This window comes from Peromyscus maniculatus, chromosome 12 (genome assembly GCF_049852395.1).
Source record: "Peromyscus maniculatus bairdii isolate BWxNUB_F1_BW_parent chromosome 12, HU_Pman_BW_mat_3.1, whole genome shotgun sequence".
Classification (NCBI taxonomy): Eukaryota; Metazoa; Chordata; class Mammalia; order Rodentia; family Cricetidae; genus Peromyscus; species Peromyscus maniculatus.
In genome coordinates this window covers 81974237-82262594 of record NC_134863.1, presented here as the reverse complement: position 1 = coordinate 82262594, position 288358 = coordinate 81974237, and the positions used below count along the sequence as shown (strand labels likewise).

Sequence of the window (288358 nt, the reverse complement as noted above, 5' to 3'; positions counted from 1 at the left end):
GGGTGAAGACCACCCACCCACACCAGGAAGCCGTCATGTTTTCCAGGCAAAGATCAAACAGATGTTGGGAGAGGCTGGGTGACAGGAAGGGAAGCCATGGGGACAGCTGCTGGAGTTCTTCAGCTCAAGGAGGAGGCCACAGAAGGGCCTCTTCAGATCTGTTCTAGCCAACGAGAAAGTGCAGAGGCTGTGAAGACATGGGGGCAGGTCCATCTGCCGCAGATGTTGCATGAATCTTAAAAGTTCTTATTAATAAAATCAAACCCGAGGCGAGTTATTGGGGTCCATGCTGGTAGATCAGAGAGACAGAACAGGCCACAGCTATCTCACCTCGCCAGTTCCTCAGCTGGTCCTGTTTCCTCAGACTGGAAGCCTCTGTGTCCTCATCCCGAATGAATCTCAGCTGAACTGTATTGCTCCATAGCCTGAAGCTTAACCAGCCAAAATCTTCTAGTTTCTGGTCCTCACGCCTTATATATCTTTTTGCTTTCTACCACCACTCCCTGGGATTAAAGGCTGGCTTTCTGGGATTAAAGGCGTGTCACCATGCTTGGCTATTTCCAATGTGGCCTTGAACTCACAGAGATCCAGAGGGATTTCTATCTCTGGAATGCTAGGATTAAAGGTGTGAGTGCCACCATTTTCTAGCCTTTGTATCTAGTGGCTGTCTGTTCTCTGACCCCAGATAAATTTATTAGAGTACACAATATTTTGGGGAACACAGTACCACCACACGCAGACAATGGGGAGAAAGTGGAGGAGTTGATGGCCAGCTTTGGAGAAGTCAGAACAGTAAAATCTAGATGACATGAACTGTCAATGAACACCTGCAGAGGCAGGGGGCTGGGACAGACAGAGAAGAAAGTGGGAACCAGCGAACTCCTGATGGAAGGAAGTGGAGGAAGCGGGGTCCCCAGGGACCTCAAGAAATGCAGTGTGGGGGTGAGTCAAAGTGAACGTGTAGAGGGAAGGCGTGCGGTTTCATGGTTTGTGGGGTGATTTGGGCATGGGCCTGAACTGGAAGCATTCTGTGTCAACACAAAGGTGGGGCAGCTGTCACAGCAGGTAACACTGTGACCCCCGCCTGAGAGATCATGAATTTCTGTCTCTTGGATAACAATATCCCATCAGTCTGCTTCAGTGATGACTCCACATAAAAGGTACACCCGACACCCTTGCTCTGTGTATGTATCCCTTGAAAAACAGGGAGACAGAGTCCTGCTGCAAAGCCCAAGCTGACCCTCCTTCCTCAGCCCCACGAATGCTCGGCTCCCATGCACATACCGCCATGCCTGCCCTAATAAACCATTCCACACTCTCTCTCCCTCTCTATTGCGCTCTGCACACTGGATAGACACGTGACATTATGTTTGGGGGAATGAGAGGAGGTAAGATATGCTTTGAAACCTCTGGGGATTAGGAAACCTAAATAAATATTTCTCTGGGTAACTGTTGTGGGGATGAATACTTTAATATCTAAAATGAAGCCTTTTGACAGTTTTAGAATAAAAGGCTAATTCTGATAGTGGGTTACCACAAGAAAAATGGAAGTATAATAAGCAAATCGTTTCATTTTATTTAACCTAAATGTACAGGCCACCGTGGGTTTTTTTTCCCTTCTGTGATGCTATTGGGTGCATTTTTGCATTCTCCGGATAACCTAGTGTTTCCTCAAACCTCCACGTGTTACAGTTTAAATGAAGCTATGTTAAAACACACAAACTACAAAATACAGACTGAAGTCACAGGGACTGTACCAATCACTGTGATTGGTTGTAAGACAGACTGTCATCCTATGAGGTACTTACAAGCTGCTTCTTCCACTTACTGTCTCCTCAACCACACCACGGTCGTCAGTAGTTCAGGATAAACCACAGTCCTGGTTATGGTTTGAATTTGAAGCATCTCCTGCAGGCGTATGTTTTGAGCATTGTGTCCCAAACTGGTGTCACTACTTAGAGAGGGTGTGGAAACTCCAGGAGGTGGAGTCTAGCTGGTGGAAGGAAGTGACTAGAGATGACCCAGCCCTGGTTTCCAGCAAGCTCTCTTCTGAGATCTGATGTGCTATGAGGAGCCTCTGCCTTATGAGGCTGCCACTGTGGACCCCACCATGCTTCCCCACTGGGATTGACTAAGACCCTCCAAAAACGTGAGCTGAGCTAAGGCTTTCCTCCTGTAACCTCTTTCTGTCGTGTGTTATCTCACAGCCACGTAGGTAAGAGTTATAGTCTCCAAAGCTGGAAAGTCAGCCTGAGAACCCAGGATATAGTCACCAGAAAGATCTTTCTGTCTCAGCCATATCCACTTGAGGAGTTACTCCATGGGACAGGTGATAGATTAGAGATAGATATGTCAGAAGATAGATGGCATATAGATACAGATATATAGATAGAGAGATAGATGATAGATAGTAGATGCCAGATAAATGAGACAAATAGATAATAAATGATAATAGATAAGTAAATCTATTATAGATAGATCTATTTAGATAGCTAGATTAATAAACAGATAGATGGATAGATAGATGATAGATAGATAAATGGATAGGTTGATAAGTAGATTGATAGATGATAGAGAGATAAATGATAGAGAGATGATAGATAGATAGATAGATAGATAGATAGATAGATAGATAGATAGATAGATAGATAGATAGATAGATGGATACATACATAGATACATACATAAATAGATACATAGAAAAATGGATAGATAGAGGATAGACAGACAAGTAAAATTAATCTGCTGGTAAACAAATGGCTATAGCCCAAGAGTCCAGCCCTTACCCCCAAAATGTGAAAAGAATTTGAGTTTCCATTTGTCACCGACTTCTGGAATAGGCATCACTTGTCACCTAGGCCCTAAAAAAAAAAAAAAAAAAAAAAAAAAAAAATCTAGTGACAGACCGGCCCATTGTTTCAGTGTTTGTAAGAGTGGAATTTAATTTCAGACTTTCATTACATTTATTTATTTATGTACACACGTGCAGTGGGGGTACATGTGCCACCAGAAATGTGGGGGTCAGACAGAGGACAACCCAAGGGAGCCAGTTTTCTCCTTCCACCGTGTGGATCCTTGGGATCAAACTAGCTGTCAGGCTACGTGACAAGTGCCTTGCTGGCCTCAGATTTGATGTATTTAAGTAAGAATTTGTTGTTGTCATGTTCATAGATGGTGAAGGAGAAGAACATTCTAGAAACCTACTTACTTGCTGATGTCTTCCTAACCTCTCCACATAGTCAGCATATGATTATCTCAAGTTCTTAGAAATTAATTTCTTGGGTCTGAAGACTGTAGACCGGTAAGAAATAGTAGTTACGATTCAAGACTACAGTGAAGAGAGCATTGTCGTGATCCCATCCACAGGACACTGGTGAAGGGCTCTGCGAATCTGGCTGAATGAACAAAGGAATGTAGAAAGATTGTTCCATTTCCTCTCCCATTGGCACATTATCTCAGAAACATCATTCAGGTAAAATTAAAAAAAAAAACAACAGCTGCTTCAGGAAAATAAATAGAATCTTCTGGAAGAGTTGTAGAAGCAGGATAGACCCTACCACCCCGTTTGGGTGTCTTTGACAAGGCCTCAGCTGTGTAACCCATGACGTTGACTGAACTAGGCAAAAACATCCTAAGAGACCATCTGAAATCCTTTTGTTTTCATATATCTGATAAATACATGTGAACAAGGTAAAACTTGTGTGATTTTAGATTGTCAAAGTTAAAGAGAAAATATCGCATGTTTCTGCCCTGCTTGGAGATGGCTAGACCAGTCCTGAAATAGCTGGATGTACTCACCCTTCCATCCCCCAGGTGGGATGAACACAGGCAGAGCTGTAGATGGGGTCATTTCTGGAGCAACCGTTTGGAATACGAAGTGTTCCCTGCAGGCTCGTGTGTGGTTTTGCATGCTTGACTTCTAAGAGGTGACGCTGTTTGAGGACACGAAGCCCAGCTGGAGGAAGCAAGTCACTTGGGTCGTGTCTACACCAAGTCCCTTCTTCCTGTCTGTCCTGGAGTGAACAGCCTCCCCCTTCACATGCTCTGGCTGCCACGGTAGTCTGTCTTACTACAGCCCAGAATCAGGAGAGCCAAGGACCAGGGCCTGAAGACTCTGGAACCATGAGGGAGCTACATCTTCCCTCATTTTAGCTACTTTTCCAGATATTTAATCACAGATGAGCAACAGTAACCGTGAAGGTGAGTAAAGTGTCAAGTTGACAGAATCTAGAACCATCTGGGAGACTCAGCATGCCTGTAGGGTATTACCTTGATTAGGTGAGATGGGAAGAGCTGCCCACGGTGGGTGGTCCATTCCCTACGTGGGATCCTGGGCTGTGTAAGTCAGGAAATGGAGCTCAGCAGCTGCATGCATTCATTCCTTATGCTCTGCTTCCTAACTGTGAACACAGGGTGAGGAGCTGCTTCCAGCCCTCACTGCCGTGACGTCTCCACCACGACAGGCTGTGCCTTCAGTTGTGAGGGGAAATGACGCCTTTCTCTTTTGAATTGCTTCTGTCAGAGCATTTATCACAGCAACAGCAGAGGAGCAAAGACCCCAAGTCACACAGCTAAGGTAACTTGTAGTCACAGACTCAGTCCACACGGAGTTTAGCAGTAGGAAAAATGCTGCTCCCTGACCCAGGAAGTCTCCCCTTTCTTGGAGTCTCTGTATATCAGACACTTATTATACACTACCTAAAAGTATTAAACACTTACCCCAATGGATGCTATAAATAGTCAAAAGTCAAAATGTTACAGTATATTTTTCTAATGTGGTTTAAAAATATCTTTAGTGAGTTCTCAAGTAACACCAGAAATCAATTATTTTGACCCAGCTTCTGAACTGTCCAGTGGGGCCATGCATGAGGAAGCTTAGATATAACCTTGAAGTTGTCCTCCATGGACAGCAGGGAAGGACTAGTGGTCAAAACCTATTTGGCCTTTGAGGAAGACCAAAAGAAAACTCCCCATCATCTGTGACTTGCTCTGTTCCTCTTCGGGCATCCTCCAAGGTTGGAAAGAGGTGTTATAATTCGGTAGTGGGAGTCAGGCTCTGAAGCTATCCTGCCTGATAGCTGTATGATCTCAGTGAAGTCACTGGACAGCTTTGATCTGGGTTATACTCATCTGATTTCCATGACTATAACAAATTACCCAAGGATGCATCATTTGTAAAAAAGAAAGGTTTTGGAGGCTGAACATCCAACAATGGGCAGCCTCATTGGTGGGGCTCTGTTGAGGACAGTTGGTATCACAAGAGGAGTATGAGGTAAAGGAGATCCATCATGTCACCTGGGAGGAAGGCAGAGAACCATTCAGCAAAAGCACTGCCTTCATTAGGATGCTATTAAAGGCCCAGCCCCTCTCAGGGTGCCACACAGGGGACCGAGCTTCCAAGACAAAAAACCTTGGGGGATAAAGCATGTGTAGCCCATAGCGCTGGGTTTCTACAGCATTCAAACAGACACAGCACTAATGCTTCTTGAACTGAGTGGCAAAGATTAGCTGGGGGGGGGGGGGAGTGTCATGACTTTTTCTTGCATTAAGATGGTTTAGTAACGTGTGTGTGTGTGTGTGTGTGTGTGTGTGTGTGTGTGTGTGTGAATGTAAACATGTCCTGACACCCATATAGAAGTCGGTTAGTTCTCTCCTCCTACCATGTGGGTTCAGAAACTCTAACTCAGGTCATCAGGCTTGATAGCAAGACCTGTTACCTACTGCACCATCTCCCTGGCACCGCCTGGAAATTTTCCAGGTGATCTATTATTGGTGCCAGTGTGACTTCAAAAGAAAAATATTTTGGGGTTATCTACCACATTCCTAAGGGCCACTCTGCTAAGGGACAGCAACTCAGACATAGAGACTTCCTTGTGGTCTCCCAGTCTTGCTGAAGATACAAGGTGAGTTCAGGAAAATCTGAGAGGACAAGGTCATTTGTTTCCTCCCATCTCTTTCTTTTGAAACAATGCTCCGAACAAAGAGCAGGGCACAAAGACGTGATGGAGACGGCATGATAACTCAGCCGGGGAGGGGAGGATGTTCCCGGGAATCTGTTGGGGCTGCCGTGGAGCTCCCCAACAGAGTGTGAGGAGGGGAGAGAGCAAAGGCAAGAGAGGAAGAGGCAGAGTGTGGGGAGAAGCTGTTGGAATAAGGGATCCAGGGGGGGACTTGCTTCCAGAGAGGGTGGGGCATTAGATGTAGTTGACGGTACCCTTGGTCCTGTGCCTGGGATTCCCTTGAACACTGTGCTGTGAGGCCTGGCTCTCATGGCACATGAGTGTGGCCCAAGGCTTGATGAGCCAAAGTCTCTCACCTTCCGTCAATTTGACCTTTAGTTACCAGTGAACTCTGGTGACTGGTCAGACCAAAGACCAACTCTGCTGCTGAGAAATGATAGGGTGGATTATCCTAATGAGAAAACTACAGGGAAGAAAACAGAAAGCCTAATTTGTGTGTCCTTATTTGGCGATTCATAGGCAGGGTCCCCAGAAGTTCCTGTTTCAAAAGAGAGAGGTGCTCTTTGAGGCTACAAGGCTTTGAAGCCAGACTAGACCCCACAGGAGCCCAGCATGGTTTCCTCTCCCTACAGTATAGATGACAGATCTACACATTCCTACTAGAGCCATGCTGGGTCTCCTTTGCTGGCAGCCTGCCACTAGGGCCCCATGGCCTCGGCATGGATGGATGTCGAGTGCATCCTGCGATAACTGGCGTTTGAAGGTTCAGCACACAGCATCGAGGGTCCTTGGTAGGCACTGTGATGGGTCAGAGTGCATCAAAGGAAGCCGTTAAGAAGGACTGCACAGAGGCCGGTTTGATAACACTATTCTGAGTTATATTTATCATAACTGTGGGGAAGGGTTTTCCAGAATGTAGAAGTTCTCAGTTAAGCCATTTTGTATGGCTACATTAAGTTCTAGAATAACAGCAAAAATATTCAAAATAAAATTCAAGAGGGTAGCAATCAGGACGAGGCACCATGGAAGGATGGGGAGGGTCCTGTGACTGATGAAAACAACCGGTTTCGGGTAGTTGGGAAACTGATCCAACACACTTCTTGAGAAGTTAGATAATAATCAGCAGACAGACAAAGATTCTAAACTCCCTTTTCACCCACAACACTTCTGGGTGAAAGGTCTATCGGCCTGGAAGAGACACTCATTCAGCAAGCATGTGCCGAGGGTCCCTGTGACAAAGGGTGAGGGGACACGACCCCACTCATGACACACCAACCAAGTGCAGGCATCAGACAGGCAAAGAGCAAGCCATGTTTGTGTGTGAAGTACTTGTAAATATGCCCATGCTCATGTGTGTAGGTGAGGGGTGTGTGTGTGTGTGTGTGTGTGTGTGTGTGTGTGTGTGTGTCTATGTGTGTCTGTGTGCATGTCTCCCATTCTTTGTGGCCATGCGTGCACACATGCGTGTTCCTGGATATGTGCACATAGTATGGGGTACATATGGAGGTCAGAGACCCTGGGTATTGTTTCTCAGGTGCTGCCCACCTTTTTTTTTTTTTTTTTTTTTCAGGAAAGGCCTACACATGTGTGTAGTATTGCATACCTGTGTATGAGTACATGTTGAGTCCTTAAGCTGACTTCACTTGATTTGCTCAGTTGCTCTCCACTACTCTGGCTGAACCCAGAACACCAGTACTAGTTAACCTAGATAACAAGCTTCCTCTAGGAATCTCCTGGTTTTGCTTCCCAAGGGTTACAGTTGCCGCGGAGCCTGTCTGCCTCTTCTGTAGGTTTTAGCGATCCCCTCTCTGGTCCCCAAACATGTAATCGCTTTATCCACTGAGTCCCTCCCCGGCCCACGTCTTGTTTGTTTTGTTTTCTTGAAGACAGAGTGTCCAGGTTAGCTAGCCGGCCGCTGGGGAGCCCTAGCCACACGCCTGTCTCTCTCTCCTCAGAACTAGGATTGTGAGCGTCCCTCACTGTGCCTGCTAGTTTTGTTTGTTTTTCTACTTAGGTTCTGGGGTTCAGATTCAGATCCCCATGCTTGCAAGGCAAATACTTCAGCAACTGAGCCATCTCCCCAGGCCAGCATATATCTGTGCTCATAGATAAATTCAGAAAAAAATGAAACATGGATTCTGCTGCTATCATTCCAGAAAACTTCTCAGAGGAATATTAGGTAGGCGGCATTCTTGGGGATCATCTATTCATCTTGGCTGCTTTAGTAAAATTGATGGATGGGTGACTTATAAGCGGAAGAAGTTTATTTCTTACAATTTTGAAAGCTGGGAATTCAATGTCAGTGTGCCAGTAGATTTGACTGTCTGTTTCCTGGCTGCTCACTTGGTGTATGGAACAGATGCCACTCTGAGACCTCACCCACAAGATCATTAATCTTAAGAACTCTGTTCTCATGACCTAATCACCTCCAAAAGCCTCACCTCTAAAATCCATTACCTTGGGGTGAAAATTTCAACATGACATGATTCCATGTCAACACAGACATTCGATCTAAGGAAGTAATAAGGTGATGTCAGAGCTGTTGGCCAAAATCCGCCCAATAGCTATACAAGGAGGAAAGAAGGCACACGTGAGAAGGTGTAAGAGTGTTTGGGTGGGGTGTAGTGTATGGTATGTGTGCATGTGTGGCAAAATGTGTGCTCCTGGGTACAGGGTCAGTGAGGGGAGATGGAGGCAGATAACCAGTAAGGAAAAATAGCGAAGAAATTACCCATTGTATTCACTGGGCATGCCCAGGGGTGCTCTGTGCAGTCTAACTCAGCTTGGGAGGATAGGATGGCCAGGCTCATCACACCCTCTGACAATGGCAGGACCGCCCTGAACTCCTTCCATTGGAAGAGCCACTGACCAACAAGGCTAAGTCTCTGCTTAGATGCAGCAAAACATTCTAACGCTGTTATCGTTATACACCCTCTTCTGATGGATAATCCAAATCACATATGGATGGAGCTCCCGCCTGTCCATCAAAGCCTTGCTTCTTAAAGGAATGAGCTAGCAAAGGAGAGCCAGTGAGCAGGAGAGTCCTGACCACAAGGATGGATGAAAATAACCTGTGTCTGATTTACAGTGATTCCCAAAACTCATTCAATTTCACACTTAAAAATGGCAATGTTACTGAACCACACCCCAGGGCAGGCTCGTGCCCAGGAGCAGTTGGCCAGCACAAAATGAACTCAGTGGTGCTTTTGTGGGCTTTTTGTTTCGTTTTGCTTTGTTTTGGCATTTCTTGTCTTACTGCTGTTTTACATGTTGGTTGATTTGTTGGTTTGTTTTGATTTTTACTTTTTTATGGTTTGGAAGGGTTGCTTCTTGCTTGCTTTTGTTTTTGTTTCTTAAGTTTTTATTTTTAATTTTTTTAGAGAACAAGACAAAACATAAATTTAGGTATATTTGGAGGTGAGAGCGAATAATCTGGGGATGTAGCAGGAATCTTAGAAGGTCTTATTAATAAAATCAAACCTGAGGCCAAGTATTGGGGTGAATGTTGGAAGATCAGAGAGACAGAACAAGCCATAGCTAACCTCATCTGGCCAACTTCTCAGCTGGTCTTGTTTCCTCACACTGGAAGCCTCTGAGTCCTCATCCCAATGGCTCTCAGCTGAACTGCTGCTAGAAGCCTGAAAGCTTAACCAGCCAAAATGCTTCTATTTTCTTTTCTCCGTGCCTTATATACCTTTCTGTTTTTGCCATCACTCCCTGGGATTAAAGGCTTACTTCTTGGGATTAAAGGCGTGAGTCACCATGCCTGGCAGTTTCCAATGTGGCCTTGAACTCAGAGATCCAGAGGGATTTCTACCTCTGAAATACTAGGATTAAAGGTGTGAGTGCCACCATTTTCTAGCCTTTGTATATAGTGGCTGTTCTGTCTCTGACCCCAGATAACTTTATTAGGATGCATAATATTTTGGGGAACACAATACCACCACATGGGAGGATTTGGAGGAGGAAAAAATATAATTAAAATATATTGTATGAAAAAATAATTAATTAAAAAATAAAATAAAAAGCCACAGGCTGGTAGGCATGCCAACTAAGAAAACACGGCTGAGGGGAAGAAAGCAAACGGGTCTGATGAGAGGAAGCCTGCTCAGAAAAAGGAACATGATAGAGACGGGCTTCCTGGAAGCCTAGAATGGAGAATTATAAATAGACAGGGCAGGATGATAAAACGCATGACCAGTGTGCAAGGAAGCTTGACGTATTCACTTCCAAGAGGTAGATGTGAGAATACAGAGAAAGCCCCGGGAGGTCTGCATGAGCAAGGAAAAGAGCAGGGAAGAGGGCCGACCCGAAGCCGTTCACACAGTCATGGACTCCTGGAGTCAGGTGTTCACCCCTTCACACACGAGGCATGCTGTGCCCAGTATTCAGCTTGTACTTACCTCACGCCGCAGTCAAGGGCAAAGAGGTTTATCAAAGCCAGACCAGTTCTCTCAGAGCAGCGTTACTCGACCCATTTCCTAGTTGCGTGTCCCATAGCTGTTCCCTCATGCCCTAGTTAGCTGTAACTGTCAACTTAACATAGCCCAGAGTCATCTGAGAAGGGAGCCTCAACTGATGGATTAGCCAGATAAAATCACCCATGGGAATGTCTGGGGTGGGAGGTCCTGCTTGTTAGTTGATGTAGGAGGGCTCAGGGTGGTGACCCAGTCCACGGTGAACAGGTGGTCTTGTATAAGAAATCTAAGAAAGCTAGAGAGATGTCGATCGGGCTCAGTGGTTAAGGGTACTTGCTGCTCCCTCGGAGGACCTGGATTCAGTTCCCAGCACCAACATGGTAACTCACAAACATCTGTAGCTCCAGTTCCAGGGAATCTGATGGCCTTTTCGGGCCTCCCTGGGGAACTAGGCACACAGCTAGTACACATACTTATCAGACAACTTACCCATACATATAAACATAAAAATAAATAGATCAGAAAGAAAAAGAAGAGGGGAAAAGCCAAGCATGAGTCTGTGAACAGGCGTCCCTCCATGTTCTTCATCAGAGTAAGGCTCCATAGGCCAGCAAATGGACCTGCCTTCCAGTTCCTGCCCTGACTTCTTTCAATGATAGACTGTGACCTGAAAGATTAAGTAAACACTTTACTTTCCAAAGCACCCTTAGTCACAGTGTTTCATCACATCAAGGGCCATCGCACTAGCACACCTCCCGTTTTTGTGTTCCAGACCTGAAACAGAGGTCTCTTCATTCTCAGAGTAGGCTGGGCCTGCTCTCCACACAAACCCTAGTTGTGCTGAACCCGCTGTGGAAATCTTACCCTCTTCACTGGCGGTCAGCTGGAGATGGGAATCTATTTAGGTCCCCACACCGAGACGTAGAGGGAAGCCGAAAGGGATTCACTTTCTAAATCAAAAGACAACCACTGTGTCAGCTCCTTCCTTCCTGTTTGTGTCGCTGAGAGGAGATTGTGCCATCAGGGGCTACATCAGCCATCTTGTGGTCATGAGGTGATAAATATAAAGTTTTGTTTTCTGGTCCAACTGGCCAAAGACCACAGAGAATGAAGACTAGAAAAGCTCGGGTCCCTGACGACAGGAGCCACCCGCTGCCCCAGAGATGAAACCCCACCCTGGATGGTGGATGATACAGAGGAGGATGCGGTGGCCCTGCCGCTTGAGCCATCCTGTCTTCTGCTCGTTGGCATCAGTTAACTGATCCATGGAGCAGCGCTAGAGCAAAGGAAATTCGAATGAGAGTCTTAGGTTCCCGTGTCAGCCATGACCTTTACGGCTGTGTCCTCAGCCCTCACCCTTGAGGCTCAGCAGAGAAGTGGAAAGAAGACAGTTAGCCGCAGTGAAGAGGAGGGGAACCTGCTCTGGAGTCAGGGAAGAATTTGTCTCCGCCATGCTGAACTACTGGGGACATGGCCAGTGGCGGAGGATGACAGGATGGCCAGTCAGCTCTGGAATCTGGAACAGATGGGTGGCGGTGAGTGCCGCAAAGTGAAGGATTGGATGTCAGAGAGAAAAGTCTAACTAGTCATAGAGACCGAGCCTGGGTTTTCAACATGGAGGATGAGCCAACCCCAAACCATCCTAAGGAGCTCATCTGTGACAAGGACACAGGTGATTTGCAGGGACATCAGTTTCCATGTTGAACAGGGGCCTCTGAGGAAGGCTCAGATCCACACAGGTGCTGTGGCCACTGGCCATGGCCTTAAAAAACGCTAAGGGAACAGAGTCTCAGGTCTCTCGCCTGGTTCAGGTGGGTTTGAATGATGAGCCAGGTGTCCTCCTCCTCCTCCTCTTCCTCCTCCTCCTCCCACTCACCATGCTCCTCCATTTCCCATTATTTCACCTCCTCCTCCTGCTCCTCCTCCTGCTCCTCCTCCACCCTTCCTCTCTCCCCATGTTCCTGTGCTTTCACAAGGCCTCCCTGCCAGTGATTTTCCAGACAGATGAGGCCAGGAAGCAGTACAGAGAGGCTTTTAAGTCTGCTTTATCAAACAGTGGAACCTCTTAAGAAGCAGCTTTGTCATATTGAAACTAGGTTTTCACTACCTTGTTCTGCATATTTTTCATTTTCTGTTTTCCTAAGTCAACACAAAGACAGAATTGACTATCTCAGTTTTCTACTTTTATTTTTACAGTACTTAGGATTGAACTCAGAGCCTTGGGCATACCACGCAAAAGCTGTACTACTGAACTATACCACAAGACATTATGGTAGTTTTTAATGCTGAGATAAGTTCTCTCCACATTGCCCAGGCTGACTTTGAACTAACTATCCTCCTCAATCAACTTCCCCAGGAGCTGGGAAATCAAGTCTGTGCCACCAAATTGGGTTCATTTTTCCTAAATCTTTCTTGAGGTCCTATTTCCTGGAAACTGGGTACCAATCATGTCTCTCTCTAGGTCATCAACAGTTCAACTCAGATATGTCCAATGATGGCTTTCCTTCTTTGTTGTGTGTGTGTGTGTGTGTGTGTGTGTGTGTGTGTGTGCGCGCACGCAGGTCTATATGCACACATGTGCATGCATGGCAGCCAGAGGAAAGCCTTTGACGTTCCAGGAAGGTTATCCACTTCCCCGGAGAAGTTGCCTCATGGACCTGTCACCGCTTTGCCCAGGCATCCTCTTTTGTCTGCCTTCCCAGTGTTGGGCTCACAAGGACAGGCCACCACGCTCCATGCTTTTCTGTGGCTTCTAGCTTTTGAACAAAGCTCCTCACTCTTGCGGGACAAACACCTCACCAGCCAAGCCTCTCCCGGACCACAACTTGCCTTCTTGCGGCTGTCACAGCTTTGCCTGCGCTGACCGGAAACCAAGGATCCTGAGCTTTCTCACCCGAGGCCGAGAGAACAGGCAGATGTGAGGTGAGGGAGAAACACCTGCGTTAGCCAACGTCCTCTCATTTGCATCGCAGCTCCTGGTGTCTGGCCTGTGGACAGTCGTGAAGAACCAGGTGAGCAGCCCCACACAGCACTGTCTTCTAATCGCTGAGAGGAAGCGGAGTCCTTCTTTCCAAGCCTGCTTTGCGGGGTTATTATACAAGGTGGATTGCCATTGAGTTCCCACCACCCTTTTCAAGTAAAGAAGAATAACACTAAATGTGACTGTGTGCTTTGGTCACTCGGGGATGATCAAATTGTGAAGAATTTATGTCATCCTGCTGTTTTGTAACAAAACCCAGGACAAAAATTTAAAAACTCTTCAGGGGTTTGATGCCACAATTCAAATAAACTTGTTTTTTTTTAATCTATGAAATTACCTATTCTAGTTTCTATATTTATACAGAAAATATAAATCCATAAATAGAAAATAAAAATCCAAGTCAAAATAAAAGCATAAATGAATTATAAGCATTTTTATTTTATATGTTTATTCTGACATGTGATTACTTTTCTCACTGATCATTTTCTAGTGGGCAAAAAGAATCTATTGCAATGATATGAAAATTGAACCCATGGCCAAGATCCATCAGCTCTGTCCAATAGGATTTTATTGTCTTAAGTGGGAATTTTAATTGAAGTATAATACAGGTATGTGCAGATTCTGTGACACTCAATTCATCACAAGATGGCCAAACTCATAAACAATTATTTTTTATTTATTATACTCAACACAAATTTTAAAAAAGAAACATTGTCAGGGTCCCAAACTCCCCGGTTCTCCTTTGCTGCCTGTGATGGTTAATTTTGACTATAAACATGAAATATAAAATCACCTTGGAGATGGTTCCTCTGTACATGTCTACAGGGGTTTATCTTCACTATGTTAACTTAGGTGAGAAGACCTGCCCACTGTGGGTGGCACCATTCCCTAGGCTAAGGTCCTGGTGTGTATAAAAAGGAGACCATGAGCTGGGCATGACATTCACTGTTCTCTGATTCTTGATTGGGGTGCCTGGGGATCCGCTGCCTCAAGGTCTGGTCACCTCTGCCCAGATGGACCGTACACTCCAACCCTGAACCAAAATAAACATTTTCTCCTTTAATTTGCTTTTGTCAGATTATTTTGTCATAGCGACAAGTCAAGTAACTAAGACAATAGCCCCACGTTCACACTCTCAGCATGGACTAAGTGTGCATTTGGGTGAAATTGATATAGATGATGACACAGGCTCACCTCAACCTTCACCTTGGGATAGACTTTCCTCTGTGTACCAACAACTCATTTGCTCATTTATTTTACTGTGTGGTATCTCATTCTATGAACACGCATTTTATCCATTCCACTATTGTTCAATATTTGCGGCTATGAAGAATAATGCTGCTAAGAGGTTCCTATACTCCTAATAATATTCTGTACATGTGGCTTTGGTGTTGCTGCTCATAGCTGCTCTTCAGTTAGGGATATTGTGTAGCCGTTTCCTCAGGATTGAAACAGTCCATCCTGTAGGGAAGCTCCTAAGGCCAGAAAGTAAACAGTTCAAAATAGCTTCAGGAAGTCCCTGAAACTGATCAGACTGATTAGGCTCCTCCCTGCCAGAGTAAGCAATAAAGCTGGCTGAGAGTCCCTCTCCGAAGACCCAAGCTGCAAAGAAGACTGTGAGACCAGCCGAGCTGCCTGGAAGAGGTTTAGGCCAGCGAGACCCCTGGAAAGGACGCTCTCCAACCTGCTGAGCTGCCAGCAGGCTGTGCAGTGTGCTCCAGGTTCCCAGCTTTGTGAGCTGCCACCCATGCTGGGGTGGGCTTTGGTGATGGAGCTAGTGGATCTGTCCTTGAGTCATTTCTGCTCCTGTAAGTGACCCCTCACCCATATTCCTGTAATTAACCCTGATAAAACTCATTGGTTCACCAAACTGGACTTTGGTACTATCCATTCTTTGGTCTGTACATGGAGACTTGGGTGTTGTGTCTCCCCAAGAAAAGTCTTGTCACACAACAATGTAGAAATCAAGAGTCCAGTTTTTTCAGTTCCCAGTTAGGGGGCATGTATACATCCTTCAACTTTAGTAAAAATGTTCAAATATTTTCCAAATCAAATGCCGTGTGTGTGTGTGTGTGTGTGTATGTGTGTGTGTGTACCTCTTAACAATATAAGAACTTGAGAATTTAAGCTATGCCTAATCTGTAATTGTGTGAAAGTGAAATGCCCCGACACCAGGTTTGGATTTTTGAACACATGACCCTCAGACTAAGGAGTTCAATTGGGAGGTTGTGGTACCTTTAAAAGGCGGAGCCTAGCTGGAGGAAGAGTTCAGGGAGCCCCTGGGGATGATAGCTAAGCCCCAGTTCTGGCCTGAAACTCTATTTCTCATCCTCCAACCTGTGAGCAATCTCCTCATGCACCTGCCGTCCCATGGTCCCCAACATAAGGCACTCTGCCCTCTGGGCTGTGGGCAACCCTTCCTTAAAGAGGTCGCACCAGGCACCCTGCTGCAGCAGCAGAATGCACTGACCTACTGCCGGTCATAATGCTGGCACTGTGGGTTTGGCTGGCTCACTCTGGTGGGAGAGTGGTGCCAGTCTGGGTCATGTTGTGTTGCCATGGCCTCACGCGACTGGAGCATCTTCGCATTTCCCAACGACCAATTATTTCCTCTCAGTGTCTATTTAAGATGTTTGCTCCTTCTCCTGTGTGGTTGTCTTTTTCTTGCCGATTCGTTAGGGATTGGGTCCCTTGTTAAATACGTGCTCACAAATCTCTGTGTCCCTCTGCCTCTTTCTGTATCTCTCTGTGTCTATGTCTCTGTCTCTCCCTCATGTGAGCGCCTGCACATGCATGAGTTTTACCCATTTAATGGTGTCATGTGATGAACAGAAGTTCTTAATTTTAATATGACCCAATTCGACAAGAGTTTACTTAATACTTGAAGGATCTGTGTCTTCATTAATACTTTTTTGCCTGTTCTAAGGAAGTGAAGAAATGATCTAAATTATCCTCTAGGGGTTTGAAAGGTTAACCTTCAACTTCCATAGCTAAAGCTACTAGCCACCCATAGTTAACTTGTTTGTGTGGAGTGAGGTGGGGTTGAATACACTTTTCCATGGCTTTCTTTCGATTCCAAATATATATTTACTTTTATTTATGCTGAGTGTTCAGTATGTGTCTCTGGAAACTCTCTTCATTTCTCCTCCAGTCTGTGGGATGCATTGCATGCGTTTCCCTGATCAGGTCTGTAACTCAAGGTTTCGCCATGTCCCTCTTAATCCTATTTGTTTGTCTGCCTGGGAATCTTACTGAACCCTAAGCATTAGTTACTGTGGAGGAGGAGTGAACTTTTTGATTAAGCTTATACACTTCAAAAACAGTTTTCTTTGTCACCTTCAAGATGACTGACATGGAAACAGATCTCTTGATCCAATCAAAGGCTGAGCTGCCTTGAGACTGAATTTTAGTCTCTCTAGGACTTTGCCCGAATTGGCCAGTCCTCACTCCTGAAATACAGTATAGTCCTTCCTCTGTGTCTGTAGGTTCCAGACCTCAGAACCAACCAATGATGACTCAGAAAAGCTTGTGAACAGTCACATGTGGGAAGACATTATAGTAATGCCGATACTCAGGAGGCCGAGGCAGGAGTTCAAGGCCAGCCTGGGTTCATAGTGAGTTTTAAGCTTAACGGGGCTAGATAGTGAAACTTTCTGATATTGATGGTGATGATGACGATGATGATGGCTGTAAAAATCTCCAGAACAATTCTTAAATTTTCTGAACTGAGCACTAGGCGAATGGAGAGTTGTGCAGGCACCCCACCTTCAGCCCCTCTCCTTATCTGAACATGGTTCATTTTGAGTCTCTGTGGTGATTATACTTAGGCCTATGATTGTATCTATGTGGAACAAGTATAGGCCTTCCTTTCCTGTCCTCCTCAGAGACACAGCATAACAACAATTTGCACGGCACTGATGCTGTGGTGGGCGCTCTAAGCAGCCTGAAGACGATTTAAATTACAAGGGGGACGTGCACCGGGATTACGGACCCACTGCACTGCTCTGCATAAGCAACCTGCGCACACATGGACTCGGATGCCTGTAGGGGATCCCAGAACTAATCCCTAGTGGATACGGAGGGATAACCGTACTTGAGACATCCCCGCCCCCGGCTTGTTAATTATGCTCCTCTGGTTGGCAAGTCCTGAACTCATTCATTTTCTCATCCCGCTATCATGAGTATCTGAGAATTCCACGTCTATTCTGTGGACTTTAGACAGCTGTTTTCTGCAACGCTTCTCTGCACCATAGAGTGCTAGGATCTCCTTTGTGCCTTCCTTTGCAAGACATCAGACCCTGAGCAGACTCACTTTAGTGGCTTTCACCCAGATTGCGTGCAGGCGCATGCTCATCCTCCATCTGGCCTTCCTCCTTCTTGATAACAGGGCTGCATCACCTCAATCAGTTAGCTGAAGCTGCAGATCCGGGCCTGGGAATTTAGAACCAAAGACTAGAAGACTCAGTAGTCTTTCTGCTCACTCTCTGATCCCCTCCGCAAGATGGTCTGGAAGGATCTACTCCCCTCCATGGGACAGAAGGAGCAGAGGAAGCCTGGAATAACGGCTTCCTCTGGAGAGTCCTGTGACACTGAAGACTGATGCACAGCCACTGTCTCCTTCCAAAGTCGTCCCCCTGCATTAGAGCAGGAGCCCTGAGGCTGCCACACATGTGGTGCCATTACCACTTGCTCCAGGCACCCTGGTTCTTCTTTTTTCTGACTCTTCCACCCTGGCCCCCTGTGCTGGGAAGTCACAGTGGCCAATACATGGTGTGTGCTTGTAAAGGCCTGGCTTTCTGGTTGGTCCCTCTGAAATCTCCAGAGGTCTTTCTCTTCTGTCTCGGTGGCTATTAATGTGCTAAACAGCTCTTGTGCCAGAGAAGCAATGATGGCAACGTGGAAGAAGGGATGTTGTAAGCCACGAGGATGGCACATCAAGAGCAAGAAATTAGTCTTGCTTTGAACCACTGGAATTGGGGTACTATTTGTTACCGCATCATAACACAGCCTATGGTGACTGGTACCTTAAAGGAAGTAGGTGCAGTTAGGCTGTTTCTGCTTTCTGGCTATTGTGAGTATAGCAGCAGTGACCAGCATGAGCAGGTGTCTCTATAATAGGATCTAGAGCCCTTTAGGTATATACTCCAGAGTGAAATAGCTGGATCATTCGGTAGGCTTATTTTTAGCTTTTGGAGGAACCTCCACACTGATTTCCATAGGAATCCCATTTTAATGATAAAATAAATCCTCCTACAAACACAAACAGTGTCCTTACTCTGACTTATTGGCCCTTGACTTAAAGTTGTTTTGCTAAAACTACTTCCCACAGAGGATGTCTGGGGGACTTTCAAGATGACTGGTCCAACGAACAAATGAATTCCTGTGTATCATTCAGTGTGTATGGAAGATAAGGCTGTATGCTGTGGTCTCATGGACAACTCTGGGCTCAAACTGCAGGTCCACCACCAAGTGTGTGACCCTGTGCAAGTGTCCGGAGCTCTCTAAGCAGCTCTTCCTTAGCAAAGAAATGGGAAAACACTGCCTGCTTCCAGGCGTTGTTGTGAGGATGAATCGGGGTGGTATTTGTGCTGTGGTCTTCATAATTCTGGCCCATGCTGTTTGCAAAGGGCATCTTTTCTTAGTATTATAAATCAAAGCTAGTGGGAAGAAAAAATACAGGAAGCCATGCAAGTGAAGGGTATGGGGTTCTCAGGAGTCATTCATACATTCCCTTCAGATCACATCCAAATCAAAGTCAATGAGAGCAGAAGACAAAGCAGAGGCATTTTTTTTAAAAGTTCCAGTAATTGAATCTGTTAACCCATCTAAGGAACTATGAAGTTAAAATGAGTGATTATTAATAAGCATGTATCATAGTAGATAAATTAAAATGAGTGTGATTCATGAATGTTTATACACAGTAGGTATATTTAAAGCACAGTTTAAATTGGAGATGAGTTGAATGAATAGATAGACAAATTGATACGATAAACAGATGACTGATAATAGCTAGCTATATAGATAATAGATGGTAGAGATAATTATTTATTTATTATTTTTATATTTATTGATAAATAGATAATAGATTGATACACAGATAATAGATTAATAAACAAACAATTGCTTGATAAGTGATAAATACATAGATGATGATAGTGATGAAGATTGATAGGCAGATAGATGGATGGATGGATGGATGGATGGATGGATGGATGGATGGATGGATGGGTGGATGGATGGGTGGGTGGTAGAGGATACATTGATGAGAGATTGATAGATAAGTGGTAGGTAGATAAATAATAGATGACAGATGATAGATAGATGGATGATGAAGGATAAATAGATAGATAGATGATGGATTAATAGATGATAGATGAGCTAGGTAGTGGTGGTGCACAACTTTAATCCCAGCACTTGAGAGACAGAGGCAGGTGGATCTCTATGAGTCAGAGGTTAGCCTGCTCTACAGAGTGAGTTCAGGAACAGCCAAGGCTACACAGAGAGACCATATCTTGAAAAACAAATGAGAGAGAGAGAGAGAGAGAGAGAGAGAGAGAGAGAGAGAGAGAGAGAAGGAAGAAAAGATGATAGATGGATAAATAATACATAGTAGTAGAATAGATGGATGAATAGATAGATAGAAAGAAGATAGATAGATGATAGATAGATAGATGATAGATAGATAGATAGATAGATAGATAGATAGATAGATAGATAGATAGATAGATAGATAGACAGATAGACAGACAATAAGGGTCTTACTCTAAGAGCACACCTCTCTTAAATCATGTCATCTGTGACATAAACAGCTTCTAAGAAGACAGCGAGTGTCTAAGAAAAGAGAGAAAAGACTGTGCAAGGCATTCATGTGTGGCATCAGTCATATAAAACTTCTGAAGATTCATCTGATGGACCCAGAGCTGCAACAAACACTTTAATATTAACAAAGGTTTTCTAGAAAAACAACTTTTGAACTCCAGAGAAAAGACTGGTAAGATGGGAAATGAGTCTCCGCGTCAAGTTTGAATGGGCTACAGTCCAATATGGTGCCCTCACAAGGGCCATAGCAGACATTGACTCTTATCTTAGGACCCGACAGGGCTGCTAATTGGTCTCCACATTGCTGGCTAGTTTTGGGAGGCCACCGTGAAGGTGCCAGTCCACTTGAAGATCAGATCCAAAACTGCTTTAACATCACATTCACCAAACTGCTTTGGCCAAAGCAGTCCCGGACCAACATAGACTCCAGTGGCGAGGAAGCAGGTCAGTCTCTGGACAGGAGGACCACCAAAGAGCCTGTATCCACTCTTGTTTCCCATTATGCCAAAAGATGATGCTGAGTACACATACTATGTTAACAACTGGATGAAGAGACAGTTGGCTACCACAAGCTGTTTCCCGTACGCATGCTGTTCCCTTCTTCTGCCTGGATGTAGAAATTTCCCGTGTTAGAATTGTTTTTAATCCTCCAGCTGGAGAGATGGCTGGTCACTTAGTTCTTCTTGCCTTGCAAGCTCAAGGACCTGAGTTGAATGCTCAGAACCCATGGGAAAAAATGCGACCTGGAAGCATGAGCTTGTAATTCCCTGGAAGAGTCAGGGGGATCCCTGGGGCTCGCTGGTCAGCCAGGGGAGCCTACTTGATGAGTCCAGGGAAGGTGAGACCCTGTCTCAAAAAGGATGTGGAAGATACCCTCGTCCTCTGCAGTCCTCTGGCCTTACACATGCACACACACTCCTGCACCCCACAGAAAAACTACACTTTTCCATTCTTCCCCTCTAGCCTCCCTTTGCTGTTTTTCCTCTTGTCATTTTCCCTGGGGAACATTCCCTCTCCCTTTCCTTCCCCTTCCTCTCCTGGCCCCCTCCTGTGAAGAACTATGACAATAACATGAGAGGAAGATGGGTACTGGAGCCCGTTCGGTTGGTACAGACTCTTCTGGTTAGTTGCGTGGTTGCCAAGTTGGCAACCCCGTGTCTTTGAAGCCCGGGAAACAGAGAGAAAGGAAACAGCAAGTGCATATTTTTCCTTCATTGTACAAATTTGTGGCTTTAAGTCCACCCTTCACAAAGTATGATTTCCCTTTTTCAAATTAAGAGCAAGGAAGACGGAGCACTCCGTGAGTCACAGAGGCATCCCTGGATAACATCTTGATGACTTAAGTGTAAATGGATAAGAAATCCGTGGATTCCGCTCCACCCAAAACACACACATCGGATCTGAGAGCGTGGCATCTGGCAGAGCCTGTCTCTGGTGTGGTACAACTTTGACTGCTTGGGAGGTATAGTTTGATACATGAGGAACCCAAACTCCAAATGTGGGCAGAGCTCACCTCATCCCCTCCAGGCCAGAGCGAGGTGGCTCATTCGTATTCAGTACGCTCTGCTTAGGTTGCCTCTTCTTTTTCTTCACATTATAGATTTGGCCCAGTTTGAAGATTCCTTCCACTCTGGGTCTATATGAGCTCTGTGTCCTGGCATGTGGACGGTAATCTAACACAAACTGACATAAAGTTTGGGAAAACTGACAATTTGATCTCATGTTCACTTTAATATGGAAAGGCTGAATAATGTTCGATTGTAACTCGGTCCAATTTTGGTCTTCTCCATGAAAGTTGAGAGACAGCTAAGGAGAAGGGAGAAGGAGGAGGGTGTCCTCATCTGAGGTAGCATGGGAATGGGGTGCTCCTGAGGCCAACAGCAGCAAAGTCTGTGCAGTACAAGGCATTTCATGTTGATAACCGTCCATCTTTCTTTTGGTGGTCTGTTAATTCCCCATAAGCATTTGATTTTAGAACCACCTAATTCCAAATTTGACCTTGAGCATCAAACATCTCTATGCCTAGCCAGAATTGAAGAGCAAGAGTAAGGATCCCCACATCTCGTTCTGACTCGTGATCTGCCGAACCCCAGCAGTGGTTAGAAAATAAGGAGGAATCGGGCCATGGTTTGAATGTGAAATTGCCCCCCCACCCCCCAAAACACTCACTTTGAACACTTGGTCCCCTGCTTATCGCATTGTATGGAACAGTCGGGGAACCTCTAGGAGGTGGAGCCTCCTGGAGGAAGTGGGTCACTGGAAGTGAGTCTTGGAGTTTTATAGCCCAGCCCCACTTCCTGTTCACTGTCTACTTCCTGACTTCAAATTCAGTGCGACATATCAGCCTCCAACTCCCGCCACCATGCTTTGCCGCCATGAGGTGTAAGCTGGAGTCACCCTCCCTTCAGCTGCTGCAGGTCAGGGGTTTGTCACACCAACAAACCAAGACTGATGCGGATACCATCTTGGTTGATTTATACTCTTACATCCACCACGCTTTCTACACCTTGACGTTACCTTAACTCCACACCCAACCCCTACTCTGCACACAACTGCCTGAGCTCACTTCTGAAAAGGCAAGTGTGACCACACCATCCTAACTCAGCAGCCCTCTGTGGCTCCCAGTGACCAGAGACCTGACCTCAGCATCGCAGAGGGGGTGCAGGACCATTGGTTCCAAGCCTACCCCTCTGGCCACACCCTCCATCTATTTCAGCTTTAACTCCTTAGCCTCCTCTGTCTCTCAGCTTCCTCTCTGCTGGGAACACCCCTCCGTTCTCTGTCTCCCCCACTTGCTTGGTTCACAGTTCTTCTGCCAATCTGAGATCAGCCACCAGTAGCCTCCACAACTTCGGGACACTATAACCTCCATGGCAGCTTGGGTTAGGTGAGCAATCCCACTGTATAGTCTTAACAACACAGGCCGGGTGGTCTGTGCCCACGTTGTATCTCCAGCAAATAGCACAGTCCAGATGCCCACGTCTCAATGACAGCCCCTGCGTGCTGGTGTGTCTGTGTGGCAGCTCACTTCATGTGTCAATACAGTCTGGTTGGGTATTATTGCGAGGGTATAATTTGCATATGATTAATATTTACCTCTGCAGACTGTGAGTACAGTAGGCTTATCCCCTGGAACAGTCTCCTCACTGACAGGCTTAAAGGTTAAGTCTGTTGTGGCCTCATAAGGAATTCTCAAGCCTATACCACAGAACACTGCACTGAATCCAGCCTCAGCTCCTCCAGCTTCAGACCAGCTGGGTCTACAATGCCGTGTGTGTGTGTGTGTGTGTGTGTGTGTGTGTGTGTGTGTGTGTGTGTGTATGAGTATGTGTACATGTGTGTATGTGTGTGTCTATCTCTATGAATGCGTGTGCATTGTGTTTCTATGTGTATGTATGAATGGAAGTGTGCGTGAATATGTGTGAGCATGCATGTGTGTGTATGTGTGAGTGTGTGTGTATGTGCACGTGTGAGTGAGTATGGATGTATGTGTGCACACATGTACATGTTCCTAATGGTTTTGTTTCTCTGGCGAGTTCTGACTGATGTAAAGCAAAAGACAGCACCTCCCACTTCTGTCTTTCAGTGGGATGGGAAGCCCACCTCCTCTCGCACTGCATGACCCTCTGCTCCAAGGCTCTATCTCAGACATTTCTGGTACCACAGCAAGCATGGGTGGGACAGCAGGAACTGTGTCTTCTGGCTGTCTCCTGTCTCTAGGCAGGACACTGCTGTGGTGGTTGCCACCTCCCCTCCCCCCACCCCCACCCCCCGGCACTCCACAGTAAGCACGGATTCTCAATGCTCTTCAGGACCCTCCTCAGCCCAAACACTGCCTTGCAGAATAGAGGCTTTGGAGAGAACCAGCCCTGGCTGCCTTTAACCCAGACAGCCCTTCGCTCCAGTTTCTTCCTTGTTTACCATGGCCTCATCCAGGAAAGCAGGCTGACCATGTCTACCCAGGAGGACCCAGAGGAAAACAAGCTGACTACATCTACCCAGGAGGACCCAGAGGAAAACAGGCTGACCATGTCTACCCAGGAGGACCCTGAGGAAAACAGGCTGACCATGTCTACCCAGGAGGACCCAGAGGAAAACAGGCTGACCACATCTACCCAGGAGGACCCAGAGGAAAACAGGTTGACCACGTCTACCCAGGAGGACCCAGAGGAAAACAGGCTGACCACGTCTACCCAGGAGGACCCAGAGGAAAGCAGGCTGACCACGTCTACCCAGGAGGACCCTGAGGAAAACAGGCTGACCACATCTACCCAGGAGGACCCAGAGGAAAACAGGCTGACCACATCTACCCAGGAGGACCCAGAGGAAAACAGGCTGACCACATCTACCCAGGAGGACCCAGAGGAAAACAGGTTGACCACGTCTACCCAGGAGGACCCAGAGGAAAACAGGCTGACCACGTCTACCCAGGAGGACCCAGAGGAAAACAGGCTGATCACGTGTACCCAGGAGGACCCAGAGGAAAACAGGCTGACCACATCTACCCAGGAGGACCCAGAGGAAAACAAGCTGACTACATCTACCCAGGAGGACCCAGAGGAAAACAGGCTGATCACATCTACCCAGGAGGACCCAGATGAAAACAGGCTGATCACGTCTACCCAGGAGGACCCAGAGGAAAACAGGCTGTCCACATCTACCCAGGAGGACCCAGAGGAAAACAGGCTGTCCACATCTACCCATGGGGGCCCAGAGGAAAACAGGCTGACTACATTTACTCACCTGTGAAAACGGCCTTATTTAGAGATGCTGTCAGATGCTGTTGCTGTGGTAAAACAGTCTGATCAAAATCAACCAAGGGACAAAAAGATTTATTTCAGCTTAAACTTCTAGGTCACAGTTCATCATTGAGGAACTCAAAGCAGGCTCACCTGGTATCCCAGCAGGGCATTACCTCCCACCAAGAAACTCACTCAGCCAAGAAATGACAGCGGAAACCATGCAAGAACATGCCGCACTCACAGGCCCATTTCTTAGCTCGCTGTCTTTATACAGCCCAGACCAGAGAAGAGCACTGCCCAGAGTGGGCCGGACCCTCCTCCATCAATTCACAGTCAAGAGAGTCTCCTGCGGACATGTCCACAGGCCAGTCTGACCTGACAAACCTCCTAGTTGAGACTGTCTTCTCTGAAGTCCCCAAGCTGTGTCAGGTTGACAGCTAACTATTTCAGGGTCTTTACAAATGTAGTTAGGGATCTGGAGATGAGATTGCCCTGGATATCCAAGTAAACTCTAACTCCAACAGCAAGTGTCCAACAGAGGAGGCGTGGGACACTGAGACTTAAGTTGTATGGCCAAGGAGAGGCAGGAAGGGGTACGAGGAAGGGCATCCCTGCAAACAACCTTCAGTGTGGACCCCAAAATCCCAAAACTACAGAGACAATAACCTTCCATTCCTGGAGGACACTAATTGGTGGTCATTTGGTGCCGCCCATGTGGTCTTTGCTCAGGAGGGCTTATTTTGTAGCCAGTATGGGGTCCCAGTTACCTCCTTTTCCTTTTCTTACACATCATAAGATTCTTTGCTCTGATGTAAATACCAGGAACCTTCTCCATCCCCTTTGGGAATGAGGCTGTACTCAGAATGTCCATCACAGACCCACTGGCTGCGCATCGGGGGCTCATATAACAAGAGTAAACTATGTGATACCAAGGAAATAATTTACAAATGATTTTTATTTTAAAAAAAATTAAGAAGTACAATTTTTCACTGAAACTGTCTTGAATTCTCACTTGGAGGACAAAAACAGAGTCCAAGAGACATATAGCTGAGGAATTCAAAACGCTGGTCTCCTGAAGATGGAAACCAATCCATCTCTCCTCACGCATTTGTTTCTCATAAGCAGGAAAAACTTGGCTAGATTCTCCCAGTGTGTGAACTGACTGACTGTGACCAAAAGAATGGCCATTAATGACAGGATTGTTTGTGTGGTGACACTTCATTGGCTCAGAAGTCGCCCTGATCATCACTTGTCATCACCACTGCGGATCTCCGTCGCCTCTCTCTGTTTCGTGAACTCATCTGGCTCTCTTCTCTCTGCAGCAGAGCAACTGCCAAGCCTTCACCGTGTCCAGGGCTCAGGAGAACGTGCCAACCCTGGGGCCTTCCTCCTGAACGAAGCTGTAAATCATAGGGCCCTGCAGTTCCTGGGCTGCCTCTGCCTCTGGGTGGACCTGTATTCAAATTTCACATTTGCTTGAATAACTGCTCGCTTTGGATTAATGTGGAGTAAGAGATACAGTAGCAGAAGGAATCGGCACTGAGAGCATTCTATTTTTTTTTTCTGATGAACACATCTCACTCATCCCTACAGTAATTCCTAACCAGCCATGATAGATTATTACGTCAGCTGCTGTGTAGACATATAACCTCCTGCACAGTTACTTCTCAACATACAAATGGCTTGTGTTGCCATTTCTAAGTGAAAAAAGATCATATGGCCCCACTTTAGATTTGAAAAATACACAAGAGCCTATACAAATTCTCGCATAAAAATTTATAGAAGAAATGCAGTTTAGAAAGGTGTACAGAAAAACCTGAATAGCAGGGGAGCTGCTTGGCTTTTCTCAACTTGACACAGCCCAGAGTCGCCTCAGAAGAAGCAATCTCAGTTGAGTAATCATCTGATCAGATCGGCCTCCGTCCCTGTCTGTAAGAGAGTGACTTGATTGATGAGGGATGCAGGAGGGCCCAGCCCACTGAGGGTGGTGGTACCATGCCGAGCCAGGTGGATCTGTGCTATACACAAGACTGGTCATGAGTCAGAGAGTGAGCCACTAAGCAGCCTTCCTCCGTGGTTCCTGCTGCAGCTCCTTGTTGATTTCCTGACTTGAGTGATGGACTATGACCTGGAAGTAGAAGCCAAAAACATCCTTTCCTCCACAAGTGGCCTTTGGTCAGAGCATTTTATCTCATTAGGAGAAAGCAAAGCAAAATGGTATTTGCCACTAATTGGTGACATTTGTGGGTAATGAGCTTTTTTTTTCCTCTTTATTTTTAAAGTTTTCTAGATAGTATACTTATAATCAGAAAAGTGGTTAGCACAAGCTTTGAAGAAGTCACTCAGACTGCCTGCTTACCAGGAAATGGGGCATGGACGGTACATATTCAGATCAAGAAAGAAAAGGAAACATGTAGATCTGAGTTATGGATACTTTACATTGGGTTAGTAGAGGTTTTAGTAAAATGAACAGAAGTCCACATGCTCTAAGCATGTCCTGTGTCGTGTGCCTGTGAGGGATGCATGCCTGAGTATGGCAACTGGTATAATCAGAGCTGGCTTCTCCAGCCTGTGCCCTGAGAGCTCACCCAGGCCCCCATGCTCACCCCGGACTAAAGGCCCTTCAGTCAACGTCTTGACATTCTAGTGAGTTTTGAACAAGAGAGCCATGTTTTTACTTTGGACAGGATGCCATGGTTTGACAGTGTCCCTCCAGTTCAGGGGCTGGGATGTTAATCCCCGAGTCAGCAGTGCGGGGAAGGATCCCTAGCAAGAGGGCTGCTGCAACATGGGCCTTGCCTTAGCAAATGCCACTGTCTGGGGAGCAGTTGTCTCAAGAATGCACCATCATGAAAGCTTGTTGGGCCCCTTCTTGGTTTATTTCTCTTTCCCTTCTGCCTCCCATTATTTCCATCCTACATGAGCACGGGCCCTAACTAAGTCCTTCACCAGTGCTGTCCTCTCAGACCTCCCAGCCTCCAGAACTTGGAGCCAAACAGGCACCTGTTGTTTATAAATGACTCAGTCTGTTGTTCTTCATCGTAGCAGTAAGACTAGTCAGGATGCTCACAAAGTATAAAGACTCCTCTACATGGAGCTGGGTGGAAAAGTCTGTGAGGTTTTGGGCCTACACAGAGACCTTGAGTGTTCTGTGGTAAGAATGAAAGACACGTAGACTCTTGGGATGCAGGGAGTATGTGGGGGTATAGCCAAACACTGAAGAAGCCATGAGCAGACACAACCAAGCAGGGATGGTAGCTTGTCACTTCTGAGAAATCTGTATCACTCTGGCAAGAAAGGATAGTTAATGATGTAGATTAACCTAAACTCCGAGTAAAGGTCTTCCTCGAAATCCATATCCAACATCTGAGAATGTGCTTCCGTTTTAGATAAAATCTGAATGAAACTGGCTGAGATGCCTATAAAAATAGAAAGAAAAAAATTCTTCTAAACAAGTCAGTTTGGCTGTATGAAGGAAATGCCTTCCTTAGGAAGACACCAACATCATACTGTCCAAAGGATTCTTTGCCACAGAAGACAGTGAGATGATCTATTTATCCGGAGATAAATGTATCATAGGGATTTGTGTAAGGCTTGGCTGGATGCCCTAGGCTTGGCTCACCCTGACTCCCTCTGGAGGTTGACAGAATGGGGTCTGTGAGGGAGGAGGGGTGATCATGATTGGCTGTGCTCACTGTATCTCAACCCACATGACTGGCTGATTTGAAGTTGTATTTGCATACGGCCTCCTCAGACTCTGAGGTGATGTCATCTTATCTCTCTGGGAGGAACTTGGCCACTCTCTGTTACTGAATTAATTTGTTCCTCTCTCAGGAAAGTACTGGGTTTCACACCAATTAATTGAAAATCTAAACGTTCAAAGTCAGGGTTACCATCTTGAAAATTACTCAAACCATCTCTTTCTCTCTGTTGTTTTATAATTATTATCAATATATTTTAAATCACAATAACTATTCTTTAATTATGAAAAAGATAATACAGAACATTTTTTTTTTGCCATAACATTTGTGCGTTGGTTGATTTTTGCCAACTTGACACAGGCTAGGGCCGTCTGGGAAGAGGGAAGGAACTTCAGCTGAGGAAATGCCTCCATAGGGTTGGCTTGTAGGCAAGTCCCTGGGCATCCCAGAGGGCCCATCGTGCAAAGGGTAGTGTGCTACCCCTGGGCAGGTGGTCCTGGATTGTGTGAGAAACCAGGCTGAGCAAGCCAGTAAGCAGTACTCCTCTGTGGCTTCTGCTTCAGTGCCTGCTTCTAGGTTCCTGCCTTGAGTTCCTGGCCTGCCTTGCTTTGATGGTTGACAGTGGTGTGGAAGTGTAAGCCAACTAAACCCTGTCCTCCCCAAGCTCTTTTGGTGGTGGCGTTTTATCATAGCCGCAGAGAGCAAACTAATACAGCTTGTCTTTCTGAAACTCTGCCAGCGCTGCAGAAGCAATTGCAAATGTCTTGAACCCTTGTATCATTCACAGCTCCGGTTACTTCTAGAAACTGGACAGTTTCAGAGTTCATAAGTGAACGTGGTGATGAAAGAAATAGGATGTCTCATCGGTTAATCAAGGGCAGAGTGGCTCCTTGGTCCCTCCAGAAAATGCCTGTGTTTGTATCAGACACATGCTAATGTTATTGTTTTTATTCCAATCGCATCCTTACAGGTATGTGTTGTATGCCCCAGCCACACATGGAAGAGCTCATCAGCTCCACTAATGAGGTCAAGAGCAGGTAGAGGGGTGGCCCTGCTGAAGACCAGAAAACACTGCATTTGTCTAGGATGCCATGATACACTTAGAATTCTCTTAGAACTAGGAAAAAGTGACCTCTCAAAGGTCACCCTCAAAAACTGAAATTGCTTTTAATTTATTCTTACAGGGGATTTATTTTGTTCGGTTTTCCACATTCCCTTACTGTTCGGTTCCAAGTGGTCAAAATGGCAGGTGTAAGATGCTCACAGTTTTGTAGCTTTATAATAGCAAGCAGTTTGGCTCTATATAAACCCTTTCTATTCCTGAAAAATGAAAAGTGCTACTGGCCTATGATTATTAGCAGAAATTTTCAGAAAACTAAGCCAGGTAAACTGTCTAGTGTATCCTTCAGCTTGTTAGTGTCCTGTTTCTACTGTAACAAACCACAGAGAAATCCCCCCATTCTCTTCTACAAGTTCTTGAACCAAATCACAAGGTAAAGGTCTTTTTCCTGCTCTGGCAGTCAACTTAATTCCCTGAAAGGTGATGAGTCACACCCGAAGACATTGGCTTTTCTTTCTCCCACTGAGAATTGAATTCCCTTGCCTGTAAATGGGTCCATGTTGGAACCCAAAGGCAAACTGGTGACCAGAAGCAGACAGCCTTGTCCTGTGGTTTAGGCTGGATAAACTCACCGAAACAGTGGCCTCCTCAGCTGAAGGTTGAACTTGTAAAGCACAGATCTGAGTCCTGTAGCTGTCCAAAAGAAAAAAGAAAGGAAAAAAAAAAAACAACAAAACATCAAAAGCATGAGGCCTGGGCGTCTGCTTTCTGTATGCCTCTCCCCAGCAGGGCAACCCTGCTTCCCTACCTAATCCCCGTTTCTTGTCTCTGTGCAATCACGAAGAGCTCAGAATAGAAATAGTTTTGTCTGTATGTAGTGGAAAACACCAGTTTAAACAGGATGTTGGAGATCAGGGCGCCTGACCCAGAACACGGGCCAGGGCAGACATGAAAGCCCACTTCGTTTCATTCACAAAGGTTTTCTGGGACCAAGCTCCTTCTTAGCCTAAACAGAGTCACGCACAGCCTGGCCCTGTCGCTCCCACGCTGCTTCCAGGAGGCAGGCAATCTCTTTGAAAGCCCTGCCGAGCTGCAGCCTTCATGGACAGCAGCCATGAGTGGGGCTGGGAGCAATTACCCCTCCCAAGAGCGCGTTCCTCTGTGAAGGAGCCTCGCTGCCAGGCCGTCCCTACCCCGAAGAGCAGGAGGGAAGCAGCGGGGCTGTCCCAGGCTGCCTTGCCTTCTCTCCCTTCGCTGGGGCAGTTTCAACTGATTTTGATTACCCTGGCGCCAAATAAATGAAAACATTTCATAGATATATAATCATCCATCACTGTGAAGAAAGGGAAAATGTTTCATGTTCAGTGTGTTTATAAATACACTTAATGAAAACAGGACAGCACTGTCTCTTCCAGCACCGCGTAGCTGCTGCTGTTGGCCAGATCTCCACCAGATTGCCCCGCTCTGGTCATCTCCAGACCCCCAACCAAGCAGCCATCAGCCCTTTGGTTCTGACAACTGAGAGTCCACAGGAAGGACCTTCCGTCCAAAGCCACCTTCTCACCTCCTGTTTCTTCCCACAAGACTGGGACAGGACATAGCCAACCTGTGTCAATCTGGCTCAAGGATTGCACATACACACACACATACACACACACACACATATACACACATACACACACACACATATACACACATACACACACACACACACACATACACACACACACACATACACACACACACAAACACACATATACACACAGACAGACAGACAGACACACACACACACACACACACACACACACACACACTTGCCCGGGGTTGGGAGTTAAATAAATGGCAAGTAGAGCCTCCATGGGCACAGGAGTGCTGTCAGTACTCAAGAGGAAGACCCCAAAATTTCTACTGTAGGTTTATAAATGACATTTTTGTATATTCCATATGTAATGACATTTAAGGTGACTTTGGGTTTTGGAGTGTTATACAAGCAAGGCACATCTTATAGACAAGGAAATCTGGGGGCTAGAAAGACAGCTCAGCAGTTAAGAGCACTTGCTGTTCTTCCATAGGTCTCAAATTCATTTCCTGGCACCCATGTGGTGGCTTACAACCTCCTGTAAATCCAGCTCCAGAGGATCTGACATGCACTTCTGGCCTCCATGGGCGCACACACACACACACACACACACACACACACACACACACACACACACACACACACACCTTTTTTTTAAAGAGAGAGAATGAATTCTAAAGCAAAAAATTTTCCCTGACATCTCTCTTATCCTAGGACATCTTTTAATTTGGGATCCCACATGTTTTGAGATACAATAAATATCCACAGATCTGGCCCAGAGGCATGAACTGATGACTAAGAGTTCCATATGTAGAGGCAGACAGCGGATGCTGTCTCCAACACAAGTTCATCCAGGCTGAGTCTTTTTCTCTGAACGTCATTGCAACGTGTTAAATATTTACACCCTTATTTGACTCAATCTGGATCAGATGACAGGATGGGCAAGGGGCTCCTCATAATTCATTTGTGAAAAATGCACTATGACTATTACTATTATCACACTATTTTCTGTGTGAATGTGTGTGCACACATGCCACTGTGCGCATGTGGAGATCAAAGGACAGCCCGTGGGGACGCATTCTCTCCTTTTAAAATGTGAGTCCCAGAGATCAAACTCAGGTAGTCAGGCCTGACAGCGAGCGCCCTGACAGGCGACCCGTCTTACCAACACCCCTATTATCATCTTCACTGTAAGGAACTCTGAAGTGGAAGGAATACAGTCCTTCAAATACTCACAATGACATTCTTACTAACGTCATCAGAGGTTATTTCTCATTTCTACAAGGGCATAGAGTAAAGAAAACCACAAAGACAGAAGGCTGTAGGGGCTAGAGATGTAAACTCAGTTAACTGAGTGCTTGCTTGGCTTACACGAAGCCCTGGGTTTGGTCCCCAGCACTGCATAAAGCAGGTGTTGTATTTCAGTTTCACGCCTGTAAGTTCATGGTCATCCTTAGCTATGGAAGCAGTTCAAGGCAAGGTTGAGATATGTGACATCCTGTCTCAAAAGCAAGAACAACAAAAACCCACCAACATGAGAGAAAATTCTATAGCGTGCTGTCGTCACAGAAGTCTGTAAAAAGAGAAGTAGCTCTGTTTTTAAGAGTTGATCCCACAGGTAGAAACAAATTCAACATCGGTTTTTCATATGCCACCCTCCTCAAACATGGCAGCCAAGCAGGCAAGCAGGCATTTCCTCTGCCCAAAGGTGGAGGTATAGCTCCCATCTAAAACCTCTGTGTTTCTCATCCTTGTGAGTACTCCACTACCCCAGGCGGCCATTGCTCATTCTCGGGCTGGAGTGGAATAAGAAAATGATCATTTCTGTGCATTTACACATTCTCTGTAGTGATTATTTAGGATCTGTCCATTTGGGGGAGGTTGTGGACAGGCTCCCTGACCCCTGATTAGATTCCATCAGTGAGGACTCACGTATGCATTGAGAGTTAAAACTTAGGAAGCCATTCAATGAGCATTGTCCCAGTGGTTTCCTGTGATAATTTGGGAAATTGAGAGACTGACCAAGGGTGTAAGGAGACCAGTTTATGGTCAAAGAAGTATGTCTGATTCAGTGTTCTGTTGCTGTGAAGAGACACCATGGCCACAGCAACTCTTTTTGTTGTTGTTGTTGTTGTTGTTTTGATTTTGGTTTTTTCGAGACAGGGTTTCTCTGTGTAGTGTGATGATATTGTGTTTCCCAAAATATTTTGCACTCTAATGAACTTATCTGGGGGTCAGAGAACAGAACAGCCACTAGATACAGAGGCCAGAAAATGGTGGCGCACGCACGCATGCGCGTGCCTTAATCCTATCACTTGGGAGGCAGAGATCCATCCAGATGTGAGTTCAAAGCCACACTGGAAACAGCCAGGCATGGTGACTCATGCCTTTAATCCCAGGAAGTGATGGCAGAAAAGCAGAAAAGTATATAAGGCGTGAGGACCAGGAACTAGAGCTGGTTAAGCTTTTAGGCTTTTGAGCAGCACAGTTCAGCTGAGATCCATTTGGATGAGGACTCAGAAGCTTCCAGTCTGAGGAAATAGGATCAGCTGAGGAACTGGCGAGGTGAGGTGGCTGTGGCCTGTTCTGCTTCTCTGATCTTTCAGCTTCACTCCAATACCTGGCACCGGGTTAGTTTTTACCAATAAGAACTTTTAAGATTCTTGCTACAGTGTAGTTTCGGTGCCTGTCCTGGATCTCGCTCTGTAGACCAGGCTGGCCTCACAGAGATCTGCCTGGCTCTGCCTCCCAAGTGCTGGGATTAAAGGCATGTGCCACCACTGCCTGGTCACAGCAACTCTTATAAAAAGAATTTAATTGGGGCTTGCTTACAGTTTCCGAGGTTCTGTCCTTTATCATGGCGGCACAGAGGGCATGCACTGGAACAGTAGCTGAGCACTACATCCTGATCTGGAGGCAGAAAGACACTCTGGGCTTCCGGTGGGTTTCTGAAGCCTCAAAGCCCACCCCTAGTGACACACCTCTTCCAACAAGGCCACATCTCCTAATCCCTTCAAACAGTGCCACTCCATGTTGAAGAAGCATTCAAATCTATGGGCCTCTGAGGGCCATTCTCATTCAAACCACGGCAAGGTGTGGAGAGCTTAGTCCTGACCCAGGCTTTGTTCTCATTCACTCTTCTTTGCTTTTTCCCACGCCAATAATTATCTTCAGTTAAGAAACTGGGAACTGGGCCTGGAAAGATGGTTCAGAGGTTAAGAGACCTGGCTCCTCTTCCAGAGGATCTGGGTTCAATTCCCAGCACCCACATGGTGGTTCACAACCATCTGTAACTCCAGTCCCAAGGAATCCAACACCCTCTCTGACCTTCAAGGCAACCAGGTACATATGTGGTACACATATATACATGTAGGCAAAATATTTACACATGCGAAATAATAAAAATAAACAAATCTTAAAAAAAATCTTTAAAAGAAACTGGGAACAATGTTGAACCAACTGGGAGCGTTTTTATTTATTCTCCTCTTGGTCTATTAGTTCTATACACACCCCAGTTCTCCCCCGTTTCTTGCAGACATGCTCTACAGACTGTGATTGTGAGTCTGAGTAGCTTTGCCCAACATGGACTGTATCTTCCAGGCCTTGGTCTAGGCTTGCTTTATAACTTGCTTTAGCTGATGGAAAGCAGCAGACATGGGAACTGCCCCTGGCAAGCTTTGATCAGAGAGCTACACACGTATCTGCTCATTCCCTAAAACCTCCAAGTGAGCCGACATGAGCCAATATCCTAGGAGGATGGGAGGACATACCACATGAAGGAGACCCTTGCTGATTTCAGTCTCCACATGTGAAAGAGGCAGCCAGTGTCAGCAGGGCTGCTCAGCCAACCTGCCGTCACCCATAAACTCCTAGGCCTCTTGTCCAACGGTGCTGACCCACAGACCTGAGAGCAAGGACCTTCATGCAAAGTCTTTTCTCTGGGTGTGCGCGTTATGCAGTGTGATTGTGGAAACAGATAACCAACACCCTCCTCAGCACAAATGTCTTGGGGACCTAGTACTTACAAAGCTCTAAGGGCATGGTGATATCCATTGTCAGCCCCTTTGTAGTTCAAATACTATAGACTGTCAGAGAAGAGAAGACCAAAGCCATCAGCCAGGCTTGGGCAGCACTGATTTTGTGGATGGTTCAGAAGTGGCCAGAGTGTTTGGAGGCAGGGACGATTTGTCACTGGGAATCAGTTCACAGAGAGTGACTGGGTCACACCACCTCCCATTGAATAAGATCTAACGTGACCCAAAGGCACCCTGCCTTCCATAAAGACATAGACAAGTGCAGGCCTGGACATGGCCAAGCTATATTATCCCTCCACAAGGCTTTTTAAATCTCCAAGGGAACCTAGGACCCCTTTGTAGTATAATTGAACACCTTATAAATAATATGTACCGTGGAGACAAAAGACAATAAAATTGGGCACTACCTCCTACGAACTCTCTGAACTTTAAAGAAAATAACTTCTATTCATCTCAAGTCAATGGTCCCAGAGCGGATCTATGGAGCGTGTGAAAATTGAATTCCTGTGGAAATAAATCCCCTCTTTCCTATCTCAGACGGTTCCCCGGGTAAGAACTAGAATGGAGAGCGAAGGAGACGCTGTGGAGTGGTCTGAGCACTGCGGTCCCGGTCCCCAGAGGACTGGGGCCATTTGGAGCCAGCCCGCCTGGGTGGGGAACCATGGCTCTCCACATTTGCGACTCTGCAGTTTCTCTCTATCTGGTCTTCTCGTTTGCTAAGTGACCCTCTTAGTCACTTTCCTCACCGCGCTGGCTGACAGTGTCTGCGGGAGAAACAGCTCGGGATGGCGGTCTTTTTTGTCCCATAGTCTCAGAGGGTCCATGGATGACAGGGGCCTGGGACGGGATAGTAACATTCTTTATGGATAGAGATTGGAGACGAGGCAGAGGAGGGGACTGGGACCTGGTCCCCAGTAGCCTACGTCCTCTTTGTAGGCCCTACCTCCAATTTCCACACCACCCCCAACAGTGTCAGCAACTGGGGACCATGCACTTGACACATGGGCCTGGGATAGACATCCTCCACTCAAACTGTAACAACAGGCCAAAAAGTCATGCTGTAAGCATCAGATAACATGAGATACTACAAATATGTAATGTAAGGTAATATAAATCCACACAACAATAACCATCAGGAGTTCAGCAGGTTATCAACTCATGGCAGCTGTTACATTAACCAATCCCTACTGTTACTGTTGATTGGTTTATGAGTTTGTTGATTGATTTTTTTTTTAAATAAAGGGTTTCATGTAGCCAAAGCTGGCTTCAAACTGACTATGTAGTCAAAGCTGGTCTTGAACTCATGATCCTCCTGCCTCCACCTCCCAGGTGCTGGGATTATGGGCTAATGGCACCACATCTGGCTGTAATCAGTAAATTCTTACTTAATTTATCCAAGTGTAGATGAAGTCACTAATGAGTATTTGCCTATCAGTTACCCATTACTTCTTGTTTTCCTTTTTAAAGTTTATCAACTTGATAATTAAATAACTACAGAAATTATGCTGGTTAGTTTTTCTTCAACTTGATGCAAGCCTGAGTTGCCTAGGCAGATGGAACATCAACTGAGGGATGGTGCCCTCACCAGACTGACCTGTGGACATGTCTATAGGGCATTGTCTTGATTAGTAGTGATGTGGAAGTACCTAGCCCACTGTGGGCAGTGTGACCCCTACACAGGTAGTCTTGGATTATATAAGAATGAACAAGACAGTCAGCCTTGCCCCTCAGCTTCCACCTCACCTCCCACCTCAGTTCCTGCCTCGGCTTCTCTGGATGATGGACTATAACCAATATGAAACATTTCCTCCCCCAAGTTGCTTTGGGTCTTGGCGATTGATCACGGCAACAGAAAGCAGGCTGGAACAGAGCTCTGGCCACTCTGCAAGGAAAACTAAGATTGCTAGAAGATAAATTTTTGTTATTCTGTGTCTTTTGTGTCCATACGGGCCTTTACTTGAGCAGAGATGCAACATTTCATATCTCCATCTATACAAAAATGTTGAGCTTGCTTATTCTAGTGTTTAAATTAAGAGAGATTAGAACCCAGTAAAATTGGAATTGGTTGATAACCACATATCTATTATACCCAGGATCCTGGAAAAAGAATGATCAAGTTTAAGGAAATTTTACTCCCACACTACTGTCCCCAGTGTCTATAAAAATACAAGAGAGCAGAAGAGCAGAGAAGACTCCACCCATTGTCTGAGGAGTTCTGGCAAGAAAAGAAACTAATGTGTATTGAAAATTTATATGCAGCATTGACTGTTGTTGATTGTTTCTTCTCTTTGGCTCTTAATTCTTTGGCTCTTTGCTCTTTGGGGGCCCACCACCCAGCTCCCAAATAAATATACATAGAGGTTTATTCTTTCTTATAAACATCCAGCCTTAGCTTGGCTTGCTTCTAGCCAGATTTTCTTAACGTAAATTATCCCATCTACTGTGGCCTCTGAGCTTTTTCCTTTTCTTCCTTTTGTGTATCTTACTCTTACTTTGTGGATGGCTGTGTGGCTGTGTGGCTGTGTGGCTGTGTGACTGTGTGGCTGGCCCCTAGCATCCTCCTCTTCTCCTTTTTTTGCTCCTTGATCTCTCTTGTTTCTCTTACTCTTTTCCTCCTTCTATTTATTCTCTCTGCCTGCCAGCCCCACCTATCCTTTCTTCTGCCTTGCTATTGGCCATTCAGCTCTTTATTAGACCAATCATGTTTTTAAGACAAGCAAAGTAACACAGCTTCACAGAGTTAAACAAATGAAGCATAAAGAAATACAACACATCTTTGCATCATTAAACAAATATTCCACAGAATAAACAAATGTAAAAACACATCATAAAATAATATTCTACAACAATTAACCATATGGATATTTGGAAGAGGGGAAGAAAACTGAAGGAAAAAAAACTTATCGCCTGTCCTAGTTAGCTTTAAGCATCAACTCTACACAGCCTAGAGTCTTCTGCAAAAGGAATCTCAACTGAGGAATTGCCTAGGTCAGATTGGCCTGGCAGCATGTCTGTGGGGGGTTGTCTTGATGGTTAATTGAAGTAGGAGGGCCCAGGCCACTGTGAGTGGCACCGTCCCTAAGAAGGTGGTCTTCAGCTGTAGAAGAAAGGTGGCCGAGCATATGCCAGCCTGTGAGCCAGGCAGCGAGCAGCCGCCACCGCCATGGTTTCTTCCATACCTCATTTGGCTGTGAAGTGAGTTCCGGGGTCAGAGGTAATGCTGTATAGAATAACGATCGGGCCTGCCTTCGGGTTCTTGCCTGAGTTCCTATGCTGATTGCCCGCGATGGTGAACTATAATCTGTAAGCTGAAATAAACCCTTCCCTCCCCCTAAGTTATGTTTAGTCAAAATGTTTGTCATAACAACAGAAAGTACGCATTCCTCTCCAACAAAGTCATGGGATGTCAGACCAGAAGAGATCTGATGAGTCATGGTATTTATCCCAAGCAGAGAATCTACTGGGGTCTAAATGACGAGCACTGGATCACTCACGGTAGAAGGGGGACAGCAATATGCAGTAGGAGATGGATTTTTTAGAAGCCCATGTTTAGCCTAGAAAGTCGAGGTACAATGGCTCCTTTTTACATTTGCAACCTATATAAATGTAATGAAGGAGAGTAACCTCAAAATATGCGAACTCAAACTATTATAGACATGAATGATTAAGTTTGAGCTGGATGGTAGAGTATAATATTACTTGGCCCAGCAAAGGAAATGCCTAGAATGTCACATGCTTTCTTTCCAGGGTCTTCTTTTCATTATCTAAGTACCCTGAGGTCAAGAGCCCTGTCTCAATTCATTTCTCAACTACCCATTTTTTCCCCAGTACCAAGTTCAGAACCCAACACAGGTTTGGTACTCCTTTAAGATGTACTAAATAAATGAACAGGTAGAAGAATGTCTAACTTACATGGCCAGTGCATCCATAATAATTTAGTGAGATAATTGGGTGGGATGCTTCCCTTCCTTTTAGCAAATGGAGCATCTGTGTTTCCATTCTGAGGAGCCAGCTAACCAAAGATCGATCTTATGAGATAAGGAGAAGGGACTTGTTGCATCTTGGTTGAAGCCAACGATGTCAGCCTGGTGAACTTGACTATTACCACAAACTATCCCAAGGTCAATGGCTGACTTGTCCTTTATGTAGCATGTCAGTGGCACCTTAACTGTGTCGTGTTGCCAATCTCTAGAAGAAGCAAAGGAGCAGGATGTATGAACCACCTGGAATACAGCATATTTAGTCCTAACAGCCACTGAGGGAGGCTTCCAGGGCTTTTCTCATTGCTGGGGCCGAACTCCTGGTAAAGAGAACTTAAGGAGGGAAGGAAGGAAGGAAGGAAGGAAGGAAGGAAGGAAGGAAGGAAGGAAGGAAGGAAGGAAGGAAGGAAGGAAGGAAGGGTGTGTTCAGGCTCACAGTTCAGGGTACAGTCGATGGACTGTGATGTTGGGGAGAAGGGGCAGAGGCTGGATATGAGGCAGCCGGTCACATTGTGTCTGTAGTCAGGAGAAAAAGGGTTTCCAACCTTGTCCTTTTTATTCAGGCCTGGACCCCAGCCCGCGCAATGGTACCACCCCCATTTACGGTGTGTCTTCCCACCTCTATTAACCCAGTCAAAAAGTTTTCTCACTGGCATGCAGAGTTGGGTTTCCTTGGTGACTGTAGATCCTGTTAAGTTGACAATCCATTTTCATTTCTAGCTAGATGGTAATGAATATAGATGTTTTGACTGATGGTTCATATTACTGGTATTCTAATGACATTTGGGGAATTATGTAAAGAAATAACGTTCTTGCTATTTGAAGCCCAAAGTAGAATGCGACAGAAACGATTCAACTAATTTACTATTTCTTGGTAAGTGGGAATGTGAATGCAATACGTCTTCCCAGTCTCCTCGTAAGTTTGGAATTATTTTTTCATTCCCCATCATTTACAGAAAGGATCACACGGGTAGCACATTTTCTGGTATTCAAGAGCAGCACAGAAGCATCCTCAAGAGAGCCGCTGTGTCCACGGTTTACACCAAGCATCTTTCTAAGTGCTTCTCAAGTGTAAACCAGCTTGGTCCTCACCGTGACCCTACGTGGGGAATACATGTCGTTACTACCATTTCATGGCGATCTTGCAAAGACAGAGTGGGTTCCTCCCCATTCAGCCAGTGAGGAAACCAAGCACACATTCCTTAAGCCACTGATTGAGGACAAGTAGCTTGTAGGTGGGATTCAACCCATTCGCAGTGCCTTCCAGTTCACGCTAATGTCATGACCTTCTTGCTCCAGAACGTAATGATAAAGGTCTGTTTTCCTCCTTTGTTTCTCACTGACATGATGCCTGGTACGTAGGAGCTGCACCTCGAGTCTTTAGCGAGTGGCTGGTGAGGATGGCCTCAATGCTACCACACCGGGCCGTTCTCCAGCAGAGTTCTCACTCACCCTCCACGGTTTTCAGTGTTGCTCTGGAGACGGAAAAGAGGTGTGTGTGTGTGTGTGTGTGTGTGTGTCCGTGTCCAATTTTGCTTTTAACACTTTTGCAATTTAATATGTCATAAACGACAAACTGGTGATGTCCTCTACCTCCTCGTTATTAAGTAGTTTTCCCAGCACCACACATAAGCAGGACCAGCTGTTTGCTCCGAATGAATCAGGGGAGGCTTCCGAACCATCCCTGGTTGCTAGCCACACTGACTTGAGCTGCTCAGGCTGGAGCGGGGAGGCCCTGAGGCAAGCCTGCAACCGGCAGCCGCCCATTCTGGGGTTCTGTTTCTGAACGTTTGCTGCCTGCCCTTGGTGGTTGGTAATTGCTGGGTTCATTGTGAGCCTCAGCTCTCTCAGGTGTGTTTCCTAAGCCAACATGAAAAGAAAATGATAAGGGCCGGCACAGGGAGGTGTTTATGTTTTTGGCCCTGGCCAATTGTTCCTGACCTAAAACAACAGTTAGGGCAGATGGAAGGGTCGGGATTATAACGTGGACCACAATGGAAACCCAAAACTCTCCTTGCAGAGTGTGCCCAGCACCCAGCTGTCATCCACTTGCCGCTAACGTGGCCACCACCCAGTAATTAACACGCCCGGGCTCCCCTTTGGAAAGAGGCAAAAGATCAATAATGCACGTGTCCTTCCAGGCCAGAGGCAGGTGAGTCCAACCTCGAAAATCACAGAGGAAGTGATCCCTCTGGCCATTGTTCCTTACAGTTGCGCAAGCCACTAACAAGGTGAGGCTGGTACTTAACACCCCTTCAGGGCCTTGGGAAGGGGCGCATGGCAAGGAAAGAAGAAAAGCCACAGGAGCTATGGGAGGGACGGTCCTGGGGGCCCTCAGTGCCGCTCTGGATATTAAGACAAGCCTCCCTCCCCAAGCGCCGGCTGCTAAAGCGACAGACACACCTACCCACCTGAATCTCACGTCTTGGCCATGGGCAGAGGTTTACACATAAGTGAATATAAGTGAAATGGATTAAATTAAAACTTGCCCAGTGGGTCTGGGCAGATGCCACCGTGGATAAAAAACACTTGCTGCTCTTGCAGAAGGGACCTTGGTTCAATCCTCAGCACCCACATAAAGTGGCTCATGACCACTTCTAACTCAAGCTCCAGGGGCTCTGACACTGTTTTCTGGCATACTTGTGTGTTGCACATACAGACAAGCACACACACACACACACACATACACACACACACACACACACTGACATAATTCAATAAAAACTTAAATTTATCTAGTTAAATTTGAATTCGGATCACGAAGAGAAAACACTTGACTCTTCCATATTCCATACAACACCGGGGCATGTACAAACTTCCATTGTCTCTAAAATTCAGAATTAGTGATACATTCCTTTGTGGTGTTTTTGTTTGTTATCTATTTATTCTGTTCTGTTTTCCCCTGCTAACTCTCAATACCCTGACCTCATTATATCAGCGGTAAAGAGAAATTTTGGTAAAGAGAAATTTGAACTTCAGAGTAAATATGGCACCCCATTAAGGTAAGGGCTTGGTGGGCATGCAATGGAGTCACATGACTCTTTCCAGTGTCTTTAGTTTAATCCTCACCCCCAAAAAAGCTAACGTTGCCTACACTATTCAGTGGGGTGAATAGAAGTAAACATCCCAAAGTTTAACTGTGTTTCTGCAGTTGTGGACTCTGCCCATAAAATCTCATTGCTGCCGCCTCCCCTGTTTCCTAAATGACAACGTTCCTGTGTATTTCAGGGTCCACACCACCCAGAGTTGGGCACAGCACAGTGTCACAATGCTCTCCACCTGGGGTCATAACTAGGTTTCTCCGTTTGCATTTCCATTGGCGTGTCTGGAACGGGTACAGTGGCAGACATTTGTGACACAATGGAATTTGCCCAATGCCATGGTTCCTGTGGCGACAGAAACCTAGAAGGCTGTTGTTAGACACCTGAGTGGGTCAAAAAGGAGACAGTGAGCTGTGGTATAAAGAGGGCTGGTCACAACTGCCCACTGCCAATCAAACACGATGGTCTCCACCCATGAAGATGGAGACGTCACAGGAAAAAAGATCAGTCATTTGAATTAGCAGCAAATCCATGCCCCCCTCTAGATCGGCTCTCCAAGTAGCCAACTAACTTCCAAAACGCCACCAGGCATGGTGCTGCTCACCTGCGTTCACAGCACTCAGAAGACAGAGGTGGGCGGCGCTCTCTGAGTTTGCAGCCAGCCTGGTCTATCCAGGGAGCTCCAAGGATGGAGAAGTTTGGACAAGAAGAAGTTGGGGTTTGCCAGCACATTTCTGCCAAGTGAGACATTGTAAAACCAGAAGCCAGCACCCTGGACTCAAGGGGGTATGGACTGTGTGTGGAGGTCTTGATGGTTTTCAAAATCAGCTTTGCTACAGGGAATTTCCTAGAAAGGAGAAAAGGACTTATGTTTTATTTTAAGTAAGATCCAACTTGGGGGGCTGAAGAGACGGCTCCTGAAGGGTGGAAAGTGGTTATGAATAGTTGCTGTTCCACCAGAAGACCCGGGTGTAGTTCCCAGCACCCACATCAGGAAGCCTCAGGTCCAGGAGATCCAACACACTTTTGGCCTCCTTAGGTACTTGCTCACACCTTGACATGCATGCACACATGCGCGCACGTGCACACGTGCGCACATACACACACACACACACACATTTTTAAAGTTAAAAAAAAAAAGAAGAGCTAACTTTGGGCTTGTGTGTAGGTAGGCAAACTACACAGACCACAACAAAAGCACAAACCCTGAAGCACCCCTCACTTTTCAGGACAGCCTTCCTCACGGAGGCAGCGAAGACTGAGGACGTGTCCACCAGGTGCTGAGCGCTGCCTTAACCATGGCACACTCTGCCTCAAACAAGTCTTCTCAAAGGACTCAAGATGTAAACAGACCACAGTAACTCAGTCGCATAGTGGCAAGAATTGTGCCTTGACATATCTGTTTCGAAGAGTCCCACCCTGACTTGCTAAGAGGACAGGACAAGCAGCCGTAATAAAATCATCCCCTCTGCTAATCGACCAGAAGCTGCGTGGAACGCTACCAGAGTCCCATTGTGGTTTAAACAGTTACTTTGGTCACAACGAATTCCTTGGGTCTAATGACAAAAAGCCACTTGTTTTGTTTATTTTAATTGTTGTGGTAAAATTAATGTTCACTAGGTAACTCTTCCTAAATGTGCAACTCACTGGCATTGGCTACATTCAATGTTGTGCAACCACTGCCTCTACCCAGCTCCCGAAATGTCAACTTCCTGTTTGGAAATTCTACACTCAGGGGACAGTGGCACGCCATTCCCCCTCCTCCCAGCCTCTAGTGACGTCCCTTCTGTTCTCTGTGAACTTGTCTCTTCCCAACCCCTCGTATCATGGAGTCACAGTGTTGGTCGATCTCTGGTTTATGTCACTAAGCGTGCTTTCCTGGTCTGCCTACGTTGCAGCATCCCTTTCTGGGGCAGAATAATGTCCCACCATATGCGAGTACCACATTTTGTTTATGCACAGCGATGGCTAATTTTGGAGGTCAGTCTAACACACCTGGGAGAAAGGAGGCTCAGCTGAGGGAATAGCCTCATCAGATGTTAACTCCGTGTGTGGGGCTTTCTCTTGATTGTGGCCTAAGGTGGGAGGCCAGCTCACTACAGTGGTGCCCCTCCCCCAGCAGGTGGTCTTGGGACGGTGACAATGTTCTTCCGTGGCCTCCCTTGCTCCTCTTTGAGTTCCTGTCCTGGATTCCCTCAGTGATGGACTTGTGATCCGAACTTGTGAGCCGATTAAACCGTTTCCCGTCCAAGTTCTCTTTGGTCCGTCGTCTGTCGCTGCCTTGGAGGAGCCAATGAGAACATCCATTCAATCTCTCGATGTTGGTGGGCGGTTGGCGTTGCATTTACTTTCCTGAAAGCTATTTGGCTTGTGTTCCACACTGCTGTATCCATTTTTGTTGTTTTGCTTCATGTTGACACAAGGCCTCACTGTACAGACCAGGCTAGCCCTGAACTCATGTTGAACTCCAAGCGTTGGTACTGAACTGTCCTGTCAAGACCCTCTGTGTGGTGACCCTTTCTCTACTGCTTGCCTAGATAAGAAAGGTCTTGTGACCAGTAGACCACAGTCTCAGATGCCAGCTTTATTGGAGCCAACTGTAGGCTGCACGGTGAGCTAGTAGTGTAAGCTCTTTGCTTCCTACAGGAGAGTATTTCTCTGTCTACCTCTACTTCTTGCTAAGCAAGAACCCTCACACCTCCATGCTCGCCGGGACAGGGGAGAAAGGAAGAGGGCGAGCAGGCCGCTTGTCTGTGCCTGCCTGGCTTTCTCTGGGCCTCACGCTTAGCTCAGGTCTCCCAAGTCCTGCAGATGCTCCGTGCACCTCACTGGGCCCTTCCCACCATGTCCACCTCCAGATCGGCCGCTCCGGATTAAGGTGGGGCTCACGAAATGTCTGCTGCTCGGCTGAGGGCAGATGTTCTCAGCTGTGCAACTGGCTTTCTTCCATGTGTCTGACCCCCGCTGCACCAGCCTGGGCATAGTCTGAAGGGCAAGCACTTCCATTTCAAATCTCGGTGTGTGGAGTTTGGGATTATCCCGTTGGGCCAAGGGCAAGCCCTGGGCTTGCTCAGTCCGAAAAAGGTGGCCAAGGTGTGACTGCAAGGAGGCACGAAGTCCCAGGGCCACTCAGGTTGTTATAGTTCCAATCCCACCACTCACCCCTCAAGTCCTTAGCCAGGGGGTGGGGAAATGGGGGGGTCCATCACTCCACGGTTAACACAGCAGAGTCTCTGCTCCCCCTTCCCTTCAGTTCTAATACGGCATTGTGAAGTTATTGATCATCAGATTCTACACAGTACAGGATGCTGGAGCGCGGGAACCCCAGTTTCCCCTCCCTCCACCCTTCCCAGTTCTCTGCCTATTCACTATATATACAAATATACACGTGAGAACCCCAGAGGATGAGAACCCCAGAGGATGAGAACCCCAGAGGGGCCCGATCCCATGATAGCGTCTATGGCAGGCACGCAGAGACAGCCCCTCCACCAGCTGTCACAGCCAGCCCCTCGGCACACGGGTGATGTGCTCCGAGGTAAAGCCTCAGTTTCCTTCTCTGCTGGAACTAACCAAGGACCTGAGGGAGCAAAATCGGAACCAGAACAATGGACCAGCTCTTCCCGCCTGCTCTTTCCAGAACCCCTGCCGGTCTCCAAATGGTCAGCAGGAATAGAAAAGAATTCAAAGAGAAGGAAATTAAAACGCACACCACATCGTTTTAAGTGGCAATCTTTTTGTTTCTCGGTATAGTTCATTTGTTTTTGACATTTTGGGGTTCTGAAAGAATCTTGGCCTGCATATGTAGGATTAAGTTTTATTATTTCAAACCATGGGACTCAATGGATAACGGAGGCATGAGGCGGCACCTCTGTAATCTCAGCAATCAGGAAGCAGAGGCCGAGGATTGTGGTTTTGAGGCCAGCCTCACCTTAGATATGTAGTGAGACTCTATCAAAACAAAACTGGAGCTGGGGCAATGGCTCAGTGGGAAAAATGCTTGCTGTGCAAGTGTAGGGATCTGAGTTCGAATCCCCATATTCCACATAAAGCCAGGGATTGCAGAGTCAATCTGCATTTCCAGTGTTCATAAAGTGAGATGGGCATTGGAGAGAGGTAGTATGGTATAGTACGTAAAACACAATCAAATAACAGAGGGACCCTGCTTCAAACAGTGTGGAAGGTGAGGACACACACACACACACACACACACACACACACACACACACACACGGATCAGCACTTGGGATTTCTCTAGCATCAACTACACAGGCTGTCTTCAACTCCAGCCTCTGTGCTCCTGGCACCATGCCTGTATGATACTTGGCAAGTGTCGATATTAAAATTCACATGTTAGGTGTTTCCATATTGAGATGCCAGCCACAATTCTCTCTCTTAGTTCATTCAAAACCATTTTGCATAGTCCAAACAGTCACTGATCCTCATGGCACCCTAGTGATAAAAGTAGCATTATGCTTTGCCCCGTGGACGGCTGTTCATTTGCCTGACACCAGGAAGAGCAGCGACACTCCGTAATAAAAGTCCAAAGTTCTCCAAACCAAGTGCTCACTGCATCCCAGTCTCAAAGGTGCAGCCTTCTGACCCGGTGAGCCCTGGCTTCTCTCACAGGAACCTGAGTTTCCTTTGGTGTCCTTTGCATGATAAAATTAATCCACCATTGGGCTGGGAAGTTGATCACTAACTGCCGGACTGTCGCCATTGCTTGACCAAACCTTGAACACTGTATATCTCTACCATTCGAAACGGATTTGGGTTGCCCAGTTTTGCCTCCTGGTAGTAAGCAAAAAGCGAGAACAGAAGGGCCAGCCCTCGGTAAGGAGAAGCTATTCAAACGTCCTCTGGCCTGAGGCAGGCCTGAAGTGATCCAGGCGCCTCAGCAGACAGTTGCCAGCCTCCTGTGTGTCTGTGGAAATGGAGCCTCAGGCCCAGCAAGGTTAAGCTGCTGGAAATACGGACAAAGGAGGTGAGCCCTTCCTTTGAAGCAAAGACCAGAGGACAGCAGCAGGGTGGCGGATACAGCAGAGCGTGGACAGGAGCCAGGGTGGGACCCAGGCCCAGGACCAGCTGCAGGGTTGCCTGCTTCTGGGACCTGTGGTGAGTGTCTGGTAAAGCTCACAGCACTTCACACACATTCAAAACTACAAATTCAGGGAAAACTGAGTCTAATGCCCCTGCAGGAGGAGCCCAGTGTTTAGACCCAGGTGGTCACCAGCTAGAGAGCGCCTAAAAGCCTTCCTGTATAGAATGCCACACCTCACCAGCACAATGGTGTGGGGTCCAGACAACCAGCTAAAGTGCCGCCTTGGATGACACAAACCAGCCCTTGTGGGTGGCTGCTGTCTGGAAACACTCGGGACTTGAGCACTCGTGCTGGGGCAATAAGACAGAGCTGGAGGCCTCGGCCAGTGCTGGGGGATGACGCCGTAGCAGGGACGGCTGCCTCCCTCCTTGTTCTTCTTTCCACGTTCTGGAGTATCTGGAGGAAGTCCCTCCCTCTCAGGCTTCTCCTTCAGCTTCCATGTGCACAGGAGTTGGGAGCCTGGACTGTGGCTCGGTCTGCTCCCGGGCTGAGGACGGAGCCAAGGCTTTGATTGCTAGCGAGTTCCCAGAAGGGATCACGGCTGCGGGCTCCGGGCTCCATGGACTGCGGCGAATGGCTCAAACTCCAGACCTCACAGGCTGGCCTGCAGGTCTTCAGACGCGTTCTGTCAAGGCTTGGTTCCCATGCTTCCCTCCCTCCTCTCCTCCCTCTTCCTACGTCCCTCCTTCCTGTTTCCTGTTTCCCTCACTGCACTATAACATCAGCTAAGCTCACAAATGTCTTCTAGGGGCTAGTACTTGTACTTTTAACTTCTGCCCAAATGAGGGAAACTCCAGGGTTGTTTGCACACACACACACACACACACACACACACACACACACACCACATACACCACACACACCACACATACCACACACCACACATACACACACACCACACAAACAACACACACACACACACACACACACACATCACACATACACACACACACACACACACACACACACACACACCACATACACCACACACACACCACACAGACAAACACCACACACACACACACACACACACACACACACACACACACACACACACACACACTGCACTGTGTAAGTATCCAGAGAGGAAAGCTGGTAAGTTAGACTTATCAGGCTCTCCAGTCAATTCAAGCCGTCAGATCTGCCGGGAGCAGGTCCCGTCCAGTCCACAGAGCTTAGATACCAGTTATGAATCCCTGAGATCATTGTTGCCATAACACAGGCTGCTGCCTCCCTCACAGAGCAAAGACAGAACAATAGCAATCGACGACGACGACGACAGGTCTGGGGAGATGGCTCGCCTGGGAAGTGTTGGTCCCCCAAGCCTGAGGACCTGAGCTTGAGCCCTGAGCCCGCATTAAGAAGCTCTGGTGTGGGGGTGTCTGCACTAGGAACCCCAGTGCTGCAGGAAGGGACAGAAACAGGAGGGTCCTGGGGTTTACTGCCAACCGGCCTAGCCTAACTGGTGAGCCCTGGCCACTAAAGACCCTGTCTTAAAAAGGAGAAATGAAGTGGACAGCATTTGAAAAAGACCTTCGGCCTCCATGCACCTGTATACTCATGGGAATACAGACACATGTACACACACACACACACACACACACAGTCCACAGGTCTGCGGAGATTATATTCACCGATGTTATCATAAGATGATTTCTGATACTATCTAACTTGGGAGTACCCATCTGTGCCCATATTTTCTGTCCAGAGAGTCTGTGTTATCTCGGTGTGGAGCTCAGAGGCAGCTGGACGTACGTACGGTACGATGGAAAGGCCAGCCTGAGAGAGTGTTTTAATTGGACGGAGTTGCGCACAGAGCTCTCGACATTAATTACAGGGTTACGTAATTCCGCATCTTCCAACCTTTCCTGGTGTGTTTATAGGGCCATTAACAAAGACACCTGAGCGTTTCCCCGCCCCACCCTCAAGAGTGGCATCTCAGTAACGTTGCCAATCAGAGGATGAAGATTGCTGTGGCATTATTTGGCAGAGCCAAGTCCCCTGAAGCAGCTCCAGTGTGGTTCCCAGGCCGGCAGCCTGGGGTCTGAGTCACCAACAAGAATGAGGCTAGATAGGGTGGGTCTACCTGAGAACTCAAAGAATCCTCAACAGTTCTGCCTAAAACAGGATTAAGTATTTCTTTGAGGCTGTTCACTGATGACAGACATGTCTTTTTGTCCTGGGCTCCTAAAGAAGGGTAAAGACCCAGTTTGCTGGCAGCCAGCTGAGTCCTTCCTTGCTGCCGTGGAAAGACCCAGAAAAGCCGTAACTGCTGCCTCAGTGAGCCCTGAAGTTGTCCTTGGGGTTTTCGGTCACAGGACTTGCGGAGCACTCAGGCCTTTGAACTCTGCCCCCTGGTGCCTCACTGCATCCAGGGCCCTTGTGATGACGGCCTGGAGGGGGACTGTTGGATGGCTACCCTGAGAGCCTTCCTCCCTCTGCCTTGCCCTGTGGAGACCTCCGAAGGCAAAGGGATACTCTGGGCATCTAAACTGCACTTGTGGGCTTGTGGACACCTAAAGCTAAAAGCATTTGGGAGTTTCTAAAGTGAAATACCTACAGGATTAATCTGCATGGACACTTGAGTTTCTCCCTCCGTGGAGTGAGTCACCTTAGAGAAAGCAGCTGCAGCTCCAGCCCTTGGCTCCTAAGAGCGCTCTCCGCGGAGGAGCAAGGGCAGAAGACCATGCAGCCTGGCTGGAGCCTCAACGCGGCGGCCTGGAATTTGTTTCGAAGCACCAACAGCACAGAGACATAATGAGGATTATATTAACAAGGGATTTGAATGATGAGGATTATATTAACAAGGGATTTGAATTGAGAGGCAAGGTGAAGCAGGCACTGTGTTTAGATATTAATAAGCTTCATAAAAGATGTACAGCCATTGTTTTTCAAGTATGAGCCAAGTGTGGGCATTTGCTGCTGACTGCTCAGCGTGGCTGGGAGAAAGAACTCCCCAGGTTTCTAATTCCTGCATTGGTTAAAACAGGATTAAGTAAAAATGGAGCCTGGTCTTTTAGAAAGACCTGTGGCACTGAAGGTAATATCCTGGGGCTCGGATATTACCAAAATTAGCTCAATGAAAACCGAGTGAGGTCGTCCTTGGGGGTTCGGACTTAGGGAAGTGCCTTCTATGCCTGGGGCTTGGCATCCAGGGCTGGAAATTTGGACCTATGATGTTCTCGTCAGGCTGTGCCTTGAAATTGAGGGAAATTGATCAGAGGAAAAGAAAGAACCAGGTTATAAAAGGAAAGCCACGCCTCATCTGGGAACTACAGACAGGGTAAAGTTGTACTTGTCAGCAAGCAAAGCAGAGAGACTGGAGAAGGTAAACCTAGGGAGCAAGATGTCTTGATTGCCTGCCTCCACACACACATGACTGCTGAAGGCAGAAGAGCTGTGTAGTTTTCCCCTCAGACAGCTGGGGGAGGCAGGTCCTGGGCAGTCGCTAGGAGCTGCTAGTGAACTCAAAGAGTGACCTACCTAGGAGAGGTGTGGATCAGCCTGTTCATCCGAGGCTATCAGCAGTTCGTACCGTATCAGGTACGACAATGAATGGACCCCTGTACACTAGCCTCAGCTCTGCCTTGTAAGGAGAGTCTTCTTTCTTTATTTTCCTTGAAACGAACTTCCTGATATGAGTGCAGGAGTCAGTGCGGGTGTGCAGAACATGCCACGGTTTTCTCTGTTTACCAAAAGAGATCCATGCTAAGTCTGTCCACAGAAGGGGAATAAAGCCTCATCATTTGGGTTTTTATTAAAATGGTCTTTTCATTCCACAATTAAACCATTTTATTTCTTTTTTTTTTCCAAGCTTTGAAATGGCAGTAGATTGCTAGCCCCTTCCAGGGTCAGCCACTCACAGAAATGGTTCCTTAATCTGTTTTTTTTCCCCCCTTCTTAGTCTTAAATGCTTTTACCAAGAACCCAGCTCTCCAAGCCGATGCCCAGCAATGTAAGAGATGGAAGCCGCATCCGGCCTCAGCAGCGAGTTGGTGCCAATGTTAAATTACTATTGGATAAACAGCAAGGCAATCTTTATCTAAATAATCAGCTGTTCCCCAAACCACAAATAACAACAGGATCTGATCTCCACTGAGTCAGTGAAGAGCAGCCGAGACATCAAGAGAAGACTGAGGCAGGGGATTTTGTTTGTTTGTTTGTTTGCGTTTCTTTGACAGCCCCCTCTTCTAAGCTCTACTCAACTTTTTTTTTCTTTTACACAGCTTAGGGGAGGGCAGGTGGAGGGCAGGAAGGGCACAGCTCAGAAAGTTTAAAAAAAAATTTGACATCACTTAAGTCACGTGATTGACACGAGCCAATGGTGATGGGCTGTGGAAAGGGGAACAGTTAAATTTGTAATTTGGGTTGTGTGAAAACTTCTTTGGGTCTCATAAACAACCACAGAACCACAAGCTGGGTAGCCTGGCAGTGTCAGAAGTCTAAACCCGGCACAGTGGTCAGCAGGCAGGGCGAATCACACTGAATGCAAACCACAGACTCTCAGAGCGGTGAGCAGCCCAGCCCACAGCCCAGGCGGTGCTTTTTTTTTTTTTTAATCTTTAAGAATTTGAATGTTTGTTTCTGCAAACTGCAAATGCACTTTTCCCCCCCCATAGGGCCCATGGAGTTCCAGGGGTGTTAAGGTTGGGGGAGAAAGAGACTTCGGGAGCCATGGTGGGAGGTAAGGTCAAAGGAGATGACCTTTCTTGGTTTTTGCTCTTAAGGTAAAAGAAACCATTGAATCCCCCCACCTTCAGAAGAGGTGCGTTTTCGAAAGGAAACGATGGCTTCAGACAGCATTTTTGAGTCATTTCCTTCATACCCACAGTGCTTCGTGAGAGGTGAGTACGCTGATCTTTTTATATCTGATTTTATTCAGCTTTGCACAGACTGAAATGGCAGCCAGGGGACCCTCGGGTGCTTGCCTGGGGTCCCTGCCTGCTTGTGGGGAGGCATTCAACCAGAGGCCTGTGATTATGAGGCAACTGGATTATTTCTTTGTTGGACTCTGTGCTGCGGAGATGTTTTGATAAATGCTTAGTCGAGCTGCTGAAGTATTTGGTCGCCGAGGGAAGCTTGTGTCAAGTGTCTTGGACTGCTCTTGTGTAAAGTCCTGGAGATTAGAGGCTGGCACCGAGGAGGCTCGTCTCTGGGTTTGAGACGGCTGTCCGTTCCCCTGAATGACTCTGTTGGAGTTACTCTGAAGTCAGCAAGCGGTCTGGCCCTCTGGGTGAGCTCAGCTGGCCCGGAGCTTAGCAGGCTCAGGTACTTAAGCTGACCAGGACGGATGGTGCCAGTAGGGTGGGCTGGAAGAGGCAGCTCGCAGGTATGCCTTGGACCCGCCAGAGAGTTCAGGGCCAAAGTGGCGACTCCCAGAGAGCAGGATCTGGGCAGACTCATTCTGGGAACAATCGTCAGAAGGGGCTGCGCTGTGGTTTTTCTTTTAGCCTCAATTACAAAACGGCAGCCTGCATTGCTCAAGACAGAAAGCCAGCAAACTGCGGCATACGCAGTCGCTCTCGGAAAGAGCTATGGAGCCACTTCCTAAGTCCACACATTTTCACAGCTAAAATTACTAGATGGCAGACTTGGAGGTGGGCACCCCACAGGTCTCCAAACCTGCCCACGTTTTCATAGCCAGCCTCTTGAAACTTAAAAAGCCGGAGTTGAGCCATGAGTGGCCATGTGTGTTTTGTGGATCTTTCATGGTAAATGGGGACTGAGCTTAAGCAAATAACAACAGTGCCATAAAAATTTCATGAAGGTACAGCCGTGCGTCAAGACATGCTCTTTGACCTGTGCCTGCAGCTTGTGGCTTGATGGTTTGGCAAAGCTGATATGGAGTGGAATTTGATGGGGGGGAATCATTCATTCTCTGGGTACAAACTCTTATGCACACCCAACCAGTATCTGTGAATCATTATTTATTCACGCAGCCAAGCACAGGGGAATGCAGAGGTTTGACAGTCACTCTGTCCGAACAGATGCTATTGAGGATGTCACAGTGCTTCTATGTGGGAATATAAGAACTAGGGCAAGGTGTGTGTGTGTGTGTGTGTGTGTGTGTGTGTGTGTGTGTGTGTGTGTGTGTGTGTGTGTTGTGTGTGAAGGTTGGGGGGGTGGCATCAGCATTTAAGGAGAAAGAGAAGAATGCAAGCCATTAACCAAATCCAAGCTTTAAACTAAAAGGCTTCCAAGTGCTGCCTTACTGGCAGCGGAGGAAATTGAGTGAGGTTGAATCATGGGCATGGGTGTGAGTCACACATCTCACAGTGTCCTGCAGAGGGATAGGCAGAGACACCAGCCCTGGGGCCCCTGGTAAAAAGCCACCAACTGCTCACTGGTACGTTTCCTCTGGGCTCCCGACAAGCAAAGGAAGCAATATTTGTAGAAAAATTCCTGGCTTACTCCACTCCCAAGCCTGCTCCGAATGTTTATTGTCTCCTATTTGATGAACTCAGCAAGACAGAAGCAGGGAACTTTGAGCATTCTGCTGGGGAGTAGGTTGTACTGCGGCCCTCGGTGCTGGCCTTGGGGATGTCTTTATGGGCCCAACAGCAAAGACAGTTAGGGATGTGGTAACCAGGAACTCAAAGGAGCCTGACCCCTGCAGCCAGCTGCCCCAGCCTAGGAGCAAGAGTCTGATTATTTTCAAGCAGGCTACCTGGACAGACCTGGCTCCTATCAAAGTTCAGGAAGACCTGGGGAGATGTATAAATACTTAACCATGCAAGCGTGAAGACCCAAGTTTGAATCCATGGAGCCTTCAAAAAGCCGGGTGCAGCCATGTGCTCATCTGTAACCTACAGGGGGACAGGAGCTACAGACAGAGGCACCCTAGAGGTTCACAGGCCAGCTAGCTGGGAGTACACACACAGGGCATCAAACAAAGACGCCCTGCCTCAAACAACATAGGAAGTAAGGGCCAACGTCTAAGGTTATCCCCTGACCTCTACAGGCACGCTCTGGCACGTACGTGTCCACATTCCCCCCACGTGAATGCACATACATGTACATAGCATTGCACATACCACACACATACTGATTTTTAAAATAATCAGCGTGGTTTATTTGAAAAGGCCTCACTTCCTCCTCTGAGCAAAACGGACCAGATGGAGGGAGAAAGGTCTGTCAGAATCCACAAGCTGATGAATAACATGGAGATTCAGTATCAGAACCTCAGCAACTCCCTGGTTAATATTTCCTCCGAATGACCTGGCCACACAAGGGTTTAATGACCCACATTGGCTGTCCACGATATGCCCCACTCAGAACTGTGACAAAACATTGCTGGGTTTTTTTTTTTTTGTTTTGTTTTGTTTTTTGTGGTTGTTGTTGCGATGGTGGGGTTTTTTGTTTTTTAGGTTTTTTTGTTTTGTTTTGTTTTGTGTCCTTTTTTGGTTTCATTGGGAACTGGAGCCAGAACCCACCCTCTCCTCGCCCGCACCTCCGTCGCACAGCTCATCTCCTGGCCCCGGGAACTACAGTCTGGCCGTTCACAGGGTTCCCCATGGCTGCTCCCTTGCCTGTAATTTATGGCCTTGTGTTCCCTCCCCAGCAGCCACTGTGGGCTGCTCACAGGAATCTTGTTTTCCTCCCGGGATGGTTCTTTATCAGTCTCTGCAATCCTCACAGGAGGAAACCCGTAACTCATTCTCAGCCTGATACCAGTGTGGAAACTGGGAGAACACAGAGATGGGGAACCGAGCAAGCCATTGTTCCCTTTCTCGTGAGAGCTGGGCCAGCCAGCGTCTGAGACGCTGGCACGCAAAAAGAATGTGGTCTACCACAGAGAACTCCCTCGTCTCCCCATCACCCCACGCCAGGCTCTCACTCAGTCTGCCCGAGACTCCCAGGAGCTGTCACACGTGGTGGAGGGCATGAAACCCTTGCAGAACCCCAACCTGCTCCCCTCGGAAGGCGCAATGCACAGCACAAAAGAGATGTGACTGGGGGGGGGGGGGCGGGGAACTGCCGGATTTTTTTTTCTCCTTTTTTTTTTTTTTTTTTTTTCAAAATGCCTCAGGTAGCCTTGTTCTTAGAAGTGGCTTAGTGGTCTAGGCAAAGCTTGAGTGCTGAGATGCCTGAGTTCCTAGAACCACGGGTAAAAAATCTCAGCTGTGTAGCTCACTCTGTGTGAGCCGCTCCGGCAGAGCCGTTCAACGGGAATCAGAGGGCTGAGGCTGACGGTGTGCAGTGCATTTTCCCCATCGATACGAGTTTACAGCTATTGAAAGACTTGAGGACACTTCCTCTCACACCACTGAAGGCCTCGGGGACAGAAAGCCATAGATGAAATTACGTGTGGCTTTGTCCACCATGCGAAACCTGCTAGTGAGTAATCGGGCTACAGCAAAAGACCACGGACTTTGGGGCCTTGGAACACAGAAACGTGTTTCCTCGCGCTCTGGAAGCGTGTAAGAAGTGTAAGGTCAAAGCGTTAGCAGCTTCGGGCTCCTGTGAGGTCTGGCTTGTGGCTTAACTGTTACCTCTCCTCTCCTGGTTCGTTCTCTCTCTCTCTCTCTCTCTCTCTCTCTCTCTCTCTCTCTCTCTCTCTCTCTCTCTCTCTGTCTCAGCTCACTCTTTAGCACAGGCTGATTGATCTAGCCCTCACAATGTAGCCCAAGATAACCTTGAGTCAAAACAATCCTCCTGCCCCAGCCTCCAGAGTCTTAGAATTACAGGCCTGATCTACCAGCCCAGCCCCTAAGCTCCTGTTATAAGCCAAGTCCTAGCAAGGCGCACTCTCCTACTTCCTTCTAGCTAAATTACTTCTGGAATACTCTATGTCCACCCATTACAATCACATTCTGAGGAACTGGGAGTTAAAACTTGAATGTACAGAATTGGAGGGACAGTGTGACCCCTGACATGGTGGCCTCGGCAAATCGTCCTCCTCTGGTCCATAAGGAGACCAGAATGAGGCACATGGCCAGCTGCCTCCCTGGACATTCAAGAGTCAGAGCCTGCCTTCCCTCGTGAGATGAAGTCTCACATCGGAGGCTACCCACACATTACGAAACTAATTTTCAAGAGGTGTTAAAAATGGTCTGAACCCTCCCTCATAACCTTTGCCGCCTCTCTTTCTGTGGACCGACCGAGAAGCAGCTGACAGTGTGCAGTCATGGCTTCCGAAGAGCCCATAGTGGTCTCTAAAGAAGCCACCGGTTCTGCCCCGCTCTCTCCAGCAGGGATGCTCTGTGCTTCAGGTTGACCCCAAGGACACCTTGCCAGCCCCGGCCAAGGGACTGTAGGGGAGAGGGGTGACCCTACAGCAGTTCACACATTAAATATGGGACAGGAAGTAGTAGGTGGAACTGGAGAGGTGCTCTCTGGGTAAAGCCCTTCACACACAAACTTAAGGAGCTGAGTTTGAAACCCCAGAACCTTCTTAAAAAGTCAGACGCTCATGTTCGTCTGTTGTCTCTGTGCTCCTGCTGTGACATGGAGGTGAGACAGGAAGACAGGGACCCGCAGTGGATGGTGACCTCCACACGAGTGCCGTTACCACACCCATGTACACACTCACACACAGAAGCAGCATGTACACACACAAACACCCCACCCCCACCCCCCCCCACACACACACGCACACACACACAGGCACGCACAGAGATTAAAGCCTATAAATGAGTGAGTAAGCAATGGCTGAATTGAACAGCAAAAGGAAGCAACGTGACTGACTCCTCTGTGTTCTGGAGACAGACCTGAAAAATGGGTTCGAGAAAGCCGTGGCCCTTTGCTGTGGGGCAGCAAGGCTGGCTGGTGCCGGGACAGACCAGGGGCTGCAGTGCCCACCCAGGCTTGCAGAGAGAAGCCTGGTGTCTGTCTGCAGAAGAAAGACAGCAAGGTTCAGGACGGTCGCTGTGAGCAGGGGCAGGGCTGGGAGGTTTGAGGCGGAGTGTGCTCAGTTAACACCACCCAGGCCGTTTCTCTCCTTTCCGCCATGGCTTCAGTCGAAGCCGAAGGGCTCCCTGGAGCCTCGTTTTTCTTTGTTTCCTTCCATTCTCGCTTGGTTTGCTTAAGGTGTTGTTGTATTTGGAAAGTGGTTTGGCTGGTTGGTTTTACTTGTTTGAAATGGGGTTTCACTGTGTCACTTAGGCCAGTCTGAAACTCACTGTGGAGACCAGGCTGGCCTGGACCTCACAGAGATCTGTCTTCCTCTACCTCCGAGAGCTGGGATTAAAGTATGGTTGGTCTGGAAAGAGTTGAAGGGAAGAGTTGGTGTGAGTATGATCAAAATAGATTTTATTTAATTCTCCAAGAAGTCATAAAAATAATTTTAAAAAGAATAAGGCATGCACCACCATGCCTGGCTGAGCCTCAGGGTGTTTTGTTTTTTTTTCCACCTTGCAGTCCAAATTATTAAAGTATCTGAGGGCCTGCGGGAGAGTTTAGCCTCTCTACAACATTCAAGTGATGTTAACCGTGGCGAGCTCTACCAGTGAGCTGGTCAACCTCTGTCCACCCTTGGAAGAAAATAGCTCTCAATACTATGGAGGACACCAGGAAAGCTCCCTGAAAGAAGTGGCAGAGTTTCTGGAAGCAGGGAAGATAGAAAGAAGAGGGGAGAGTCGTCCAGGCAGAGGACCCAAAGTAGAGTTGTGGAACACCCCGTACACACCCCAGAGACACGGGAGGCCAGGAGCTAATCATCAGCACCCCGGGGGGCCTTCAGCATCCACACTTCCTCTCCTTGTCAGTGGCCACAAGAGGAGAGGCCCAAAGCCCACTGGGCAGGTCCAGCAGCGCAGTTTCTGTGGATGGAGGCTAAGCCTCAGGTCAGGACACAGAGGGAGAGCAGAGGCACTTCTCGGGGAGTTCTGGTGCAGCCTTGGGGTCTAGACGGCTCTTCCAAGGAAAGCCATTTTGCCTGTTGAAGCTCATGCAGGTCCCCTGGTTTTCTCAAGACCAGCAGCTTCCTCTTCTTTGTGACATTTGTCATTGACGAGTCCTCTGTCGAAGCTCAACGGTAAAGGCGCTTTGGGTTTTTGTCTGGATGGGGCCAGGCGGAGAGGCCCACACAGGAAACTCATGCGTTTCTCAGGTAACTTCCCAATGACCTAGATGAGTCAATAATGTCGCTGGGTCTACTTTGAGTTCTGCAAAAAGGGGGTTAGTAATGTTTGAGAAGAGCTAGCCTGCTGCCCAATGACCAAGTTCCTGTGTGAAATCTTTGAACCCCTTAGAAACCATAAAACACATTCTAGCTCCCCAACACAAGGAAGTTTTTGTTGTTATTGTTTTAATGTTTTACTTTGATATGAAAAGTTTTGTACTATTTCATACTTGGAAGATATTTTCAGACACTTCCGTGTTTTTTCTATCTTCTAGTTTTCTAGAAAATCTCCTGAAGCTGCTCTCCTACACAAACGTATCGACCCCACATCTCTCCCACCATTCCTGTCCCCAGGCTCCCACTGTCCCTTCTTCCTGTGAACCAGCAACCACATCTTCTTATATTCTACATATAAGAAGCAGAAAAGGCACCTGCCTTTAATCCTAGCCCTCGGGAGGTAGAACCAGGTGGATCTCTGTGAGTTCGAGGCCAGCCTGGGCTACAGAGCGAGATCCAGGACAGGCACCAAAACTACACAGAGAAAATCTGTCTCAAAGCCCCCCCCCCCCATAAAAAAAAAAACAAAAACAAGAAGCCTCAGGCCAAGACAAGATGATATGTTTTTTTTGACATTTTTAACCCTGCAAAAGTATAATCATTATGCCCTTTGAGAGGCAGAAAGGGAGTAATTCCAGGCCAGTGACATAGCCTAGTTTGGAGAGTGCTTGCTGTAACACGAATCTGCCTGCCGTGTACCAAGCCCCTGGTACCATGACTAGCACTACAGAAACTGGGGGAGGTGGGAGGTAGCGTACATACCTGTAATCCCAATGTTTGGGAGCTGTAAGCAGGAGTTCAAGCCATTCCCAGTTACGTAGAGTCTGAGGCTATCCTGGGATACAGAGAGCCTGTCTCAGGAAAGAAAAAGAAAAAGGGAAATGTGTGTGTTTTCTTTGGGGTCTTTGGAGACAATGGCTGCAGTCAGGAAGTGTTACAATGGGACCCAGGGATTTGGCAAATACAAACGGGATTCTAAACCATCTATCACCTTTGGGGTCAGACAGGCAAGCTCAAGTATTCCTGCAGCCTACTCTCATACTCCCTTGGCTTTCTGGTCCCTCCTCCTCTCTACCCTCCCCTTTCCCTGTCTTCCTCTCTGCTGCCCTGATAACACTGAGTGGTGCCGAGGGGCACAGGACAGAAAGAGGAGCGCTGTACCCAAGTGCGATGGGAATGGATCATTTTAGTGTAAGAGAACAGAACTTTTGCTTGGGTTCCTCAGTGAGTGTGTGTCAGCTGGGTGGGAAAAGCTGACCACAGTGGCCCCTGCAGACAAGAGCTAGTCTGTGTGTGGAACCAGCAGCCCAGAACGGGTGTAGGGGACACAAGACGCCCCTGGCTTGGGCCCCACGATGCTGGGCCGGGGCCAAGATGGCTGAACACCAGCCCTGTCCAGGCAGGAAGGAGATGGCAGGCCTCTGCATTACATGGGGCTATCTTTTTATTCGGAAAGAGAAGCTTCTTTTTATAACTTTTATGCTTTTGAATATATATATATATTTCAATTTATTCTTTGAGAATTCCATACATATCTACAATGAAGTATAATCAAACCCATTCCCCATTTCCCCTTCCAATTCCACCCATATCTTCCCCACATACACCTCTTCCCAACTTTATGTCTTCTTCTTGATTGATTGATTGATTGATTGATTGGATGATTGATTAAATGATTGATTCAATGTGTGTCTATTTGTGTCTGAGTGTATGTGTGTGCAGGAACCCATGAAGCTAGAGTTGCAGGCAGTTGTAACTCACTGTGTGAGCGCTGGGAACAGAACCCAGGCCCCCTGGCAGAGCACGAAGAATTCTTAACCACCGAGCCATCACTCCGGCCCTTCTTTTCATTTTTAACAACCCACTGAGTCCAGTGAGTGCTGCCCATATACACAGGGGTATGCGGCCACTGGAGTGTGAGCAACTATCAATGGCCATACCCCCAAAGAAGAAGAACGTGCCCTCTTCTTATCCATCAACAGCAACAGTTCTTCAGTTGGGGCTGAACATCCTTAGTTCCTCCCCAGGCCATGCTGGAATTTTAGCTAGCTAGGTCTTGTGTGGGTCTTGTGCAGGCAACCAGAGAACCACACTTGCTGTGAATTCCTGGGTTCAGAGGCCACCCCTCATCCGGACAACAACAAGCATTTCACAGCCCTGCTCTATGTTCTTTGGCTCTTACATTCTTTCTGCTCCCTCCCCGATGTTTCCTGAGCCTCAGTGGGGCAGTGGTGTCGGGGAAGGAAGCTGATAAAAGACGTCTCACTTAGGGATAAACACTCATTTGTCACTTTTCTCAGCACTTTTTGAAGTTATGGGTCTCTGCATTAACTGCCCCCCATGCAGAAAAAAAAAAAGCCTCTCCCCCATGGTTGGGAGCCACCTAGGTCTGTGGATAAAAAACGCAAATATTTAGAAGGCAGTTGGACAACAGGAGCATTTAGCAAAGCAAGGGAAGCTTCCACACCATGTGGGCCAGCACCGTGTTGTGAGCCTCTGGCTGGAGAGCAGCCAAGGAGGACAGGGTTGTGTGCAGAGCAGAGAGCTGGGACGGAGAAGGCTGGGAGTGGAAGGACAGGGCAGCAGCCAATGGGTGAGCTCCCAGGCTGCACCTTCCCCATCCTGTCTTGTGTCATTGTTTTCTAGGTTGATTATGCTCGGCACATGTGATTGGCTCTCTGTATCCCTGGCTTCTCCACCCATGGATGCAAACAATAACAGAAGGGAAGATATTGAGGGAAAAAAATTGCATCTGAACTGACTATCAGACTTGATTTTTCTTATCTGCTTTCCCTAAGCAATATGGTTCAGCCTCATTTGCATAACCTTTACATAGTATTAGATATGTCCGTCATCAGGGGACTATTTCACATATCTAGGAGGATGTGCATATGCTCTATGCAAATAGTCTGCCATTATAAGAGGGACTTTGTCCTCCGTGGAGGTGGGGACACCTGGCACTCCCCCCTCGTCAGGATTCTGAGGGGTGCATGCACATACGCACCATGTTCCTCCCTGGTCCTCCTCGGAAGCAGCAGATGAATGCTGGGGTGGCCATGGAGACCTGGTTCCCTGAGACAAAGCAGCAGGGAATAGGATAGGGTAGGGTAGGGCTGGAGCTGATTCAATGGGGAGCAAGACCACAGCAATTCACAGGGTCAAAATTCAAAATCATACTTAACCCTAGATATGTTAGAGGTCCAAACCAAAGTAGACTCTCCTCAGAGCCACCACGCCTGGCCAGGGGCCAGGAAATTCATTTGCTTTATATAGAATTGTTTTCCATGGTGTTTTCCTTCCTCCTTTCCTCCCTCCCCCTCCCTCCCTCCTTCCTTCCCCCTTCCTTCTTCTTCCCTCTCTCCCTCCCTCCCTTCCTTGCCCCTTTTAATTTTCTTCATTTTTCCATGTGGTACTGGTGATGGAACCCAGGGCCTCACTGTTGCTAGAGTTTTCTGCCTTGCCCACAGTCAGGACAAATCTTTGTCACCCGCCAGTCCCACAGCCACTCAGACCCAACCAAGTAAACACAGAGACTTATATTGCTTACAAACTGTATGGCCGGGCCGGGCAGTGGTGGCGCATGCCTTTAATCCCAGCACTCGGGAGGCAGAGGCAGGCGGATCTTTGTGAGTTCGAGGCCAGCCTGGGCTACCAAGTGAGTTCCAGGAAAGGCGCAAAGCTACACAGAGAAACCCTGTCTCGAAAAACCAAAAAAAAAAAAAAAAAAAAAAAAAAAAAAAAACAAACTGTATGGCCGTGGCAGGCTTCTTGCTAACTGTTCTTATAACTTAAATTAGTCCATTTCCATAAATCTATACCTTGCCACGTGGCTGGTGGCCCACCGGCATCTTCACATGCTGCTGGTCATGGCGGCGGCTGTCAGTCCTTCTGCCTTCCTGTCCTTTTATATCTCCTCTCTGTTAGTCCCGCCTATACATCCTGCCTAGCCACGACCAATCAGGTTTTATTTATTGACCAATCAGAGCAACTTGACATACAGACCATCCCCCAGCACAGCCAAGTGCAGACCATCTCAGACACCTGCACTCAGGCCCATGGTCCTAATCATCCTCTATGCGGACCTGCTGGGTAACGCCACAAAGAACCCAAGAAGGGCTCCCACAGGACATACAGAACATCCCACAGCACCTCACACATGCTCTAACCACTGATTTTCACCCTAGCCTTCCACCCCTGTATCAAGTGAAATTCGGTTTTAAATGACTTACCTTAAATTTACTTAAAGATGTTTTCTTCTTTCATAAAAATAAAAAAATAACAGATAATGACCAGAAAATGACCATCTTTCTAGGGTGGGCGGTTCTCATTCATACCTCATATTACTGCAAAGAGAAGGTTGTTTTTGCCTGGTAATTACTGGCCCTGTCGGCTTCCGGAATCTGGATGCAAATCTTTCTCTATCTCTCTCTCTGCTGAGAGAGTCAATGCTTCATTTAAAGAAAAAAAAAAGATAGGAAAGAAAGAAAGTCCTTATTCAGGTTTCCTTCAAAAGAGGAAATAATACGCACCTTTCATTTCACGTTGCTGCAAGACGGGTGCTCATATTGAGGACTGTGGGCTCTGCACATGGCACTACCCTCCCATTTCCAGCCCACTGGGTGCCTATTTTTGGACAGACTTCTTTTAAACCAACGATTCTCCCAGACATTTTAGCCCACCCCCCACCCCATTAGAAACGGTCATTTCCTCCTTGTGTTTGCTGAGCGCTCTGCTGCTCCTAAGACTGACATCAATTTGTGCAAACGTGAAGCCATGTTTTGTGGGTTCCAAGTCAAAGCTCCATGTGTGTGTCAGCCTGGAAACTGCACAGGCAGACAGGAATGAGCAGCTCTCGTACTGTACAAGGCCTCTGATTCCCCCTCTCTACCAGCCATCAGGCTTTCACACCAGGTCTTTTGGAAATGTGCGCTGGGATTCCTTGGAAGGGACTTTTCTGGATGGAAAATAAAATGATGGGACATGCACATTTATCCAAACTAACCAGGAAACTGCTCTAGGAAGCAGTGTTTCCCTCCTTCCTTACCAGAAACATGGCCACAGTAGTGCAAACAGCACTCTGAAAACATGAGAAGGAGGACTTCCTTATGAGAGCCCACAGAAAAATCTAGAAAATACTGTAGTACTCAACATGCTAGATAGGGGTATGAGATGAAGGACAAAGGAATTCAGGCCCCACGTAGTGGCTCAGGACTCTTCTTTCAGCTACTTGGGAGGCTGAGGCAGGAGGATTACAAGTTCAAGGCCAGCCCAGGTGACTTAGTGAGATCTCGTCTCAAAATACAGAGTGGAGAATGGGTGTGTACATTCATGTGTGTGCGAGGACAGTGCACATGCACACGTGTGATGTGGGTATACAGAGGCCAGAGGACAAAACCAGCTGTGCCTCCTTAGACAAGCTGCCCGGAGCTTGCCAGGCTGGCTGGCCAATGAGCCGCCCCCACAGAGACAAGCGCGGGTTACAATGCCTGAATTTTTAAATGTGAGTTCTGGGGGACTGAACTCAAGTTCTCGTGCTTGCAAGACAAACACTTTATATTTATTTATTTATTTATTTATTTATTTGTTTGTTTGTTTATTTATTTATTTATTTATTTATTTATTTATTGAGCTGTCTCCGAGGATCCTAACAGGAGTTTAAGAAATTCCATCAGGGCTTCAGAGAGACTGGCCTTCCTAAGGTCCCATCTGAGTCAGACACTAAAGCTAGGTCCCCTTAACCTCTGTCTCAGAGCTTTGCCCGACACCACACCGGAGTGGTTGATACCATTCAAGAGACACAAGTAATTGTCTGCCTTGGTCAGACCCAGGGTCCTTTGCATACCAAGCATCTGTCTGCATGATACACTGTGTGTAAAGTCCCGGAGCCACCGGCATCTTCCTCAGACTACGATAGGAACATGGGTCCTATGGAGTCTCCGTTTCCCATAATCCCAACACTCACGATATTCCCACCAATGTGGCGGCCAGCCGGGGCTTGGTTTGTGAGTGTCTGTGGTGAAATTTAAAGAAGCAGAATTCTGAGCAAGGTCATGGCTGCAGAGAATAGTCACCAGGCTGATAGCCCCCAGATCTGAGGCAGGGGTGGGGGGCAGTGTTGAAAAGCAGGAGAAAGGGTATAGAAGATTTGAAACAAGACTACAGTCTATACCAGGAATAGATGTATCAACAGAATGCCTGACTCTAGATGAAGCTCAGGGTTCCTGATTCACAAGGCCAAAAATGTCTTCTCTGGGGAGAAATGAAGCTCTCTTCTCATACCACCAGCACATGCACACAGGCCAGGACTCAAAATGTGCATGCCTTAGGGAATCCACTGAGACCTCTCAGGACATACTGGACAAAGCTTTCTCCATAGGCATCAGGAGTAGCAGCCACCTTGGGCTCTTGCATTACTATGAATCATTACTAGCTGTTAAACAAGCCCACAATCTTTGCATGGGTCTTTATTTACAAATGATATGCCCGTGCCACTGTTGAGACAACTGTAGAATGTGCATTATAAAATACACACACCCCAAAATTGAAAAGCTTCAAATACAAGTTCTAGTGTGTTTTCCCACCATTCCATGGCCTTCCCATTTTGAATCAGGTAACTCTCACAAGATTCTGCCTTTCCTCCTGCATGTCCATTTCTTCATCCAGAAGACCATTCCAATCATTCTAGAAGGCATCCAAGGGGATCCAAGTTTTCTGGATTACTAGGCCCTCTCCAATGGGTCATCTCCAAAGAGGGACTAAAATGGAGACAGGACCAGGGCAGACAGGTGCCGAGGGGAAAGGCTTTGCATCCAGCCATCGGTTCACACCCTGTCACCACAATTTACCACCAGTGTCGACGAGGGCCGTGTTTTAACATCTTGGCAGCCCACTTATAAAGTAAGGAGATGGTCCAACCTTTGTACACTTGTCGGAAGGCTGGAGATAGAATATATGAGGTGGGAGACCCCGGAAGGAGGCAAGAAGTAACGGGCAATTGTGGAAACTGCCATGGATGTGAAGGTGGGGAGCCGCCTCTGTTAGCTTCAGAAGGTGGCTTTGTGGTGTTTCCTGGAACCAGGCACCTGTGAAGGAGAAAACAGCCTGCTGTCAACGTGTGGCGAGCTTAGTGCTCCTCAAAGAGCGTTGAATGTAAAGCCATTTAAACTAAGCGTAGGGCAACAAGCATTTCTTGAGTGCCTACTAAGTGTGAGGGAAATGCACATATAGCATTGAACCCTTCAAATGACCCATGAACTGTGTTCTGATGATAACCAGTCTCATGCAGAAGCAAGAGAAATGGCCTGGGGTCAGGCTTCAGGGACACGTCAGCCAAGTCCAAACAGAAGCATTCAGGCAGGCTATAGAGCCCAGTGTCTGCCTGCAGATGGTACACGGGACGGGTTAAGAATATTTGGGGGGGGGGGGCCTGGGGATGTGGCTCAGTTAATAAAGTGCTTGCCTAGCATGCATGAAGCTCTGAATTTGAGTTCCAGCACTGTCTAAACTGGGTATGGTAGTACACACCCACAGTCCTGGGACTTCAGAGCTGGAGGCAGTGGGATCAGAAGCCTGCGGCCAGCCTGGGCTACATGAGAAACCCGTCTAAAAAAAAAAAAACAAAACCAAAACCAAAACAAACAAAAAGATCACTTATATGATACTCAAGGGAGTCTAGCCTCTCAGAGCGAAAGGCTCGCCAATGCCCCTAGATCACGAGTGGCAGGAGGGGTGGGTCCTATGTCGGGATACTGCCTCCCGTCCTGGGCTGTTTGGGTGTCTCTGGAGGAGGCGTTCAGTGGTCTCTCGTTCTCACCATGGGTGGCTCTGTTTCCTTTCTCACTGTACTCCTTTTCAGGCCCCTCCCCAACACAGCTGCCCTTTGAAGGAGACCTTCAGACTTCTCCCACAGGGGTCCGTCTGTCCATACTTCCCCAAGCCTGAGTGCCCATGCCGGCCGTCTTAGCATGCTGGGGACAGGCACCTCTTCAGTCTTCCACAGCAGTCTGTGGCTTCCATTCGTCAGTCTTGAGATCCCTCAGGTGTAGAAGGAAGTAACATTTTGGACATCTCTGTGACCAAGAAGATATCTAATAGGGGTGCTTTCGGGTTTATTTCCTGTGTCTTTTGTGTTTTATAATTTCCTGGGCACGTCCCATGAAAATCTTAACGAGGTGTTTGTCAAAGTTGCCCAAGTCTGACCCTGAACTTGCGTGACCTTGACACATAGCTTTAGCTTTCTTTCTGAGATTTTTTTTTTCTGACTCCATCCAAACTCAGGCGAAGAGTCCATAGGATGGCCCACCACACAGTCCATCCTTCAGAAGGCTACGAGCCTCTGAGAGCCCGCAACCTCATTACCCTGACAGTGACCTCTGACCTTGACCAGGGTTTGCACCAAACACTTCAATGTCATTGTTTCTGTGATTGAAATGTCCTGTCCAGAAGCCGTGGACTCAGCTGTGACAGGAAGAAGCGGCTGTGAGCTGGGACCTCCCTCTCGTTATTTGCCAATCACACAGCGGCAGAGATGTGCTTCCTACAGGGCCTTTGAGCATGCTAGGTCTTTCTCTAGAAACATTTATCATCTCAAAAGTCCCTGCTGTCCATCCTTCAGCATCTCCGTGAAGCCTCTGTTTGTGTCAAGTCACTGTGTATGTGGTTCTCGTCTGGTTCCTTCTTTAACCTGTGTTTGTCTTAAAGGCGCTTCTCACCTGGATTCCCTGCCAAGGATTAACACATTCACCCTAATTCCACTCCTTTCTCTGCCGGCCCCAAGGGAAATTGTAGTAGTGATGAGTCCCCATGCCAGCTCCTGCTGGCTCTGCAGAGACTCCCTGTGCAGATGCGAGGCGCTGCCAGCCTCTAATTGTCGCTGTGTAAACATCTTGATGGGAAGAAATTAAAAGGTGCTCAAGCTAATTATTCTTCCGTAATAAAAAACAGTAATAAAATAATAAAGCTCACTGGAGAAGGCCAAGGAGCTGCTTTGCCTGTGCAGATGATGGACAGGGAAATCAAAACCCCAGGGATTTGATGGCACTTCAGAGCCCTGCTGGGCTTCTTCATGCTCTTTTGGGAAGTCTGTATACACTCCAGGGCCAGCCCAGCCCAGCTCCCCTCTGTCCTCCTCTGTCTTCCCTCTTTCTTCATGATGGCATCTGCTGTTACCTTCATCAAGACTTGGGGCCTGCCTGGGGAGTCTTCCAGCATCCCATAATGGCCATCTCTGGACCAAGAAGCAGGACAAAGATGACACACCAGCTGTTTAAATGACAGGTTTGACTCTAAACAGACATGGAAGTCACGGTTGAGTGTGGGCACGCAGGCACACACGCTCGTGGGCACACAGGCGCACACACTTGTACGCGCATGCTTGTACGCACATGCACCGCAGGGAGAAGCTGATACAGACCTCCACCCTGTCCCTAACCCCTGCAATCAACGAGAAGGAACGACACATAGTGGGGAGACTGGAACAGAGGCACAGGTGGCAGGAGGCTGCCTCAGCTTCTGTCTAGAAGACAGTGACAGACTGAAAGTCTGGGTCACGGCTTTCTGGGGAGCACAGCCACTCTGGGGTCCATGTTCCCCACATCTTCACCAGCTCTGGAGTCTCTGGGCTGAGGCACCCTTTCGCAGAGGTTTTTTCTGCATTTCCCTGATGGTTAGGGGTGTTGATCAAATTTAAATACTTGGCCATGCATCTGTCTTCTGGAGAATATTTTGCTGAGCCCTTTGCTCGTGTGTTAATCTGGTTATTTCTTGCCTTCCTGCTGAGTTGCTGGGTTCCATGTATGTACTGGAGAGGAAGCCCTTAGCGGACATGATTTCAAATGCGTCCTCCGGTTCAGTAGGATGCCTTCTTACCCTGCTGATGGCTTTCCTAGAAAGAGTTTTCAATCTGATACAATCCCATTTGTCTGCTTTTTTCTTTGGTCACCTGTGCCTTGAGGGTCTTATATGAAGCCTCGTTGTCCAGACCAGTGTCAAGAAGCCTTCCATTTCCGTTCAGTGGTTTCAGGTTGTTTGTGTCTGGAGTTCATCTGACGCTGACTAATCTCCTTGCAGTTTTGCTTTTTCTTAAGAGTTGGCCTTTCTAGCAAGTCTGTTCACTCATCCCTCACTTCTTCAGGTCATATTTAGACAGCTTTCCAGAGTAAGGTTCCTTATCATTTTTCTTCTACACCAAGAGAATGTTATACGGCCGTGGTTTTTAACAAGGGGAAGGAAGCCATGTGAGGACGAGAAGCGACTCATCGATGCCTGGCATTGTCTGTAGTGGCCACCACTCGGGTGAGGGAGAGGAGAGGGACAATATTAGCAACTCAGTGAGTCGGTGGGGTCCAGAGATGCTACTGCATGCACGGCAGCTTACAGGACAGCCCCAAACAAGGAATGCTCAGGCCCAAATGAAGACAAAGGAGAGAAATCCTGCCTCACACTATCACTAGCACCACAAGAGAAAGTTCTTTTTCCTTTGCACTCTTCCTATTTTATTTCCTAGAAAGCCCTCCCAACACCAGAGAGAGAGAGAGAGAGAGAGAGAGAGAGAGAGAGAGAGAGACCTGCAAATACACTCACACACATACCACCACCAAAACTGGAAACGCAACTGGGCCCATCTCCAGAGCACAGCCAATTCCCTGTAAAAGCACAAAGAACTTCAAAGGTCTTAGAAATGATGGCGGCTGAGCTGCTCCGGCCTTTTGTGGGAGGCAGAGCTCAGCACTGTGCCAGGGATCTTGCTCCCTGTGTCATTCAGGGAAGGGAATGGTCTGCAGGCTCTCAGAGGGACTTCGAAGATCAGAGAAACAAGAAGATAAATGGAAGACACAAGAGTCCAGCACAAAGAGGGACACCTTTGGAAACTGAAGATCAAAGGCTAGAGGGAGAAGATAAGGGGAACGGAGGGGTCCTTGCTGCTGCCGGGAACACAGAGGACCTGGTGAGGAGGACGACCAGATGACAGATGGGGATATTCTTACATTCCAGAAGGAAGGAATTCCTACAGAAGCCAAAAGATTCCCTTCAGAGGGAAACTGAAGACTAAAGGGCAGTGGACGGGTAGATGAGGCAGTAGAGAAGGAACCCACGAGAAGGAAGGGGTGGGACAGATGCGAGTTTTTCTCCAGGCAACAAACTGCAGGGAGGGGCTGGGCACCCCAGGTTAGCCCCACTTGGCTTTCTCAAAAGGTCACCAAGTATCTGCCATGCACCCATCCAAACCCTCATGAGTCAATACGGTCATAGCAACTCAGAAGTGAACTCACTGAGCCTCGGAGTTCAGCTGGCAAACCAAGACCATTGAAGGTTAAGAATGAAGGCCATGATCACACAATCAATAATTAGCTTAGCCATGTTGGGATAAAATGAGGTGTGTCTATTGCTTTTCCTAAAGTACTTTAATCCACTTCAACTATATACAAGCATGCCTTTCATTTGCCAGACTATGTGTAATAGACTAAAAAGGTCCTCTAACTTGAGCTTGGAGGTGAGGGTCTGAGCTGACCACCAACCAGGCAGAGAAAATGGGAGGCCAACTAGAGCAAAAAGAAAGAGCCACTCAGGACATTCACCATTGGAGGGTCAAAGTGTAGAGGAAACACCCATCGTTTGGTCTATGGAGGTAGTCAGTTGAAGCTAAAACATGGTGTAAAGTATTGGTAACAAGAAGCCACCCCGCTGCAGTCCACACAGCAGACAGCTGAGCAGAGGGTCCACACTCCCCCATTTTCACCACTTCTTTATAACCATATAACCAGGTTCCCATGAAATTCTTCCACCTGCTACCCCATTTTTCTTCCCAACTTCTTCTGATCCCAAAGTCACATAAGTGTGTGGCTGCTAACTCCCTTAGTAGTTGTGAGCATCCATAGCTCTGCTGGGTGGCCCATGTGTATGACCCTGTGCTATAAAACACCTGCAGTGCTAACACTGGACTGCCTACAACTGCCTCCAAGATCCTGCCATCTAGTTAGAGAGGCAAAGCCCAAGTCAGAGACACTTTGTGAACAAAAATTTAACTCATCAATCCAAGAATGGCATCAGACCAGGCCAGGGACAACATGTTCTATGCTCAGAAGGTCCCAGTAAGATTGTAGACTTGAACTTTGTAGACCTGGGAGTCCTCAGCGTGGCAGTACATAAGAAACCCTTACAGCAAATTCCCAGATTTCCAAAGCCCCAACTGAGAAACCCCAAGTCAGAGGGAAGACAAAACATCTTAACTGCCCTGTAGCCTTCAAGGTCTTTGAGTGACAGTCTGCAACAGGAAGCCTTGACTGGTTTTGATGAAGTCAAAATGGAATCTTGATGCAACTTCAGGCCTGAGCAAAATGTAGCAGAACCTAGTTTGTACATAGAGCATCTGGCGGGTTTCTGCCTTCTCCCTGGTAAGAGAGTGGACTTCCTACCCTGCTTTCTCGGCTCTCGTATAAGACAGCTAATCACATGCAACTCAAAAAAAAACACCCATTTTTAAATTCATGTCACAATCCTAGACTCTGTTTGAGAACAAGTTAAGTCTTGGGCTCTGAAATCTGGACTATAGATTCTGTGCCATTACATACAATGACCCAGTTCCTGAAAACTGTGTCTGTGAAGGTCCAATGCAAGATGAGGATGTGTTCAGGGACAGCCAGGACTCCGGCTCGGCTGCGTATCTTTTAGGGTATTTTTTGTCTTATCTGTCATCGCTTGGCTGAAACCCTACTTTAAATTCCCCCCCAATGTCTGAAGGTGTTCCCAGCTGGGATCTTGCAAAAGATTTTATTTTCATTATTTTTAATGTGTGTGTGTGTGTGTGTGTGTGTGTGTGTGTGTGTGTGTGTGTGTGTTCTGTGAATGTATGGGTGCCTGAGTGTGACTGCAGACACCCTCAGAGGCCAGAGGCATTTGATTGCTCTGGAGCTGGAGTTTCAGACAGTCTTTGCCACCTGAGGTGGATGCTGGGAAAAGGACTTTGGTCCTCTGGAAGAGCAATAAGCAGTCTTCGCTGCTGAGTCATCTCTCTAGCTGGGATTTTCAAATCCTTTCCAGTTTCAAATCCCATTCCTTCTAGAACATAAAGGAATCCCTTTTCTCCATTAACAAAGTAGCTCCCATTAAACCAGGGAGTAAAATCACACCCCCACCCCCACCCCCATTACATCTTTGCACACCATTAGCATTTGAATGCAAGCTGTCTCCAGGCTCCCCATCCCAGGCCTGGCTGGTCTTTGGACCAGCAGGTTAGCATTTGGTGAACCTCAAGTGTTCTGCACCCACTGAAGTTCAAAGGCACGCTTCTCGATGCCCAAGGTGTCTGTCTTCCTGCAGTGGGAACTCTTAGCCTTGGAACCCATGTAGAGGTGGGGCCCAAGAAGTCCGTTTGAGCTCGGGTGGGGGTGGGGGGGGTGTAAGTTTCACCCCCGCCCTTCCTGACACTCTCCTGGCGCCCAGCAACTGCACCTGCCGGGTTCTCACTTCTCTGGGAAGCCTCTAGAAACAAGACCTCCCGCCCCTCCCGGCTGGGCCCTAGGGTGGGGCCCTCACTACCTCTTTTCTTCTCAAAGAGCCTGGGATGCTGACAGCCTCAGATGGAGGCATCCTGTTTGTCGAAAAATAAACCGGCAGTTGAAGCTGGGTTGCAAGAGCGAGAAAACCGCAGGCCTGCGCGCCACTGATAACGCGGGCTGCTTGCTTTTGCAGCAGTTCCGAGATGCAGCGGCCCCGCGCCGCCGGCCCGCGCCACCGCCTCCCTTCCTGCCCCCGCCATCGCGCCACGCGGGCTCTATGGGCCACTTGTGGCGCCCCTTCAATCACTATGACCCTCTCTTTCCTTAAAAGACCCTGAGTGCCATGTAGAACTGAGTAGAGGGTAGCAGGGAACCCCACCCCTGACTGGCAGCTGACTCCCCTGGGCCAAGGCTTGCAGACCCTGGTCCTGAACTAAACTTCCTTGAAAATGACTCATTTAGGAGCTAGAATAGCTTGTCTTTCTGCATCGCGGGCTACTGTGACCTGGTTTTAATAAAGAAAACAGACAGACAGACAGACAGGCAGACAGACAGGCAGAGACAGAGAGACCACAGATACAGAGACAGAAACACCAGATTCAAAAGAGAAGGGGACACCGGAGTCCAGCATGGATGGTTTTCCTTCTCAGAGTTATGTGTACTGGCCTGGTTCCGTGCACGGACTAACTCTGTGCCCATCTTCGCCTTTTGGGAGGGGGGTATTAAAAGCTCCCCCCTCCCCCATTTGCCTGTTATCAGACAAGCTAGGCAGATGAGAAGCCAGTGGGTAACCGCAGCTACAACCACAAATTCACTGGAAACCAAACTGCTTGACCCTCTGAGGCAAAGGGTGTAATTGAGACTTAACCTGAAAACCGTGTTCCTTGCTCCAGAGGACCTGCTTCTCCAGGCATTGAAAACAGACACGGCCAGGTGTGGTGTTCCAGACATCCATTCCCAGCATTCAGGGAGCAGAGGCAGGAGGATGGCAATGACTCTGAGACCATCCTGGGCTACAAAGTGGACACACACACACACAAATACCACACACACACACACACACACACACACACACACACACACCACACACACCACACACACACACACACACCACACACACACACACACACACACACACACACATACACACACACCACTAAAGAGGACATCTGATGTCACAGCAAGTAGCTCCTAAGAGGCCGATGGCAAGTCCCCTAGGGAGGGGCCTCTGTGCAACTACATGATGGGGTCCCCTTCATCACAGACCCCTGAAGGCCTTATAGAAGCCCCCATGTAAACTGGAGTTTCAAGTTCATTTTTTTTATGTTCCAGAACACAGGGGGAAACCACCCATACCCTTCATTAGTGTTGTGTGTACCTGATGAATACAAAGCCCGGCAATAAAAAAGTACATCTATGTCCTGATAGCAGAAGGGGGACCGTGGGGGAGGGCAGTGAGCCAAAAGGATTTGGAACATGATAGAAAATAAATATGAACAAAATTTAATTATATATATATATGTATGTATATATATGCACATATATTATAAAATCTTTGTTTTATATGTGTGAAAATGCCATAGTGAAGCCTAGTGCTTTGTATGCTAACTCAAAGATTAACAACAAAAACCAGAAACTAATCTGGAGGCCGGAGAGACGGCTCAGTGGTTAAGAATGTTTGCTGCTCCTGTGAGAGAACACGGATCCAGTTCCCAGCGCTCACACAGCAGCTCACAACAGCCTGTGGTTCATTCCGGGGAACTCGACACCCTCTACTGACCTCTCCCGGCACCGCACTCATATGTCCATGCTTGCACTCACTCACACAATAACATAAAAATCAGTCTTGGCTGGTGTAAGGAATCCAGCCCATTCTTGAGGATTTCCAGAGAACTCTATCGGTTTCCCATCCCCTCCTCCAGAAACCTCTTCAAACTGGGCAACAATCCTAGGAGCAAGTTGAGTGGCTGCTCCCTCTGCATGACTCTTCTCCGGACGCCTGTCTATTCTTCGACGTCACCCCACCATCCTTCTTCCCATGACCTTGCTCTGGTTCGGTTTTTCTCATCTGCTTCCTCTGACATGCTTGTGCCCACCACAGACATCCCAACATCTCCATAGTTCACTAGTTCCGACAGTCGTGATAAGTGGCTTAGCTTGATAATCATGAAGGAATAGGGATTCAGGCCAAAGAATGTCCACCCCTTAGGAGTAGAGAGAGAGCAAGTCCCAGCTCTGTTGACTAGTGAGATGGAGACCACTGGGGAAACCCAGCTGTCTCCTGAGATGGGTGTAAGATATGGGAAGCCCTGGAGGAGGCTTGGATGCTTCAGGCTACATGGAGCACAGTGGTAAGAGAGTGTGTGCAGGGTGGGATTGTTAAGGAATGGTCCAAACTGATGCATTACTGTTGCCAGTCCTCATGAATAACTCAAGTGGGCTTCCTTCCTTTTGAACCGTTATCATAAACAAATGGCAGTGTGTCAATTGAGAGGCTGATTCTAAAGATATGTGTCAGAGTTTCCACATACGCGTCAGAGTTTTGACTGTGCCGTCCAAAGTAGTCCCCAGCAGACAAAACACCATTTCAACTGTGTCATTCTTAAATTAAAACATTTGGGGTCTGCTCCTTTGACATGACTTTTTGCGTCATCAAACTGGTTAAAAGAGAGAAACTTCTTCTTCCTTTTAGATCCCACCTCATTTTTTTACCAGGACGAGTGCAGATAGACCTCCATGGGCGCTTGTCTTCAGTGGCTTTGGGCTGTTTCTGAAATTCAGTCCCCTCCACTCATCCTCCAGACGTGGCGGACATTGGAGAGAACACGAGCCATGCTATAATTCCTAGTAGATATGGGGGCTTCTGCCTCTGGGAGGAGAGTGGAGTAGCAGGGTGACTGGGGTAAAGGACGGTCATTGCCAGTCTGCTGTAGAGTGTGGATGTGTTCACAAGGTTACCTTCGCTCTCAGTCATTCCTAGCACAAAAAGAAAAGAACACAGCCCGGCATAGCGGTCAGGATGGGCAGCCCTCCATTCTCCCAGCGGACGATTCCAAAGACAGCCACCTACCCCCGCCCTCGCCCGCTTGCCTGAAACCAAGAGACATTTGTCTGATTACTGAGACAGATACCAAGGCACTGATGGAGAGTAGCATACACAGCATGGATACTCTGAACAAAGACAATGGACGATTCAGGTGTGGATGGTGTGGGATGACATTTTTGTCAGACCATTTAGAATTATGCAAAGTTTAGAAGTTATATTTATTTCAGGAATCTTCCATTTAATATCTTCAGATTGTAGTTAGTTAACTTTGGTTAACTGGAATCACAGGAAGAAAGACCACAGAGAAGCAGAGAGTGCAATAATGTGTTGTTTTCAGGGCAGGATCCTAACAACAGCACTAAAATTCACTGCTGGAGAAGTTAAAGGGATTAGGATGCAGAAAGTGAATTAAAATTCCATGAAGACTTTTAGAGAACACCCAAAAGTCTACCTTTATCATAGATTTGCTCTGGCTTTTACTAGTAGGTAGATGATAAACCAGTAGAGCTTAAGCAAGAGAGAGGTATGAGGTGTGTTTCTCTCTCCTGTAGACATGGCATCTTCACTGTGACAAAGAACAAGGCTTCTTCTACCTGGACAGCCTGCCTTCTGTTATAATTGTCTCTTAACACCTCATTCAAGATGAGGTGTTAAGAGACAATTATACAGCCTCATTCAAGGCTGCTGCGTCCCCAACACCTTGTCTCTACCCCCTCAGGCAAAATTGAGAGACTATTGAAGGGATCATGCGTTGTTTGCTGTAAGAACATAATCTGTTCATAATTCACTGACCAGAACCTAAAAAAAAAAAACCTCAGAAATACTGAGTAGTAAAAAATGCTGGGAATGTAACCTTCTGCTGTGGAGCCATCCCAAGCTAAATTTGTTTGCAAATTTATATCTATTTAATATACCAGTATAGGTGTATGTACACTTGGTACAAATGTAGTATATAGTAAAAAAGCAGGCTATATAATGTGTAAACCATGTGAGTATAATAAAATGTAAATATACAATAAATTCATAGATGTGCAAGCATTTTTATAAAATGTTTTTAAATGGATGCTCTTTTTTGTTGTTTAAAAAAGCAGTCTGGGGCTGGAAATACAGCCATTTGATAGAATGCTTACCTAGTATGCATGGAATCCTGGGATTCAGCTCCAGCACCTCATAAACAGAGTGTGGTAGCACACACCTGGAATCTAATAGTCAGAAGGTGGAGGCAGGAGTATCAGAAATTCAAGGTCATCCTGGGCTACATACCAAGTTCTAGGATAGCCTGAGCTACATGAAACCCTATTTCAAAAAAAAAAAATGGACATAGCCCATGATACCCTACAATCTCTGGTACCTACAGATGCTGTCTTCAGTCTCATGTATCCCACACAGCAGCGGTCCTCTCTGTGCGTCACAGTGACTCCCGGGCCCCCTCAGTTCTCCACACTGCTCTCAGCCCTATTACTTCCAAATGTCTCCCAGTGGTTCTTACCCACCTGCTCTCATGAGTGTTGGTTGCTAATTTCCAGGAATTTTGTGTGTTTAAGCACATATCTTCCAAAACTGAAATTTTAGAAACAATAAAATACTCAGATCGCATCTCTGCCTAATGCCGCCTGACTGCCCCCAGCTCTCCGTGCTCTGGGATTACTGCTGTCCTCTCCACTCTCTGTGGCTACGTCCACCGAACCGGGATAGTCCAAGGAGTTGGCTGCAGTCTGCAAAGAGCTCAGCTCCAGACTTCTCACTCTGCAGAGCCAGCTGTGAAGTGTCACCCACATCTGTGGGTCTGGGTGGGAAGGTGTCAGGGGCTCAGTCCCACCCCTGTCCTTAAGGCCTCAGAGTCTCAGCTCTTCTCACTCTGTAAGCTGTTTTCTCTCCTTTTCTAAACCTGTCAAGAGCTCAGTAACACTCCTCCCCTGGTCCTCAGCCCCAAACTAAAGCCATGTGGGCTACACAGTAGGACGTCTTCCACTCAGACATCTTTTGAGAACCTGTAAGGATGCAAGGTTGCAGGATCCAGCTCTTACTGGAGCATCATCATATAGCTAAAAGACAGAGATACGGGAGTAAGCCACAGTGATGGAGGACAGTGATGGGTCACAGGGAACATACAGGATGAAGAAGAGGGAACAGACCTCTCCATAGAGAGGCGCTAGTCCAAGCCGATGACACAAAGCAGAGCCCTAGGGATGCCCTGGAACTACCCAGAGAGTCTCCAACTACCAAGACGGATTTCAGATTCCTGTCTAACATTTTAGCATCTCAAGGCTGGTGAGACAACTCAATTGGTAAAGTTCTTTCAACCTCTATGTCAATAAGCCAGGCATGTGGGGCTGATCATAATCCAAGCTACGGGAAGAAGGAGACAGGCCGGTTCCTGGGACTCACTTGGTAAGTCAGCAGAGCCCATTCGGTGAGGTCCAGTTCCTTGGCTCAAAAGAAAAAGAAAGAGGTGGTCGACTCCTAGAAAACAATAGCCAGTTGACCTCTGGCTTCTATGTGTGTGCCCACACACACAGACAACACACACAGGTTCTACATGTGTGCCCACACACACAGACAACAGACACACAGGTTCTACATGTGTGCCCACACACACAGACAACAGACACACAGGTTCTACATGTGTGCCCACACACAGACAACACACACACACAGGTTCTACATGTGTGCCCACACACACAGACAACAGACACACACAGGTTCTACATGTGTGCCCATACACACAGACAACAGACACACACAGGTTCCACATGTGTGCCCATACACACAGACAACAGACACACACACAGGAAAAGAGCGAGGAGGAGGGAAGTAGGGAGGGAGAAAAAGCCAATAAACAAACACTTTCGCGTGTGCACTTTGTCACGCTGCAGTCGCTCCTCGGGGGCAGACAAACCTCTGTGAGGCTGACTGATAGTGCAAAGCTGCGTACAAAGTTAGGTCTTGACACCTCAAGTTTAGGACCTTACCATCTCTACAGACAAGAAGTCACCTTATTGGGGACTTTCTTTCGTCTCTGTTGTTCAGCTAGCGTGTATCGTTGCCTTCCACGATTCTCCTCGTGGGTTGCTTCTCTTGGGTCACGTAGGTGTAGGAGTGGTAGCTACAGTTATGGGTAGACATTATCCTATGTGTGAGATACGCGATGATCAGCAATTCTTGTTAACTTGATGACTATGTATGTCAAGAGAATTGACACACTAAAATAGATAACGTGGCCTCCAAGTCAAACTTTGCGTGTTTTGGGTTTTTGGTTTTTGTTTTCTGTTTTTTGTTTTTTTTTCTTTTAGACAAGCTCTCATCTAGACCAGGCTGACCTCAAACACACTGTGTAACCCAGGATAACCTTTAATTTGTACCTCCTAAGTTCTGAGATTAGAGGCATACTCTACCATGTCTAATTTATATGGTACTTGGGATCAAACTAAGGGTGCATGCTAGGCAAGCACAATACCAACAGAGCTACACCCCTACCCTCTCTTAGGTGATCCAGATACCCGATGCATCTTTAGAGGTGTGTGAGGGTCATTACATAAAAATCTATCATTTATCATGGCTCTTAACTGCATAAGTGAAAATTGCAGACCTTGAAATGTTCTTTAAAAGTGACTTCAAAAGCTTCGCTTGGTGATGAAATCCTGTAGCCGCATCTGTTCGGAGATTGGGACAGGAAGACCAGGAGTTCAAGACCTGCCTGGTTACAGAGCAAATTCAAGGCCTACCTTGGGAAGTGAGTGAGTGGGATCCTGTCTCAAATTTTTAAAAAGTAAAGGAGGTCTAGGAGAGTAGCTGAAAGGCAGAGTACTTCCTGAACAAGCACAGGGCTCCGGGCTCCATCCCTAGCCCAGAAAGAAAAAAAAAAGTGATTTAAACAATAAATATCCCCACGCTGTTTAATATTCCACCCTTTTGTGTCTCACAAACAAGGAAAAACAATGCCTTTGGTATTTTAGATTGCTAGGCCTGGTAGCAGAGACTTCACTGAATTAAAATATAACTCCTGGTGGGGGGTGGAAAGACAGACAGACAAATGACAGGTACACATGCCGACCAAGTTTTCAAACCTTGCTGTTAAATTTGAACCTCACGTTTGCTTTGGGGGAATTAAGCTAAAGATCGTATTTACTTTAGTCCCCTACTTTTTTACTAAACTACCCTAATTCACAGTTTGCCTCTGACCAGCTCCCCCCTTAATCCCACAGCACCTGCCGGGAGACATCCAATAACCCATTCTTAGGGCCAGAGCACGCACACAAAGAAGGAAACAGAGTCCCGATCATGTTACAAGCCAGCTGCCTCCCAGGGGCCTTTGAGCTTTGGGGTCCACATCTCTTTCTGTGGCTTTCTATAGACTTCATTTGAACAGAGAAGTTACAGCAGCATTACCCACTGAGAGCCCAGGAGTGAGGCTGGCTGCGGGGGACAGATGGGATGTCCAGAATCCCCTGTGCCTTAAAACAAAAGTGGAGTTATAAAAGTCTTCCTGTTCCAGAGCCAGAGCCACTCTTCTGGTCCCACTCATCTGGAAAGGATGAAACCCACGCAGGACATTTGGTGATCAGTAGGGCTTGTTTCATAGGCTTTGACTCTCCAAGGCTTGTTTTGTTTTGTTTTGTTTTGTTCCTATAATTCTGTCACCCCTGCTCCTCTCTGCCTGTGGCCATGCTAGGTTTTCTTCTCCATGTCAGCTCCCCCTACCGAAGTCCATCTCATTTGAATATATTAGCATATTCGTTGTCAGAAGGGGGAAGGGTGGAGACTTGATCACCCCATGCAGCTCTTAACCCCAGTGCCTAGAGCTGGGGCTCCAGAATCCCTCTCTGTAGGGCGGTCAGGTGTGCCCTGGGGCTGAAACTGGGGGTAGACATGGGATGTCTCTTTCATTTCTGTTGGTGGCTTGTGGCTGTTCCTTCCACTGGACACAGTGAGCAAGTACCCTGGTAGAGACAGGGTAACTGGCCATCTGTAACGTTCACCTGTGGGCTCACTTAACAATATTCAATTAACCATAACAAACCAAGTCTTGCTCCAGAAGCTAAGGAGAGAAAAAAAATCCCAAACCCAAACAGAAACATTCTCGTCAACTCTTACCGTAATCACTAGGGCATTGACAGTGGGAGGTCGCGGAGCCTGTGATTCTCAGCAACTGGGATCACTGCCTATTTAAAATGAACCAGTGGTGAGGGGCTTGATTAACAGTAAATTCCCAAGCCAAGCAGCATGGCACACACCTGTAATCCCAACATGTGAGGGGTAAAGGCAGGAAGATCAGGAGTTCGAGGTCATCGTCAGCTGTGTAAGGAGTTCCAGGCTAACTTGGGCTACATGAAATCCTGTCTTAAAAACAAAAACAAAACAAAAATGAGAGAAAAACAAAAACAAAACATTAAACTCCAGGCCCTGATAGTCATTACTATGGTATTGAGGGCTTCTTTTAAGTCATTCCAGGATTTACAGAGTAATAATTCTTTGCTGATGGAGGAGGTGTGGTGTGGGAAAGTGTCCTTGAAACCAGAGTGTGTGAAGTGGCTTTCATGTGTTTTAGAACCCGAGTCCCACCCAGCATCAACCAACATTTGGTCCTCATGGACTTCAGCACTTTCCCTGAGCACTTCTGTCTGGGGACAGACCTTACCTGGAATATTTAGACAGAGTGTGGTTTGCATAATTGCTGTGCGTAGCATAAGCTGATAGGATGCTTAAGCTTGGAAGTGCACACCCCCACAAACTCACCTTCTACGCTTGTGAAAACCAAGCACAGCAGCCAGCGTGTGGCTGGCACTCCATTTCCTCAGTGTGAACATCCTGAGCCACCCTGGAGAACAGGAACCCAGACAGTGTGAACATCCTGAGCTGCCCTGGAGAAGAGGACCCTAGACAGTGTGAACATCCTGAGCCGCCCTGGAGAACAGGAACCCAGACAGTGTGAACATCCTGAGCCGCCCTGGAGAACAGGAACCTAGACAGTGTGAACACCCTGAGCCGCCCTGGAGAACAGGAACCCAGACAGTGTGAACATCCTGAGCCACCCTGGAGAAGAGGAACCCAGACAGTGTGAACATCCTGAGCCGCCCTGGAGAACAGGAACCCAGACAGTGTGAACATCCTGAGCCACCCTGGAGAACAGGAACCCAGACAGTGTGAACACCCTGAGCCGCCCTGGAGAACAGGAACCCAGATGTGTCCTTTAAGCAATGCGCCCCGTGCTCCTCTCTATTCCATAACCTTCAGTCCTTCGTGATCAGAAGCATGTACCTTGGTTACAGATGGGGCCTGGGGTCAGGGATGAGCAAGGATGACTCAGACCAATCCATGGAGAAGGTACCAATTGCTATCCAGCCGGCCTCGCTTTGCACACCATTTGAACCATCTGGGAGTCTATGTTTCAGCGAGGTGTGCTCCATCACTGTGTTGATAAACTCCAACATTACAGTTCCCAGGAGTATACAGAAGTGTAACTAATGGTCAAATTGCATTAGCGTGACTGTTGTTCTTTGATGAATTAAACCACAAGGTCCCGTAGCACTTCAAGATCACCGTCTTGGTGGGGCTGAGGAGATGGCTTGCTGCTCAGCAGGAGGACCTGAGTTCCATCCCCAGCATTCATATCAAAAGCTAGGTGCCACAGGGCATGTTCCTGTAACCTAACACTGGGGGCAGAGACAGGCACATACTGGGAGCTTGCTGCTGCTCAGCTTGTCGTGAGCTCCAGGTTCAGTCAGAGACTGTCTCAAAGAACAAGGCAGAGAGGGTTGAACAAGACACTAGCCTCCACATGTGCACATCCTACTACACACACATGCACATGCATGCAACACACACGAAGAATTAAAAAGACATCCTAGTGAATAACATTCAGTTGCCTTGTCTAATATGGAGGATAGACTGCTGGACAGCATGAAAGACATACAGCAGGGTTTATTTCAGTCTAAAAACCAGATGATCTGGTACAGACTCTTAACCTCACATCAACTTTTACCAATAATTACTAGGCAGATTTCAAGAATAAGAATGCACCATGGAAGGATTTGGGCCCAGCAGAGTTGGCACAGGATTAAAAGATGCTGTAGGGCTTCTCTCCTTAGGATCAGGTTCCCCTTTGACACGTGGCTCTACATTAGGGCCATCAGGGAGTCCACTGATAATTGCTTGTAATTCAACACACATGACCAGCCATCCCAAAAGCCAGCAGCAAGCTCTCTGTTACCAGTGGGCCTCTGTGTTTTCTTTCTTTTCCTTTGTATTTCCCCTATTGGATCAGTAGATCTACTCAGGCACAGTTTTGCATGACAATCTAATAGCTATGTAATTTTATCTCCTCCAGAAGCACTCATATTCTGTGTTCTTCATGATCATTCTGTAATCAGCATGGTTAGAAGAGGTAGGGTCACCGCAGGTCCTATCCATGTTGGAGGAGGGTAAGGTAAGAGTGGGGGAATAATGGAGCCCAGACACATCCTGGGCTCACCACAGCTGACTCTGACTTTGGCAGAAATGGCCTCACCATGCACATTCAGCTAATATTTAGATGTAGCATAATAGAAAGTCTGCCTGTACACAGACACACAACCTAATTTCCTCTCTCTTTCTAAATGTTACTGGGGTATGCCACAGCCAAGTAGGAAATCTCTCAGTCTCAGCTGAGAAAAGACCAGCCAGCCGTCCTTCCAAGAACATACTAGGTTGACATATGTCATTAATCCAGCCCTCTGTCATACATGAAGTTCCACGTGTGAGTTCCAGTTATTAGGAAAGAAGGCATGTCAAAAGATGGAAAAAAAATAACCATGTAGTAAAGGATTCTTCCTCTCGGCAGGAAGGGAGACTCCAAGGAGTCGAATTGAATGTGTCGTCATGGTGCCATGATGAAGGTGTTAGCGTTGAGGAAAGATGGAGGGGTTGTGGCTGGGGAAAGGGCTGGGGGAGCTTAGAAAGATGTGGATTTTAACTCTGCCCTTAAGTGGGGTAGCTTTCCAAAGCACACAAGGAAGATCAGATGGCATCAGTGCACAAAGCTCCACCCATAAAGCCATGGAGAGAAAACAGCATAGCATATGTTCACCGAAAACAGCAAGGCCATGCTGGTGGGACATGTGAGTGATGAAGGCAGAGAGACTCGGGATGAACGAAGCTGGGCCTGTAAACCAAGGCAGAACCTACAGGGCTCTGAATGGCAGAATAGAGAATTTTGACAACACAGAGGCTCAAGGATGTTGTTTAATGCTGAGGCATGACAGTTCTGGGTTGTAGGAAAACCTCATCAGTGTTGAGGGGTGGTGTGAAGAAAAAACCTCTCTGGAGGACGTGGTTGCAAAGTGGTGAAAAAGTTGCAGCCAGGACTTTCTCTTTGTGGGAAGAAGTCCCACAAAAACCCAAAGAGTTTTCCATGATTCTCAAGCCTGTCAATTTGACCATCAAGGTTAACCATCCCGTGGGAGATTGATTTGATTCCTATTTTTATTGAACACATTACAGCTAAATGTTTTCATTTCTACGTATGTTCCACTTCTATGTATGTATTTCCAGTGGCTAATGCGGTAGTTTATGGTGTTTCATTTTTGTATGTGTCCCAGAGCTGGTGAGTATTGACAATACTCACAGGCCGTCTCCATTTCAGACCAACCACCTGTTCATCAGCTGGGAGACAGGCTGGGGGCTACAGTAGTTCAGCTGGGCAATCAATGCACAGATCAGGCAGCTACCTGATCTATGGTTGGTTCTCCTTCAAGGGTCTGCTCCTGAGAATGGCATAGTCTATAACAAGAGAGAAAGCAAGAACTATCCAGTGCCAGTCAGGAAGGGTGGTGTTCTATACTTTCTTTTTCTAACTCCTTCATCCAGGTCATTAATACCCACTGCCAGTTTGACAGGAACCGAGAATCATCCATCAGACAGACCCCTGAGCTTGTCTGTGAGAGGGTTTCTAGATTTGGCTCATTGAAGTAGGAAGGCCCATGATCAATGTGTGTGGCTGACATCCAGACAGAACAAAAAGGAGAAGATGAGCGGAGCACCAGCATTCATGGGTCTCTGCTTCCTGGCCGTAGACAGGAGGTAACCAGCAGCCTCACCCCCTCCACCACACCCTCCCTAGAACTTTGAAACCCAGGAGATCATTCCTCAAGTTGGTTTGTCATGCATTTTGTCACAGACAAAAGGAAAAAAGGAATTAATACCAGAAGCATTTAATTTCATTCCTGCCCACAATCTCTCTAACACACTAGTCTAAGCCTCAGGATCAAAAGATTTACTGAAATGTTTGCCCTGGGCTGATATTTAGCAGTCCACAAAAAGACATACTAAATCTTAATATCACCTAGAATGGACCAAAAAGGTATGTAGTTCTGTGCCCAGCACTTCACATGCAATAACTAAAATACTGGTGTTACTATTTTCATAGGCTCAGAGGGCTCACCTGACTTCCCTAAATCCCTGTAGATCCCAATCTCAAACCCTCCATGTTCTTTACCTCTGTACCACATGAGAAGGTTTCTTCTATGCCTGCTAGAGAAAGGATGCTTTGGAAAGTTGGGTAGATGGAGAGGATGCTGTGCTTTTATACTAGCCAGACAGGATGCTAGAGAAAGGATGCTTTGGAAAGTTGGGTAGATGGAGAGGATGCTGTGCTTTTATACTAGCCAGACAGGATGTCCTTCTTGTTGTATTTTCTGAAAAAGACATTTAGATAAATTTGCCACTTGGGGCTTTTGTGGAAGCAAGGTAATTTTTCTATCCATATACTGGGAACATTCAATTATTTTTCATCTTTGGTCTTTAATGTGTGAGTGCCCCACCTCCTTCCCCCATATCCCTTCTCTCAAAGACAACTCATCTAAAGGCCACAAAGCACAGCCTTGGCTGCTCAGCTGCAATGTCATCCTAGGCTCTGAACGGCCTGGTGGTAATGGCAGACGATCCTTTGTCTTCTCATCTCAGAGGATGACTAAGAGGGGATGTGCCTGCCAATGATCACGGGAGGCCTTTCAATGATTCTTCCCAGATGGGACGATGTCATCCAGCAAAATCCAACCTCGGGCATTCCAGCTGAGGAAAGCCAGGGTAGCCAGGAGGCTGGCTGCCACATTCCAGCTGAAAAGTAAGTGTGAACATGTCAAGGTCGTGTGGCAAACCTGCAAAGCGCTGTAGGAAATAACATAACAATGTGTCCAGTCCCTGGCAGTGACGTGAGATTCAGAAGGTGTCTCAAAGGTATGCCAGGGATGAGAGCTTCCAGCTGCAGTTGCAAGCCCACTTTCTCCTCCCCCAGGTTCAATATTTACAGCAGCACAAGGCATTGAGCCCAGCTAGCTCCACGCTTGTGAGAAACCCCATGCAGGCTCTCCCACCAGAGGCTAGGTTCTCACAAGAGCTAGCTGAAGAGGAGCTAAGAGAGATCGAATATCCCTTACAAAGATGGTGATTAAGTGTTGGGGACAAGAATGGGACTTCAGAGACTCTTTTAAGTGATGCATATTATGTTTGAAAAAACATAATTCCCAGGCTTAAAAATAGATGAATGGAGAATATATACATTATAAAATATTTAACGTGGAATGTCTTAGAATGATGAAATCATGGGTAGAGTCTTGGGGGTATACAGGGATCTAACTCAAGTCTGGTGTGTAAAACATGATGCTCAAGAGGTAAAAACATGATTCTTGGGACATAAAATGGGTTGTACAGAATTCTCATGAAGTTTATAGGGCTTTGGGCAGTGTATGGGATGTGGGTAAAATGTAACCGATCTGTCTATCTGTCTATCTGTTTATCTGCTCATCTACTCACCCAACCTTACCCATCTACCCGTTCATCCATCTGTCCTTCCGTCTGTCCATACAGTTACTCTGTCTCCATCTCCCCTGGCCCTCCACCACTCTGTTGAATAGGATGAACATGTCTGAAAGGAACAAAATCCAACCCCAGCAAAGAATAGATTCTTTGAGAACTTTGTAGATCGCTCTGACCTAGCTGTGACTTTTCGATCCTCCACCCAGTAGGGCAGCAGTCTAGGAGGCCTGTAAGGCAGGTGGGGAACGATGCGGCTGAGTTAGTTGTGAGACACTGAGGCACAGAAATTGAAACTCGAAATGTCCTAACCCGGGTGGGGCCTTGGGAAGACTCAGAGAAAAGTCACCCAGTTACAGAGACCCGGCAGGAACTTAAAGCCAAGGTCCTTGGAGGCCTAGTGTGTCTTCCAGGGCTGAATGCTCACTGGAAGCACAGGACAGGCACTTGCCCAAGACACCACAAGCAGGAGGCTGATCTGTGAGCTCTCTCCATTCTGAGCATCCATGCTTCCTCTCTGAAGAGGCATGGTCCCACCACAAAAGGAATTCTGAAGACACAGGATGAGGCGGAAGTAGGAGGCAGGAAGTTGAGGTCCCAGTTCACCTCATCGCTGATCCACTCAGGAAAGTGGCACAGTCCCCCAACAATGAATGAAGTGTTGAAGGTGGAGTTAGTGAGCCTGAGCTCGGTGTGACCTTTATCTGCCACTTGATTCAGGATTCAGCCTCGTTTTGTCTTAAAATTCTCACAGATGGGAGCTGATTTTATTCAGGGGCTTTTGAGATGTGCTGTGAGACTAAAGCCTACATTGTGAGGCCATGCCAATGACTGGCTACTCTTACAGAGCAACCCCTGTTCCATTTTATTATTTATTGATTTGTTGATTTATTTATCTATCTTTGCTTTGTTTGGTCCTTTTTGGTTGGCTGGTCTGTTTTTGTTTGTTTGTTTGTTTAATGTTTTATTGTTTTGGGGCAGAGTCTTGCCAGGTAGCATACGCTATCTCCCAGCCCTTTGTGAGAGCTTTGAAGACTCTTGACATTCAGCCTGGCCACATTTTCAGGTTGGGTACCTCAGCCTGTTACGCATTTCCTCAGGGGAGGAAATGCTCCTTGCTGGTCTCAGGGAGAGTTCAGCCCTCTTTCCCTCCAGTAAGAGCTGCCCCTGAGAATGAAGAGACATCCTCATGAGGTGCTGACCCTCATGAGCTGCAGCTTTGGCTTCGGGATGTTCTCTAGGAGACTTCCCAGCTTCAGGGGGTCAGTGATGTAATTCAGGACAATGTTCCCAAGACTGCTCTAAAAGAAGAGGCGGGTGAGTCATCCCTTCGCAGACAGCTTTCTCCTTGGTCACTCATCATCGTCATCATCATCAAAGAGGAAATCACCAGTTAAGCATGAAATTGAACATTGGTTTGGACGTAGCTGCGTCTACAAGTACTAAGTGTCTCACCTCGGGAGGCTCCCATTACAGCTCATCCTCATCACTCACTCTCAGACACTGCTGCAATTTTCTTGCCAGCTGTCGGCTCCTGGCTATGGAGACTTGCTCTCACCCAGCTGAAGCCAAGTCCTGGCATCCCACACAGTCATAATAAGTGCATCTCCACTCACAGGGCTTCTTTGCCATCGATGATTAAGATGGATTAAGATCCCTTGATGACTTTCTCAGATGGAGGAGTGATTTCATGTGTATTGTGATCCAGGTATAGCGCCTTGGAAGCAGTGAGAGTCTGAAAACAGCCCAAGATGATGAACTTGCCTCTCAGATAAGAGGAAGTAGAAGTCAGCCCTGCTCTGGTGTGTGGTGATATCTCACTGTCCTGGCACCTCTGTGCTGAGCTGTGCAAAAATCCCCTTGGTGGTCACCTGCTTTATCGCAAAAAGCCAAGGTGCAGATACATTTATCTCCTACAGGGTTTACAGCCATGTGTGCGATCAGTAAATAGTTATCCTGGGTATTGTCTATGTGCTTATTATGTGTTTTGTCCTGGAAATGTAACAGTGAACAAAGACACTCATCCTGGATGGTGAGCGTTACATTAAGTGAGAAAAGACAACCAAGTGAGTTGGGGCCAGTAATAGAGCAGCAGGAAAGAATAAGACGGAAGTGTGTCTGGGTGTGCAAGGGTGATGGAAGGCTGGTCACACTGAGTGGTGCTGTGCCATGTGACTGGGGAGGTGCACGTCTTCACCAGAAGTAAGACAGGGCGCTGTGCAGGTGGCTGGTACAAGAGGGTACCAGATGATCCAAAGAATACTCAGCAGAAAAAATGGGTCACTGCTTTAGGAAGGGTCTTAGTATTTTGGTTTGAAAGTTTTTTCTTCTTCTCAGTGTTGGGAGAGTGCTTGGTAGTGTTTGCCTTGTAAGCATGTGGACCTGCATTCCATTGCTCGAACCCCCATTAAACAAGAAGAAACCGAATACGACAGTACCACTCTCTAGGGCAGTGATTCTCAACCTTCTAATGCTGTGGCCTGTTAATACAGCTCCTCAGGTTGTGCTGAGCCCCATCATAAAATTATTTTTGTTGCTACTTAGTAACCATGCTGTTATGAATAATAATGTAAATATCTGTGTTTCCCATGGTCTTAGGTAACCCCTGGGAAAGGGTCCTTCAACCCCCAGAGGGGTCGTGACCCACAGGTTGCAAACCTCTTGTCTAACGAGTCTTGGGGTGAAAAGTAGGAAACACTCTCAGCTCAGGTGACCAGCTTCACAACAAGGAAGCAGCAAGCAGCTGCCACCCAGCAAAGCTCAGAGTGGACTCCCTGGAACAGAAATCCGTTCTGTCCTGGGCGCGCCGAGTTTCCAGTAGCTTTGGTGACCTGTGATGAGTCCTCTTCCCAGAATCCTAGATCAGTCAGTTTAAAAAAAAGAAAAGGGAGCTGGCCAGCCCATGGTCTTGGGTAACTGGGTTTATGATGGTGGAGGGCAGGCCCCCTTCCTAATTTTAGACAAAGAAATGGAGTAAATAGGCCCACAGCCTCCAGTAAACATGTTGAGGTTCAGCCTCGAGAATATCTGACCAGCCTGGACTAGCCAGCCAAAATGGGGTCCTGCTGGCAGGAGAAAAATCCTGCCAGACCTTTCTCTCAGATCAGGGAATGAGGAAGAAGCCCAAGGTCTTTATTATCTATGCATGGCCCCTCTCCTTATCTGTCGGCTTGTCCAGGATCAGCCTGGTTTCTAGTCCCTCAGTGGCACACAGTTGGAATCCCAGCCCTGGGGAGGATCCAGTTGGATCCCTAGGGCTTCCTGGCCAGCCAGGCTTGCCTGCTGAGCAAGTTCCCAGCCAGTGAGAGAACCTGTCAAAGGGGGGGGGGGCAGGTGGCACAATGTCTGAGGTTGTGTGCCCCCACCTCCCACCTCCACACCACACACACCTGCACACATACGCATGTGCACCTACACACACACACACACACACACACACACACACACACACACACACAGGAGAGAGAGACATTCCATTGGGATTTCAGTAGGAACCACGTTCAGTCTATGGACTGTTCACACTGTCATCTCAATAGCATGGAGTGCTGTCTGTCACTCAGTGGCATGCTCTGTCTTTCCATTCACTTGGATCCGTAATTTCCTGGCTGTGTTTTATACTCTTCAATATTGGCATCTTTTGCTCTGGAGTTAATGTCCTAGGGACCTGGCTTTCTGTGTGCAAGCTCTTCTGTTGATAGCCCGTCCAGAGATCTCTTGCTCTCATTTGAATGACAGCTGAGGAGTGGCCTGAGGGTCTCTGTCAAGGCAGCCTCAAGCAGCAGCTGGCTTGCATGCTTATCCTCTGCCCCCAGCAAGATGGAGCTCTCCTTGTTAAGAGCCACTGAAACCGTCTGGAAATTTCCACTTAGCCTCTGCACTACAGTTCCTCTTTCTGTGGAATAGTATTGGCGACCAGTTACTAAGAAAGTTCAGGGGACAGAAAGAGTCACATTTTTAGATGGAGGAAGGATGGGATCCGCAGGCTCTCACAGTGGGAGGGAAGGGAGCCAGGCAGCCTTTGCCCTCCTTCTCAATTTCATGTGTTTCCTCAGAGGTGAAGGAAACCATGTGTGGTCACAAAACCCAGTCCTGAAACAGCGTCCTCTCTTTCATCTGTCACCGCATGCTGAACACTGCAGTGTGTGTGTGTGTGTGTGTGTGTGTGTGTGTGTGTGTGTGTGTGCGCCACTCTCAAAGCGTCCAGAACACATGTGTTCTTTTTAACTCCTACCAGACCTTGAGATCTGCCAGCTAGAGAGAGACCATCCTGGAAGGAGCTCGCAATGAGGGCAAGTGGTGAATAACAGAGTCAGGAAGCAGGGGTCTCCTGGGACAACCCCTAACTCATTCCCGCTCAGAGGCAGGCGCTCCCCGACCTCACCGGGTCTCTGTTTTGTTGCCCATAAACTAGATAGGAACAGTTGCAAGACATATACTAAATGGAAGGCATTATGTGATCTTTGCGGACAAGGCAGACTGTTAACATATGCTAACAATGTGTTATTCTGGGCTGGGCCTGGAGCCACAGCCACCAGAGTTGCTTAGGAAACATCTGCCAGGAACAGGCAGAGCACTCAACCTCCAAGCCCCATCCCTGGGTCCAACTGGCAACAGATAAAGGCCCACTGTGCCCAGCTGTCTGTGCCCCGTTCAGCCTCAGGCCTGGGTTCCAGAGTCCTTACGCTGACAGCCACTGTAACTCACCTATGTACCAGGGGGACACCTGCCTGGAATCCTGTCTACTCTCCCTCCTCTTAGTGACGGAGGGCCTTAGGGACTCTTGGACAGTCACTTCCGGGTGGTGCTTACTGTGTATGCTCCAGGGTGAGACAGGGACAGCCACTTCAGGGTGGTGTTTCTTAGGATGTATGTGCTGGGGTGGGACAGTTTGTTCTTTGCTCAGGACAGAAGGAAAATAGAGATGACTAAGTGGATGTGGCTCTCCGACTCCCTCCTCACTCTCCAAATTTGAGGCCTCTGGTGCCCAAAGCCTAAGAAAGATCTTCCAAGAAGAGGAAGATGAGGGTATCGGGGGAAAGGAGGAAGGCAGGACCAGCAGGAACTGCCACTGTTATCTCTGAATGTCCCATGGTGGTCTCTGGACATGTGGGGTTTCTGAGGAAGCCACAGGGGCCTTCTCGGGGAAACAGGGCTGATCTCCGCGGTCCCCGCTTGAGTCAGACTCTTCCTAAACACTTTCCTTCTTCTCTCCATCCCTTTTCTCGAACTTTCTTGTGTCCTTAAATGCCTTCTGAAGAGGAAATCAGGGCAGCCAAGATATTAATAGGAAAAATGCAACCCTTCCCTGATGGGCCCACCCAGGATGTGATCATTACCCCCAAAGCGTAAATCCTGGGGGGTAGATGCTTAGATACAGTAGCCAGGGAAACACGTACAGGGGGAGAAAGAGAAGGGGAAAGGTAAGACACACCCCAGCACCCCAGGTGACTACTCCCTCAGCCCACCCCAGCGTGCAGATGCACCCCAACTTCAGAGAAGACTCTGTGAAGTATCGCGATGGAGGGAGGGAGGGGGAGGCGTGTGAGGGATGATGTTCTCCAATATGAAAACCATCTGAGAGCATCTTAGAGCACAAGCCAGGTCTGTTGACTTCAGGATTACATGGGGCTCCACAGCAAGAAGCAGCGGATTTGAATATCAGCGTGAAGAGTGTAAGGTAGTCAGCACAGGACCTCCAGCTGCGAGCTGCGGCGCAGTTCTGGAAGACAGGCAAGCCTGTGGAGTAAGCCGTTCTCTTTGGAAGTAGTAAATAAGAGTCCATGTGAGTAGATGATCAGCAAGGTCCTTGCCAGACCAGAGCCCAGGCTACCTCACGTCTAATTTTAGCAATCCCCCCAGTTATCTGTGGTCCCCACACCATTTCTTCTGTTTCCTTTGATGTTAGCTGTCTCTCAGAACTCAAGGCCAGATACACTGCAGGAAGAGACCCATCACTCTGCCCTATCTCAAGACTACGTGTTCTAGATTGTCAAGTACCAGCTCCCAGTTTGACTTGAAATATGGGCTCTCAGGTTGAGGGGGATGATCTTGGGGCCAACAGTAACCTGCAGTAACCTCGTCGCCGGCTGTTTGGATCTTCCTTGCGAGATTTTGTTCACGATTTTAACAGGCTATGAGTGATGTAGCTGAAACCCATCCTGTAAGGATAAAAAGTGGTGGGAGAGCCATGAGAGTATGTTTCTCATTGTGAAAACGACAGCTTAGTCATTTTGTTCTCCCAAGAAAATGTCTTCACTTTGGCTAAGGGTTTTTTTTTTTTTTTTAAAGAAATATTAAGTTCAGAAGGACTCTTTCATCTCAAAAGTTAATCTCATGGAAAATGTAGCAATATTTCTGAATTTTGAAAAAGTATTATGATGGTATCTATATCCTGTTGCTTAAGACCTAAACGAGTGTGTGTGTGTGTGTGTGTGTGTGTGTGTGTGTGTGTGTAATTGGTTAGGTTATTTGTGCATGTACGTACACATACGTCTTTTCAATTTTTATATTCACTTGCATGTGCATGCATGGGTGTGTGTTTCTATGGGTGTGCATGTGTGTGGGGGGTGAAGGCCAGAGGTGATTCCTTGGCTGCTGCCTACCTTGTCTTTTCAGCCAGATCTCTCATTAGTCTGGGCCCCCCCCCAATTAGTCTGGCCAACAAAACCCAAGGACCCTTCTATCTCTACTCCCTGGTCCCCATGCCAGGCCTGGGATCGCAAAGTGTTTGTTTGTAATCCAAGCTGTTCTACATGGGTTCCAGGAATTGAACTTAAGTCCTCACATTTCTGCAGTGAGCATGTTCCTGCCTGAGCTGCCCCAGCCCTGTGTTTCATTTTTAACCTCTTGACCTCACTGTGTAAAGAAAAGTGATAAGCTTGGGGAGGGGGAGCTGAGCCAGAAACACCCGATTCCACATCCTTTTCAGTAACACTTTCTGGACCGAGGACTTTGTGAGACTCACTTTTCTCCACAAACTGTGTCAATGAATGCTCTGTGATGGGGCAGAGTCCATCCAAGCAGGGCAGGGAAAGAGAAGAGCTTAGGATTCTTTTTTTTTTTTTCCAAGCTAACTGTTATTTGAGAAGTGTCAACACTATTCCAGGAACTCTGCTTCTAGGCCAAAGATTCTGCCCCCAGAAGCTCGTGGTCTGCTTCATAAACATGTCCACAGTGCTTGAAAAAGAGTCACCAAGGGTCAGACATGTGACGTGGCAGGTACTGCAGTCTTAGCCCCGGGAGAGGACCAAGACACTCCCCAGGTCCCCCAGCCACAGCCTCCATTTCTTCCCATTGCCTCTTCTGCATCCCGGCACAGGCTCCTCTGTCTGTCACCTCAGCCAGACTCCCTTCCTCTCCCCTGGACTCAGAGTCCTGTCTGAGCCCCATCGCTGGGCCGAGGGACTGGATCAGAGCTCGGACCTGCTTCAGTGGGGCCTGACTCTTGGGGGAGCCTAAAGATGGTGCTGCCAGGGACAGTTGCAGCCCAGTGACAAGGGGAGACCACGTCAACAGGGCCACTCCTCCTGGCCTGGCTCTGCAAGATTTTACATGCCTGTGGACAGGAAACAGGAGCATCCAACAGTCATGTTTCTCTCACACAATTCCATGTCCAAACTTCTGAAAAAGAATCCTACCTGCATGTGAGTAAGGGTGTCTCAGGGAGGTAGAGTGATAGGCACCAGAATGGGGGTCCCTACACCCCGACATGTACATGAGACAGAGAGGGCATAGGGACAAAGTGGAGGAAAAAACCATTAGCTCCCAATGCCCTGTCCCAGAAACACCATGATAGCAGAGTACAAGAAAATTACAGCATTTAAATTTTAAATTATACCCAAGAAAGTACCTAGTACCAATCTTTCAGCAGGACAGGGTCACCCCCTCAAAGAGAGCTGTGATTACTATTGGTGTGTGTGTGTGTGTGTGTGTGTGTGTGTGTGTGTGTGTGTGTGATCTGTCTGTCTATCTGTCTGTCTGTGCCTGAGTGGTGCTAAGAATTGAACCCAGGACCTCAATCATACCAGGCAAGCATTCTCCCACAGAGTTACATTCCCAGCTCTGTAGTATAATTTCATATGATGATGCTAATGTATTACTCAGTCTATCATTTGAATTTACCAAAACCAATAAGAAGTTGGTTCCCAGGTCATTCAGTTCCACCCTTTGTGGTCACAACTGGAAGAGCTGAACGTCTGCTGGGAAGGGTGGAGCATCATACGTGTGGGTCCCTGGGACGTTGTGGTCCACAGCCAGGCTCCGGAGTCAGACACATCCCCTTTCCTCACTCAGCCCTGCATGATTCTCCCAGAGCCTGCTGTGGACTTCAAGTGGCCAAGCTCCCTTTCCAGTCCCAAGGCCACCTGGTACCAGCCGCCCTGACTCATGCCCTCCTGCACTTCCTGCCCTTCCTGCACCCTGCCCATGCGCTAGTCTGAGGAAGTGTCACAATCCCAGGCAAGAAACCAGTCACTGTCCCAGAATTTGGCTGAAGGCTCGGGGTGAATGCGGGCAGAGTGGCCAGTCGGCGTTTAGGCTGGAAGTCACTCCCGTCTCCTCGGGTGACTTGCAGCCATCCGCTCACCAGGCCCAGGGCTGGCTGTCTCTACACAGGAGTTTCAATGACAAAATCCTAAGATGTGGATGGAGTGTAGGGGCAGAACACTTGCCTGGCACACACAAGGCGCTGGGTTCAGTTCCCAGTACAAAATCATCATCATCATCATCATCATCATCATCATCATCAAGTCTTCATCAGTAGAAACAAAGCAATGTTCCCTTTCAGTCAGGGAGCTGACAACCTGAGTGAGTGTTTTATCCTTTTTGCAAACTTGTAATGTTTCTTCAATAATTATTCTGAGTTTTAAACATTGAGTTGCCGCTGGAAAGAAAGTGACTCCCTTCCCTGGATGTTCTGGAACCCTGAAACAGTCCCACAACTGTTGAAATGAGTTTCCCGTCTGGGGTCATGACCTCAGTTTTTCCTCCCTTCAGAGGGAGACGCCTTGTTGGTGTGCTGGCAGACCCTTGGAGAGGAGTCTGTGGCAGCCACTCTAGAGATCATGACTTTCCCCAAAGCCACTTGCCTGGCTCCAAAGGACAGGAGGAGGAATATCCAGGAGGCCAGAGTCCCAGGAGGTGACTAGGAAGAAATCAGAACATGGAGTTTATCCTAGGCCTTTACTTCAGTCGAGGTGTGTGTGTGTGTGTGTGTGTGTGTGTGTGTGTGTGTGTGTGTGTGTGTGTGCTCATGCCCACGCACACACAGGCATAGCTGAAGACCAGCACACAAGGTCATCTCCCCTGGGCTCCTGTCCTGACTCAGGTAACACTGAGAAGGTAACGTCAATGAGAAGTCACTGAGAGGCAGGGAACCCACGCTCAGGGTAGTTTTGTTTGCCTTTAGGCTCCCTGATCACCCCAAAATTGCTATTTTAAAACCATGATTTTTGCTATCCATCTTTAATATGGCCGGTGTTTTGTATCGTTCTACCTTCTCACTAAGTCTCTTGGCATGGATTTAATCCTCCCCATATTTGGGTGGCAACCACTAAGACACAAAGCTTGTATTTGCCTGGGACCCCCTGGAGGCTTTTCAGTCCCTAGAATTGCCACATCTCCTCCCCCAAAGAAGCACCTGAGAAGCACACACAGGGTGGAGTATCTGAGAAAGGTGTGGAAGCGACCAGCACCTCTCCCACCAACCCTACGCTCCCCTCAGGTCCCAGACGCTCTTCCATGCAGGAAAAAAAGCATGGTCCTTTCGGGGAACCCTGGGCCTGGCTGCCAGCTCCCCTAGAGGCTGGGCACCAGGGAGTCTCTGTGTTCCTTCCGGCCAAGGTCAGGGCCAGCCAGCTGCCTGCAGAGTCATCCTTTTAATTGCCGGACTTGTGGAGAAACCAAACTTACAAAGGCCCCTCTGGCCACAAGTTGGCTTGCCCTGTAACCTCGGCTGGACATTCTGAAAACTGGCTGAGTGTGAACCAGCCAGGTATTATTGCCAGACTGTCGAGAGGACATGTGTCTGAGCATGTGACCACCACATGGCCAAAGAACATCGCCACCCAACGTGCTAGCTTTGCCGTTTGCCTTGCTTGATTTTCTCATCATTTTTTTTTCTGAAAGCAAACTTGATTTTATTGCCCTGTTACTCTCTAAAATTGTAACCTATCTGCTGATTGGCACGAGGCCTTCTCCTCTAGGGTGTTATCACCATGGGATGCGGCCTGCCATCAGTCTTTCTGCCTAACCTATTTCCAGTGCCTAGAACCACACCAGATTCCAGGTCACCTAAGGGGTCATTTTTTAAAGGAGAAATTAAGACACCAGTTGGCCACCTCCAGCTGCAGGCATGTGACCTGCGTTCTTGGCTTTTGCTCCAGGTTGCTGGAGTTTCCACTTAACACCAGCAATAGTGAAACTATCGGTCTTTCACACCTCAGTATGAACTAAGAGGATGTCTCAAACAGGATGTAGGGTGATACAGGTCATTATAAGAGCTCTGTGTGTACCATACTAGACCTCCCCTCTCTTCTGAATTCAATCTTTGATACAATACCCTTTGAGGACCTAAGGGTCCACAAGCTAGGAAAATCACGTGCTCTAGCTTCTTGCCCAATTTCCCCAGGTTGCCCTGCCTATGGTCAGCTACTAGATGAGCACCCTGCCTTGGCACAGTCAACTGGATTCTCAAGGGACTGTCACGTACAAAGTGTCAAAGGCACGGGATGGTGTGATGGGTGTGAGAGAAGTCTGTCTAAAAACTAATCACAGGACCTCGAACCTTCATCGCTGAGCTCTATAGTGAAGGGGGAAATGGGAAAAGTCTCTGTAGAAATCACAAGCTACAGCTCTCTGCCTTCTGGTCCAGGCTGTACCTAAGCAAGACTTGGGGCTAGGAGGATCTTGGTAGATAGGAAAGGTGAGGCACAGGCGCAGGAACACCCTGAAAGCAGTAGATGATATCACAGCACTGGCCAGAGCAGACCTGGACCAGCAGGAGTCGATGGAATTCAAGGGCGTCCTGAGCCCAGCCTCAGCCAAGGCTCGTTTGCACATGTCTGTGCTTAAATGGTCATGTCTAGAGAACTGGACTCAACTCATAACTGGTAGCTCCTGGGAGCACTTTGGCAAACTCCCGCCAGAGCAGAAGGGGCCGGCAGAAATCAGAAACTAAACCCAGATCTATGACTTGAGGGCTACCCCTGTACTCAGGATGGAAGCTGTTTCTCTGCCTGAATCTTGCCTTGTGACTTAGGACTCTGCCCCATGGACCAAGCGCACCCACAATGCAACAGCATCCAGGTCCTCCAAGAAACTGGGCCGTTTGTTGTTTGCTTGTTTGTTTGACTTGGCTTTTTCTTGGCGATGGATTTGACTGAATTCCTGTTCATGCTGCAAACCACGAGCATCTCTCAGTTCATTCTTTGTTACCTTCTTAGTCTGGATAAAATCAGCCTCTCCTCCCTCCCTCCCTCTCTCCGCCCTTTTTGGTTTTATGTGAATTTTTCTTAATGATGTCAGACTTCAAAGGAAGCTTCCCGACCGTTTCTATCCCCAGCAGACCTGCGCCTGGGATTCCATCTCAGGCTTGGTGAAAGGGCAGTGCTACTAACATGTGTCTCACCTCCCGGTGACTCTGGCCTCCCTCCGTCTCCCCTCAGTCACCAACAAAGCCCTTCACTTTCTCTCTCCCTAAATTACTGTGTCAGGAGTCAGCAGCTGTCCCTGCTCCAGGCGCTGAGCCCCGGGGTGACTTCATTCTTCCCCGCTCTCCCGACACCCTAATCTGCCTGCTCCCTGCTTGTGTCAGCGCCTTGCGGCCCTGGCATGCCTGGCTTTCCTCAGCAGTGGCCTAAATGCTCCTGTTCTCCCTCAGTCCCCAAAGGCCTGGCCACAAGGTAGAGGAAGCCAGAGCTAATTGAATCTTTGGGTGATGATTCACAGAAGTAAGCCTGATTGTCTGACCCAAAAAACCACACGGTGGGGAGTTTAGACACCAACAGTCAAAACAACGTTCTGGGTTCAGCCATTGATTGAAGTTCAAAGGAACACAGATGGGAGGGAGTCAGAAAGCCATGACAACGAGGGCGGGCCCAAGAAATACACTCACCTGGGCATGGAGCCTTATGGCTGAGGCTTCCTGAGCCTTTAAATCACGCTAGTAACATTGGGACTGGCTCCAGGGACAGTGTGGCCCTCTGGGTGGAGATTCCTGACGAGGCAAGAAAAAAACTGGGTGGCCAGGGCCTCCAAGGACTGCTGGAACAGATCACACAAACAGGGCGTCTGAAAATAACAGAAATTTGTTCTCTCCCAGTTCTTGGGTGTGAACGCTCCAGGTCAAGGGATCACTGGCAGCCGCTCTTCTCAAGTAGAGAACAATTCCCCATTGCTCCTTCCAGGATCTGGGGATCCAGACACTCCTTGTATGGATTATAGCTGCCTGCGTGGTTCCAGGCCATGCCTCTATCTTTATGATGTACCTTCCCGCATGAACCTCTGTGGGTCTCCTCTTCAGAAAAGACGCTGGCCATTGCGTTAGCACATACCTGGGTCACTGTGACTGTCTCCTAACTCATGGCGTCCTTAAAGACTTTGTTCTAAAAGGAGTCAAGAGCCCTGGGAAGACCTGAACATTGGGGGGATGACAAGGCCCCCAACTCCTTCACTGTGTGACCCATAGGCTCCTGTGTCCCTGTCTTTGGGCCCTGGCAGTTGCTATCCTCGATTTTTGAGCCTGTTACACAGTCTACATGATGGTGCTTGGTGCTAAATCTTGACCTTTCACGAGGAGGCTGTGCCAACCTTGACGTATGACCAGAGGGATGAGGGAGTTGAAGGAGAGAACAGAAGTTAACGCAATGCTCCCCGGAAGGTAGAACCAGATTTTAAGAACCTAAGTGATGGACCCAAGGAGTCAGGTTATAGAGTTCTATAACAGAGACCACCAGACACTTCTAGAATACCACACACCACACTTGATGCCCCGTGTAGAGGTGGAAATGCTGGTTAGGGGTAAAATGTCTGAAATCCTCCAACACAGGAGTGAGAGGATTTCCGTATGTGAGGAGGAAAACCAACCCACTGAGGGTGACTGTGGGAGCCCTGTAAGGATACTGAGGACCCCCCCCCCCCCCGCCGCCCCATTCCAACATGTAAAGCCAGGTCAGGACAGGATTGAGCATGGCTGACCTTGGAATGTTTCAGGGCTCATCGTAGGCTAAGAGCTTTCAGAACAGATGTGGTGCTGTCCCCAAGATGCCACATTCTGGAATGTTCCTCTACTTATCTCCCATCCTCATTCCTATTGGCTGTACTCTCCATCCTTGTGTGGCCACTTCTGGTCTCCGTGTATGGACACCTGTGGTCATCTCTGTTCAGCCATGATGGTCCTGAACCCTGGGCTTGACTAGAGAACAAATGTTTCCCTAGCTACACCCAATCTGTAGCTTCCTGCTCCACAAATGTGTCATGAGCAACTGCGGCTGGACTGTGGAAGAACAAGGGACCTTTCTATGGAGTGTTCCTACTAACTAACCCATGTCCATCTTTCTGCAGACATCTTTACCTTCTTGAATGATTCACTCAGAGTGGGAGCTGTAGCTAGAGAGTTTTCTTTCTGGGTCCCACCAAGTCCTGGCAGTCTGACAGTCCACTTATAAAATAAACACACAGATGCTTATATTATTTAAACTATTTGGCCTAATGGCTCAGGCATCTTGTTAACTGTTCTTATATCTTAAATTAACCCATTTCTATTAATCTATACCTTGCCACGTGGCATCTTCACATGTTGCTTGTCATGGCGGCGGCTGGCAGTGTCTCTCTGCCTCAGCCTTCCACTTCCCAGAATTCTCTTCTCTGCTTGTCCCACCTATACTTCCTGCCTGGCTACTGCCAATCAGTGTTTTATTTATGAACCAATCAGAGCAACACATTTGACATACAGACCATCCCACAGCAGGGACCTGCAAGCTGCTTTCCGTGCAAATGCTGCCACTCCCTCACTAGTCTGACTCAGTTTCCTAGGTATTGATGGAATCACAAAACAGCTTGGGTGGGATTGTGTTTCCAGTTTGACATGGGGGCACTCGAGACACCACTGTTCCATGCATAGCTCCCCCACCCTGCTTTATTTCTCGTGATGTTTCCAAACCTGGCCCTGGGCTGTATCTGACCTCATCTCCAAGACCAACCACTTGGAAGTCCCTTTCTTGAGTAGAGTGTCAAGGACTAGGGAGAGTACCTATTCACTCCACCAGTGCCTCAGTCTTCTCTCAATCAATATTCCACAGGCTCTGGTTCCCAGAGACCCCTCTTTCCTACTTCCTCTCCAAGGAAACATGAGCTCCACATGCCTTCTCTCCATCCTCTGCTTTACTCTTCTCTCCTCTCCTCCTCTTTCCTGAATTCTCTCCACCAATATGCATTGCTCTGATCTTGAATTACCTTCTTTCTGGCTCTGCTGCTCCTTCAAGCCTCCGTCTTCATTCTTTCCCTTTTACTGCTTACTCTGAAAGCTTAATTTGTCCCCAGCCATTTTCCTTCGGCAGACACCAGAGTTGGAACCAAGGCAATGTAAACTGTATGGCTAACTGTGCAGTTCTAAGGGTCCATAAGGCCTGATCATGCACTCCAAATGACACACATGTACACACACACACACACACACACACACACACACACACACACACACCCTTCATGACTTCATACTTGAATCCTGACTAACCCTGGGACCCCAGTAAGAGCTCTCCTCCTTCAACAGGAAGCTTTCTTGAGCATGTGTCAGAACTGATAGTAAGATAAGGAGGTTGGACTCAAAGGTCCATCTTAGAAATGTGTGCCCAGCACGCAGCAGAGGAGACTACAGCTCAGGAACTAATGGCGACTGTTCTGCCTGCATAAGACTGGGACAGGGAGGGTGGAGATTGTGGATGGATTACAGACAGCTAATGGTGGCTGGGGAAAGGAGTGTCACTTTCTTCAGTGCTGTGGACACTGGTAAGTTGTTCTGCTGCAGACAATCACCTCACACCCACACTCATTAGACAAGCAGATTTCAGCTCAGTGCATCACACACAGCAAAGTCATGCAATTAGGGGAATTTGTTAGGATGGGCTTCAGGGGGGAAAGAGGGGAAGGATCAGAGGGGGTGAGAAGGACTAAAATCCATCATGTCCATGTATTAAACTGCCAAGGAATAAGAAATTGATCAATGCAATTTTTACTAAAAAGGAAAAGATGTAGCAATTGGGAGTTATATCACCAGAGGACACATTCATTCATGCATGTGATGATGTGATGAAGGAAACCAAGCAGGACTGGAGGGCGGAGTGATGCCCTCCTCCTGTGACTGCCCTCCCCTGTGTGGCATGGCCCAGGCCACCTGCCCTGGGAGCTCCACCTCACTTTATGTGGCATGGTGGTTAGGCAGCTGTGGTAAGACCCACCCTTTGGGGGTTCTGGCCTAGCATTAGCCCCTTTTGAAGAAGGGACTTCATGGAGGACACCTGACTATGCTCATTGCAGTGAGGCTCTGTATACCAAAAGTACAGGTCTCAGAAACTTTATATTGCTAAAGGAATAGACTCCTTGTATAACCGAGGCCAGGCTAATGTGTTGAAAGGAGATCTGGAAAAGAGAAGGAAAGCCCACGGATGGGTAGTTCGGCTGTGGGGATAATTAATCCAAATGGACAGAGTGAATTGTCAAGTAAACTCTCCTGTGAGAAATCAGTGACTAGCAAGGCAAAACATAGTATTCACTCGAATACCGTGACTTAGGTAGATCTAAATCTTAGCACAATCTAGTCATTAGTAAACCCTCAAGTAACATGAAAAATACACAACATCAACTGAACAGTCATTTTCAGACTCTTCTGACAAATGTCCAAGAGAAAAGAAACCTGTTCCTGGATGAGCTGAGTTCATCTTCTGAACAGCACTGGCTGTCCATTCTCTCTCTCTCTCTCTCTCTCTCTCTCTCTCTCTCTCTCTCTCTCTCTCTCTCTCTCTCTCTCTCTCTCTGTGTGTGTGTGTGTGTGTACATGCACAAGCATTCATGGAGGCCAAAGGCCAACCTCCAGTATCTTCTCTTGAGAGCCATGCATCTTTTTGTTTGTTTTGCTTGCTTGCTTGCTTGCTTGCTTGTGACTGGATTTCTCAGAAGGACCTGGGGCTTGCTGTTCTCTCCTCTTGTCTCTGCCTGCCCAGAATTAGGATCTTGAGTGTACAGCATCACACCTGGCTTTTCACATGGGTGCAGGGAATTGAACTTAGATTCTCAAACTTGCGCAGCAAGGATTTACCAATTAAAGCTGGCTCCCTACCTCCCAGGGCCTTATTTGAACCGTGCCCATTGTTTTAGGTAGGCTCGCACGGTATTGTTACAGGTTCTTGAGTCCATTTATTTCTCAGTATGATAACAGAATCAAATTAGCATTCCTCAGTATCCAAAATAATAACACTCTTGCCGCTGCCAGAATTAAACCATAGCCTCTGTAGCCTTCGGCGGTACACGGGGCCCCAGAGAAAGCAACTATTTTTCTCACTTTAGACTGTGTAGAAGCCATGGAGTTCAAACCAAGTCCCCCAAGATGTTATTTCAGCCACTTCTCCAAATTTGGAACCCGGGTGGCTGTTGGTCCGAAAGGGGCCCTTCCCAAACCTCCTCATGCTGTCCTTTGATGTTTCAGCTTCGTCATCATTTTAAGTCAACAGATCCACAACTGACAGTTCTGCTGATGCGGTCCCTTCATAATGATAGAGTTGGTGCTGAAGTTTCCGCCTACGTCTTTTCGGAGTTGGTGACCTAATTGTAGCCGATCTTTCCAGTAGAAATATTTACTTGCTAACCTCAAGTTATTCCTGGGCTCAGCTGAAATGAAACAAATTGCTTTTTAAGCTGACGATTCCAGGTTCTGCGTCTCATTTTCCATCTCTGCTTGCCCATTTTTCCATGTAAGTTTTATCTGCTACCTATAAACCATGAAAAACAAATTGTTCCGTTCGAATCTTTGGAAAAGGCTACTGGTTGACACAAAAATCGCATGGGCTGATACTTTTCTCTTGTTCAGAGTTTCTGGAAAGGAAATCCTCTTGAGAGGGGGGCTGAACTTTCCATCAGCAACAGAGAAACTGTTTCTCTCAGGATAGGGGAGGTGGCTTTACAAGAGAAACTCGCTGAAATGACATCTGCCCAACTGAGTTTCTCCTTCCAGTCTCTCTCTTCGGTGGCTGTGCCGGTGACCTTTGTCAAAATACCTGACCAAGCCAAGCTAAGGGAGGGGTCATTCAGGCAGTGTGAAGGTGCAGCCCATCAAGACGGAAATTCATGGTGGTGGAGCCATGGCGGCCGGAGCCTGCTGGGGTTAGTGGCGTTGTGTCCACAGTCCCGTAGCAGAGAGTGAATGCTGGTGTACAGCTCGCTTCTCTGTTTTCTTTGATCTGGGACTCCAGCACAAGGCTGGGCTTCTCCTCGCCCAGCTGAACCTTTCTCGAAACACTCTCACAGACACATCTTGAGATGTGCTCCCAAGTTTACATGCCATCAAGTAGACGGTGCAGATTAACCACCCCATCACGTTACCAGTGGCCCCGTCTCTGAGACAGGAAGGAATAAAGAGGGACATTGAAAGGCCATGGACCAAAGAGCATGCACAGATTTGAAATGGCTTTTGACACCCAAGTGCTGTTTCAATGGGGCGGTTATAGCATGGACCAGCTACCGGCCCCTTCACGGGCAGAGTCCCCATTCCCTGTCTGTCTGTGTGCTCAGGACAATGCCGTGTTGAGAGCCACGCTAGCCTGGCCTTCCCACAGTCTTGTGGGAACAGATACATTTCAGTCTCTTCCTTTGTGTGGCTTTCCCTCGGTGGCTATGTTAGTCCTTGTTTACAAACCAGATACATAGTATCAGCACTTAGCCTTCAGTCCATAGAGAAAGAGTGAGACCCAGAGAGGTCCGAATGTCCTCAACAGCAAGACCAAAGTGATGCTGGCAGGTTCGACGGCCCTCACTCACAGCAGAGCACACTCAAATGCTGCGTGTGTGTTGACTTGACGTGTCCAACAGCTGGCCGTGAGTGTGTGCTGTAATCTCATCTTAGTGGGTAGACTCCTAGGCCAGGTACTGACAGGCGCTGAGCTGTGCTCAGGACGAGGAAGCCTGGCCCCAGAGTCCCCAGGGCTCCAACAGGGGTGACTGGCGCTCTCGGCTCTCCATCCTGCCCTTTGCACTGTGTCTACTATGTTGTTTGGGGAGCAAGGGGCGGAAAGGTTGCAGACAGCGATCTAGTCCACCTTTCCGAAAACCATCTTCTTATGTCACGAAGGCAGATCATCAGACTGTGATCCGATGAACTTCAGGACAGATGTCAATGTCAAGCAAGCTTACCAGATGATGGAGGCTTACATGGTACCCAACGGTGTTATAGTCAACAGTGGACCACGTGTGTGCAATGGTGGTCTCTTGAGGTTGTATATCACCTGGCAATGCCAGCTCTGCCTCAGCTTGTGTAACTACACGCAGTGACACTCACCCAAGAGTGCGATTACACATATCTCAGAACATGTGCCTGTTATTAAGTGACCCATATATCTTCAGGGAAGGTGATCAAAATATTAAGGATCAGGTACAGAACATACAATCAAGGAAGGCAGCCATATAGAGCAGTATGTCTGGCTCCGGCACCCTGGCTGTTGGTCTGGTGGTTTGATATCGGCACCTATTTATTCAGGTCTGCCTGAAATAAACCATCACGTCCATGCCATGAGCATACCCTCGCCATTCCCTGATAAAGCACTTGGCTGAACACAATGCAAACTTTTCTTAGCGAAGGCTGTTTGCAATTGTAATCACACAGAATTCTTGGCACTGGCCTCTGAGTGATCACCCTATGCAAGCAAACAAACAAACAAAAAGTATTGACCATTAAGATGATGACTTACAGGAAAGACTTAAGAGGGTTTTCCAGTGTGTAAACAAAGCTTGGAGCATGTCTCCAAGCAGAGGTTCTGGAATCTCCTGTCATCTCTGGGGCTATGGGGTCACAGGAGACACCCCAGAATATACACAACTGCTCTGATCCTCAGTAGCTCCAGTTATCCACGTACAGCTGGAGATTTCAGAATTTCAAGCTTGGTCCAGAAGGACGCAATCTTGATTCTCCTCAATACGAAGAATGGTAATCCGTCTCCTAGAAGACATGGGAGCCTGCCTGGCCCAGCACAGACGAAAGTCCTGTCCTGTCTGAGAATTCTGGCAAGGGAGAGTCTGAGGTCACTGAAAACTGCTTTTCTTTTTGCATCCAGGTGGCTCAGGAGAGCATGTCTCTGTACAAGAAAAATGAGCTTTCAAGTAGACCGAGATTTAAATAATAGCACAGCTCACAGCTTATCAGAGCTGGCAGAATCTCCCGTCTATCCCTTAAGCCACTTCTATGGCTGGTCATAAATGCTGGGATTTTGTTGCCTGGATCTGGCTCACAAGTGAGCAGCAAAGGTTAGGGGCAAAGGCAATGCTTTCCAACCAGGAAACACAACTGTGAAAGATGGGAAACTGAGGTAGACAGGTAGCCAGAAACAAACAAGCAGACAAACAAAATAAACACAACAAAATAATGCTCATGGGCTGGAGAGGTGGCTCATGGGTTAGGAGCCCTGGCTGCTCTTGCAGAGGACCCGGGTTCCATTCCTAGTGCCCACATGGTGGCTCCCAGTTGTCTGTTACTCCATTTCCAAAGCATCTCACACCTTCTTCTGATCTCAACGGGCACTGTACAAATGTGATACACAGACATACAAGCATACAGAACATACATGCACATAAAATAAAAGTCAGTCAGTCTTCCTCCAAAATACTAATGCTTGCCCAGTACCCAGGTTACAAAAATGACTCCTTAAGTGTGACAGTATTCTTTCTCCTCCTGGAGCGGTGCAAAGGTCAGCAGCTCACAACTAGGCTTCTGTTGTGTATTTCAGGGCAACCAACAGGGAAGAGATGTCTGTTTCTTTTGCATTTACTAAGCAGCATTCCCATTCACCTGCCCCACATGGACCACTTACTTTTGAATTCTGTAGAAAGCCAGCAGAGGCGTGCCCCTGTACACCGTAAATCCCTGCAGAAGAACGTTTTCACAGAGTCCACATTGGATGTAAGGCCGTGCCTACTCCCATGGAGACTCTGAATGTTTCCTGTGCTGCCTCGTGGATTCACAGCAAAACTATGGAGCACATGAGGTACTGGCAGCACCCCATACATAACTTTGGGTCACAGGAGGACATTGGTCAAAGACAGGCACTGAATCCAGACTCTCTGGTTACAGGTTTGCAGTCCTGTGGTGCCAGTGTGTTTCTCCCACGTCTTCATGTGTGCAGCATCTGATGCAGTTCCATGCACACAAACAGCGCAGCTACATAGACCCAAACCCACAGCAAATACCTAACTGCGCCATTCATGAGTGTCTGTGTTGTAATGATGGCTCAAAGTCAGGGGTTGAATCTCAGCCCTTCTCCCTCATGACGTAGCGGGCAATAACTCAGGGACGATGAACTGTTGAATTAAACCTTTGACCGGAAGGATGGTGTCAATGATTTGACCAAATTGACATTTCACAAAATTGGCAACTGGCTCAGAACTTAAATCCTCATCTCAAACACAAAGATTATCCTCTAGAGATGGGCTCTAGTACTGCATTCTCTAGTGTACACACAAAAACAGTAGCTTTCAAAGAGATGCGTGTCCACCAACTGGAGATTATTTAAAAATAATAACACTCCTATCAGTCGTCTTCATGTCAATCAAATATCCACTCTTGGGAATAATAAATAATTGATCTTTGAGTGGGGGATTCAGCACCACATAGATCTTGTAAATTTTCCCATATTTTGCTTTAAATTTGAAAGCTAAAATAAATATTAATAGAAAACATGAGTATTTGTGCATTAGGTACACTCAATAAATCCCCTGTGGTTTAGACCAAAACTGTCTTACAAAAATTACTTTCTATGGTTCTTCCCTATAAACTCCAGCACCTCCCATGCCTCTCTCTGCTTTCACCCACTCATGTCTCTTCCAAGATTGTCCTTCCTCTTCCCTGAACTCCAGGACTGGTCCTTCCTCTTCAGAGCCCCAAGTCCCCATGCCTCACAAAGATGTTACATTCTCTACCATCTCCACCCACCTGCCTTTCAAAAATGGAAATGATCCCTCCCCTCCTCTCCCCTCCTCTCCCCTTCTGATCCCCGCCCCCTTTCCCCACACAGCTGCCCATTATAGAGCACAGCGTACTCACCAGTTCCTACCCATATGTTATGGTGTGGCTTTAGGTGTATCTTGTGATATGCTTGACAAGTTGAAAAGTTTCTGAGAGACAGAAATTTGGCAAATAGAAGGAATGAGGACAAAATCTGGAGACATTTTCTTCTACCACTGATCAACTGGTCATCTATTTAGTGTATGGAGGATGTCAGCAACCTGAAAACATGAAATGGTCACAATCCAATATTTTAGAGCCCTGCACTGTCTTATGTAAAAACTCCCACTACTGAGTCAATACATATCTGAAAAATATTACATGGTGGTGGTTAGGTTTTGTCAATGTCCTACAACCTAAAATCACCTGAGAAGAGAGCCTCCACGGAGGAATTGTGTAGCCGAGGTTGGCCTCTGAACATGTCTGTGGGGGACTGTCCTGATGGCCAGTCCACTGTGGGTGCCACCACTCCCGAAGCAGGGGGTCTGGGGATCCTGAACTGTGTGACACAGAGAGATCCCGATGAGTACAAGCACCAAAGGTGCACATCATTTCACTTTTCTCTTGAGTGTGGCTACACTGTGACCACCCGCTTGGGGTCCTGCCGTGGACTCCTCAAAATGGTGGACTGTAGCTTGGAGTTGTAAGCTGAGTGAATCCTTCTCTCCTCAAAGTCACCTTTGCTCAGGGTATTTGTCACAGCAATAGAAGTGACATTGGGACAAAAATAAAAGTCCTATTAGCCTATGTATGCAAGGAAAAAATAAGTGAAATTCATGCTTAGATTTGGGTCTTAGGCCAGCACTAGATACTTCATTATGTATATACAAATCCTCTAAATACAAAGAATTCTGAAATCCAAAACACTTCTGCTTCCAAGTAGCTCAGATAAGGGGTGTCAGCCTGTATTAGATTTGCATGCCTTCTCTCTTAGTGTGCGGACAAGCTATCCAACTGCTAAGAACTTAGCTTCCTTGTCTGTGAAATATCATGATTCACTCCAAGGATGTGGTAAGTTCACGTACGTGGTACATAGCAGACTCCTAGAGTGTGGAAATCCATGCATGCATAATGTCACTGTCCATTGCTTTAAAATGTTTTCCTCTAAACTTTCAATAACTGTGAGTCACAAAAACAGATTTATTACTGGATTTATTAGCATAAACAAGAGCCCAATCGCCTTTGCTATTTTTGAATGGTATTAATAGCTCTCTTCCTTGAACAATAATTTTAAAAGTCTTGCTGTTTGAGCAATCCTTCCAAGGAGCATTGGGAGAAGAGGCAGCAGACAGAAACTCAGAGGACTGCATGGCCCTGGAAAGCTGAGATTGTCTTCATCTGCACCCCATTTCATGCCAAGCTCCCTTTACTCATTGTATGCCCCTCATTTGACCCCCGGATTTCAGGTCTGGGAAATAGAACCAAATGGAACATGAGAGGCAAAATGAGACCCAGCCACACACCGTGAGCCCTCTCTGTCTTCAAGTCAAAACTTGGCGAAGCCACAAAGCTTCACCTGGTTTTGAGTAAAAACCACACCGAACCACCTTTTTTTTTATTCATGGTTTCAGTTTGAAAATGAGGTTTCATGCAAAATCTGCCCCAGTTTCAGAAGAGTGTTCCTTGGCAGAGCTCGGGCACATCTTGAGCTAATGTAGACTCTGCTTCATTGGCACCTCAGGTCAGGCAGCGTGAGGGGGTGCCTCTGGGTCTGCCTCTGAAGGTTCAGGTCTTGAGCAACCTTGCTTATGCAATGATTTACGTGGCTGAAAAACATCAAGCATAAAAGCAAGAAGGGCCATTAATTAGTTCATCTCTTTGCTCTTGGATTTTTCCAACCAAGAACAACAGCAAAACAAGAAGAAATGGAAAGACAATGAATAAAAACAAGAGAAGAGCTTGGTCTAAAAGTTCCAGATACACAAGGAAGCAAAGGAGGAATATGAAGTAATTGCTAGAGTAATCTGGGCTGGGCCCCCAAGCCTTCAGAATCACTGAGATAATGGAGGCAAATGAACAGTAGGAATCCACATGAGCATGGATGAACACAGACCAGCTTTCCCTCCCTGGAAGTATTTTCTTTTGTGTGTGCAAGTGCACATGTGTGTGCACGCACGTAGAGACCAGAGGTCAACTTTTGCTATCACTCTTCCAGAGATACCACACTCTGTTTTTTGAGACAGGGTCTCTCGCTAGGACATGGAACTAAGTAGACTAGGCTAGATGGGCAGCAATCCCTAAATACCGCATGTCTCCACCTCCCTGTGCTGGGATTACATGTGTCTTCCAGCACTCTTTTTGTGTGGATTCTAGGGATTGAACTCAAGTCTTCAGGCTTCTACATCAAGCAGTTGACTGACTGAGCCATCTCTCTAGCCCCTCACTGGAAATATTTCCATAGCTTGGTGTCAGGGGTATATTCCAACCTCCTATAATTCATACCTGAAATTGGCAATACTGGAAAGGGTCAAAATGGCCCTCTGATGCTAACAGTGCTGATTGAGCCCTTGGCCCTGAGTGGTGATGACATTTGGAATAGGGTCGGTCTTGTGAATTTCTCTTGGGAAGATGAATAAATGTTGATCTACCTCAGAAAGGGAATCTGTGAGAGACCAAAGAAACCATTTCACCCTTGCCTGGCTTTGTGAGCCAATAATTTTAATTATGGTTGTTTACTTAGTGTGAGCAACTTAGAGTAGCTGTAATACTGAAGAATATATCTCTCCCACAGCAACTGTTAACCCTATCTATACCCTCAGGGAGGACCGGAGCCTGTGATCCCTTCCCCTACCATGACAGAACCATTGGTTCTCAATTATGTACAGTTTTCAATGCTGATAACCACAGCCATTCGGGGTTCAAGATGGCAATGGCCATGCCATTCCCAGAGGACAGACTTTCACACTCACCAATCTGAATTGTCAGTGACATGAAGGGAGGCCATCACTGTTCTCTTGGTGAATTGAGCTAGTGCCTAGACTGTGAAAGGGGAGTTAGAGAGGATTCTTGTCCAGGAACACAGGAGAGAATGCGTTGACTATGCAGCAAGACATTGATTACATGGAAAACTTCTAGAGAAAAGTGAATGACGTGCTAAAAAGAGCTCAGCCTTGTGTGGTGCTGTAAAATCCAGACACAAATATTCCACACATATGATTCTGCGGGATCTAGTCCCCAGAGACATTACATGAGGTGACCAGTCCAGGTTGGGGAGCTTGTAAATTGCAGACACTTGGCCATCTGTATGCCTTCCCCACCCACAGACAAAACCTGTACCAGACTGTGCACTCCAAGGTCTCAGATGCCAGGGTGGGAACATCTTTCAGGAGACTGGGAACCTGAATGGAAGACTCCCACACCTGCCTCCTCCCTCTGCACAGACCCACTCGAAGGAACCTAGGGAGAAAGCCTTACAAGGCGCTTCCATCCAGTGAGCTTGAAAAGTCTGTCCACACAAGAGGCTTAGTCTGGGCTGCTCTGATGTGAGAGACTCTCATGACAAATATAAGGTTTGATGATCTTTCAGAAATTTAAGTCAGGAAATCTGAGGAAAGAGTTCAGTCAGCCGACGAGAACTGATTGATCACTAATGTAAAGTCGTGTTTAGTGACAGGACTCAGAAGTCGCTGAAGTGCAGTGGGTCAAAGGTAGCCACGGGCTCTCTGGCCCATGGGTTTAATCTTTGTCGCTACATGAGACAGTAAGGAAGGTTGGTGACGAACGCCCACAGTAGCACAGACTGCTGTCCACCAACTGGAAGGTGAATTCTCATCGCTCTGCAGAGATGATCAATATCAAATCCCAGACCACTTTCCCCTAAGTAGAGAGTCATGTCCTGACCAGCCATTGATGTCTATAGTCTATAATAAATAAGCCTAATACATAAACATCTGCTTTACACAAGACTGATCAAGGGTGCCGTGGAAGTCTGACACAAAGTTCATGTCACCAAGAAGCAAGCAGAATTTACATTTCCAGCTCTTTTTAGGAGCATGTGTTTGCTTTGGGGTGTTTCACGTGTTTGCTGTGTGTGGCAGGTGCATGTGACAACTGTCTGTATGCAGAGAATAAAGGGGGTCAAACGGGGCCAGTGAATAGAATCGATCCCACCCCCGAGGCCTCTTGGCACAGAGCGTAGTAAGAAAGTCTGTTTATTCAATTATGATGGAATTGGAAGACAGTTGTTCTAGAATATTGATGTGGAGTCCAAAACCAAATAGACATCTACACACACACACACACACACACATGAATTCTAGGCCCCATGGGGTCAACATTGGGCTCTCTGATTCAGTATGTTATAAATATCTGAAAGTCTAAGCAGTGAGCCGTGAAATTTCCAGTTTTCCTAGTGAAAATGAACTCACCTAGGAAAGGCAAAAGGATAGGAAGCAAAGAACTCGCCATGGGATGTAAAGGCGTCACGTGACACTCAGTGGTGGACTGCTAACGAGTCCAGGTATTCTAAGCAGTAGTGAGGAGATTACGGCCTGCCAGTGATCAGTTACAAGCACGCAAAGGGTCGTTAATGATGTCCCAGAAGTGGCTGTTTCAAAGGAGACTACAGCTCAGTGACTGCCTCATCTGGGCAGCCACAGAAACCCTTCATAAAGTGCTGGTGAACCACACAACATGCCCTGATGCTTGTTCTGTAAAATACGTGGTACTTGAGGTTTGGTTGTTGCAATCGGGGGCCTCGGGTAAGAGGTGTATACACCTCCCTCCCTGGCTCTTATCTTCCTGTCTCCTGCTCTTGTGCTGACTAATCTCTGACTTCTGAGAGTTGTGTACGCAGCTTCTCCCTCCACTCAGCAAAGAGAAGGCATTCATGCTCCCTTCCACAAAGAGCTTTGTTTGAGCACAGGACATACGGTATACACAAGGCTGATGGAAGGACAGCCAGGAAGTGGATGGACTAAGGGTTGAGTGGATGATGGATGGATAAGTGATAGGTAGACGATTAATAAAAATTTTCAAGTGCCTTAAAAATGGTCAAGATTAGCCGGGCGGTGGTGGCGCACGCCTTTAATCCCAGCACTCGGGAGGCAGAGCCAGGCGGATCTCTGTGAGTTCGAGGCCAGCCTGGGCTACCAAGTGAGTTCCAGGAAAGGCGCAAAGCTACACAAAGAAACCCTGTCTCGAAAAACCAAAAAAAAAAAAAAAAAAAAAAAAAAAAATGGTCAAAATGATGATGGAGGCAGTGGACATTAGGAGGCGTGGCCTCGTTGGAGGAGGTGTGGCCTACATTCATCATCTTGATCATCTATTATCTAGAAGTCAATTAAGGGAAGTTAAGCAATGCCAAGTTCCGTCCTGCCTCTTTCAAGGTCTGGGTTTTGGTCGGCAGCTTCCACGTGTCCTACTAAAATCTCCTTTGCTGTGAAGAGCGGAGCCAATGTTGCCTTTCTTCACAGCTCTGTGGAGCTCGACACTATGTTAATAAGCCCATTCCAACTGTGGGCTAGTTCAGCACAGGGCACACAAGCACGTGCTTTTATTTTTTTAACTTTTTATTACACTTCTTTATTTACGTGTTTGGGGCAGGGGCGCATGCACCCTGGTGTGCAGGTGGAGGTCAGAGGACAGCTTGCAGAAGTTGTTTCTCTCTCCATGTGGGGCTCAGGGATCACACACAGGTCACCATGCTTGATGGCAGGTGCCTTAGCCACTGGGCCTTCTCACCAGCCCAAGACTTTTATTTTGATGTATTATTTAATCTCTCTGAGCCTCATGTATACAATTGTGACAAGTACTTAATATTTGTATAACTTTATAAGATTTCAGTGATTGAATGGGCACATAAATACATGTGTAAAAACATAGATGATGTGCATGTATATGTATATGATGCACACACACACACTCATCTCACTTTAGAAAAAGCCCATCTGTGGCTGATCTGGTACTGAGACCCAAGATATCTAAGCGTTTCCATCTCAAGTTTTCTCTGTACAGTTTGGCATTATTTACAATAATGATGTGAAGACCGTCTCCACTCAGATTAGCCAACTGTCCACATCTTGTCACAGGCCCTCAGGTTATTTCATATGAAGGCTATGGGTCCATAATAGTCAGGGAAGTGGGCTCTTCCCTTAGTGGGAGGACCATATGAGCTCACAGACACAAAGAACGGGGCCCAGGCCTTGACAGTCATGGGGTGCATGGCAGGGCGGATGACTGCCACAGAAATGCAGAGGAAGAAGAGGGCCTCCTCCAGGTGAACCAGCCTTGGAGGAGAGGAGTGCTGAGGTCCACCAGGTCCACCCAGATATTCAGTGTCAAGACAAAGCAGGCGTGGCCACATCTGTGTTCTCCAAAAGGCGAGTTTGACTTTTATAAACCTCAAAGGGATTGGGTGTATCGGGAAAGATAAGCGCTGTGGGCCGAAGCTAATTCTGCTGTTGTTCATGAAGAAGGACCCCTGTGCTTCCAGCCCTTGTCCTTGCAGGGAGGGCTCCTTCATCGCACCCCTCACACTGACAAAATTCCTGACTCCCCAGCTCTGGGAAGTGACTTTCTCAAGGCATCCCTTCCATTCATTCAGCTGTAAAGTCTTTATGAAGACGGAAAAAGTCCCACTCCATCTCATCGCTCACACACGCCACTCCAGAGTGTAGCGTGCTCTTACAGCAATCCTCCCGGGAGACGAGCTGTAAACCCCAGAGGCAGAAATTCAGCTTCAGCATGCAGCCCTTCTCGTTCATGGAAGAATGAGCGTAGACGTTGCCAGAACAGATCCGATCCATACCTTGTAACACGCTCTGTATAGCATAAAAACCGCCCTCGACATGACCAATTTTGCAAAGTAAGCGTGACCCAGACCCTGGTCCTTCCCTCGGTCCTCACGGGCTTGTGACTCGTTTGTGGGGAGTTATAATTAGATTGGGCCTTTTTGCCTTTTCTTCTGTAACTGATAAAGTGCTAAAAATCCTGGCCCTGCTCCATGAGCGCAGTCCCTTACAAATTTTGCTCTTTTTCTCTTCTTTCTTCCTTTTCTTCTTCTTCTTCTTTTTTTTTTTTAAACACATCACACCATATGCAGGCCCGGCTGAGAGGCATGGTTCCGTCTTCCTGGCATGCAGGAGAGTCGATGAGAGATATCATATGGTCTCCTGGCAGAAGTACAAAGTGCCTCTTGCTGTTTGATCTTGTGTCTCAAACTTAAATGTAAAATCTGATAATTGGGTCAGGCAGGAGAAGAAACCGCGCAGCAAAGTCTTTTCCTTTCCTTACCTTCTCTTCCCCTCTCTCTCTCCCCACTGCTCCCTTTTCATCCTCCCTCCCTCCCTCCCTCCCTCCCTCCCTCCCCCCCCCCCCTCTCTCTCTCTCTCACACACACACACACACACACACACACACACACACACACACACACTTTTATCTCTTGATAAAATGCTCTGCAAGTATACTAACTAGAAGAGAGGTTGGAAACCCGTCAGCGGCCTCTCCTGTTCATTCCCCTTTCAGTGAAGAGCGCTTGTCCCATTAGCAGAAATGCCAGGGGACGGTCTCAAGTGAGAGAAGGCCAAGATGGAGGCACGTTTACTTGTTAGGAAATGGTATCGTTGCCTTTTCAGACTTGGGTTTGTTTACTGTAAAGGGAATCCATCTTCCTCTCTCTGGCTCGGGCCATTAAGCTGAGGGAGGTGGTACTTCAAAGGGCTCCAGTGATAACTGCAACTCCCTCCTCTCACAGAGGGCCTGGGATAGGGGAAGCCTGACTTAGGGCTCTGTGCTCAACAGTTTCTAAACGGGGACACAGAACTCTTGATGTCATCACGCCAAGACCTGTTTCAGAGGTGCCTGTGTGATGGCTGAACGGCTGTAATCTTGTGTAAGCTCAAACATGGCTTCTGAAAACTCCAGACATTCAGCCCTCACCCTTCTGTGTCTCAGAAGACTCTCTGTCAGCATCACCTATTCAAATCACAAAGGGCCGCCTCACCCCACTGAGTCCCTAGGTTTTTCTACACAGCTGGGACACTTGCTCACTGGGACAGATGCTTCACTGACTCTCCTACAGCAGCGCTAGAATGTTCCAGAAGCCTCTGGTACTTGAGAAGGGAGTGACTGGGAATGAGGTACACTAAATCACTCCTCATGTGCACTCCATTATCAATATTGTCACCTGGACTCGGGATAAAAGAATGTTCTTGAATTGAAATGGCAATGAAGAAGCCACTTGAGCCAATAAGGTAGAGGAAGGCAGTTGCCTCTGTGAAGACAAATGTTGGGTCTTAGGAACAAAAGCAAACACAACCATTCGGTCCCCACACCAATGCCTTCCCAAGTCACTGAGTTTTAGAGAGTCCTGTCCATATTTGGCCTCAGTAGAACCTACATCAAAGAACCTTGTCAAGCACAACCTTCATTTCTGAAATTTCCCAGCATACATTTCAGTTCACCCCATGCTGCTTTGCAGGTCTGGCATACCCTATATTGAGAGGTATTGATTCCAAGGGATCCTGAGGCCAAAGCAGTGAAGTCTCCATGGAACCTGCAGAGAGCACAGAACCAAGCGCTTATCTGGTCCTGGGAGGGTAAACTGATGTTGTCCTAGAGCTACAGCAACCTTTTAGTGTCCCGAGAGCACACTAAAGCCCAAGCAGGTTGTGGCAAGCTGGACACAGGGTATGAGGCTGGAAGGAACCACAGCAGCCCCAAATGTCTGTCCTTGTTTGGCACGGATGTCCTGCTCTGGAGCAAGGAAGATTGGGGGCAGGGAAACACCTGCTGCTTTTACAGTAAGTTCCCCTCAGCACCTGCATTCAAGTGGCCCAGAACAAGTTTTCATCTGTCACCAAAAAAAGATGTCCCTCTAAAATGGATGACAGTGTGATCACAGCAATGGAAACTGCCTTAGGAACAGGTGGTCACTGTCCTCTCAGAGTGCAGCATAGGTCTGTCTGTCTTCTACTTATGCTCCTTAGAGCCAAGGCAGCAGAGCCTGAGAGGGCATCTCAGAGTCCCCCAGGACCGCATCCATGGTTCATCCAGCCATTAGAATCACACCACACCTCATCATGCTGTCTAAGCTAACTGTCGCTTTTCACCGTTGTAGGGCTAGAAGACCCTCTTCATCTTTAGAACAGCAGGAATGGCCCTGGGCACCTTGGGTATGCCTAGGAAAAATTCTGTTTCTGGGGACTTGGGACCAACTTCAGCCATCAGACTAATGCTGACTCTTGAGAGAGGGCCAGCTGCCTGTCAGTGGGCACGCTCTATCGGCACGTGTGTCCATCCAGCAAAACAAAACACTGCTTACTTTTCTATGTCCAGGAATTTGTCTCTCCAGTTACAGAACACATGGGGCACTTGTCTGAATACTTGTCCTTAATGTGGTAATTGCTGGGCTTAAGCCTTACATGGATGTCCATAATGGGGGTAGTGCTTATGTGTCTCCCCATTGGGAGAGGTCGGGAGGTCAGGCTCTGGACAGCTGGACAGTAGTTAGACCAATGTTCCTTCTCCCTTCCCTGACGATGTGGCTTCTGGCAAACCATTTAACTGTGGGGCTTGATTTCCACAGTTGCTCACTGGGGGTAATAAAAGTACCCATCTTATAAGACTGTAAGAATTAGGCAAACTGATGCATTAAATCTACTTACAATGGTACCGGAAACTTGGTAATACACCCATCACCGCTTATTATTATCTGCTTCTTCAGCTATTATTTTTCTTTTCCTGCCACCGTAGCTAATGAACTAGATTTGGACGTATGTGATATAAGTCAAGCTCTGGCTCTTCCACTCTTAGCTGTGGTGAACTCGGGCAAATGTGCCTCTAAGCCTTAGCTTCCTTATTAATTAGACATGGTCCTGCCATTTACACAAGTGTGCAGATGAAATCAAAGAAGGAGAGCATGTTGGCAGGACATTGTTCTGCCGAGGGCATCAGGGTGGCACTGTAGGGGCAGCTTCCTGGTGGCCCACATGGGATGTGGCTAGTCCCTAGCCATCTCTGTCCTGAGCAGGAATAAGGCTGGGTGCTATCAGGACAACTTTTCCCAGTTGTCCACCAAGGTGTACAAACCCCATCCCCACCCAACCCAAGCCCTCCTTAGGTTTTCCCCAAAACTGTGGAACCAGGTCAAGGGTGATGAGAACCAAGGAGGTGGATGACTGATCTGGAAATATCCCTGATGCACAGAGCCCCACACAGGATTCCTCTGTTGTGCCAATACTCGTGTGTGTGTGTGTGTGTGTGTGTGTGTGTGTGTGTGTGTGTGTGTGTTCACTCTCTGTATTTCTGATTTTCATCTGGTGAGCTCTGTAGCTGGTGAGTGTGACCACCAGGAGCCTTAGGAAGGAAGCAGGAGCTCCACCTGAAGTAAACAAGATCATGCCGTTCTTTATACAATTTTCAGGACATGCCATGCATCCTTTAAAAATTGTTCAAGTTTCTTTTTCTCACAGAGAGGAGTAGAAGAGTCTTTTCCCCTTTATTCTTTTTTCTCACCTTTTCTTCTGTGGCGAAGTTCATTCTGTCAGCTCAGTTAATACTTTCTTTCCCTGGGAGACGTATTTGTGTAAAGTTGAAGTATCAGGCCTTGTGGGGCAGACAAGGGGACTAATCCAGGTCCAGAGGATCCTCAGGACAGCGTAAAAACACTCCAGATGACTTTGATACTTAGTTCCTGCCTCATCTGTTCCTGCTTTCTGAAAGTGTGTAAATGAATGGAAAGTGGAATGCTGGCCTTGTCATGTGTGTGTTTATGTGTGAGAAGAGATTTTAAGTACATGTGTGGGCAAGAGCATACATACGAGACAAGGGGCATGTGTATGCGAATCTGTATGTACACATGCCAGAAGTCATGTAAAGGGGTGTGTGTGTGTGTGTGTAAGGGAGAGAGAGAGAATGAGCAAGAGAGAGAGCACTACATTCACTTGCAAGTATATATGTACATCTGTCAGCACCTGCATACTCCTGTTTATATCTCCATACATGTGTGTGCATCCACAAATTCAGGAACACTGCCTATGTGAGTGTGTACATGTCCTGTGGATATAAGCATACATGTTCATGCATGTAAGTATGTGTCTGTGTGGGTTGAGACCCCAGAAGGTATGGGCCATTCTGCCAGGTGCTGTTCTCTCAGAGGGGCCAGCAGAGACCCGACAGGTTTGCAGTCCAAGCACAGATACAAAGCACAGGTGAAGACAGCTCAGAGAAAGGCCAGCTATACCTGGTCCCCAAGCTGGCTCCTTCAGGCTGAATAACAAATCAGAATGCTCTTTCCCTCCCACTGGCCACCTGTCCCCACTTTGTGTCTTCTGTGAGAGATCACCACCCCAGAGGTCAGCCAGTGACACACGCACACTCCACCCCTGGACCTCACATCCTCTTCTAGATCTTTATCACCTGTCCTGGGGACCAATGGGTCCTGAAGGTGTCTTCCATCCTAACAAGACTTCAATGCCTTCTACATCATACAGCATGGGACCTTGTTACATCGTCTATCCTTATAACTTTCTGAGAAAGACAGCTTCAAGTGCGTCAGTTGAGGAATCACCCATGGGACCACTCAGTTGAGTTGGTACATTTGTTCTTAGGTCCTCAGTGGTTAGCACAAAACTTCTGACTGTTACCAATTGACCGTAATCACACAGAAGTGTCTTGGAGCCTTGGAAAGCCAGAACAAGCTTTCAGGAACTGAGCAGTAGGCTCCTGCATATGCAAGATATGTGTCAAGCATTCCTTCTATGTTACAGAGACACAAGGTCACAGGCCTGGACACAGGAAGATAGCCTCAGAAGCCAGTGTCCTAAGGGCTCCAGAACTGGGGATCTACTCCTTGACTGCACATTAGAATGCTCTCGGGTATTTAAACCACACCAAGAGCAAAGTGCTGCTGACCACGACTGTCATAGGCTCTCCCCATCTGCTCTCTTATGGGACAGTAGGGCTGGCTTGCATTTTGACTGGCAATGTGCAAGAATCTACATCCACATTTTATCCTCATAGCTGTTCATTTAAGATTCTTAGGAGACTGACCCTGCAGGCAGGAAGATGACGTCTTTAGATCAAGTTACACATGTGCTTCCCAAGGAATATCACGTTGTCCATCTCACTCACTTTTTACAAAACGGTTGCAATAAGAATTTAGGTTTGTGCCTAAGGAAGTATGGAATTGCACAGCCCATAACTGGACCACACAGCCAAGACCTTCTGGCTTACCCTTTTAGACTTGAGAGGGCCTTCAAAATGTTGTAGTGAATGGTAAAGAGGGAGACATCCACACAACAATAGCATCAATTATCAAGAGACCCCAAGACTTTGAAGAAGGCAGGAGGAAAACTGCCTCATGATTCCAAATTTCTACAGGTCATTTCCTCACCAAGTGTCTGATGGTCCGGGTTTTCAGATCCCATCAGAAGGAGAAAGCTAATGCCAGAACTAACTGTAGAGACAACCATTTTGTTTTGACCAATCAGACAGTCCCATTTGAGTCCTCAGCAAACTCTTAAGTTGCGAAGGGAGCTTGGTCCCTTCTTGCCTTTGGCTAAACGTGATCTCTGCATTTAAGAAATGTTCAGTGGAAGCAGACACCAAAGTGCAGTGAACTTCTGAGCCATCAAAAAATCTATAAATTTAGAAACACAAATAGCACTTCCATTAAAATGGAAAAGAGCTTTGAAATTCGGAAGATCCAGATGGAGAGCAGTGTGGTGGCTCAGAAACATAATTCACCAAGAAAAGAGTTCATCCTGAAGACCAGAGAGATATGCGCCCCCCCCCCCCCCAGCTCTCACAGAAGACTCACTTACTCCTTCCTCAGACCGAGCCATGGTCAGACGTGATACTCTTCAGAGCGGTCCCTGATGGCCTTGTCCTGTTAATGTGGTCGTTAAGTGAGAGTCGTAGGGTCCTCGCAAGTTCCTAGGGACTCAAGTTCCTTGAGTGACTCTCACTGGGCTTCAAAAGTCTTCTGTGGAGACTTAACCCAGACCATGCATGCATCGTAATTTATCATGCTCTCAAGTGCTGAACCAAGACATTTGGGAAAACCATGAATATTCTTGGTTCGAAAAGCTCCCTGGGGTCTAGCAACCAAGTGCTACTGTGCAAGTGTGAGGACCTGAGTTCAATCCCCCAGTCCCCACATTTATTAAATCCAGACTCATCAGAGTGTGTCTGTAACTCCAGTGCTGGGGTCCAAAAAAAGGACAGCTCCTGGGGCTTGACTGACAGCAAGTTTCAGGCTCAGTGGGGGATCCTACCTCAAAATATAAGGTGGTGAGTGACTGAGGAAGACACTCTAGGTGGCCTGTGGCCTCACATCAAGCCCACACACATGAGCACATGTACACATGCAAATGCTAAGTGCTAGGCTTTGTCAAAATCAGGTCACGATAACCATGCTACTTACGGCTTCTTATGCTGTACGCTATTTTTTATCTTCAAACTAAGGCCATGGGGGAGTCAGTTGATGAAATACTTCCTGAATAGAAGGACTCCTTTATAGGTCAAGTCCTTTCACCTTTCACTGTCACATACCTCCACCCCAAGACGTTGAGGAGACCCCCGTTCATTTAGTGTTCTCTCCTGCACTTTCCATGGTGTTTACAAACACATTAAATGCTAAATCATCTAGTCTGATCATAAACATCCCCATACATAACTCTAGGGGTAAAAATTTGACATAGTTGACCAAGAAATGCATTCTTAGAAAATGCAATCATCTTGCTGGGTAGTGACTAAATGTGGGAGGGTTTCCATTGTTATTCAAGATCAGGAAGATCTCAAGATGTTGTTGCTCTTGACCTTAGATTAGCCCTGTTCACCACAGCTACACTCCAGCTACTTCAGTAACATGAACTGATTTACTAAAGAAATTCACATGTCCAAGTGGTTTTTTGCAGCGTAGTCGGCCAGCTCTTCCTGATCATGTCAGAGACCCAGGCTTCGTCTAGCCTGGTGCTCTGCCATGTTCCAAGTTCCCTGTGCTGGTCTGCACCAAGCTGGCAAGAGAGAAAGTACAAGGAAGGCTTGGGGACCAGGCAGGAATGATGCCCCCATTTCTGCTCATATCAGTGGCCAGATTCAGTCACACCTCGGCTTCTGATAAAGGGTCCTGTCACTTCCTGTCAGAGAGGCAGGAAGTGGATTCACTTCACACATGACTTTGTCTCTGCCCCACACAGAAAGCTCTGCTCCTTGAGATATCTCGAGTTTGTCCTGAGCCCTTTCTGGTGACCCATGCTCCTGATGCTGTGGTGACACCCCATCTGTGCTTCTGAGTCCTGCTCTCCTGGGTCTCTGTATAGGCTTCGGGACCATTTCCAGGTCATTCTTGCTCTATATCCTGTGCTCACCTCCTTGTAAATGTTGGCATCCATGGCCCAGCTTCCTACTGGACCTCTCCTCCTCTCTTAGCCAGCTCTACACTCCCCTGGCTCTCCCTCACCTCTCTGTTCTCCAGTGCCCAGGTTCCAGGTGACCCTCTCTATGCTTGACATTAGCTTCCACTTACATGACCTTCCCTCTATGGTCACTGCTGCTCTGGCTCGGGATTGATGGGCTCCTAGCCCTGCCACCTAGGATCTGTCCTGGAATGCTGGTCAAGTTCTTGGTACTCCTGCTTCCACTTATAGCTCCAGGCTCAACTTTTCTCCCTCAGACTGTTCATAAGATCCTTTTCCTCTTGTTGTGAGAAAGTGCTACAGCAGAAGCGATTTAAGGGGGAATGGTTTATTTGATTTGAGTGTACGGTTTGAGGGTACAGTCCATCACGACCACGACACCATGTCATCAGGAGCTAGAGGCAGCTGGTGACAGTGTATCAGCAGTCCGAGAGCAGAGAGAGAGGGATGCTGGCACTCAACTGGCTTTTGTCTTCTCATTCAGGCCAAAGCCCCAGCCCATGGAGTGGTACCACCCACATAAAGTGTGGCTCATCCCACCTTAGTGAACCCCAACTAGCATCTGTCCTCCATGATTCCAGACCCCATCAAGTTGACTATCAAGATCGACTCTCAGGTTCCTGAAGAAGTTATCTCCACCATAATTCATCTCCACCATAGCTCATCATCTCCACCATAGCTCATCACCTCCACCATAGCTCATCTCCACCATAGCTCATCATCTCCACCATAGCCCATCTCCACCATAGCTCATCATCTCCACCATAGCTCATCATCTCCACCAGAGCTCATCATCTCCACCATAGCTCATCATCTCCACCAGAGCTCATCATCTCCACCAGAGCTCATCATCTCCACCATAGCCCATCTCCACCATAGCTCATCATCTCCACCATAGCTCATCATCTCCACCATAGCTCATCATCTCCACCATAGCTCATCTCCACCATAGCTCATCATCTCCACCATAGCTCATCATCTCCACCATAGCTCATCATCTCCACCATAGCTCATCATCTCCACCATAGCTCATCACCTCCACCATAGCTCATCATCTCCACCATAGCTCATCTCCACCATAGCTCATCATCTCCACCATAGCTCATCATCTCCACCATAGCTCATCATCTCCACCATAGCTCATCTCCACCATAGCTCATCATCTCCACCATAGCTCATCACCTCCACCATAGCTCATCATCTCCACCATAGCTCATCTCCACCCTGGCACTTCCAACCCCTTGTGAACTTTTTTGAAACATCTGCCTTCTTTAGCACATTGAAGTCTTCGTCTTCTCTCTTTTGGTATTAGCTTTGATGCATTTGTGGCTGGCTCAGGGACTGGACGTCAGCTTCCTTTATCCTTTCCTCTAGCTTGCTAAGGAACCCATGTTTACCCATGCAGCACTGTGTTATGTGCCTGGCACTGTTTAAAGTGCTTGACAACCACTGGCTTACGTAGTCCTCACACTCCACTGTAAGCTCCCCTTGGAGGAACAGGAAACTTTGTCACAGGCATGTCACGTGCTTTGCCCAGGCCATATGGCTGGCAGCATCTTCCACACAGGACTTAATACACTTTCCTTTGTCCCTGACAGAGTGATTTAGACCTAATTCAGAAAGACATTGTGTCTTTAGAGCCTTCTTTGGTAAAAAACATGTATTTGAATGAGGGGGAGGCTTTTATTTTACCACCATCCTTTGGAAAGATTGGAGACTTAACCCTTGCAATGCCCACTGATGCCATGAATGGCAAAAGTTTTAATATTGACCCGGAAACCTTGTCCAGCTCTTCAGAATGAGGCCATAAAATCAGCCACATACTCTTTATGAGCCAATGACCTCAGAAAACCCAGAAAAGGTTAGAGATTGCCATGGTAAGAGAGCTTGGGTTTGTAAACACCATCAAATGGCGAGGAGGTAAGCCTCCTTCTAGGACCTGTGCAAGGTGTCAATATCTGTGACCAGAAGGGGGTGTCAAGAACACATGAGTGGTCCAAAGATCTCCAATTAGCACATTGCTACTGTTGCTATGATAGAGGTGGGGGAAGGTGATGGAGGCTCCCAAGACAAACTGAATGGGGCTTTGCCTCCATCGCACCATGGGGCACATGCTCTGAGTGTGTTCCTCTTAGAACCCCTCAGGTACTCGCTACCCAGAGTCCTGTTGGTATTTAAGAATGCAGGTCCCGTGGGGCAGTGGTGGCGCATGCCTTTAATCCCAGCACTCAGGATGAAGAGGCAGGTGGATCTCTGAGTTTGAGGGCAGCCTGGTCTACAAAGTAAGTTCCAGGTCAACCAGGGATACACAGAGAAACCCTGTCTTGAAAAAACAAAAAAAGAAAAAGAAAAGAAAAGAACAGGTCTCCAGAGAAGCCTCCTCCTCCTCCACAGTTTCCTTCCTTCAGCTCAAGGACGCCTTTACTTTCCAAAGTCCCACAAACTCTTGGGCTCTCCCCAGTGATGACACTGTGTCCTCACCTTTCACAAGCCACCTTGGCTCCTGGCCTCCTGTCACAAGCATTTATATTTCCTGCCGGTTTGTCCTGAGTTTTCCAAGGGGTTGTGTGAGGTTTTATACTGATAATTATTGTACTTAGTGCCCCATAATGCTTTTCATCTTCAAAGCAGTCAGGGAACATTACCAAACCCTCGTAACACCTGCCCTGACTAAGTCAGCACTTCACTCCCCGTCTGCACACCGTGAGGGACTGAGGTGAGACAACTCAGGCCACAGGTCAGGACAGGCATCGTGACAGCGAGCTCAGAGGCTGGGAGGCAGCTCTGTCTCCTGTCACCTTCCCCTGGGATCCAGTTAACTCCTTTCCTAAAGTACCAGCCTCCCGACAAGAACAATATGATGAGTGCCCTGGCGGTACCGTCTGTGCTCTGGATCCCAGGGTCCAGCCACATGGAAATGGCTTACTTTTGACTTCATTCCTCACAGCAAGCCTGGTGGGCAAATTCAAGGCTGAGGGGGAAAGAGCAAGATTCCTTCACAAGTGGAAGTCATTTCATCAACTATGAGGACTGAGACATATGGTGCCGTAATATACCCTGCATAGCACTGTGTGTATGAGACTAGGGGAGGGGAGGTGGAGGAGAGCAAAGACTAACTTCCAGCAACGGAAGCCCGCTGTGCTCAGGGTCCATCCACAGTCCGTGAGGGAAGAGGGTCAGTTGTCTTCACCCAAGAGGAAGAGACTCACAGCATTGTGACGGAGATGTGACTGAGATGTCACCACGGCTCCACAACACTGGCTGTGAAATCTGATGGCCAAAAAGACTGGACACAAATGTAACACTATGTAGACAGGGATGGGGCCCTACCTGCCTGCTCTGTGGCTGTGTCTTTCTGCATGTACAGATTTAAAGGAGGCTCTGGAAAGACCCTCAAAACTTGAGACATTGCAAGAACAGTTCTAACACCAACTGGTAGTTTTCCTGTTACTTTTATTCCCAGTCTTTGGGGCCATACTTTCCTCCTGCTAATCCTTCAGATGAGAATCTCCATGGATTTTTTTTTAAAAAACTCCTGCTAATTGTCATCATCCTGACTGTGACTGCCCATCTGCTCAGCGTGGAATGAAGTACTTGACCCTCCTCCTGCAGAGGAAAGAGGAGCGCACAGCTGCCTGCCTGGGCCTTTGAAGAGCTTGCCCATCCCCATGATTGTGGCTTATTTTAGGGCTTAACACTGCTCCAACCCACACCCCACCCTCTAGCCTCCCTCCCCAAAATAAATAAATAAATAAATAAATAAATAAATAAATAAATAATAAATGTGAATTTTGCTGATTTTGTCGTGGAAGCATGAGCCCCATGTTATAAACATGCTGTTTTATTCTGACTGCTAGTCGCCCTTATTTATTTATTTATTTAGACTTCTGCTTACATCTGCAGGAGGGAGGAAGTATGTTAGCTGAACTAAGAGAAATTTGAGCCAAACTGCTCCTGACAGTTAACCTGGTTGGAGTACAGTTGACTGCTTGTCTTTTCCAGAAAAGCAGCTGAATGTCCCCTGTAGCTCCTTAATGCAATTACGTGGTGGGATTGAGGCATTTCATTTCCTAACCGCTACAGGAATAAGCAATAAAGCTGTCGATAATTTTCAGCGGAGCTCCCGGCGCCATGCCTGCCTCCAGCCACACCTTCACATCTTCATTAACAAGGTCCCAGCCTCGCATGAAAACTCACCTTCCTTCCTGCAGCCTGGCAGTCTTGAGGGATTTTGCTGCTGGCAAAGGGACCATCTCCTTCATCTGTCCTCAGGTCACTTTGTCACTAACTACACAAGACATCACCGCAATGGACCTCAACCTGCCACTGGAGCTGAAGCAGGCTGCGTCCAGTGTGGCTTCTCTCTAGCCTCCGCTGAGGTCTAAAGAGAGCAAAGATGACCCTCTCTTTCACCTTACATGCGCTTGCCCAACTTTTCTGAGTAAACCAACGTCTACATCCCTGCGCCTTCAGGAGACAAAAATAATGTCTCCCGTTTATTGGTCATGAACCCTGACACTCCATTCATAGCATCTCGTACAACTCTCACTGCCCCTTTAGAACTGGTCTCTCGGAAACCTTTGTGAGTATGGGGGTCACCTGCAGAGTTCATTTAAGAACACAGAGTTGTAGATGAGGAAATAATCCCATCACTAAAGTGCCCGTCACGCAAGCATTAGGACCTGAGTTTGATGGCCAGCACCTACGTACCAAGCTGATCATGTAGTGCCTGCTTGCACTCCCAGTGCCATGGAGGCAGACACAGACAGATTTCTGGGGCTCGGTGGCCAACTAGCCTGGCTGACTAGAGAGCGCTGGGCCACAGAGAGACCTTGTCTCAGAAACTAAGATGGACAATTTGGGAGTAATGACTCCTGGGGTTGACCTCTAGTCCACATGTATACATGTGCACACACACACACACACACACACACACACACACGCACGCACGCACAGGCACACATGGAAACACACTCCCACACAATCAATTACTCAGTTATTCATTCATTAAGACAGACTTGTGTCCCCGTGCCCATTTCATAAATACTTGTGATCAGGATCTCCTAGGTGGACACCCAGTACTGTACACTTAACAGAACTCAGCAGTCCAGAAGTTGTTTCTGATCCAAGCAGTCTGTGCAGGCAGCCACATTTCCAAAACCATTACCCTGTCAAAGGGGTAAAACTACATTTCCCGTCATATAGAGGCACACCTGTCACCGGACAGATGTTTTTCTTGCCAGTCTACCATCAGAATCAGTGTTTAACGCCACCTGCCCCATAGCAATCCCTATGTTTGAGTGATGGTATCCAGCTGACACCTGTTTCTGTCTCACACAGAGACCCACACTTTGAAGGCACACCTTCTGCAAGAACCACTCAAGGCAGTGACTAGAAGTCCTAGGCTGCTTTTGTCCATTTTGCAGCTGTGGCATCTGAAATGCAAGATCTAGTGTCACCACAGTGGGGAAATGGGGCTGGGTGACCACATAGGACACTTGGGAGTCTCAGCTTGGAAGGACCCAGGGCCTGTGGTCAGCTTGGAAATGGGTTTCATCAGCCTCAGGGGTGGGGCCTCCTCTTTCAGCTCATCCCTTCTGCTTCCTGCCTTTCTACCACCTGCATTAAGAGCTGCTTTCCAGCATGGTCCCTATAATGCATCAATGCTCAGCCTCTGGGTCCTGACCCCTTTAGGGGTTGAATGACCTTTTCACGGGGGTTACATATCAGATATCCTGCCGATCATTTATATTGTGATTTGTAACAAGAGCAAAATTACAGTGATGAAGTAGCAATGAAATAAGATTATGGTTGGGGGTCACCACAACGTGAGGAACTGTGTGAGAGGGTCACAGCATCAGAAAGGTTGAGAACCACTGACCTAATGGACCAACGGTGAATGCCTCCTTGTAGACTGTAACCCAGAAGAGTTCCACAGACAGAAGGCTTCCCCTCCCCACTTCTCCTCCTACCTGGACCAAAGAAAGCTTTTTAACCTAGGAAACTAAACTTGATAAACAGCCATCTCTACTCAGTTATGGCCAAACTCATAAAGGAAAACAATGCTTTCTATAACTTAAAATATCGCCACATAAGTGATATGTTCAGAGAGAGGGACTTGAGGATGCTGACAGACAGTGTACCAGATGACCCATGCTAACTTGCAGTGTGTTCCGGATCAGGACCCACAGAGCGAAGTCCATGCCTGGTGGGGGTTGGTACTTGCTGAAAACCCCAAGAGGGTCATCTCTACACACCAGTGCTATTCACTCCTGCAGGTCCTCAGCTGCTAATGCTTAACTTCCTGGTATCCAGGCTTTTCCTAGCAGGCTATCCTCTTCCCCTTCCTGTCTCTACCTGAGCACTTCCTCAAGATTAACTTTAGCTTTTTCTGGAATGTTTCCCACTCAGATTATGCTTCCATTAGATCAAATCATATTCTGACCCACATTAGTGAACTGTGTTTGCTGTCCCCAGAGACCTACTCATGGGTTTTGTTCGGCTTTCCTGCTTCAGTAGTTAGAAGACCCCAGAAGAAAATAACAGCTGAAATAAGATCAAATTGTATTTATTTCACAGGGTGGCATTAGGGAACACAAGGTTAGTCTCCTAGCATGTCACCAGGGCCCTAGGCACCTTCTGCCTTCCATTTGTATCATCCTAATACTTCTGTTCACAAGGATCTTCCATGGGCCAAGATGGCTGCTAGAGCTCCGGACATCGTATCTGTGCAGCCAGGCAGAAGAGGAAAGGACTTCCCCAGAAGCGCCGTCCATAACATGACCACCTGGCAACAAGGAAAGATAGGAAACTGATGCTGTTTTTAAGATAGTAGGGAAAATACTGGACACTGGATACCAGACAGAATTCATATAAAACAGCCACTCCTCACATTCAGTGGACTGAATGAAATTAAGTTGAATAGCATAATAAAACTGTAGGATGTCATTTTTTAAATACCTGCATGAACAGCCTCATCACCCAAGTCATTCATTCAACCACAAGTCACCCTTTCAGCCACATGTCACCCATTTAACCACCCAAGTCACCCATTCAACCACCAGAGTCCCCCGTTCAACCATAAGTCACCCATTCAACAGCCCAAGTCACCCATTCAACCACCAGAGTCACCCATTCACCCACAAGTCACCCATTCAACCACAAGTCACCCATTCAGCCACATGTCACCCATTTAACAGCCCAAATCACCCATTCAACCACCAGAGTCACCCATTCAACCACAAGTCACCCATTCAACCACAAGTCACCCATTCAACCACCAGAGTCACCCATTCAACCACAAGTCACCCATTTAATCACCCAAGTCATCCATTCAACTACCTGAGTCACCCATTCAACCACCCAAGTCACCCATTCAACAGCCCAAGTCACCCATTCAACCACAAGTCAAACATTCAATCACCCAAGTCATCCATTCAACCATCTGAGTCTTCCATTCAACCACAAGTCACCCATTCAACCATTTGAGTCACCCATTCAACCATTTGAGTCACCCATTCAACCACCTGCGTCTCCCATTCAACCATGCCTTCAGCCAAGGCTTTGTGCCTTCCAGTCTTTTCAGAGTGCTAGAGACAAGTGTCTCGTGACTTGGTAAGAACAAGGCATAGACTAGAGAGTGAAGAGCATGCACTATTTAGTAAAGAGATGAATAGCTAAGAGCCAGTTAACCAGTCACAGCCTCCATGACTTGGCTCCAGTTATATGGCTTCTGGAACCTCCAATCTGGAATTGGAGGTAAAAGACCAGCCTCATGGTTTGAGAAAGTAATTGATGAGGAAAGCAGGCAGTGACCCAGTGTGTGTCCAAGACCTGCCAACTGTCAGACCCTGGTGTTCAAAAAACAGGAACTTCTCAGGCAGAAGAAGGTCAGCCATGGCCCTCTGGACACAGTAAACTCAGTTTCATTTTGTCTAAAATGAGGACATTATTTCTCACTTAACTACTACGATTTAATGAGATAATTAATCAAGAGAACTGTAGAATTCATAAAGCAATTGCAAACTAACAATGAGTCCCCCTCTTCAAATAGTGTGACTTGGCTCTCCAATCCATACCAGTCATCACTGTGTGTGAACAACAAGCATGCTGGGCATGGTGGCACACCCTTTAACCCCAGCACTCAGGTAAAAACAGGTAGATCTCTGTGAGTCCGGGGCTAAGTTGATCTACATCACAGATACCAGGCCAGTCAGGACCACGTAGTAAGATCCTATCATGGATGGATGGATGGATGGATGGATGGATGGATGGATGGATGGATGATAGATGATGGATAGATGGATAGATGATAGACAGATAGATGAGAGAGAGAGAGAGAGAGAGAGAGAGAGAGAGAGAGAGAGAGAGAGAGAGAGAGAGAGAGAGAGAGATATGTAAGTATCAAGTGACCCCAAGGACCTGATATCTCAGGGACCCTGCATGGTGTCAGGCCAAGTCTAAACTCTCTATTTAAGTGTCTTCCTAGTCACTGAAGCACAGTGTGTCAGAAAGACGAAATTCTATTCAGCTTCTCTAATATAAGCAACAGGGCAACTTTGATAGCATGCTGTCCTGTAGGTGAAAGTTTTCCTATGCTCACCTGGCTCCAGCGGCCTCGCATTCCCGAGGCCTCATGATCCTGCAGCCACTCAGACCCAAATGAACAGACAGAGGCTTATATTAATTATGAACTGTATGGCCTGTTGGCTCAGGCTTCTTGCTAGCTAGCTCTTAAATGAACCCATTTCTATAAATCCATACTTTGCCCCATGGCTCGTGGCTTACTGGTATCTTTACATCTTGCTTCTCGTGACAGCAACTGGCAGCGTCTCCTCTGTTCTCCTTTCTCCTTCCTCCTCTCTAGTTAGAATGTCCCGCCTAACCCTATTCTGCCTCACCATTGGCCAAACAGCTTTATTTATCAACCAGTCAGAGCAACATATTTTTACAGCATACAGAAAGACATTCACCCATCACTGTCCTTCCTCTCACTGCTTTGGGAGTCCAACAGCAAAGCTTCAGAACATCTGGGCCCCTTCTGGGAACCGTCCCCGTTGGCAGAAAGATGCAGAACGCCCCTGCAGGTGTTGCCATATAAGCCCATACCTTGCCACCTGGCTTCCAGGGGCTGTCAACAAATTGCTTCTCATGTCTTTCCTAATTAATGAGCCTCATGATGAGCTCCCGGGAGCAGAGCATCATCAGCACAATGAATTTCAGGAATGCCAACAGACTGAGACTCAGAACTTGAATTTCCTTCTTGGGGACTCTCTAATACTTTAACGTCATCCCTAGGCCATGCCGGAAGCTGGCTCTGAGGCAGACACTGGGGATTGCAGTGCAGGTCTTTGGGTGACTACTGCCTACCACAGATATTCTCTGAAATGCCACTAAATCATCCCATACTTAGATGCATAATTAACTGGCACTTAAGTCCTTCCTTATAAAGAATTGAGATCTTTTTTCATTTACATCCTATTCTTGTAAAATATTTCTTAGATATGCAATACAAAATCACTTTCCAGTATTTCCTTGATACAGTTTCATAATTTGTATCTATTATTTATCATACAATTTGAAATATAAAATGCTAGTTATGAATACTAAACAAAAAATTGAAATATGGGTTATGAGTATTAAACAATCTTTGGAACACACAGCTATAAGACCTGGAGTAATCTTTTAATTTTGTATTACTCTGCCTGCTGTGGAAACTGAGAGGCCTAGACACATAATAACAATGTTTGTTTAGCTCTGGGCAGTTTATAAGGACCTACCACAATCATTTAATTTTGCTTGCCAAAAGATCTTTAAGGTCCCATAATAGTATCAGATCCAATGATCCCATGATGTCAGTTAAACAGCAACTCTGCAGTTCCAAGTACAAAATGTCATGGTTGCTATCACCTACGTAAGAAGGACACCTCACCTCACTAGGTCTGGAGGAGCTGTATAGCCCTGCAAGGGGAGCCTGGAGCATTATTCATCTCTGTGCCCTCAGGGCATAGCACTTTGCTTGAGAGCTATGACTAAAAATATTTGGTGCTAGTGGGCTAAATGTGGGGCGGGGGAGGGGGCTCTGGCACATGGCTATGCTGGCTTTCCTTATTGGGGTGACTATGCTATAGTGGAAGCATCCCCAGAGCTGAGGGGAAGGGGGTCACCTTCCTGGTCCTTTACTGCCCAGCAAAGTGGCCACCTAGAGTCATGATGACGTTTTCAAAATGTTAACCAAACCAGTCCCCAGCCACAGCGTTTAACCTAACCATGTGGAATATTTTCCCACCACTACAAGTTACTTCTCTCTTCTTAGGATGGGGAATTTATGTTTCTCTTTCTTTTCTTTTTTTATCAAATTTACTTTATTAAAAGTTCACTTCACAGTTCAGCACTTGGAGCTACTTAGTCAACAAGGCAGAGATTAGTGGTCTAAACGGTCATTAGTGAAACTCCCCACCCCACGAAGGGACTATGGGGATATTTAAACCAACAGCGACATCCATGTTGTTTAACAAGAACTTTCGAGTGTCCTTTAGCCCGCTCCTCCTTCAGGGACTGAGCCCTCATACACCTGTTCTTCCCTGCCTTCCGGCTCTGTCCGTGCGCAGTGTAGCTGTTTTGGTGAATAAGGCAGAAACATCACACGTGGATTAAAGTCTCCAGTCAGGGACGTCTCTCTTCCTCCTCTAACCTCAGCATCTTTGAGCCCAGCTGTTAACAGTCCGCTCTGTGTCAGTCCCTCCAGCTGCCCAGCCTTGTCCACTAGTCAGTCCCTCCCAAATTAAGACAGCTCCGATCAGCTCGCTGGCTCTGGCGAGTACATAGTACATTTAAGTACTATGTAAGTACTTCTGAAAAATTCTTCACTTAGAACCCGGACCAAACCAGTGGGAGCCTTCTCGGGCTCCCTTTGTGGCCTTGAGAGGAGGACCCGGGGTGAACAGAATCACAGCCTTGCTTGGGGTAGTGCTGAGAAAGAAGACGTCAGGCCCAGGCCTATGAAATCCAGTTGTGTCCGCATCTGCTCTCTCTCTCTCATCTCTGTAGCTATTGTTGAATATACGTGTATAAGCAGGTGTGTACTGGATGATGTATCTCCGTCCTAAAACACCAACCTTCATTTCGAAAGAGAAACCAAACGGAAAAGAGAAGGATGGCTTCTTAGTCCTGACCTGGGAGGGCGCCGAAGCCGAGGGCAGAACCTGTGAAAGACCCGTGGGAACTGTGAGGAGATCTGGGAGCTGCAGGTGGGCCCCACTTGGACCTGAGGTCGCGCGTGCCGAGATCTCGGCTCAGTTCCCAGTGCTCGTTTCCTTATGGCGCCTCAAAGGCTACCGGTGTCTTAGCAGAGGACCGTGTTCTTGGAAACGTCTCTACAGACCTCGAAGGCAGCATCCAGGGACGGTTGGAACCCGGAAGGGCATGTCTGTGAGCAGCAAGGCTGAGAGCATGCGGGGAAGAGAATGTAGACCCTGAGGGAGGAAAGTCATTTTGTATTACTGGCTACTAGGGTGGATGCAGCCCCGATGGAGTTTGTATTCCACGTGGAGCACATTCAATGAACACGAGTGGGGGGGCGGGGGGGAGGGATAAAATTATATGTGTGTGTGTTTTATAAGCTGATATATACATGTATCTTTATACACATATATCACAGTTTTTAAAATTAGAGATTTTCTTGTAGTGATGGGGACTCTGCTCTCAGGAATGAAATTTCTCCATGACTCGAACTTATGCAGATAGCATTTGTGATCATGTATGTGAGCATGCAAGTGTGTGTGCGTCTTTCGAAGACACCCTATCTAGAAGCCCTACAAAACGACATGAATTTGGGGCTGGAGAGATGACTCAGCACTTAGGAGCACCTGTTGCTCTTGCAGAGGGCCCAGGTTCAGTTCCCAGCACCCACATGGTGGCTCACAACCGTCTGTGAGTCCAGTTTTAAGGGGGTCTGACATCCTCTTCTGAACTCCATGGGCACCAGGAAAATGTGCAAGCAAACACTCGTATACACAAGAATAAAACAAATCACAAAACAAATTTCAGAAGGGCATAAATTCGTGAAGCATATTGGTAAACAGATACTTGATTTTAAGATAACACATTTATAGTGATGCCAACATTTCTAAGAGAAATGGTGGCCGAAGGAATCTGAACCGCCTTCCTTCCGTATTTACTTAGTTATTTGTTAAAGAGCTTGCACAGAGCTTGCTTGGGTGAGCAAAGGGGCCACGGTCTGGTTATGTCAAGCGCTAACACAGAATGAAGCTTCTGGCCAGTCATTCGGTGAGATGACGTGCATAAAACAATGGAGGATGTTAGCGGCCATGTACGGCACAGACATGGTGTCACAGATGACCAGACAGGAAAGAAATGGGTCAAAGCGGGTGTCTTTAAAGGATGTGCTGGCTTGGCCCAGGTGAGAGGTTGCTGAGTACAGACCTCGGGGGCACCGGGTAGGAAGGACGTGCCTAAGCGGGACGTTGAGATGGCAGAGCCCCACCTGTACAGTCCTGTCACTCATCAGAGCCTCTGTGATGAGCAGCAGAGTCTAAAGACAACCATGGTCATGGCGCAGATCCCCCCGGGATGCCAGCCCTGCCTGAGCAACGCCAGCCGTCCGTCCCCCTGACTCAGGAGCTCTGAAGCACTCGGCTCGCAGGGCTGCGGAAAATAAAGCTCCCCTCTCAGCAGCCTCTTCCTCAGTTGGGTTGTCACCCATGTGCCACTGTGTCGATAGGAGACGCCACTCATCTTGTTTTTATCTGTAATGCACCAGTCAGGCTAAGGGGAAGAAAAAGCAAAGACTGTAATTTTCCAAACAAACATGAAAAGAGGAAGTAAGTCTGATGACAGAACTGGGAATTGAAGGCGGGACCAGGGCCGAGGAGGGTGAGGGAAGATGCCCCACGCAGAGGGGCAGAGAGGGAAATGGGGCATGTGATCTGAACTCTGCCGCCACAGCCGTGGGGCCCAAAGGACTGTGGTTATATTATGTCTTAGGAAAGGCAGAAGAAAAGCCTAAAGACGTGAGGTTGGCTGTCGGAATACAATGCACTATTGGGGAAGGAAGAAATGCACAGTGATATCATTGTGTGTGTGTGTGGGGGGGGGTTAGCCTGGTGAACTTGGAGCCTGCAAAGGGAATACAGTCATGGGGAGCAAGTGACAGAGGTAATTACTCAGTGGCTAAAGAGAGGAGGTGGCAGACAAACCCAAAGGTTACCCAGGTGTTGATGAGTACAGAAGGAACAGAACCAGTCAACTACCTGAAAGGAAGAAGAGGGGCCAGAGCCAAGGCAATGGCCACGGCGAGGAAGCTGCCAAGGAAAGGGGGTCTGGAACTTACGTCATCAACACCATCATTTGACAGTTTCACTCACATGGTGATCTAGGGGCATTTTTACCAACAACCTCCTCCCTCATTCCCTCAGAATGTCCTCCCCTGTCCTTCTTAAACCCCTTTTAGTCCCTTTGAGCAGCGATTTTCAACCTGTGGATTGTGTCCTTTTTGGGGGTTGAGTGGCCCTTTCACAGGGGGTCACCTAAAGCCATCCTAAAATCAGGTGTTTACAAATTCATAACAGTAGCAAAATTACAGCTATGAAATAACAACAAAAGCAATTTTATGGTTGGGGTCATCACAAAAAAGAACTGTATTAAAGGATCGCAGTGTTAGGAAGGCTGAGAACCATTGCCTTTGAGGGTTTCTTGATGGCCGAACATGATCAAGAAATGAGTGTTCAGCTAACAAAGGGAGATGGAGGGCTGGAGCCCAAGGACAGGCCAGGTGTGGAAGAAGATCACTGACAGTCGCTTCATAGCTACAGTAACAGAAGCCCAAGAAATACCCAAGTTCTACTGCAGATGGCTGCGTCAAGCGAATAATTAAAGGAACAAGCAAACATAATGAAGATTGTCTTCTCTGGAGGAAAGGGCAGAGATGGGAAGCATCCTCAGACAGGGTGAAACCTCAGGTTCTGCCACATGAAGGATGAACCAAGACCAAGAGTCGGCACCAAGACGGTTGCAAGGATGTCTGGATGGGAAGAATTGACTCAGTAACAGTTGACATGCGGTGACATTTGAGAAAGACATTTCAGGAGAGCAGTGGGAGGAGAGGGCAGGTCCTGGGGCTGAGGAGTGAGAATTTTGTGGTGAGAGGTGGAGGCGCTGTGGTAAGGATGTGCGGCAAAGAGGCACGAAAGGAGAAAACATGCTCTTAAAAGAAAGCAGGTAGCAGAGTCGATAAGGTGGTTTCCATAACTGGGTAGGAACCTGAGCACGTTGGCATATGTCTGGGAGGTGGTGGGATTGTTTCGTTACTGACAGAAAGAATTCCAGGGTGCCTTTGGCTGTATTTTATGTAGTTGGAACATTCTAGTCCATCTGAAACTTTAAAAATGATCATAGTCTACTCAGAAGCCATGAATAATTGGCAAAGATCTACTACCCTACTCCTGACACGCGGGGGTTACTCAACAAATACTTCTTGGCAAATTACCTGTCTTGACAACATCCCCATTGACACATCTGTATTCAACAAATGACTTAGCGTTACCCATCAACTTTGAGTGTCAAAGATAATTTAGAAAAGAGTGCAGGGACAAAAAGATGAAGCACAGTCCTGATATAACTATAATTCCATTTTCAATAGTATGCCAAGACATCAGTAGGAAGTATGCTTGGGATGCCAGCCTTTCCCATGACTGGGGACATTTGATACAACACTCTGGGTAGCCGAAATGTGCTCAGACTGCAGTCAGTCCCCATCACCAAGGGAAGCAATTCACTGAGGTGAGCCATGTAACCAAACTACGAGGTTCTGGAGGTTAGGTAGTCAACGTTTTTTCCAGGTGCAGTATTTTGAAGTGATGATACTTAATAATTGATTACTGAATACCACCCAAAGAATATATTAGAGTTGCACGTTTGTTTTTAACTGCTCACTGGTAACTGAAGATGAAATAATTCCCTTTACTTCACTCCCCCCCCCCACTCATCACTAGGTGGTTTTGATGTGGTGTGAACTCCAGACACATCCATGCAGCTGTCCCCAGCTCCACCATTCCCAGCAGCTAGCACAGGCCTTCACACCTGGAAGGAGAAGACAGCTTCTCGTCCCACCAGAAGTTTTCATTTTTCCAGTACTGGGAATTGAACCAGGGATGCTGCCTGTGCTAGGCAAGCCCTCTACCACAGAGCCCTGGCCCTGGCCCTGTGGATTTCCTTTGGAACGTGAGAGCCAGGCCTGCCATAATCTTTGCATTAGAAGAAGCATTCCTAGTAGACTGATAAAGTAATACGGTATCTAGCCACAGACTTCCTGTGCTGGCACACTAAGGCACCCAGATGTTAACCAGTTGGAAACAGTGAATGTTCTCTCTACCTACTTCTCAGAGGATCATATGATCTAAATCCAGCTTGCTCTGACTCTTACATAATTCAGCATCATTTTGCATTATCGTTCAGTAAGGGTGAGAAGCTCAAAGGATAAGAAAGTTGCAAGGCCAGGGAGATGACTCAGTCAGTAAAGGGCTTGCCCTGCAAGCGCAAGGCCCTGAGTTCAGATCCCCGACACCGACAAAATGCAGGCATGGTGGTGAGCACTGTCTGTAATCTTAGCAGGGAAGGCACAGCACTCGGGTCTCTGGAGCTCACTGACCACCCAGTCTACCTGAATCGCTGAGCTCTAGGCTCAAGGAGAGACCCTGTCTCAGAAGAAAAAGACTCAGGAGAGAGACTTAGGGGAGAGCCGATGTCAGCCTCTGGCTCATACACACCCAAATGCCCTTGTACACTCACACCTCCCGACACACACACACACACACACACACACACACACACACACACGCATAAGCACATGAAAATTATTTCCTCAATTCTTTCTTCATTGTTAACACAGAAAAGAGGAAGAAAATCTTTGAAGGAAGACAAAGGTGATATCCAGCAAATGCTTCATTTAGGCAAATCTCTCCCATAGCTGCCACCACCCCGTCACTGCCAAGTGACCACAAAGTGAAGAATATGTAGTCCAATCACGTTTATACAATGGATTCGGTAAAGTTCCTGGCTTTATAAGACCCTTTTGCCAGGTAAACTGACACACAACTTTTACTTAGGCACAATAGAGCAGGTTCCAAAGTCCCAAAGCTACACCCTTGTAAACCCCTGATCTTCACGGGGTGAGAAATGTTGGCATAAGTAACGTGGACAGCCGTGTGGTCTCCTTGAGCCAAGGCCACAGCCTTTCTGTAATGTCTCTCTCTTGTTTTAAATAAAATGGCTTGTGATGAGTTAGATGCCCCCCCCCGCCCCCCCTGCCCCCCCCGCCCCCCTGTCTTTCTTCAGGGTAACAACTGGAAATTCATGTGATGTACTATGCCAGGCAGATTGTAAAGATGTTTCTTTCTTTCTTTCTTTCTTTTTTAAGCTTTAAGAATTCTGGCTTCAGTTCCCATGTGCTGGAACAGAGCTCAGGTCCACGGTGTGGTTCTTGTTGGCGGCTGGCTGGGGTACATCTGGGTAGGCAACATCTGCTAAATACAGCAAAGAAATCAAGGGGGGAAATACTCCTTAAAACAGATCCACTTCTGTTTTTAGTTCCTGGGCACTTCTTTGTATTTTTCCACAGAGTGTGAAAAAAAAAGAAAGAACATGGTCATAAACTGAGAAGAGTGGAGCAGGCAGGGTGAGATTTAGTTTATATTCACTAAAACATTTGTGGTTGTATTCTTCAGAAATGGATCTTGCTGACGTGATTGATTGTACCCTATGGACCTTTTCCATTTATGCTTTCCATATATTCCAGTTCCTTGGAGATGAGCGGCGTGCTGATACAGGCAGAGGGACATATACAGAAAAGCCAGGAGGAGTCTCAGACTGCTCAGTAGGCCTGCAGGGAGGCTTGCTAATGACTCCATGGAACTTCTGGCTTTACACTCACTGGAGATGTCTGCTATGGGAGGCAGGGGACCAGACTTACTTCAACCTGACCCAAGGCTTCAGCCCACATCCAGGCTCACATTAGAGACACAGGGCTGTGCCGTTGCTGAATACAGGACCCTGGCTCTGAAGCCGGTGGGACTTGCTACGGAATGCACACAGACTTGGGCATCAGAAGGCGGCTGCTGTCATCTTGACACTGGAGAGTCCATTAATCCCCCTAATTGTCCTCGCTACTCTGTCTTAAAAATCCCTGTTTGCCTTCCCCTGTGGATGCAAAGGAGCTCTCATCTTCAATTTGTGTCCGATCCTGGCATTTGATGCCATTTGTGTTCATCAGACTAATGGAGCTGTCAATTAAGCCCAATCCAGACTAGCTCTTAGCAATAATGGACACCTGGACCTAAACTTGGAGCAGAGTGGAGGAAGGTGTGTGCTTCTTGAAGCAATTGGAGACTGATTGTCAAGTGACTATGAAACCTGCATTGAGGACCAGTTAAGTGAACATATTTGTACAACTTCATGTGCACAGTCTTACCAGACGACTGAGTCATCAATGGGTGGATAAATGTATAGATTACTTATGTGTAAGTGTATTAGCACAAGACCAGAGTGATGCCTTAGAAATCTGAATATAAATAATGTATGGAAGATCATCTGAGCTAACAACTGAATGTTTGCTGGAGTCTGTTCTCACATTCTATTCCTATAAATACAGGAGTTCACCCCAGGCAGGGCAGGGACCTCAGGGAATGATTTCTAAGCATCCCATTCCCGGAATATCTCCAGCATTTGAATCTCACTCATTCTCTCCTGGATTAGATGGAGGTGGCAGGAGAGACTCTTCTAGCTTGTAAAAGTAGCTGCTGCTTCCTCCATGACCACCACCTCCTCCTCCTCTTCATCCTCCTCCTCTTTCTCTTCCTCCTCCTCCTCTTCCTCCTCCTCCTCCTTGGGAACTCATGCCATATTTTGCACAGTCCAGAATGCCCTCCAAAAGGAAACCAACAGTCGAAGGAATTTTCTGCATTGCTGAGATGAAGAAAGCTTGCACGCTGTGACTCGCTGCATGTGTCTCTCATTAAACAATCCTCTAGACTTAAAAAAAAAAAAAGAAAGAAAGAAAAGGACTCATCATCTATAGCTAAACATCAAACAATCAAACTATTTTTAGCCTTGCATACTATTAAGAAATTAGATTCCACACATTCATCTTCAGTTATCTGGCTTTAGTAAAATGACCTTGATAAAGAATGTGGGTAAACAGAACCAAACGTGTCCTGCTGAGCTTATGGGCTGGCACTCAAGAGAGCTCTTTGGTAAACGTTTTCAGGAGAAATCAGGAAGTTTGAAAGCCTGACTGGCAGGTAACCCTGGGAACCAAGGAAGACTATTGTGCAGGGCTTCGTGCCCCACAGTCAGACCCCTGTGCGGGAGCGGTCAACCCTTGGAGAAGAGGAGGCAGATAGTCTCAGGTCAACAACTTGGTTTTGTTCTGTGTTGTGTTGTGGGGTGCACTCTAAAGAGGTGCCGCAGGGGCAGAGGAGCTGAAGCTTTGGGAGGAAGGGAATGTCTCACTTCAGACTGGTGTCTTCGATGTGATCTTCAGCAGTAGGCATCTCCTTCCACAGGGACCCGCCAGGGGCAGCCTCGCCCTTCCTTTGAACTATTCCTTTTCCCTCAAACCTCTTACCTTAGGAAAAGGGAGAGGACAGAGGCAGAAAGGTGAAGTGCCCAGCATGCTGAATGAGAACAGGAGGCCGGTAGATGACCCAGTTCGTAGACGTCCTTACATGGCTTCAGGATGGCTACATGAAGACAGATGTGGTGGAGGGAGAGAGGAGGTGGGTGTGGGAACTCAGGAGCAAAGAGGAAATTGCCCCAAGCCTCAGAGCCAGGATGAATGGATAGTACCAAGAGTGTCCAACCTATGACAGGAAGCTACACGTAGCCCAGGATGGCTCTGAATGTGGCTTATCACAAAACTATAAATTTGCTTAAAACATTATAAGGGGTTCTTTTGGGTTTAGGGTTTAGTTTTGGTGTGTGTGTGTGTGTATGTGTGTGTGTGTGTGTGTGTGTGTGTATTGAAAGAGGATCTCATGTATCTCAGGCTATCCTTGAATTTGCTATGTAGTAGAGGTTAGCTTCTGATCCTCTTGCCTCTAACAAGTACAAGGATTATAGGGATCCCCACTTCTGGTTAATGAGATGCTAAAGATAAAGCACAGGACCTCCTATATGGGTTCGTCCATCACTCTACCCACTGGGCGGCAACCTCAGCCCTGAGGGTTTGCTTTTCAAGTACGAACTTGTAGATGACCATGTCTTGTCACTCCAAGATGCTGGACACGCCTGAGCAGGCTCTGATCCCCGCTTGGTTCTCTTCCTTTGGCACCAGATTGATTCCGACCAACATCTCATGGCCTTGCTCTCTCATGAGCCTGAGTCCATCATGAAGCCTTTGCCATCCTTGTCTGGGACCCCCTGGGGACAAAGAAACTTCAGTGGCTGTCGGACAACAGAGTGGCTGAGCGTAGCAATGGTCCTGATTCTGGGTGAAGCCTTTTTGGAAGGAAACTTTGCTTGTTGCTACCCTGGTCACATAACTGAGGCTAGAGAAAATATGACTCTCTAGCCAGACATCAGAAGGCAGGGACTTGAAGAAGAGTCACTCCTGCCTCTTGGGTTCAGCAGTGCCCATAATCCTCATGTGGTGGACAGATCAGGTATTTCCAGTTCTCTGTGCTGATGTTTTAATAGTATCAGGTCATCACTCTCATGGAGGCAAACGTGGACTGAATTTATTTAATTTTAAGTTGAAAAGGGCAAATCTCTCTTGGAAAAACCAGAAACACAAATTAAAGGGTTCTGAGCCCAGTGGTAGAGACACCTACTAATTATCACTCTTTAAAGCTCCCAAAACCACTCTGCCCCCTCATGGAAACCGGGGTCTACCAGGTAGACCCTCCACTCCCTCTTTGTAGAAGCAGAACTGTTCAAGGCTCAGTGGGGTAACTCACAGTGAGACCCTTGAAAAGCCTGCAAGCTTCCCACCCCCAGAAGAAAAGGCCTTGTATCTTCTCCCCTGATTGTGATTTAGGACTTAGAGATACATTCAAGCATTCAGTGCAAACTTTTCATAATCTATGTCTTAAGGTTACCATATGCATGTATTCATTGTCCTTGCACATACAAGAATATGGACACTGTCCTATCAAAGAAAACTGACTTTTAAAATCACGAGGATAATTATTCCTCTTTGTGCCACTTACCCTTCTCTATGTGTTTATGACTTGGCTTGAGAAATTCTAGATTTTGATGACGAATGTGAAACACATTTAACTGGGACACTGAAGAGCTAATGAATGCTTGCCACTTGGTAGACCACAGGCAATCCTTTACTGATGGTCCAAGAATTCTGGGCTGGTACTTATGTAGAAGCTGCCATTATTAATTTGCCTCATAAATCATTGCTGCTTCTACATTCTATTGACAGCTCCCATTCCACAAGGTTCTCAATAGCCACCTTTGGGCAGTCTCTCCACAGCTCAACCGCCCATTCCCTGGACACACAAAGTAGAAACATTTGGCATTAACCATATGCCAGAAGAAGCTAACACTATTTTTTTAACACTGTAAAGAATCCAGAAAACTTAATAAGGGTGAATGGTTTGGTCTCCTCATTGCTGCTGATTTCCCTTTAAACTCACAACAAAAACAAATATTGAAGAGAGCGGCATGGCTTGGTTAAGTTACACAACTACTGAGCTAATCTGAAAGCACTTCTCTGGGAAGAAGACTTTTTTAAAAAATAAAAGTAAAACCTGGAAACAAAGTGATCCAAAGATCATAGAACTTAAAAAGTTTCTGAGTTTTCCAAAACACCTATGTAGAATTTGTTTCCGGTCTAGCATCCCAGTGTTTTGAAATGTTACTGTCTTTGCAGATGCATTCAGATCCTCTTTCAAGCAAATGCTAAGCCCATCAGCCAATCCTTTTATGGCCAAGAGAGTCCATGGTGCCTTTGTTACAAAAGTGGACTCTTTGCTGCACAAGGCTGAACTCTGGGGCCCACATGCAGTTGGTTTAGGTGCTAAGGATGGAGACGGGGCCTTCCATATCTTTCCTGCTCCAACATGGCAGGGGTACGCCCTGTTTTATGCATTTCCTGCTATGGAAAGGGTATTCTTGTTACGTGCATCACAGCAGGCATAACAGTTTTTACCAATAGGAGGAATTCAAAGCCCGATTCAGCTGTAGATAAAGCCATTGATGAACAAATTAGAAGCAAACTGATGCTCCTGTCTATGGCAGGAGAATAATATTTGGGCATCAATTGCTCATCTACACAGCTTTGAAAGCAAGGAAGCATACCCATTGAACTCAGCTAAATGATAAGTTATCTCATTAAATTATTTGTTCTGTTATTATTTCTATTCTATTATTCTATTCTATTTCTATTCTGTCATTATTTCCCTGTTATTACAGGGATGATGACCTTATGGAAACCCCACCATGTGGTCTATTAGGGTTCCCTCAATAGGTCAAGTCTCCATTTACTTATCTATCTAAAGCATCCAACGGCCATGAATTAATCTTCTGATTTACTTATAAAGTTCATCTGTAAAACTTTCATGAAGATGGCATTTAAAGCATAGAATGTGTTCTCACGGGAACTGAATCTAGAAAAAAGAACTTAGAATGATTCTGGTCAGTAAGGGGAATGTAAGGCTTCTTTGGACCCGTCGGGGTTTTTTTGCCAGATAAGCAACGCAACCAGAATCCTGCTTCCCGAGGTGCTTGACTGCCTGTCTCATTAAAGGTTATCACCAGAAGGTTTCTCCTTTTGGCACTCTGTGGGCAAAGACATGGTGAGATGCTATTATTAAATGCTAATATTGAGTGTGCACACCAAAAAAAAAAATGTGTTGAGAGGAAAGAGGGTAGCTTTTGCTTTAGAGATTTTAATGAAGGGCTAAGTTTCCACCCTTATTTTTAAACAACGTCTGTTCAGCATTTTGACAGATGTGGTATTTGGCGGGTCAGAAGGATGCCCGCATATAGGAAAGCATTCATTTCCGAGAACCAAAGAAAAGGAGAGCGAATGCTAAGCAGAGGGAAAATTAAGGAGAGATATAAACAAAACTGGTCTCACTGGAGCCTGAGCAAGATGTCAGGCTAAGAGAACTCAAGCTTAAGAGAGAAAAAACTGATCCCAACTTTTCCTCCTAATGAGAACTAATTTAGCCCTAAATTAGAAACAGGAGGATTTGAGGTAAATATTAAGTTCTGAGAGAGGATTTGCTGACCTTCTGTTTCGATGGAGATGAAAAAGAGTTTATTGTCCTTAGAAACACAGTTGACGTGAGACTTTCAAAATAAAGTCACATACGAGGTTTCTTCGTCGTAGTGTGATGAGCTTTTCACTCTGAATATCGTCTCTAAATCATGGTTTATTAATTGATCCTATTCATCAGAAGGTAGACTTTGGAAACTAGTGATCGTCCCAAGCTGCACAGGGTCACGCATATCTGCATGCAGGCTGCCTGCAGGCTGAGAGCTCGTGTCTGCAGATAAGAGATGCTTGGGAAAGGCAAGCGGCAGAGGTGCTAAGTCTAACCCCTCGTTTCTCTGAGATGTGGGGACCTTGGTAAAAAAAAAATCCATGGGCCAAAGAGAGCGCAGTTCTGGAGAAGGGACGAAAGCAAATCCTCACCTAGCGTTTTATGGAAAAGTAAGTAAGACATAGAAAACGGTGTGCCTGAGTTAGGAGGACCTTTCCTCCTCCCGCATCCAGGTGCAGAGCATGTTCTTCCTTTTTGTTTCTTAATAGGCCTTTTGTCACCTAATGCTCCAGCATGACACTTAAAAAAGAGGAATCCACACAGAGCCCACTCTCCCAGGTTTGTCAAACTGGAGAGAAGTGTGCCTTCAATGTCTAGATAGGCTGATCTCAAGTCTAACGTGACCACAGAGAGGGGCTGCTCTGAGGTGTGCCCAGGGTGGGGAAATACGGAAACTGAAGAATGAAAGAGAAATGAATGGATTAAGTTGTTACCATGATTGCAGAGACATCCCCAGGCCCATGGCCCACAGAAGAATTCCAATGCAACAATGCATTATTGTGCTTCTTTTTTTGGCCTGCAGCCACCGTGTTACAATGGCGCATTACCAGGTCCATCTGTGTTTTTAAAATATTACAGTAACAACAATAACAACAATACGCCTAATTGTTTGAGTCTTAAGAAAGGACTGCATGAAAGAGAGAACGCTACCTTAGTCAGGCCCCAGAATAAATGATAACCTGGCCTTTGATTCAGTGAGTCTTTATTGGGTGACAAAGATTGGATCCATGTGTGTGTGATGCAGCAGGCCCCAGGCAGGCCTCTGTCTCAGACAGGGCACGCCTAGATCGGGACACAATAGGACCCTTTGTCTCTGCTCTAGGCAGGAATTTTCTTAAACAAGAAAAAGCCAGAGAATCCATTTCAGTCTTTAAATCAAATTTACCTCTCCCCTCTTCCCCAATAAAAATACCATAAATAGTCTGGACGGGGGAGGGGTCTTCTAAGCTGACAAGTATGGTTACAAAATTTCTGAAGATATTATGCGCGCTGGTAAAATCAGGGAGCCTTAGAATCCAGCACCGACTGTCACCCACCTGTCAAACATTAGCAAGTTTCACGCACCCTCAAAGCATTCACTGGGTCGGTATTTCTTGCTACGTTGAGATGATTGCTGTTGTTTTGAACGGTCAAGTGTTCGGACAGTTCCCTCTCCGGGCCACCAGAGCACCCTAACAGCACACCTGGACAGCTCACCTCAGCCCGCATAGCAGCATTTTAGCACAAACGCCTTCCGCAGGAATGCTGGTCCTGCTTCCATTTAAATGTGAGAACATCTGTTGAGCAGGAGATGGAGTTGCTACCAAGCACTACTGTTAGATTCTCGCCAGCAAGTCTCATTCCTTCATGTGGTTTCTGTTTGCTTCTTTAAACAGTTAATTATGTTTTATTCTTTCTTCTATAAAAGCTAAATTTAGCCAAGTTTTATACTAATTTAAAACATTTTCTGGAAATGACAGAGGGCTATTGTTTAAAAAGCAGCGGAGAGGCTGGGTTCTAGAGGGTTGCCTCATAGGGGCAGGGGCAGGAAAATGATCATGGGAGCTTGTGGCTTCAAGTCTCAAATTTTATTTGATGTATGTGGACAAATAGCGATCGGGTCATAAATCAGTTTACACTGCTACTCACATATGTATCATGATCCAGAAGGCAGGGAAGGGTCGTTTCCCAGATCTCTGTGTTATTCTCTTAGTGTGGTTGGAAATGCAGCTGCAAGCTGTGTGTGAAAGTTAGCCAAGGCTGCCCTGTGGACCTGCTGCTATAGTGTACCTTTCCGTTTATGGGGGTGTCTATCACCTTTACCTTCTGAGTTTCATTCAAAGCATTAACAGACTGACGGGACACTGTGGCTCCCCCGGGCACACCCTGTCCCACAGTCCCCATCTAATAAGGACTTTACCCAGGAGTAGGACGTTTGACAACATCTGGAGACATTCTTGGCTACGGCATCAGAAGCAGGAGGTGCTACTGACTTCTAATAGGTAGAAGTCAAGGGTGTTGCTCTGCAAACAATGCACAGCAAAGCTGTCCATGCCAAAGAGTCATCGAGCCTCAAACTCCAGCAGTACTGAGAAGAAAGTCCAAGCTTCGTAATAATTAAATAGCAGAAGTAGGATGTGTGTGTGTGTGTGTGTGTGTGTGTGTGTGTGTGTGTGTGTGCAAGCATGCGGGTATGCTTGCACATACACGTGTGCCTCCTGAGTACAAAGACCAGAGAACAACTTCAGGTCTCATTCCTCAGGCACCATCCACCGTGCTTTGTGAGTCAGTTTTCATTGTCCTGAGCTCACCCTTTAGGCTAGGCTAGCTGGACACCAGGCCCTAGAGATCTGCCGGACACTGCCTTCTCATACTGAGATTGCAAGCTTACACCACATGCCCTGCATCTTCCACGGGTTCTGGGAATTGAACTCTAGTTGTGACGCTTGCAAGACAAGGACTTCACCAACTGAGCTATCCGATCCCCTCGCTCCCAGCAGTACCTTTTAAATTCAGGTTTTTGTCCTACCCCACCCCAGTTACGAACCACCAAAGCTCTGTGGTAGAAAATCCTGCCAGGAGAGGACAGCCCCCAACATCAACCTCCATTACTTGATCCTTTCCACGGTCTTCAAGAGCACATCCAGCGGAATCAGTCAGCATATGGGCAGCACGTTACTTTCATTATAGACGCGCACTCTGGTTTCCTCTCTAATCCTCTTTATTAACTTCATTCTTTTTCTTCTTAATGTCACTGGGCTAAGAATTTATTAAGTGTAAAAGAGGTCATATTTTGAGCTAGCAAATTTATGATGAAGACAGAATGAAAAGTCGGAGGAGGAATACTGTAGTGGAGAACGAAAGAGTGAACGCAGGAACGTCCAACCAAAGGAGGGGGCTGGGAAGGGAGGGAGCTGCCTGCTGTCTCCTGATAGGCAGAAGAAAGTCTCCCACCTGCGAGGCTCGGCAGCCCACTCAGCCAGCTGTCCACTCTCAGCCCAACCCCCAGAGCTGTCTCCATCCCTAACTGACACCCAGCAGCCTCCTTCCTTCCAAGACAGTTAAAGTCCATCAGAGCTCTGACTCCATGCGTCCCTCACTGCCACACTTGTGAGACCAGGGCCACAGATGACCCCAGACTTTCAATGTCTGCTTCCCCGGCGTCATCTAAAGCCTGTGTGCTCATTTCTTAGAGCCTTCAGTTCATGAGGCATCTCCAAAAACAAGTTTCCCAACACTTGCCAAGACCCTGCAGGCTGAGCCAGCATTTGGGTGACAGGCTGTGCATGGCTTGAACATCAAAGCCAAGCTTAACTGAGAGATTCTGGTCCCCTTGGCTAAGCATTCTCTGTTGGCCAATTGGACATTTTATTCAGCAAACATGAAATAAAGACATAGATGTTCTCAACAGAGGGGTAAACAGGGCACATTCTCTGCACTCCAGGAGCTTATAGTCTAGTAAAATGTTCAAAAATGTGTCTTGCCCTAAGATGAATGAACAGATAGTAGAACTTATGGCCAAAGATCCCATGCTAATGCTGTGTGGGGGTGGAATTGTAGGCTGAACAATTTCGAGGAAATAAAGAAGAGAAAGAACCATTAAGACGGTCAGGGCTGAGTTAGCCATGACCTGCAACAAACACACCTTTGAACACTTGACATGTCAAGACATATTCTAAAAAGATGTGTGAATCTAATGTTTCTTAGAAAAGGGTGAATTTCTGGATCCCACCTCCCCCCATCTCCTGTTTGCCATGGATTGAAAATTCACTTGGTAGGGAAGCCTATAACTGCAGGCTGCTGCTAGTCAGCACCCCAAGACAGCCAGTGGGTGAGAGCAGCATCTCTGCGTCCTGCCCAGAGAGCACACTGGTGTTTCTGGTGTCTCACTTCACACACACACACACACACACACACACACACACACACACACACACACAATCAAAACTTGGCTAAGTTGACAGTAACCCATCACTCCTAATGTTAGATGCTGGGTTCGGCGGTGGTGACCTAAAATCCTAGAGACTGTGAGTCAGAGAAAATAAAATACAAATGACTGCAGAATGCCCGCCGTGTCCTGGCTCCAGATGCCATCTGACCCCGTGGTGCCGACGTTCAGAAACACTGGCTCCCGCTCACAGGGCTGTGGGTGGCACCTAACAAGTCCACAGCTCACAGCATACAGGAAAGGACAGCCCTGGAGAAGGTAGCGGAGGCTGCCAAAGAATTGTTCCGTTCTCACCCGTGGCCACAAGTGCCACAACCACTAATTTTCCAAGACAGAGAGTCACACCTTGGGCCTATTTCCTTTATATTCAGTTTCCGCTTCAAGTCAATAGCTTTGGTTGAACACATACCTCAGTGTGTGCAGATGTGTCCACAGTTTCATGTGTGTAAGGTGCCCTTGTATGCACATGTGTGTGGAATCCAGAGGTTGACTCTGGTTGTCTTCCTCAGTCACTCGCCACTTGACTTTTTGAGGCAGGGTCTCTCACTGAACCGGAGCTGGTTGATTCAGACAGAGTGCTGGCCCATGTGCGTTCGTGATCTGCTCGTCCAGCTCCCACTCCTGGGTTACAAATGTACACCAGGTCCTCTCCCTGGAATGACAAGTACTCTCTACCCACTAAGCCATCTTCCCAGGCCTCTGACTACATTTTCTTACGCGGGTTGTTTTGGTACTCCTCCAAGTGCATGCAATAATCATAAACATACATGTGTCTGTATCCGTGAGTGAAATAGATATGCAAACTTGAAAGAGGATGCAGAGGCTATGAGGAGAGAGATGGAACCAGAAGTAAGAAGAGCGGCTACCTGGTCCGAGAAGCAGGGGTAAAATGCGGGATGTGGGGATGGGAGGCATGGGAGAGGAAAATAGAGCAGATGCTATAGTTTGGATCTGAAAGACACGTGTGACTTGGTCTCTAGCACGATGTCTGTGGGAACTGGTGAAACTTTGAGAAGGCCAGAGGTCAGGGTCTGGTGGGAAGTTTTAGGTACGCCCTCAAAGGAGACTGGAGCACCCTGGTCTATTCCTCTCTGTCCTTTTGCTCTTGGCTGCAAGCTAACAGGCTTCCTCTGCCATGATGAACTCTCTTGCTGCAGACTCAGAACAGGGCAACTGGCCAAGGGCTGAAACCTCTAAAATTGGGAACCAAAATGAACCTTTGCTCTTCCTACATTGATTGGCCAAGATATTTGTTACAGTAACGGAAAACTGATGACCATGATGAGAAAGCAGTATAGAAAATTCAAGGAGGGCGAAAGAGCCTTGGGGCATAATCAATTCACAGAAAGCAGCAACAGAAGATATGCACGTTTTAAAAAATTACTATAACTCTTAGCAATTTGAGGCAGAGTGAAGAAAGGAGACAGGAATCAAATGTGTAGGGACAGGAACTCAACATTGAATCCCAGCTCTGCTACTTTACCTTCAGTTTTGTTCTTGGTAGGATATAGATATAGGTATTAGATATAGATATAGCTATTAGATACAGATGTAGGTATAGATGTAGATGTAGATATAACGTCAAAGAGCCATGAAGGTTGGCGGACACATTGTACTCCAAGTATTAGCACCGAAGAGAGCTCTCAATAAAGGTAATTGTTCTGCACAGGGAGAGACTAATGGAAGGGTCCTAAATCTCATGTGTGCTTTATGGAAATCTGCGGTCATGAAGTCATTGCCTTGGGGAGAAGACCCTCAAGCCAACTACGGTCACCATATTTGCAGAAGACCAGAGAGCTCCCTTGGCAGTGGGCAGCATCCTGCAGGGTCTGTCCATACCCAAGCTCATGTCTACACAAAAGCCTGTCCACTTTTCATCCCAACCAGCTCTTCTTCCTCAAGTTCATGAATGTATTTGTTCACGCCGTATCTCTCATTAATTATTTTCATAATGTCTGTGGTGTAATAGTCACTTTACCGAAACACAGCTGAAAAGAGGAGGGTCATAAGTTGATAGCAGCCTACTGATATAATTCAACCCCACCCCCACCCCCTCAGCTGGGTCAGAGCCTCCTGGCCCTCACTGCCTCTAGGCAGTGCCTTAGGCCCTACATCTGCCCTGTCTCTTCATTTTGGCTTGACTGTCCCACCAGCTCTCACATGTACAGCCAGCTGCTTTCCTATGGGTTAAATCTGTTGGCATTGCCGACATGTTAAATCTAGTCAGGATGCTCCACTGTTCAAAGAATTCCATAAAAACATCCCAAGATCTCTTTCAAAGTGAACTCCACCACCTTGTGATTTCCTACCTCCTACTGTCCCTTCCCTGTGTCTAGGTGTTTAAAGATTTGGACCATTATATACAGCCACATCTTCTTCACGTGCCCACTGCAGACATTAATAACTGACCAGTACTCTCCTTTCCACTGTGCTACTTCAAGGTCTCAGAGTCTTCTCCTCAGACAGTACCAACCACTCAGAGGTGCAGCTCCAGATGAACCTTATTGGCCATCCCACCTCCAAGCATCTAACGTGGATTTAGACTACCTGTTTACTGTTGCTATTAAGCTTAAGAGGGAAAAAAAAAGACTTGTTGATTAACTCATCCTCAAATGTAAACACTCCTCAACAAACCTAGACACTACCTTCCAGACACTTAGAAAAATAATAATATTATTAAAGGAATTTTAAAAGCCTGAGTCACCTCTCAGCCCAGGTGTGTGAAGACGACAGGTACGGAGCACTATAAACTTCCTGCTGTGTTCCCCAGGGTCCTGGGCACTGAGAACCACACAAGACATCTCAAAGGTGAATTAAATAATCCCCCTACTATACAAAACCCATCGGACCCCAGTCAAGTGTCAAGGAGATGACGGTGATCCAGCTTTCTTCACGGGGAGCTGAGCCTGCTCAGTGAGCTGCTAGGATAGAGAGCATGCCTTGCCTTGTGGATTCAACCAGGAAACTTCAGGGATGGGCTTGGGAGCAAGACTGTCCTCAAAATCAAGCAAAAGATGAGTGTGGCCTTGGAATGACACAAGTACCTTTAAATACAGTTCAGCTGTAATCTTTTCTTCTTCTCAAAGCTCAACATGCCAAGCTATTGGACTACATAACAGATAACACTGATTATTATTTATCCCTAAAGGATGTATCTTTTATCCTTAAACAAAAAAGAAAACCAGAATCTTTTACAATGATGAGCAGTGAAGCTTCAGAATTTCTCAGAGTGACAACATTTCAAATATATAGATGGTACCTCTCAGAGCTCTGAAGAACCCATGACAAGGGTGTGTGTGTGTGTGTGTGTGTGTGTGTGTGTGTGTGTGTGTGTGTGCAGTGAAAGCCTAAGAAAATGGCAATAAAAGAGACTCTCTTCAGCAGTTCTTCAGCTGTCATCTTGTACCTCACTTCCCTGAAGTGGATCATCTACAGAATACATTTTTAGAACTATGCTTTGTTCCTTAGTTATGTGTATGAATATGGGGTAGGAAGTGTGTGCCAACAGATGTGGGTGCCTGTGGAGGCCAGAGGTGTTGGCTCCCCCGGAGCAGGAGGGCAGAGTGGCATAGCTGTCCCTGGCAATCCAACTCAGGTCCTCTGCAAGAGGGTGGCTGCTGAGTCAGCGCTCCTGTCCTGAGAACACTTTCCAGTATTGTTTACTGACTGGTGTATTACCAAAACCTGTGCTGTCCTGTCCACTAGGAGTCACGGGGTTCAACAAAATGTGTGTCTCAGAGCATTGTTGTGGGCTCCTTGAGCACCATGAAGCTCTACGGCAAAGTCCATTAAATGTCAAGAACTTGGGAGTCACTCTTGGACAAGGAGTACAGGGAAGACAGCGTCATTCTCGTTGAGACCCCCTTTCTCTTTAGTTCTGTACTCACTACCCCAAAAATGTTTCTAGAGGTATCATTTCTGCTGGTTCAAATGGAGTCAAGCCATCTGGGTGAAGCTGTTCCCAGGTAACACACTGGGCCCAGTCCTGTGTTTTCCTGACACGATTCATCCTGTAGTGTTGCTATGGGCACATTTTACAAAGAAACCCCTCAATAAATGCATTATGACAGATATCCACTCAGAGCCTAAAGGACAGCTCTGAACTTTGTCCTTTACTAAGTTAAGGGGAAGCCCACTTCTCATCTATTGCTTTTGGGTAGCAAGTCTCTCCTAATGGATTTACAGCTGGGATGAAGGACCATGTCTAGATGCTTCCTACAGATTCAATGACCTATGCCAGAAGACAGAGTTCTAAAGAGGATTTATTTACATGAAATCCCAGAGATCTAGACAAATAAACACAACACTTGGGGCTCCTTTTTGATCCCTAAACTTATCAAAGTTCTGTTTGTCCCTTTAGTTGGCTTGGCCATGAAATAGAAATAGTCACCATGGGAAATTCATTAGGCCATCTTCCCCGAGGGCTCTAGAGAGGACATTACTTTTCTGAGATGAACATCAGATCCATTAATCCAGGATCAGGCTGTGACCAGAACATCTTAAATAAATTAATTTAACTTTATCCTTTTAGAAACTAGTGACAAGTTAAAAGAACTAAGAGCAAGGACATTTTACTTACATTTTTATTGGTGGTGTGGTCATTGGGTGTTTATTGAAGCCATGTTAAAAATCTACAACTCTAGATCCAGGCAATACAATAGACATTTCTAAAATGACATGTCCTGACTCTGTGTAATCCATTGTAGCAGCCGCCATCTACATGCTGCTGTTGAATGACATTATGTATTCGTTCAATTTGTATGGAGCGGGTGCCGTGCAGGCTGTATTACTCGAAAGTGCTGAGTGCTTCTCAAACAAGCCTGCTTGGCTGGCTTTTCTTGAAGAGTTTGTTTCAATACCGAGGACTAATTTCTGGTCCCAGAAATATCCTAGATGTGACATTTTAAAGAACACTTTAGGTCATTGGTCTGAGGTCCTTTGCCTATTGCTGTGATAAAATACCATGACAAAAGCAACTTAAGGCAGAGAATTACATTTTGGGGTGCAGTCCATCAAAAAGAAAGTCCTGGCTGTTGAAGCTTTTCTCAGGTATCTGGTCACACTGAGTTCACTGCTGGGAAGTAGAGAGATGGGGGTTCCTACACTCAGCCAGCTTTTTCCCCCTTTGTGATGGACAGGACTCACGACTAGGGAATGGTGCCTCCCACTTTAGGGTGGGTCATCCCATTTTAGTTAACTTAAGATAATCCTCCATAGATATGCCCAAAGCTCGTCTCTTGGGAAATTCCAGGTCTTGTCAAGTTGACAGTTGGTATCAACCATCATGTCATCACCCCAAGCAATCGCTTGTTCTAGAAAAGATGTTGCCAGGACCAGCTGAGTAGTCCCTGTATTAGCACAGCGACTTGAATCCCTGAAGATCCTCCATGCAGTATGCATCTCATGCCTCCGAAGCATGCTCTTTTCAGAAAACATGTTTGAAGGACAGAGCCTGTGGCCGGCACTGTGTGTAATCTATTCTAACAACCCTCACTGTCATCTAAAACTATCCCTCCTATGATATTATGCTTTTTTTTTTGTTTTGTTTTGTTTTGTTTTGTATTTCGAGACAGGGTTTCTCTGTGTAGCTTTGCGCCTTTCCTGGAACTCACTTGGTAGCCCAGGCTAGCCTCGAACTCACAAAGATCCGCCTGCCTCTGCCTCCCGAGTGCTGGGATTAAAGGCGTGCGCCACCACCGCCCGGCTGATATTATGCTTTTGAAAATGACTATCAATGTCTAGTAAATGGTAGACTCAAGCTGAGAGAACCTCATGAATTCAGGGTCTGCGTATACATATACAAGCTATCTGTAGTCAAAAGAAAAACCACAGGAGCAATGAACTGTTCCCTGACCTGAACCCACCCAGAGCACAGAACATGAGATAAACCATCTTTAGCCTGAATCCCTTGCCTGTCACACACACACACACACACACACACACACATCAGCAGGTTGCATGACACTGTCAAAATGTCTACACACAGCCTGGAGGCCTGTGAGGTCTCTGTTGCAAGGACCATGTCGAGAAAGGAGACAGGGCCCCTAACCATCAGTCAGTTTGTCCTTCACTAGGACTCACAGGTCTGACTGCTTTCCTGGATCTACAGTGTGCAAACCCGGATTCTTTAATCGCCTCACTTTCATTCATGAATCATACATGCACGCACGCACACACGCACACACACACACACACACACACACACACACACACTCACACTTTTTCTCTCACCCAGTGGCTCATTTCAGCAGTTGCCCTGTTGACAGCGACTTTAACCAAAGCGAGAGACTTGGCACTCTGGGAAAAAGAAGGGCAGAGAGAGGAGTCGCTCTGGGCTTCCAGGCCACCCCTTGCAGACAGCGTGGCTGCCTTCCTGTTTTTCTCTGGGATGGCTTTGATGGTCTGCACAAGGGGCCGTTGTCTTTGGGGAGCATCTGTCTTCGCTGTCTGGCCAACAGTCTCAGCTAGAAGCTATGCACGAAGAAGGCTAAACAGCATCTGACTGGAGAGAACAAAACCCTGTCTAAAACCCTGGTGTCGTGTATTAATACATATTAAGTCCTACTATGAGAGACTATTACACATACCTGATCTTCAAAACACTGACTAAAAAAGCCTGCCTTTAGGAGAGCTTTAGAAAACTCCAGTTTGTGTTTGCTGTGGATCAAAAAGCTGACCGACTTAATCAATCAACAGAAAATATGGGTTGTCTATCCATATTAGGCACCCAAGACGTTTGCCTTTTAAAAGAAAAAAAGATCCTTCTCACTGTGAAAGAATACATGTTTCTTTCCAACTAAAGCAAAAAGTTGATCAAAATTGTCCCAATTATCACCCTCTGGAGTTGGCTTCTGTTAACAACTCACAGATGTTCTGCTCTTAGTTTTGCTTCTAATGGCCGAGGAGAGGACACTTTAGATGTTAGAAAACTGTAGTGTCCCCATAGCCCAAAGACATGGGCAGGAGGAGTGCCTTGTGGCCCTGAAGTTTGGCAAACACAGCTAATCCTACCCTGGTGACAGCATAGGCACAAGCCTCCTTCATGTGCTAACACACACACACACACACACACACACACACACACACATGCATGCACGCATTCCATGCACCAATTCAACACTCAGTAAATATTTTGTAGGCACCTTTTCTGAGCTGTGCTTTAAAAATGCTAAAACACTGTATCTACTTCGTGCCTCTAAGGAACAGACCACTGATGGTAGTCTCATATATTGGATTTTCTCAGGCTATTGTTAAGAAAGTACCACAAAGTAACCAGATTAAAACACCAGAAACGTATTGTCTTGGTTCCAGGGATTAAAAGTCAGCTACTAATGTGCGGTCTGAGCCACACTCCCACTGGAGAATCATCCTGTCTTTCCCATCATTTGACCTGTAACTGCATTCATCACTCTAGTCTCTGCTACTGACATCACGGGCCTGTCTTTGTTTTCTCAATGATGTTCTGATCCTTCTGTAATGTCTCTCTCCTTTTCTTGGGAAGACTATTTCTATTCACCCCCAGATAGCCCAACAACAGCCCAAAGAAAGGATTCCCTCTTAAGCTGAGCCTGATGGACCAATGTGTTTGATGGGGCCACTGATGGAGGCATGGGGGAGGGTCTCTGGCACAGGGGTTGGCTCACTGGTGACATGGGCAGCTCTGTCACAACAAAGTTTATGGCAGCATGAGTGACAGTTTATAAAAAACTGTGCCACTCAAATCCCCTATTCAACTTGGAGGTGTCTACACCTCTGAAGAGACCCTCATCTCCTTGCTAGTGACCACTCACCGCCTGTATAACCTCATGGAGGGGCCTCAAGAGCCTTGTGAGCTTCGTGAATATTCTGAGCTTTCTCCCTACGACCACAAAGGAATGCTTCAACCTGGAGGAAACGGCCACACAATCTATAAAGATCAGCCATGCCGGATTAGGGGTCACGCTAATCACAACTCGATTACAGTGGTGAAGACATTACTTCCAAAAGCAGTCACCTATACCAGTCCTGAAAATTAGGAGTTCAATTTAGCTTGGCATGGAGTTGAGGGGCAGGGGTGCACATTCAGCCTATAACACCGAGGAGGTCAAATTTTTGTTCATCCCATTAGAGGATAATGAAAGGTCCAAGTAAGGTAAGTCTTCAGATACACAGTCCAAACCATCATTGGTATGGAAATTCCCGTAGTTAGTCTAGGAGAATGAGATGGCTTGGGAACACTAAAGTGTGGTGATATTTTATTTGTGCTCTAATAAATAAAGCTTGCCTGGAGATCAGAGGAAAAAGCCAGACATTATAAGTAAACACATAAGTCATGCGATGTTAGCACATACACCTTTAATCCTATCACTTGGGAGGCAGGGATCTGTCTAGATCTCTGTGAGTTCAAGGCCACACTGGGAACAGGCTGGGCGTGGTGGCACACACCTTAAATTCCAACACTAGTTAACATGGGGTCTGGAGGTCTGTACAGACAGACAGGAGGTGACAGATCTAGGCAGGAAGAGGAAGTGATGTAGCTGGACAGAGAGAGCAAATCAGATGCCAGAACAGCAAGGCATGGGTAGACAGGAAGTATCTCTCCTTTGGAAGCTGCGGAGTTGGTGAGGTGAGGTTAGCACGTGGATGTTCCCAGTCCTCCGATCTCTCTCAGGTTTTCACCCCTGTATCTGGCTCCATGTTTTCTATTAATAAGACAATTTAGAAATTCGTCAACACTAAGAAGTTTATGAAATGTGTTGTGCTTGGGAGGATCTTGGGGCCCCGTTTGTCTGCTGAAGCATCAAAGCCTTCGATCCTGGTGAAACGTGAGGGGGCAGCTCTTTGAGAAGCCACTGGGTACAGGGGGGGCCCTCCTGAGTGGGATTAGCACCCTTCAAAGAGAGGAACCAGCACTTGCTCTTCTCTCTCCATCTTAGGAGGCTACAGTGACAGAGTCGCCACGTGCAAACTAGGAAGCAGAATCAAACCTGACGGCCCCTGGATGCTGGGCTTTCCAACTGCAGGACTGTGACAAATCAGTGTTGTCAAAGTTAACTCAGTCTGGCTAGCCTGGGCTAAGGCGAGGAGGAAGAGGAATTCCTGGGAAAGAGGGACAGTTAAGGTTCTTTAGTCCAGTAAATAGGGAACTTCTTCATCGGATCCTCAACTCCCTCCCTGTCTTACCTCATGTCCCAGAAGTGCTCCAAGGTGCCGAATCTCACAAGCATCTCCCACACGCTGTCTCTCTCTCTCTCACACTTCCCCTCATGGATACTGACTGTTAGCCTGAAGTGCTGAAGGACAGGGCCTGTGCCCTTTCTGTATTCCCAACAAATAGCACAGAGCCTAGTTCTTAACAACTAGTCACTGAAGGTTTGCTGGAATTCAGTTTACCTCAGTTCTTATGGAAAGGAAATGAGGTGATAGACCCAGCAAAGGCCTGGCAGAGGGACAGTATCTATCAATAGGCTTACAGCCAAGCTCTTGTCAACTGTGGTGAGCTGCCATGGGAAAAGGGACGCAGCCTGCCATGTAAGTAATGATTCGTAAGATGGTTTTTAGACTGCAAAACCACCTAAGAATCAGAAACAACAAAGCCAGGTGTAGGGGGCATGATGGAGCTCCAAACCCAGGCTCTACAGCCAGGGACAGTACCTGCAGAAAGGCCCAGGAGGAAAAGGACCTTGGGATTTGAACAGGAGAGGCATGGCTGAACAGGGGTGTTGAAGATGAGAACTGGAGGCCAAGGTCAGACCCAGGGACTGTGCTAAGTAAAGTCCGGACACTTTACTTGTCAGTGGGGAGAGGATACGGGATAAGGGTCCATGGAAAAGGCAAAGGCCAATGGGCCTGCAACGAGGAAGAATGGCATGTGACGTGACTTCACTTCTGAGCAGTGAATCGAAGTCTTATTCACAGGGATGCACAGAGGGGGACACATGGGGGGCTTGGGAGCTGGCCTTCAGCTTGCTTTCACATTAGGGCATTTTGATTTCCCATGGGACACCTCAGCTTCACAAAATTAAAAACTGGGGTTTGGGGTTTGGGGTTGGGATTTTTTTTTTTTTTTCAGTGACAGCTATAATTAGAGTTTTACTTGAGATCAGGTTCTGCCTCTGGAAATGTGCCTCCCATTTTCATGACATCACAACTCTAAAATGTACACAACTGTCACCGGGGACAAGCAGAGCACAGTTCATGGCTTTTGTTAATGTCTTCACAAGCTCAGCTGGAAAGAAATGAAAACCACAGAGCTAACGGACAGTGGCAGCCCACCTCTTGAAGAGTGCGACTTAAATATAGATGGTGCATCTCTACTGTTGCACAAGATGAAAGAGAAGCAACAGCCCACAGTGCCTGAGAGTCTCGTCTTTTCCTTCCGGGTATAAGCTACACAGCCACCTGTCATAACAGCCAGGGGCACCCTGTCTTTTAGGGATCACCCAGGACCTCAATGTATCGTGTTAGGGAGAGAAAGTAAAGCATAAAGGGGTGGCACACAGACAGGACACTGGGTAGTCCATGGGCAGTGACCCTCTGAATCTGAGTGACATTGTATACATCGTATCACCAACATGCCAGTTACCAGCTGTTCACCATAAATGACAAATTGTGTATCTTCTCTGGAACTCATTAAAAAATAAAAAAATGGATGGCTCCAGAGGAATGACATCAGAGGTTAACCTCTGACCCCCACACTCATAAATGGTGGTATTTTATTTGTACTGAAATGTGATTTTATTTGTATGTTAATAAATAAAGTTGCCTGGGGGTCAGAGCTAATAGTAAACCATAGTGGAGCTGGGCGTTCGTGGTGCACGCCTTTAATCCCAGCACTTGGTAGGCAGAGCTAGGTAGATCTCTGTGTGGTCAAGGATACAGCCAGCATTGGAGACACACGCCTTTAATCTCAAAACCAACCACATGACTGCCTTGTCATTGCCTGTCTGTGCAGACCTCCAGTTCTTCTATTCAAACACACATGCATGTATACTCTTCCCTCATACACATGCCCACATATACACACACCCACACACAAACATGCACACACATCATCATAAGCACACTTGTATACATGCACATGTACATGAAAGGAGGTAAATTCAGATATACTCCACAGCACAGATGGACCCGGAAGAGGCCAGTCTCAAAAAGACATCACTTTAGGATTCCATTTCATGAAGATACACAAGGTAATGAAGCCACAGAGACAGAGTAGGTGAATTACCAAAGATGCTCAGAAGGGAGATGTTTGGAGTTGTTCAAATATTGTACTGTTCCAGTTAATATAAGAGTGTTCTGGAAATAGATGGTGGCAATGGTCACAGAATAGCATGGTCATGGAACCTACCTCATGGAACTGTGTAGTTAACAGTGGTTAAGATGGAAAATGCTATGATAGGTATGGTTTACCATTATCAAGTGAGAGGGAGCAGAAGGTAATATCTATAGAGGTCTTGCTATTCGCACAAAATAGAGAACACACAGAACACACTGTCACAGAGGAACACAGGGTCTTGGAGCCTACATTTTTCACCCCAGGTTTTGGATTAGAAGCTGAAAGGGCCATAAGAATTCCAAGTGTTAAGACTTTATCCAAAAAGTCACCCAAAGGACACAGCCAGGTGTGCCCAGGAAGATAATGCCTCCACTGAAATATGAGGTACAAAGGGAGAAATCTTTATAAAGGGTTTTGTTTTCCTTGCTGTTCAATGTGGTCAGAAATTGGCAAATATCTTGGTGTGTCTGGTTGGAAGCTGCTTCTCATGGGTGGTGCCGGGAGCCTCGGGCTTTCGCTGCTTGCTTCATTCCATCATCCAGGGACAGGACAGAGTAACCCTTGTTCCTAGAGACTTGCCCACCATTTACCGTCAGAAGGAAGACAGCTTGGGGTCTTGAGAAAGGCTTTGGTTGTAGAATGAGCAAACATCAAAATAAACATTTATTAAAGGGGGTGGGAGTGAGACTGTAAAAGTGACTTAGTTGCTAAAATACAGCTTTGAAAGAAAATAGTTGAGAATCCCCAATACTGCAGGGAAAACAATATGAACCAAGATGTTGAAGATGAAAAACATTTTTTTTCTTTGCTAGTGATTATTTTTGTAACATGTGGTCGTCAAACATGGGCTTGAGTTCATTCTGATTTCCATCTGAGCTCTGAATGTGGACTTCTGGAAGGTTTTGGCTGTTTTTGTTTTTGTTTTGTTTTGTTTTTGTTTTTCCAGCATGCTAGTCAAAGAGCCAAAATGGGGTCTTCCAAGGATCCCTGTTCAACAATCAGCCATGGAATGAGTGTGTGTGTGTGTGTGTGTGTGTGTGTGTGTGTGTGTGTGTGTGTGCGCGTGCGCGCGCGCACGCGCGCGTATGAGAATGAATGAACATACCTACTGGTGCCCCTCACACACTAACTTAATATGCACACCCTTCCTTCTCAATTAGACTCAGACCTAAGATGGTTCATCTGAAATTATCTTTTTGTAGTATTTTCTAAAATTGGCTTTGTTTGGGCATAAACCTGAATCTCGTATGCTCAATTTTCAAGCATCAGTTACCGAAATACCTGCCACTTCCTAGATCTAATCTTGTTTCAGTTCTATAAGGGGACAACTCCACTGAAGAAGGAACTCTTTTTATCTCTATGCTAATCTGGTCCATCATCGTTGCTCCCTGAAGACGGAGGGTCTGTGGGGAAGGGGCCAGATGTTTGGTGGAGAACCAGGACTCTAAGAAGGGAGTGGAGCCCATCCAACATACTGAAGCAGAAAATAGGCCAGTGATGCCTGGTGAGCAGAGAAAAGGGGTCCCTGCAGAACTCTATAAATAATGTCATGTATCCCTATGCCAGGAATCCAGAAAGCTGGATGGGTCTCTCATCTGTTCCCCAGCAGCCTGGCTCAGCTGCAAACGTAATCATGAGTTTCTTGCCTAGGTTTTCATTCATCACTAGATTAGTCCCTTTCCTCCCAGAATTCTTTCTCTCTACTATCAGCACTTCTCATAGATTGAATTTGCAGTCCTTTGCCAAAGATTGGTTAGGTTTTGTTTTGTTTTGTTTTTAGTTTTTCAAGACAGGGTTTCTCTGTGTAGCTTTGCGCCTTTCCTGGAACTCGCTTTGGAGACCAGGCTGGCCTCGATCTCACAGAGATCCGCCTGGCTCTGCCTCCCGAGTGCTGGGATTAAAGGCGTGTGCCACCACCGCCTGGCTAGGTTTTGGTATCAAGGAAAGCAGTTTAAGATACCAACTAGGAACACACATTCAGGACCTAACTGCCTGGGTTCTAATCCTGGCTCTACCCATTGGGCAGTGTGATGTTGGACAAGTTCATGGACACTTGTGTGCCTCAGCTTCCCCATCTGCCAAACGTGCATACTAATAAAACTTACCTCCCAGCAGTGGGTAGAACGAGAAAGGAATTTGTATTCATTTATAATTATTTGATAAATTATAATAGTGTCTGACACATACTAATTCTATCTCAAGTTCACTTTCACATTTTATGCATCTTATTTTGTGGTTTGGAAGTTTGGAAAAGTTCTATAGAGTACAGCCCTCCTACTTAGAAAGTCAACGCATCTCAACAAAGAATACAATCAAGGTCACTAATGAGATCCCAGTGTATAAGCTGAGATTTTGTTTTCCGATGATCTCTTAAGCACAGACCCTTCCACACATGCTTCACAACTGGGAGTAATTGCTTCACACAGCCAGTGTGAACTTGGCAAGGCTAGAACCAGCTCGACTATTTGGATTCCAAGTCAGAGGACAGTTGTTGTGAGCACATGTTAGGGAGTGCCCTCAAGACATTCTTAAGGTGGGAAGCGTCATCGTGTCATCAGCATCCCCATGCCACGAGCATCAGGGGAAGAACTCAAATTAATATCCAGTGATGCCTCTGACAGTCCCGGCGATCACATAGACTCGTGGCTTGGGTAGAAGCCAGCAGCTTTAAAACCATGCCTCATGCTTCTGTTGATGCATCCGGGGTCAAGGTGAGCCATCTTACAAATCAACTCCAAGTTCCAGGGATGATAATTGGTTGGTCTTGGGTAGCCACCAAGTTCTACCTACACTGTAGTAGTTGTATGAAGACTGGAGAATCCAGACAAGCTAGCTAATGCCTTGCATCTCTCATTTCCTCTATTCCCCTATCCACCTTTCCTCCCATCTGTCTCCTCTAAAGTATCCTTGCCAAAAGTGAGAGGAATCTGGAGATGATGTCACTTCATTAAATGTTCCCCCCAGCAGGAGCATCCCTGACTTGATTTAGAATTCCAGCTCTACCTAACATCTCTTTTTATGGGCTAATAATCAAGTAGCCGTGCATTTGGAACCAAGATGTAGAATGCTAAAATGTAAAGTCCCAGTTCTTGTAATTGAGCTAAAATGATTTCTAATGTGGGCTTTCTGTCTCAGTCCCCCGGTCACCCAGGCTAAGCACCAGAATGTCTTCACCCGTACACTAACCCACCCCTATGTCCAGCTTCGAGACTCTGAGGATCCATTTCCACCTGGTCTTCTCTGTCTACCCTCAGTCCCCATGGCTACGACAGTCCCTCCTCCAGCCCTCCCCAAACCTCCTGATTGGCTGAGGGCCTTCCATCTCTGCTCTCTCATCCTTCTGACTGCTGCCTCAGGCTCTTCCTGAAGCACAAGCATTCACGTGTTCTGTCATTCAGGACCCCTAAGTGACGTCCACCTGTCCTTAGGAAAGAGGCCACCAAACCCTTAGTTACACAGGCCGAGTCATGGAGCTTCTAGCGTGCTGGAAATGGAGACCACCTGGGCCCCCAGCGTCCATCTTGCTCCTGCCAGTCTACAGCTTGCTTCCGCTGTGTTACTCGTTGGGGGGCTTTGAGTCTGATCCTATACATCTGTGTGAAACAAGACCATCCATGGGGCCTTTCCCCAGTGGTTCTGATGAGCGTTCAAGGACATAAGACTCATAAAGGACTCACTCAGACTCTGACAACTTGAAAATACTGCTCTCTCCAAAAGCCAGTGCCTCCTCCGGCCCCCACCCTGCATGGGCTCTCTCTCCCTCAGGCCAGCGTGTGCTGCAGTTGGCTCCACCATTCAGTGACATCCCTGAATGCTCCCTCTTCCTTGACTTGCTGTACCATGTGACCTGTCCTACACGCCTTTCCTTTTTCGAATATCTAAGCCTACACTTATTCCAGACTCCATCTACCCATCATCTCCTCTTCAAAGCTTTCCCAGCCCTCCTAGGTGGGACCTATCACTCTCCTATCCCAGGCTCCCATAACCTTGGCTTACAACTTCTGAGCACATTCGTTGAGTCCCTTAACTTTTTAACATTTAACTGCACAGCTGTTAAGGGGGAGGATGCCCTCATCAAATTCTACCCCTCTCGCTCCCCAAGATGGATGTCCAGGATAGGACTTAGTGGAACGGGACTGCTTGTTCTGTGTTAATTGACTGTACAATTCCTATGCTGATTTCTTCAAACGCTTTATCGAGTGTGTTAATTATACAGCGGCAGAGACCACCTCCTTTCCTATCTAGACATGCAAACGCACTGCCGCCGAGCTGCAACTCTGCATCTAACTGCAGATCGGGTGTCCGCCCCTCCGCAAGGCCCTCTGGTTTTCCTCTCACTTGTTGTGTCAGAAAATCAATCAGAGACTTCAGCAAAATCTTAAAGCTTTCTCCCATCTCTAGAGGCATGGTAAATAATTCATGTCTCTTCCCCACACCCCTACAAAAAGAGAGAGAGAAAGAGAGAAGACAATCCTCTCCTATTCTTGAATACCTTTCAGAATCTGTCGTTCTGACCCTGCCCCAGGGCTCTTCTCACGGTGCTTTTCATGGGTAAAGACAACCATGTTTCAGGATAGAAGCTTTTCCTTTCCAAAAATTATGATGAGAAGGGGTTGCCGACACCCCACGCTTCAGACCCCAAAGATCTCTCATTTATTTTTTACAGACTTTTAAAATGTTAACTTTTGTTCTCTGTCTCAGAAATACAAGGCTAGCCTAGAAAAATAGAATCCGCAGGGTTTGTATCCTGGGCGAATTCTGAAATGAGTCCATCTGGTCAAGGAAGCACAAGCACAGCAATAAACAGGGTCAAAGCAGTCTTCTTCATCGCAGCGAGAACAGTTTGTATTCGCATGTGATACGTCTCTGAGCATCCTGCAAATGCTCCCGTCCTTAGAGGCTCATCCAGACAGACAGCCTGGAGGACCAGGAGTCTTCGCTGCCCTCATAGGTTCAGAATAGCAAGGTGTGAAAGAGATACACTCATTCAAGGAAAGTATAGGAGCAGTCTCAGAGGGAGCCTGCTCTGAGCCTGTCCTCACTTGTCAGGCCCCTCCTCCACCTCCCCAAAGTCACTCCTTTCTACCCACCTGCCCATTGCTCTTTCCACTAGGTCCCTTCCTAAGAAGTCTTAGAGCTTAAAATGTTCTCATCATTTCTTCATCATTCTTCTGGTACTTTCGCAAGAGAAATACAACAGCTCATATTCCCTCAATTGAGCAACTGTGAAGAGTAAACGTGTTCTAGATGCTACCCCACAGCTGTGTCATCTAGTTGTCATAGTAGTGTGATGAGTTAGAATCTCTGGTCTCCTTCTGGAACTGAAGAAGCAGACTGGCCAGCCAGTGAGAGACACAGAGCAAGCAGACCTCCACCCGCTCTGGTGTCCGCCTCCCATGGGTTTGTTTCACCGTCCATGTCCCCTGGCTTTAGACCAGGTCCCTTTGGAAGTACTGACATTTGAAGGACTGTATTCAATGGCAGACTGCCTTCTTGAGTAAAGGATCAATCCAGACACGTCGGAAAGAAGTGGGACACACACAATACAGAATGCCAGGCTCACAGCTCCATTCAGCTGAGTCACCTGCTGAGACTTGAGGCTTACACACTGAGGATCATCGACTGCTTCATGCTCAGCTCGCTGCCCTGTCTGAGACACAGCTGAGCCAGCACTGAGCCTGTAACACATGCCACACGAAGACTCAGACTGGGTCCTGAACACCCGGCCCTGTCACCGAAAGGGGGACAAAGAGAGAGTAGAGTTCCCCGTACTATTCTTTCTTCACCCATTTTAACCACACACCAAGTGAAGAATGACTAGAGTCATGTGCCAGAGCCTGAGTAATGTATGTGGGCTCTCCACTGTCCACAGTGAGAAAGAAATGCCACTCTACCAAAATGGATCTATCAGGAATTTCCAGTGTGTATTTAAATAAACATGGTCAGTTCCAAGTGGATATGCTACCTCCCTCACTGAAGACGTTTGTCTCATGCAGCTCTGTAGGGGCCAAGGTATCATGACATCCTTATTGCCCACATCCTGCACCACATGACCCAGAGCAAGCCACTTAAAACATTGGTCTGAATGGGAACATTCAGAGCATCTACATAGTGGAACGGAATCGTCCCTGTGGATGAGATTCCCACCACAGGCCAACAGCGAGTGGGTATCTCAGCTCCAGAAAGGACCTAGCCGCTGGTAGACGACCACACCTAGGACAGAAACATTACCACCTTCTTTCTAGTGCCCTTAGCAAGCCATGTTTGGATGGGGAGACTCCTATTGCCCTCCGCACAGCCTGGGTGATTTCTCCTCTAGACCACAGCGCATATTGAGCTACAGTAGGTTATCCCATGCCTCTTAAATGTTCCAAGCCTGAACAGTCACAAAGACTTGAACCTATACATCATCCCATTGACAGCCCCGGAAAGAACGTATGGTTTAGATTTTTAGACAACACTCCATGTAAAAAGCCTTTCTTTTTATAGAGGCATATTTTTAGTCTCTCCCAAGCTAAGCCCTGAGCTGAATTTAATCCATACAGCACTCTATTCCAATCAAGAGCTGAAACACAACTTTGTGTCAGAGTAATACATTGTTAACTGATATGTCAGAAAATCAATTAATTACTTTTAAGAAGCAGTTAAGAGTAGCCCTACAATGCTGCCACTTGAATTATTAAAGAATATGATGTAAAGGGTCCCCACACCTGCCCCCAGCTGAAACCCAGTGTTGTACAAAACACCCATGCTGTCATGGGTCCCTGTGGAAAAATAGTATAAATGTGGATGACAGAAGTAATAATAGTAGTAATAATAATAACAGAGAAGTGACAAGGCTTAAGGAGCATGTGCGGTGGAAGCAGGGGTCAGCCAGCTCTGCTTGGTGCTGTCCCCAGATAGGCTACTCCCCTCTGGAGGTTGCCAGCGGCACAGCTGGTCCACAGCAGATCTGCTCCCATGACAATGCTCTCCTTCATTCTCAGCAGGGAAGCCTGCCTCAGAGCCCTGCAGGTCAGCTCCTTTCCTGGGTAATGGTCTTGGACAAAAGTCCCAGCAAGACTCACTGCTGCAATGTGGGCATTAGGAGTCAAGGATTCAAGGACAAGGCCACCCAGGGCCCAGTATTGGCCAGGAGGGCACGGACTGAGGAAGGTGGCCACTCCGTGTGCAGCGTCCAGAGCTTTCCTAAATGTGGCAGCGTGCTCTGCGGGCACCCTTAGACGATTACAGAGCCCTGTGGGAAAGTGAGCTTTACTCTGTCAGAGCCAATGATAGAGAGGACCCAGGATGAAACCCCACCAGGAGAAGGAAGTACGACCCTTTACACTCTGGTTTGTACAGGGCTTCCTCAAATACCAAGAAGCCATCCCTACCCAGCTCCACCTCTGCCCCAAAGACAAGCAAAGTGATGGAGGTGAGATGCCATTCTTGCTCCATTCCTTTGGTTTTTGTTTTGCCAGAAATGTTTGCCAAAGAGAAAACTCACACATATTCTTAAACAAGGCATGAATGTGGGAAAGAGGTCACTGCTAGCCACTGGTGGTTACCACAGTGCCTGAAACACAGATGTGGTCTCAGGGTGTTCCTTATATTGTTGACCTCCCGAACCTCCAAAGTCCTGGAGGCCCCAAGAGAGGCAGGACTCAGGGAGCTGGTGGACCCAGTGTCATTCAGTGAGAAAGGAACTAGCAGCAGAGACAGAGGGAGACTGCCTGTTGTTTTTCTCCCTTAATGACTAAGCCCTAGAGACAGCCATTCCTTCAGTCTGAGGTCGGGATCAGACAGCAGATCATAATTACATAAGACGAATGTGATCACGGGACTGAGTCCAGTGACTGGATACCAGGGCTAAGAAGTGAGATAGTTTCATCTCATACTTTACTAGATGACAGCTGAGAAGCCCTGGCAAAAACTAGGAGGTTGAGGGAAGTGGCCCCAGCCCAAGGATGGCCAGAGGTCCCAAGGCAGGACGAGATTCGTGTATCTGAGGGCAGAATAAGACCAGGGCAGAGTAAGCTGAGCAAACAGTGGTGTCTATGTCAAGTGGTAGCTGGGCCAGCTTTTTAAGGGGCCTGGGATTCCCAGTGCCCAGAAAACACTGGGAATCTAGCGCGAGGAGAGCCATGTCCAGTTTCCTTTACTCTGATCATGTGACTGCAGTGAGGTTGGGGCAGAATCTGCCAGGACAATCAAGCAGAATGAGGCTGAGAAGACAACAGCCCCACGGGGCGGGTGGGAAGAAGAGCATCATCCTTCCTCCCAACCATAACCTCCAGCGTGAGCCAATGGCAGGCCATTCCTCTCTCTGCTCACAGGTCCAGCCATGTTAGGGGAGTACCCTTGGCAGATCTCCCTCCCTGTCTCAGGGATGCAGGATTCCTAAACCTGTCAGGGGCGAGGGGTCTGGTTCAGGTTCCTCCAGGGATAGACACTGTAGCTATTCTCATCAACATCCCTGTGTCTTACAAAGTCCCACAAATGCATTTGAATACCTGTCGTGAACAGTGTTAGCCAGTCAGCCTCTACAGGTCCTGCTCTACCACGAGAACTCATAAGCCTGGGTCAAGATGTGACCTGGTCCCCTTGTCTGACAGCTCCTCCTGTCCCCAAAGAGCTCTGACTAAAGCTTTGTGTGCCCTTGTGACAGATCTTGTAGGGAGACACCAAGCTGTCTCTACATAAAACATCAATATGAGCCGGGCGGTGGTGGCGCACGCCTTTAATCCCAGCACTCGGGAGGCAGAGGCAGGTGGATCTCTGTGAGTTCGAGGCCAGCCTGGGCTACCAAGTGAGTTCCAGGAAAGGCGCAAAGCTACACAGAGAAACCCTGTCTCGAAAAAACCAAAACAACAACAACAACAAAAAAAAAAAACATCAATATGAGTGTTAGGAGTCAATGGCCATGTGATGAAGGGACAAGCTAGGGCCAGATGCCGGCCAGAGTGAAGGCTGAGGCTGGTGGCCACTCAGCAGGCAGTGTCCAGACTCTAAGACAGGCTTACAGACATTCTCTGAAGGCGACATGCCCCACAAGGAAGGGAAGTGATCTCTCTCTCTCTCTCTTTCTCTCTCTCTCTCTCTCTCTCTCTCTCTCTCTCTCTCTCTCTCTCTCCCTGTCTCTCTCCCCCCTCCCTCCCTCCCTCCCTCCCTCTGTCTCTGTCTCTCCCTCCCTCCTTCTGTCTGTCTCTGTCTCTCTCTTTCTCTCTCTCCCTCCCTCTCTCTCTCTGTCTCTCTCTCCCCCTCTCTCTTTCTCTCTCTGTCTCCCTCCCTCCATCTCTATCTCTCTCTTTCTCTCTCTCCCTGTCACACACACCACACACACACACACACACACACACACACACACACACACACACAGTCACACTTTGGTGACAAAGAGGACTCAGAGCAGTAGCAGCTTCAACTTCTGCATTTATCACTCACTGTGGAGTTCTGGACTACAGACAAATGAAGACCACTTCCTTTGACCCTGGTTCCCAGAAGCCTAAATGAATTCTCTGAGAAAAAAAAAAAATGATTATCACAAAGTTCTGAAATTATCTCCATTGATACAGATTTGATCTGGAAACTATCAGAATAAGGAAACTAAGGCCTGGGAGTCTCAAGTGTCCCCACAGTGCTGGGAAAGGTGGGGAGATCAATGTGCTCCAGTACAGAGGACAGGGCGCCACCGTGGGACTAAGACTAGGCTGTCCCTAGGACAGCAGATCAAGGGCAGCAGAGGGAAGAGCTGAGACAGGAACATGGCTGGCTGAGAAAGGGGAACCTCAGAGCAGTTTCTAAAATTCTTGACTTGATTAAGAGTAAATGCATTGGCTTGTTTTGGTGGCTGGGCGCTCTACAGCTACCCCCACCCCACCCCCCAAAGCTGCAGGAGCTCCCTTGCAGCCAGGCAGGTGATGATAAATGAAAGAAAAAGAGAAGGGGAGGGAAGAAACGGAGTAACTAACTAACGATGAGGAGGGGGAATGGGAGAGGAGGAGGGAGGAAGAGGAGAGATAATAGCAGAAACCATTTCATGAGAGGACTCAGGACTCTGAAGGTCGCATCCCAGTCTTGTTATCAGGCCACCTTTCCCAGAGTTGCCTTCAGGCCATGGGTAGATGACCCTGCTGGAGCGGAGACTGGAAGAACTTGGACTCTGGGGTGGGGACTTCCTTCTGCAACTCCCTCCAGGTCTGCAAAGTGGTGTTTTTTCTTACTCCTCCTCCCCCACCTCCACCCTCTCACCCCCCACCCTCACACCCCCTCTGATACTGTTGATAAAGTCACAGGAGCCTCTGTGCCCACACAGGGAGGGGCCTCACCCTCCTAATCTGTCCCCACATCCCCTCCTTCCTAGTCTGATTTTTTTTACAGCTGCAGAGTAGAATTTGATAGATGAATGAGAGAGAGAGAGAGAGAGAGAGAGAGAGAGAGAGAGAGAGAGAGAGAGAGAAGAAGAAGAAGAAGAAGGAGGAGGAGGAGGAGGAGGAGGAGGAGGAGGAGGAAGAGGAGAAGGAGGAGGAGGAAGTAGAAAAAAATAAAGAAGAGATGAGGTTATTAATTGAAAGGTTCAGTCTTTTCCCACATTAAGATGGGAGATGAATTCTTTATTCGAGGACTGAACTGATCCCCAGTTTCAGAGATTCCTGATCTAAGTGAGGGCAAAGCAGGCCTTATGCGGGACTCCTCACTGTGCACAGGGAGTCTTGGTGTGAGCTCAGCCACCTGCTCTGGGGCCTTGAAAGCAACCCAAGACAAGGTGCCCAGACAAGCTGCATAAGATGTCTGTATAGGTCACTCCACCACCCCGAAGGTAATTAACAAAACTCTCCATCCTCCTCTGTCAGCATATGCCCACGTGCAACTACAAACACGCACGCATGTGTGCAAGCACACACCACACACACACACACACACACACACACACACACACACACACACACACACATATACACACACACACACAAGCCCCCAAAAGATCTGTTCTAGCAGAGCGATCTAGGGCTGGGTTCCTCTTTCTTTAGAATTAAAGATAAGCTTTGCATCTTTGCAATCATTGGTCCCAGTTGATAAATATGCAAAAGTTCAAAGGCTGACTCTGACAGGGGGCGTTTGGAGAGGGACGATAAAATTGTGTCTGATAAAACACACAAAAGGCTTCATCAATATAGATCTACAAATTGGGAAAGTGGGCCTTGGGCAGTGAAACTGTGTTATCTACAGGGCAAGCATGGGAAGATATCGGGGGAGCAGAAGGCATTATCTGCCCTCACAAGCAGAGCTGCACCTCCCCCAGCCCCTGTCTGCAAAGTCCAGGAAACACCTTGCAGGGGAGTTGATGCAAGGCTGCATCCAGGCCCTCAGTGACAGTTAGAATTGTGTTGTAACACGACATTGAGCAACATCCTCACTGGAGCAGCCCGCTCTGTGCTGAGACGCTTCTCCCGGGGAAAGACGAAGATATTCTGGGTGTCTTTCTTTCCTTTATTTATATATTTATTTATGTCAGCTTGGGTCATTAAAGAAAAGAATGTCCTTTCCCCTTCCCCTCCAAAGCTACTTAAAATAATGTCCCGGAAGATGGACATTTTGTTCAGGGAGATGGTTTCTTTGTTGCTCGGTCCAACGTGGCCTCATTGAGTAGGTACTTTTTTCTGCTTTTAACTATTAAAATAAAGAAATAAATAAAATTCAGTTGAGATCCTAAGAAGTTTAACGTCAATTCCTTTTGCCATCTTATTGTACTACAGCTCAAGAATTTCAAAAAAATTCTTCATATGTGTTCTTCCGGAGATAAGGTCCTTGGTTCCTGGAACTTCTTGGGGAGTTAAATTTATGGGATTGCTATTAGAAAACTACTTTGAAAGAGAAGACACCCATTTGAGCTTTTCAGGAGTAACTTCTAAAATTCTTCTAGATCAAATTTCACAAGACCCTCCTGACTTTAGGGAAGTTGCCAAATGGCTGATGGAAGAGGCGCAAGGCTACCCAGGAGGGTGAGATGCCCCTTCGAAGACGGAGGGTCCTGGGTCTGCACTGTGAGGGAGCTGGGGAGAGTCAACTCATCTGTTGGAGCCCCCTTGCTGCCTAAAAAAAATGCACCAATTATACCAAGTGTCTGTCTCAAGGAAAACGATGAGCGTTGTCTTCCACAGGAAGGTGGCCATTGGAGCCACTCGGCTCTCATACTTCATAATCATCCTTTACTTTGGGCAATCAACCTTAGCATTTGCAAGCACTCGGCAGTTACAACTCAGTTTGGTCTTCTTTTCACCATGACAGTGGCATGATTTTAGACTTGGCCATGGCAGAAAGTGAGGCACCCAGAAGCCAGGGAGCCTGCCAAGAGTCACACACAGTGTTACCACACGTAGCCATGGAACTCACAGGACAGAGCGGCTTCTCAGACGAACTTCCCTCCAGGTCAGAGAGTTTCAGATGTCTTGGAATAGTGACCAGCAGCCAAAGGTCAGTTACCACGATTCCCGACATGGAAGAGAGATCTTCAGGAAAGCAAAACTGACCATGACTCCCGTGAAGCATTTGGTCCCTGAGTGAAGCTCCTTCTTTCTCCTCTTCTTCACTGAAAGAGTTCACCCTGTGGCAGCAAACCCAGGGTTGGTTTCCAAAATTGAAGTCCCCCTCTTTTCTCCGCCCTGAAGATTTGGAACCCCGACTTATTCTGGGTTCCTCACCCAGTCAGGAGCCTCCAAAGGTCACATACTCGGAAGTCCCTGTCCTTAGAGTTGAGGTTTTCACCAAAGGGGCACCTAACCCTCCTGACTGGTTTTGACTCCACCATCAAAACCTAATAAATAATGAATCCTAATGACAGTCCCGAGACACCTTTCCGCCCTGCCCTCCCCCTAGAGTCAGAAGGAGAGTTGGGGCTGCTCCCTAAAAATGGCATATGGCCTCTAAATAAAGAGCTGTAATGCATTTTATATTTAAACCATAAGGCCACGGGCTCAAACCCAAGTGGAGATGGGCTCTGCTCCTTAAGTACCATTCTGGAAAAGTCACTGAAATATTTATCCAGCTCGCTGGGTTCTGTGCTGTGTAAACAGCTCATTTCCTCAGCCACACAGCCAGAGTGGGCCTGTTCGCACAGCCCCTACACCTGAGGGAGGCTGTCCCCAAGAAACAAAGTAAGCCTTCCAGAAGGTGGTCTCTAAGAAACGTCTAGAATAAGAAATCTGAAGACTGTTGTTTTTAAAATGCACACAATGCAAAGATCGTCTGCTCTGTTCACCGAGAGCAAAAGATGAGGGCCCGGGTTCAGTCCCAGAACCACGTGACCCAGGTGTATGTCCTGGCCCCTTCTGGGGAGGTGGAAGCATGCAGACCCCTGGGGTTCACTGTGAGTTCTAGGCCCAGTCAGAGACCCTGTCTTTATAACAGTAAGGACATCACCTGAGGAGTGAGTGACTCCTGGGGTTATCCTCTGGCTTCCACACACATGCACACATGTACAGGTGCATACACATGAACATGCACACACACACACACACACACACACACACACACACACACACACACACACGAAGGATGAGCATCATTCTCCCCTGGCCTTGGGCAAGTGTCTAACCTCTTTTGGCCTAGGGAATAATGGTTCCTAACTTACCAACTTTAGCAGGAAGACTAAATGAGATGGTGTGACAAACGCCCTCCTCACGGCGCTGGGGTTCAGAATAGCTCAGAAAACACCGAAAACCTCTGGTGTCTGATCGCTGAAATTTGCTTGGCTGCCAAAACCCCATCAACACAAACAAGGCTTTAATGAGATTCCAGAACTTTCTGTCTTCATAGGCTCAGAACACTTGATGGGTTCCCAAGGTGAAGGCCAGATGACCCAGTCTTTTCTTCATGAACCCCAACCAATCATAGCCCAGCATCTGCAATCCAGGGCAGGCAGGGGCCCACTGTCCTGCTAGCCAGGCTCTGTGTGGTGGGAAAGGTAGATTATTTCCTTGGCCTGCCACAGCCATGGTCTGTGTAACTTATGTATAATCTTCAAAACATAGAAAATAACCATGGTTACTCCAGAGTATCTAACATTCCTATTGGAAGGGAATTTAGATTTGAGGGGGGATGCTGCATGCCCCTTCTCACTTATTCATAACAAAACAAACATTCCTGGGGTGCAGAGAGGGCTTGGCCCTCGGGCTGCTACTGTAGGGTCATCTAAGGTGCACGGACTTAGGACCTGAGCGGTCCAAAATCTTAAAAAATCAATAAGGACAGGATGTTTTTGCTATAGAAGTTCTATTTTTAGCCTCTGTAGGGGAGTAGAAGGGGGGCGGGAGGGGTGGATTTTTTCCTTGATGAGCTTCGGGTGACCCAGCACTTTCTAGACATCTACCAAGGCTCCTGGTTCCCCTTGCTCCGCTGGTGCAAACAGTGAAAAACAAGGGGGGGGGGGGGGGGGGGCTTCCATGTGCATTCTCTATCCCATGTGGGTCCGTGTGCATTCTCTATCCCACGGGGCCCCGTGTGCTTTCTCTATCCCACGGGGGCCCCATGTGCTTTTGGTTGTTGCCTTGATACAACCTTCTAGTTTGTATCTGAATTTCTGAAGGTTTCTTATAAGTGTTCTAGAAAATTCTTTTGTTGTTGTTGTTTGGTTTGGTGAGATGGGGTCTCCTTTGGTAACTAGGGTTGGCCTCAAACTCTACGTCATCCTCCTGCCTCAGACTCCCAAGTGTTGGGATTCCCAGAGTTGGGCGCCATGTCCAGCTGAGAACACTTCTACATAGAAAGACAGTAGCAGTGAGTCACATCCTGACTCATGGGGATTTTATTTTGGTCCCTCACCTTGGGATCTGTCTTCATTAAAGACAGACATTAAGGGGAGTAGGATCCATCAGACTAGTGGGCATCAGGTCAGAAAAATCGGTCACACATAAGCAAGTTTATTTCCTTCTTAGAAAGGAGTGGGTTTAACCTGGGTTCTTCATTCCTTTCCACTCTGATTGGGCCAAGTGGAAGAAAGGGGCACATTTTCAGTCATGGGATGAAAATTGCCATCCTGTATATGCCTGAGGCAAAAAGAAAAGAGGTGAGCTCCCCCGTGAGCTGTGTTAGTGTAGGGAGGGGGTCTCCTCAGGGCCCTCACACTCCCTGTCAATGTTCAGTTCTGTCACTTAGCTGAGAAGGGAGCCAGCCCTCAGGTATAGCCCAGTGGGGTCCAAAGTGGGGTCCCCACTCCCACGTGTGACAAAGAGCCCTCTTCTTTGCATCTGAGAGGAATTGGGTGATGTCCACTATAAGAGAGCTTTGACTAAACAATACTGTTCCCATTTTATAAACTATACAATTTCCACTCTAAGAAAAAAGACTTGGAAGGCAGAGGCAAGAGGACCAGGAGCCCAGCATGAGCTGCACGAGACAGAACCTCTAGCAGCCTGCAGTAAGAACAGGGTGACTTCCTCTAGAATATTTTCCCCTGATGTATGAGATGCTCCTAAATCAAGAGCTTGACAGTTATGCAATGACTTAGAATCGAATGCTAAAAAGTAAAAATTGAAAAAAGTTAAACACTTAAAATCCACATTTCTATAACCATCTTGTTTCAAATCCCTCTTAAAACTTCTTCCAAAGTGCTAGGCTTACCCAGTGGCGCGTGTGCATAAGTACCCCTCCAAGTGGACGGCTTCGTGTGCATTTAAACTGTTAACGTGATTACACAAACGTGAAAAGAAAAAGGACCGTGAGAGAGCAGCGAAGCATCTGGGTTCTGCTTGGCCCATGGTCACCCCAGAAGTGAGCTTGAACACAGTTTGGGGTCATTTGTGGTTATGTGTGGGCCAACATCTGCTGCTTGGCTGTCGCTATTTTTAAAAACCTACCTACTCTGGAAAAAAAAAGTGCAAAATTCTTCAAGTGTTATTTTTGGGTTTTCACCATTTTTAGTTGCTTTGAGCTCCTTTCTGTGGATTGTTTTAGCTGTGCCTGTGGTGTAAGAGAGCATCAGCTACCAGGTGACATCTGCTCTCAGTAATGCTTGTCTTCCTTGGCCAGTCTTCCCCTGCTGTGTGCTCTCTCAGGGAAACTCCACAAGATCCCTACTGTGTGCTCTCTCAGGGAAGCTCCACAGGATCCCTACTGTGTGCTCTCTCAGGGAAGCTCCACAGGATCCCTACTGTGTGCTCTCTCAGGGAAACTCCACAGGATCCCTGCTGTGTGCTCTCTCAGGGAAACTCCACAGGATCCCTGCTGGGTACTCTCTCAGGGAAGGCAATAAAATTCATGTTATGTTCTACAAGAGAGATTTAGAGGGCAGCTGTGTTCTGGGCAAACCTGAAACAATCTTTTTTTAATTCTGACTTAACCATTGCTTTACTGATGACAGATGATTATGTTTTATAAGCACTGTCCTCAGAAACATTTACTCCCTCCAGGGTAGGGTGCATAAGCCACAAGAGTGTGATCATTTCCTTATTGTTAAGTATTTATTATCTGAAATAGGAAAATGTCATATGAAATATGAAATAGTTATTTTATAAATTTTTAAAATGAAAATATATAGGCATTTATATTAGACATGAGAATTGATGACTTCTTCAGCTACTTTTTATTACATAGCTATGAAATTAAAGTTTATACAGAATATGACAACTCTGTAACCCCACATGTAAACCGGTCAGTGATGGCTTTAACTGATATTCCCTATAAAAACTGTTTTTAAACCGGAGAGATGATTCAGTGGTTAACAACGATGGCTGCTCCTGCAGAAGACGCAAGTCCTGCCGGGCGGTGGTGGCGCACGCCTTTAATCCCAGCACTCAGGAGGCAGAGCCAGGTGGATCTCTGTGAGTTCGAGGCCAGCCTGGTCTACGAAGCGAGTTCCAGGCACAAGGCTACACAGAGAAAAACCAAAAAAAAAAAAAAAAAAGAGAGAGAGAAGAAGACTCAAGTCCCCATCCCAGCACACATGTCAGACAGCTCACCACCGCCTGTGACTCCAGTTCCAGGGGACCCAGTAACCTCTTCCAACCTCCGAAGGAACTGTACGCACAGGCACAGGCTCACACGAGGTCACACCCACATACATGTAAAATAAGAATTAAAAATTCAAATCCAAATGTCTGTTTTCCTATTGTAAAGCAGAAGCATTAGCATGAAAGCCTTCACCGCCCGTCTTAAGGCTCAGAGAATTTTATAAGGCAGACGTTGCTGAAGCAGTCCTTAGCTGGCCACTTTAGGAGTGCTAGGCTCACTCCACGCGCCTCCCTCTCTCCTCCTGAGCAGAGAGGGAGCTCAACTCCAACACTGTCTTAGCTGCCAATGCCCTTCCTAATGACCTCTGCTGTTCCTGGGAAGTTCTGCCTCAGTTACAGGCGGCCAGCTGTAGAAAGCGCCCCTTGAGTGCAAAGGGCACCAACCAGAGGTACTAATAATGGTGGTAACAAAGTAGCAAGGGAGTTCACAGCTGCTTACCCTAGAGATACGGACTATGTTGTTAATACACAGTATTGTTACATTTACATTTTTGTTTATGTATCTATTTATTTATCTGGGGGGGGGGCATGCGCATGTCACCATGCACTTGTAGAGGTCGGCTTGGGAGGGTTGGTTCTCTCCCTCCACTCTGTGGGTCCCGGGGATCAAACTTAGGCTGTCAGAGGTGCTAGCAGTTGCCTTTACCCACCACAGTGAGAATCACCTTCTCTGCCTCAATATTATTATTATTAAGTTATTACTTTGAATATAATGTGTAGTGAAGCCTTACTATGTCAGTTGACATGGGGAAAAAAGAATTAATGAAAAGGCTAATTTTAATATACTGTTATAATATATTTAACGTGTTAGTCACTGATAAATTATTATGGTAACACCCTATTATGACTCTGTCCCCTGTAGCCCCAACCAAATGGTAACCTATAGAACAGAGCAATGGATTTGTGTCATCTTCCAGAAGGCACAGAACCTCAGTGTGACTTGTTTGTCACTTAATTGTGGTATTGTGTGTGTGTGTGTGTGTGTGTGTGTGTGTGTGTGTGTGTGTGTATGGTGTGTGTGAGCATGTATGTCTGTGTCCACATGTATGGAAAGATATCTGTGCGGGTGTGCGTGAGTGTATGTGGGAGGGGGTGACATCAGGTGTCTTCCTTAGTCATTATGTATCTTTATTCATGGAGGCTCAACTGAGCCCAGTACTAGTTAATCTAGTATAGTCTAGATGGCTTGCCCTGTGGATTCCTTGTCTGCTTCCAAAATGCTAGATTACAGTGAGGTCACCACACCCTCCAGGCATTTATGTTTGTACTGGAAATTCTAACTCTGGTCCTCATACTGTGGCAGGATAGTTAGGATAGTTGTGGGGGTCGGAAGGGAGGGAGAGAGAGAGAAAGAACAAGGCGAAAGAGGAGGAAAAGGAGGAGGAGGAAGGGAAGAAGAGGAGGAGGAAGAAGAAGAGGAAGAGGAAGAGAAGAAGGAAGGAGGAGGAGGAGGAGGAGGAGGAGGAGGAGGAGGAGGAGGAGGAGGAGGTTTCCAGAAAGACTTGAGATCCTTGCTAGTGGGTCTCATGGAACAGACAGAGCAGTCAAGGAAAGTCCAGGATACACACATAAGGCAGACTGCAGACCCATGGTGCTACAAAGCCTCCACCACACACTACCAGACTGCCACGCTGACCTGAAGCATGGATGGGTGTGAGCTGACACTTCCTAACAGGCGGCAGTTTGGAAGACTTCATGCTGTATTCCCAGAGAAGCACACTTGTAGGAATTCCTACTTGAAAGGAAGCACCAGCAATTTTAAAATCATGACACATGAAACACAGAGTGTCCAGTCCTATCTGGTGTTTACGAATGCAGCCCAAAGGCACTGGAGACACGGCTCAGTGAAGAGAACTGGCTGCTCTTGCAGAGGACCCAGGTTCGGTTTCCAGCACCCACAAGGCAGCTCTCAACCACCCGTAACTCTAGTTCCAGGGTATCCAACCTCCTCCTCTGGCTTCTGTGTGCACTGCATGCATGTGGTGCACAGACATACATGCAGACAAAACACCCATACACATAAAATATTTTTTTTATTTTAAAAAATAATCCAGCCCACAAATATTGCAGAGAACTAGCTTAATGTTTCCTGTGATGTCGATTCAGAGCGCTAAGGGGCCAAAGCTTTGTCTTACAGGCTCAGCCATCATAGCTAGTGGATGGAAAGGAACAATGGAGAACGCAGGCAATGTACCCATGGCTTGCTTGGGTCGACAGTAAGAGCGGACCTCCTGCGGCGGTCACTGTGTGTATTCTTCTGCCCTTGACTCAACCATGCGACACTGTAGCAAAGATGGGAAGCTCAGTGCTCAGGAGGCTGGGCCAGAAGAATTAGCGTGGGCCAGTCGGAGGCTTGGGCTACCGTGTAGGACTGTTTCAGAAAATTACTAATCTATAAAACAAAACAATACAAACCATATTTTCCAAGGGAAAAATCTAAGCCAGGGAAGCCCCGCAGTCTTCCCTCCTAGCAAGGGAGAAATGGGCTCCCTGGAGCTTCCACAGAGAGCGTCAGAGCTGCTGGTCATCCCTGGTTGTGTAGTAAGTGCCCACTCCAGTACTGCGCCGACCGATATAGTCGTCACCAGTCACAAGCAGCTGCAGGACACTGCCAGGCAGGTGGACCAGGCTGAGATGTGCTGTAGGCACAAAACTCACACAGACGTTGGAAGATGTGATATAAAAAAAGAAAATGGAAAACACCTCATTTTATATGGACAACAGGTTTATTCGATGTTTTGAATAGGCTGGGTTAAATAAACCACTATGAATGTTAATGTCGGGCTGGCAAACCGCTTCAGCAGGCAAAGGTGCTTGCTGCCAAGCTTGAAAGCCTGGAGACTTGAGTGTGAACTCCAGGCCCCATGGGGTGGAAGAGGAGAAGCAGAAGCTACTCCCACAAGTTGCTTTCTGACCTCCATACAAGCTGGGGTACACATCCTTACACACGTATACCAATGAATTAATTACTTATTAAGTAATGGGTGTTTTAGTTAATACCACCTGTTGGTTTACAAAAGTAAAAAGAAATACTGGCTATTGGAAAATTCTACATCTCATGTGTGCATTGTATTTCTGCAGAATGAGAAGTAAGTCCCATCCGGTTTATATACAGCTGCCACAGGGCACAATGGTACATGCCTGCGAGGTTCCACGGCCCAGATGATCAGTTCAGGGCTGCAGCTGTGTCCTAGAGGCATCTTCTGAAAGTCCTAGCAGTGAGTGATAAGATCGCTTCTGTATACATCCCCGCTTTATCTTCTAGAGCATATACAGTGAGCTGAGACCACATGAGACCCTGCCTAGAAAAATGAGAAGGGGGAAGCATGAAGAGCAGGAGTGTGGGCAGAGGAGGGGAGAAACGGAGCAGAAGGAAGAAAGGAGGAGAAAGAGAGGGGAGAGAGGACACACAGCTTGTCAGGATTTTCTTAAGAAACGTGCTTGACAGTATTGCAATATGGGCCATTGTGCAGCCTAGTCTCTGGTTATAAGGGTCCCCCTCCAAGCTGTATGGGTTCAAGACTGACCTGTTACTGAATCTTACTTCTCCCATTTGAAGGGCGAAGGGGTGATTGTGGCTTAGTATGTACTTGGTGTGGGCCAGATAGAGCAGTGTGGCTTCATGGCTTTGCAAACAGGGAGAGTGCTAACGTGTGTAATCACAGCTACTGCAGAAAGTTCAGGCTGCTGTAACAAAATTCCATAGACCCAGGACCAAGACAGAGAAGGTTCGTTTCTGACAGTTCTGGAAGGTAGCGAATTGGAGTGGAGTGCTATCAGGGTTAGGATGTCGGGAGGGATCTCCTCATGGCTTGGATGTCTTCATGTGATATAGAGAGGGAGGGAGGAGAGAGAGAGAGAGAGAGAGAGAGAGAGAGAGAGAGAGAGAGAGAGAGAGAGAGAGAGAGAGAGAGAGAGAGAGAGAGAGAGAATATTTGAAAACAGAATCTCACTTGGAAAGCCTGGACCATGTAGACCAGGCTGGCCTAAACCTCACAGAGATGTGCCTACTTCTGCCATCCCAGTGCTGAGATTAAAGGTGTGCTGCACCACACTCAGCAAGAGAAAGTCTACTAGTTCCGCCTTCATGTCCCGGTCTTCCCTGGGGATTAGGACTCTAGCAGAAGAATTCTGAAACAGACACAATGTTCAGCCCATTGACAATAGCTTAAAGAGTTTGATCTGAGATGACTTATTGTGAATTTATATTTTGTAATGGTATCTGTAAGAAAAATGCTTCCTTAGTCTGTCTAAAAGGCTGTGCTGGACACAATTTTGGTTGGAGACCCAACAGCTTCCAGGGACCTTGTCAACCCTGGGTGTGTGGGCCTTGGGCCAGCAGCCACAGTGACATCCCTGGAAGCTTGTTGGAAATGAAGTCTTGGGTCTCTCCCCAGACCTGCTGCATCAGAATCTCTAGGTGGTGACAGCCCTTGGGTTTCCCAGCACATTCAGTTTGTGCAGTGGTGCCCAGAAATTAAAATGTGAGTTCGACAGCCTCTCTGGTAAGGCGTCCAAACATCCAGGGGTCAAGTGTGCACGCAAAAGTGACTGGAGTGGGGCGGCTGACAGTGACAGAGAGGAGAATAAGATGATTACATAGTGGCTTTGTAGGGACTCAATAAAAACGACTTCCGCTCCCAGAGGCCCAGAACCAACTGTGCGGCAGACGAAACAGGAGGTTCACACAGCAAGCTCGCCACTAGCCGAACATCATGGAGACCGTAGCCTGGTGTGTGGCTCCATACCGCTGGTGCCCGGATTGGGTACACCTGCTCACTCAGGCACAGGCATGTCCCCCCCCCCCCCCCCCCGCAACCTAACCAGAGCACTGATGGTCAGTGTGCCTGTTGTCCACTGCTGTCAACCCGCAAGTCTGAAAGCCTCGGCTTGTGGACACCCGGTTATTAGCTCACAGCACGGTAAGTCAGCATACGTATCTCCCTGGGTTCTCCATCGAGAAGTGGGCCGAGCTGAGCCTTCTCTTGAGGCTTTAGCAGGCAATGCCCCTCCAAGATCATGCCGGTGGCTGGTAGAAGGTAGAGAGTGGCAGGTCCTGCTTCCTTCCTGGCTGGCTGCCAGAGCGAGGCTCCGGACCTCAGGCCTCCTCTCCCATCCTTGTGCGCATGGCTGGCTTCGCTCCAGCCCCAGGCAGAAAAGCTCGGCCATTTTTAACAGTCTCCATTCTACCAGCTAGGGGAATCTCTGCTGGCTGACTCCACACCAACTGATTAGCAGCCTTAACCGCATGCGAAAATCCCTCTACTCCGTGTTCCACAGCCGGTTCACACAAGCTTGTCTCACTCACTGTCCCGGTTATTGGGATAGACAGTCTTGGGGTTCTGTTTTAGGATTCTTCCTCGCATACCTCACTCCTGCTTCCTGAGTTGCTGGCTTGGTAATTGAATCTTTCATGGTAGAGGATGAATGTGGGTGTGGAAAGGGGCCAACGATTGCATACTGAGGAATGTTGTTCCACATAGAAACCTGAAGCCCCGGGAAGGCGGCCTCTTAGCAACCCCACCCTCCATCATTCTAATAGCCGAGACACCGAGTATAGTTCAAAGGTCAGCCGGGAGACATGGAGACCGCGATGAAGTACCTGGGCGATCCAGGAGAGAGAATCTAGTGTGAGCAAGAGACCTGGAAACCCCTCCATGATGAGGATGGGGAGGGTGACTGTCAGTCCCGTGGGACTGAGCTGAAGAGTGTACCCTGGTTCCAGGGTGTGCAGAGGAGCGAGGTTAGCAGAAGCCTGTGAGGAGGGCTGGTCTGGAAATGCTGTGGGAACCCCTTGTTAGGAGATATTCACAAGAAATCTGACAAGCGGTCAGAGGATGAGCTCTGGGGTGGGAGCAGTTGGGATGGGGATGGAGAGAGGAGTGAGAGCAGGCAAAGCAGCACAGGGGAGGCCTTGGCAACAAAAGGAATAAAGCCAAAGGAAAGTCCCCAGGTTCAAATCCCCAGCCTGGGAGTAACTGCCGTGGGAGAGGCAGCATCTGGCTTGAGGTGCAGGAAATGCACACGGCAGGTGTGGGTTTCTTCCTGTGTTCCCTATCTCACACACGTTCACACACACACACACACTCACACACACTCTCACACACTCACACACACTCACACATACACTCACACACTCACACACACTCACACTCTCACACACACTCTCACACACTCACACACTCACACACACTCACACACTCGCACACACTCACACACACACACATTCACACACACACTCACACACATACTCACACACGTTCACACACACATGTTCACACACTCATACTCACACACTCACACACACATGTTCACACACACTCACACTCACACACACTCACACTCACACATACACTCACACACTCACACGTTCACACACACTCACACATACACTCACACACACTCACACGTTCACACTCACACACTCACACACACTCACACACACTCACACACACATGTTCACACACACTCACACACTCACACACACACACACACACACACACACACACACACACACACACACATCTCGACACTGGTCATTCTCTCCTGCCAACTCACCAAGTCCCTTCTCCTCTCCCGAAGCCCTGCCTCCCCTCCCAGAACCACATTCACCTCTATGCGCGGCTGTTCTGGTGCCGCTGCTCCTGCTAAAACAAATCTCTCTTGGTCAAGGTCACAATCACTGGCTTTTCTCTGTAGATAAAACTCAAGGTTGTCTTTCAGTGCTCATCCCCATGGCCACTCTAGGACCTTCGGGATATGATGTTCTTGTGCAAACTCCTGTCTTCCTGTGGTGTCTAGACCTTCTTCATCTTTCTCTTGCTACCTCAGCCCCTTGGTCCAGCCCCGCCCTCCACTTACTTGATCTGTCCATCTTTAGTGATTTCCTCCATACAAGCATGTTCTCTGTGCTTTTGGAAGCTACTGTAGACATTGTATGACTGCTCATGTGATTCCCAACTCAAATATCCAAAGCTAAATCCTAGTGCCCACTTCTATCATCATCCTACCCTGCTACTAATGCTCAGAAACTGGGGTAAATCACTTCCTCCCTCTCTTCCCTTCATCCCTTATTCCATTCATTATTGCTCACATATTGATTTCTACCATCAGGATCCCATGTCCTGTAGCTCCTGGCTCCATGTCTGTCTGCTCCCCGGTCATCTATACACTTTCAGTGGATTTATTTTTCTAAAATACCCATTAGATTGCCCCCCTCAGCTTCCCTAGCTCTACTAGAACCCATAGCCCTCATACTGAGGTTCGGTCACTTCAGGCTGTGTGGGCTGCCACACCCCACCCTCCAGAAGCTGACCCCAAAGCCATGCCCTGTCTTTATCAGAACTGGCACGATGCCCTGATCCACATGCTCCTCTCCTCCTGTTGTTCTCTATGATTGTCCTCCCAGGAGGGCCTTCTCCCACCTCATTCCACCTCCCTCCACCAGGGTTTGGAAAGTCTAGGACTCCACCCACCTTCTAAGGGTTACCACGGAGCACCTGAATTAGGAACAGTCTTCTGAGCCCCCTGGTGGTGTTGGCCCCTACTTCCCAGGCCCTTTCCTCTCGTTCTCTGGACTCTGCACATGTGCTTGTCAGTAGCCATGGTCCCCTTTGCGACCTGTTATTTGCCCTCTGTCACCAAGGAGCCCAGAACCTTGGCTGACACACAGGGGCCGTTACAGGAAGGCTAAAGGAAGAAAATCAAACGTGTCATACTCTGGAGGGGTCTCAGAGGTGCCATTTGGAAAGACTAGGGGTCAGAAGAGACTAAAAATCTGTTAAGGATTTTAAAACCTCTCAACCAAATAGCTCTTGCATGTCCAGACTCTGGATAACAAGAAATGACTTCAGGGAAGGAATTCTACACATTTGAGATTTATACAGTGAAGAATTTCTGAGATATTTTCTAATGAAGATATAACATTGACATGAGGAGAGAGGTGGAAGATGAGATCCCAACTCTACCAATTTTATCTATGAAGAAACAGAACTGGCCTATGCCTGTAGACGTGTGTGTGTGTGTGTGTGTGTGTGTGTGTGTGTGTGTGTGTGCCTGTGAGTGTATGTTTTTACTTATGTGTGTGTGCACATCTGTGCATATGTGTAAACTCGTTCATATGTGTGTATACCTGTATGTGATTACAAATGTGTGTGCTTCTGCATGTGTGTGCATGAGCTGTATATTTGTGAATGCATGTGTGTGAGCGAGTGTGCACAAGTGTGAGTGTGTGTGCATGCAAGTGTGAGTGCATGTGTGTGCATGTCCACGGGCAAGTTTCCTAAGCTATCCAAAGGGAAGACTCCTCATCTGTAAAGTGGGGGTGACAGTGGCATTCCCAGGGCTAATCGGGGTGCCTGTAATCACTGCCTGGCCTATGATGGCTTGCAGTGGGGAAGGACAGGAGAGAATGACAGACAATGCTGCCATGTCCAGCTCCCACCTGTGAGCACATAGCCTCTGCTCTCTCCCTGTTCCAGGGTGGCGCCTTACCTAGCTCCTGGAGCTGGGGATCCCTTCACAGTTCCGCAGGTCTGACTTTACCTGTGCACATCAATCAGTTCAGGGCTTCCCTGAGGTCAGCTGACTTCCCTGTGTCCTCAAGGCTGATGTCACAGGAGCTAAGGAAGTTCTTAACCGTGACACACAGACCTCACAACCCAGTCCCTTCTGCCATGGCTTTTAGAATAAAAAGACCTTCGGCTTTTCTCTAAGAATTTTGAAGTATTAAGTGTATACACAGACACCTGCTGTCTATTCTGCCTTTCCAGTTTCTCGACCTGACATGGAAGGTGTCTCCTCGTTCATGAGACTGTTCCGGAGTCTGGTTGCGCTAGGTCTCTGGATAAATCTGCCTGGGCTGCTCAGTCTTGCTGTGCGGATCTCTTAGGCCCAACCCTCGCCTGTTAGAACCAAGCTTCATTTGTTATTTCTTACCTTATCACTAATAATTAGTGCAAATTATTCTGCCCCTATTCTGTTTTAAAAAAAAAATTTTTTTTACAGAGATATTTTATGTACTTGTAAACTATGATCCTTTAAAACTATTTTAAGGATGCTCCTGGGAGGCCGTATATATTTAAGTCATTCAATCTTTCATTAGAGGACAGTCCTACAGAAGCCTTATTATTTTATTTGCTCTTTTGCTTTGGCAAAAATATATGACTAGGGAGTTTCGAATCTTGCCCTCCTGCCTATTTAAACAGCGTCTGGAAATCTGGAATAATTAGCTCTGTTCTTCTTTGCAACATTGTTTTTAAGCCATCTTATACCGTTGTAGAGTGGGGCTTCCCGGATCCTAAGGTTTGAAACCACATACCCCTCGTGTCACTTGGTGCTGACCGAGGTCAGTGTGCAAGGCTGAGGGGTAATCTCCAACTCACATTAAGTGTGAATACACGAGAGGAAGAGAGCAGGTTCACAGGACTTTCTCAGTGGGCTTCCCAATACCTTAAATGCAACAGGATGCAGAAAATGCTTCATCCTGGGAAAATAGCATATGATAACGATTCCCAAGGATGTTTAAGACTGTGTCCTTTCAAGAATGAGTGGTTTCCATGTAAACAGACTGCTCCTAACTGGAAAGGGCAGGGAAGCAAGCCATCACGGGTAGAATGTTTCTGGAATATCCTATCACTAAAGGAGAGCAATTGAACATGGAAGCACCAGCTTGTTTCTTTTAGAAGATGTACTCCAAATTGTTTGTTTGGATAAACACTTGCTTTAAGGAAAGAAATTGCTTTCAATGGATTGCTACCTCTTGTGCTTAGCCTCTATCATGTTACTGATTTTAAAACATTTTGTATTAAGCTGGGATTTGGTTTTAATCTCACCTGGAGGTCTGAGTCATCCCCAAAGCTTTAGTAAATAATTCACATGTGTTCATGCGTACAGCTGAGAAAGGAGCATCTAAGACACAGAGATTCAGCATTCGGAATCCAGCATGGATAGAAAACACGTAAAACCGCATGCTAGACAGATCACAGTTCACCTATTTGGTGATTCACTGTTTTATTTTTGTGCCAAATATGCTGGATTTATTTGGACCATGATATAAAACTCCCAATGCTAAGAAATATGGCAAGCAATGAAATAGGAAAAATAATTCTGTAGAGATTCTGTTCTCTAAACTTGGCATTTTGTTGTAATTAGAATAAAAACTTAGTAACTTTCAGTTTATTCATAGGGTTACCTTCTAGAGAGGCTCATGGTATGTTAAGTTCCAAGTTATACATCTTAATGAAATATACATTCGCATATGTATGACTTTCTATTGATGTGTTTCTATATATAATTTATGATATCATTTTGCCAAATAATTAAAGCTTTTTTGCTGATGCAAAAATACTTAAAAGGAGCTATCCACATTGTAGCTGTTATACCACATAAAATACCCCAATGAAATCTTAAATGATACCTTCAGCTCTGTGGCGTTCACCATTTACACATTCTGCTGTTATTAAATGACTATATGACTCTCTGAAAAAATATGGCTTGGCTTCTATCAGCTATGACAGAGTTTATTACATTTGTTAGAGCAGTGGTGATGCAAATTTTTTATGAGGGTAAAATGTTTACTAAGCGCCCTGTATTTTGTGAGGAAAAAAAGAGAGAGATTTTCAGTTTGCTCCTTGTAAGGTCCACAGAGAGTTGCCAAAGTTGGAGTGAGGGGATCTCACACTGTCCACAGCACAGCAGAGGAACATCCGGAGAGTCTGCCGGGCAGGGCTTCAGGCGTTTGTTTGGTCCTCTGAGTAAACAAGTGTGAAAAGTGAAACAGCCCCCCGGGTGCTTCAGGAGGGAGAAAAGTGTAATTACGTTCCAGTGTTGGAAGCCAGACTGTGTGGACAGCAGCAGGTCGCTGATTACATCAATTGCTAGTCACCAGAATCGCTCCATGCCTGTATATCAGTGCAGCACTTATAGTAAAATATGCTCTCTAATTAAAAAAAAAAGAAGAAGAAGAAGAAGGAAGAAAAAAGAAAAGAAAGGAAGGAAGAAAGAGGAAGAGAAACAATCCTTTTAGAACTGGTTCGCATTTAGAATCTGATTTGGACAATGGAGTATTGCAATGGAGGGGGAATTTTGACTTAAGAGAGAATTGCTGTTAAGCACATCTTATTTTGGAGATGATTTCATAGAACAAACACGCAAAACCTTTGGTTTTCTGCGACCACTTACAATTAGCGAATCACCCAAAGACGTAGGAAAAAATAAGTCAATACACCGCCCTGTTCTCCATTGAAATGATTGCTTCCCATTAAACCAAATATCACTTTCTAAATTCACTGCAGAAACTTCCAATCCTGTTATGGACACTTTTAGATTTCCCCGGTGCAACAAATTTGTTAGATTGTCACACAGTAGCAGTTTAAGCAAATCTCTCCCTGGCAGGTTTTTTTTTTTTTTTTCCTCATGTAAATTTTAGTGTCACTGTAGGGGAGCCTGGAAGTGAAAGTTGTAGCCTTTCCTTCAGCTCTTGGTGTGGCAAGTGAGGGAAAGTGTTGATTGTTGTTGAAATGAGCGCTCTGGGTGGGAAGGAATTCGTCCTTTCCCTCTCCTGCTACAGGACTCCAGAACTTGCGAAGCCCTGAGGGCTGAGCCTTCTAGGCGCCCCGAGGTTGAATCCCAGCTTCGCGCAGGGAGTTCCTTGTTCCTCAGAAAGGGGGGGGGGGCGGCACTGGTTTTGTTTGTTTCTGGTTTTCACATGCGCGCAGGGTGGCGCAGTGACAACCCACGGCAGGTCCAGGGTTGCCCGAGGACCGCTTTGGAAGCTTTCGTTGCTGTATCATTGTTGTCGGGGTTCGAATTTATTTAGCTCAGCTGTGCTGACCTTGAAAGCTAAACTCGGTGTAGCGGGTGTTGCTCTGACTTCTGCCCGGGAGGCAACCCGAAACCCATGCAGGTTTTGGGCTTTTAAGCAGGAGGTCTGACTCTGAGGCGTTTCCTTCAGCTCTTCGAAAGGCAGAAAACCCAGAGTCAACTTTTTCCCTCGAGTCAAGGGCCACTTGTCCCGGCCACAGTCCCTGTCTCCGTGTGCCCCCTGGGGATGCGCTTGCCTGTGACCCCAGGAGCACTAGCTCTGAAGTAGCTTCTTAGAAAACGCACTTGAGGGGAGTCTAGCTTCCATTGGCCACAAACTCACCAGTAGAGCCCGCACCTGCAAGCCTGGACACTAGGAAGTTGTGGCCCCGGCAGGGGAAGGACGGCTGCAGGGTGGCGACCGACCGCAGCATCTAGCATCACTCAGGCAAGGCGGAGTGTTAGGGAACATTCAGAGAGTTGACACCTGAAATGAGACTTCTTTGGAAATAGTTATAAAAGAAAAGCATAGAGAAATTTGTGTCTTCTCAAAGCTCCGGACCCCCCAAAACACATGGGAAATACTGAGCTTGTCTGTGCCGGCATAATTCTAGTGCTGAACAGGAAAGGCCCACTTGGGAAAATGCAGAAGGCTGGGGACTATGAGGCCACTTGCAAAAGCTTTTGCTGGTGCTCGCTGCACACCTGGAGAACTCATGTCCTGAACTAGCATAAGGCAGAGCTCAGGCAAAGAAGTTTCAAAGGCAAGAGACCCGGATTTCGGCGGATCGTGACAGTCCCCTGAAGGGGGGATTCCGACGCAGGCTAGCCTGGCTTCCACCTCTGAGCGATGGAGGCGCTCGGGTGTGTCCTGGTGGCCACTTGTTACCGTTTGTTCCCAAACTCACAAGGACCCCCACTCCACCCCACCGTTCCAAGGGCCTCCGGGTGGGACAGATCCCCGCGCCGCCCGCCTGTCCGCCGGGGCGTGCCCAGTGCCCAGTTCCGCGTCCCAGGCCGCCGAACAAGGGCCGCTGCTGCCCCCTGGCGTCCGCCCTGAGCTCCGCCGGGTCCTGCCCAGGGTTCCATGCCGCCAGCTTCCACCCGCCTGGGGCAAAAGAAGCGGCCCTAAAGCCCAGGCCAGGCCTCCGGGCCAGGACCGCCACGGCCTCGTCCTTCTGCACCGAGCCCGGGTCGCGCGGATGCGTGAGGAGGGAGGACACACGCAGGGACCAGCCGGGGACCGGAGCACAGAATGGAAGTGAAGGGATTCGGGTCAGATGTGGAGGGTAACGGGCTCCACGGACTGGGTGGTGAGACGTCCTGGAGGAAGCAAGGCCCTGGAGAACGAAGGGACCCACGGAAGACACCGACCAGCTGCTCCGGCTGGGGACAGCAGTGGGCCACGCTCCAGGCAGGACCCAGACCCTTAAAGCTCCGCGAAAATGCCCTCGGCGCCACGGGGACGGACACGGGTGGGGGGAGAGCCCCCACAGTGCGCAAGCGAAGTGGGTTCAGCGTCTGGAGGAAAGCTCCGGCCTTCCCCGGGAGCTGGAGGGTGGCTGAGGGCTCGTGCGATCGGGGTGGCCTCCCCCCTCTCCCCTACCCCGGATGCTTTCAACTTTCTTTGCAGTCTAGGGTTCTTTGAGGCCTTGGTTAGAAAACTAACTCCTCTTTAGCCGCTGCGCACACTCAGAACGCGGCGCGCTGCGTAATCAAGCCGCAGCCCAGCAGCAGAGAAAAGACACTAAATAAAGCAACTCTACCAAGGAGAGGATGCTTAAAACCCCAAACTCCTGCGGCGGAGCAGCGACTGATCTTATTTAAATGACTCGGTGCCACTTCGCCTCAGCTGCCAGCCAGACCGGGGGAGGCGCTCAGAGCCTCTCCCACCCAGCCATCAGCCCTCCGGCCCTCTTGAGGCCGAATCCCACCCTGTCCTCGCGGGACGTGGAGGCTTGGCCCATGGACTGCAGTGCACCGCTGGCTGGGGACCGTTCCGGGACGCCAGCCCTGGTCCCCCAGAGCCTCGGGATGGCAGCTACGAGTCCAGGGCTCGCTGGGCGTCTCCTTCCCAAGGCCTCCAGGCCTCGGGCTTCTCCAGACACAGCTCCCGGTTCCTATGCCCCGACCGGCTTTTCGATTCCTGTTGCAGGGTCTCCGGGACCTTGGCCGCCGGTGGCGCCGCGGCGCCCTGCAAACCCACCACCCAGCGCGAGTGCAGATGTACCACCCCGGCGCGTGGCTGCCGGGCTCAGTGGGGTCTGCACCTGGGCCGGGCTTCGGACCAGCGTGGCAGCGTGTGCATGGATGTGCGTGGGTCGGCGTGGGTGCGGGAGCAAGGGCTGCCACCGAGTCCCGGGCAGGGTTGCGTACAGTAGCGCGCGGGGGCGCGCGGGCCAATTCCAGGAGCGCGGCGGCGGGCCGCGCCCAGGCTGAGACCGGAAAGGCCTGTGATTGGCCGCCGCTCGCCCCTATGCAAACGAGCTGAGGGAATGGAATTCCTCCGGCCGGCCTTACAGTAAAAGCACGTTCATTTCCAGGCACTCTCTCATTCATAGAGCCAGCGGGCGCGGGCAGGACGGGCGCCCCGCGGCCGGACCCAGCCAGGGCACCACGCTGCCCGGCCCTGCGGCTGCCACTTCCATCCTGAGCTCCGAGGGACGCAAGAAAGTCACCCTCTTTGCGGCTCCTCCTCGATCTGCGTTGGACCTCCTTGTTTTCCTTTTCCTTTTATTTTATTTTTTTTGTAATGTTTTTTTATTTTTCCTTTCTCACTTTTGAATGAACTGGCTTTCATCTAGGCTTGGATGTTTCAACTTCTTTCCTGGCCGTGAACTTTTCTCCGATTGTTTCTCTTTGACAACTGCGGGAGAAAGTGTTCTGGGGTTCCGGGAGTGCCGTGAAGTTGCGTGTGCGTGGCAGGGTGCGTGGGAGTGAGCGCGAGCGCGTGTAACTCGAGCCTCCCGGTCTGCGGCGCTTCCCCCCGGGCCCGCTCCACCTGCTGCGGTTACACCGTGCTCGCTCGCTCGTGGGTATTTGTGCGCCCCAGCAGAAAAACCAGCCAGCCAGCGCCGGGCGACGACGTTGGAGGAAGATCGTCTTGCTACTGCTAGTCTGGGCTGACTCACTCAACCAATGTAGACAGTGGCTGGCTTCCGAACAGTGCGCGTCTGCCTGTGTGACCCAACTTCGGCTCAACTCCCACCAAACCACAGGATCAGCCACAAACTTAACCAACGTTCCCAAACCCGAGTCCTCAGATGGGGGAAGCTCTAGCCTGAGCGTCATCGAGTTTGGCTTTTTTTTTTTTTTCCTGATGAGATAGAGGTCTCTGTAAAGCTAAATTTTCTGCACTGACCATTTGTCCAGAATTTATTGAGTAATGACAAGTGGTTCTACCCCAGCCTTTGAACTACTGAAGCTGATTTTCAAGGCTACTTAAAAAAAAAAAAAACTTCAGCGAACATTAATGGATTTCTGTTGTGTTTAAATTCTCTACAGATTGTATTGTAAATATTTTATGAAGTAGATCATATGTATATATTTATATATACGAGCACATACATTACTAGCACAATCTTTTAAAGTTGCGGCTCTTGCTTTTGGGAACCGAAGTGAGTTTTTCACGATAAGAGGGGCGCCCTGTATGGAAGACACTCCTAAGTTTTGTATTTCGTTGGGACTTTAAACAAAACTGATCTGCAAGAAAGAAAAGCAAACTGACGGGCAGTTAACTGCTGGAACTTCCAAATCTAGTTTTTGCTGTTCATTTTTTGTTCTGCGCATAAATATTTTAGGACGTGTACGGGAATTTTGCCTCCGGGACCGTTTGTCATAGCCAAAGATTGAACTTGAACTTTGAAAGCGAGCCTCCATTGGGCATTTGACTTTGGATTCTGGTTGACCGCTCTGCAATGCACTGATCGGCCAGTTGTTAGCCCTGCTTGGGTGTGAGGACCGATCCGAGTAACTAGAACTCAGTCCGGGACTGTCGGTAATTTAGCCACCCTCCTCCCCCACAACCCTCCGGTAGTGATACAGTCTCCTGAACTTGTATGTTGGTCTCCCGGGAGCTGCTTGCAGAAGATCCGAGCCCGTGTCGCCGCCGTCTAGTAGGAGCTGTTTTCAGGGTCCTTACTCAATCGGCTTGTTGTGATGCGTATCCCCGTAGATGCCAGCACAAGCCGCCGCTTCACGCCGCCTTCCACCGCGCTGAGCCCCGGCAAGATGAGCGAGGCGCTGACGCTGGGCGCCCCGGACGCCGGCGCCGCCCTGGCCAGCAAGCTGAGGAGTGGCGACCGCAGCATGGTGGAGGTACTAGCTGACCACCCCGGAGAGCTGGTGCGCACCGACAGCCCCAACTTCCTCTGCTCCGTGCTGCCCACTCACTGGCGCTGCAACAAGACCCTGCCCATCGCTTTCAAGGTACTCGGGCCTGGAGAGGGTGGTGGGAGGATCGGGAGAAGGCCGGCCGATGCCCAGGGGGAGCCCAGAGGGCAGAGGCCGAGCGGCATCTAGACCGGGGTGCTGCCTGTGGAAGCCTCTGGTCCTTCTCACTGAGTTTGGGATGTGGGGATGCTGCGTTGCCGTGGCGACCCTCGGAAGGGACCCACCTTAGCCAGCCCTAGAGGCATCCAAGAGGAGTTTAAAAAAAAAAAAAAAAAAGTCAAGATAATCCCAGAACATCTACCAAGGGCCTTACCTTTGCTACGAACTAGGAAAAGTTAAAACCTTGGGGCGGACAAATCCGTCTTCCTTAGTACGCTTCCCGGACCTCCGGATGAACACCCAGACCATTTTGTGTCTCTCAAATGAAGGCATCAGGAAATAAAAAAAAGAAATAGAGAGAGAGATACTTTAATACCTTCCGGTCAGTAAAAATAAACCAACAAGGGAAAGAGCCAGGGGGACACCCCCGCCTCCAGCGCGCCTTTTTTTTTTAACCGCCCTATAGACATCAGAATGTCCAAAGTCCACTCACTGCAGGCGTAGTTAAGTTTGCCAAAGTTCCGAGGAGTTTTTCGAGCCTGTCGCCTGCTCCTGCCAGAAGCCGCAAGTAGCAAATCCTGTTGCTTTTTCTGGAACCCTCCAGAAAATTAAGCCCCGGGCAAGAAAGGTGCAGAGGTGTCTTCTGACACCTGGGAAGGTCCAATCCGGCGGCTTTTCTGCTAGAGGAGGGGGCAGTGTCGACCCAGCCACTTCAGATGGGCAGCTCACTTCCGTCGGGTAGCTTTTCACCCTGATCTTGCCCTGGCTTTCAGTTGCCTCCAAACCTTGGCCTTCAGAAGGGATGTATAAACAACCCCGGGCGCTTTTAAAACAACTACCCTACTACTCTGGCAGGGAGCTTGAGAATTTAAATTCTCTTCTTTGGTCTTCTTCGGTGGTGGGTTTTAAAAGACAGCTGAAAAGCACAGTGACTGTGTTCGGTCCTGTTCTTTCAAAAGGCTGATGAAGGAAGCAGGTCCACGCTGTAAAGAGAAGTTGCTTTTTTTTAAAAAAAAAAAAAAAAAAAAGATGAAGAAATTGCCCCCTTTAGGAGGGAGATTAATTTAAGTTTTCCGTAGTTCCAGGCCTCAGCTGGACCTTGATCTAATTGCAACTAATAACCCTCACTTTTTGAAAAGTGCTGTCCAAATTCTTTTTTTTTAAGCGCTAAAAACACCGTCCACATTTAAAAAATTATAGAGCTAGAATATGCAATTGTCTCTGTCTATAAAAATGTTGCCTTCAACAGTTTTTGAAAGCAACTTTTAAAAGGTGGGGGTAGGATTGAGGGTCCCAGGGTAGGCAAGGCCCTTGGCTTTACCCCGCTTCCAGTTATTTGGAAAGCCATTCCGATTCCTTTAGAAAAACAAGGATAGTTGATGGTGTCTCCTGCTCACCTTCAGAGGGAACCTGACTGGGCTGAGCCCTGAGGTCACTGTCAGCAGAGCGAAATCAGGCTTTGTGTAGTCAACAAAAGGACGATTTAAGGTAGGTGTCCCTGCAGAGCAGAGCTAAAGGGACTTGTGCCTTCCTTGGGGGGTCTTTTCTGAGCTGAGCTGCTGTTTTCACTGTGAGGGAACTCCAGTTTATCAAGACACTAAATGATTGATTTTTAGAAATTGTCCTCAGGAGCTGAAGCAATGCAAAGTCTTGAGCTGCCACATGGAAATGTTTGTTTTCTTTCAAAAGAATGAAAAGACCATACACACTGATTTTACAAACCGCGGAAAATTCCTTTTAAGCAAAAATAATCACAGCCATAGAGGTTCCCTTTTTATAAATGATTTTGGAAAACGCACTTCTAAAAGAATCCCAGTTTGTTTTCCTGAGTGACAGCCGGTGGCTATGACTAAGGTCAAGGTGTGGGGGGCACAGCACGTGTGGAAGGTTCAAGTGGGTCTCTTGAGAGAGCTTGGGGGGGAAGGACAGGGTAGCAGAGAAATCAGGCCGCTCCATTAATGTCTGTCACCACTCCGTCCCACAGAGAGAGGCCACTTCCAGGAGCTCAGCACCCTGCTGAACTGAGACAGTAGACAGGGTTTTCAGAGGGAGAAGAAATTTAAAGGTTGAGCTTAAGAGGAAGCTGTGCATCTAAACAGACCAGCATCCTAGGTGCATTTTCTCTGGATCCCTGGCCCCCATCTGTACCAGCTCCTACCAAAAATGTTTCTCTACATTTCGGATAGGAAATAATAATAATTATTATTCGGATAGATTAAGGCCCAGGAATCTCTTTAGAGGTCAGTCCTACAGGAATTATCTTATTTTCTAAGATAAAAACCAAATTATGTGAAGCGGTGATGGAACCCACCCACCCCTAGTGGAGGAGCACCTTCAAGGAATCTTCTGGAATTTTGTTAAGTCCTCTGCTTTAGTCTTCAGAATTATCAAGAGATTTAATTCTCTCAAAAATAGATGTAAATACTCCTCATTGGTTCTCCTGCCTCTCCTCTGGCCCGCTTTTCACCTCCAAACCGTTTGTCTTAGCCCAGGAGAAACAATTTCCCAAACGAGAAATTGTGACGTCTGCTGTGTACTGCGCAGTATTGGTAGAAGCAGCCAGCAAAGTTATTCAGGTGACTTGCAACAGATTTTGTAAGACTGTAATAGGACAGTTCGTTGAGGCCCTGGTACACAGAGCATGAGCATGCCTTCCACAGGGAGTTCAAAGACCTTGGGTGCTGATGGAATATGTTTTTCTTTTTCTTTTTCTTTTCTTTCTTTTTTTTTTTTTTTTAAGGAGTAAATCATGTTTCTGCCAGGAAGATCATGGTCCCTAGCTATACATTAAATGCCATCTCAGATGAATTCTATGTTCTACTCCATAGTCTTCTTTGAAATTCTGGAAGATCAAGGACATGAATTGTAACTGTAATTTCAACCTGTAAAATTGTTGGAAAATGCCGGTTTCCAATTACGAACAGGCCAGCCAAGAACAGTACTAGGAAGCCCTTATAGCACAGAGGAGAGCTGATATTTTGCCCAACTTCCTGATACTTGGAGAACAGAGAAGTTCAACAAAATATGAGCTATCTCTGGCCAGCAAGTCCCTTCTTGTCTGTTTGGTCTGTGCTGAATGTAAATGTTTGTCTTCCCTTACCTATTGTTTATAGCTTTTTATTGCAGACACTGCTTTCTATTTCTGTTTGAAGTTGGATTTTTTTCTCATTCTTTTTATAACACTTCTCAATGACAAAAATCTGTATCAAATTGGAAGACATCTTAGTTTTAACTCTAAAAAAAAATTTAACCTAGCCTAAGTATACTTGTCATTGGATGAAATATACTGTTAAATATCCCTGGATTTAATGTGTCTCCTTCCCTTCCCCACCAAAACTCTTGGGAGATAAATCAGAAAGCCAAAGAAGTAATCATTGAGTCCCTAGATTCCCTATTCCCACTTCTTTTAAAAATGCGAGTGGTGAAATTTAAACTCTTGATTTTTAGACTTTTGAATTCCAGCATCGGCAACCTTTTCCTAGTTAGCCACCCTGGTCCTTTCGTACATGTATCCATGAGGGCCTCCTAGGCTGGCCCCCCACTAATGAGGTGAAGCACTGGAGCAACAGTGGTAAACTGAGGCACACTGAGACACAGCAGGAGGAGAGCCATGACTCAGCATGCCTTTGGACACTTGTAGAACAGGATGTATTTATTTTAACCTCTTAAGAGATATGGGCCCCAACGGTAAGGCATTCAGTTTGGAAGCCCAGTGGTAGATCCAGTACCCTGGGTACCCGTGGGTGTGGAGTTGAACTAGAAAAGCCTAGCTCTCCACAGTGAAAGGAGGACGAGGAAGTGAAGCGTCTTCATGGACGACATTTCAACACTGTGAGCTGATTGTGCAGGGGAAGTGAAAATAGTGAAAAAAGAAATGGAGGAAAAAATAAAGAGACTAAAAACAGAAGAATTTATAGGAGTAGAATTTTGTAGGAGTAGAAAGAAAGGTTAATAATGATCAATTAACTGATCAGGGAGATTTATTGCAATGATGTTCTTTGAAACAAAAGAGTTGTCATATTACTAATCTTAATTAAAGGCCATCAAACACTTGTGGTGGGATATAAACATCTAATTACAGACTGCTCAGAGAATAAATGTTTTAAAATCTCCTTTGTAGAAAACATGTCCAACAATTGGAATGAAAGGGTTAAAAAGAGGCAAGAGGCTCCTTGTCTCACAAAGCAAGTTGGTGAAAACAGATAAAATTAAAGAGCTGACAAGATACTTACCCAGTACCCAGAGCAGAGCGTCCTGGTGATGTCCTGGGGTCCCGACTGTCCACTTCTCCGGGCAGCTGGAGTCATTTCCTGGCATGTTCTTTAGAACCCAGGAGATGGAGCGGCCACAAAGAATAGAAATCATCCAGATAGTCATCTGCAGGACAACGGAGAGCGGAAGGGGACATGACTAAGCGCAGTGAGGATGACGAGCAGAGGGATTAGATATTGGTGCCCGATTAGCGAATCTGTGGCATCCTTATTTACATACATGCGGACGGAGAAATATTCCTGCAATAAACTATGCAGTAACTAGTATGCAAAGACAATGAAAAAACATAGTAACAGTATATTGAGAAGTGCTTTTGCTGCTCCCAACTTGAGAACATCCACCTAACAATGACCACGTTGTCAGGATAAATAACAATTTTACCACAGACTGACAATGTATGTCAGAAATGATTGGAAAAAAAAAAACCTGAACTTGAGGCATTTTGGTTCGAATTCCATGACCACTTTGAAACTGGAATAAAGCAGATGTAAGCCGTAATCAAGTCAAAACTCAAAAATCGCTGCTGCAGTCAGACACCGGCTTGGGGGTGCATGCCTGTAAGCGCTGGCCTCACAGTGAAGACAAGAGGATGTGAGTGCAAGGCCATCCTAGGCTACCTAGTGAGACCCTAGCTCTAAAATAAAATGAAAAGAATCAATCAAACAGCAGCCAAGTGATGGATGGTACTTGGCGGAGCATTTTCAAGGCATGTACTTCAGAGTATTTTAATTTAAAATTGCTGCTTTTTTTTGTTTGTTTGTTTGTTTTCCGGATGTGAAATATGTTTATCTACCAGTTGTCTTCAAAATATAATAAGCCCTTACCTTCTCAATGGCAGTAAAAGAATACCTCAGAACACAGTTAATATATGTTTGGGGCTCACACATATGAAAATGTAGCCTGGTTTCAGCTTTGATTTGAGAATGATTATTGGGACTCCCTTTGTTCTGAGGTCATCTCTTTTGGAATTAATGGTAAATAAATGGCACATTTCTGGTTTTTCTCCTTGAGTGCCAGAGTTCTCTGCTAATGAGACTCCAACAGAGGCAAAAGAGATGCCAGAGATGAACTGCAATGGGCAGTTTAAATCCCTTCCAGGTCATTGGAAGCTGCGTACATGATGGCACACATACCTGTAACTTGCAGGGCGGGGACAGGAAGATCAGGGGTTCAAGGTCATCTGCCAGACAATGAGCTTGAGGCTACCCTGGACTATGGGAGACCCTGTCTCAAAAAATTTTTAAAAAAAAAGAAAAGAAAAGAAAAAAAGATCAGTAGCAAAAGTCAAATTTAAGTTTATCAGAACTAAGTTGAAGTTCCTAAGTCCAGGTCCTGCTAGGAGCACCAACGGAGGTCCAAGCGAGTAAAGATGGGCTTGGAGAGATGGCTCAGTAGTCAAGGACACACCATACTGCTGCAGGGGACAGCTTCTGGTTCCAGCACCTGTCAGGTAGCTCACATCTGCCTACGATTCCAGTTCCAGGGTGTTCTGATGTCTCTGGCCTCAGTGGCCCTCACACTCATATGCACACATACACCCACATCCACATAATTCAAAATAATACAGTGAATCTTTTTTTTAAAGGTGAATTAGATTATAAACCTACCACGTAAGACTTTCTGTCTTTCAAACATGTCTTAAGAGATAACTATACTGATGAGAATCAGTAGCTTTTCAGAGTCCCTGTTCCCTTTTGTATTGTTCCTACTGTGTTGTGTGGCCTTATTCATTTAATTTCGTCAGTGTCTTCCTCATGTGGAAATCGACATCCATCTACGCATTGTGGAATGAACAGCAAGCCTTTCGGTTGTGATGCTCAAGTTATGATGATTCCTCTAAAAACCAGAAAGTGTTGTTAAGCGTATGTTTAATTTTAGAACGATTACTGCGCAGGTGACATGGAAATGTCCCTACAACAGCGCTGATGTCTGCCTTTATCCCTTGGCTGATGTCTAGGTGGTGGCGCTGGGGGACGTTCCGGATGGCACTCTGGTCACCGTCATGGCGGGCAACGACGAAAACTACTCGGCAGAGCTGAGAAACGCGACAGCGGCCATGAAGAACCAAGTCGCAAGATTCAATGACCTCAGGTTTGTCGGTCGGAGCGGTAGAGGTGCGTATCTGTCACGAATGAACTTGAAATGCAAAGTATGTACCTGGGAACAAACCCAGGGTTTCCAGCCGATAGCCGTTTCTTATTATTGATGCCGCATCAAACTTTAACATAATGTTTATTTGAAATTTAATACTTTTGCAAGAGTCTCATTTTCTATTATCGTGTTTGATAACTAAATTGGCTTAAGATTGACTCTGGAACACATACTACATGAATGAATTCCTTTTTTTTTTTGGTTTTTCAAGATTTCTCTGTGTAACTCTGGCTGTCCTGAAACTAGCTCTAGATGACTAGGCTAGACTGGAACTCACAGAGATCCACCTGCCTCTGCCTCCCGAGTGCTGGGATTAAAGGCGTGTGCCACCACTGCTGGGCATGAATTGTGAATTTCCATAAAACACTTCACCATTTTTCTGAAATGAGAAAAGTGAACCTCACCACAATGAGAGCTGAGATTATGTAATGAGAGTTTACTATTGGGCAATCTGAACATTGAGAGCCTTGAGCAGATGGTACCTGTGCTTTCTATAAGTGACGGGGTTTCAACTGCTCACATCAATAATTTGGGGGAAATCCTTATAGTCTGTGATATGGTCTTAAGCAAGCTTACATTTCTAGGATAAAAATGGGATCATATTAATACAATCGAGAACAACATGACTTTCATGATGTATTTATTATTATTTGGCGAGAGAAGTGGGGTTCACTTAACATTTAGATGTTAATCATGTTAGAGACCAGATTATTGGAAGAAGCTGTTCCCTTAGCTCAGGTGCACATGCAGTTTGACTGTCCCTCACCCTTAGCCAAATTTCAACGTGTTGGAGCAGCGAGGGAAACCTTGGTTCGCTGTGGACTTGCCCACTTTCCGGTTATCTTTCAAGTATTGTAGTTTCTCTTTGTTTCTGGGACCTAAATCGTATTTTACAAACATCTCCGAGTAGTGAAAATTTAAGAGCAAGGGGGCTTGGTTTAAAGTTTCACTTCTGTAATGCAGAACTGAATAAGCCTGGCCGTCAAAGCTATTTCTAGCTTAATCAAAAAGACAGGATACGTGTGTGTAAGTAACAGTAATGGTTCTTGCACTGGAAAAGAAACAGGAAGGGGCTGGTGGAGTCTGCAGTCCAGTGGCGGAACACTAGCCTAGCACATGCAGGGCCCTCCACTTGGTCCCCAGAGCCAAGCGAACGAAACAAAACCAGCAGACTGGCAAGTCTAGAAAAGGCCAGGCAGAGGGGTCATCACCCCTGTGAACGAAGGCGTTCAGAAACCCTAGAAAATCTGTTCTCAGTGGAAGAGGGGAGAGGGTAAGTGTATGTGCATCTGGGCTGTTGTACTGGCTAGCCTAGATGTCCAGGGCGTTTTCATAATGAAATCACACCTAGAGAAAAATAAAAACGTATAATGTGATTGAAACTGTATGTTCACACTACTATGCTAATAATAGGGGGATTCAAAGAAAAGTCTCTCCACTTATTGAGAGCCTGAGGGATGCCGCCGGGAGAGCCCATGTCCTTAAGTGGGCTCACTTGTTATATTGAAAGTCTGCCTTTCCGCAAATGGAATTCGCATTATGGTTCAGAGGCGTGTGTTCAGAAAACTGAACTGTGAAGGGTTCAGATGAGCTGCTGGCAGAGTGGGTGGGAAGCCGAGAAGAAACAACGACCCCACAGCCAGACTCCCCACCTGCCTAGCAATGAACTCCATCAGTTCTTAGGAATTGCCACTTTTAGGAACGGCTAGCTGAGTATTACTTGGTTGCCAGAGAAAGTGTGATCATGCTCCTAGGCATCTAGGTGGGTCTTTTTGTCCTGTTTGGCTATGGAAGTTTTGAAGACTATTTAGAGGCCCATTCTGGTGACATTTTCCATGAGGATGGCATGGTGGCTTTCTGACAGTCCTCACCGTAAGTTGATGAGGACGATGAAGAATGGGGTTTTGAAAGCAGCATGCTTACTTTTGTGCTCCTGAGGGCTGGTCCCCCATCTCTCTTTGGCCGTCTCTGTTTTGAGTGGGTGACTAATAGGTGCTGGTGTTTACCTGAGGAACTCGGGCGACTGTTTCCCCAAGGTGTGGACTGTTTGCATTCTGCTACCTGATTCGTGCCAGTGTGCACTTGGGTTTGCATAAACCCCCCAAAGGAAAACAGCAGCACCCAAGGCCAGGCTGTCTTCTCAGACCCTGGAATGAAAAAAAATTAATCAGATGCAAAAAAAAGGATTATAATTGATTTGAACAGGCTCCCCTCTCCATCCCTGATAGAAAGTAATTAAAACTCAGGAGCATTAATTGACCACTTGACCCAGTTACGGTTACCGTATATAACGTTGGTCTTGAGTTTTTATGGCTTAAAATTTTTATGTCAATAATATAAGACAAGTAAGCTGTCAGAAGACTGAACATGGTTTTATCTCATAATTTCACTTTGTAGTCACAAAATATAATTTTATTTTGCCTTTTTGTGGTCATCAAAGCCTGCTAGGCATTTCTCTGTCTGTCTGTCTGTCTGTCTGTCTCTCTCTCTCTCTCTCTCTCTTTCTTTCTTCTTCTCTCCCCCTTCTCTCTCTCCTCCCTCTCACAGTTTGCTTCCCATTAGAAAGGGAATAGATGCTCTCACTAATTCTAACAATTAGTCCTAATCTCCCTGGCTGAGCTTTATCCTTTAAAAGTTTCATTATGTTTTATTAAGCGATCTTAAGACTCAACTATTTCATTTTCTGGTTGTTTTTTAATGTGCCTAAAAATATGCCCTTGACATTCACAGACTAACCCAGAAGGTTTTGGCTTTTCATCCATGCACACATCTTAAGGTCAGTTTTGAGTCCAGTCAGTGATGGATTCTCCACAGGGCCTGGGTGCTCGGTGTGGATGGAAGGTAGAGAGGACATGTAAGGTGCTCCCTTTCTCATGCCAGATACCTGCCCGACTCTGGGGACTGTGACCCTCCCAGAGACTGCCCGAGCCACCCAAGGAAGGATTTTTCTCTCTTCCAAGAAATGGATCTGTCTGGTGCTGGCTGATGGCCAGGGCCACAGCTCCTAACCTCAGGTTCAGCCTGCGACTGGGAGAACCTGCCTGTCTGGCTTCTGAGGCCTGGCTGACTGCAGGCCCCTGTGAACACTGGTGAAGGCCTAGGCAGCTCAGGCTTCTTCCCCAGCCCCTGGCTTCCCCTGCTCTCTGGGTAGTTCAGATCTCCACCAAGTATCTCACCCCGGAAAGTGTCTCCCTTTGATTGCCGATCTGCAAGCTGATTGGCAGTGACCTCACAAGAGAAGAGAGAGCAGTTCTCGGTTGGGGGTGGGGGTGGGAGGGAGAGAGGAGGGGATCCTGGGAGACTCACTGAAGTCCAGAGATTAGGAAGGCACACAAGTGGTTGTTCAGAACAATTGTTTTAATCACAGGGCCTGAGACTATCAGTAACCTCCAAGTTCAGGGTCAACAAGAACTCTTTCATAAGGTTAATTAACTGGGAGGTTTTTTGTTTGTTTGTTTGTTTGTTTTTCTGTCTATAACTGCAATCTGTATGTTCCGATGACAAGAAAGCTCCCCACAGTGTGCACAGCGTGAGGTGACAGACATGTCTGCAAATGCCTCTTCCCCACTAGAGTATTCCATTAGCTACCAATGAGCTGGCCAGTCAGAGAGGATAGCTTCGATGATTTCACGGAGAACCAAGGCACACAGCTACCAAGGTACCAGCAGCTGTCTTTAAGGAGGGAAACAATGGCCAGTTTCCATTTGTTCTAAGAATGTGACTTTTCATCTTTGGGAGATGTCATAGATAGTTCTGAAAATCCTCTAAAAAAACTTTCCCCAAGAACGGAAGAAGCAGCGCAAAAGATTTCTGTGTGCAGCGTAAAGTTTCTGGAGTTTGCTCGTAGGTCTTCTGGGATGTGTGGATGCCAAAAATGTGCAAATTTGGAACATGGCTTTGACTGTGGAGCGCCAGATTAGTACCGAATACCCAGAAAATAAATATCCAAGGGAACCACAGGGTGGACATTTCCTGGCGCCCTTCTGTTGTTTTGGTGACAGTGGCATCCATAGACTCGGGGCCTAATTGGTAGGGGTTAGGAAAGTACTTCTATTTAAAATGCCAATCCAGGCCTTTGCTAAGCCACTGGGTGTATGAGTGGATGTCACCACTCATGCAGGATTGGAGGCCATTCTGTCGTTGACAGTAAGGTCTCTTCAGGAGTGTCACCCGCCCTGGTTCAGTGACACTCAGGACCCATGAAGCCAAGTGTCCTGTGGTCTGTCAGGAAAGGGTTTCGCTTCTCGGTGGAATCCGCTGTTTATGCTGACCTCCTGGCAGCTCGGAACTTGCCCATTTTGAAAATAGTACTTTTCTGAAGTGAAATTCCTTCCTAGACTCTTGCTGTGGACGTCTTCCCAGACATAATATTTATGCTGTCACAAGCTGGGCTCTTTCACATTTGTGTGATGTCGGTTCCCCGTGGCAATTTCATCCCCTTCTGCATGATGCAGGGTACTACGGCATGGGCATGGGGAGGTTGTCTCTCAGCTCAGCAGAAGCCTCTGCTGGAGACACAGTTAGGGAGGGAAAAGCTGTGCTTCAACGGCGAACAGGGAGGGGTGTCTTTCTGTAGTGGCTTTTACCGGAGAGTTGCTCTTAGTGACTCACGAGGTTATAGGAGCCACATCATTCTTTATTTGATGGCAAACTCATTTACTAGAAGAAGGAAAAATCCAACTGCCAGCCCCAGAGATGTTCCGTGGAGAGCGTTCTAGGTAAACCATAGAAATGGCAGTTGGGTCTCCTAGAGAAAATAAATAGAAAGAAACTATGTGAGTTGTGTTCAAATCAAAAGTCCAGTTTTTTTTTTCCTTTTCTTTCTGGTTTTGCGTCTACTGTTTATAACAGCATATCCAGTAAAACCTGTTTTCTTCAGATTTAGCTGTGAACAAATAGGGACAAAGAGCAAAACAAAAATAAAAAACAAATAAAATCCAACAAAACTAAACAAAACCAGGGCCTCTTAGAAAACAAGCCTCAGCCGGTCCCAGTGAATACTTCCTTTCCTGGCAGGTCACGCGCTTCACCCAGAACTGATGCAGAATGTGGCCTGTCGGACCAGGACCAGGCTTCCCTCCTCTTTTATATTTGACAAGAAAAGAGTTAGCAACACTTTCCTTAAGCAAGCTTCTTCATCCTGTCCGGCTTAAAGCCTGGCGCGGCCAGAGCCTTAGTAAGAGCCAGGAGCAGCTCACCGCACGCTGTCCCTGTTAGAAAACAATGGTGTCATGCTCCACTCCATCAGACTTTCCTTGCGGGTGGGTTTTACGAAGTGCCAAGCATCAAGGATGGTGTCACACGGCTTTTCTTGGTCGAGGTTATTTGCATGAATAGGATTTTTCAGCTGTGTGGCAGAGGCTGCCCTTGTACGGAGCCGCCCTCCGCCCTTCCTCAGCAGCAGGGCTGTCCTTTGGTGAGCCAGGACTGAAGACCATCAATCAGAAAGTGCCTTGGAGAGAAACAACAGTTGAGTGACTTTTAGAGCTTCCTGTTAGGACCGCGTCATAGACCCAAACAGTGATCCAGCCAGCCACTCAGCAAGGCTGAGCTGGTTCTAATAAATCAGCTGTGTGTGTGTGTGTGTGTGTGTGTGTGTGTGTGTGTGTGTGTGTGTGTGTGTGTGCGCGTGTGTGCGTGCATGTGTGCGTGCATGTGTGCGTGTGTGTGCTGGTTGGTGAGGTACAAGGGAGGGTGGAGGAGGCTAGTTATGGAAGAATATATTCTGTCTTTCAGGATTTTTTTTTTTTTAAAGGAAACTGACTTGTTGAAGCAGAGAGATGGTGTAATGTCTGTGGAGTCCTCCCTCCCTGCTGGGGACTATAAAAATGAGCTGAGAGCAATGAGGGATATTTAAGAATGACTGTGTGTAGTCATTCCTTGGTGTCAATGGAAGATTGGTCCACAACCCCCTCCCTCACATCCAGACATCTGCGGTTGCTCCAGCCGTTTGTACAGAATGGGGAAACCTTTGTAAATAACCCCACACACCCTATAATATACCTCACATCATGTCTAGATTACTTACGATAGCTAATAGAATATCACTTACACATAAGTAGTTGCTGTGCTATTGTTTAGGGAATAATAATGAAAAAAAAAAAAAGAAAAGCCCACAGGCTCAGTACAAATGGGTTTCCCCCCAAGTATTTGTCATCTGTGATTCCTTCAATCCACGAATGAGGGGCCCATGGACGTGGGGCTTACTCTACTGTAAATGTGGAGTGGTGTGCAATTTTCAGGCCATGTTGGGGGCCCTCGTCCAGGGGTATATAGTCATGTGTCTATACTTCCATTGAGAGACTTCTTGGACCAAAATGTTCCTGAAGATTGAGTCCATCCATGCTGATAACATCTCCTCGAGTGAGGCCCCAGTCAAGCAATTAACTAGAATTAATGAACTGTCTGTCTGTGAAAATGTCCCAGTGTGCCAGCTGCCTGTACGCTGCTCACAGTCTGCCTGTATTTATAAACACCCATTAGTGAGTTTCAGGCATTGCCTGTCCTCCATGGCTGGTTCCACTGTGAATCTCGCATTCGGGGGCTGTGTGGAGAATGGAGTGAACATTCAGTTTTGCACTGCACTGTTTTGGGACCCCAGCTCGCTGCCCAGCCTCTATTAACCTGTATCGGGCAGCCTATCCCATTTAGGAAGTCCATTTGCTATTCACGCACTTCCTCCAGCCAGGCTGCCAGGCTGCATGGGTCCACAGAGTGTAAAGAAATCCCAGCAGCCGCCTGTGAGAGGCTTATGCTCTAACTCCAGAGTCCCAGTGCGTTTCCTTCGGCTTCCTCAGCAAAGGAGGAAATAGTCACTCAGGAGCCACTTAAATTCTCTTTGCTCATAGAAGATGTAAGTGAATTTGAAGCTTATTTTCCGACTTGGAGTACTCCCTGCTTTTAGAGACTTAAGACCTTCCTAATGAACACACGGGCCTAACCATACTCCCTCCCGAACACCTGACCCCAGGAGGCCCAGGTCCAGTGAATGGGAGGGCCGGCCAGTGCCCTCTAGGGAAGTGTGTGTCTCTAATCAAGTCACCTTATGCAGAGGAAGGAGTTGTCCAGTGTTCCTCTGCATCCTTATCAGATCTTCATGGACCAGGCAAGTAGGGAGGGGCCCTTGGGAGGTAGAAAGGCTCCACTCTCCAGTGGATGGAGCGCATAGGATTCAGCTCATAGGATTTGCTCGTAGTATTGGTCGTGGATCTTCACAGACATTTTTCTGTATTTCTATTTGAAATCTTTGTATGGGGTGTGTTCGGCATTGTATGGACTGTATTTGGCATTGTATGGAGAGTGTTCAACATTGCATGGAATGTGTTCGACATTGTATGGGGTGTGTTCGACGTTGTATGGACTGTGTTTGGCATTGTATGGGGTGTGTTCGGCATTGTATGGACTGTGTTTGGCATTGTATGGGGTGTGTTCGGCATTGTATGGGGTGTGTTCGGCATTGTATGGACTGTGTTTGGCATTGTATGGAGTGTGTTCGGCATCTCTCATTTTTATATCCAGGAGCTATCTGAACCAGGATCATTGAGAAAGCTGCTTGTCTTTTTAAATGGCATCTCAAGAACCTACAATAAAGGTCCCCACTTTCGTCCTTGGAACTGCTACCCAGGGGGCAGGTCCCCTTCACTCTATGGCCTGTGTAGGTGATCAGTTTGGATGAGCCTCTTGCTTGGTGGTTCACAGCTGGGATGTGTTTGGACCCCTAGGGGACATTTGCTGAGGTCTGCAGATACTTTTGACTATCACATACTGGGCTGGGGGAGTGGTCCATAGCACCCAGGGGTCGAGGCCAGAGATCTGCTAAACACCCTACTATGTGCAGACTGCCCACCCCCTAGAAAAGACCAATTCTAAAACTTAAATTATACCAACACGGGGGTGGGGGGTGGGGAACTCTGACCTGGCGGCCCACCACTCCCAAAAGTTAAGTTAAATTATACCAACACGGGGGGGGGGGGGGGGGGGGGGGGGGGGGGGGGGACACGGACCCTGACCTGGTGGCCCACCACCCCCAAAAGTTAAGTATCTCTCTTGCCCCTCCTCCCTCATGATCTTTACCTTCCCTGAAAATGTGTGAAACTTTAAATTTGTGATATTCACAATGAAGAAAAAAGTGGAGGCAGGAGGCTCAGAAGTTCAAGGTCATCCTTGGTTAGCTGTTGAGTTCCAGACCAGCCTGGTCTAAAGAGACCTTGCCTTGGGGTGGGAGTGGGGGAATAAATAAATAAGAATGTATCCAGAAGCCCTGAGGAGTGTCCCCCCGCCCCCCCCCCCCCCCCCCGAACCAAAAATCCAGCTTTGCCCATTGACGTCGTCCCGATCCCTGGGTGACGTGTAGTCACCCACTCCTTAAACCCCCGAGAGTGACTGCCTCTTCCAGGGCTGTTTTCACTCTAGCCAGTGGGTTTCACCAGCTTCTTATCTGAGAGCAGATCGTGGATCCCCATTGACACTTAGATCTACCCATTCCCTTTTTGGGGGGGTGGGGGGGATACGGGAGTGGCTGTGATGCGCACTGTTGAATGTTTGACGGCATACCAATGACACCCTCCCCCACCTTCTTAGAGGTGACCATCTGAAATATCTGCAGACATTGTCAAGCCTTCCCCTGAGGGTGGGGAAGTTGAGAACAACTTAAAGGTATGTGTCTATCTGAGTTCTCTTCCCCCTTTGTCCGCAGAGAGGAGGAGGTGCCGTGAGGATTGATTACTTGAGATAAAATGCAGGTTTTGCTTTCCCTGGATGAGAAAAACCTGGGTGAAGCCCCAAACCTGGGTCAGGTCTCTTCAGGGACAGTGTCCTTGCAAGAGACCGTGGCAGTTGCAAGCAGAGGGCAGCAGCTGGCATCAGTCGGTCAGTGAGAGGCCCATCTCTTGTTGCTCCTGGTAGATTTCTGGGCAAGCTTCCTGGCCTCCCCTTCCTCCTCAGCCTCCTGGAGCTCTGAGGGCCTGAAAGGGTTATGCCCAGCAGGCACTGGGATTTCAGATTAGCAATGGAAGAGATGAAATTAAATATGGACTGTAATTCGAAGCACTGTTTTTCATGGGAAAAGGAGTTCTCCCAACTTAGCCTGTCCAACTCTTTTGTCCAAACATTAATAGCATGCAAATATTTATGATTCATACATGCCCCTTTTAATTCCCGAGTGTATTTTAACAATAAACACTGCGTTTTGACAATGAGGCAGAATAATCCCTTTGTCCGTAGCAGAGCTGTGCATGCTGGCACCCAGCACCATCGCATTCTTCCTGAGTGGTAACTGCTGTCTCCACCCAAGCTTAGGGGAGTTTTATGTCTGTGTGACCCATGCTTGCTTTGGACGGTGCTCCAGGCCATCCTGCTCTTCCCCGGAAGCTGTTCTTATCTCACCATTTTAATAAACTGCAAGTGAATAGTCACACGTGGGCTTTCTCTGGTGGCCACAGGGAACCCAGAGAGTTGATTTAATCTGTTGCTTGCAGCAGCCTCTGACTATACTGTTGTCTTGCATTCTGGCCAAATTCCTGGGCTCTGGATTACACTAAAGCCACTGAGCCTCATTTAGGGTTCCTCTGATTCATCACACTCACACAGAATCATGCATCTATTCAGAATGATTCTGTGGGTCTTCGGAGGACAGTGTGAGGACGTCTGAGGAGCAGTCAGGACTCCCTGAGATCTACAGGCCTTGGTTTTTCCTCCTGTGCAATAGACACGGCAATGCCTTTCATCTGGGCCTCCTCATAGCATTAAGATGATAAAAATGAGATGGTCCCTTGATGAGGAGACTCAAAAGACCAGGTATGGTGGCTCTTCCTCCTGGAGTGGGAATTGTGGGAGGGAAGGAAGGAGGAGATGGCAGGAGCAGCTTGTTGAATCAGGAAGTTAGGAAGGGTGGGACCCTCGCTTATACTGCCCCCTCCTCTGTGACAAGGGACTTTTATCCCTTTGCTCTACTAAAGACTTGGTAAAATGAAGGTGTCTGGGACACAATAGATCTTCATAAATATTCACCAATAAATGCATGCATGACAGTCATAAAATAATCATTTTGGGGAGTACTGTGTGTTAGACACATCCTATCCATTTCTCTTTGTTACATCTGTTTGCTTATCTTGTCCCATGAAGTCATTTACAGAGAGCATTCATTCATTCATTCATTCATTCCTCCCCTCCCCCACACACACACAAGGCAGCACTGTTAGCCCAGGCTGGCCTGGAATTCACAGTGATCCTCCTGTCTCAGCCTTCATTCATTGATTCATCGCATATGTGTTGTGTATGGCGTCCTCCCTTAGGCTAGCACTGGAGGGTCATGAGTCAGCTGAAGAGCAGTTAGTTACAAAGGTCGGGGGTTCATGAGGGGTGACAGTGAAGCATGCCCTCGCTGTTCCGAGTGGACGTCTCGACTGTGGCAAAGGACAGGGAGCAGCAGGAGCAAATGTGTGCAGCCTAATGAAGGGCAGAGGGCTTGTCATCTCTGCTGGTACCTGCGGGAGGCCACAGAGCGTGCGTGTGTTGGGGGTGAGGGGGGGGCACCTTGCCTGTTGAAGAACCAAGAGATACGAGGGTGGTCTGCTCTGGAGGACCTTGCGTAGGGTTGGATGAGGACGTTGTAAGGGCCTTGACATCCACCCTGGGCGCTGGGTCTGATGCCAACAGGTTCTCAGCAGAGAACTGCATCCCCAGACACGCGTGATCGACAAACTTAGACTGCAGTGTGAGGGGTAGGGAAGGCGTTTGGAGGGCACTGGGGTACTGAGAGACCAACCTGGCACGTTTCGCCTCTCAGGCACCCCCAGATCTGTGCATGGAGAGCGTGCAAACACCTCTATCTAGCACCTGTCACTGCCAGGGGGTGTTAGCTCTCACCTCAGACTGGCCTCCAGCCTCCAGCCCACCTGCCCTTCCTCCTTTCATCACAGCAGAGGCTCCAGAAGCCGGTGAGCAGAAACTGAGGACCCCAGTGCCACCGCCACCTTCCCTTCTGAGTGTCCACACCCGGACCCCAGCCTCCCTGCCGCTCCCCCATGTGGGGCAGGAGGTCCGTGCGGGGCTGTGTGTGAGGCTCTAGGCCACAGGTCCATGCAGGGCGATGAGTCAGGCAGCCCAGGGAAGCCACTTTGGGCTTTTCCCCTGTGTGGTCCCTGGCTGGACTACACAAGCCTGATAGACCAGCAGAGCCTGGGGAATCTGGGTTTGTCTCTCTGGATGGAAGGACAGAACAACATGTGGCCTTAGCCTAAAGAGAATCTCATCCCTGTCTGGGCTAAAAACAGGCTCGTCATCTGAGATCATGTGGGGCTCGGATTCCAAATGAATAAATAAGACCGAAGGAAACATGTAACTTGGGGAAAGAAAACAGAACCCCCAGGGACGATCTTGATGCCTTGAGGGGGGGGGGGGTCAAGTGACGTAAAGTGTTAAATCCAGTTCTAGGACCTCTCCCGGAAGATAGCCAAAATCTGCAGATGCTCTGGTACTCACTGAAAACGGTACCCACAGAGGGTTAGCGCACAGACCCGCTTGCACTCATGTCTCTTTCACGAGATTTACCTCACACAAAGACGCATTGTCTTTGCCCGGTAGGTTTAAACTGTGCCAGGCTGGACCCTCAGAGACAGAGAGGCAGGACTCACTGTGTGCCCAGCGCAGGAAAGCTTTTTCCCGTCCATTTCTTTCCGATGGCTGTACTTAACCCAGCACCCAAAGTACAGCCATGCTTTTCCAAGCGGATGCAGCTGCCACACTGGGAGTCAGCAGAACTCATTGATTCACTTTCTCGTGTGTGTGTGTGTGTGTGTGTGTGTGTGTGTGTGTGTGTGTGTACATGTATGTGCAGGTGTGTGGGGAAGCCAGAGACTGGTATCCAAATTTCTCTACCACTTACATTTTTGAGCCAAGGTCTCTCCCTGAACCCAGAGCACTGGTTCACCTGGCAAGGTCCTAAAATCCACTTGTATCAACCCCCAGGAATGGGTTACAGGTGCCTGTTGCCCACTGGCTTTTTGCGTGAGTGCTGGAGATCCGAACTCAGGTCTTCACGCTGGTGCCGCATGGCGGCTCACCTTCTGAGCCACCTCCCCATCCCATCAGCGCCCCCCCCCCTTTTTTTAAAATAACACTGGAACAGAAAACACAGATATGATTCAAGCCCCTGAACTCTACTGACTCACTTCCAGAGAACTTCAGAGTAAGATGTGGCGTTCCGATTCTCCGAGTAGATGGCCCTTTCTCAAGTGTCTGGTCACTCCATGTAACCAGGCAAAGGTTATTTCTATGGAAAACTGAGTTCTGTATTTCACGCTTTCAGTTAGGCTCTGGAGGCTTGAACTTGTGCCAGGAGTAGGGAACTCTGACCTGCATTCTGCCTGCATGGAGACAGATGGGGCTGAATCCGGCCAGCTGGACACAGGAGCGCTTTGCACAAGATAAGATATACACACAGACATCTTCCAGTGCAGCTTGGAGGAGCCAGGGGACCCCACACAAGTCTCATGATTTGTGCCCTGCTCACAAGTCCCTAAATGAATTAATTGTGCAGCTCTGTTGTCAACACACCACAGTGGAAAAAGAAAGAGGAAGGGAGACAGGCCTGAGTGTTGGCTGTTCGGAACCTCGGTGGGAAAGTCAGAGGTAAAATGCTTCGGGCCCACAGGGATGGCATTGCTAACATGGAAGTCTTCCCCAGAATCTAAGGGAGCATTTGTTTCCTTAAAAAAAAAATGTCCCCCATCGGTGTGCATGTGTATGTGCACATGTGTGTGTGCGCGCGCGCGCGCGCGTGCATGCTTGTGTTCATGTACATATTTATGGAGGCTAGAGGACAATGTGTGGGTTCCAGGGATTGAACTCAGGTGGCTGGGCTTAGCAGCAGGCCTTCACTCACTGAGCCGTCTCGTCTCGCTAGCCTGGATGCATCCATTTCAATGCTCAGTCATTTGTGGCCGGAATTAGATACGGCATAATCTGTCGTCCAAGGGGAACTCTCCCTGCAACCTTTGAGAATCTTCGGGGATTTCCTGAATTTGTGAGGACCTCCCTGGCTGCCTTGATTCTTCAAATGCAAAGTTTTTTTTTTTGTTTTTTTTTTTTAAATGTTTCCTTTCACATGTTCTTGGGTGCTTTAAGTAGAGAAAGCCAGCCCCCTACACATGTGGATGGGGTGTTATGGCTACTGCTTGAGGAAAATGGCCACCCTGCATCCCCGGGCAGAAGATCCTTTGCATGTGTGATCTTCCTTTTCGTGACAAAGGGCAAGTTTCACATCCCCAGAAACAGTCCCCAAAAGGAGAAGATGACTCACGCGTCCCAACCTACACCAAGGAGAATGAGTTAGAGAACCACTGAGGAACAGTGGAGGAGGCCAGTCGCCCACAGACCAAGAAAGGGCGGCGTGCTCCCACAAGAGACAGAGGGCCACCCTGACTCCAGCTGGCTTGGGGGTGGGGAGAGGGTCCGGCTGGAATGTATGGTGGTTAGGACCTGGCAGGTCGTGCTCTCTAGCCAGCGATATAGTCTTGCTCACTCTCCACTTCCGGCCTCAGCCCTCCTGCGGAAGGCGGAACACAACTTGATAGTGTCTTGACCCTGTGGTCCAGTCATTCGCTAGATGTGAGGAGAAGCACAATGTGTCTCGGGCTGCACAGAGAGAAAGAGTCCAGCCAAGGCTTTCTTAGACCTCAGAACTGTCCCTGTTCACCAGCGAGCCCTTCCCTGAGGCCCTGGAACTTCCTGGCCTTGGAAAGCATGCCACACCACAGCAGCGAGTGTCCAGGAAGGCTCACCCCGTGACCTTTCTGACTAAATAAAGCTGTTCGTATTTTGTTCTGCCCCATGGATGGACAGACTGGCGTCGAGGGAGACGCCACATGGTGCTGCCTTGGCTTGTTTCTGTAGCGGATCAGCCACTCACAGTCGTGCCTTCCGAAAGGTTGCCAGCCGGTGACGCAGCCGTGAACTTGAAGTCAGTCCGCGTACCAAGTCCGCCACCTGTTGAACATTCCTCCGTTTCCACAAAGCCGTACCCGCAATCAGGTGTCTGTGACCGTCTCATCCCAACCCCTGCTCACAGGATCTCTGGGGCCCCGATGTCTTTGTGGACATCAGGTTGTCACGTCTTTGACATTTCTACCAAGACTTTGCTGGGTGCCCGGCCCACGTGTTCCCTATTTCCTTTAGCCTACATGAGAAGACTCTGAGACAGGGGCTGTTACTACCTTCTGTTTTGCAGAAGAGAAAAAACGGGGGCCCTGAGAGGCTAAGAAACTCGCCCACGGTCGCACAGGCAACAAGTGTGATTCGAACACAGGTCCACCGCCTGGCCGAGCGGCCACACTCAGGCCTCTCCCTGGGTGTTTCCTGGAGCCTTATGAGCGCGCTTTGTCTCTTGATGCTTGGAGTGCGAAGAGTCCAGACTGCAGCTGCTGCTTCTCTCGGCCTTTCTTTCTTGTTGGTCCTTCCTCTCCGTCACTCAGCCCTCGTGTGACTCTTTATCACCCAGCTGCCCTCCCTGGTCATAGCCAGACACAGGAGCTGAAGCCCTGTTGCATCCAGTACCAGGAGCAGAGTCAAGATTTTAATGCTCCCCTCTCTCCCTAGCACCTCCCACTGGCCATGTGACTCACATCCAGGGCATCTGTGACTTATAGCTTGTCCCTCTAGTGCCAAAAGCCTCTGCCTCCAAGCAGTGCCTGAGATCAGCCCCGGGTTATCTGTGTCCTGGCCCTTAAGGGCTTCTGGGAAGGCAGCACACTGGAACATGAGCTAAGGCCTCCCTCCCCCTTGCCCCCCCTTGGTCCTGAAGAGCCCAGGAAAGCCAGTGTTATGTTGCTGCCCTGGTCCTCTCTAAGTCCTTCCTCTTCTGGCTGCAGCTTGCTGAGAAAAACACTTGAAAGTCTTTCACTCTCCACGCCCACGCACTTAAAATACCAAGCCCATAGGTCATTTTAATAAGGGAATTTGGCTAATAACACATGTGTGCTTGAGGCTGCAGCTCCCACGTCTACAGGTGCCCGCCAAGCAGGGCCTTGTCTGAGCAATCATGGGCCTGGGTGGGTGGGTGGAGAGCAGAGCACATGCATGGTTCCTGCAATTCAGAGCACCCTCAGATGTGCCTCCGGCTACCTGGGGGCCACTGTCAATGACGTGCCAAGCCCAGCTGGAAGAAATCCAAAGGAACGGAGCTCTGGTTTTCACCCAGGGGAAAAATGTCACACTCACCTGTGAGAAAAAAGTCACCACGGTCTACAGATAATAAGCAGATGTCCTTGTTGTACTCAAAGCTCTCACCAGGACTGGGGAGATTTCAGGGGGTGAAATGTCTGCTTCACATGCATGAGGACCTGAGTTCCATCCCGGGGAGGATGTGGAGACAGGCACATCCCTAGGACTCACTGGTCAGCTGGCCGAGGTGAACCCACAAGTTCCAGGTCAGTGAGAAACCCTGTCTGAATAACAAGATGGGCAGTATTTGAGGAGCGACACCCACAGTTGACCTGTGGCCTCACACCTTGGCTGTACCCAGAGCCCATTGCGAGGATAAACACAAGTTCATCTCCTCCCAGGTGAATCCCATTGCTGATGTGAAATCTCCCTAGCTGGGAGCCATCACGAAGTAGAAACTCCTTGTGTCTGCCCAAAAAATGATGGGCATAAAGTAGTAAGAACCACGGAGATGAGCAGTGACCTTGCCAGCCTCCACTGCAGCTCAGTTCCTCTCTTAAGTCAACTACTCTGGTTAACTGGGATTTCTCACAAGCTTTCACCTTCAAAAAGTCCCAGTCCCCTCCAGGAGACTGCCACTGAGCCCCGACCCAGGTTCATAGGCAGCTGCCTAAAACAGTTTGCGCATTAGAATCACAGGGGCAAGTTTCACTTTGGGGGATGAAGGCGGGGGGGGGGGGGGGGGGGGGGGGGGGGGGGGTTGGGGGCGGGTGGGGAGTGAATGAAGGCTACTGAGTTTGATTTTGGCACAGGTGGACACTTTTGACACCAGTGACAGAAACACAGAGGGTGTTGACTGTAAAGCTTAGAATTCATTTCTCTGTGTTTAAGTTAGTTGATTTATTTTTTTGGTTATTATATGTATTTGTGTGTGTGTGTGTGTGTGTGTGTGTGTGTGTGTGTGTGTGTGTGTGTTATGGCATATTTATGGAGGTTAGAGAATAACTTGTGAGAGTCAGTTCTCTCCTTCCATTGTGTGGATCCCAAGAATGAAACTCAGGTTGTCCAGCTTGGCAACAAATACCCACTGAGCCATCTTGCCAACCCAGACTGAGTGGTTTTGAGAACACAACTTCACCTTTCAAAGTCTTAGCCTGACGGCCTTCTAAGGATGGGGGAGAATCAAGGGCTATACTATATATAGGAAGGTACCATTCGGAGATGGAGGCAGAGAATGGAGTGCTGAGAGTACACATTCCTACAGGCCGATGCTGTTGGCAATCTAAGGAAGTCAGGAGGAGAAGGAAGGAGCTGGCCACCCCCCCCCCCCCCCCCCGAGTACAGGGAGCAGTCCCACAGACACCTCCATCTTGGCCTTGTGGCTCCAGAACAACGAGAGACGGGATCTGAGTGCATTAAGCCGCAGTACTGTATTGCATCAGCCCCAAGGTTGCTTCAACTCCATGTTCCTTTGAGGTCTTTGCAGCTCGGAAGCTGTAAGCAACCGAGGACACGGACCACATGGGTCTGTTCATGGGACACCATGCTGGATAGTCACAGGCTCAGATGACCTCATCAGGGAGCCGCAATACACACTTCAGGCAACCGTGGCTGAACCCATGGCTCAGAAGCCACTATCAGAGAACTTTAGATGCTACAGGCATCCCACAGCCTCGAACTGGGAAGAAAGCGGTCGTGGAGCGACAAGCTCCAATGCAGGCATCCCACTGCCTCAGGCTCAGAAGACAGTGTCAGAGAGCTATGAGTCATACCACAAATATCCCTTGAACTGGGACCAAGGGAGGCAAAAACGTGGAAGAATCCAAATCTTCTAACTCTCTAGCCAGAGGCACCAGATCTCATTATCCGGTCCACTCTCCACAGCACACACACACACAGAGACACACAAACACACACAGATACACAGACACACAGACACACACACACATACACACACACACAGAGACACACACAGACACACACACACAGACAGACACACACACAGACACAGACACACACAGACAGACAGACACACACACAGACACACACACACATAGAGACACACACAGACACACAGACACAGACAGACACACACACACAGAGACACAGACAGACAGACACACACACACAGACACAGACAGACAGACAGACACACACACACACGCGCGCGCGCACGCACGCACGCACGCACACACACACACACACACACACACACACGCTAAGCTGTGTCACCACTTCAAGTTACTTTTCCTTTTTATACCTCTCACTCCACTGTCTTCTGCTGCCCCTGAGCGACCAGCTGCTCTCCTCCTCCTTTCACACTTCTGCAGGATAATAATAGGCTTTGGGGAAGTGGTCCCTGCCCTCAGGCAGTTTACATTTGGACAGTCATAGATGCTGTCAAAGCAAACATCTCTGTTAATCAAGGGGAAGAGTGGTGTGTGAGACCTCCCTGAAATGGTCTCCAGCACACTCAGCCTCAGGGAAGGTCACCCGAGAAGCAGGCCAGCAGGAACTGGCTGGGCTTTGAGGATGGGAAGACCTAAGCAAGTGAATCTGGGGGGCTGGCGAAGTAGTAGTTGGTCCACAGACCCAAGGCCCTATCAAGAGCTGAGCTCCTGGGCCTCAAGATTCTAGGGAGAAGACTCTGGAAGCTGACTCTAGGATTCCATGTTGATGATACAAGGGGTAGCCCAGAGTGGGTTCTTACTGAGAAACGATGGCCCACTGTGAGCTTGGCCAGATGCCTGCCTTACAGCAAGCAGCAGGCCCTGTGACCGTGGATACAGCTGAAGATGATGGAGAATGATGGGCAGCTCCCTCAGGCCTCCACATCAGCACACCATTCTCAGCATGTCCACACTGGGCTTCTGTTGACTGTCCCTCCAAGTCAGCTAGATGCTAAAGCAGAGAACCCCTTGTGATATCCCCTGATGCTGTCTGCAGCTCTCTGACGATGACAAATCCCCAGAGCCTGGCAGCGTTCTCTGTGGGGAGGAGGCCGGCTGAAGAGACAGGAGGAATTGAGGTACAAAGCCTCATGCGCCATAAAACCCCAATTCCTAAAAACCGCCCCTGTCTGCTCCCTTGGGCCACTCATGGTGCAAAATGGACTCCATGGCTAGCCTTCCCCGCCCTGTTGTCCTTTTTGGCACAGACTTCAGCAGACAGATTACAGACAGACGCTCCAGGATTATTAGGGAACACTTTTTAGGATTAGGAGTGCCGCTTACTGTGGTCATAGATTGTATTCTCGGGGACATTCAATTCTCGATGGCCTTAGGATGTATCCTGGGGAATTTCTCAGTGGCCTTCACCCGTATTAACACGCATGTCCAGCTGGAAACAGTAATGTTCCTTCTAAGGAGGGTAGGCAGGTCAGCTGGGTTTTAAAGTAGCCAATGCCTTTCGGAGCCAATGGGCATGGTTGGTCTCCCTTCTGTTTGCATTCCATTGATACTGTGTGAGTAAGAGGAGAAACTGTATTAACTGAAGAACTAATATGCAGGTAGAAGACTCAATATCACTCTCAGCCAAATACCAGGATTCCATACAGGGTTCTGAGAAGTACAGGGGACACATGGACATAGAGCCTTTGGACACTATGGACAGACACTGTTGTAATGCTTCACCTCACTTATTCTTCCCTCAGTCCAAAACTGTATACATTTGGGAAATTGCCTGTACCCATTTTTCAGGCAAGAACACTGAGCAACAGAGAAGTCTAGCTATTGTGGCTTGTCAGGGTAAAGCATGAGAATTCAAACCCAGAATCCATTCCCTGAAGCCATGAGGCCAAAAAGTAATATATTTGATTGAACTCTGAGCTGACCTTTCACAGAGACATTATTACAGTATTAAAGTATTACAGACAGAGCCAGACACACTTTTGTATTTTTTTTCTATTTTTGGGTTGTTTTTTTTTTTGTTTGGTTTCTTTCTCTCTCTCTCTCTCTCTCTCTCTCTCTCTCTCTCTCTCTCTCTCTCTCTCTCTCTCTCTCTCTCTTTCTTTTTGTGAGACAGGGTTTCTCTGTGTAGCTTTGTGCCTTTTCTGGAACTCACTTTGTAGCCCAGGCGGGCCTCGAACTCACAGAGATCCACCTGCCTCTGCCTCCCAAATGCTGTGATTAAAGGCATGCACCACCACCGGCCCGGCAGCCAGGCACACTTTAGTATGAACAATGCATTTGAACCTCAGTTTGCTGGCTGCATACCCTTGCTCTGCCCTACCCGATTAGTGTTGGTGTAACACCTCGTCATCTGGTATTTATGAATAGTGTTTAATGTCAACCATCAACTTACAATATTTCAGAGACTATTTTCTAATTAAAGCATGTTTTCACACTTAGGAATTCAATCTTGGTTGATTTGTTTGTTTGTTCATTTGTTTTTAGACAGGGTCTCACATAGGCCAAGCTAACTTCAAACTTACTGTGTAGCCGAGGGACACTGTGAACTTCTGATCCTCCTGCCTCGGTTACCTGAGTGCTGGGATTACAGATTTGCAGCATCGTGCCCAGTGTATGCAATGCTGGCCTAGAACCCAGGGCTTCCTGCTTGCTAGACAACCACTGTACCCTCTGAGCTACCCTCAGCCTAGCTCTAGAAAGTCAGTCTTTGCTGATCCTCAGAAGTACAGAGAGAGAAGGGGAATATGAGGGTAGCTGCTGCTGCTCGACCTCCTCCTCCTCCTCCTCCTCCTCCTCCTCCTCGGCCTGGATTTTATAACTATCCAGAGAAGACAGTGGAGATGGGAGGACAAAGGGTGGGAGTGGGTGGCTATGAATCCCAGCTGGCAATTCCCAAAGTCCTGCTGTGGGCGTAAATGCTGATCTCTCCTGATCCTGTTGTTAATTAATGATCGAATTAAAGCCACATAACTATGTAATGTGTCACACCTAGTGAACCCACCGTGTCCATTCCAGATTGGAGACAAAGCCAGACCGACAGGACTACCAGGAGAACAAATCCTCCTGCCTCACCTCCCACTTTGGGGGCTGGAGAGCCTAGATTAACGCAAAGGGTGGATGCTCAGGCCAGCTCTCACACTGTCCTGTCCTGTTTTGTGTCTTTCCAGGCAAGAGCTTCACTCTGACCATCACCGTCTTTACCAATCCCCCACAAGTCGCCACCTACCACAGAGCCATCAAAATCACAGTGGACGGCCCACGAGAACCCCGAAGTAAGTGGGCCCCCTTGGGGCTGGTAACTCTCTGGGCTGGTGTACTCGGAGACCCACCGGGTCTTACGAACCTATCTGCGGCTTCAGTGTCTCTCCCAAAGGGATACCAGGCCCCTGCAGACAGGAGGGTTGTCCTTGTCAACCTCTCACTTCTCAAAGGTTGTTGCTGTGTCCTGGGCTTTCTAAAGCTTGGTCTTGGACCTCAAAGGGAAGTTAGGCCAGTTCAAATGAGTTCAGAACAGCTTGAGGCTTTGTGGGGCCAAGGAATAGACCCTCAAGTATACAGCCAAGTTCAGTGTGATGAGAAATGAACAGCGAAGAGAAGACTGGCCACACACAGGATGTAACAACAGACCTGGCGGCCAGAGTGGACTGGAAGAGGCGGCTGACCATCCATGCTTTAGTTTGTTAAGGCCAGAGATGAAAACATTCCTTTCTTCTTCCCCAGCACAGGTCTTATTCTAGAATTGTTGAAAATAGAGACTGGGCTGGGAGAAGAGAGCTGGAGGAATCAGTAAATACAGAAAGATGGTCTCGGAGGAGAGCTCCTGTGAGCAAAGTGTTTAAAAAGGAAGTAGGGTTGTTTAGTCTGAAGGAAAGACGACTTCACAGTGACTTAATGACTACCCTTGAGTAAACACAGAAGTGACAGTCTTCCAGGACCACGCCCTGGCCCAGGAGCTGAGGTTGGACTAGAGTTCCAAGACTGTAGGCAGATGAGCCCTGGATGGACACCGGCTTGTCTCCAGCCCATGCCAAGGGTCCCTGGGAAATGATACCCTCAGAGTTTGGGGTGTTGAAAAGTGGGGTCCGTCCTGATCCCAGAAGCTATGGTGAAAGAGGTTAGGTGCTGAGAATGGAACCCTTAAGAGCGTGACCCCTGGAATTCTGCAGCCTTCAGGAAGTTTCAGAACCTCCTGGAATTCCAGTGTCATCTTCATACGTACAACGTATGTAACAACGATGGCATCTTCACAAGACTTCACTAGAGATGGCGCCATGTGCCTGGCACAGGGCATGAGCTTAGGGAATGTCGGGGATGCCCAGCGGTGCTTCCTTGCCTTGTCCGCTCCAGGTGACCTTTCCAATATGGTGGTTCCATTGGGCATCTGAGGCAGGCCCCTGGGGTGTGATCCTCAACAGGCAACCTTGTTAAAGCGGCAGGTCCTCCGGGCTCTGAGGTAGTAGCCGCCCTTGGGCATATGACTCTCTATGGCTCTCCAGCGGTCACCGTGGCTATGGTCTCCTTTCCTGCAGTCGTAGAAATTCCGTGCATGCAGAACCCGAAAAACACACGGCAGGGAGAACGGAAATGGCCCTCATCTGGGTACAGCTGCCCGCCCTGAGGATCAAGTGCTCAGAAGGGGTGTTCTCCATCCCTGCTATTTTATAAGTTATGAGGACAGTCACTGGGAGAAGAGCCCTAGAGGCCCCCTCTGTACCCAGCCTTTCTTCTCAGGGGGGATTCGATGTCAAGGGAAGAGTGAAAGGGAGACGTAGGGCTAAGTGTGTCATAAAGAGCTGTTGTAGCCCCAGGCAGACAGTCTTCCATTTCGCAAGAAGCTTCTAGAACAAAAGCCAAATGCAGGCCAACTCCAAAAGCAAGGGTGGGCCATTAGTGGTTAATTTTACTATTCTCTCCCTATTTGTTTATTTGTTTATTTAGTCTTTTGAGTTGAGACAGGCTCTTGCTGTGTCTTGCTGTGTCTAGTCCTGGTCAGCCTAGAACTTGCTACATAAACCAGGCTGGCTTTGAACTCCTGACTGTCCCCTTGAGTGCTGGGGTTAAAAGGCTTGTGCCATCACATCTCATACTCTGTCTTCTTAGCATCTTGACTATTTCTGGTGGTGTTCTGCTCACCATCACTTTTTGGTGCAATGGGAAGTGAGGACCCTGACTGATGCAGACACTCTAGATTAAGAAGTTCCGTCCAACCCCTCATTAATGGATGGATCATGAACTCTAGATGAGTCTAGCCCAAGAAGCCTGGCATGGGCCAAGCTGACTGATGTTGCAAAGTTCTCTCAACTCAGGAAATTAAAGACTCAGAGAGAAAGAACCTTCTTGTCCTTCTGAGGAAAGGAAAATCAGCCCCAGAGACAGGAAGCAACCTGTCTAGGTTTAAATAGGATGAAGCCCTAGGGAGAAGGAAGATTTCTCACTGTCAGATCTTGGACTGTTACCTTCCCACACATCTGTCCGTTTGTCCGTCCATTAGTCCGTCAGTTCCATCCACGCCATGCTGTCTGCACTGCATGTCCTAGGAGCCCTTTCTCCTGGCTTTGGAATCCTGTATGGGAAATGTGGGGCTGGCATTTATGATTTCTCCCGTGGGACTCAGCTCTGTCAAGCAGGTGCCTATGGTAACTAGCCTCAGTGCTGACATGGTCGGACTAAAACTGTAGCAGACTGTGTCCCCAGAGAGAGAACCCCCCCCAGCCTTTTTTAGTTCAGGTGGTCATTTTCCAGTAACCCGAGTAAGTCAAAGCTTGCTCTTCACACATTTCCATGGGATGCGTCTGCATCTCCAGCCCATACAGACATTAGTGAGCATAGTGGAATTGAATTCCCCGGGGAGCAAGAGTGCCAGCAGGTGTTTGTTTTCAGTGAGTAAGTCGAGCATTTAATGGCTTGTTAACATGCTGAAGGATAGTTTAAGAAGAGAAGATACTCGAAAGGGATGATGGTAGTGGTATGTGTGTGTAGAGGTCAGAGGTCAACACCAGCCACCATCCTCTTCTGCTCTCTGCCTTGCTGTTTGAGACAAGGGCTCCCCTTGAGCCTGGAGCTCATCTACTCAGCTACGTGAGCTGGCCCGTAAGCTTCAGGGGTCTGTAGGTCTCCATCCTCCAGCACTGGGGTTACCACGGCATGCATGCCGCCTCACCCGGCTATTTACGTGGGCAGGATGGATGGGAACGTGCGTCTCCACGCTGGAGTGGCATGCGCTTTACCGACTGAACACCCCCCCCCCCAGCTCTCCCTGCCCCAGAAAAGAATTTTTCACAAAGGGAGTTTTAAGAGTTGTTTTCTATAGCTTCGATATTTCTAGGAACTTAATGGAAAACTCTAGCTTTCAACCGATTCCTGTGTCTGTAATTCAGGAAACTGCGGGAACGCTGAGATATGAGAATATGTGTTTCAAGACAACGTTCTCTACATACATAGTCCACGCTGTGATTTAAATGCATGTCTTGGTTTGGTGTGACAGGAGACATTTTGCTGAGGCAGTTAGGAGAGTGGAGGTCAGAGGTCTGAGGTACTGGGTCCATCCTGGAGATGAGGCTGGAGCAGTCTTTATTATTGGGCCAGGTCCCTGTGATATGTGGAAAAAGACTTTACAATTCAAAAAGGTCGAGAAGCAAAGGCTGTGTCTGGGGCAGCTTCTGCCCAGCTGTCGGGCTGCCCTTAGCAGTCCCCATTGGAGCTCTGAGACTCAGTGCTGAGAGCAAGGTGGAGCCATCCCTGAAATCAGCAGGAGGCCGGTCTCACCCACTGACCTCTCCTAGAGGAAGTCACCCTGAGGTTGGGTCAACTGAAGGGCCTCTTTGTCAACCAACTGCTTTTTAGAGAACTTTGTTGACGTCGTCATGTGGCTATAAGTGTGTGTGCATGCTTGTGTGTGTGTGTGTGTGTGTGTGTGTGTGTGTGTGTGTGTGTGTGTGAGAGAGAGAGAGAGAGAGAGAGAGAGAGAGAGAGAGAGAGAGAGAGAGAGAGAGAGAGAGAGGTGGGATATGCATGTTTGTGTACATGTGCCCACGTGTGCTCCCACATGGAGGCCAGAGGTCGACGTCATGTGTCTTCCTCCACTGCTCTCCATCCACCCTTTTGTTTGAGTCAGGGTCTCTCACTGAATCCAGAGCCTCCTGAGCTTACTGAACTTAAAATTCTGGCTAGACTGGCTGCAAGGGAGTCTGTCCAGTTCTTCTGTCTCTACTCACCAGGCTGGGATAGCGGGTTTGCGCTGCCCAGGCTAGCTGGGATCCAAATTCAGTTCCTGATACTTGGGCAACCAACACCTTACTAGCTGAACTGTTCCCGACCTCGTGAATATGAATTTCTTCTCTGATTTTGAAGGGAAATAACAAAAATACTTAACACGCATATGTATACATACATATAGGTTAAGTGGACTCTTGATATTTGACCAGTATTTTCAAGTGAAAAAGCAAAATGTATGAAGGACATCTGTAAGCTTATGGTGATAATGGGCTTAAAATCAAGATTGTTAGAACAGTGTCATATGAGTGTTTATGGCTTTTTCTTATGATTCAAAACAATGTAGATCTTTTTCAAAACATTCTTTTCTCTTTGTAAGAAGAGCCAGTAACTGTGATGACCGACATTGTGCAGTAAGCATCATTTGCCCATCCCCATTCAAAGTGCAGCAGGCATATTCACTTATAAAATCTTAGAAGAAACAGGCAAGGCAGTTGAAGCAAAAGTGAATTAAGAAATGCATCCAAGGTCACCCATGGAGCCAACCAGAATAGAGGCTGAGGAATCCAGCTGTTGGGCTCCATGGACACCCAATGTCTGCTTCTGAGAATGGTGGTAGAGTATCTGAGCCTCATTGTATTGTGATTCCTGTATCTTTGATAAGGAGAGCTTATCAATGTGGGTGTGACTAGGCATGGTCTTCCTGGAGATCGGAGGCGCCCTGTGGCTTTTCAGCTGTCTTTTCCGTTTTGACTGGAGGGAGTCAGTCTTCCTTTAAGTAGGTGTAGTGAGTGACCCACCTGCTTCCCAGGCACTTCCCTATGCACAGATGCTGCCCACTGCCACATCTGCCAACAACTGGCTGTGCATGTCACTGAGGTCTGCGTGGGGACCTGGCGTCAGTAGAGTGTAAACCAAGGAGAATTTGTACCTCTCCCAGAAACTACTAATTCAGTGGCCAAAGCAGCTTCCGGGGCAGGTGTCTTAATGGGGATCCCCCTTGAGCAAAGGGTGCCACATAAAGCTTGGGCCCTTAGTAGTGTGTGCTCTTAGGACTGCCATTGTGCCCATAGGGATTTGCACTGAGTGTGCCTCCCGGTCACCAACATGATCTAGTCCCGCTCAGCTTTGGAGTCCTCAAATACCAGACATGTGTAGCAGGTCAAGACAGAGTCTTGGCACACGAAGGAAAATGAAGATAGTTTTTCCTTCCTTCCAGCCTGGATGTAAAGCAGAAGGATGTCAGAGGGCCAAAGGGGGCACTCTATCTGCTGTCCCGCTCTGAAGGCATCTCAGGCAAACAGGGACTCCGGGGGGCCTTCACCCTGCTATTTTGGCCCCCACTCTGCTAATCTCTCTTACCTGGAGATTTAGAGAGGCGGTTCTCAAAAACATTAATAATAACCAAGCCTAAGTGTTTCCAACGAATCTTAGAATCGCTTCCTGTGTATTATTTTAGTAATATGAAACTAGACCTAGGAGAGTTTGTGAGCATCAAGGTTTCCCTGACTCTCAAATTCAGACCAAGGGTCCCCAGGGCAAAGGGGATATGAGAGGATTGAGAAGGGAACATGTGTCTGACTCGGGGAACAGCAGTAATCCACCTTGACACTATCCAGATAGACAACAGTCGACCTTGACAGTACTCTGGTGAGTTCTTGGTCCATGTCCTGCTTCTGCGCAGAAGTCTAAGGTTTAGGTGGCACTTGCCACCTGAAGCAGGGTCTTGCCAAGTAGAAGTAAGAATCCAAAGGCACAGTCAGGACACCTTCTCAGTCTGATTCAGGGGAAACGGAGCAAGAAGAAACAGGTAATGAATGAAAGCTAAGCCATCCCTTTGAATGTGTCTTTCCAATCAGATCACTGAAAGCTGTAGTGCTCTTCAGAATGCCACACCAGTGAAGCAGAGGTCTAGGCTAATGTGCAGTCCTTGTTAGAACTGACTGTATGAAGTGCTAAAAAAAAATAATAATAATGCCATAATACTGTCTACAGTGAGGCTTCCGTTCCTTAATCTTAAAATGTGTAAAAAGATTTGGGGATCCTTAACTCCGGGACCTGAGCTTTGGCCCTGGCGCCATCAGACCTGTGGGTGTGTACTTGGGCAATTATCTTAAGTACGTTAGTCCTTGGTTTCCTCTTGGGTCGAACTAGGCAATGAGACGAGATAATCTCTAAATTAGTTCCCACTCAAAGGGGTAACAAAATATTGTCAGCAAAATAGATATATGGCTTCCTCACAAATGGGGCCCCTTAGAGGCCACCACCCCCAAGCCACCAACCACACATCACCATCCTCCATCTCCTCAACCATGGCTTCTACACTGGTTCTCTCTCTCTCTCTCTCTCTCTCTCTCTCTCTCTCTCTCTCTCTCTCTCTCTCTCTCTCTCTTTCTCTCTCTCTCTCTCTCTGCTTTTGAAAGGGCTCTGTCCTTGTCATGAGATTCTCTAGCTACAATAACAATGTCCTGTAGCCCTCATGTCTCTGCTGTTCAGCTTGAAACAATGAGTAGGAGCTGAGACTCCCGTATTTGCCCTAACTAACTTTGGGGTGTTGATACCTGGCTATCTGTCCAACAGGGACAATGGCCATTTAGTGTCATAGGGCCAAGAGGCTGAATGATACACTACCTCCATGGACCCCCGAGAACCTTTCCTGGGCCACAGTAAGCATTCAGAAGATGTCAGCTATTATCTGTGTTTTTGTCTTGGACTCTTCTGGAAAATTCAAAAACTCTAGGAAGAAAAAAACAACAAAAAAGGGATTTGTGAATCCTAAATTTAAAAATTCATGAAGTTGCCTTAATGTTGCATTTTTTGAGATGTGATTAAACATTTATGCATTTTGATTTTTTTATTTCAGCTTTTGTTTTGTATTTAGGCCCAGTAAATTCTTTCTTGGCATATTATGACCCCTTAAAATATTCCGGGAACTGTTCCTAAGTCCCTCATGGTTCCATAAACTTGTCCCCAAATGTCATACTTTGTGAAAAACTTAAGGACAAATTATGTCCCAGTAGCACAGAAGCAGAGATCTGCCTCATACTCAAGATCTAAACCTTGGGCCCTTCTCAGTGTGTGCACAATACAACTGATGAAGAATCTCACATTGTTCTAGAAAATGAGAGGACCTCCACACTGTCTGCCCTTGCTGTCCCTAGGGGACTTGTTCCAGGAACCAACACCTCAGATACAGATTCTGCCAGAGGGTGCTCCATCCGCTGCTATCAAATGGCAGATTATCTGTAGATAACTTGTGTGAATCTTCCAGACTGTCAGTCATCTCCAGGTTACTGAAATACTCCATCCAGGATGGCGTGAATAATTGTTAGGCTGAGTTACAAGGGAAGCCTATACATGTTCCTATAGACACGTCTTTTCCTCCTCAAGTATTCTCAGCCTGAAGTTGGCTGAATCCAAGAATGTATCAGCCGCAGAGATGGAGGCTGACTGTTGTGGGCTTATCACATGAGGATGCCTGTAATATCTAGCCACACCCAAGTTCTGCACACACAGGAAGCAGCTAGCAACCCTTTCGACAGTCTGAAGACAAAGCAAGAGTCTGGTGTGCACCCCCACACACCGTGTATGTGTGTGTGTGTGTGTGTGTGTGTGTGTGTGTGTGTGTGTGTGTGTGAGAGAGAGAGAGAGAGAGAGAGAGAGAGAGAGAGAGAGAGACAGAAAGACAGACAGACAGACAGACGGAGGCAGACAGACAGACGGAGATAGAGAAAGCACTCCTCCTCTTGCTATCTGGATGTTGCAGCCCATCCTCTGGGACACTCCGCTTTTATGCATTTCCCCTGGGAGACAAGTGGCCCGCAGCCTGTTGAAGGTCTGTGGCTGGCAGCCCCCATAGTCAGAGCGCACTGTAACTCATCTACCTCTCCCCTTTCCAAGGGCAACTGCGATTTTTCTCATGGCCTTAGCACTTTCCCTTCTCCGCTTTGAACGAACTCTTGAGTTTTCCCAAGGGCTTGGGTTTTCCTGTAAGCTGTGTAGCTGGGAAAGGCCATTAGTAAAAGGCTGATACACGGTGTCTCAAAGACTCACACACACACACACACACACACACACACACACACACACACACACACGAAAGGATTTTTCCCCAAGAGTTTTGATTAAATAAGTATATCCCATCTCCTCAGTTTGGATCTAGGTTCATTGGAGCTAATTTGAATCCGCCTCTTCTTTTCACGTGTTTTGCATCTGAAAACATTTTGTGAGGCAGCTTGCTTTGGGGCTCTGACAGGATTAACTGGTGCCATTAGGAAAGGGGTAAAGAAGGTATAATCTATCAGTGTGTGTTTCAGCTGTCATCAGAGCCCTGAAAGCAATGGCCTTCCCTCTGGTCCAAGCGCCTTCTTCACAGCTCACTTGTCATCGAGTTCAGTGTATAAGGCTTTCCTGGGAAAACTTGCTATAAGTATCAAACTTTCTCAATCTACGTCCACAAGTGAAAGCCAAGGTTAAAAAGTATCTAAGTACCCAAAAGGAAGTGTTTTTCCTGTGGGCTCCCCCACCCCCAGCCTCCCTTAAAGTAGCACAGTGGAATTAATCTGCAACTCCCCAGACCCTTATGAAGTAAGTTAATGGCGATACATTAATTTCGTGCTCCTAGGAATTCCATATGCCCAGGTTCCATTAAAGCAAGTATTGACTAAAGCCCACACTGTTATTGAAAAAGTTCAGTGTGCTTGCCTGCACTGAAATGTCGAACGCAGGCCATTTCATTTGCTGGGTCTTGTTTTCATTTTGGTTCACTCTGGCTGGTAAGTCATATTCTGGTCATCTGAGGCAAAAATGTAAACATTTGAAGTAAGTCGCTTCTTAAGTGCAGGACGGCTTTATGGCCCCTTTTGGGTCCCCCCCGCCCCCTATGTCTCATTTCTCACTCACCTGTGAGTGGTTTTGTGGTAATTCTGATCCATTCATTTGACAAAAGCGAGGAGAAACATGCAAAGGGACAGTTTTCTCTTTGCCTGACTTTGCCCATGGGGCATGGCCAGCATTTCAGAACAGAGTCTGAGGTCTCCACAGGGAGTGGCAGAGGGAACCGGAGCCAGACCAGACTGGCTTCAGGTCTCACCTCTGTTACTTCCTGGCTGTGTGCCTCAGTTTCTCCCCTGTAGAAGGGTCTTCCAGATGTCCACCTTCCAAAGAGATGTGAGGATTAAATGAGATAGACCAGGTGGGAAAGGAGGCTCCGAGGTGAGCAGCTTGACTCCGCCTCCCCCGCAATGACAAGGCCGTTATAAAACCCCATCATGGACAAGAGGAAACATGCACGCCAGGGTGCCTCACGTAGCCCTGCACAGGGGTGTCCTCTAAACAGTAAAAGCACATGCCAAGAACACAGGCAGGCCCCTCTCCTTCATCCCCCAACGGTTTATTTAACAAGGAATCACATGGAATTCTGCTCCACTGGGTGCCAAATATGTACCAATGCCAAGTTATTTTAAAATGGGGGCAGGGGGAGTCCTGTCAAGTTAGTCCCTTGGGGCCTTTTCTCCTCCTCTGCCTGGTGGTCACTGTGAATCCAGAAGCATAGTTCCCCCACAAACCCAAGCCTTTTCCAGGCACCGCCTTGGGAAGCCCACGCTCCCCGTCTTCAGCGAACAGGAGGGCGTTTCCAGAAAAAGGTTGTGTCATGTGTCATGTGCGGCTCCATTTCTCAGCGGAACGTTAACCGCCCACGTGGCGGTGACCTGCCAAAGCTCCTAGCATCTAGAGATTCTACCAGATCCTCTGAGTGTCAAGTGAGCTCTCTGCTGTTCAGGGCTTTGCCTTGTTTGAGATGGTGCATATCAAAGTGTGGCTTAGTGATGGATCAGCCAAGTAATGGAAATACAGTAGATGTGAATGAGGGAGCCGCAAAAACAAACAAACAAACACCCCCCGGAAACCTCTGTTACTGTTCTCCAGCTATCACACAAGACACTCAGGGAGCGTAAGGAAAATAACGATTGCCTTCTTAAAGATAGTTTTGGTTTGGTTTGGCTTGTTTAGGCATATTTGTTTTATATTCTGTGTATGAGTGCATGAATGTATGTGTACCACATGCGTGCCGGATGCCCTGGAGGCCAGAAGAGGTCATTGGGTCCCCTGGTACTGAATGGCAGTTACAAATGGCTCTGAGCTGCCCTGTGGGTGCTGGGAACCAAACTCTGGTCCTCTATGAGAGCAACACGTGCTGGTAGCTGCAGAACCTTCTCAGCCTGAAAGATAGGCTCCACCTCCTCTTATCTTTTCAGACTGGTGAGAACCCGGGGCGCGGGGGGGGGGGGGGGGGGGGGGGCCGGGGGAACCCAGTATTTAAATCAGCCACCACTGTAAACCTGTGCTTTAGAGACCTTACCTCTGCCATTTGCCTCCATCTGTAAGCTCGTTAAGACGCTGAGATACAAATGATGCAACTTCGATCAACAGTTCAGAGTTTTAATTTATTTTCTTTTCCAAAACCCAAGAGTTTCCTTCTACAGCTCTCACGTAGTGAAACCACTGGAGACAACAGTGCAGGCTGCCTGAGTTTCTGAGTTCATAGTCTGTGTGTGTGTGTGTGTGTGTGTGTCTGTGTGTGTGTGTGTCTGTGTGTGTCTGTGTGTGTGTGTGTGTGTGTGTCTGTGTGTGTGTGTGTCTGTGTGTGTCTGTGTGTGTCTATGTGTGTCTGTGTGTGTGTGTGTCTGTGTCTGTGTGTGTCTGTGTGTGTGTCTGTGTGTCTGTGTGTCTGTGTGTGTGTGTGTGTCTGTGTGTGTGTGTGTCTGTGTGTGTGTGTCTGTGTGTGTGTCTGTGTGTGTGTCTGTCTGTGTGTGTGTGTCTATGTGTGTCTGTGTCTATGTGTATGTATGTGTGTGTCTGTGTGTGTGGCTCTGTGTGTGTGTATGTGTGTGTGTGGCTGTGTGGCTGTGGCTGTGTGTGTCTGTGGCTGTGTGTGTCTGTGGCTGTGTGTGTGTGTGGCTCTGTGTGTGTGTCTGTGGCTGTCTGTGTGTGTGTGTCTGTGGTGTGTGTGTGTGTGTGTGTGTGTGTGTGTGTCTGTGTGTCTGTGTGGCTATGTGGCTGTGACTGTGGCTGCGGCTTCCTTAGATGGCATTTGCCTGCGATTCAGTTTCAGGGAGGTGAAATGGTACACCCTATACTCAATACCTGTTTCCTTGGTGATGCGGCTCTGGTGGCCACTGGCCCCCCTGTCCATCTGCGGACATACTGGCTGGGGCAGGATCAGAGAATCGCTTCTGTCCTGAGGGTGACGGAGCCATTCTCAAAATAAATAAGTAGCAGAGTGCAGGGAAACAGAGGTAGGAACAGTTGAACTCAGAGTCTCGAGGGCGGGGCTGTCCTCTGCAGTGCCCAGGGGAAAGGCCTGCTGCCTGCCTTAGCTGCTCCTGGAACCTGGATTTTCTCATCTACAGAGTGTGTGTGTGTGTGTGTGTGTGTGTGTGTGTGTGTGTGTGTGTGTGCAGTGAGGGCTGAGGTACTAAAGAGCCCCTGAAAGCGGGGTTTGATATTCCCAGGAGCACTTGAACTTGCAAAGCATCGTCTTCCAGCCTCCAGCAGGAGACAGGTCGAGATCTGCTCTGATGATTGTGTCCATAAGAGGAGATGGAGAAGAGAGGTGGTCACTGGGAGTCGGGGGGAGGGGCAAGTGGGGAGCAAGAAGGGGTAGGGGGGGGAGGGTCAGTCCACCCACCCCAGGCTGCTGCAAGGAGACATGAAGGAAGGCCCGTGCAGAATGGAGAGGCTTGAAGTAGGGGAAGCCGTCAAAACTGTATTTCCCATGACTTTGGCAGCACCAGAAAAAAAGAAGAAAGAAAAAAAAATCCATAAACCCACAAAGTGCTCAATTGTCCAAGCCTAATGCCCAACTTCCCAAAGCTGCCCGGTCAGAGACCTCGGCGTTAATTCCTCAGCCAACTGAAAAAAAAAAAGTAAAAAGTAAAAAGATGGTGTGAATTCTGTTGACTTAATTGCCAGAGCGTTGCTGAGCGGAGCTGCCGGCCTCGCTCCGCCTCCTCACGTATTCTGGGCTGTTCCTCATTACCTGCCCGACCTATCTTCACAATCTAGCCACAAACAGCTTTGGTTGACCACACCACTTCCCTATTGAAAGTTAATACTGTTTGACTCATTCGGAGCTGCTTCACCTGGAGCCAAAGAAAACAGGGCGGAGAATAGCCGGCTTGTATGGAGTCTGGAAAGCCCTGCGCGGCCCGGCTTTCAAAGTCCTATACAGTAGCCTTACTATATCTCAGCCGCAGCTGTAGAGAAAATGAAGGAAGCAGAAGTAGCTGTGGGGGGGAGGGCGAGGGGGGGGACAGGAAGGGAGTGGGGCGGGGCCCCATCAGGCTGGGAAAAGACCACAGTGCGATCAGCCCGGTTCTGGGGCTCTCTAGCTGAGCTCCGAAGTCCGTCCTGTCACACTGGAGTGTTCGGAAGGGAGGCGGGTAAAGAGGAAGGTCCAAAAAACTCGTTTTGAAAGTGGTTTTTGTCACTGAAGACAACAGAGAGAGGAGCTGGGTCCCACCAGACCAGCTTCCAACAAGGGAGTCCCTAGGTGACCAGGGACGAGACCCACCCTTGTCAAGGCTGGGAAAGGCTGGGAAGGAGAACGCTGCCCAGGGTTGTTAGGGAGGTAGCCATAGGGCGTATGCGGAATGGGGGTGCTGGGGTCTTGTGATGGTTAGAACTTTCTCTTCCCATGTCACCCATGTACAGATGATGGTTAGAACTTTCTCTTCCCATGTACAGAACCAACATTTTCCTTACTGTTCTTACTGTGGACAGGTACATGGCCACTTGTTCATGGATACTTGGGGCGACTAGTAGACAGGATTCTGCTCACTCACCCCTTCCTGGCTGGTAGCTGCTTCTCTCTCTCTCTCTCTCTCTCTCTCTCTCTCTCTCTCTCTCTGCCGCAGACCGCAGTGGCTGAAACTTGGCAGCATCTCTAAACAACTTGAAAAATAGCCTCTTCTGGAACTATGACATAAAGCCAGTGGTTTGTCACATGCTAGCCCAGCACTCACCACTGAGCTACACCCTCAGCTTCCAGGTGGTACTGGTGGTCTGAGAAAGTCAGAAGGCTTATCTGGCCACAGAGAGCCCTGGGGCTGCAGGGTAGACCTTGGGCTAGCCAGAGGGACAGAGATCATTGTGGATGCTGCTGACGGAATCCCAGAGAAAGGACATCCACTCACTCGCTCGTGCAGCCAGGTTCTACAGAGACATCGCCCAGCCTTGAAAGGGCCTCAGTTTACCTGGGTTTGTGCACACATGCTCAGCACCACTGCTAATCACATGCGGCAGCTGCTGGCGTAGGAGAGGAAGGGCGACTCACTCCGAGAAGTGGGAGACGCAGAGCTGCTCAGGCCATGCACCAAGCATGGAGATAGAGGTGGGGGCCTCTGGGATGTCGTCTCCTTCCTCTCAGGCCTGTGCAGCCCGGGAGTGACCCTGCTGAAGGCCACAAGTCCGAAGCCAGGTCAGACTCTTTTTTTTTTTTGGTCTTTCGAGACAGGGTTTCTCTATGTAGCTTTGCACCTTTCCTGGAACTCGCTTTGGAGACCAGGCTGGCCTCGAACTCACAGAGATCCGCCGGGCTCTGCCTCCCGAGTGCTGGGATTAAAGGCGTGCGCCACCACCGCCCAGCTTCCAGGTCAGACTCTCAAGGCACATTTTAGAGACCATATTCCTCTCCTGGTACTGCCTTTGCCTGGCAGCCCAGACTTAATCTTCTGTGGCCACCTTTCCTGGAATCTGTCGGGTCAGAGCTGCTCCGGTAGACAGACATGGACAGTTACATCGGGTTACTTTTTAATTATACTTTAAGGAGGGGTCCCGAGACAATACATTAAGGAGAGCTGATAACACTTGGGATTATAGGCCGACAGAGGAGACAGCCTTGCGTGTGAATTCCCTGCACCCGTCCCACAAGGCTGCCCCTGCCGGCCACCCCCACAGAGGACCACTTCTGGTCAAAGGCACAAGATAACCAGACAGCTTCTCCTCTAAGCTTCAATTACCTCCTTAGTCACCAGACAGAGCAGGAGGTGATGAAGGGTGACAGCAGAGACCATGGCTCTGCTCTCAGGCAGGTCCAGGACCCCAGGGCCCATGGGAGCCACCACGCCTGAAGTGAATGGAGAATGATCCCTGCTGATGCCTTTTGTCCCCTGAATCCTGAGAGCTGGGTGGGGGGAGGAGTCCTGGGGTCTCAGGGAGGGAGGGAGGAGTCCTGGGGTCTCAGGGAGGGAGGGAGGAGTCCTGGGGTCTCAGGGAGGGAGGGAGGAAGGCCCTGTCAGCCCATGACTATGTTAGCTGTTGCTTTCAATTTTCAATTTGGCCTCTCCTAGTTTTACTGCTCCATGTGTGGATCACAGGATACTTTGTGTCTGTGTGAAGATGTGTGTGTATGTGTGTGTGTGTGTGTGTGTGTGTGTGTGTGTTTATATGTATAATATTGCATGTAATGTATATAATGCATATGTAGAACATGTATATGTGTACTGTGTTATGTGTATGTGTATGTGTGATATAAACACATGGAATATACATACATATAACATATATATGTGCTATTGTATTATTATGTGGTAGACATGTGCTATATACATGTCATACATATATATACAGATTATATGTGTTTGTATGTGACAAATATGTATGATGTGATAGTATGCACTGTATACAGGCATGGTGAATATGTGAGTTGATGGAAATATGTAGGCATGCCTTGTGCAGATGTGTATGTAGTTGCATACAGTGCACGTGGTCTAAGTATGTGGTATATGCATGTGTGGTGTAAGCATCTGTGTGTGGAACTCACTACAGAGAAAAGGCAGCAGCCGCTTCTCCTGCTGGTCCCTGCCAGGGTGCTGCACTCAGCTCTGCACAAGGGGCTTGTCTTATTTTCCAGCGGGAAGAAAGGAAAAGCAAGTGGGTTTGGCTGAGCGATGAAGCTCTAACAGGACAGTTCTTCAGGACACTCCCCAGTTTGGTCTGATAATCTGCCTCAACAGGTAGTTTCCTAGCAGTCACACTTCTGTTCTTGATTTGTTTGCCCCAAATGAACTCTACTTTCCTCTGGTCTAGGGGCTGCAGGGTGGGTGGCGCTGGCTGTGAAAGTTCTGGGCTTCTCTCTGCTGAGTTCGCTGGTTGTTAGCTGGCATTTAGCCCTAGCTGAGTATGTGACGGGCGCCTTAGGTACTCAGACAGGAAGCAACATTGTGCCTCCCTGGACTTAGGGTTCAGTGGGCACAGACACAGCACAGGGACACAGTGGTGCTGTGGAAGAAGCCAGGGGCTGAGCCTGAGCTCAATGGATAGAGTTCTTGCTTAGCATGCATGAAACTCAGGGTTCAGTTCCCAGCGGTCTATGAACCTGGTGTGGTGATATGCACGTGTCACCCAATACTCGGGAATTCGAAGCAGAGAGAGCAGGAATTCACGTCAACCTCTGCTATGTAGTGAGTTCAAGGCAAGCATGGCTTACACACACACACACACACACACACACACACACACACACACACACACACCCTGGAGAGGGAGATCTCTAAAGACCATCTTTTTTTTTTTTTTTTTTTTTTTTTGGTTTTTTCGAGACAGGGTTTCTCTGTGTAGCTTTGCGCCTTTCCTGGAACTCACTTGGTAGCCCAGGCTGGCCTCGAACTCACAAAGATCCGCCTGCCTCTGCCTCCCGAGTGCTGGGATTAAAGGCGTGCGCCACCACCGCCCGGCTCTAAAGACCATCTTAATGGTCGGACTGGGGACAGACTCTGAAGACCTGCCCTAAAGGTGTCTGCCCGAAAGAAACTATGAAAACTGAGTCATGGCATCCCATGAAGAAACCCCATGCTTGGAGTCATCCATCAAGACCTGGCTGAGTAGATAATGGCGGCAGATGTAATTGCCATGGGTGCTTTTAGAGCCCCTGGGAGTAATCCACCTTAGTCCTTTAATTCCAGGCTTGCAGATAAGGAGCCGGAGCAATGAAGAGACTTACTCTGCCTGAAGCAGAGTTTGCAGGAAGCACAGACTTAGAATGGGCAATGGGGCATGCCAGACAAGCAGTGATGTCTCCCGGTGCCAGGCTGCCTCTCGGGGGAAGAAGGATTATTGTGCTACATTAACACCCTGGTCCTCAGGGGCACTCTGAGGTCTTACCTGCTGCACTTGGAGAATGGTATAAGCTCCACGTGACCATCCCCGCTGTTCTCACATTCCCTGTGAGGCAAGGCAGGAGCTGCTTCTTCCTCAAGAGTTCTGAGAAGCATCTAACCCAGGGGTCTCAACCTGTAGGTCGTGATCCCCTGGCAACCCTCTGTCTCAAAAAATATTTGCATTGCTCTTCATAACAGTAGCAAAAATACTGCCGGGCGTGGTGGCGCACGCCTTTAATCCCAGCACTCGGGAGGCAGAGCCAGGCGGATCTCTGTGAGTTCGAGGCCAGCCTGGGCTACCAAGTGAGCTCCAGGAAAGGCGCAAAGCTACACAGAGAAACCCTGTCTCGAAAAAAAACCAAAAAAAAAAAAAAAAAACAGTAGCAAAAATACAGCAATGAAAATAATGTTATGGTTGGGGGTCAGCACAACCTGAGGAACTGTATTAAAGGGTCACAGCATTAGGAAGGTTGAGAACCACTGTTCTAACCAAAGCTATGTAGCCATAGTGGAAGATGATTGCACATGACCATCATCAGGGAAGAGTTTCTCTGTATATATTGAAGAACTTTTTAAAATAAGCCAAAGGACCAGCAGTTTTCATACCAAACAAGGCCATCACCAAGTGTCCTGAGCTTAGACTACAGCCAGCCTTAGTATCCGTGAGCTCTACACATGCTAATTCATGCAACAGTGGATGAAAAATGTTCTTTTAAAAAACATGCATCTGTATTAAGCATGAAGACTTTTCTTCTTGTCATCCCCCAAAAGATACAACATTAAAAAGTCTTTCCATCGTTTGTATTTGTTTAGGTAGTGGCAATCGCCTAGGGACAATTGAAAGGATACAGGAAGATGGGCATGGGATATAGGTATCAATGTAGGCCATTCAGATCAGGAACTTGAATAACACAGGCTTGGAAATCTACCAGACTCGGGCAATCAACATCCCAGAGATACTGAGAGCCGACTGCAATGGGGTTTTATTCCCCCAGCACACAGCAAATCAGAAGCCTGTAAGAGAAGAGAATAGTAGTGCTCACAGGAAGTTCACAGGCCGGCCAGGGGAGGCCCTCCTCCCTGCTCTCACACATACACCTGACACCAGCCACATCAACAGCACACAGATCTTTCTAGAAACTGGAGTTCTAGGGGACCTTATTCTGCACCCACCTAGCAAGAGCCTCAGGTGGTTCTGATACCTGCTCCACAGTGGAGAGCCGGCAGCTGGCTGCAGACCACCGTACTACCCTGGCCTGCCTCATTCTTTGGGCAAACTGGGGGACGGAAGTGGGACAAAGGCAGAGCGGAGAAGCCCAGGCCTCTCGTGGCCTGTGATCCAGACTCAGTTGGACTGTGTGTCACTTTATTACTTCACTTAGGCAGGGACGGGGTCATCAAAACCAAAATTTATAATTCTAGGAGTTCTGGGTGTGAGTTGGAAGTCTTAGGGAGCTGGGGATGTTTATGGACCCATGCTCTTCCTCCATCTGGCTGTGTGAGATGGGCTAAATGCCATAACCTCTCTGAACTTGGCTTGTCAGCTGTCATTTAAAAGACATGACTGATTTCTCTGGCCCTTCTCTAGTTCTTCAGCGTAGCAAATGTGTTCTCTTAGCATAATAACATGAGAGGAAATTAAGGGGGGATGAAACTATCTATGTTCATATACCATGGGACAATAAAAACATACATATATAAAATGCATTAGGATCTATAGTAGCATACATTAGATAATATCATTACATATCTTGTGTATAGTATGTGAACTAATTTAAATGTTTGTTAAACTGGAACATTTTCCTCTTTCTCTCACTTTTTACAGTGGTAGAGATGAAACTCAGGGCCTTGTGAACACTAGTACGTGGTCTCTCACTGAGCTAGATCCCCAGTGCTTTGTAATATGTGAACAATATGCAATATTCGACAGTATTTCTCAACATTTAAATTAGCTGGGAGATGGTCCGTTTGCTGGTCAGAAGGCCTGTCTGGCTGCCTGCAAGACAGTCCCACCACTTTAAAATCCTAGTGACCCTAGGAGTTAGCCACTGACCATGACCAAAGAAGGTGAACTGTTCACTATACCTCACTTCCTTATTCCCAGTCATAAAACTGCGGCTAATCAAAGACAGAATAAGGCTTTTATACCCAGATCATGTAGCTAGCGTTGGGTTGACTGAAAGATATTTTCTGAGATGCAGATGGCATTTTAAATGCGAATTATAAAATTCACCTTTCCTTTTAGGAGGACGACAATTTACACACAGAGACACAGACACAGACACACACACACACACACACACACACACAGAGAGAGAGAGACAGACAGACAGACAGAGGGAGAGAGAGAGAGAGTTTTCAGTGCATAGACTTTTCCCATCTGATCACCAGAACAAGACTTTAAATATATGCCATGTAATCCACTGAGAACCCAGTAAGCTCCTATCAGAAGCACAAGCTAAGGTATTGACTGGCTAATCAAACGTTTCCAGGAAAAGGTGGCAATTTAACTTGGTTGCCTTTGATAGAGGATCATATGCTGTATCCCAGTTACAGCCACAGACCACAGTGACGTCCTGGGAAAGGCAGCTGAGATTTATCGAGCTATGCATGCTTATTCCACTCAGTTTTAACAGAAGGACGGTGACAATGGCCATAAAAATATGGTAACATTTAGGCATGCTCTGATTTAGGCAGCCACCTCAGAGAACTATGGAGATCTGTTTAGGAAGAAACAAATGTACCAAATGGTACTTGTTTACTTTATTATGTATTTCTTTTTCCATTTTTGTTGTTTTATATGACTCTGCATGTATAATAACATTTTGAGGAGCATTTTCTCCCCCCAAAAATGTAAAAATAATAATGGAAGATTTGTGGGTCCCTTTTATCTCTGTGTGAATATCAGTAAGATGCACCCATACGTAGTCCTGAGTTAGTCACAGCTTGAAGGCCCACTCTGGAAACCTTCTCTGGAAACTCCCCATGAACTCAAAAAAAAAAAAAAAAAAACCAGGTTACCAGCATGTGTGGATTTAGGTCTGCAACTCCTACACTGGTTTGATCCAGTATTGAATTCCCTGCTTCCCTCCAGGGCCCAGTAATCAGTAAGAGTGGAGAGTGGATTTCATAGTGGGCATTTTCTATGCTTCTGTGTTTAAAATTCAGGGGGCAAATTGATATTTTAATAGCACGCAGATGCAGGAAACTGGAGATATAAAGCATTCATTTTCCCCCAGCCTGAAAGTTTCTATCGGAAGCTCCTATATTCCATGAAAATATTGCTGCTTGGCACATAAAGCCTGATGGTTTCCAGAGAGAATAGGTGTTCCTGGCCCTCGATTCTAAATGCATCAGGACCACACCTTGAACTTGAAGATGCCTTTCATTTCACAAGTGGCCTGGTGTTGTAAGTCGCTAACACCCTGTGAACACGGGGGTCAAGTTTCTTCACAGGCAGCACCTCTCCTACAGACTCCCAGAATGCACACGGGGAGAGTGCGGAATGAACTATTCCCCAGTCCCAAGCATTAAACCCAGCCGAGACTGTCAGGGCTTAGGCAGCCGCTCTGAGAGCCATGCCTGAGCATTCCTGCCGAAGGAGACAGTCATCAGTTAATCTCTGTAAATGACTACAATTTTGGCAGGTGTCAGTTGGTACAAAAACAGCTCACATATTAGAACTTTTTTTAAACCATCGAGTAATGAAGGGAGAGAAATAAAAATAAATAATGTCACATGTGTTGGCCACAAAGTGGCTTGTCCCAAACGGCTTATTCCTATTTGGGTTCTCAGTGACTATGTCCCCAAGTTTACAGAGGCAGATACTCCGACAGCCACCCATCAAAGGCTGGCCAGAGACACCAGAACACTGGATGCTCTGAATTCAGAATCTCTCTCTCTCTCTCTCTCTCTCTCTATCTCTATCTCTATCTATCTATATCTCTATATCTCTATATCTCTCTCCTCTCTTTTTCTTCTCTCTCTCTGTGACACACACACACACACACACACACACACACACACACACACACACACACACACACATTCTGTCCACACACTGTCCTTCACAGTGTCTTCCAATAAAAAAAAAAATGCCACTGGGTGCCTTAGGTATGTGAAGCTGAAACATGGACGGACAGACGCTGCCGGAAGCCCGTTAGCCCAGCCCACATTCTTTCTTAGGCCACACAGTTCTCCAGAGTCGAGTTTCCTACCCTTCTCTTTCCTTGACTGGCATGAGACCATGATAGGCACTTAAAAGGGGCCACATCCTGCTTGAAACTGGCTTTGGGGCTGGGACTGTCTTTCTGGGAGAAAGCTTGAGGTTTTGTCAGTGTGGTGAGGAGTGGGACCCTGGTCACAACCATCAGAGGAGGGAAGAGCCGAAGAAGGCTGCCCACCCAGCTGCATGGACTACGGCTGACTGAAGGGGAAGGTTCTAGAAAAAGAAGTTGTCATACTTCTGCTGGTAAAAGGACGGAGGAGGCGGCTGGGGGACTTGGCCTCTTTTGTCCACAGAGCTTAAAATACTCAGCCTCTGAGAGGCTCTCACATGTGCCCTGGCCGAGGCTGCGTGACTCAGGGCGTTTGTGTTTGAATGTTGTGAGCTGCGGCTCTGAATGACAGTCCAGATTTGCCATGGCGATACGTGGAAAGAGGGAACATTGCGTGTGAACTACACAAATATTATGCTTAAGCATTTTTCCTCCGTTTGGAGCCAAACAGGTCTTGTTGGTGATAAAAATCACTGCAATATAGTAGGCCCTTTTTCTGGCCTGGAATTTGAGACAGTGTCCGCGGTGCCAAGGGGGGGCCCGCAGCAGGAGGAAACGGCAGGCCACGGGGATTTGAAACCATAACACGACTTCTACAACTTAATTTTATAATTGTAGCAACTGGGAACTGGGGGTGGGGGTGGGGCGGGGGTTACCATTCACAGCCTCGCTCCTACCCTGTGCCGGGGGAATGGTACCCAGGGTCCTCTGTCTAGCTTCTGGTTGGGACGGGGTACCAGAAGCAGCGTTTTCTATGGGCAGAAGCCAATGGCTTCTCCTGTCTTATTCTGAGGCTGTGTGTGTGAGCACGGATGGGAGAGTTGTATCTCAGTCAAGGGTTCCAGTCACACAGACCTTGAGGGTGAGCTGGCCTCTTTAAAAGATAAATGGGGTCTCCCGAGTCCCCTGTGACTGTGTTCCTATGTGGGGGGCTGGACTCCGCTACTATCTCTAGTTTAATGACAACCTGGAAGGGATGACCAGGCCTCCGGACTGGCCCATGTGAATGTCCCTGCTTCCTCTTTCCTGGTAGTAGGGACATCTACCTCCCATACAGACATCTTCCCACCAGGCTTTCACTCCTCAGCCCCCAGAAAGCTCAGCAGGCCTGCTGGCCACGCCTTCCGGGCTCCCAGGGGCCTGGCCTGCTAGCCACAGGCTGCATCCTTCTGCCTATTCCCTCTTGGGGGATCTGTCCAGGGAGTGGGCTTCCGAGAGGACGCTTCTGCGGAGCCTGTACGAAGGAGGAAGGGGCCTGCGAGTGTGGGGCCTGGCTGGGCTGCCCCGTGCCTGCCTGCATGTAACAGGAAATCTCCCTCCTGGGCTGTGGGTTTGCAGCTACACCCAACTTCCTGTGGAAGGGGCATGCTGCCGAGTTCCCGGGCCCACTCTGGTACCTCTCAGACCTGCTTCTGGTGAGGTTTGCAAGAAGTCAGGGCGCTCATGGCCCCAGGGGAGGCCACCTTTCTTGGCTGCCGCGGTTCAGCTCTCAGCCTGTGGCCAACAAGGCACTGGCTTCTTTCCCAGGTCACTCTCTTCATCTGTGCTCCCCAGTATCTCTCGTTTCTGACCACCTGAGGGGCGTGCAGACAGCCGGATGCATCCCCCGAGTCCCAGTGGCCAGGGTAATGAAGGAGCCTCCCCCAAGCTGCTATGGAAAGAATGGCCCTGGATCCCACAGGCCACCAGCCCAAGGGGCAATTTCCAACAAGCTCACCTTGGGGGTGAAGGGAGAGGGAGGGAAAAGATAAGAAAAGCCCCCCTCCACAATGCGTTTTCTGATCTCTTCCCTCCCTCCCTTCCTCTCCTCCTCCCCCCTTCCCCTCCCGGTCCCTACAATAGGACATCGGCAGAAACTAGATGAAACCAAGCCGGGGAGCTTGTCCTTTTCCGAGCGGCTCAGTGAACTGGAGCAGCTGCGGCGCACGGCCATGAGGGTCAGCCCGCACCACCCAGCCCCCACGCCCAACCCTCGGGCCTCCTTGAATCACTCCACTGCCTTTAACCCTCAGCCTCAAAGTCAGATGCAGGGTAAGTACCCCACGAAGCCCACTGCCCTCTGTCCTCGCTGGAGCCCCAGGCACAGAGCCCACCCCGCCCCAGCGGTTCACCTACTGAGTGTCTCTAGACTGAGACGTGCGGCTGCTGAGCATGGAGGGCAGGCCTGGCTCTGGACACCCATCCATATACGGAAGTGGGTATGACATGTGCCCTTTGGTACCTGTGGAGTATCAGTTCCAGGTACTCAAATCCACAGATGCCCGAGCCCCTGATAGAATATGTCGGGGTACTTGGGTAAGCCTGTGTACATACATCCTCCTGGAGGCTCTAGGTCACTCCTCATTGTTGCTAGCATCTAGTACACTGTAGATGCTATAGTGACAATCAGTGAACTATATTATTTAGGGATTCATAACAAAAATACGTTTTCAGTGTGTGTACATTAAAAAAAAAAAAAAGCTGTATTGCCAACCCACCATTGGTTCAGTCTTTAGCTATAGACCCTGTAGATACCAAGAGCCACCTGTATACAAACAGGTGAGGGTATTTTTTTAAGTGTCAGCTTCTGGTATGTTGTTTTCTTATCCACCATTAGTCTTGAAGCCACACACACACAATTGTGTATATGTTTGTGTGTATGCATGTATAAACACACGTATACACACCAGCAAGGTAAAGGTGAGGAGTTTGCAAGTTCTTGTTGCCCTCGGATTATGTGTGGAGTTCGCATCTAATAATTGTTCTTTTCACAATATGAAGCTAAAGGAGGCATGTGTGTGTGGCTGTATCAAGCATAGTATTTTCAGGTCAGTACTGTGGGTTTCTCCGTTCACTCCGTGGGGGTGGGGGGTGGGGGCGCAGTCACCAACTGCAGAAGCGCTGTCGGATTCAGTAACTGCACAGCCCCTCGGCGCCACGTTAGATGATGCTCACGGGGCACTCACGCAGTAGGGCCGCTGACGCTGGAGGCTGTTTGCTCAGTGATGATACCGTTATAACAACCAAAAGGCGGTTTTCTCTGCCAGGCGGGACACAGCTGTATGTGATACCCTTACGGTAACACCCCTTCCGCAGAGATGCGGGCTTAGTCAACTCAAAGGAAAAGATGCAGCCCGTCTGGAGAAAGGGGCCGAGGGCCAGCAGCAGAAGTGAGACTCTGCCTTTCGCAGAAAGCGGAGATTCGCTTCCTCTGCGCTCTGCCTGGGACACGCAGGCAGCATCTACTTGAGAGGCTTTCTGAGCAAACTGCTCTCTTTGGGAAGGAGCGCATGCAGGGCTCACAAACGCTCACACTCTCCAGAGTGTAAGATAGAAAGCCTACGCCCCCGGGCATGGCGGTACAGGCCGGCTCTCACAGCACTGGGGAGGTGTAGGCAGCAGGGTCAAGATTCAAGGCCAGCCTCGGCTACATAGCTGGTTTGAGGCCAACCTAAGACACATGGGGCCCTGTCAGCACCACTGCCGAGTAGACCTCTCTTTTGTAAGAGTGGAACAAAAAATTAGGCTATCATTTCAGGTGTTTAGGAAAAGGCCCCACAAATCCAAAGAGCCCCCAGTGAGCTGTGGTGAACTGGGGCAGATGACACTTTAGGGAGATGGATGATCATGGGAATAAGGAGGATATTCTTCTGTCCTGTGTTTACCATCACTTAGGCTCATGCACGTCTTCTCTGGAGGTCCATGTGTGAAAACCGAGAAGAAAGCTCTGTTCTCTTAGCCCCTCGTCGCTACACTCGCCACTTGGGAGCTGGCAATGAGATGTGCCTTTTGCTTGCTAAAAGGCAAACCCTAACTAGAAAAGGTTTTTAAAGCCAATGCAGAGCCCAGTCATGGGGGAGCAAATTCAAATGGTCGCCTCTGCCTGCTTTGGAAGTCTAGCCTGCTTTCCCTTACCCACTTCTATGCCCATTCCCTAGAAAAGTAGAGGGTGGCAGTGTGGGCGTGGTGCTCGGAGTGTCCTGAGCCATTGGAGCCGCCCACTGGAGCGGGAGGCATCGCCATGGACAGCTGGTGGGTGTCTGTGCCTCTCTGCGTCATAACTTGATCTTAGAGTGTCCTAGGGGCCTGATTGCTCCTCACAAAAGATGTGTGGACTGTGTTGTGGATGGTTTTTTCCCCCTCCAGTATATGAATTTGATATGCAAGGATTTACCTGCCCCATGGCAGACACACAGTTTCAGAAGTGTGTTCGAGATATAGCATGTAAAACTGCTTCCCTGTATTGTGTTCTCTCCATCCCCAACCTGTTTCTCTCCCCTCTCCTTCCTTCTCCCCCTGCCTCTCCTCTCTCTTTTTCCCTATAAGAAAATGCTGTTTTTTACGAGTCTAGTTTTTGAGTAGACACTTGAATGTCTCCCCCACCCCCTTGAAATTCAAACATTAACAGAGATAATGTAACAGCCAAGTTCGTCACTTCGCTCCTGGCATTACAGACAGTTAATGCCTGGGCTGAGCCTAGAGTACCCATGTCTATTTAAGCAATGCAGCGTAGGTGCACGGCTCTCTTAAATGGCAATCACAGTTTTAAGAACATGATCTCAGAAGTAGTCAGAGCTGTGTCTCCTCAGCACTGCACAGACATGGGAGTGATTTTCAGCTTTACAGAGATGCCATTGACTGCCAGGGGTCTATGGAGAGGCAGGGGATTGTCAGGCCGGAGCCACCCCACCTCGGCTCTGCCAGCAGAGGATCATGGGTATGGAATATCACCTTTCCTTATCCTACCAAATAGACATCTCCAGTGATCTGCAATGGGGTTCAGATGGAGAGGGGGGCAGGTTGCCATGCCACCAAACCACTGTTTATTTGTTGTGGTTTTAACTTTGAAAGAGCTGAGGTTAATTTCAACTTCCTATTTGAGCAGGTCTAAAAGTGGAACAGAAAGCCATTTTGTCATGGCTGCGTGTTTACGCAAGTCAGGACACCGTTGTTAATGCCTCCTGCCAGGTTCCAGGCCTCTTCTGTGTTCCTTTTACGGCAGGGGATGGGACAGATTACCGAGTTCTGGGGTCATGGTGACTGCTCCCTCATACCTCCCACTCAGGGATGGCTCTGGGCAACCCAAGTGAGTCATTTTAAGTCTTGGATTCCGGTTTCCCAATGAGCCACCGTGAAGGTGGTATGGCTTCCGCCTTCCTGGGGATGAGGATGAGGTGGAAAGACACCCATGCAGAAACCCTGCAAACCAGATAGTTATCAGACCAGTAGGCTCAGCCTCTTGCTATAAAGCCGGGATTCACGGTGAAGTATCTGGGCATAGCTCAGACTTCCCCGTCTACACTGTTCTTTTCTCTCTGCAAACTTGTGGTCTGGTTTGTGGACAGAACCACAGAACTCTCAGCTCCGAGGTTAAAGGTTTCCCACCACTTCCGGCATTTTAACTGATGAACTTGAACTCAGATCCAGGCTTTTCTTAAGGCACATGCAGTAAGGTTGTGTGGAGTAAGGTGATGTAGAAGGATGCAGCTGTGCTCCTGGCTCAGGGACCGACAGGCATTGAGAGGTGTTGGGCTAGCCACTCATGTAGAAGACCTGGATTGAATGTGTTCCATTGAAATTAGAAGTTGATGCTGGTGTTGATGTTGATAATAACATCAGGCTCTGTGTTGGATACCTCACTAACTCATCTTTTGGGGGTACTTTATCTTTAAAGATGGGGAGAAAAGACAGCCAATTAGAATACTGAAATTCTGAGCATCCCCTAAAGAGGAAAGTATGGGCAGGAGATAGTGGGGTAAGAGAACTTCCAGCCACTCTATGACTTCTTGGGGTAACTGCCTCCTGTGTGTATGAGTCTGTCTTGTATGGCCATTTACAACTAAGGCTTTCTTCCCAAGTACCATCTAACCAGCCTAAAGGAGAATGGATGATATGTCCTGGTTTTGGAAGTCCCACGTGGCCAAGAAAGATCATATGCTCCCACATTGCCCCCAGATTTCCCATTTTCAAATGGATTGTCTTGCTGGTTAGGCTCCTTCAAAATCCCTTTGGAAACATTATATTCTGCTACTGTCTGTGATGTTCTCAGAGGTAGGGTTACCATGTCAGTCCAATTCTCTCCTTCCCCAGAATGAGCAAAAGGAAGGAAGCATTTCCACCTTCCCAAGGAAAGGGCAAACTCCTGGGTCCAAAGAGCAGTGGCAGAAAAGGATGTGAGAGACCAGGGTGCCTCCTGTCCTGTCTGCCACCACCACTCAACACAGCAGAGCTACCATAAACAGATCGAGAAGAGGACCTGGAACCCTTCCCACCTTGGGCAAAGCATGCGACTGCTCAGAATTGGTCTTTTTCTCTCTGTGCCTCTGCCTCTGTCCCCCGCCCCCGCCCTCTCTCACACACATACCTTTGTCACCTTGTGTGCCTTTCAAATCAACATAGGATGAGCCTGTTGATTTCCTTGGTGGACCTACGAATGGCCATGTCATGCACACACAGTAAAGAATTCCAAGTACTAGAAATCAACTCATACAACTTGCTTATTACATGAAGCGGCTTTGCCTTCCAAATTAACTCCTGACTACAGCAGGCATCAGGACCTGAAGAGCTGTAGTATCAGAACTGTACGTGGATGACATGCCTGAACCAAATGTTCTCACAAATAGACAGGGAATTGGGAAGGAAAGGGAGGAGGAAGTGGGTGGGAGAAAACTCTGAGAGATGGGTGCAGAATACGGAGCCCATGTCACATGCTGGGCGCTGCCTCCTGCTCCCTCACCCCCCAGTGAGTGACCAGGAAGGATGAGAAGGCCAAGTTCATAGAAAGGGAAGCGCTCTAAGGCAGGAGCTGATGACCCCTCAGCCACCTGCATATTCTTTGCTGATGCAATACAAACTCTAAGTCTAAAGAAAGTGTGAAAATTCAAACTAGAGAACTCTACTGTGGACAATGAGGAAAACGGAAAGAAGGGTGGATGGGAGAAAAAAGGAAGGGGAGGAGGGAGGAGGGAGGGAGGAAAGGGAGGAAGAAAGAGCCAGCTGACCCTGCTGGCCTCTCCACCTGGGCCCCTTGGCTCTTGAGCTAGCACAGCCTGTCACCTTAAGGACAGGCACAGGTACAGCACCATGGTCCCTAAGACAGTGCAGTGTGCATGACCTTGATGTGTTATGCATTGACCTTGCCCCCGAATACTTAATCAGCCCTTCCGAGAATCATTTACCACTTAAACTGACACCACCATTGTAATCCAAAACCACGGTTTCATAGGACCTGGCTTCCAAATTGTTTCCTGACTGTTGCTCAAAGAGGTCCGCCCATACTCTCAAGATCCTGCTAGTCCCTGGTGGACACCTTTCCTGATTGCAAGGGAAAGAATTTACTGTGGGTCTTGGTCTCGGTGATCGAATGTTCCTTCTAGGGCTGCTGAGATTTTGAAGCTCTCTCTGATGCTAATGAACCTGCAGGCTGCACAAGGGGACATTAAGCGGTGTCCTTGGGACTTTACAAAGTGGTCATTTGTGCACTTGCTCAATAGTGACGTTAAATAGCAGAGACTTTGAAAGGCCCAAGTTCTCAGCTGCTGGGGAGGAGGAGCAGGGCCACAAACGGGCACAACCTGGTGACCGCATGCACCCCAGGACTGTTAGCAAGAAGTCTAACCTCTTAAAGCCTCGCTCAGTCTTCCCGCCTGCAAAATGAGAGTGGTTCCTGTCGGTCTTCAGGACACAGAAACGTAGCGCGTGGAATGTCCTGGGTGAGTGATCACTATTGCGAGCTCTGTCAACAATACCGAGTCTGCCGGTTTTCTGTGGCTAATACAACACATGGACCACAAACTTAGAGACTTGGAATAATGAGAGTTTATCCTCTCAAAATTGGAGGCTACAAGCTCCAACATTAAGGCAACACGAGATGGCCCTTCCACTGAGGGCCCACGAGAAGGGTCTTCCTGCCTCCTCTAATCCTTGCCAGCTCCCGGCACTCCTTGGCTCATGGCTGTGTGTCTCCCTTCTGTTCTTCTCTTTACCTGACCTTCTCTGTTCTGTCTTTCCCTCTGCTTCTTCCTTTTTTAAAAGAGAATTTACTTATTTTTATCTCATTTGCATTGGTGTTCTGCTGGCATGTCTGTGTGAGGGTGTCAGATCTGGGAGTTACAGACAGTCGTGAGCTGCCACATGGGTGCTGGGAACTGAACCCAGGTCCTCTGGAAGAGCAGCCAGTGCTCTTAACCACTGAGCCATCTCTCCAGCCCCTCTCCCTCTGCTTCTTAAAAGGTCAGGTGTCATTGGATTTAGACTCAAGTCATTCATGAGGGGGGTCAAAGTCCTTCACTTAATTATGTATATAAAAGACCACTCCTTTCCAAATGAGATTGTGGTCACTATCTAGGGGTTAGAATATGACCCTGTCTTTCCTGCTACCACCATTCAGTGCCCTAGATCAACACCAAAGGACAGATGTTATCAGAACATTAGCCAGTGGATTTGGGTGAGTCCAATAAGAATGTCCCCATCCGTCCCCCAGAGCAGACCTGCTGTCCAGGTAAATATGAGCTCATGCCCAGTCTTGTTATCCGGACACTGGCATCTCAGCCCTTCAGTTTCTGGAGCCCAGGGTCATGAGCCTTTCATTTCCCAGGCAGGAGAGCATGGTTTCTTTTCTCTAGACAAGATCAGCAATTTCACAGCGTTATCTAGAGCACCCATACAGTTGGAGCCCAAGGCTCTGCTGTGGTGGAGAAGGGAGGCTTTTCCAGATCCGAATACGGGAGACATGGGTCCTGCCACTCCAGCCTCCAAAATCCAGTGGCCACATAAACAGCAGGGAGCAGAGAAACAAAAAATCCAGGAAGACCAAAGCCAGCCAGTTGGGATAGACTCAAGAATTTGACCTCCCAGACAAAGCCAGGCCGGAGCCAGGCATGTCCCTGTTGTTTTGAAGCAACAAGTGGCTTTAGCACAGGGTATTGTCAACTAGACACCCATTCCAGAGGGATACTGGTTTACTTTGAGTCTTTCATCAGGCCAAGTCACCAGTCGCTTGCAGGTAGCCTTTCAAGTCTGGAGGTTTAAGCAAGTTTTTGACTGTAGCTGTGAAGTCTTACCAAGTTTCTCAGAAGTCTGGCCCTAGAGACTGGTGTAACGCTGAAGTGAACCACAGCCTGGTCACCGAGGAGTTCTCCCAGCAGTGGGCTTGGTAAGCGCAGGCCCGCTCCAGTTTGGTGATTGTGGTTCTCCTTGAACACACATGACCTGAGAGGCTTCATCGCGCTGTCTTTCCCTCAGGCTCTCTGGACACCCATCCTAACTCTCAGGGACTGTGGACTGAGGCATGGGTGTCGCTTACCTTCTAGCCAACAGCTACCTAGTGCCTGGTCTCTGTCCTGTTGCCACACTTCCTGGCCCCACACAGACTTTTTATATTATTATTAAACAAAGGCATGCAGAGCAGCAGAACAGTCAGTTGTTACGGAGATTAAAGGTAGGGGTCACGGAGAGCCTGTGAGTCCGATCTCACTGACAAGCCTCGCATCTCTCCATAGACTTTCCTCCCATAATCCCTTTCTGGCAGGACATTTTGTGTGTCAACGCTGGCGATTCAGTTACGAGCCACAGTCAATAGGACAAACTAATAATGGGAAAAATAGAATAGGACTCACCCTAAAAACAAACACTGATCAGTCATGTGTATGGTCTGCCTCTCTGTGCACGCCTGGGAACAGAGTAAGAAAGAAGGGGGGCGGGGACCAGGCCACTTCCTTGTCCTATTGATTTTGTTACCAGGTGATGGGGGCGTCTTCAGGCTGCCTTCCAGCTCATCCAGGCTCCTTTGAGCAGTGCTTACCATTTTAAAAGTAGAAGCATTTCAGGAGCAAACAGAACCATGGTCCCAGTGCTAGGATGAACCACTAAGGCATTGGTAAAAGAGGCTGGCAGAGGGGACCTGTTTCTCTGACTCCGCTGCAGCCCTGGGCATCAATATTACTTGGTATTATTACCCTCTAGGCATGTACAAGGCTTGGAATCTTTGAGATATATTTGCAAGATTTGATCCATCACTGTCCAATTCTGACCTCCATGGATCATGACCTCATGGTTTTGGAAGGGTGGGTATTCATTTTAAATACAAAACTCCAGGCTTTTCCTCTAAGAGGGAATCATGTGGCTAGGAGGGGGATGCACATTCCATGTCGTCCAACAGCTGTGGGATGACATGAGAGGACACCAGGTCTGTCCCTGGTTCCTCCGCGACATCCTAATTCTTTCGCACAGTTTGACTTGGGTCACCAAATTTGGGGTTCCAGGATTTTACACAGATATGCGTATCAAGATGTGGGCACTCTGGTGACCAGGCAGTCCTGGGAGTGTGGTAAAGGATGTGCTAGAATCCCTCTGCTCTGGGGATGAGGAGAGACACCCTTGGTGGGATCAAAGCAGAACTTCCCCAGGGAAGATCTGTGAACCTGTGGCTCACGCATTAGGACAGTCTCTAGCTTCTTAAATTCTCAACTCCCGCTTCGGCAGGAGTCTTTCTTCCTGTAGCTTCCCACATTCCCTGTGAGTAATTCCAAAGCCAGATCCGAGGTGCAGAGCTAAACCTTTGCCGCGCCCTCTTTGCGTGGTTGGAAGGGTTTCTCCGGTGGCTGTAAGAGAACATCTTGAGATAGCAAGGGAAGAAGGACTGTGGAGACTGTGGAACTGTGCTCCTCCGAGTCACCGCCCATACACGGGGAGAGAACACGGTTGCTTTATGAAGTCTCAGGGGACGACCGCACTGCTGCGGCCACTCTCTCTCCATTAGCACATCTCTCTGCACATATCAGATGGCAAATTATAGAATGATAAAGTTATTAAAATATCTGTAAAAGTCAGCCCGGGCTCAAGGGCTTGCCTTGGCCTTTCTGCCCACTAAGTGGTTTATTTAGATGTCTCATCTCAAGGTCAGTTCATCTTCGTCTGTATTTCGCCGTAAACTGCCTACTCCACAAACCAACCAGAATTGCCCAAATTGGAGGATGCGCTTGCGTGGGTTTTCCAGCAAGGCTGGTATCTTAAGAATGAGCCCAGAGCTTTTCAGGTTAGATCCTACCGCACCCCCCACCCTCGATTTTAAAAGTGCACCATGGATTTGTGACCACGTCTGCAGCTTGATGGTTACCAGAGTAGTTGAGTCAACGAGACTATCGTAAGGAAGGTGATAAGAAAGTGATCACGGTTTATGCTGATAGAATGGATTGGGAGTGGTGGTCCGGTGACTGCCCATCACCAACACTCTGGCTTAGGTCGCAGACAGAGGAAACCTCACCTGGAGCAGTGATTCTCAACCTTCCTAATGCTGCGACCCTTTAATACAGTTCCTCCTGCTGTGGTGACCCCCAACCATAGAATTATTTTCGCTGCTACTTCCTAACTGTGATTTTGCTACTGTTATGAACCATAATGCAAATATCTGGTAGGTAGATGGTCTTAGGAGATGCTTATGAAAGAAAGGGTCGTTCAGCTCCCCAAAGGGGTCGCGACCCACATGTTGAGAACTGCAGGTCTGGAAGGTTCAGTTAGGTCTGCTCCTTGTTTCCACGTTACCCAACACTGTTTTCTCTCCCCCCTCCCCTTCTCTGTCTGTGTAACTTTCTGGTATGATGCATATAAGCAGGCATATGCACACATGTGCGTATGAAAGTCAGAGGATGGCTTTCATTCCTCAAATATCTGCCACATTTGCTGGAGACAGGGTCTCTTATTAGCCTTGAACTTTGCCAAGTAGGTTAGGCTAGAAGACCAGCAAATTCCAGGGGTCCTCCTCTCTCCACCTCCCATGTCACCATGGCTGATATTACAGTCGTGTGCCGCCGCCGCCGCCGCCGCCGCCGCCGCACCCTGCTTTTTATATGGTTCTTGAGATCAACCTGGGACCTCACGCTTGTGAGGCAAGCATTTGGCTGACTGAACATCTTCCTGCCTCTGGCACTGTTTTCCATAAGTGTCCTAGGCCTCCTTGTCATGCAAGTGAGTCACTTGTTGGTCCTAAGCATTTTTGTAATCCTGAATATGGTATCTTGAAGGAATTACCGTCACCCCTAACACTTTCAGAGAAACTGACAGGGAGATGCCCTAGAACCCCCACGTTGCTGCTTCTGATTGACAGGTGGTTTGGGGGGGGGTACTTTTTGCTGTGTGGTCAAGCTTTGAGAGGCTCTGAGCCACCATATGTTGCTAAATGAGAGAAGTCATTGCCCAGACATAGATCTGTCTAATTTAATATGATTTTCCATAAATTACAAAGCATGACTTTGAAATTGAATTTGTGTAAAATTATGGATAACCAGTTCAGGTGGAAGGGGAAGGAAACCTTGTTATTTCTGGTCCAGCTTCTTTTCCGGATTTCCTCATTTGATTCTTTCACGCCCTGGGGGAGGGAAGGTACCATAGAGCAGTGGTTCTCAGCCTTCCGGATGCTGTGACCCTTTAATACAGTTCCTCATGGTGTGCTAACCCGCCCCCCAACCATAACATTATTTCATTGCTACTTAATAATTGGATTTTTGCTACTGTTATGAATTGTGATGTAAATATCCATATTTCCTGGTGGTCTTAGGGGTCACCTAAGGTTGAGAGTCACTGCCACAGAGGCTCTATTCTTATTGTCAAACTTTCTCCCTGGCTATTCATGGCTTCCTCTAAGGAGGTCACCAGAGCCTGGAGATGGCAAGGCCAAATGCCAAATCCTCTGCCCATCCATCACATTGGCCAGCAAAGAACCAGTCTTCATCCCTGGACATCATAGGGGACCCAAAATAAACAAGGGGCTCCTAGGAAAGCCTAAGCAGATCCATAATGCTTTGGGATCCAAACCCCGCATTGTGCCCTTCCTAGTCATATGACCTTGCAGGAAGCACTTGGGTCACTGTGCCACTGTCTCCATCTGTAAAATGGGCATGGGCATGGTGACTGACTCATTGGATGCTCCTGAAGACTGGATCAACACTCATAGAGTGTCAAATGCCCAGCACATGGCAAATTAAGTCTTTCCTCTCATTCCTGCACAAACCCTTCACTGAGGTCAAGACACGTGCTTGGGATGTGCTGACCACGGCGCCCAGGGCGCTTGGAATTCATAAGAACTGCTCCTGTCCTCAGGTAACTCTCATTACTACTACAACCCTTGCTGCTGGCTCTGGTGGATAGATGTCTGGGTATATCACATCAGCGCTGCCCCATGAGGTCCACAGCCTCTCAGAGATAATGACCCTCTCTTCCCCGTAGTCCTCAGAAGCAGTGCTGGCTTTGGAGAGAAGAGAGGGGAATGTGATTTGAGTTTCGGTTCCTCGAATGGACTCGGATGGGACAATCCGTGCTTACTATCCCACAAGGCCATATGAGAATATAAAATATCAAAGTTGAAAGGACTCTTAAACTTCTTTGCCCTGGGCCTCTTCCCCGCCCCACCCCCACCCCCACCAACACCCTGAAGGCCCAGAGACTTTCCACGGTGGCCTCTGTCTATAGCTGAAATCCTCCCAGCCCAAGTCCGTCCTCCTGTATTTAAGCCTGTCGTACGGGAACAGCTCATTCCCCCAGCGATTGCTCAGCCTTACTCAGCCTTTTCTTGAAATGTGTTTTTGGCTCAGGGGAGAGGTTAGGATTTAGTTTCTTATGATCCTTTTTCTTCTTTTCTTAATGTTGAATTCTATTCTTAAAGTAGAGACTTTTCTTCTTTTATGAATAAAGGTACAGTCTTTCTCATCCTCTTCAGTCCCACCAAAGGCTCTCAGCCTTAGGAACAGCTGCAGCAAGCTGACAGGTCACTTCCTGAACCCCAGGGCCCACCACGTGGGCAGTGGGCAGGGGCTGCCCCTCCCCCTTTCCCTTTGCTCGATCATGAATTTGACAGATTCCCTCTGTGTGAATGGCCTGCTCTTCTGTGTTTTTAATGAACCGTCTACAAAAGGATTTCTTTGAACGAGGAGGTCTCCTCTCCCTGTGTGATTTTAGATACGTACCTCCCTCTGCCGATTGATTCCAGCACCCACAGCCCTGCCCTTTCAGCCTGCTCTCGGCTGTGGCCCAGGCTGTCAGGCCAAGCAGAGGACAGCAAACAGGTGTGTGGGGTGACAGGGCCACAGCTGTGGGAACGCCACCGCTCTGGCAGGCCCTAGGCTGGGAGGGGCAGGAGGTGCTGAGTGACAGTCCCCTCAACCCAGTTCAGAATGTTGCTGCCAACCTCGTGTCATTTACTCCCAGAAGACTGAATAGGCATGAGAGGGAGGGACCTGGGACCTGGGTCCGGAGGTATCCCTGTGACAGCCAAGTCTTTGTCCATGAATTCACTGTCAGGTCTTGAACGGCTGCATCAGATGCTGCCCCGGAGTTTGTAAAGATCAGCCACCACCCTCCCTGAGACCCCAGAGAGCAGGGTCCTGCACTGATGGGTGGCTTTGGGCTCCCTTCCTTAACTGAGCGAGATGGAGGACTCCAGCACCCTGGCTCTCAAATGATATTTAGTTAATAGTTAACCGGTTTTTAAAGGAGAATGGGGACTCGACTCCCTTCACTAATTAGCCCTGAAGGCTTGTCATCCCCACCTTCACCACCCACGGAGCGTGCTCTTGACAAGTCATGACCGAACTCCCAAGGGACTCGCACTCTGGGCTTGCCTCCTCCACAGTCTGAGAAACACAAGCCTCTGAAGAAGATAAGATTAGCTCAGTGAAGGGGATGCTGGGAAATGCAGAGGATCCCCTCTGGACCCTAGTGTCCAGTGAACTTATCTCCCACCCGTAGTGATTTCACCTGATTTGGGCAGACTTATGGTGACTTTGAACTTGTCGGAGATGATGAGTGTGTCATAGAAGGCAAAATGGCATGGCCAGCCTGTTCCTTAAATAGATGAGCAACGGGAACCCGGAGGGGTCAAGTGACTTGCCTCGGGTGGCACACACTGTCATCCAAGTGTTTGGCTTCCTCTCCCATCTCTCCGGACTCGAAGGCTGGAACACATTCCTGGCATTTGGAAGTAACACAGGGAACCGTCCTGAGAAGTCCCTTCAAAACACCATTCAGGCAGACGAGGGGCTGTTGGGACAAGATAGGGCAAAGCCCAGTGTGCCTGTGCCCACAGCTCCACCCAGTTTCTCATCTTTATATTATATTTTAAAAAAAAAAAAAAGTCTCAAATAACCCAAACAGGCAGGGTCTGATCTGCAGACAGTCTGCAGGCACCTGCCCAAGAAGCTGCCGGCCGGCTGGTCCATCCTCCTCTGATTTATGTTCTGCCTGTTAAGCCTTAAATTGTTGAGTCTCTGGCTGGCTGCAGAGGCATTACTGGAGGGCTGGTGCATGCTTGCAGCGTGCATGGTTGGCTCTGGTGCTGGAGGTGTTGGCCACGGATCAAGTCCAATCTCACACCTGTCTGGGACAATGAGGGCCTTGTTAGACGCATCCCCAGCCCGGGCTGCTTATTTTTCACATTCAGAACTTGGAGGAGGGGTTGTGGGGAGGGGGAGGGGGGAAACTGGAGAAGCCAAGGGAAATATTGAGATCAGCTGACGCTTGGAGTCTTTTCCTCCCCTGTCCCCTCCCCCACCCGCTACCCCCCACCCCCCCTCCCCGCCTCCCTGCCCACTCCCGTTCCCCTCCCATTTTATAAATTTTTGTTTATATATTTAGAAGCTAAAAAACAATAATACCAACAGCAGCCCTCTTTTGAAAAACATCCTACTACTGCGTAAGGAGAACGAGGCCTCTGAGACAGCCAATTTCTAGCCATGGTGGAGCCAGCAGCCCAGTAGGGGCAGGGTGAAGAAGGGGTGTAACCACAGCCCCCCCACCCGGTGCTGGAGCCTGAGCCCATCCCCTCCTCATGGCTCTGTCCCTCCCGTTTCTTCCTGTCCTCTGCTAACACTAGTGAGGGACAGACGTGACAGGGCTTCTCTTCCCCTCGCCGTGTATCACTCACTGATAAAGCACAGGACCACCACATTCCAGTTCAGCTCGCCTGTCCCTCGGGGTCAGCAGAACTGAGGTGGCCGCAGACGTGACCGCTGCAAAGCCAGCTTCCGCAAGGCTCGGATGGCAATGGGTACAGGTAGGGACTCTTCCAGGTCCAGGTTGACACCCCTCAAGGCTGACGTCTCTGGAGGTGTATTAGTCAATCAGTCACGGACGCATTCTCACAGAATTAGACAGGGCACAGGCACAAAGCAAGGATTGTGCAATTGTCCCAGACATTCTGTGACGTAAGAGCCCACTGTATGGAGGCCATATAGGAACCCTCGGTGGTTCTCCCACAGGTAGCCACCATGCCTTGGGGACTCGGATAACTCACCAGTCTCCCAGTGACCCGCCCAGGCTTGGGTGCCTGTGGCCAGCCTTCTTAGAGCTACAAAGAACTCATTGACAAAGGAAGCCCATCTCTGAACTTCCTCCTTGGAGGCACTGCAGGGGTGTGCAAACACTGTTGAGTTCATTGGTGACTGAGGACTCACTCACAAGACTTGAAGTTGGGCTCGTCCTTTTTGTAACATGAACCACTGGTAATTCAGCCACCCTTGCATCTCTATATAGATGGACATCAGTGGGCATGGGTGGGAGGGCAGCTTTTCAAAGTGTACAGGAATAGTGAGGCCATGAGTGAGGAGCCCGTGGCTTCCCATTGGCATCCTTGCATTCAGGGTGTCCAGGGACCGTGATAAACCTCCCTCAGTCCTGGGCCACTGACTGGGCCCACTTAGCCCGACCTTGTAACCTTCAGAAGGTCATGGCTGAAGAAGCCATCCCTGCCTTTTCAAGCCAACTGAAGGCCAAAGACATGGCCTCCGGAGTCTGTTTTCGCTGCCCGTTGTAAATCCCCGTGGTGTTCCAGGCCAGAAGGGGCTCTCCATTGCTCCCTAGCCCATCCAGGCTCCGGAACAGCTCACACTCACGCAGGGGAACAGGGAGGGGAAGAGGCGCTAAGTGCTTATGAGCTGCCGGCGTCTTACCTGCCTTCCTCTCCGGCCAGCGGACACCTGTGGCCAGCCCTGTCCCCGTCCCCACCACTTCTGCATATCCTCCCATTCTTCAGCATACCTCACGTGCCCCATCCTTTAGGACATCTTCTTCTCCCCCGAGGACCAAACGGAATCCTCTCCCGACCTCCTAGATAGCCCTGACAGTCCCTCTCAGTGTGATCCCACCCCCCACCCCGTCTGTGGGACCAAGTGCTCTTCCCCTCACTGTCCTGTGTCCGATGTCCTCCTGGGCTGCAGGGCAGTTAGCATGGCGACCTGCTAGCAGGAGGAGGCTCCATGTGACCCAGCACCTCCTCCCCCCACACACATCTGGGCTCTGAGGCCCCCAGAAGGGTCAGCTGAGCTCTAACTGGCCTTGAATCCTCTCTCCCACTTCTCTGGGTCTCAGGGAGTCCAGGTCTTGAGGCACAGGGGCCAGGGGCGGTCCCTATAGAAGCATTTTTTTCCGATCTTAGGTGTACAGGTCTAAGTAGACCATTTGTGGGTCGGAACCCATTTCAGAGTCAGGGAATGACAGGCAAAGGAGGAAAATGGCAGGTCTCTTTGTCTCCTAATGTTCTGGTCCATGACTTTCCATGGCTGTGCTCACAGAGGCAGAGACATTCTTGGATATCTCCCCCAAACCCCCTCCCTCACCCCCAACCCCCGCCAACCCATTGAGTTCCCGGCCCCACACCAGACAGCGCTCTCTCCCTGCCCTGTCTCCCGTCCTCTGTAGGCGGCTCAGCCTCACCCAAGGCAGCCTTCCACATACTTGAACCTGCTTTGCATGCTTAATTAGAGACCTAGACCCTGAAATAAGATGTCTTATTTACCCACAACTTCCTAGGGCTCCCAGCCCCTACCACGCCACTGCAGCCGGGCTCCTGCTTCCTGCCCTTCAGGTGTGTCTGCCTGTGGCTTCCTTCCCAGACCACATTCCTCGACCCCATCCTCTGAAACGTTTTCGCTCACGATCCCTGATCCCTCTTGCCGTCCCAACCTAAGAGAGCCCCTTTCCAGGGCTAGGGCTGTGGCTCAGATGGGAGAGCGCTGGCCCAGCATGGGCAAAGCCCTAGACTCGATCCCCAGCACCGCCAGGCTGGTCCTGGATGCAGTAGTACCCATCTGCAATCCCGGCATTCAGGAGGTGGAGGCAGGAGGATCAGACGTGTATGCTCACACTCAGCTACGTAATTCTCAGTTACATAACAAGTTCAAGGCCAGTCTGAGCTGCAGGAAATCTTTTCTTTGAAGATAATTGACCCGTTTCTAAATTGGGGCCTTCAGGGCCCCACCGCCACCTTCTGGTGACTTTGCCGTTTGTCTCCCACCAACCTGGGAAGCCAGGGACCCCCCCCCCCCCCCCCCCCCCCGCTTGGCCTCTCCCTCGCATTCTCCTTCCTCTGATCAGGACAGTGCTCTGACAGCTGTGTTCCCACCCCGCATCTGTGGGAAACAATGTCAGCCTGTGGCCCGCAGAGGTGGCCCTCTGGCCCTCTGGCCCCTTGTCCCCTTGGGGACACACCTTCCCTGGGTGCTCTTGGAGACTCTTTTGTTCAAATCAAGGAGAAAGTGCTTTGGATGAGCTGGGGTGTGTGTGTGTGTGTGTGTGTGTGTGTGTGTGTGTGTGTGTGTGTGTGTTGTTGTTGTTGTTGTTGTTGTTGTTGTTGTTGTTGTTTTAAGAAGACAAGAAGTTCCTGTTTTTTAGAAAGGCTGTTCACTTCCAAAGAACCAAGTTACAGAGTCAGTCAGCCATAGGATGACTTCTGGATTTTTTTCCCCAAGGTGGTACACAATACATATGAGAAAAAGAAAGAGAGAGAGAAAGAAAAAAAGCCTACTAAGCCAATGAGAGAGAGTCAGCAGACACAAAGGGAAATATTATAATAGGCCTTTGTTGGTGCCTGCATCTTCTTGTTGAAAAACAGAAAGACCCCGAGGTGCTGAGGTGCGGACAGAGGCTGATGTTATCAGCCCCCAGAAATCCTGCCTGGAGTCCAGTGGCAGGCAGCATCCAAACGACCACAGCAACTGCTCCTGCTCAGTACAAACGGTGCTTTCAGCCTCCCGTAAACAGCCTGTGCCCCAGGGCTCAAATCCTTCAAAAGTTTGCCTAGGTAATTGTGTTTCATTACTGTCTGGCCTGCGCTCATCAGTCTAATCTGGAGGTTCAGACAGCCAGGCCAAAGCCTGCGAGACGAGGGGAACGAGCCTGTGGATCTAATCCACTTGAAAGGCAGACTAATACAAGTACGGCTAACTCATTATTTTAAGTGAGGTGAACAGAAAGAATATGGCGCTTTCCATAAAAGGGTTTCAAGTCAGCGCAGGGCCGTGCTGGGCAGCTTAAAGCCATTAGAGGACAAGGCAGAGGGTGACAGTGTGACTCCCCGAGTTGCTGTCCCCTGTGTTAGGAAGCCTGGCCCCTCCCTGTGACTACCCTAGAGTGGTCTCTTCCTGTCCTGCCCTTGATTCTAGATGGTTTGTGAATTATGATAGCAACAGATACCAACTTCTGTTTTCGATCTGGGTTTGCTTCCAGGGTACAAAAGGAAATGCAAATGTAAGAGAGAATTCTGAGGGAACTCAAAAGCTTTGAGTAGCCCCAGGTCTGTTTCCAAGAAGAGCGACCCCTCCTCAGTGCCCGGCCCGCCAACATACGTGACAGTTACTGGTGTAGCTTTTGAAGTTTGAGCCTTTCCATTTTGCCAGTATACGGGGCCGAGATCGGAGGGGGGCTGGTTTCCTGTGAGAAAGCAGTCTTGTGGAAGTGACAGTCCACAGCTAAGCGGGAGATCTGCCTTGGCCCTACCACCAACCTTCTGTGGGGAACAGAGAGTCCCTTCATCTTGAACTTGAGCGTTCTCTGAGGTGGAGCTGGCACAGGGAATCTCTGGGGCTGCTTTCTGCCCCATCATCCCATGAGACTTTGGAATGAGACCTCAGAACTGTTGACAGTAATCTGCATCCTTTGACTCATGCCCAGGAAGCCGGGAAGAGGCAAGTGCTGGCCTGTCCCTTCCAAGGTGGCAAAGCCAGTGGTCGACTCAGAAGCAGTCTTGTCCGTCATTTACACCTGTGGCTCCCCCCAGGGCTGGAGTCGGCCAGAGCCAAGTCTGGGTAACAGCCCTGAGACTGAGAAAAATAGTTACCCCCAAACTCCAGTGTGAGTGCAGCCTAACCAACCACAGCTGCCTCCACCTCATACCCCTCAGTTCATGCGTATTCCACCCAGGCCACAGTGCTAACTCACATCCCCCCAGTCAGAACAGCCTCTACATTTTCTGCCTTGTCCTTGAAGTTGGCCAAACTGCCGTATCAATCTGGCCTTCTCCGGGTCAGGTTTCCCTTGATATCTTAGTTACCCTTGACTTTGGGAGCTGAACCGTTCCTGTTCTGGGACCCTCTCGGGCACTCTCAAATACCAAGCAGCACCCCCGGTCTCCATCCACTAAACACCTCTCCCTCTCCTGACTCTAATCAAGCCTGTTTCCCGACATGGCTAAAAATTCTCCAGAGGAGGGTTCGCTGCTGGTTTACACCAGCCTGGGAACATCCTAAGTATTTAGTCCATACATCCAAGATGTCAATGTGTGTAACGAAAGTGAGCTCTGGCTCCCCCGTCCTCCACTGGCCATTCCCTTTGCGCGAGCAACTGTTTGGGGACCGCCCGCTATCTCAACCTGTACATCTCCTTTCTTCCATCTGCGTCCAAGTCACTAAAAAACCTATCGCTTCTGTGTGAAATGCTGCCTTGACCTTGTAAATCAAAGGCGCTCTCTGGAGGGAGGTTTCCCACTGCTGGGCTCAGCCTGGCATCATCTTTCTCAGGGTGACCTCAGCTATTCAAGTATGAAGGTTGTATTTGAAATGCCATTTACCCTCCCTAAGTCAATAAATGAGGCTGTGAATCTTTAGATCATCAGAGTTCTGCTTATTACCAAGAGTTTTCCTCTGTATGGTATGTGTCTTTTTTTTTTTTTCCTTTATTGAGATCTGTGTTAGAGTTTAAAAGAATTCTGGCAGATTTCCGTTTGCCTTTCTGAATCAGAGCACAGGGTGGAATTCCTCTGCGAGTGGAGATTGCCCCCAGATGAGTCTGCTTTTATTAGTTTATGTCCTTTGTTCAGAGCACCAGGGATTAGTTTATGAAAGCATGCATGGCTCTTATCTTCAAAGGTATCCTCTGCCTGGTAGACTCCACCTCACCAGCCCGCCTTATTAATCTATTGCAATCCCAATTAGTTCACATCAAGGTCAATTACTTGGGATGTGCAAAAGGGCCCGCGAACATAAGTGAGCAAGACCCCCTCATGTAGTTCTCCCATGCGAAGGAGAGAGGGATTACAGCCGGGCAACTGAGAAGCAAGAATTGGCCGGTGCCTGGGCGTGGATAGTGAAGGGACGACATTCAATAACCCTAAACAACCCAAAGCTGGAACAGAAATGTGCGATGGGGGCGGGGGCAGGGGGCGGGGCTCAGCCTCCTCTTCCCAACCCTATTCTTGATGGTGAGTATCTGAGTAATTTAACAGTCTCTGAGACACAGCTTTTTTCTGAGAACATTCGCTGGGTGTGGAGGAGGAGCCTTGTGTTTATGGTAAGCGATAAGCACCACTCCCCCAAAAGACCCGTCTGTGGAAAATGGGCTGGAGTTGGTGGATCCATAGGATGGGTCATCATGGTTCAAGAATGAAGGTCAGCTCTGGGATCCTAGCCACACATCCCCAGTCTGTCTGAGGCCACCAGCAGGAGGGATGGTAAGGGATGTGAGGGTTACATGTCTCCAGTTGGAGGACAAGACCCTCCTTTACGTAATGTGAATGTGTTTCTCAGATCTACCACTATTTCTAGCACAGTGGAGAGGCCACGGAAGACCAAATGGAAGTTAGTGTTCGATGCCCGTTAGACTGCACAGTCTGACAGGACAGTTCTTGTGAAAGGATGGATGTATTGGAGCAATTTAGACAAGAATAGCCAGGAGTCATGCAGGGTTCATCTTTCTCATCAGACGGATCCTAGACTTAGCAGATTCCACTCTACAGGGAGAGAGACCTGCGCATAGCCAGGCTAGAAGATGGACAAAAGAGAGAGAACACCGGTCCCACCCCCAATCCACACCTCTTGATAGTTCTGGTCTCCCGGCTTCGCGTCAGGGAATTAGTTCTAAGAGCCCGCGTCTGGTGTGTAGAAAAGGGAAAACTGACAGTAGCCAGGGTTAAGACAGGAAGAGAACAGTCTCGTAAGACCAGACCTGAACTGCCACCCTACGTCCCCCCCCACCCACCCACACACACAAAGCATGAGGAAAACATGGGGGCAGGCACTGACTGGATTTCTCTTGCAAGCGTTTCTCAAAGGGGGCTAGGTACTTGGTCTTTGGGAATTTTTTCTGTTTCCCTGTGTCGGAATGTTCTTCTGTGAGTTGGGAGTGTGGAATGAAAGCCCTTAAAGAACAACCCTTTGACATGACTCACACCTCAGAAGACAAAGAACAATGCATCTTTGACTTGCAATGCAGCTTTCAGATCCTGTGTCCTGGCAGGGCCCATGCCACCCTGCCATGAGCCTCTGCTGCGCTGCCGAGTGCTTACAGACTCCCTCTGGAGCAGAGGCCCATGAGGAGGGGCTTGCACTGTCTTTCGGTGCTGGCACTAAAGCCACCGGAACCACACACACATCATTGTGGCAACCACAGTCTGCACCCTGGAACTATGGCTGGCTGAGGCAAGTCTCGTTCCTGGTAGCCCTGTGGGGCCTGGCCACCCTCTGCTGTGTGTGTGAGCACCCGCAGTGTGGCTGAATCTCTACTGGGCACCGGCCAAGCAGTCCTCACTCTGGACACCATTACCTTGTCTCTTGGTACAAGTAACTGAATTGACAATAACAGGCCAAGGTCCCATTTCACCCTTCCAGTGACCTCACAGGCTGTGGCAATCAGCCTTCTTCACGGGTGGGGGAAATGTCCCCAGGGAGTAACGCAGTGCCTCAACACAGTGAGAAACTGGCCAACGAGGGTCTCCATCCCAATCGCTAAGACCTAAAAGTCATGCCTTTGCTCTGCGGTTGCCCAGGCACTCTTGGTTGGGGGTAGGGGGACAGCACAGAGGTGAGGCACCCAAATCCTAGAGAGGCTTGGGGCCCCACACAGACCGTCACACAGCTGAGCACCTTCTGTTTTGTTTGTGAGAGCATTCTAGAGGATATGGTCTTGACTCTTCTGTCCCCAGGAGTATGGATTTCTCCTGAGATTCTGCTATGTAAAGTGTCATCTCTACTTAAGATTCGATGAGAATGTATCAGGACCTTGGTCATGGGACAACAGAGGGAACAGTGATCCCCAGAGGAAACAAGGCTGCCAATGGCATGCCAGAGTTGGAGTGGGTCGGGCTTCATTCTAGGCTACACTCTGGAATTACAGACGACATGTGTGTAGCGGGTCCCTCATCCACCCCCTCTGCAAGCAGTTCCAGAGAAAATGGCTGCTCCTTTCTTGAGGCCTGCAATCATTCTAAGGCCTTTTCCTGATGCTGTGACCCTTTAACACAGTTCCTCGTGCTGTGGGGACCCCCAACCAAAAAATTATTTCATTGCTACTTCATAACTGAGATTTTCCTACTGTTACGAATGCTGGTGTAAATATCTGGTGTGCAGGACGTCTGCTGTGTGACCCCTATGGGGGCTGTGACCGGAAGGTTGAGAACTGCTGCCCTAAGGCATTGTGAGGACCTCATAAACTCTCAGTCTTGTTTCTTGATGTGATCTGCCCAAGGGACAGCTCTGACCACATCTAGTTTTCAGTAGAAGACACAGTGGGTACTTCTCTGGGAATGGCTTGGAGACCTACCAGGAGCAGAGAGCAGACACTGGACAGAACAAGCAGTCTTCCACAGCCAGCCGGAAGCCGCCTCTAACATCTCATCAGAGCCACAGGAGTGAAATGTGCAGCGTGTGCTACTGGGGACATTGCCCAGAACATTCTACTCTGTGAGCAGCCCCGGGAAGTACCATGTTCTCTTGTTTACAGCTTCCCACACGAGGCGTCAACAACTTCCGTTCTGAGTGAGAGTCTTCTCACTCCATAACTGCGGCTGAGCCCCAAGTTGCAAAGGGACCTCTGACCCCTGACATAGAAGTTCTCCCTCACCCCACTCGAGGAAGGAGTAAATAGGATTAAGACCCTAGAGAAGGGCCACTGGGGGCCCGGTGGGGGGGGGGGCGAGGCCGAAAGACATCTTCACCTCAGCTTTTCCAGACTGCATTGGAGGAGGAGGAAGGGAAGGAAAGAGCATTCAGCAGGGTGCTCACAGAAGGATTGGTACACGATGGGACTTTATGCAGTCTTGACTATAGGCTCCTCCAGGCCAAGGGAACATGAGAGGCCAGAGGTGTAGGAAGCAGGGGTGTGGACAGTCCTTTCAGGTGAGGCATTTATGGGGGGGGGTGCTTCTTCAACAACATTCACTGAAATTAGTTATCTGTAGGAAAGGATGCCTCAGAAACCAGACAGGGCCTCTGGTGTCCTCAGAACCACAGTCCGTCTATCCTCTGGACACCAAAGGCCACTCTCGGTCCACAGAGATGGTGCCAAAGGAGACTGAGACGTGTTATGAAAACACTGTCTTTTCTAGAAGCTGGTGACTTATCCCTGAACCCTTGCGCAGGGACGACTCTGCCTAAATACAGAGCCCTTTCCAGACGTGTCTCAGACTGATCTGGCTGAGGGGAGCGGCCTCGTGGTGCGGGCTGAACTATTTCCCCTGGGAACCGTCTGGCAGCTCTAATGAGGAATAGCACTTTGCATTTATAGAGAACCTTTCATCTGTGGATCTCAAAGCTGTACCACAAACATTAATTAACTCTCACACCTGTGAGGCAGGTGAGTCTGGTTACCCCCCCTCACCCCATTTTAAAAGATGAGGAAACAGGGGTTTGAGAGGAAAAGGATTCTGGGGTGAGCCACCAGGGTTAGGAGTAGCATCCTGACCTCAAAGTCACAGAGTCTTTCTGGGTGGAGTGAGGAATTCGGGTACGGGAAGCAGGAGTGGTAGAGATGAAGCCATGCAGTGCCTTCCCCTTTCCCAGACAGCCTGTCACCTCCCGGGCCGTGGATGTCAGGGAGAGCGGGTCCCTCCAGACCCTGAAGGCCTTTGGAACAGCAGACCCAGGCAGGTCTCTGTCCTGGCTCTGTGGAAGCTTCCCTTCAAAGCTGGAACAGTGACTGCAGCCGAGCCGCACATGACTAACCAAAGCGTCTGCAGCCAGTGGGAGACAAATGCTTGGCAAGTCCCAGGGCTCTTTCACAACCCCCCTTTTCTTCCAGAATCCAGAGCTGGTGGGAACTGAGTCATGTTATCATGGGGTTTCACTGATAATGCTGAGGCGCTGCTAAATCCAATGCTGGCTACCTGGGGGGTTGGGGCTGGCAGTTCTGGGGCGACTGCTGTTCTGACATCTGGTGCTGCCGGGATTTAAAGTCCACCACAGAAGCCAGAAGAAACACTGCTTCTCAAAAACACCAGAACACTTCAGGGAAATGGCCTTCCAGAGAGAGTCACCTGCTCAGTGCCAGGGCTGTAAAAGCTGGCATTGCACAATGGGGGGGGGTAGTTTCCAAGCATCTGGGGGCACCACCTCTTCCATATACAACAAGGTAGCCTTGGTCTGTCTTCACAAGGGTCCCAGATGAGAAGATGCAAGCCTCCCCTGGGGCTCGCCCTGACACATCACCCTGGAAACTGACTCACATCCCTGAGTCCTGACTCACATCCTGTTGTGTGCTCTCAGGCATCCACGGGGGCATTACACCAGCTACCCATGACCGAGGTGCATTGGGAGGGCACCCTGCAGATGAATGACTCTGCCTTCGTCCTTGCAGAAAGAGGGAGAAGTCTTCTGAGGAAAAGTCCAGAACGGGCCCCTTGAGTCTGTATGTTCACAGGACAGTTTTTGCTCTTTAAAAAGTAGGTAGTCCCCGAGGGGATGGCCCACTGTTTATTTGTAGTGATCAAAGGTGGCCAAAAGATCTGTTGTTTGAGCCATGCCCGCCAAGCAGTCAAGGGAAGGGGTGTTGACGACAGCAGAGTCATGGAGCTCTGTCAACCTGACCCGGGTACTGGGAAGTGACCCCAGCTCCTTGAGTGTCACGGGAAACCCAGGCTGTGAGGTCAGGTGCCAGGCCACCAAAGGTTCATCTGAATAAGTCTCCAGGATGTCCCTGCCTGTCCTTCCCTTGGCCGGAGAGGGCAGAAGGATGAACTGATGGGCTTTGGATTGTCAAAGCAGTAGCGTTCCTTCTTCTGACGTCTGTAGTCAGTTTCACTGAACTCTGCTTTAGAAATCGTCACTTCGCTTTGCCTTGGGTATGGAGTGTGTTCTTTCCCTGTCTCATTTCATAAGCTTTAGTTATTGATTTTGGATCTTTCCTTTCAAATACGTTTCCAGCACTAGAAATGTCTCCTTCAATGCTGCTTTCACTCTGTTCCCTAAATGTTGCTTGTTTTCATTTTCATTAAGAGACAAGTATTATAAATCTTTTGAGATATCTGATTTGGTCCTTTATGGCATTTACAAGTGATCTCCAAGTTTTTGAAGATTTCCCAACAATCTTTCTGTTACTGGTTTTTGATTTGTTTTGTTTGCCCGGAAGGGATTGTTGGATTTTAGTTCAAGTCCTGTGGCCTAAGAAAACACTTTGCATGATGATGCCTTTAAGATCGAGTAGTATTTCACGGCCCCGAATGTATCCTGTCTTAGTGAGTGCTCTGTGTGGGCTTCCGAAGAGTGGATTCGTCTATAGGTGCTACTCAGATCAAGCTGGTACTGTCAGGCCACCCGCGGGGTCTGGATTTCTGCTTGCATGATGTATCAGTGACTGGCAGAGGGATGCTCAGGTTTCCAGCGTATGATGGATTTGCCTGCTTTTCCTCATGTTTCATTTAGTTTTTGCCTCAGGTGTCTAGACACCCTTTGTTCACTGGGCACCTGTTAAGGAATACGTATTATTAGTTTGCCATATTATCATCGTGTAACTCATCTCTTATCCTTGGAAATCTCCATCTTCAATTAGCTTTGTATAAAACGAATACAGCAAGTTGGGCTTCCTCTGAACCGATGTTAGCGTAATTTCTCTCCGCCCCTTCACGCTTAACCTGAGTCTGTATTTAAATGAGCCATTTGTATGCGTCAGGTAGTTAAGTTTTATTTGTAGCTTGTTCCAACAACTTCTGTGGTAGATTTAGACAATTCCCATCTAAACTGTTTATAGATAGAGCTGGATTATTATCTGCCATGGTTTGACTTTTATGTCAGTTGCACATGGTCCTTCGCCCAGCCCCCTGCTTTTCTGTCTCCTCTCCCTGTAACTGAACATTTTATATGATTTTGTTTTAGCTCATCTATTTGCATATCAAGCATGCTTTTAAAAATTGTTCTAGGGAGGCTAGAGGGCTATGGCAGAGGCTGCAAGCACTGTCTGCTCTTCCAGTGGGCCTGGGCTTGATTCCTAGCACCCAGGGGGCTCAGGGCCCTCAGCTAACTCCAGTCCCAGGAGAATCTGATACCCTCTTCTACACATTAAATAAATAAGTGAATACAATCTTTTAAAAATTCTTTAGTAATTGTTCTAGAGTTTAAAAACTAGGTTCACAATCAAATAATGTTGTTTGTTAATTGTTATATGTTACTTTTTAAGTTTTTATTTATTTATTTAGCTTCTCTCTTACTCTGTGTGTGTGTGTGTGTGTGTGTGTGTGTGTGTGTGTGTGTGTGTGTGTGTGTGTGTCTACGTACATGCTATAGTGTATGTATGGAGGTCTGAGGACAATTTGCAGGAGTTAGTGGTTCTCTCCTTCCACCATGTGGACCTTGAGGATCACACTGTTGGGCTTGGTGGCCTACGCCACCTCTCTGACCCTATATATCACTTCTTTCCTGTCATTACTCGCGTTCATTTCCCTGATCTCCACATTGTCACGGTCCAATAAACTGTGGCTATTGCCATCTTTAACAGTTATCTTTCAGACCCATTATGAATAAAGAAAGTATTGATTTCGCTTTAATTTTTTCCTTCTAAGATGATCTCCTTTGCTCTGTAGATCTAAGTTGCTGGTCTGTGTCATTTTCTTTCTGTCAACATGTCTGTGAGTGATGATTGGCTTCAATTCCAGTTTCATCAACTAAGGTAATGATTTTCCCCTCACATTTGAGGACTAATTTTGCTGTGTATAAAAGTCGAGGTTGGTGAATTTTATCTCAGCGTTTGATTTCACTTCGGTCCCTTTGTGTTTGCATGGTTTATGGAGGGAATCTGACATCATTTTCATCCCTCTTTCCCTCTATACAGACGTTCCCTCCATCACCCTACTTTAAAGAGTTTTTCCTTCACTTGGATTTTCCTCTGCTCCAGCTCCACAGCTCTGTAGTTTGTTAAAATGTCTCAGTCCTTCACATCAGATGTGTGCTCTCCATGTATTCCAATTACATGTGTGTTATGCCTTTTGAAACAATCCCACAGTTTTCTGATGTTTTCTTTCTTTATTTTCTTTTTTTTTCTCCTTACCTTTTAGTTTGACAAGTTGGTATTGACACATCTTCAAGTTCACTGGCTTCCCTCAGCCATGGCTTGTCAACAAAAGAGAGTATAAGATATTTCCTGTTTCTCTTACAGTGTTTTTCATTTCCAGAATTTCTTTTGAGGCTTTTTTTTTTTTTAACAGTTTCCATTTTAAATTCCCTCTCTGGTAATTCTAGAATTTGTATCATATCTGAGTCTGTTTGCAAGGCTTGCTTTGTCTTTTTAGGCCGCCCATTTCTTCCCTGTCTTGTAATTTGTTCACAGCTGAGCGTGTGCACCCAGAACATGAACCAGCACAGACAGAGCTGTGTTCCTGTTCCCTGTGCTCGTGCAGGCAGGAGCTGGTTTGGTTTAGTGGCCGCAGAGCTGTGGTTGACAAAGGACTCCAGCTCCTCTAGTGTCCTTGCTATTGTCCCCCTGTGTCTTTGAGCTTCCCATGATCTCTGCCTCATTCTGCTCCCTACAGCTCTCCGACCAATAGTCTGCAGTGAGATGGGATTCTCTGAGAACCCAGTGGAGTTCCTGAACCACAAACATGTCCCTTCTGGGCAGGACTGTAGCTCTCCAGACTTATATTCTCCTATCGGCCTGTATTCAGCTTTCAGCAACATGGGACGTCCCCATGGTGTGCTCCCATCAGCTTCTCTTTCCTCGGTGTGGTCTGCTATGCTTGTCTGCCTCCCAGGACTTGGGGGTGGAGGCCTGCTTTACTGCTAGAATTCCCTGGGAGATCCAGGAAGTCATAGATTTTCTGTTCGGCTTTTTCCTTGTTCTAAGGACAAGGATGGTAACTCTTCAGCTCTTCAAGTTTTGGTGCTGAAAGTGGAAGAAGCTGATGTGAATTATTTGATAGGGTCATGATAGACTCTAAAGACGTTTTGATGTTGTTGCCTTAAAAGCATTCTGAGTGAAATACGCCGTGGACCTTTGTTCTGTCTCCCCACCTTCTCCCTTGTCTTTGACCTCCATTTCAAATGGAAGGGAGTGGGGTTCAGGAATATGAAAGGGAGCCCCTCTTATCCATTATTTGAAGTGGCTTTGGTCATGTAATCTCATCAAAACCATTTGTCCAAAAAAAAAAACCAAAACAAAACAAAACAAACACAACCAGCATACTGAAGGTTCAAGTTTAAATTTTTTAATCTCAAACTTTTAAAAACAGAAGCAAGGACTGATTGAAATACTGAATTACTGCTTTCTCTATATCACAGAATTCCAGCTTCCTTACTCATTCACCATTTACCATCCAGAGCCTGACTCTTCTCAAAACCCTCAACCCCAAGCAAGGCAGATCCCCTGGGGTTCGCAGGATCCCCTGGGCCCCACCCCAGTGCAAGTGTGCGTTGCCTTACCACCGAGCATCAGCCAAGACTCTTAGCGGGATTGCATTTCCTTCAGCAATACAATCATGGAAATCACTCAGACTAGTTGAGCATTTACAATGGGCACACATTGTGACATGTCTTCTTTTCCGTGGCTTGCTCGTTCCTTGATATTACCCTTGGTAGACAGAAGAACATGAGATTTGCTAAAGCTCGTTCATGGTAGAGGCAAAATTCAAGCCCAGATCTGTTTAACTGCTATCTGATGCCTTCCAACTCTGCTCCTCTCCAGTGCAGAACATACATGTGACATGCAGGCACGTCACAAACATCATTACTGTTCTTGCCTCTGCCTTGGAAATGGCCACCTGCAACTGCAAAATAGGCATGTAATGTAGCAGTCCGTCTCTATACAACCTTTAGATCCTCCAGTGGCTGCAGCTCTTAGAAAGTAGAGACCATAAAACCATTTCCTAGTGATTCCCTACACAGGGGCCCTAGTGCAGCAAAACCGTTTGTGGAAACATGAATGAAGGAGCCAGGGAATAATTTCACCAGCCTATGAATATGCAAATGTTCGTCTGAATGCATGAATGAAGCTGCTCTCAGTGTGGGGACAAGTGCAGGAGGAAGCATGGCAAAGTTGGACGCTTTTCCCTGGTAAGTCCCAGTAGGGCAGGGGCCGTATTGCTCTTATTCATCACTGTCACTGACCACATTGTCACAAGCCTGGCACAGGGCAGGTGCTTAGTAAACTTTTGTTCACTTTGATGGATTGACTTACCAGGGGCAACTCCTTCAAGAATGAAGTTTTCACCTGGGCTTTGCAGACGCCTGGCGGTGACTCTCTCAGCCCGTGGCCTTTTCTGGATAACTCCCATTTAATCCCTTCTAGCACTTCCCAGAATCCACACCGTTATGAACATAAGTACCACGCCTCACCTCACATACCCTACCTGATTCTTCCCTGGCCCTTGCAACAGATAAGTTAAACAGCGCAATATTGAGTTAGATGTATTGAATGGGGACCCTGGATGGTTTTAGAGATCATCCATCTCACTCCAGAGGGGAGTAGGAAGGTTTGATCCAGGCCTACTGAACCGCTCACCAAACAGATGGGCCTAGAGCTCACTTTTTTTTTCTGCTAGGTAACTAAAAACAAGATTATTTCAGTTCTGGCTTTCTTGTGTTCATGTTGGCCCTACCTCTACTCCCATCAGAGCCAAAAAAAGGGGGGGGAGAGAGGGAGAGGGAGAGAGAGAGAGAGAGAGAGAGAGAGAGAGAGAGAGAGAGAGAGAGTGCTCTCACACAAAACACAGAATGGCATTGTATTGTCATGCCTCTTTTATGTTTGTTTTGGTGGTGGTGGTGTGTTTTTGGTGTTGTTTGTTTTGTTTTTGGCTCATACAAAAGACTGAAAACAACCTGAATTGCAAGGGGAGGCTCACCGCCGCCACCTACTGGCCCGCCATTGGGAAAGGACCCCAGGAGGTTCCTTGTGATGGGAGAAAGGAGGGCTGATGGGCTGATGGGCGGCTTTAGGGTTTGTAAAGCTGTCCCCACTGAACGCTGCAAATGAAGATGACGCCAAATCTATAACCCGTGTTTTAAAAAAAAAAGAAAGAAAGAAAAAGCAAAAGCACAGAACTTGGGCTGGAATCATAAAGGTCATTTTACCAAAGCATATTTTTAAAAGGCTGTGAAATATTACGCAACGTTTGCATGGCTTAATTACGAGTTTAGAAAGGCCTAGCATGACTTTTTCACTACAGTAAAACATGACAGAGCATGAATCATGGCACAACACTTTATGCTTAGTGTGGTTTTAGATGTGGGGCTAGGGGAGTTTGGCTATCTACACAACAAGGCATGGATTACTACCCCCGAGTTCACACCCCGGAGGCCTTCGTGACAGTTCTAGAACCGCCTTTGTTTGCTTTTTAAGTGATTAAAATGTTTGACTAGTATATGTTCATTTGGTAAGTGTATGTAGCGAGAATATAAGCATGTCGTGTAGAAAATATTTGAGTGCATGGGCTTCCGGTGTCCCACACACGGACCTGGAGCAAGACACTTAAAAGTAACTCGAGATGCAGGGCAAGCTGTTGTTTCCGCTCCCTCCAGTCCTGTTGCACTGTTAGCTGTAAGACTGGACAAGGCTCCACCTGCACTGGAGCACGCACGGTCTGCTAAGTCTAATGGGCATCGGCTCCTTTTCCATGCCGTCTCTTCCAATCCTCCACCATGTGGAAGGAAATCAAGATCTCTTACCAGTAGATCCCAAAGACTCCAAGTTACAGTGTTTGTTCCGGAACGACCAGGTCTGTGGCACTTACGTCTTCAGGGTTTTTCTTTGGTTCTCAAGAAAAGAAAGAAATGGACCAGCAGGAGGGAAGGAGGGAGCAGGGAGACCCTGTCTTGAAAAAACTAAACAAAAACAAAACGAACAAACTAGCAAAAGCCCTGCCAGCTTGAAGACGCCCTGCTGCCTGGGTTGACTGAGCAACCACTGGTGGGCCTGTGGCCTGGCCACAGCAGCTCACTCCCAGTGTGCTTTGCTGTCTGCTCTTGTGTCTGTGGGTGTGTTTTCTTTTATCACGTGATTATCACCACTGCTATTGTTTCTGTGACCATTTAGGGGAATAGTATTTGCATAAGTAGAAAACATTTAGAAGCCCATGGATATTTTTGCAAGGTTCCCTCATACCCCAAATCCCCTCCTCATCCTTCGTGTTTCCTGAATGTAGGTGACCATCTAAGCTTATCCAGTGTTTCTGGTGACGATCATTATAATTATTGGCAAAGCTGAATGTATTGTGTTTGGAATGTAAAGTCATTGGGTACTACTAGTGTCCAGTATAAACAATTTCCTGTAATATTAATGTGAAAAAAAATGTGTAGAAGGAAGAGTCACCAAATTAAAAATCTCCCCAAATCCAACACAAACTGCTCCTCTTTAAGGAGAGTTATCATACCACAGAGGCATCAGATACTTGGATTCCACAAATGAACAAGCCATGTACATTCACGTATTCTTACTTAAGTAATGATTAATAACTATCCTTATAAGAGCTTTCATTTTAAAACCCCACCCCTCTCGGTCTGTTATCAACATCCCTGTCTCTCTGCAGACGCGAGGCAGATCCAGCCGTCCCCGCCATGGTCCTATGATCAGTCTTACCAGTACCTGGGGTCGATCACCACCTCTTCTGTGCACCCAGCGACACCCATTTCGCCTGGACGCGCCAGCGGGATGACGAGCCTCTCTGCAGAACTTTCCAGTCGACTTTCAAGTAAGCCACCTGAGAACGTATCTGCAGTGGGGCTGGAGGGGAAGGTTTGGAAGAACAGAAGAGACGAAGGGAAGGGGTGGCCGGATACAGACCAGAACAGGGTTCAAAGGCAAAGTCCCTGGCCTCTGCAGGAATCCTGTGCTGAGCACTCATTTTTCTTCACCTGCTAAGAGGTGACAGACGAGGAGGCAGAAGTGTCTTAACTGTTCTCTTCAGTATTTAGGGTTTGCTCATGTCTGTTGGGGAAGGTTGGCGGCCAAAGGCCACTATTCTGAAGAGTCAAAATGGCCAAAGGATTTTATACCTGTGGCAAACATCCCAGCTGAATTCTAGACCATGGCTGCTCTTCCCAGTCGTGGTGAATTTTCAGAGGTTCCTTCGCACAGCACAATGGGGTACATATTGGAATAGGAAACAAATATGCCCCAAGATAAACATTCCCAGCTAAGAGCTGTTCAGACTGAGGCTTAGGAACAAGGTAGAAGGCTCAGGTGTCATGGTTAGCATAATTGTTGTTAATACGAGCTCATTAAATATTAGTCATTTAACCTATGGGCCCTTGGGGCTTGGCATTCACCTTCGCTCCTGGGCAGGGAAATCAGAGTTACAGGGAAAAATTCCTTTGTTGAAGGCAATAGAAGAAACTTACTGTTTGGGGCTTTGAAACTGGAGCCGAACCAAACTGTGAAATACTTCAGAGAGCTTCACCCTCAGGAAGCCTGGGACGGACCGATGCACTTGTGTGTGTGTGTACTGGGGGAGGGGCGGGTTTTGCTTTGGGCTCTGGGGCTCTGGAAGGCAGATGAGAGCAGATGAGGGGGGCAGGCAGAAGGGCAGAGGGGTCAGGACTGCCGCCCTGAGTGTTGTGAAAGACTGTTTCCAGACAGCCACAGGGGCTGCTTAAGATTCCACCAGAGGGCCAGCTTCTCCATCGCGGCTCCCCCGGCTAGTGTAGCCTGTCTTCTTCGCCCAGCAGTGGTACTGACCTTGGGGCTGCATCGTGCTTTATTGGGGGGCGGGGGAGGGGGCTGTCCTGTGCACCAGACATTAGTTAGAAGCGCCCTTGACCTCTAGATGCCAGTAGCAAATGTCCCAGCCTGCCCTGCAGAAATGTCTCCAAGGCTCTGTGGTAAGGCCCTTCCTTACCTTTCAAACATGAGGCCCAAGTGTGACTCCCCAGAACATAGGTATAAAAGGAAAGTATGGTGTCACAGGCTTCTAATCCCAGCACCAGGGACAGAGAGACAGGGGAGCATCCAGGACAGTTTAATCAGAGGGCTCCAGGCCAAGGAGAGGCCCTGCCTCAAAAAAACCAAAGTTGGACCACTGCTGAGAAACAAAGCCCAAGGCTGGCCTCTGGTCTCTACACACACATGTGCACACACATGCACAAGTGCCTGTACACAGGGTACTCATAAATGAATACACACACACACACACATACACACACACACACACACACACACACACACACACACACACACACACAAACTGTCACCAGACACTGCCACTTGTGTCTGCTGGGAGCAGTGAGGACCTTCAGCGTCAACCAGCCCTGGGCACTTTATGAACTACAAAAGCCAGCTGACTCACTGGGTTTTCACCTGACTTTAGGCCATCAGTGCCAGCATTCCCACGGGAGCCGATGGGCTAAGGAATTAAGAGGGTAACATAGGAATTATGGCATTTGCTCAGCTGGCTGTGTGTGAAAGCCTGTCCCCTGAGGGACAGTCTGATTCCAGTAGCATCTGTCAGCCTTCGCAGATTCCTCTCTCAGTGGCGCTGCCCTGCCCACCGGCTACAGCCTATATCTCAAACACTTACTGTTTTCCTCAGAAACATCCCCAGTGTGGGTCTGTCCCTGGAAATTTATTACGTGAGTCTTTTAGCTTGGTCACCACCCAGAATGGACACCTAGGGCCAGCTCCTCCAGCTGACCAGTGATCACACGTAAGAGTGGTCTTCAGTACTTTTTATTTACTCCTGGAGAATTACATACATCAGTCAGTGTGACACATTTGATCATATCCACTCCCCCATCCCTCCCCATCCATTCCCCCACAGCATCTCCCTCAAAACTTCACGTCCTTTGAAAATTTTTAACTTGTTTTTTATTAATTACGTCCAGTCGGCCCTGCCCGTATACACACACATGGGTGTAGGGTCCCCATTCACTATGGAGTGGGCGATCTATCAGGGCTGCCATCACCCCAAATAAAATAAGTAACACATCCAAATCACAGCTGTGTTCCTAATAATGTGAACTTCAACAACACAAGCTAGAAAGAAGGGTACTTTATGGCACAGGAATGTGAGGAAGAGAAAAACCATGTCAGGACCCAAAGTGACCTCTGCTGTCCAGTAGGGAAGACCAGAGAATAACAAGCAAGCTTTCATGGGTGGCAGAGAACAGGCCCGGGAGAGTGAGCTTCAGCTTGGCAGGAGCTCCCTCTAGAAATCAAGCCCTGAGTGCAGGCCTTGCTGGCCCAGAGAGTGTTGTCATAAGCCGGGGCAGGAGGCCGGGATCCTTGAAAGGAAGAGCCCAGCCCCCCCCCCACTCCCCTACCCCCCACCCCCCACCCCCCATCCCCCACCCCCGCCCAAGGCTTTTCCAACTTGACCTCTCTGTGGCTGATGAACCTTTTAATCGCACCAATCAACAACCCTCAGCCCCAGCCAGCCTTCTCTCCTGCACACTTGGACTCTGTCTGTCTGTCCCTTGAAGACCAGACTCCACCCCTTGTCTGAAAGGAGCTGTCATGTGAAGGTTTACCTTTCTTCTTTTTTTTTCTTTTTCCCCCATCTTTTTCTTTTTGTTAATTAATGTTTAGCTGCCAACCTGGGCGACAGACAGTGTGCATTCATCTGAGTCATGCAGAAGATCCTTTTAAGGCAGCCATTATCTGCTCAGGTTGTTTAATCCTTTGGGGGCAGTGGGAGGGGCCTGGCGTGGGGCTGCTTTCATCATGTCGGGCTGTGGAGCCAAGACTGGCTCTGTCATGGCAGATATTTAGCACCCGTCGAAATACTTCCAGTGAAAACACCTGAACCTTCTAATCCTCAGACTTCCTACTTTTTAAATTTCCCAATGAATAGCTGGATGGGGGGAGGGGCAGGGCGGTCACGTTTGCTCCCGAAGTGGGGGTAGACCAGCCAAGAGGACAGAGGAGCCATGGTGTGATGATCGGTAAATTCTGTGACTGTGGCTTGTAATAGGAGAGGATCGGCCAGATTTCAAAATGAGGACAGGTGGAGCTGAAGAGATGGCTCAGTGGTTAGAGCCTTTGCTTCTCTTCCAGGGGACCTGGGTTCAGTTCCCAGGCCCCACATTAGCTGGCCCTCAGCTGCCCATAATTCCAGCGTCAGGGGCATCTGACTTCTTCTCCAGTGTCCATATGCACACTGCACTACACACACACACACACACACACACACACACACACACACACACCAACACATAATTGAACACCGTATTTGTGAAAGAAATCAAGCATTTGAATAGACCACTTGAATTTGAACATATCTAGAGGACCTAAGTCTTTTTTTTTTTTTTTATTACAAACTGTAAAAATGAGGCAGGGAGGGACGGAGGGAAGAGGAAGGGAGGAGAAAGAGGGAGGGGAGAGAACTTGACCTTCTGTCCAAAGACATCACTCGTTCTCTCAGATCTTCAGTGGACTCTGCCCCCCGCAGCTGAGACTGTAACATCACTCGTGTGCTTATGCCCATGACAAATCACAGACTCACTCAGGATTCCGGTAACTTGGTACCATCACCACATTACCGTGTAGTGATTGGAACGGACTGGCAGAGCATGTTCGGGCATGGCCATGAAACAGGGTGACCTTTCATTCATTCTTTCCAGTGGATTCACCTTTTTGTCTCAGGGCAGATGAAGCAAGAGGGGATGGTGGGCAGAGTCATTTGTTTGTGTCCAGAGCTTTGCATCAGATGACAACCAACAGATTGTGTTTGCCTCATGCCCTCCCTCCTCCCTCCCTCCCTCCCTCCCTCCCTCCCTCCCTCCCTCCCTCCCTGCCTCCCTCCTGCCGTGGTGGCTTCTCCCTAGACTGTATAAATCTAACGGGGCCGGGAAGGGGGGGGAATGGAGTAAAACTTCCTGTTAACTCAAACATGTCACGGCTCTCCGTGTAAGCAAAACAAGTGACATGGAGCTTGCTCACCGAGGGCCCCAGCGAGGGGGCAGGGATGAGCCCTGTGGAATGAGGTGTGGCCTGGCTGTGGAAGGCGCTAGAGGGCGGCTGAGCCAGGCCAGCCCCAGAGCCGCTGTCCCTTTACAGCCTTCTCCCTGCCCACACGTCTGACTGGCTTTGAAAACATTAACAGGGGTGTTTGTTTGCAAGTCAGACTCCTGGTTTCCTCATTAGCAGGGGGATTTGCTGCAGACTCCGGCTGTTCCTATAAACCCTAATTACCTCTCTGATGAGGAGTCTATTTCCCTCACATTCACCCCAAATGTACACAAGAGTTCCTTTTGTAAAATTGTGTTAGAGCAATAAAAGATTATTGAGAGGGAGAGAGAGAGGGAGAGGGAGAAACACAGAGAACACAAACACCAGCTCTGGAGCTGGAATAATAGGCTCGGAATAGAAGGAAGTGGATCACAGCCCATGCCTTCCAAAACCAGATTAATCCACCCGGGGAGTTTTCCTTTCAAAGGAAGCTTTTAGGCCACCTTAAGTTTCTCTCTAGCAGGCTGGACTCAAAAGGGCCCAGACCACATGCCACCAGAGCTTCAAGTCAGTCTGTACGTTAATTTGACGATTTAACGTTCTGAGCGTCTAGTTCTTGCCTCTGCTGTTTCCCTGGTGTGGGGGTGTGGGCGTGGCGCCTCTCACTCTGAGGGACTCAAGCTACCCACAACACCTTCCTATTCACAGTGGCGGCTCTCGGCAGGGGGCAGGTGTGCGTCCCCCTCCACCCATTCCTAGGGAGTTTGGAAATGTCTGGAGATATTTTCGGATGTCACAGTTGGGGTGGGGACGTTCCTGGCATCTAGTGGGTAAAGGACCTAGATGTTGCCAAACAAGTCTCAGGGAGTAAGTCAGCACCCAACCACCCACTAGAAATAGGATGGACAAAGGTGCCGGCTGGGCCACTTTTGGTAAATTGGTCTGCAAGGGGACCATGCTGGCCTCATTCAAGGTCTGCGTCAAAGGCTGTATGCACGTGAGAGAAATGCAGGGGGACCGGGTGAACCCTGGGAGGACAGGCAATGGCAGGAATGTAAACTCATTCCCAACAAAACGAATCTTGTAAGGAGATTCCAGCATGTACAAAACGCTGGTACACCGAGTTCTTACATCCATTTGTAAAACTGGTAGAGCGGCAGCTGGAGAGACGGCTGGATGGTTAAGAGCACACACTGCTCTTTCAGAGGACCCGAGTCCGACTCCCAGCTCTCACGCACATTGCCTCACAACCATGGGTCACTCCAGCTCCAGCAAACTTGGCACCCTCTTCCGGCCTCTGCGGGTACTGCATGCACACATGCACATAGCCTCACACACATAAGCATAATCAAAAAATAAAATAGGAAACAGTGAAGCACATCTTAGGTGAAGACATGAGCTCATGTGTCCATTGCCACACAGATGTGGAAACAAGTCAGAAGGCAGATGCAGAGACAAGGGGTATGCCAATCACCAACATCCGCAGTCACTGCCACAGTATGCATTGTGTCAAGTAACAGGAAATTAGCCAGCCTTCAAGGGTTCAGAGCCTACAAAAACGACAGTTTTCTATTGTCCAACCTGAATACTGTATGCAACGTAACACTGTTGTTGTATTAATAGTCTATTAGTAACATATAAGTGCATCCATTACCTCAATTGCTGTAATGTTATGTCATTATATATTGTTATATTAATGTTGTTATGCCAATGTACTGATTATATTAGCATTATATTAATCAGTATTAATATTTTAATATAAGTATAGGATAGGCTTTTTTTTTTTTCAGTGAAGGGCCAAAGAGAAATGGTTAACTTTGAGAGCTCTGTTGTCCTGGTCACTTAAGAGGAGTGGGGGCACAGGTGAAGGATTCACAGCCCACCCCCACCCCACCCCCACACACCCCATCCCCCACCCCACTCCCACCCCACCCCACCCTCCACCCCACCCCACCCCGCCCCCCCACCCCACCCCTGTGCTACAGGCTGAGGCAGTGTCTCAAAAATCAAAATAGAATCAAAAATTTTGTGGTTTTGTTTTTACGTTTCACAACTATTCAAAAATGTAAAACCCATTTTTAATTCCTGGGACACACAAAATTCCCTCTAGCCAGTTTTGACTGATGGGCTACTGTTTGCCAACCTGGGACTTTAACATTTACGCATATTGTAAACATTACATTGCAGTACCGTGTGTGTGTGTGTGTGTGTGTGTGTGTGTGTGTGTGTGTGTGTGTGTCTGTGTGTGTGTCTGTGTGTGTGTGTCTGTGTGTGTGTCTGTGTGTGTGACATTTAGTACTTATACAATACATATGCTACACCATGCCATGACACATGTCACAGGCCATTGTACGACTCCCTCCAAAATATCTGCCATCGCTCTGTGTCCTCACACTATTTATGACAGCATGCTGGGTGAAACTCACTTCTTGCCAAGTAGCCCTGTTTCTTAGGATCCCCCCTCCATGGGCAGGAGCACTCTGTGCAGTCCTGTGTGTCCTGGGCAGGAGCACTCTTGGTGATCCCCCTCCATGGGCAGGAGCACTCTGGGCAGTCCTGTGTGCCCTGAGCAGGAGTACTCTCTGTGATTCCCCCCCCCTCCTCCATGGGCAGGAGCACTCTGTGCAGTCCTGTGTGTCATGGGCAGGAGCACTCTCTGTGATTTCCCCCCTCCTGGGCGGTAGCACTCTGGGCAGTCCTGTGTGCCCTGGGCAGGAGTACTCTCTGTGATTCCCCCCCCCCTGCGTGGGGAGGAGCACTCTGTGCAGTCCTGTGTGTCCTGAGCAGGAGCACTCTCTGTGATTTCCCCCCTCCTGGGCAGGAGCACTCTGGGCAGTCCTGTGTGCCCTGGGCGGTAGCACTCTGGCAGAGAGGGAAGCCTTTGCCTCTCAGACCACACACTCACACCATCTCTTCCTCCCACCCACAGCGGCCCCGGACCTGACCGCCTTCGGCGACCCGCGCCAGTTCCCCACGCTGCCGTCCATCTCCGACCCGCGCATGCACTACCCCGGCGCCTTCACCTACTCTCCGCCCGTCACGTCGGGCATCGGCATCGGCATGTCGGCCATGAGCTCGGCCTCTCGCTACCACACCTACCTGCCGCCGCCCTACCCCGGCTCCTCGCAGGCACAGGCCGGGCCCTTCCAGACCAGCTCGCCCTCCTACCACCTGTACTACGGCGCCTCGGCCGGCTCCTACCAGTTCTCCATGGTGGGCGGCGAGCGATCGCCCCCGCGCATCCTGCCGCCCTGCACCAACGCATCCACCGGCGCCGCGCTGCTCAACCCCAGCCTCCCCAGCCAGAGCGACGTGGTGGAGACCGAGGGCAGCCACAGCAACTCGCCCACCAACATGCCGCCCGCGCGCCTGGAGGAGGCGGTGTGGCGGCCCTACTGAGCGCCCGCCCAGGAGGGACTGAGCCCGGCTGCACCTGCCGTCCATGCACAGACCCCCGCCAGGAGGGCCCTCGGAGGCCAACAGGAAGATTCCCGGAGGGAAACTGTGAATGCTTCTGATTTAGCAATGCTGTGAATAAAAGAAAGATTTTATACCCTTGACTTCACTTTTTAACCACGTTGTTTATTCCAAAGAGTGTGGGATTTTTATTTTTATTTTTATTTTTATTTTTTATTTTTTGGTTCGGGGCGAGGAAGACGTAGCTCATCCTGTCTGGCATCTATTTCTTATGTCGGACTTTTCTCTTCCACACCTTATCAATTGCAACAAAAAAAAAATGTGTGTTTGCATCTGGGTGGTCGTTATTTTTAAATGTGTATAGATTTGAGCTTGCTTCTTTCTGCCTTTGACCAACTGAAAGAAATACGATTCCCTTCTCTGTACGTTTTATTTAACTTTTGAATTTTTCCTGTAGCTGGGATTTTTGTTTGTTTTTTTGTTTTGTTTTTGTTTTTTTGTTTTTTTTTTAAGAGACAGCTACAGCTTTGGGTCATTTTTTAACTACTGTATTTCCACAAAGAAATCCCTAGATATTTATGTATCTCAATGTTTGAACATTTACGTATGTGTTGATACTTTTTTAATTATTTAAATGTACTTATATTAAGAAAAAAATATCAAGTACTACATTTTTCTTTATAATAGCCAAAGTTAAATGTTATTGCATTGAAGATGGCTGGAAAAAAAATGGATGGGTTATGTGATTGCTTAGTTACCTAGAGATATTGTTTACATTAAACTCCCTTTTATGTTATTCAAACAAGTCGGTAGCTAATGCAGCCATGTTTTCAATTGGATTTTAGACACTGAGGGTCACTCCAAGGATGAGAAGTACAAAATTTTCTGCCAGGCTCAACAAAGGGCCTCATACCTGGCTCCTTCCCTTCCAAAAGAAAGGTAAAACTGCCCTCCAAAGGGTTCAGAGAGGTGCCAATGAATATAGCTCTGAAGAAGATTTTATTTCCGCCCGGAGGTATGCTTGCCCCCAGGCCTTCTGATTCAGGCAACTTTATAACAGGACTCACTGAGGTAAGCTGTTGGGCCCCAAATGAGTGAATGTGATCTTTTAATTTCCTCCCATTAATAGTTTCTGTTCATCGATGAAAACCAAAACTCGCGGCTATACCCCAAAGATCCAAATAGAAGGGGTAACACCAGGTGCCTTTGAGGCCCGGTGGCTGAGAGAGTGTACCCCCAAAGCCTGAAGGAACCAGTTTCCCTCTGCCTACCTTAGTAGGATTGGTTGTGAGAGATGATACCCTGTCAACCCTTGCAGGACGTTGACCGGAAGCCGCTCGCTCACCAGCCGCATCTCTGGGCTGCTTCCACCAGGCCCTTGGGGTGCGTGCACTTTATCAGTGCGCCGGCATGCTGAGCGTCAGGTCTCTGCAGTCCATGCTACGGTTCACACGTAAATCACAGTCACTGTAACTGTAATGGCACTGTCGTCATAGTGGAGGGCTTGGTCAAAATTCAGTTGTTCTGCAACTTAGAAATCCTAACTGCTGATTTTGACGAGTGTGTGCTCAAAATGATCTGGCTGTTCTTAATGTACCTCTTAAATTAGTTGAAATGATGTCAGGTCAATTCTGAAGAGAGTTTGAAAGCAGGACTTCAGAACAGTGTTGGATTTTTTATTATTATTATTTTATAAATTTAAGCATTCAGATTAGATCTTTGGCTGCAGGCAGCAAAAACAGCTGGACTTATTTAAAAAAAATACAACATGTTTTTGAGTTATCTATATCTATATCTATATCTATATATATTGATTCTTTGTTTTACACGGAGCAGCAGCACTTTGGTAAGAGGTTAGCCTGTGCTATCAGGCTGTTCCTATCTGGAGAAGAGCTCCAGGGGATCTCGGAGAAACCCGGCTAGATTTTCATAGCGGACATAACTTCCTCCACCACTCAGTTTCACTAGTTATTCCACAGTACATTGTACAGCTAGGCTTCCTCAATTGTCAGAAAAATAAAGTTTTAATTTCTGAAAAGGACCATTAGTTTACTTTTCCAAAAGTAGATGTTCTTTTTAGCATAGGTTGCCATATCTGGCCTAAGAAAATTCTAGAGAAAGACAAAGGAAGGAGATTTATATTTTTTAATATTAATTCTGATACCTGGAGGCACTCTAGCCCTATGAGAAGAACCAGATAATCCCACACTTCAAATCTTTGCCCTGGAGACCATGCATCACGACTTGTCACTTTTGTTGTGGATGGCCTGGTTAGCCGTCCAGTGCTTCCTAATGCTCACCAGCATTCACAGTATTTACTCATTTCAGAAAAAAAAAAAAAAAAAAAGATCAATCAGGCACTCATTGTCTTGGAGATATATTTTTCTCCTGAGAAATTATATTCACTGACTGCAGGTGCCTCAAGGTGACTTCATTCACTGTCTTCAGGTAAGACCCATAAGCCAATCTTGAGCTAAGTGGAGCTGTTTGGGGATACTGGCCCAGGGAAAGAAAACTGGAATAAGCCGTTTCTACTGCTCATCCAAGCCCCTATTTATGATTTTAACACACATTTTGGTTCCTTCTGCTTTTCTCACCCTCTGTGTCCTCCAATCTCTCTTCTCTCTTTTCTTCTCCCTCCTCCAAACTCCACCTTCTCCCTCCTGCATACTTTCTAGGAGGCATATCTCTCTGTCTCTGTCTCTGTCTCTCTCTGTCTCTCTGTCTCTCTCTGTCTCTCTCTGTCTCTGTCTCTCTCTCTCTCTCTCTCTCTCTCTCTCTCTCTCTCTCACACACACACACACACACACACACACACACACACACACACACACCCTACCCCATACCAAGTGTCCAGAACACAGATGGTCCAGTTCCAGTTCTCCGTTTGCATAAAGAAGCTGGCGAGTCAGCCATTCTCTTGCTCATGAGTTTCTTCCAGCAGAACAGAGGCACTTTTCCGATCTGCTTGCTGTTCAGATCCGGCAGCAGAATCCTCGGAAAGCCACCGAGCAGCTATACCGGGGCCCAGGCGCCCTGTGTAGCAGACAGATGCTCAGATTGGCAAGGGATAAACGGTTTCCCTCAACGGCCTGCAGTCGATGACTGCAGATTTCTTTCTTGAAATACCTTTTTCCCTGGGACACTCAGTCCTAGGGTTTTTCTGGTTTTGATAGGGTTTTTTTGGTTCTTTTAATTTTGTTTGTGGGGGGAGGCATGCGATGTTTAGGGTCTTTTATACATGAAAATAAATGGTTTGACAACAATTTCAGAATATATTTTTTTCCACATCTGAACAAGATGCCTTTTGTTTACGGTATACATTTATTGGGGGATTTCGGTCTGTTGGTTGGTTACTTGTTGGTTGGTTAGTTGGTTACTGGTTGGTTGGTTGGTTCCTTGTTGGGATGCCTTCTTTTTTTCTGCCAGGTCAGTATTGGCAAAGCTGATCATTTGTCTTTTTTTTTAAAATCCTTCAGAAGAAATTGTATCAATAAACTCAATTGTATTTATGTATGTAAATAGATTTCAAGCTTCATTATAAAATATTGTTAATGCCTGTAATAACTTTTTTCACTTTTTGTGTGTGTTTCTAAGGACTTTTTCTTATGTTCGCTAAATATTGTAGAAGAAAAATGCTTCTCTCCACTTGTTTATTTTAGACTTAAAAGAACAAGCAACTTCTTATTCACTTTTATAAACAGCTAATAAACAGCATGGTTCCAATTTTTTTTTTTTAAGTTCACTTTATGTTCTAGGAGGAATGAATGTGCAAAAAAAGAAAGAAAAAGAAAAATCTCCAAATGAACTGTTGGATGTTTCTGTTACCCTGGATGTACAAAGAACAATGGGGAAAAAATAAATAAATAAACTTCCTAATTGAAACGACAGCAAAGCACGTGTGTGGGAAAAGCTCGGGGAAACTCAGCTCTTCGGCCACCAGCTACTGCCCACTCGGGTTGTTTGGTGTGGTCACAGGGCCTCCTGAACCCAGGGCCTGAGCCCCTGTCTCCCTGGTGGTAACATACAGAACCCCTCCTTAGGGGCTCTGTCAGGCCCAAGTCTGAAAGCACCTGCTAAGACAGAATGTTCCAGAACCCTTCTCGGGAGCCCAGGCAAGCAGGCAGGCCACTGCCACTGCCCACTGCACTCAGTGGGTGAGCCAGCTCCCCTCTCCAGAGGGATCCGTGCACAGCCAGGGTAGGGTGGCCCAAAGCCATGGAGGTCTTCTCACTTTGTACTGCTGTTTCTTCTGTGACTCGGGTGCCGAAACCTCTGTGCATGGCAAATAAGCAACCTGACCAGCACCCAGGTCCTAGCAAATCGATTCCGTCTGTTTCTGAGATGAAGGCCGAGGGAAGCCGGCAACACCACACTATGGAAATACTTTCCACAAACGACTTCAAGTTCAAGGTTGGGCCCTTCCCTGAGTGCTCCTAACATGCCCTGACTGCTAAGGCATCACAGCCTGGGGAGTGGAGCCAGGCACCCAGGGTGGGTTCTTTAGGTATGAGGGAGTCAGAAGCCTGTTCTAATTCCTCTTTAACACACCAGAAGGGCTAGGGAAGAGAGAGACGGCTCGGTCGGGAAAGCACTTGTGACACAAGCCTGAGGACCACCTGACTTCAACTCCTAGAACCCACATAAAAAACCGGGTGTGGTGCTGGAGGGTGGAAACAGGCGGGTCCCTGGGCTTGCTGGCCAGGCAGCCTAGCACACTCGGCAAGCTCCAGGCTAGTGGGAGACTGTTTCAAACAGAACAGAAGGTAGAAGAAACCTGAAAAGCAGTAAGCAACGTTGTCCTTGGGTCGACACACACGTACATACACACATGGACATACACACACACCAATGGAAAAAAGGGAAACATTGAATTTGCAAATGTGACATGGAAAATATATGTATCCAACCCATGACCATCCTCTGCCCCCGTTTATGCAAACAGGGGAAGGCAGGCCTTGGTGGTGATTGAGAAATTTCTAAAACTAGTTCTTCCCTTGACCTTTCCCCATGAGAATTGTTATTAGCATTTCAGTCTTGATTCTGTGTGGCCCAGGTGACCAACCTGCCACAAGCCGCTCTGGAAAGCCTACTACTGCACGCTCATGGGCCACCAGTGAGGACCGTGACTGGCCCTCAAGAGTCCGTGGAATGACTACAGAAAGCATCAGGAATCAAGTGAGGAGGGGAGGTGAGAAGGAGTAACCTGGGACTTGGCTGCCTGTGGGCACTGGCAGGACATGGCGAGGAGCCCAGGTTACAGGGAACAGGGGCTTCCAGTGAGAAGAATGGGACTTGACCAGGGACCGCTGTTCTGTAGGGTTTTCAAAGTAAACTGGTGGCAGAGATGTCTCCACCTCCCTGTTGTTCTCTGCCGCCTGATTGAGGAAGAGTCTGCCAAGTTCCTTCTCTAGGAAGTTACCCTGCACTTCCTCCCTTCCCACAGTGTCCTTTCTGAAAGGGCAGCCCTGTGCACAGCCTTCGACGCTCTGGGGTGCTGAGCACCCTAGGAGAGCCCGAAGCAGCAGCAGGCCCCTCTGCTCAGTGGGGACAGAGTGACCAGAGCCCCCTGGGCGCAGGCCCCTCTCTGCTACAGAGGGACAGACATGCTCTCCCCTGCTGCGGAGCACAACACAGATGCGCTGCTCTGTCACACTGTGCCTGCTAGTCCTCCTGGTCCCCGTCCAAGCTTCCTTCACCACCATGATGTAGACAGAGTCCTCTCCTGTATCCAAATTCAGCTCCAGATCCCAAGAGATTCCACCCTGTTCATTAGCATCTTTTACAAATTCTGGTTCAGAATTGACAGCTGAGCTTGAACTTATAACTTCCCAGAACTGGTCACATCGCTGCACAAAATGAGTCCAACCTATTCTCATGACCGTCCTTAGCTGGACTTAAGATGTTAAGTGAGTGAATACAACCCTCCTTCAGATGATTGGCTCCCACACACACCACACACCACACACACCACACACACCACACACACACACACACACACCACACCACACACACACCACACACACACTCCACACAGACACACCACACCACACACACACACACACACACACACTCCACACAGACACACCACATCACACACCACACATACACCACATCACACACCACACATACACCACACACACACACACCACACCACACACACACACACACACCACACACACGCACACACCACACCACACACACACACACACCACACCACACACACACACCACACAACACAACACAACACACAACACACACACACACACACACACACACACACACACACACACCCCACATACAGTCAGATCCCTCTAAAGACAGCCCCCCTCCTTCTTCACTCATGCATTAGAAATGAGGACCCATGGCCCCACTTTTTCTGGACTGAGAGGCAGCGTGGAACGTGCTGGCTGTCCTGCTAGGAGGAGCGTTAGCCGTGTGCCAGACTTTAATATTGGTAATTAAACTCTGCATGCCTCACATTCTCCTTTTGGTTTCAGTTTCATTGGTGCTTTTGTAAGGATTAATTAATGTTTTGAAAGTGTTTTGAAGATGAGCAGTCTTACATGCACACAAAGTGTGATTATTTGTTATTACAAATAACTGCATGCCGCCACATTTTCCTCTCACCTTGGTGACTGAGGAGGAGGGCTCAGTTCAGCCGCACCATCTCTCACAAATTTATTTTTAAATCTCACAGACTTATTCTTGTGTTGACTCATTTCTTCGGTCATCATCTGTTGAGTGGCAGGCATCAAGGACCTGAGGGTGCCCCCCTCTGTGTACCAGGCAGAGACAAAGCCAACTGCAAGGGCCGTACTGGTAGAAGAGCTACACATTTATCTGGTTATTCTGTTGCCATCTTGAAATTATTAATAACTTTGTAATAAGAGGCCCTGCGTTTCTATTCTGCATGAGACCCACAAATTAGACTGTGGGCAGTTCCACAGACACATAAACAAACCATCAAAGTGTAGCGGGGGGGGGGGGAGGGAATAATTAGGCATGAAAAAAATGTTTAACTCCTCATAAAGCTCAACTTGAGGACACTGGGAAAGATTTTACTAAGTGCCATTTGCCTTCCATGGACAGATAGGGGTCATTATGCTGACCAGGGAGTGTGCGATCTGGATGGAACTTGAGCACAAGCCAATGCAACATCGTTTCCTAGGAACCGGGGATCCAGGAGATGGTAAGGCTGGCCTTGAACATGAAGCTCTCTGCATGTGCACCTGTGGGGACGTGTCTGAAAATGTGAGGTGAGGAAATGAAAAATAATGGAACCAGTCGAGGCAGGAAAGATTGTATCAATACCCAGCACATGGAAGGCAGAGGCAGGCAGATCTCTGTATATTTGAGGCCAGCCTGGGCTACAGAGTGAGTTCTAGACCAGCCAGGACTACACAGTGAGACCCTGTCGAAAGGGAGAGAAGAGAGATCTCGGAGGAGTTGGGAGAGGGGGGCCATAACCAGAAAATATTGTATGAAAAAAATTATAGAGGAAATAAAAGGAGGAGGGGAATTGTATCCGAAAGGTATGAAGAGACAGTTCTCAGAGTTGTATGCAACACCTGAAAGACCCCCGAAGGCAGTCTTCCCTCTGGAGAGACCCTCGCCCAGAGATCACACGAGACCACAAGTCAGATGCAAACAGCAAGAGGCTTTATTCAGGAACACGGGTACCCGGGGCAACACAGTCCCTCAAGAAGCTCAAGAGACTGGCGCGCCCCCGGGCTGGAGCGGAGGGTTTTTATAGGGTCGGGCAGCAGGAGCACGAGGAGGGCGGGTTCAAACTCAGGGCAGCTCATGGTTTACAGGGCTCTGATTGGACGATTCAAATGAGGACGGGTTCAAACTCAGGGCAGCTCGTGGTTTTTCCCCGAGCTTGACACGCCTGCTGTCTGGCTCCAAGCTGTTTTTCTGACCTTTAGTACCCTTTTCTGGGGCCAGGAGGCCGGCTGTAGACAC

General features: G+C 47.9%; 1 protein-coding gene and 2 long non-coding RNA genes across 5 annotated transcripts; 1 reads left to right on the top strand and 2 right to left on the bottom strand.

Annotated features, from left to right (window-relative positions):
- The first annotated feature begins 51786 nt into the window (after positions 1–51786).
- Runx1 (RUNX family transcription factor 1) lies at positions 51787–284275 on the top strand. 2 transcript variants are annotated; one of them, XM_006981378.4, is made up of 8 exons: positions 51787–51923; positions 52140–52256; positions 192204–192457; positions 198750–198906; positions 219180–219284; positions 241505–241693; positions 272619–272780; positions 279903–280533. In XM_006981378.4, the coding sequence occupies exons 2-8, from the start codon at positions 52199–52201 to the stop codon at positions 280370–280372; spliced, it is 1395 nt and encodes a 464-aa protein (XP_006981440.2). In that variant the 5' UTR covers positions 51787–51923; positions 52140–52198; the 3' UTR covers positions 280373–280533. The 2 variants fall into 2 exon arrangements, with proteins under 2 accessions (XP_006981440.2, XP_042115496.2); XM_042259562.2 differs by lacking the exon at positions 241505–241693 and having other exon boundaries at positions 279903–284275.
- LOC143268024 (uncharacterized) lies at positions 170698–173226 on the bottom strand. The gene is made up of 2 exons (XR_013043613.1): positions 172852–173226; positions 170698–171825 (listed from the first exon to the last, which is right to left on the bottom strand). It is a non-coding gene; the product is annotated as an uncharacterized LOC143268024 (long non-coding RNA).
- LOC143268168 (uncharacterized) lies at positions 192872–202130 on the bottom strand. 2 transcript variants are annotated; one of them, XR_013043879.1, is made up of 4 exons: positions 201680–202130; positions 200950–201090; positions 196753–196897; positions 192872–193503 (listed from the first exon to the last, which is right to left on the bottom strand). It is a non-coding gene; the product is annotated as an uncharacterized LOC143268168 (long non-coding RNA). The 2 variants fall into 2 exon arrangements; XR_013043880.1 differs by having other exon boundaries at positions 201953–202130.
- Positions 284276–288358: the final 4083 nt, after the last annotated feature.

Coding starts and splice junctions, on each gene's coding strand:
- Runx1 (XM_006981378.4), top strand. CDS start 52,199: ATGGCTTCAGACAGCATTTTTGAGTCATTTCCTTCATACCCACAGTGC. Junction 219,285..241,504: donor CGGCCCACGAGAACCCCGAA/GTAAGTGGGCCC, acceptor TCCCTACAATAG/GACATCGGCAGAAACTAGAT. Junction 241,694..272,618: donor GCCTCAAAGTCAGATGCAGG/GTAAGTACCCCA, acceptor GTCTCTCTGCAG/ACGCGAGGCAGATCCAGCCG.